Source organism: Peromyscus maniculatus, chromosome 9 (genome assembly GCF_049852395.1).
Source record: "Peromyscus maniculatus bairdii isolate BWxNUB_F1_BW_parent chromosome 9, HU_Pman_BW_mat_3.1, whole genome shotgun sequence".
Classification (NCBI taxonomy): Eukaryota; Metazoa; Chordata; class Mammalia; order Rodentia; family Cricetidae; genus Peromyscus; species Peromyscus maniculatus.
Genome location: NC_134860.1, coordinates 80,990,138 through 81,278,495, shown reverse-complemented (window position 1 = coordinate 81,278,495; position 288,358 = coordinate 80,990,138).

The window sequence follows — 288,358 nt, the reverse complement described above, 5'->3', positions numbered from 1 at the left end:
GGCTAGCCAGACTAGCCAAACATTGAGATCCATGGTCACAGAGGCACTGTCTCAAAATACAAGTTAGAGAGGAATTTAGGCAGACACATATATAGACATATGGTCTTCACATGCCTGGCTACACATCCCCAACACATAAACAAGCATAAGAACTACACAAGTGTGCATGTGCACACATACTTTACATAGCAAAAAATGTATATTTGTGTAAGTTGGTTTGGTAGTATATGCCAACAAGATATCACCTTAGGAAGCAGAAACAATAGAATCTTATTAGCATCTTAAACAATAGAATCTAGGGGACAACCTATGTTATACATAAGAAGTTCCAGGTTAGCTTGTGCTATATTGTGAGATCTGGTCTCAAAAGAGTAAGAAAAGAGGTGATTTTACACCTATGACACAGAATAACATGCAGAGAAATATGTAAGTCAAAATATTTTATAATTTTATTATTCAGTATTTATTTTTTATGTGCACATACATGTGTGTTTGGCACATGTGTGTGTTCAAGTTGAGTACCTGGCACACAGGAAGAAACTAAAAGGTAACAGTGAGCGTCCTGTTTATCACTTCTTGGCTTATTCCCTAGAGACAGTGTCTCTCAGTGGATTTGGAGCTCTGCAGACAGTCAGCAAGTGCCAGCAGTCCTCCTGAGCCTCCTCTCATCTATCAGCAGTGCAGGGGTTCCGGATCCTGTGGCCACGCCCAGCTTTCTAGTTTTGCTTAGGATCTTAAGCCACGGGGGCAGCAAACATCATTTACCAATGAGTGATCTCCTACCACTTTAATGTCAGTTTCAATCCCCCAGTTCACTCATATACATCAATATTAACATACAAAGTTCTTTAAAAAGTGATACAAGTAATAATAACAAACCATTGCAATTGATTGAAGAAGGAAGAGTATAAATCTGTAATAAGACTGCCTTTTAAGTGAGCAATCATATTTGTACAAAAACTGAAATATAATTGGAATTGCTAAGTATATCTCTTATTTATTTAAGTTTGTTATTTCCCAAGTACATTTTTCCTATGAATATGACTTATTGATGAATGCCATATTTTTGTGTATATTGTATATACAAATAAAGATAGAATTCTGCCTATACTACTAATTTTGTTTTATTCTTTTTTTATTTTATTTTATTTATTTTTTTATTTTTTTATCCTGTTTATTTTTTTTTCTTTTATTTTACAATACTATTCAGTTCTGCATAACAGCCACAGATTCCCTTGTTCTCCCACTTCCTGCCCCCCTCCCCTTTCCCCCAGCCCACCCCCCATTCCCATCACCTCCAGATCAAGGCCACCCCCGAGGACTGAGATCGACCTGATAGACTCATAACTCAGCCGTTAAAGGCTAGGCTCACAACCAATTTTGTTTTATTCTAAAGCACTCAGTTTTTAAGAACTATAAACTTTTAAGCAAGCATAATCTCTTTGTTATCTCTTAACTAATAAACTATACTCTTAACACCCTTAGTTTTCTGATTTTTGAATATAGGATAAAACATTATAATTCTATTAAAGTATGACACTTACTGGGTATGAGGAATTAGCTCTGATTAAAGTGCCCGAAAGCATGAGAACCTGAGTTTAATCATTGGTAATCTTGCTTATATTGGAGTTTATCATTTGAGCCCTGATGATTCAGAAAAAGAGAGATACATTGGTCTCAGGGAGCAGTTTCTCTGCAGAGTTCTGAATAAAATGAGAGATACTGCCTCCAAAGAATTAAAAATGAAAGAAAATGGAGAGAAGGAGAGGAAAGGCAGAGGGAAGAAGAGGACACAATGAAAGTGGAGCGGGGGAGAAAAGAAGAAGAGAGGAGGGGAAGAAAGGAGATAAGAAAAGAGGAGAGAGCAGGGGGAGGGAATAGAAAGGAGACATAAGCAAGAAGAAAGTTCCTCATGAACAATTTCCAAGTTGTCCCTTGCCCTCCAAATGATTGTATCTACACACACACAATTATGCTCAAACATACACACTCTTATAAGAGAACATCAGAGTTTCTTACTCAGAAATAAATTCATATTGGTAGTTTGTTACAAATTTTTCTGTTTCATTTATAGATCTATTAACTTATTCAAATCATTTGACTAAAAACAAAAATACTATTTATAAAATTTTTGAGAGTGTAAATTGCATTCAAAACAAGTATAGATGTAAAAGAAAAATAAAACATTTTATATTGATACTAAAGAGTCAGTTAAAATGTTTACATAAGTACATATAAATTTATTTATTTTTTATTTTATTTATTTATTTTTATTTATTTATTTATTTATTTATTTATTATTTTATGGTGGGTTTTTTTTTTTTTTTTTGAGACACAGGGTTTCTCTGTGTAGGTTTGGTGCCTGTCCTGGATCTTGCTTTGTAGACCAGGCTGGGCTCGAACTTTCAGAGATTCACCTGGTTCTGCCTTCTGAGTGCTGGGATTAAAGGCATGCACCACCACCACCCAGCATTAGTAGATATAAATTTATAATCACAAATATTTGATGGAAATATGAGAGGGACTTTGGCCTGGTTCTTTTAATCCCTAATAATATAATAATTCCAATAAAGTATTAAGAGTTATTTTCACTGAGAAACAAATGTAATCTATTTAGATTAAAATATCCCCATCTTAGTTTGTTGTATAGATATTCCATGCTACTACTAATCATAAACCTAACAGGCAGTATTTACTACTCACAAATATTTTAAAAACTGATTTAACCATAGTAATAATATAAAATAAAATCATGGCTTAAAATTCTTACATGTTTGATAAAACTGTAGATTTGTAATAAGCCAATTTCTTCTGTTGTTGATATATTAATTTTTGATTGGTCATTACAAACGTTATTTGAGTTCTTCCTTCTATGGTAATGTAGAGATATAACTAAAAATAATCTAATAATAATAACATGATGCAAAATAAAGAATTGTCAATTTATGCTGTGTTTCTAGAATGCAATGCTTTTAATGCCAATTATATTGCTCTATATTTCAAGTCACATTACTTAATTTTATTAGGAACATGCATATACTATTGGAAAAAACAATATGGTTTTCACACACTACTGTGATGAATATATGAAAGGGTTACTATTTATGCACCTTCACCATCAACAGAGTCACTGTATTCTCAAACATTTGTTTTCACAAGTGATTTATTGAAAGAACAAATAAAATACAAAATAAAAGACAAGATGATGTATTAGAAAAGATAAGGTAAAATATTTTGTAATTAAATTTTTTACTATTGTATTCTATTTCAAACTTTACAAGTTAGAATTTGAATTCTTAAAATCACTGAACAAAGACAAAACTTTATTTCTTCAGAGATAAAAGAATTTGGAAAAAATTAAAGATCTGTTGCTTGTAGTATAAAGTCAATCAAAATAAGTCTGATAAAGCCGAAAGAGAGAATCTCAAAATACAAAATTGAATGTGCTGAGATTCCCAAGTGAGGCATTGGAGGACAAGCATAAGCTTTCCTCATACAATATCCCACTGCACAAACCCACCCTGTGATTCAAGGCTGAACATGATGCTAATGAGAGATGATTTGAATAGCTTGGCACACTGGTAATTACATGCTCTACCTTATTCAAACACATATGTGAGGAGCTTTTCTACATCCTCTGTTGTTTTCACAGAGTTATTGTAAAGGGATTATTTTCCTGTGCATTGAGGAATTCTAAAGTGATTTCCACGTGAGCAAAGAAGCATTATCTCTGAACACTGAAGAGTGACAGGAGATTCAATAGTTTTACGGGACACCTTTAAGAATTTCTTTCACCATTTCAATAAATGTCATGTATAGATGATTTTAGCTTTTCCCATCAGGTAAGAACTCAACACATTGTCATTACAAATGGTGATACTGTGAATACCTGACGAACAAAGCTGAATACAAATAATGTCTAATGATTCACATTTATTAAAATGACTTTATCAGCCTTTTCCTTTTCTTTTCGTTCTTATTTTTAGTAGAATGTGCTGTTGCTCTCTCTCTCTCTCTCTCTCTCTCTCTCTCTCTCTCTCTCTCTCTCTCTCTCTTTCTCTCTCTCTGTGTAATGTAGAATATTGCCTACACTATTGTATATATATAAATATAAATATATATATACATATATACATACAGTGTCAACAATTGTGTGGTGTGTGTGTGTGTGTGTGTGTGTGTGTGTGTGTGTGTGTGTGTGTACAGTGTAGAAAATAGTCTTCCTATGGCAGTATGGAGAAATCTGCTGCTTTTTGATATTTAGGATAAAAACAATTGCTTCTCAGAAACCAGCCAACTCTGGTGTGTTCCATTGTCTTACCTTGGAAAATAAGTGTGCTTCTTGATTTAAACTTCAGAAGCAGCTCACAGTTCATCTATAGACAAAATTCATGAGATCCTTTGACAACCATGTTGTCAGTTCATCAAGCCTCTGCACTGTGCTCATCTCAGTGATGTTCACAACTAAAATGAGAATTACCTGGACTTAAAAAAAATAAAATCTTAACTCAAAAGTGCCTCTTAAAATAACAATGACTTTGTTTTACTTTTTTTAAGGCTATACTATTCCAAACCACCATTCATTACAGATTAATGAACAATAATTAATTATTAATTACCGGGAGGGAAGATTACATGCATTTGCCTTAGGCTTGACAAGCTGTCAAGGGTTCATGCCAGGATTGCCAAGCTCAGCAAGTTTCAGAGGTGTGACACTGAACACTCAAAGTTAAATGATATTTTCAAGAGTGCAGAGGAAGAGTGTGAACAGCAGAAACATTTCCCTTGAATTGGACTGTGTCTTGCATGTGAAATAAAAGAATGAGATCAGACATTTCTCTTGTGTAGTAATGTTGTTGCTGTTTGTTATAAAAATTCCTCCCTCTTTTGCCTTCCCCCAAAAACATGGATTTAGAAAACAATAGAAAATTGTTAAGTCTCATTTTGAAGTATATTTTAATAAATTGAAACTAATGATTTCTGAAGAAAAATAAAATTCGGTGGCTTCAAAACTATATTAAATATGAGAACTATGAAGTACACCGATGTTAAGTGTGTCTGAGACACAGGCAGAATTATGACTCTGGTACATTAGTCACACTTTAAAATTTAATTTCAGTATCCAAGACTTGCTAAACAGAATAGTAAATGAGATATTGTGCTATTCTGAGAAAGAGTATCCCATCTTAACTGAAAGACTCTTGATTGTGTCAAGAACTTGCAGCTTTGATCATGTAAAATACATGCTTTAAATTACAGTTTTATCAATATGTAAAGAATGTAGACCACAAAAAAATGCTAATCAGAAATCATGTCAACATGTAGCATACGTTACTGTGAGTTACAAAGTGTAAGCACAAGATATTTCACAAATCACTATTTCTGTAGTAGATGTGTTTAATCCTGAATTCACTAAATTCTTACATGTTATTGTGCTGTCTGATCTCTTATTCTTTTATTTTTCTTTTTATTGAAAATAGATTTCTTTCTCACATAGTGAATCCTTATTACGGTTAATCTTCTCTCTACTTCTCCAGTTCCTCTGTACCTCCCCTCCAATCCAGATCCACTTCCTTTCCGTCTTTCACTAGAAAATAAACAAGCTTCTGTAAAATATAAGATTAGAGGAGATGAGGTAAAACAAAGACTAACAAATAAGGGTTGGACAAAAGAAACAAAGAGAAGGAAAAAAGCCCCAAAGAAGGCACAAGGACTAGAAACCTGCTTGTTTGTTCATGGATGGAAACCATAAAAATCCTAAATTGTAAGCTATAATGCACACGTAAAGAACATTAAAAAGAAAGCAAAGGGTAAGTTCCTGACACATCATTATGAAACAATGAACTTCTAAAGAAGCTGCTGAGTTTGTTTTCTATCAGTCATCTTCTGATGGGCATGCAGCCTACTTCTCAGAGTAGTTTGCTTTCCCAATGTTACTCTCTTAAAGATGAACAAACTTTCTTTTGTGGTTATCAACTACAGACAGCTTCTTGGTTAGGAAAGGGCTCATGTAGCTGAAGATTTTTTGTGTCCCAGCCTGCCGGTGGTCAGGACAAATCTCTCTCACCCTCCAGTCCTGCAGCAGCGTAGACCCAAGTAAACACACAGAGGCTTATGTTATTTACGAACTGTATGGCCATTATCTCAAGCTTATTACTGACTAGCTCTTACACTTAAATTAACCCATAATTCTTATTTATGTTTAGCCACATGGTTCGGTACCTTTTCCCAGTTCTGCCTCTACATCTTGTTTCTCCTGGCAGGGCTGGCAGCATCTCCTGACTCAGCCTTCCTATTCCCAGAATCTCCTCTATGCTTGCCCCGCCTACCCTATACTTCCTGCCTGGCTACTGGCCAATCATCATTTAATTTATCAATCAATCAGAGCAACACATTCACAACATCCCCAACAGGCTCATGTTCCCACTTCTCTTTTTTTTTTTTTTTATTCAAGATCCCAATTTATGCCAACCTCTGTAGGCCTTATGTGTGCTGTCTCATTCTCTGTGAGTTCATCACTTAGTTGATTATGTTGATTTAGAAGGCTTTGTTTACTTTATCTCCTCCAGCACATATACTCAGCTTACCTTTTTTTCCACGGGGCTCCCTAAAACCTGAGGGGAGGAATGTGGTGGAGACATCCCCTTTGGGCTGAGTGTTCTAGTGCCTTTTCCTCTCTGCATAACGTCTGACTGTGAGATTTATATTTTCCCTCATTTGCTGCTGGAAGAAGCTTCTCTGATGATGGCTTTGTTCTCCTAATTTTTTTTTACAACATGCTTAGAATTTTAATTGTTCACCATATCTATAGAAATAATTGCTAATGACAGGAAGGTCAGCCTCCTTGAAGCTGATCATTCTCTGATATAATGCTTTTTTTGATTTTTATTTTTATTTTTTTTCCTTTTATTTTATTTTACAATACCATTCAGTTCTACATATCAGCCATGGATTCCCTTGTTCTCCCCCCTCCTGTCCCCCTCCCCTTCCCTCCAGCCCACCCCCCATTCCCACCTCCTCCAGGGCAAAGCCTCCCCCGAGGACTGAGATCAACCTGGTAAACTCAGTCCAGGCAGGTCCAGTCCCCTCCTCCCAGACTGAGCCAAGCGTCCCTGCATAAGCCCCAGGTTTCAAACAGCCAACTCATGCAATGAGCACAGGACCCGGTACCACTGCCTAGATGCCTCCCAAACAGATCAAGCCAATCAACTGTCTTACCTATTCAGAGGGCCTGATCCAGTTGGGGGCCCCTCAGCCTTTGGAGTTTGTTCTTTTATTCTTAAAGAGAGTGATGAGTTTATCTTTATGTTTTCTTCCTTTTTAATTTTTTAATTCATTTTACATATTAACCACTGATGCCCCTCTCACCCCCTTACCACTCCTTCCCCCTTACCTCTCATCCCCTTCTCCAGTAGGGTAAGTTTTCCCATGGGAGGATAGCTAAGACTGGTACATTCAGTTGAGGCAGGATCAAGACCTTCTCTGCTTTATCAGGGGTGAGCAAGATGTCTTTCTTTATGTTTTCTACACAGAAACTTTATAAAATCTCCAAGAAAAATATGAATATTGTTTAACATTATTTGTTATTAAATGGCTTTTCTAAGGCATAATATTTTGGAATATAGTGCTGATGATCCAGCGGAAGGATTTATGTATGCTAGGCAAGTGTTCTACCACTAAGCTAGATCTCAAACCTAACATACATTTTTGTAGACATTAAAAAGTAAATTTCAATGCCATATTTAAAGAAAAACACATGAAGTGTATTATGAACTAAGCTTACCTATTACAATCAACTATGAATTTCCAGGAAAAAAATTACTAAAATTTTTACTATTCCCCATTTTCCAGAGGCTTATGTTATTTACAATGTGTATGGCCATTAGCTCAAGCTTATTACTTATTATGGGCCTGATGGGTTTTTACCATACTATGAGTAATGCTTTGTGTAGAGACATTTTTGGTTTCTGGGTTTGTGTTTGTTTATTCTTTGTACTTCAGTATTTTTGACTATTGTCTTTGTATTCTTTGTATCAGTTCAGTCCCACCCCCTTATGTTACATTATAAGTGCTTATAGTAATAAGCAAAGTGAAACATGACAGTGAGGTAGGCCATCTTTGTATTCCAGAACTGCTATAGATGAATAATGACTATTTATCGAAAGGAGAAATATGTGAAATCATATTCAGAATCTGATATCAGAATATAATGGTCATTAATCCATCTGTATGATATAACAGCTGGTTTATCTATTAAAAAATCAGAAATTGAGAGATGTATTTCTCACATGCACTGTAATTGGGATTTGGAAAGATCTGAGTATGGTCTTTAAAAAGGGAGAATCTGAGGTATTGCATTCAAGATTCTGTAAGGTGCAAAGTATCTGGATTGATATTCCTGTATGTAGAGAAAAAATGGAAATGAATGTATTGACAAAGTAAAGTTAGATTGATGAGCAAAGTATTATCTATTTACTTGAAAAATTTTAGGATCTTGGTATAACAAAGCCCAATATTTATGATATATGAAGAATACAGTAAAAAAATCTCTCCACAAACTGCATCTTGTCAGGTTTTAGATATCAAATATATCCCTCGAAGGTCTCATGTGTTAAAGAATTGGCTGCCAGCTGACAGGTTTTCAGAAAGTGATTGGAGCCCAGTGGACTAGGATCTAATCAGAAAGACTATTCTTTCAGGAATTCAATATAATTTCATTATTGGTTGGTTGAGAAAAAACTAGAAGTTAGGCTCTTGTTTGAAGAATTACATCACTGGTGTTTTGGAGGGATATATCTGGAAGTCTGCCCTCTCTTTGTCTCTGCTCCCAGCTACAGAGAGATGAACAGATCTGTTTGGCCATATCATCCCAGGCATAAGGTTCAACCCTGCATCAAATACACATCAAAGGAGCCATCTAATAATGGACTGAAACATCTAAAACACAACCCAAAATAAATCTCCACTAGTTTCTTATCTCACTGCTGTTATCCTATAACTTCTAAAAGAAAGGAGAGGTATGTTTTAGTCCATGATTCAGACACCAGAATCCATCGTAGTAGAAATATTTGCTTGCTAGGTGGTGGCAGGTTATGGTAAGACTTCTTAGTACCTTAGTGAATAACATGCAGATAGAGAAGCACCAAGACATAGGTATCTTTAGCTCTGGACTCTGGACTGACTCACCACTAGTGGCCTATGACTGCCAGCTTTGTCCCATGTCCAAAAGGTTCTATAACCTCACACATTCTAGCTAGGAATCTACTTCACAAGGCTATGATCCAATGGCAGACATTTCAGATTGAAACAATAGCCGCTGGCTCTGATAAGCTCTTGGACATCATATTATCCAAAAATGAATTTGGTTTAACATTTTGAAAACCCTAACATTTCAATACTGTTCAAAAATCAAAAGTCCAGAGGTCTTCTGTTGCTCCAGCCAGACTCCAATCAGATGGTTGTAGGAAAATGAAATTTCATGGTGTACACTTCAAATACACAATGACCCAGAGTCAGCACACTAATTCCAAAACAGAGGAGTAAGAAAATAGCAAGAAAACACAGAACCAAAGAAGAATTGGGACTAAGCAAAAAAGAAAAAGAAAAACCCACAAGCACTGTAATTACATGCACTGCTTCTTGATAATTTGGACACATCATGTGAGTTCCACTGTACTTAGCCAGCATGTTTCAATAGCATTCCTATCTGGAAAAAGAATAATAAATCTCCATTGGAACAGTTTAACCTAGAGATTCTCTGGGTGTAATCCAGTGTTTTTGGAATGTCCATCACCCCTGGTTTTCCACAAAACTTAGACTTCACTTTCAATGCTTTAAGTGTTTCCTGTGGACCTTCTTTGCTACATACTGCTTGGTTTCACAGTTGTTATGTTGTTGTTCGTTCTCTGGGAGCCTAATAGAAGCCTCATTCACCTCATTACTCCTGCCTTCTACATGTTTGAGAAATTGAACTACATGGATAATGGAAGCCCTTATGAATAGGGATATAATTATCAAACATACCTGTATTTGTAAAGCCCAGAGTTTTTGTTGGATTGGACATCCCTCCCCCAAGATGGTTTTCATGTTTCTAGAACAGAATGGAAGGTTTCCATACAATGATAGTAATCTCCTAGAACAAGTAGTGACTTTATACAACCTGCCTTGTATGCAACTTTACATATACTGATAATTTTGTCCTTGTTGGATTGCATATTTACTACATCTTTCTCATCTATTTTTGATCAGTATTTTCACTGCAAAACTTGGTATAGACAATGAGCAGTCATCATGGCATAACCTGAATGCAATGTCACTAGAAATATTCTCTGTCAAAAAAATTAGTTCCTTACTTGATTTTTTTCTTATTAAAATTTCCAAGACATGTTGAGAAGCTAGCTAGCCAGGCTTTGTTAGAATGTAACATGAATGGCTACTATTCTAATTCCTTATGAAGTCATTGTTCCCTTTTAAAGATTTAAGAAAACACTCACTTTTATAATTTTTTAATAAGATATTTTTTCCTTTTACATACCAACCCCTGTTGTTCCCCCTACCTACTCTTCTGTCACTCCCCAACACCTACCATCATCTCATTCACATCTGATCCTCATAGAGGGTAAGGCCTCCCTTGGGTAGTCAACACAGGCTGGCATACCAAGTTGGGGATGGACCTAGCCCCTCCCCCATGCATTAAGGCTGAGTAAGGCATTGCACCATAGGGAATGGACTCTAAAAAAACAGTTCATGTACAAGGGACAAATCCTAGTACCATTGCCAAGGGACTCACAAACACATCAAGCCAAGCAACTTTCACTCACATTCAAAGGGCCTAGTATAGTCCCATGCAGGCTTCCCAGCTGTCAGTTCAGAGTCCATGATCTCCCACAACCTAAGGTCAGCTATCTCTTTGGTTTTTCTCATCATGATCCTGACACACACACAAACCCTTTTGCTCTTATAATCCTTCCTCCATCTCTTCAACTGAACTCCAGGATCTTGGTCAACTACTTGGCTGTGGGTCTCTGCATCTGCTTCCATCAGTCACTGGACGTAGGTTCTATGATGACAATTCAGATAGACACCAATCTTAGTGCAGGGGAAGACTAGTTCAAGCACCCTCTCCACCATTGCTATGAGTCTTAGCTTGGGACAACTTGTGAGTTCATGGTGAGTTCCTGGATTTTTCCCTAGCTAGAAATGTCTTCCCATCCCCTTAATGGTACACTCTGTCAAGATATCTCTTTCATTTCTCTCCCTCACCATCTCTCCCACATGTTCCCACCTCTCATGTCCTCCCCTCTATTCCCCACTTCCAGTTTACAAAGGAGATCTTTCTTAACCCTTTCCCCTTACTGGGGCAATCCATATGTGTCCTTCTTAGTATCCTGCTCTTTACCTAGCTTCTCTGGGGTTGTTGACGTTAGCCTGATGATCCTTTCTGTCTATTATTCAGTTATGAATGAGTACATGCTGTGTTTGTCTTTCTGGGTCTGGGTTACCTCACGCAGAATGATTTTTTTTCTAGTTCCTGTACACTACCACCAGCACTCTAATATACCAAACTCCTGTAAAAATCACACATTGATTTATTGTTACTGCCCTCTCATGATATTCTAGTCAATGATATAAAACTCTTCCATATTCTTTATCCTAAAGACATGCAATGGACCATAAAAAAATAGGATTGTCTTTATATATCAATGTTCCACTTCTTGGTACAAATTTTATACATTTAATATTTTCTTGCTTTTATGGCCAGATATCTAGGATAAGAAAACACAGTAAACAGGGGCTGGAGAGATGGCTCAGAGGTTAAGAGCACTGGCTACTCTTCCAGGGGTCCTGAGTTCAAGTCCCAGCAATCACATGGTGGCTCACAACCATCTATACTGAGATCTGGTCCCCTCTTCTGGCCCTCAGGGATACAAGCAGGCAGAATGCATATATTTATTATATATATACTATATATATTTATTTTATATATAATACTATATATAGTATTATATATATATATATATATATATATATATATATATATATATATATATTGTAAAAAATGTGAACACAGGCTTATTTTGAATCACAGATGAGTTGAGACAGTCCGCCATGATGGAGAAGGAATGGTGGTTTAGGGAGGGAGAGATTGTAGCACAGATATTTTCTTTTCTCATTTTGACAGACAGTTTGTGTAGAGTCAGGATAGAAATGGAGGTGGGTATAACTTCGCAGACCTACCAAAGTAGGTTACCTATTTGAGTTGGGCATCATATAGAAAAAGTCCCTGATCTTCCATTCAAACCACCAGAGTGGGATTTGTTAGTTATTTTGATATAGCAATGAGAAATGAAACTAATACAGAAAACTGGTACCAAGTGTGGGCTCATTGCATTGATAAACCTGATCATGAGGTTCTAGCCCTTTGTAATTGGTTAATGGAAGGTACATGGAAAAGTCTGGATATAAAGCTAGAAAGGTACTATAATGCTATAAGTAGAAAAAAATAGTCAATTCTGGTAAGAGTTTGAAGGACTAAATAATGAAAGAAATTTAGACAGAGGTATTCAAGCATATAGTATTGCAGAAAGAAGCATTGATAAAAAGGACAGTTATATTTTCAGCTAAAAATCTGGCTTCATTCTGCCCATGTTAAAAATTCAATTAAACCAATGAGATTAAGCAATATGTGATAGGACTGCTTTCCTTCCAAGGAGGCCTTAGAGACCATTACATGAAGTTATGAAAGGAAACAGTAAGTAAACATATAAACCAAAAAGTACTACATATGCCAGCAACAGGGTATATTTGCTAAGTTAATCTGCAGACACAGAATCTAATCTATTGTAATAGGGAGGTCTTGTGTACTTGGAGGCAAAAGTCTAGAAGAGTGATATTATCTAGGCTATGAAAGTCTAGATGTTTTCATCATAAGACCAAGGTGCTAGATTTAGAACTACAGGATCTAGTGTTTGCCTTGAATAATTTCAGTGTTTCTGTAACCGAAGTTTTCCTTGCTGTTCCCTTATTCCCGGCCTTCTTGAACTTGGATATTTGCTCAGAACCATTTAATATGGGAAATACTATATTGATTTTTCAGAGGCCGGAGTTAACAGATAATTTGGTTTTTGAACCACAATGCAAACATTAAAGAAAATATATGCCTTTCCAATTGAATTGAATGGATTTTGCTGAAGTAGCTATCCATCACTCTTTGTAGTTGTTGGTAGAATAGTATTACTTAAAAGATTTGTGTTTAGCTAGGCAGCGGTGGCACATGCCTTTAATCCCAGCACTTGGGAGCCAGAGCCAGGTAGATCTCTATGAGTTCGAGGCCAGCCTGGTTTACAGAGCAAGATCCAGGACAGGGAACAAAACTACACAGAGAAACCCTGTCTTGAAAAAAAAAAAAAGGTTTGTGTTTGAGTGTCAAGTTGACAAAGGATGGACTCACTATGTTTAATTACAATAATCAATTTGATGAGATTTATAATTGGCTAAGAAAAACACCTCTGGATGTAATCATGAGAATTTCTAAAGAGCAGAGAAGATTGCTTCTGAATGTGAGCAGCACTATTTCATGGTCTGTGGGACTGGAATGAATAAAAGGCAAAAAGTAAGAACTGACCATAAACATTTATTTCCCCTAGCTTCCCGACTGAAGATGTAGTATAACCAGTTACCTAACACTTCTGGCACCTGACAACTTGCCTTCAGTATTAGGGTGAGTCCTACACTCAAACTAATGTGACAACATGGATAAATTTTGGAAACATATGCAGAAAGGAATAGGATAATTGCAAAAAAGAAACATATATGTTGCCTCCAATTACTTTAAAAGAGTTACAAAATGAATAAAGAAGAGAAAATAGCAGCTGCAGCTTTAGGTTTACTGAACTAACATGTGAATTTCTTAGCATGATTATATGATATATTGAAATAATAAAGTTATTGTACAATACTAATTTTCCACAATTTAAAGTAAGTTAGGCTGTATATCATTTGCCAAGACACTAAAGATTACTTATTGAAGTGTTTTATTTCAAGGAAGTATTAAAACCTTGTGGTTTCATCAGACTTTAAGTTAGTTTTCTCTAGCAGTCTGTGCAGAAATTGCTCTCTTCTGCATGTACCTAATGAGGCTACAAGCCTCATAACTCGGTTATATCACACCAAACAGTGACATGTGCTCCACCTTAACCCTGTAGAAAATCTTTTTATGTCTTCCATTACCTTAACTTACATTCTGAAAATTTCAGCTTTCAAAGAATTCTGAGCATGAAAGAAATCTTTGTTCTTCCTAGATGTCCTAAGCAATATAAAGTTCATTCCTTCAACTTAAAACCATGGCCTGGAATTTAAAAACCATAGCATATCTACACTGATTGATTAACTACTCTGTACCCAAATTACACTAGAACACAACAATCAATCAAATGATAATCTCATCCTTCAGGAAGTCTTTTGCATACAATTTAAAATGACAGCAAATTATATTTTGGGTGTTAGAAGAATGAAATAAAGTGGGTCATAAATTTGAAAGAGAGGGGATTATGGGTGGGTTTGGAGGGAGTAGAGAAGAAATAGGAGGAGAAATGATGTCATTATATTATACTCAGGAATAGTAAAAGAAATAATATAAAATTTGATTATTACTATAATTCTACAATACCTGCATGGTCCATCACACCATTCACTGTGCCTGAAGATTTGTCACTCTCAAGCTCAAGATATAATGGAAGGAAGTGCATGGTAAGATCAAGAAGAAATGACTTAACAAAATCATTTAAACAGGCTGAATGATTCTGGTTAGTATGATTAGGTTTTTCTCAATTTATACTAAAATAATAGAAGTAGAATTGTGTGTGTGTGTGTGTGTGTGTGTGTGTGTGTGTGTGTGTGTGTGTGAAGAGAGAGGTCACATGAGGGAGAGAGAGAGATGGGAGAGGGAGGGAGGGAGGGAGAAAGAGAGAGAGAGAGAGAGAGAGAGAGAGAGAGAGAGAGAGAGAGAGAGAGAGAGAGAGAGAGAGAGAGAGACGGAGTTTTCAATAATGACTAGTTATCTATTTTGATCCTGAGATCCCTAGGACCTGTCTGGTAGAACTGACAAAACCAGTTCCCGCAAATTGTCCTCTGACATTCACATATACCTATTGCAGGTGAATACCCATATACATGTTTATGCAAGATAAATAACTGTAATTTGATTTCTAGTAAATAAAGTAAAATATGAAGCCTGGTGGTGGTGGTGCACGCCCTTAATCCCAGCACTCAGGAGGCAGAGCCAGGCAGATCTCTGTGAGTTTGAGGCCAGCCTGGGCTACCAAGTGAGTTCCAGGAAAGGCACAAAGCTACGCAGAGAAACCCTGTGTCGAAAAACCAAATAAATAAATAGATAAATAAAATATGAAAGACAATACCAGGATAAAATTATTTAAGCAAGTGTCCCCGAATATTATTTTCTCATGAAGTGTAGACACTTGGTATAACACTTGTAAACATTAGCAGGAACACTATTCTAAAGAATTGAGCAAGAACTCAGACTGTATTCCAAAGGCACTTGACTTTGTGACAGCAAATGCACAGCACCATATCCAGTGGTATGTGATAAATAACACAGCATGAAACTGAGTATTATTTACTATAATTTGGTTAGAATTTATTTTATCCTTTAAGTTTATTATAATATGTATGAGTACTCTGCCTGCATGTATGTAAATGTACTATGTCCAGGTCTGGTGCCTGCAGAAGTCAAAAGCAGTATTTGACTCCCCTGAAACTGGAGATGTGGATGAATCGGTGCCACTATGTGAGGGTTGGCAACCGAACCCAAGTACTCTGTAGGAGCAAGAAGTACTATGAACTGCTGAGTTATCACTACAGCCTCTGAGAATTTTTATTGAAAGGGAAGATGATTTTCGAAATTGTGCAAGTATGAGGACCAGATTTTGGGTTTCCAGAAATCATGTGAAATAAGTCAGACACAGAATTGCATGTCTGTAATCACATCATTTTTGGAGCACAGACAAGCAGATGAGTGTAGCCTCTGGGCTAACCACATTAGCCAAGTATGATAACTCTGGTTTTATTTAAAAAATCATTTCATAAATAAGATGTAGAAGAGTAGAGTATGTGTATGCATATGCACATGTTCATTTATGTGTATGTGTGTGCATGTATATGTGTATATATATGTTCTGTTTTTTCCAGAGCATAGATTTTCTCAGTTCATGATGAAATCATTTACTACTTTTAAAATTTTGTTTTTCATACACTATATTCTGATCATATTCATCAACTCAGTGAAAACTGTCACTATTTTATATGGGTTAATGAATAATAGACAACCATGGAAAAATATGACTTTAGCAGAGTGTGTAGTGTGATGACATTGACATTAGTCTCTCTGTGGGATATTCATAATTCTATGAAAAAGGGTTGATCCCTTAGGAATGGGATCTTGTGACATGCTATCAGGAGATGAAAGGCAAAGAACAGTTCTAAACAAAAAAGATTCATGAATGCATGGGCAATATTACTTTTACATTTTTTCTAAATAATATTGGTTGACTCTTTAGTAGAGACTATAATTTCTATAATATGGCTCAGGGAAAATAAGTTCTACTATTCATGGCCTGACTGGGGAGATGAAAAGCACAGCAGAAAGAGACACCAAAAGATGACCAGATAGATAAGACTTCCAGGGTCCATTTCAATACCACAGCGTGCAAAAGCAGTATTTTTGTGGTGTGAGCACCGTATACATATATCTTCTTCTCACCATTATTTTAATGATAATATAATTATTAATATATTTTTAAACATGTATCCTCCTTGAAACTGTCACCCTCCTGATAAATCTAAATCACAGAAATAAAAACTTAAATTCTCAGCTTTACTTGGTATGCTGCACTGTTATGGTTTAATAAATTACACTATGTTTTTGAAAGAGTTATTGGTGAAGTGTTTTGACATAACAGAAACCAGGCCTGCTGTTGGCTGTTGGATCTGAGCATTGTAGCTGCTTAAACAAACAAGTGACAAAATAAACTAATCCACTTATTTGTAATATTTCAAGATGGAAGGTAATTCTGCAATCTTATTGCCATAAGGTTGTTGACACTATATACTTGTGGACACTACAACTGTATAAATTAAAACTTATTATAGTTATGCAAGTGAACCAACCAAGAAGACCAAAATATGTAAAATAAATTGTCATTAATTCACAGACTGTCTTGAGTACATTTGCTTTTGGTAATTTCAGTGTTAAGTGTAGACTTTAAGTAGAATTCATTTTTAATTTCAGTTATCTCAAACACTATGGACAAAAGCAAAGCCCAAAACTCTTCTCTTCAAGCTGGTGGTGTTATTTTAAACATACTTAATTTTCTATATATTTTCTTGCTGTTATTTGATCTCTTGGAAAGGAAAGAAAGGCAAAGCTATTCTCTGATTATTGCACCTGCTGTAAGCAATTTACTGTTTTCTAAAGTTTCACCCAGGAGTCTTATGTGTTCTACACACATTCATATAACTGTCAAATAAGTTTTAGCCTAGGAGTATTCGAAAATTCTCTGAAACTTTATAGTTGCAAAAAACTGGCCATCTTATTTCAGCATTTATTTCTATATTGTACAAGCACCAGTTCCTCTAAGTTTTAACAAGCTCTTGCACTCTTCTGGTGGTCTCATTAATGTGTTAAATGTGACATTGACACATTCTCATTATCTGTATGACAGAGAGGATTTTAACAATTGAAAACTATGGTCTTCTTGTACAGTTAATACACTCGAGTCCACCTATCACTTTTCAATGACCCCATTCACATTGTGAAATTATTTTTTTGAAAAAAAGCATAAGGTGATCTGTATGGAATAGATGTGGTAAAAAAAAAAGCACCACAATTATTTTTCAATCATTTATTTTAGGAAGCTGATCACTGAATTCACTAGATATTAGCTTTCTATAGTTAATGATTTCCTAGTAATTTCTGAGAGCAGTAAAACTACAAAATTATTGTTCTCTACATTAAGTGATCATTTTGATTTTTCAGTTTTTGAAGTATAAGTGTGAAATTCCTCTGGGAATTTTCAGGTCATGTTTATTCAAAAATTCCTTCATAGGTTTTTGTTCAGTGACACTACTCCTGAGAGGTGTGAATAAATTCTTATATATCTTAGGTAGGGAACCAATGAGAAACCAAAGTAATGTCATGAATGTCTGAGTTGGCAAGCAATGTTTTATTTGGATCTCTTGTAGTACTGTGGGTGAGAGTACACTTAAACATTCAATGACATCTGCACTTTTAAAGTTTCACCCCACATTTGGTGAGGGGGCTGACAAAGCTGGAAACCTGGAGCTCCACACACAACTTCCAATTCAGCATAAGGGGATGATTTGGCCATGGTTGGGGTTACCAGGTATTTGGAAGGGTCTGCATTTGGTTGGTGGTGTGCTTTGATCTAGCAAGGGGGAGGTCTTTTGCTTCTCCCCTTGGCATTGTTATAAAAAGCCCTTTTGAAGAGACAGAAGCGGCTGTTGGATTTTGATCCAGGTCCTCCCGAAGCTATCTTGTGTTTCTGTCTGCCCCCTCTCCTTTCTTTCTATCTAAAAGTTTCTTATCCCTTTCTCCTCCTCATAGGAACCCTTTAAAAGGTTGGAGCTGGCCTCCCACAGCTAGGGAGTGAAGGGAATCTGGAGTGTCGCTTTCCCAGGAGCTGGAAGCCTCAGATAAAAGTACCAGTGATATGGGCTTGTCTGAGATTGGATTCCTGGAAGGTTTTTGGGTGTCTCAAATCCTGGGGCAGATGTGGCAGACACAGATGCATTAACAGGTGAGTGCACTTTTTTTTTTTTTTAACTGCATGCCTGCTTTCTTTTCAACTCTTGCTTCACTTAGGAATCAGTTTGTTTTGGGCTGTCATGCTTCCTTTGTTCATCCACACACTTGCCAAAAACCTCAAGAAAGTGCTTCATTGACCCATCTAAAGTATGCTCTATTAATTTTCATGGACATCTGTCAAGACAGTTACACTGATAACCAAAGTTTATCATTGCATTATAAAAATATGAACACAGTGTAGGCTATTAATTATTCATAACATGAAAATATTTATTCTTAGTTTATAAGAATATAGTGTATTAATTTGCTAATAATTATGGAAATTTGGTAAAATATCTATGTAACTTTTCTAAAGTGTTCTTGCATAAAAACTATTAATTTGGAGAAAATGGCAGAAGGAAGCACAGACAAAAATTCATAATAAATTTTGATGAAATATTAATAATGAATGTTTTACTTTGTATTAGTTACCTAGAAAGAATACAAAGGGGAATATGTATATGTGTGTGTGTGTGTGTTTGTCTTTGCATGTATATGTGTATGTTTGTGTATGTGTGAAAGAGAGAATGAGAAAGAAATGATTTGTCTAAAAATTCATATATATGGTACAATAGTGTTAATTTTGGAATCTAAATACTTTTAAAAATAGCATAGAAAAATGCCATTCAGATAAAAAAAACTACCTAAAATTATACACCAAATTGTAACCAATTGTGGTACGCACACATGAATTGAAATTCAAATAAAATTGAAAGATTAAAAACACTAAAGGAAACATGATTGTGCATCCACCAGAACAGTCAAATGAGGCTCAAGGAAATGTAAATTGTTATAAGTTGGAAAATATTTTTTGCTTTGCCTACTTAAGTACAATACTGTCATATACTATTTCTAAGCTGTGAAGAGTTATAGTTACATCTTTGACAAAAATACAAATATTAGAATGAGTGGATTAAACATCCTAATAGAAAAAATTCAAAATTCCTTTAGGCTAATAATAACAGGATAATTACTGACAAATCCATGGAAAGTTATAGTAATACAGCAATGGAGAGAAGAGATTTAGCAAAAGGATGGATAGATGTTTCAGAGTTAATGGAGGAAAACAAGACCTGAAGACAATGTACCATCTGATTCTACTTATATAAAGCACAAAAATGTAAGGAACTTGCCTACACTACTTACTCTTTGGTGAGAGGTTTCTGATGAAAAACTTCTGTAAGGGTGTTATGATATATCCACCAAAGAAGATCACTTGGGCATGGGTTTAAGCCAACAGAAAATCTTTATTAGCCAGCCCTGACAATACTGGGTATTCAGGACCCAAGTGCAGTCCTAATGCTTTCTCAGGGTAAGTTTTAGGCATACAAATCACATCCTGGGTTAATATACTTCATTTAACAAGAACAAGCAGAACTAAAAAGGACCCTAAGGGTATTAAATAAATTATATAGTAGTTTATAAAATAATAATTATTAAATATTCTAAATATAGGGAGGACATAGATATTATCTTGAGTAATAGAATGCTGTTTTATATAGATGATGAAGCTGAGTGTGAAAAGTCATGTGAAGAGCAAGCTCTTTGAAATTATATGAACATATGGAAAAATTGGTATAAATTTATAAATCTTAATGAATCTAAATTAATAATATGTGGTTTATTCTACATTATGTTTTTAGTATACTTGATGGGAGAGATAAAATCGGTTTTCTCCAATGGAGTAACACTGGTTGTATGAACCACTATAAGGTAGGCCTCAATTTCAGGAGCAGTTGAGTACTTGGAAGTTTCTCTGGTCCAATCCGGCCCCACAGTCCTACAGCCACTTATAAATAATCACTCAGAGGTTTAATATTAATTAGAAACTATATGGCTTATGGCTCAGGCACATTATTAGCTAGCTCTTATAACTTAATTCAATCAAGTCCTATTATTCTATGTCTTGCAATGTGGCTTCATGGTTTACCAGTATTTTCATATCTTACTTCTTCTGGCAGCAGCTCACAGTGTCTGCTCTAACTCCACCTTTCTTCCTCTGTCTCTTCAGTTTGAATGTGCCCCTTACCTTATTCTGCCTCACCGTTGGCCAAACAGTTTTATTTGTCAACCAATCAGAGCAGCACACATTCACGGCATACAGGAAGACATCCCACAGCATAGTTGACCAATATGTAATAGACTCCACAACTTGTGTGTGTGTGTGTGTGTGTGTGTGTGTGTGTGTGTGTGTGTGTGCACTTATATTTTATAACAATTTTGTGGGATTTTTAAATTTTATTTTGGAGTATTGGCTTATTTAACTTTGTTGGTTTTGGATGACTTTGTTGTATTGGGCTTTTGTTTAATTGTTTTGTGAAAGAAATTAAAATTGGGATTGGAAACAGGTAAGGCCCAGATCTCCAGACTGGTCAGCCCAGTTCTCTAGCCTCTAGACCCTGGGGGCATATTCCATGCCCCTCCCCCCGAACCATTGCAGCCAAAGAGACCCAGCAAGAGTCTCCTCGCAACCCCTCAACAAGCCTACCACCCCCTACATTACCAGTGACTACCAGAGCCATAAGACTTCCCTGCACCAACTGGGTATAGGTAAGGCTCTGATTTCTAAACAGGTCAGCCCAGTTCTCTAGGCCCTAGGCCCCAGGGGCACATTCTGTCTCCCTTCCTCCAGCCAGTACAGGCCCTGAGACAGAGCAGCAACCTCTTCCTATCCCCAATCACACCCCCTTTCCAACCATCCCCTGGGGCACAATGACCACCAGAACCGCACTCCCCCTCATGGACCAACTGGGAAGAAGAGCAACCACAGAAACCAGAGGCCCTACCTGCACCAATTGGAAGAAGAGTGACCTGGAGCTCCACCTGCTCTGATTAAAGGAGAAAATGAGTAGACAGCAGTGTAAGAACACATTTGTGGTGATATTTTATTTGTGATTTAATAAAGCTTGCCTGGAGATCAGGGGGGAAAGCCAGTCATTTTAAGTAAACAAGGAGTGAGATGGCATATGCCCTTAATCAGATCACTTATCAGGCAGGGTCTCTGTGTTTTCAAGGCCATCCTAGGGAACAGAGCCAAGCATGGTGACATACCCCTTTAATCCCAGTACCAACCATAGAGACCTGGAGGTCTGTACAGATAGACAGTGACAAGCAAGTGAGGTAGCTGGGCTAAGATAGCCAATGAGAGGGCAGAACAGCAAGGCAATAATGGGGTGGGTAAGACAGGAAGCAGATCACATTTGGAAGCTACAGAGTTGGTGAGATAAGGTTGAATTGTGGCCTTCCCTATTTCCCTGATCTCTCTAAGGCTTTCACCCCTATATTTGGCTCTGTGTTTTTATTTAATAAGACCCTTTAGAAATTGGTCTACACACATTAAACAACATAAAGAGCAAGAGAGTACCATCAGAACCTAGTGATCCTACAACAGCAAGAGGTGAACATCCAAAAGCAGATGAATGAGAAAAAAATAAAAAGGCCTTAAAAACAATTTTATGAAGATGATAGAGGCTGTAAAAAAGGAAATGAAAAATTATCTTAAAGAAATGGAGGAAAAGACAAACAAAAATTTGGAGGAAATCAAAAAATCTCTCAAATAAAACCAAGAAACCCAAGGGGCAGGGGGCAATCAAACAGGTGAAGGGAACAGTTCAAGACTTGAAAATTGAAATAGAGGCAATAAAGAAAACACAAACTGAGGGAATTCAGGAAATCTGAGTAAACAAACAGAAACTACAGAGGCAAAAGCATAACCAATAGAATACAAGAAATGGAAAAGAGAATCTCAGACTTTGAGGATAAAATAGAGGAAATCGATTTATTGGTCAAAGAAAATGTTAAATCCAGTAAAATTTTAACACAAAATAGTCAGGTAATATGGGACACCATGAAAAGACTAAACCTAAGAATAATAGAGATAGAAGGAGAAGAATTCCAGCTCAAAGGCACAGAAAATATATTCAACAAAATTATAGAAGAAAACTTTCCTAACCTAAAGAAAGACATGCCTATGAAGATACAAGAAGCATACAGAACACCAAACTGACTAGACCAAAAAAAATAAAAATAAAATAGTCCCCTCACAACATAGAAGAGTCAAAACACTAAACATACAGAATAAAGAAAGAATATTAAGAGCAGCAAAGGAAAAAGTTCAAATAACGTATAAAGGCAGACCTATCAGAATTACACCTGAATTCTCAATAGAACCTCTGAAAGTCAAAAGGTCCTGGATAGACATTCTGCAGATACTAAGAGACCACAGATGCCAGCCCAGATGGAGAAAACAAGATATTCAATGACAAAGCCAGACTTAAACATTACATATCCATAAATCTAGGCCTACAAAAAGTACTACAAAGAAAACTCCAACACAAGGAAATTAGCTGTAACCACCAAAACACAGACAACAGATAACTCACATCAACAAATTCCAAAGAAGAAACACACACACACTCTACCACCAAAATTTAACAGGAATTAACAGTCACTGGTCATTAATATCCCTTAATATCACTGGACTCAAATCATCTAAAAAAAGACACAGGCTAACACAATGGATATGAAAACAGGATCAATCCTTCTGCTGCATACAAGAAACCTACCTCAACCTCAAAGACAGACACTGCATCAGAGTAAAGGGTTGGGGAAAACTTTCCTGCTGTGGATATCATTCTGTATAAATAAAACACTGATTGGCCAGGCAAAAAGTATAGGTGGACAAGGAGAGAGGAGAATTCTGTTAAGTGGAAGGCTGAGTCAGGCAGACACTGCCAGCCTCTGCCATGACAAGCAGCATGTGAAGATGCTGGTTAAGCCATGAACCATGTGGCAAGGTATAGATTTATAGAAATGGGTTAATTTAAGATATAAGAACAGTTAGCAAGAAACCTGCCATGGCCATACAGTTTGTAAATAATATAAGCGTCTGTATGTTTATTTTATAAGTGGGCTGTTGGACTGTGGGGGTTTGGCGGGACCCGGAGAGAAAATTCCAGCTACAAATGGTGCTGGCTCGAGTTTCCATCTTAAACCTGAGAATATTAATAAGCAATTCTAAACAGAGCCAAAAACAGGTTCCTGCTTTATGTCTCATACAGGCAGCTAGACACTGCAAACACTGCAAAACACGGGTTTGAGCTACTGGCGGGTTCTACGCTGCTGCTGTGTGATAGATTTAGCCTTTGCTAGTATATATATATATATATATATATATATATATATATATATATATATATATATATACTTAACTAGCAAACCATATATATATATATATATATATATATATATATATATATATATATATATAATTTTCTGGGCTACATGCTGCTTGGATAAAAGCATAGACCCAGGATGGCTCCCAGAGCTGGTGGTAAACTTACCACAGCCATGTTGAGAAGCTGAGGTGGGCAGAGCCAGCAGCCACAGCAGCCTTTTCAGACTTATGCTGCAGTTTAAAGCAATCGATTCACAATAACACAGATTCAGATGAAATAGATTACAATGTGTGTAAAATATACATAGGCTTGAAAGGCACAAAAATGTGATATATACAGTTATATAAACAAGTATATATTTTTAAAAAATAAAGTCTTTAAAGAGATAGTAAAACTAATATAAAAAATAAGCCATGTAAAAAATTGATATCACACAGAGAATCTGGATTATGTTCTCTTTGATATTTTTAACTACAGAAAAATATTTGATGGTAAAAGCTGTTGAGTTAAACACAAATGTATATTTTACAGGTACCTTGACTTCAAAATTTGGATGTAAGGATATGTTGCTTTGGAAAGGAGGCTCTGCTTTCGTTTCCACAGAAAACCAGAGGCTATGGATTTGTTCCAGATTAAGATACATCAGGTTTGACCAGCCAAGACCCTGGTCTCCAATGACACGATGACACCAAGGCCCAGATGATCCAACATCCAGAACAGTTTCAAGGCAACTGGCTCAGACGATACACCCTCACAGACTACTCCATAATCCTAAAATTTTCTTTGTGTCCCCATAAGATACAGCACCCCCTTCCAAAGGAAGTAGTAAGAAAAGCTACACCCAAATTCTCAAATTCCAAGCTGGCTTTGGAGATAGAATTGGCTCATTCCCTCTGTAAACCCAGGCATATTGCTAAAAAAAAAGTTAAGGTAATCTTATGTCCCAAATCAGAAGAGCCCTCTTGTGTGGGACAGAGAAAAACCAATATTTTATTTAAATCAGGTTGATTATAATTGTGATCTCTTTCTAAACAAAAGTAAAGGGGATATTATATAGATACAATAGGATGAAAGGGTAGATTAATGAACCTACTTTTAAAGAGCAACTTGTTTAAAATGTTTTACATTGGTATAGATTTTAGTTTATTGATACAAACTTAAAGTTAATTTTGTTATACTGTGTGTATATTTCTACTCTTGTTTAAGGTGATATGTTTGTACAGCTCATTTAAAATTGTAATAGATAACTAAAAATAGATCAATAATTTGTCATCTATGATAATCATACTTGTAGCCATGTTAGTTAAGTCTTCTAGGTATACATAGATATATTTCAGATAGATAGGTAATCTTCAAATACTTCAAAGACCTACAGAATATGGCATTTAAAATATTTTAAAAATTTAGACTTTCTGGACAGTGAGACATGTCTTCCAACTAAAAAAAAGACAAGGACCAGATAGTTTCAGCACAGAATTCTACCCGAATTTCAAAGAAGAGCTAATATCAATACTCCTTAAATTATTCCACACAATAGAAACAGAAGTAACTTTTGCCAAAATCCTTATATGAGGCTACAATTACCCAGAAACCCAAAACATATAAAGATGCAACTAGGAAAGAGAATTACAACCAATCTCCTTTGTGGTGGTACTATGTTCCCCAAAATATTGTGTACCTTAATAAACTTATCTGGGGTCAGAGAACAGAAAAGCCACTAGATAGTTAAGACAGGCAGTGGTACCACACACCATTAACCCTAGCATTCCAGAGGCAGAAATCCATGTGTTCAAGGATACAGCCGAGCATGGTGACTCATGCCTTTAATCTCAGAAAGTGAGCCTTTAATGCCAGGGAGTGGTGGTAGAAAGCAGAAAGGTTATAAGGCATGAGGACCAGAAACTAGAAGCATTTGGCTGGTTAAGCTTTCAGGCTTATAGCAGCACAGTTCAGCTGAGACCCATTCGGATATGAGGACACAGAAGCATCCAGTCTGAGGAAACAAGACCAGCTGAGAAGTTGGCCAGGTGAGGTTAGCTGTGGCTTGTTCTGTCTCTCTGACCATCCAGCATTTCACCCCAATAACTGGCCTCAGGTTTTTGATTTTATTAATAAGACCTTCTAAGATTCCTGCTAGACTCCTTCATGAACAATGATGCAAAAATTCTCGATAAAATACTTGCAAAGTGAGTCCACGAACATATAAAAAACAATCAGCCACCATGATCAAGTAGGATTCATCCCAGAGATGCAAGGATGGTTCCACACATGAAAATCTGTCAGTATAATCCATCATATAACCAAACTGAAAGAACAAAACCTTATGGTCATCTCATTAGATGCTGAAAAAGTCATTGACAAAATCAAAGATCCCTTCATGATAAATGTTTTGAAGAGATCAGGGATACAAGGAGCATACCTAAACACCATAAAGGGAATATACAGCAAGCCAAAAGTCAACATAAAACTAAATGGGGAGAAACTCAGAGATTCCACTAAAATCAGGAACAAGACAAGGATGTCCACACTCTCCATACCTGTTCAATATAGTACTTGAAGTTCTAGCTAGAGCAATAAGACAGCAAAAGGGGATCAAGGGGATTAAAATTGGAAAGGAAGGGCCAGGCAGTGGTGGCACACGCCTTTAATCCCAGCACTCGGGAGTCAGAGCCAGGCAGATCTCTGTGAGTTCGAGGGCAGCCTGGGCTACCAAGTGAGCTCCAGGAAAGGCGCAAAACTACACAGAGAAACCCTGTCTTGAAAAACAAAACAAAAACAAACAAACAAAAAATTGGAAAGGAAGAAGTCAAACATTCACTATTTGCAGATGATATGATAGTATGCAAAAGTGACCCCAAAAATTCTACCAAGGAACCCCTACAGCTGATAAACATCTTCAGTAATATGACAGGATATAAGATTAACTCAAAAAAATCAGTAGCCCGTAGCCCTCCTATATACATGTGATAAACAGTCTGAGAAAGAAATCAGAGAAACATCACCCTTTACAATAACCACAAATAACAAAATATCTTGGGATAACGCTAACCAAACAAGTGAAACATCTCTATGACAAGAACTTTAAACCTTTGAAGAAAAAAATTGAATAAGATATTAGGAAATGGAAAGATCTCCCATGTTCTTGGATAAGTAGGATCAACATAGTAAAAATGTCAATCTTACCAAAAGAAATCTATAGATTCAGTTCAGTCCCCATGGAAATCCCAATGCAATTCTTCACAGACCATGAAAGAACAATACTCAACCTCATATATATAAAAAAAAAAAACCCAGGATAGCCAAAACAATGTTATACAATAAAGTAACTCCCAGAAGCATCACCATCCTTGACTTCAAGCTCTACTATAGAGCTATAATAATAGAAACAATTTGGTATTGGCATAAAAACAGACATTTTGATCAATGGAATCAAATCAAAGACCCTGATATTAACCCACACACCTATGAACACCTGCTTTTTGACAAAGAAGTCAAAATTATACAATGGGAAAAAGAAAGCCTCTTCAACAAATGGAGTTGGCATAACTGTATTACTACATGTAGAAGAAGGCAAATAGATCTATATCTATTGCCATGCACAAAACTCAAGTCCAAGTGGATCAAAGACCTCAACATAAATCCAGTTACACTGAACCTGATAGAAGAGAAAGTAGGAAGTAACCTTGAATGCATTGGCATAAGAGACCACTTCCTAAATATGACACTAGTAGCACAGACACTGAGAGCAACAATTAATAAAGGAGACCTCCTGAAACTGGGAAGCTTCGGAAGGTGAATAAGACAACACAACAGCTTATAGAATGGGAAATATCTTTACCAACCCCATATCTGACACAGGGCTGATCTCTATATAAAGAACTCAAGAAACTAGACATCAAAATATCAAATAATCCAATGAGAGAGAGAAGAGGGATTCTATGAGCAAGGGACATCAAGATCATAATGGGAAAACTTATAGAGACAACTAAACCTAACTAGGGGGAACTCATGAACTGTGGACAAATAGCTATGGAGCCCCCATGGGACTGGACTAGTCCCTCTGCATAAGTGAGACAGTTCTTTAACTTGAACTGTTTAAGGGACCCCCTGGCAGTGGGATTAGGATCTGTCCCTGGTGCATGAGAGGGCTTTTTGTAGCTCAGTGCCTATGGTGGGACATCTGACCCAGCCTTGATACAGGGTAAGGGGCTTGATCCTGCCTCAACAGAATGTACCAGGCTCTCTGACTCCCCATGGGAGGCCATTCCTTGGAGAAGGTGGGTTGTGGGGGAAGTCTAGGAGGTGGAAGGAGGGAGGAGAGGGTAATCTGTGGTTGGTATGTAAAATGAAGAGAAAATTTCCTAATAATACAAAAAAATCTTACTCCAAAATGAAAATAAATAAATAAATAAATAAAAAATTAAATAAATAAATAGGCTACAGAGCTAAACAGAGAATTCTTAACAGAAGAATCTCAAATGACCAACAGACATTTAAGGAAATGTTCAACATTGTTAGCCATTAGGGAAATGCAAATCAAAATGATTCTGAGATACCATCTTACACCTGTCAGAATGCCTACGATCAAAAACACTGTTGTCAGCTTATGTTGGAAAGGATGTAGAGAAAAGAGAACACCTCTCCACTGCTGCTGTGGAATAATGCTTTTATACATTGGTTTAATAGAACACTGATTGGCCAGAAGCCAGGCAGAAAGTATAGGCAGGATAAGCCGACAGAGGAATTCTGGGAAGAGGAAGGCTGAGGCAGGAGGAGACTTCATTCCAGAGAGCAGCATGTAACAACTCACAGGTAAAGCCACAGAACACTTGGCAACATATAGATTAACAGAAATGGCCTGAGTTTAAATGTAAGAGGTAGTCAGTGGTAGGCCTGAGCTAATGGCCAATCAGTTTTAATTAATAAGTCTCTGTGTGTTTACTTTAGTCTGAGTGTTTGCAGACTAGGTGGGACACAGGAAAACATTTAGTTACACACTGCTGGTAGGAATGCAATCTTGTACAGCAATTCTGGAAACCAGTATGGTAGTACCTCAGAAAACTGCGAATTCATCTACCTCAAGACCCACCAATCCCACTGTTGGGCATGTATCAAAAAGATGCTAAACCACACTACAATGGCATTTGCTCAACTATGTTCGTAGCAGCATTATTTGTAATAGACAGAACATGGAAACAACCTAGATGTTCTTCAGCTGAGGAGTAGATAAAGAAAATGTGATACATTTACACAATGGAATATTAAGTAGTGGTAAAAAACAATGTCATCATGAAATTTGTAGGCAAATGAATGGAACTAAAAAAAAAAATCATCCTGAATGAGGTAACCCAGACCCAGAAAGACAAACACAGCATGTACTCACTCATAAGTGAATATTAGACACAAAGCAAAGGATAACCAGGATACAATCCACAAACCCAGAGAAGCTAGGTGAAGAGGAGGTCACTAAGAGGGACACACACGGATCTCCCAGGAAAGGGAAAGGGTTAAGATCTCCTGAGTAAACTAGGAGTGGGGAATAGAAGAGATGGAATGGGAGGTGGGGACATGAAGGCTAGAGATGGCTGAGTTGTGAGAGAGGCAGGGAGGGAGAGCAATGAAAGAGATATCTTGACAGAGTGTACCAGTAAGGGGATGGGGAGAATCTGTAGCTAGGGAAAACCCCAGCAACTCACAAGATTATCCCAAGCTAAGACTCATAGCGATAGTGGAGAGGGTGCTTGAACTAGCCTTCCCCTACACTCAGATTGCTGTCTACCCTAATTGTCATAGAACCTACATCCAGATGCAGAGACCCACAGTCAAGCACTTGGCCAAGATCTTGGAGTTCATTTGAAGAGATGGAGGAAGGATTATAAGAGCAAGGGTGATCAGAATAATGATGGTAAAAAACACAGGGAGAGCTGACCCATGACCCAAAGTAGTGGGAGCTCATGGACTCTGAACTAACAGCTGGTCACGGGACCACACCAGGCCCCCTTAATGTGGGTGAAAGTTGCATGGCTTGATGTGCTTGTGTGTGCCCTGGCAATGGTACCAGGACTTATCCCCAGTACATGCACTGGCCTTTTAGAGCCCATTCCCTAGGGCACAAAGCCTTACTCAGCCCTGATGCAGAGGAGAGTGGCTAGTTCAAGCCCCAATGTGGTGTGCCAGCTTATGTTGACTACCCAAGGGATGCCTTACCCTTTATGAGGAGGGTATGGGGATGGGATGGGGAGAGGTGGATGGAGCAGGATAAGGGGAGGAAGGAGAAACAGGTTGGTATGTAAAAGGAAAGGAAAATTTGTTTGTGTAAAAAAGAAAGAAATTTAGGTGAGTAGGGAGAGGGAGATGACATGAAAGAACTTGGAGGAGTGAAAGAACATGATCAAAACATATTTTAATTTAAAAATTATTTAATATAATAAAATACAATAAAAACAAAAAAAAATATTAAAAATAAAATTTGGAGCTAACAATAATCAATACTTTTAGGAGATCAGAATACTGGAGTTACTTTATGTGGCAGTTTGAATGTAATTGGCCCCCATAAACTCAGAGAGAATGGCACTATTAGGAGGGGTAGCCTTGTTGAAGTAGGCATAGACTTGTTGAAGGAAGTATGTCACTGTGGGAGTAGAACTTGAGATCTCTTTTTTTTTCACACTTCTTTTAATGTGACTTTCAGACCATTTCATTTTGCCTGCAAAATGTAAGACTCTCAGCACCATGTCTCCCTGCTTGTACCATGCTCCCCATCATGATGATAATGGACTAAACCTCTGAGTTATAAGTGAGCCACCTGTGCTAGAATTTAGCTGCCATAGTCTCATATGAAGTGGTATGATGAGAAGGCATGGCTTTGTTGGAATGGGTATGGCGTTATTTGAGGAAGTGTGTCACTGTGGGGGCAGGCTTTGAGGTTTCCTATGTTCGGGACATTGCCCAAAGTCTCAGTTGTCTTCCTGTCATTTCTAAGATATAGGACTCTCAGCTATTACTCCAGCACAATAACTGACTGCATGCTGCCATGCTCCCTGCCATGATCATAACAGATTGAACCTCTGAAACTGTAAGTGAGCCTCCCCAATTAAATGTTTTCCTTTATAAGAGTTGCCATGGCCATGATGTCACCTCACAGCAATAGAAACCTTAACTAAGACAGAAGTTGGTAGGAGGAGTGGATTACTGCTGGGAAGGGCCTGACCATGTTTTTGTTTGAAGGACTATGGACCTTGGGACTGTGGGTTAGAAAAGCAGTTGAATGCTTTAAGTACTGCTTAATAGGGGATACTAGTAGGAGCATGGAAGACAGTGGTGTTGAATGTGACTTGATAAACTGTAGGCAACATGCTCAAGAGGTTACAGAGGAGAATTTTAGTATGTTGCCTAGAGATCATTTTTACAATATTTTGATGAAGAATGTGGCTGCTTTTTGAGGTTGTCTGAAGAGTCCGCCCGAGGCTAAAATGAAGAATTTTGGATTAATTCCCTTGGCAGAGGAAATCTCAAAACAGCCTAGTATAGACTCTGTTGTGTGGTTATTAGTGGTAATTCAAATGAGTATTTAAAATAAAAATGAACAAGTTGAACAGGGTAAATTACAAAAGTTAAAATTTAAGGAGAAAAGGAATACCAACAATTGGAATAGAGCCAGTGTTCAAGGTGATAAACAGATCAAGAAATTGAATAAAAAAAAGTGGCAACCTCAGTGTTGAAGATCAGACCCCACTAAGTTTCCATTTTTGAAAAGGAATTAAAGAAAAGCTCAGAATGGGGTGTAATAACACACAACTTTAATCCCAGCACTGGGAAGGCAAAAGCTGGTGGGTCTCTTGAGTTTAAGGGCAGCATGGTCTACAGAAAATGTCCAAAATAACCAAACTTGGCAAGTGAAGGTAACAATCGATAACAGAGAGCTGATGAAGGCTTAAGTGAACTAGGTGGCCATGTTTCAGCCCTAACAAGCAGCAGAACTTGATAGCTTCAGTCACATGGTTCTGGCTTAAGAACTAAAGATAGAAGAAACAGGTTTTGGAATTTGCCACCATGTCTAGAGAAAGAAACTGAGGCTAGGTATGTCTTAGGGGTGTTGCTGACTGGAGGCCTAGAGAGGCCATTGAATGAGGCTGTGAATTTGAAGCCGAGGTTACCTTGGAGACCACAAGATGTTGGAAATGCCAGAGTTGTAGGATATCGACCCAGGAGTGATGCCAACAGGGAGATCACCAGATCAAGAGAAAGAAGTGCTTTGAAATCAACAAAGCTTAAAGAGTTGAAGATCTGAGAAGCGTTTGACATAATACATGGAAGTGAAGAGTTTGAAATATGCCCAGCTGGTTTTTTTTTTTTTTGTTTGGCCTTGCTTTGGTCCACTTACTTCCTTACTATGCACCCTTCCCTACATTTGGGATGGGTAATGTATATCCTGTGTCATGTTGGAAGTATGTGATATGGTTTTTGATTTGTATTTTATGGGCGATTACAGTTTAGAGATTGAATTAATCTCAAAAGGAACTTTGAAATTTGGAATTTTAAACATTGTTGAGACTGTGATAGACTACGGGGATTTTTGAAGTTGGACTAAAAGCCTTTTGCATTATGATATTGTCAAATGCCTATTGGGGCTGGAGAGTGGAATGCAGTAGTTTGAATGTAATTGCCTCTCATAAGCTTATACAGAATGGCACTATTAGGAGAAGTGGCCTTATTAAAGTAGATGGAGCCTTCTTGGAGGAAGTGTGTCACTTTCAGGGTGGGATTTGAGGTTTCTTTTGATCAAGCTTCCACCAATGTGACTTTTACTTCCTATTGCCTGGAAGATGTAGGACTCTCAGTTACTTCATCAGCACCATGCCTGCCTACACTTTGCCACGCTCCCACCCATGATGATAATAGACTGAATCTCTGAAATTGTAGTTGAGACACTCTAATTAAATTTTTTCCTTATAAGTGTATTCATTATGTCTCTTCACAATGGATGAAACCCTAACTAAGGCACTCCAGAACTTAGCTTTTCTCATTATAGTTTTAGATAAAGAAAGCTGTATTTCCTCAGGTGATAAAACTTCTATATCAAATTTAAATCATATTTCTGGTTGTCTCCAATAACATGATATAATTTGGCTAAGTAAGTTGATAATAGATGCACATGTGCATGGAAAAGTTTCCTGACATCATCATTCTGGTTATTTTGGAACAGGGTTGGTAACAGTGAGGAAATCCTTTAAGATACTTGAGCATGCTAAATACACATGAAAAGAGCTATGCCATTTGATTTTAAATATTTTATAAATAAAAAGTGATAATGTAATTACATAAATATTATTTTAATTTGATGCAGAAAATTTAGCTATTATGAAAAATGGTTACTAACAGTAGAAACATAAAAATAAGCCATCCCTAAAGAATTGGTATAACTAAAAAACCAGTTCAAATGTTCAATGTTCAAATAACTTTTCTGTAGAAAATTAGAGTGATTTCTTATAAAACTTTCATAAGGATATAGAGCATACAAAAGTTTCCCATTTTAACTGTGAACAAGTATAATTTTAAAAGTAAAATAATCCATTTAATATGGTAAAATTAGTGTAGCACAGGATGATACACAAGTCTTTGAAAGACTGTCATATTTGCCTGAGAACACGATTGTCCTCCCAGGTATCACAGATTCTTGTGTGCTGGTCATCATTCTCTGGTTAACAAGTAGGTCTGCTATGGAATATTCTATGAACTTTGTAAGCCAAAGCACCATTGTCTTTTGTTATGGATTTTTTTTCAGATTCCATGTAGCAAATAGCCCTTAAAGATGAAGTGAATTTCTTCATCAGGAGCAGAGGGTCCTCTCTACAATATAATAAATGAAATGTTTTGCTTTCATGGAAAGGTTGAGAATACTTACTTAAAACCCCTTGTAAGTGACTCTGGACCCACAGCTGAGGATCCTGCATGGTACTGATCTAGGCCCTCTACATGTGTGACAGTTGTGTAGCTTGATCTACTTGTGGAACTCCTAGTCATTGAAGCAAGGCCTGTCTCTTAACACTTTGGCTGGCTTCCAGGAATCTATTCCTGGTTACTGGGTTGCCTTTCCCTGCCTTAAAAAGGGGGAAGAGCTTGGTCCTATGTCACCTTGATATGGCATGTTTTATTGATGTCCATGGGAGGTCTGCCACTTTCTGAAAAAAGGAGGAGGAGGAGTGGGATGTGGGGGAAGTTGGGAGAGGTCAGGGATGCTGGGGGAAGGGAATGGGAGGACAGGAGGGAGGGAGAATTGCAGTAGGGATGTAAAAAAAATAATTAATAAGAAAAAATTTCTTTGTAAGTAATTGTGATTTATGCAAGTTAAGATTTGTAAATTATAAAACAAATGTGCTACATGCATAGTATCAGCCTGTATGTATAAGCACATCATCCCCATAGGACTGTAAGACTCAAGGAACTGATCAGTGAGAGGATGAGGCTGCCATCTCTGCTGTGAAGAACAAATTCTTGTTCAGCGCTTCCTGGCAGCATCCTTGAAAACATGAAAAACTAATTTCTTAGTAGGTAATCAAGGTAAATTTTCAGATTATTTTATGCTCTTGAAAAAAAAAACTATTCTCCAGTATGAGTCATGACATTTTGTTTATTCTCTGTTTTGCTAACGCACTGCTGTGATGAGTAGAGTGTCCACTACAACCAGAGCCTGAGAATGATGCACGAAGATGGCAAATTCCAGCTGAGGACGCAAGGACTCAAAACAGAAAGTTGGCTTCAAAGAAGTAGGAAGAGTTTCTAGTTTAATTGATTTTTGCTTGGTTTTTCCTCCATTCTTTTATTTTTTTCCCCCATTGAATGAATCCAAGTGTGGTCAATTGAAGCCTTAAATCTCACATTCACCTTAACCAAATGCCAACAGTATCATAAAATATTGCAGTTCTGTAAGGTGTACATGAGGAATCAAACAAATATGTCCATACTATGTCATTGTACCGTGTGTGTGTGTGTGTGTGTGTGTGTGTGTGTGTGTGTGTGTGCGCGCGCGCATCTGTTATATTCAAACATCTTTTCTCAATGTGGAATTTTCTAAATGCAGTTGCTTATGAAATACATCTGGTATGCTTTTCAAATATTTGAAGAAAATGCTGTTTGTAATTTTATGATGATAAAATAATAAAGGCATAGAAATCTGTCAATCATGCCATGTATGGAAATATTTGATGGCTGTTAAAATAATACCATGTCTCAGGACAATGTGGTTCCTCTTTGGATTCCTGAGCACTGAATGCACCCTGTGGCTGCTGCTGAAGCCCAACATGACTAGAGACCTAATGTGTCTTCATGAAAAAATCTACCCTTCTGATGCCAATGGAGATTGAGAGCCCAATTCACCTTATTAATGGAATAATGTTTCTAATGAACTAGTTTCTAACCAGTAAAATTATTTCATGTATATTGTACTAAACATTTAGCTGGACCTTATCTTTACTTTATATATATCAATTAAGTCAGAACATGTGAAATACAAGCTTTCTTCAACAGTCCATAATAAAAAGCTTTGATTTGTTAACTTTTGTTTCATTAAATTTTAAGAATACTAAAAATGACAGTTGTAGCAAAACTCTCTAAAGAATCTTATTAATAAAATCCAATAAAATCAGGTATTGGGGTGAATGCTGGAAGATAAGAGAAGCAGAACAAGCCACAGCCACCTCACCTTGCCAATTCCTCAGCTGATCCTGTTTCCTCAGACTGAAAGCCTCTCAGTCCTCATCCAGAATGAATCTCAACTGAACTTTTGCTCAAAAGCCTAAAAGCTTAACTAGCTCTAGTTCCTAAGGACTAGAACTGATGCTCAAAAGCCTAAAAGCTTAACTAGCTCTAGTTCCTGATCTTCATGCCTTATATACCTTCCTGCTTTCTGGGATTAAAGGCTCACTTCCTGGGATTAAAGGTGTGAGTCACCATGCCTGGCTGTTTCCAGTGTGACCTTGAACTCACAGAGATCCAGATGGCTCTCTGCCTTTGGAATGCTAGGATTAAAGGAGTGTGCCACCATTTTCTGGCCTCTATATCTAGTAGGTGTTCTGTTCTCTGACCCCAGATAAGTTTTTTAGGGTGCACAAAATTTGGGGGAACATAATATCACCACAGACAGTAATTAATCTTTTCTCTGAAAGTTAAGAATATATTGATGAATATTTCTTCTGTATAGAATTCATCAAATAAACACATTTTAGATGATATTTGGGAACCATTTTTTGTTTTTGTTTTTTTTGAGACAGGGTTTCTCTGTATTGTTTTGGTACCTGTCCTGGATGTCACTCTGTAGACCAGGCTGGCCTTGAACTCACAGAGATCTGCCTGGCTCTGCCTCCTGAGTGCTAGGATTAAAGGCATGTGCCACCACTGCCTGGCTTGGGAAGCAATTTTATGATGATAAAATAATAAAGGCATAGAAATCTGTCAATCATGCCATGTATGGAAATATTTGATGGCTGTTAAAATAATATCATGTCTCAGGACAATGTGGTTCCTCTTTGGATTCCTGAGCACTGAATGTGCCCTGTGGCTGCTGCTGAAGCCCAACATGACTAGAGAACTAATGTGTCTCCATGAAAAAATCTACCCTTCTGATGCCAATGGAGATTGAGAGCCCAATATGGGCAGCTTTGGCAAGCATTAATGTAAGCCTAGGAACTGTAGCCAGGAGATTGGATTCTCCAGAAGAGCTGCCAGCTAAAGTCATGCTGGGATCAAGAAAAACGGGCCTTGGTGGTTCGTGTTTCTGGAGTTGTATCCATGCATCTAATGCATCAATAAACACAAATGTTCTTGCTCTTGTGTCTCTGCACTGAGTTTCATTCTCTTGCTTATATAGTAAGGTATATTATATCTAGACCTATAGCAGTTCTGTTTTTATTTTCTTGAATGACTTGCACATAGATTTCAAAAGGGGTTTGAATAGCTTACATACCTGCCACAATGTATTTTTCCTCCTCAGATCCCAACTAACATTTATTTATTATTAATTTTTCTAATATTAATGGGCATGTCAACAGGGATAAGATAGAATCACAATGCAGTTTTATGTCTCTTCCTGATATCTTAAGATGTTAAACATTTTTGACATGTGTATTTCTTTTCACAAACATATGTTCAGTTTGTTTGATCATGTAGTGATTGGATTATTCATTCTTCATATGCTAAACTTGTCTCTTTATATATTCTTAGTTAGATTGTCTCAGCTTTAGGCTGTCTTCACTGTATTTCCTTTACTGTGTAAAAGCCATTTAATTAGGTTTAATTAGATGCAAGTCCATATTTTGCTGCTCTTGCTTCTTGAGCTATTGATAATCAACACCTATTCTATTTTTCTTAAAGTGTTTTGCCTACATTTTTCTCTTGTATTTTATAAGTTCCAGGTTTTCCTTTGAGGTCTTTGAGCATTTTGAACTGGCTGTTGTTCAGGTAAGATGTGAGATTTAGTTTCAACCTTCAGTATGTTTATAGTCTACTTTTAACAACATTGCTAAGGAAGATATTCTTTTCTCAAATGCATGTCCTTGTTCCTTATAACCATATCCAAGTTTCTTCCACTTGTTTTCTATCTAAATTTCTCAATTTTCTCAATATAATATGTCACTTATACATATATGATTATATCAATGTATTGAAAAAATATATACAATGAAAATAATTAAGGAGATTAGAAATGAATATCATAAATGTCATATGTATAATTTCATAGATCTGGAATGGGTGCAAATTTTGCCTTATTTGTTTTAATGGCATTTCTTTTTAAATAATTTGTGATGTAATAAAAGGACAAAACATATGTACCATTGTATTTTTGTATTATATGGTGGAAATATTAAAACCTACAATGCATGTGTTTGTATGTTATATTGTTGTGGCTTGTACTTCACAGTTCTGCTTCCCTTCTTCTATTGGCCCTGAGACCTTGTTATTACCAAAGATTACTTCCATAACCTCAATTCAAATGACTTCATTTCTCAAGTCTTAGCTAGCCTTGTTCATGCTTTCTAATACAATGAATAATTAGGTTTACAGGGGCATACTACAAAAGCCTCTGTGACATAAGCAGTAATTAGGTTCATATATTTCCTAAGGATATCCGATATCGAAAAATCAAGAACCATCAAAATTACATTTAGAGGTTTCAACTAAATATCCATTTTTTTCCATTCTGTGTTTCTAGTGAAAATGTGTATTCATTTGCTAAGTCTCCTACTTTGTAGCTCTGCTACCTCTTTCTAACTTCATCACACAAATGTGACTGCTCTCATCTGTCTGCTTATAAAGACATCTGCGATTCTATTACACCCATCTGGAAAGTCTCCACCCCACAAACCTTTAATTAATTTCATCTGCAAAGTCACTTCTGCCTGATAAAGAAATATTAACACGTTACCGCAATTAGGATTTGCTAATATTTTGTGGCTCATTATTCAACCTAACACAATTTGCAAGTATTTTAATATTCTCAAATTATTTCACATGACTTAAAAGAGCTTAGCTATACTTTTGGATCTACAATGACTTTATTTTTTTCATAATTATGTTTCCTATATTTTCATATTTGTTTCCTCAGTAATATGATCATTAGCTTTTTTTAGGTCAAGTTCCAAAATTGATTATGCAGGATATATTTAAGAGTGTAGGTATCTTACATGCTAACTTGATCTATCTTAAATACAACATATCCATTGACTTTGTTAAGCATATCAAGATGTGGTATTGATCAAGATGTATTAACTTTTTGTTAAAAATGCCATTTCTAACCATTTTGGCATTTCTAACCATTTTCACCACCCTAAATTATGCTTTCCTTTTTTTTTAATCTCTCCAATTACCATATTGCTTTTGCTGCTTTGTACTTAGAATAATAATTGATTTTCCTCTAATGCTCTTAAAGCTCTTGGGTTAGCTAAACTTAGAATAATTTTAGTGTGCTTCTGGGTTCCAATGGTAAATATATTTACATATCTAGAATACATTGCAAAATCAGCTCAAATTCTTTCTCTGTCAGCTTAATACTATTCAATTCTTTTAAAATTCATTCATTGGGTCAGACCTCCAACAGCGAAGGAATGGCAAGATACAATGGCCTTATTTCCTTATTTCATGGAGTAGTCACCACTGCTAAGTCTAAGGTTAACCTTTGAATTTTCAAATCAGTCTTTACATTCTACTCAAAGCTGGAAAGACTCTAAGGGATGTGTAATTAAATGGCAGGTGTATATTCTTTCACCAGTAGGATAACAAATGACTTATAATATTAAGCATTCTATTTACTATGAATCAATGAACTGTCTTCCATTTATAAACAACTTAATTCTTAGATTACAATAACTCTCTATAGTAAATGTCACATGTTATAATTTCATAGATCTGGAAAGGATACAAATTTTTCCATAATTGTTTTAATGACATTCCTTTTTAAATATTTTGTGTCCTAATAAAAACACAAAACATATGTACCATTGTATTTTTTGTATTATATGGTGGTAATATTAAAACCTACAATGCATGTGTTTGTATGTCCTATTGTTGTGGCTTGTACTTCACAATTCATCACTTAATTATGATCTTTCATTATCACTTTTTCATCTGGTTTATATTTTACTTTTAATGATTCTTTCATCTCATCTTACCTAACCTCTGCTTCCCTTCTCCCATTGGCCCTGAGATCTTGTTATTACAAAAGATTACTTCCATAACCTCAATTTAAATGACTTCATCTCTCAAGTCCTAGCTAGCCTTGTTCATGCCTTCTAGTACTATGAATAATTAGGTTTACAGGGGCATACACTTCATTAATACTACCATCTACCACCTTATCACTTATATATTCTTCTTTAACACTTTAGTAAGATTTAATTCATGATAAAGTTATCTCTTAAATAATGAAGTATCTTAGCCATTCTGGCAGGTGCAAGATGGTATCTCAGAGTTGTTTTGATTTGCATCTCCCTGATAATTAAGGATGATAAGCAATTCTTTAAATGTCTTTCAGCCATTTAAAGTTCTTCCTTTGAAAATTCTCTGTTTAGCTCTATAGTACATTTTTTAATTGGATTATTTGTTATTTTGATGTCTAGTTTCTTGAGTTCTTTACATATTTTGGACATCAGCCCTCAGTCAGATGTGCGGCTGGTGAAAATATTGTCCTATTCTGTAGACTGTCATTTTGTCTTATTTACTGTGTCCTTTGCCTTACAGAAGTTTCTCAGTTTCAGAAAAGCACTGCAGACAGCTTATGTTGGAGAGGATGTGGAGAAAGGGGAACACTCCTCCACTGTTGGTGGGAATGCAAACTGTTATGGCCATTTTGGAAATCAGTATGGCAGTTTCTCAGAAAATTGGGAATCAATCTACCTCATGACCCAGCTATACAACCCTTGAGCATATACCGAAGGAATGCTTAATTATACCACAAGGACACATGCTCAACTATGTTCATAGCAGCATTATTCATAATAACCAGAACCTGGAAACAACCTAGATGTGCCTCAACTGAAGAATGGATTAAGAAAATGTGGTACATATACACAATGGTGTACTACTCAGCAGAGAAATAAATGACATCATGAAATTTGCAGGCAAATGGATGAAACTAGAAAATATCATGCTGAATGAGGTAACCTAGACTCAAAAGGACAAACATGGTATGTACCCACTCATAAGTGGATACTAGATATAAAGCAAAGGATAATCAGGCAACAACCCACAACTCTAACAGGGAAGACCCAAAGAGGGATGCATGGACCACCCTGGGAAGGGGAAATAGATGAGACCTCCATGAGTAAACTGAGGATGAGGGGAGGACAATTGGGGATAGAGGATGAGAACATAAGGGAATGTGATGGTTGAGCTGGAACAGGGAAGAAGGGGGAAAGCGATGAAAGAGATACCATGATAGAGAGAGATATCATGGGGATAGAGAGAAACCCAGCGCTAGGAAAGTTGCCAGGAATCCCCAAGAATGACCCCAGCCTGGACTACTAGGGATGATGGAGAGGGTGCCTGAATTGAACTGACTTGCCCCAGAGATCAGATTGGTGAATACCCTGTCATCACATAGTTTTTCTCCAGTGACTGATGGAAGAAGATACAGAGATCCACAGCCAATCACCAGACAGAGCTCCAGAAGTGCAGTCAAAGAGAGAGAAGATGGATTCTATGAGCAAGTGCATCAGGATCATGAAGGGGAAACATGCAGGGATGACCACACAAAAACTATAGGGAACTCATGAAAGTTGGATCAATGGCTGTGGAGCCTACACGGGTCTGGACTAGGCCCTTTGCATGGTGAGACAATTGTATAGCTTGATCTGCTTGGGGGACCCCTGGCGATAGGATCAGAAGCCATCTCTGCTTCATGAGCGGGCTTTTTGGAGCCCATTAACTATGATGGGACACCTAGTGCAGCCTTGAGGCAGGAGGAAGGGCTTGGACTTGCCTCTACTGGATGCATATCCTCATGGGAGGTCTTCCCTTCTTGTGGGTGGGAATGGGGTATAGTTTAGGAGGGGGATGCTGCGGGGTAGGAGGAGGGAAGAGGGGATCTTTGGTGTGTAAAATGAATGAAAACATTTTTCTTAATAAAAAAGGGAAAAATAATGAAGTATAAGGTAAGAAAAAAGATGGAAAACTTTATATGCTGATCATATCTTGGTTGTTGTGATAGCGCCGGCACCACCTATTCATCATGTCCGAGAGAGGGGCTATGGATTAAAAAATAGAGACAAGAAACAGCTAGACATTCACCACCACAGAATGCTGAATGCTGTTTATTGAAGAGGGGAGGAAACCTTAAATACAGGCTTACAGCACAATGGAGGAACCCCGGAGGGCAGAAGTTCTCTACCCAATGTTCTACATTCTTGCATCTAAGCTGTTTACATCAAATGCAGGATACACAAACAAAGAACCTCCAGTGAGTTGAGTGGTGAGCATTCAGGAAGAAGGAAAGCAGCAGGGAATCAGCATAGGGAGGTCATCTGGTCAAGGTTGGCAAGCAGGCAACAGTTTACTCAAAATGGGAGGGCCAGGGCCATACAGTTGGGATGTTCATGATTTACTTCATCTAAGATGCATGAAATTTTTGCATTAAAATTTGTTCTTTTCTCCCTTTGTGCTGTTCTTTCCATTCATCTCTCTAAAGACACTCCAAATAATCTGTATATTTACATGGCTCTGACCTCTACTATGCTGTATTCATTAATTTATGTGTGTCTGTATTTGTGTGTGCATGTATGTTTGACGTGCTTGTGTGGACACATATGTATATGTAGATGTCAGAAGACAATTTGTTGGGCAGTGATTCTTTCCTTCTTGCCTCGAGTTCCAGGTTTAAACAGAGGTTGTCAGGCATGGGAGATGAATGATTTTTACCAGCTGAGTCATCCATAGTCTATGCAAGTGCCTCTTGCTTTCATCCTTTTCCCTCACTTATGGTTTCCAGGCAAGGGTGTTCAATTAAGGAAAGATAAATAACAAGATAGCTCTCCATTTTGTTATTTCTGACATCCAGAAGATAGGACAAAGGACTTTTCCAGAGTCTAGCCAAAAGCAAGCATCAAAACTGCTTACATTCAGGGTTCCCACTTATCTTAGTTAAGGGCATTCATTACTGTGATAAAACTCCACGATCAAAGCAGCTTAGAAAGAAAAGGTTTATTTTACTGTGTAACTTGTAATTCTATCACCTAGAGAGACCAGAGCAGGAACTCAATGCAGAAGCCTGGAGGCAGGAACTGGAGCAGAAGCCAGTGTGAAATTCTGCTTACTAACTTGCTCGCCATGGTTTACTCAGTCTGCTTTCTTATAGCATAGAGAACCACTGACCCATGGTTGGTACCACCCACCATGAACTGGGACTTCCTTCATCAAACAACAGTAGAGAAAACATACCACAAGCTTGCCCCACAGGCCAGTCTAGTGAGGACATTTTCTTAATTAGAGCTCTCTTCCAAAATGATTCTACCTGGTGTAGAGACAGTATAAAACGATCCAGCATGCCACTCGAAAACTTCCCAGGGAGTCTCTCTTCTCCTGCTATGCTATGATCCCAGGTGCTGGACTATGCCACCAAACCTTGCAACTTTTGTTTTCTGAAGCTTCTCTTGTGCTCTCTTCAGGGAATCAACCCTGACACACAGTAACAAGCCTCAGTGCTCTCCATTACTCCTTCATTACTTCAATACCAGTAGCATCTTGGTGACTTACACATAAAAAGTTTGGGTGCCAGGGTGAGGAAAACTGGGCACCCTCCAGAACACAGCTTCTGTGTGATGAATCTGAGGAAACATGAAAATCCCAGATTTTAACCCCACTGATACTAGTCTCTTATTAATCAACACTTATATTTTAGCTCCTGCTGACCAGCATCAACTACACCAACAAAGCAAAGGTATCATGTCAGTATTTTCAGTCTCTTTTTAATCAGAGTTGATTCTTCAACTATACCTAACCAGAAACACAGATTCTCAACGTAAAATAGCAAACACCACTAATATTCTTTAAGTGACTCCCAATCTACTTTCTGGAATTTCACAAGTCACAACTCTCTCTTTTACATGGCTTTCATCGTTGATTTCTTCCACTCTCCTGCAGTAAAGCTCACCATGCTTTGAATATTCAATGGCTGTTCTGGCTCCAAATCCCGAAGTCCCTCTACAGTCCTCCCACTGGCAGCCTTGTCAGGCCCATCACAAGACCCCACTCCCTGTACCAACTTCTTTCTTAGTCACTGTTCTGTTGCTGTGAAGGTGATGAGATACCATGACTCAACATAACTTGGGGAGGAAATGGAAACTTCAACTTTGGGCAATATTTGTATATGGAAGAATCATGTAGAGGTTCTATCCCACACATATAGTGATGAAACTCATGTACTAAGTATAACTTTTCCTGGAAGGACAATTTATTTGCAGAAAGTTGATAGGTGATTTTATGGTGTGATTGAAAAATGTGTATCAAATGACTTGCTATTCAATATTCTTTGGAATGTTAGCTAATGGGGGGTAGAAATATCTTGAGATATTTCCAACTAATTCCATTTCTATTCATGGTTTATGTTATATTGATGACTTGTTCACAATATAATGCATGACTGAGTAGCAGTAATAAGGCATAACCATAAAATATAACTTTATCATATATCTCAATTAGCTCCTTTTTAGCATAATAGGCTTTTCTACTAATATCCAATTTTAGCTTCAGTAAGAGATTCAACAATTTAACATAATTGAACACCAGTAGACTTCACTGTTGTCGATCTTAGTGCTTACTTCCCACTAATATCCTCGGAGTTTTTTAAAGTTCTTAAAGTTTGATATTCAGACTAATCCTGGGATGTGAATGGTGAAATTCTAAAACTTGTGTGGAGTATTCACATTGAGAGGTAGTTAAGAGGATTGCGGTAGTGGTGGATTTGAACACTAATGATCTTGAAACAAGGGGTTCACAGCTGATACAACAGTGAGTTTAGTGGTGATATTGGCTGCTCATAATTTTCATATGTCATACATGGATAATGGCCCTCAACATACTGAGGCAACTACTTCTTATGTACTTTTGGTAAGTTGGCTTTCTTCCTTTGTCAACAGCTCTGGATAAGTATTCATCTATGAATCACCACAAACCATACCCTAGAGGAAAAACTCTCCTATATTTGGAGGACTTGAAACAATATTTATTGACCTCTATTATAATCATTTTAAATTTGACCTCTGAAGAACTGCTGAAATTAATAGAAACGAATCTCATAAATATCCACTGGAGAGTACGGAATTTGAAGAACATTTAATCCAATTGCCCACACTTCAGGAGTAATCTCATTTTCCCCTGAAATTATGCATTATTCATATCGATGTTCAGATTTCTTTGGATATCACATTTCTGAAAAATCATACAGGTAAAGCTTTAGGGGGTTTTTATAGTAAAAATGCAAGTGTTACAGACCAAAGTGAAGCATTATAAATAGGAATATATGGCAGCTGCCTTATCAGTGGGAACCTGATAGAGTATTAGCTGAAATAAAACATAAGACTGAGATACTTTCTGCATTAAAATTAATCTGAATGAAGAATAGAACTAATATGGAAGGACCAATATTTTATAACATCTGGTCAACATACCAAATATAGCAGTTATTTGTTTATTAAAATCTTGCTATTATTTACTGGAAAAAAGATACAATCATTGAGGTAATTAGACTATAAAATAAATATCAAACAGCATAACTTCTCTGATACTCCTACCTTTTGTAGTATCTTTTCACTTAGAAAATATGAACCCCCGGGAAAATAAAGATGGGTAAGTATCATCTATTACTAAGTGGTAAAAGCTATCAAGTGCCAAATCATTTGCTCTGGAAGAAGCTAGCTGACATGCTATGGAGATGCTCATTGGGAAGAGAACTTCATATGGTATGGAGAGATTTCAGGCTGTAAAATGTGAGTATATCTCAGTCATATCTCCAGATGACATCAGCAAGTCTAACTTCAAACACTGAACAGCAATTGTCTCATATGATTGATTCTCATTATTTGGAGTTTTATGTTTTGAAGTAGTTAGTTATATAGCTAATGCAACCAATATGTCAGTAATATCATGTCTACCTATCTAAGTATGCCAATGCTTGTTACATGTTCAAAGATGGAACTTAGCACACACCAAGTACAAACTTAACTCTCTTAGAATTTTGGGGGACACTGATATTCATACGCTAACCTGTTTTTCACTTATCTATAGTTTTATTCTGAGTTAAGATAGAACTCAAAACCTCTCCTATTTTGACTTTTCTGAGAAATTTAGTGTATAATGGAAATTTAAAAAAAAATAAATTTAAAGGAATATCATTTAATACCAGTAGTTTTATTTTAACCCATGTGGGACTTTTAAGAAGGAAATATGGTGCTTTCCTTTTGATACTGCTGAAAGAAAAATCAACCCTAATCTTCATTATCAGAGTTATAGAAGGTAGAAGTATAGTAATTATTAGAATATTTAACTATGTATTTTATTATTGTTCTGACTAAATCTGTTGTGAACATGCAAAATGTTGTTTAAGTAATTTACAATAGAGAAAGAGAAGTATATCAGAAGGCTTAGAGGAAGGAAAAGAAGGGAGAATGATATAATTATAATCTCAAATATAAAAGAAAATATTTGAAATCTTATAAAGAACTTCTATTCTACAAGGAACTGACCACTAGTATCAGCATTTGGAAGCTTTGGGCAGTCTCCATTGCTTTAAGAATTGTTCAACAATGACAAGTCATGTTACTGTCATAATCTGAGAAACTCAGGATATGCAAAGTCAATGGAAGAGTATAGCGTCTGGGAGGAAGAATAAAAACTATGAACTATGTGATCAAATGAAAATGTTCCCAACAAAACTGAATGGATGATGATCTGTTTCATTTACAAACTCTCCCATAAGCCTAGAAAGTGGCACCAGACAAACAGTGATCAGCTAGTATTTATTGTAAAAAATAGAAAATGGAATGAGTAAAGAAATTAATGAATTTTTCTTGTTTCATCTCCAGCATCTACCATACAGGACATCTTTAGTAGGGTCTTTAGAAATGTTAAAAGAATCTGAAAAAATTCGTTTTGAGCCAACTATGGAAGAGGAAAAATAATCTCAGAGGATAGTATATGTCAAACACCAGATAGTAAGACTACTCCTGATAACATTTATCTGAGATATAATGAACATGGATGCAAGTCTCAAAAAGTAAGTATTTTAAACAGGACAGTATTAATTGATCTGGCTACATATTAGTAGATCATGTTTTTTTCTAGTCATACAAAACAAGTGAACTCAGGACATTTTAAATTATATGTAATAATTCATATTCATATAATATTTAAAGTTTTTTAGGAAGAAATTTTATGTTGTAAGAAAAAGATTACATTGCCCATGGCTATTTAAAAGTTATCATGGATATATGCTGGGTTTAAATATTTATCATGGAGATATTTTAACATATGGTTCCTTCTCTTTCTTTTCTTATCCAATACTAAACTGCATTCCCAACCTGAATTATTAGTTTTTTAATCCACTTTCTTGTTAAAAGGATTACTAGAGAGAATTAAATAGAAGTGCCAGAGTTAATAGTATCCATAGACACTGTAGTATTATGATGTCCATACCACTTTATTCCTTAGAAATCCACATATTCATATCTATAAATAATAAATAATAACCAAAATGATGCAGGCAAGTCAACACTGGAGATGAAAGGGGTTGTAGTTGGTGAAGTAATAGCACAAATAAATTCACATTGTGTGAGTCACCAACCACTATCTGATTGGATTTTAAGTTTGACTCCTTGAAATGGAACCCATGCCCAACACTGATCAGATGGCTAAGAGTCTGAGACTACATAATAGTCCATAGACCTAAGCAAACAACCAAATACTATTGCTCTACTAAAGGGACACAGCAAGGAAATGGCTCTCGATGGCTTTCTGCTACATCCATACATCAGTGCCTCACTCAGCCACCCACAGAACAGCTTCTTCCTGCAGAAGATGGGAACTAATACAGAAACCTACAACTTAATAAAATGCAGAGGGTGAGAGACCTTGAAACACTGAGTCCTGAATGAGATTTATTCATCAAATTCCTTCCTTCAAGGCTCAGGGAACCTTGTAGAAGAAGAAGAAAGACTCTAAAAAGCAGAGGGATGAAGGATTACAAGGAAAAAGAAATTTCCAGATGCGACAGGACTGGCAATGTATGAACTCACAGAGACCATGACAGTACATATAGGACCTCCTCAAGTCCAAACCAAATGGGTCACAGATCTTCAAACCCATGAAGTAGGCATGAGCTCCCATCCACAATGAAGAAACTACCTCAATTATTAACTGTTCACATAGGAAAAAGTTTTTCCAACAGATCTTACTGGGTGTACAAACCACATGTAGGGACATCCCATGCCGAGCAGTAGATAGATCCTTAAAAAATAAAACTAAGGTATTTTGGAGGCTTGCTCTCTCATAACACTTTGTTTTTGTTTTTTTACCTTAAAAGTCATTTGCTTCTATATTATTATTTCCACTTTTGAGTTTTTATGGTGTGTGTGTGTGTGTGTGTGTGTGTGTGTGTGTGTGTGTGTGAGTGTTTCTGCTTTTGCAAATCTTTTAATTTTTCAAGTGGTTACTGCAATGACTAACAGTACCCACACTCTCTTCTAGTACTCATCCTTTGTTTCTGTGTACCAATGGCTAGTCTGTAACTCACTACTTAGACCAGGTTGGCCCTGAACTCATAGGATATACCTGCATATGCCACCTGAATGCTGTGTGGCTGAAGACATGTGCCACCCTGTCTCTCAGGCTAACCTAATCTATTAACAAAGCTTTTGCAATTTATTTATTTATTTATTGTCATTGTGTTTGTATGTATGTGGTATGTGTGACTACAGCTGTGCACTTTGATGTGAGAAATAAATTTCTGGAAGATAGCTTTTTCTTTCCACTGTGGATTCTGAGGGTGGAGCTCAGGTCTTCAGAACTTCATGGAAAATATTTTTATACACTGTGCCATATAGCACGTGCAGAAAAGTTTATTGATGAAAGGCTATATATATATATATATATATATATATATATATACATAACAATCAATGAAAAAAGAGGTCATAAATTTTAAAAAGAACAAAAATGCTATCAGAGTTTGGAGTGAATAAAGGGAATGAAAAATTGTGTAATTAAGTAAAAATACATAAATATTTTTAAATTAGGAAGCAATTAAGATTAATTGGAGTGATAACTTGTGCTGAGACAAATGGAAATGGAAGGAGACATTATCTGTGAGAACCCACAATGGGGTGGAAACTGGAAGAATGAAAATGAAAAAGAACGTGATAGAGAGGCTTTGTATCTGTAACATGGTCGTGAATGTCACTCTGTAGGGGAAAAAGTGATTTATATCAGAATTCTTCCAAAGCAATGTCGAACCCTCTAGATAAGACCTTTGTGGTGAAGAATGTCTGAGCTAACTAAAGTACATTAATTTAATATGTGAAGAAGCAGTGTGTAGGGAAAAACAAACAAACAAATACAAATCATATTGCTTTAAAGGACAGATATGGAATAGAAAATTTCATACTCTCCAAATATTTGGGCTTACAATATGGTTATTCCTTATTTGAGTACTAGCAGTAAATTTTCATGGGTCAGCACAGCTGTGATATGCAAGATTTGGTATGCAGAGTTGCTATATAAAAACATGAAATTTGAGAATTTGTCACTCTTTTTCACTCTATTTCACATCACAAACAGCTCAACACATAATTGTATCTCAGTAAAACAGTGACTGGTAAGGAATAAAGGAGTATAACCAGATTAATTCCACTTAATGAACAATCACTAAAATTTGATTGATTTGATTACAGGCATTTGGTAACAAAAACCATGAGAATTTGTCTTATGCCACTTAGCTCATACAAGTGACATTGCTAAATCTGGCTTCTTAAGCATCGCAGTTTCTCCCACACATGTAGGAGGTTAGTATTTCACAAATTGCATTTAGAAAATACCTCATACATTCTTAAGTATTGGTAGTATATATACTTCTAAATAATAGAGAAAAATGGTGTCATATTTCTTTCTGTTCTTTTTGTTCAGCCTGGGTAAAAGTAAAATCAGAATGGTGACATTCATGAATAAGATCTGCAGGTATTGTGAGAAAATGCTACACTATTTCTGAAAGAAAATCCAGAGATTCACATTGAGAGTAGGTAGACTTTTATCAGTTACAATAGGGCAGAATATCCCAAGTAAGACATGCAGAAGTTCAAAAGCTTAGCCACACAGCAAAACAACAATAGTGTTTATTTTTCAGAACTGGAAATCTGTTGTGCACTTGGAACACATCCAGGGCAACAGCTTTCTCAGCAGAGAGTCAGCGATCCCGGACGATAGAGGCTGCACCACACTCCTGCTAAATCAGCTGTAATACATGACTTCCTCAACTGAAGTAGCAGAGAAAAGAAAGGGAAAATTAGCACTAATAACGAAACTTTTCTCTAAGATAAGACACACTGTTCATTGTTCAAAGCCAGTGTATAATTATGCACAATTTTTAAATAGCCAGGGAAATGGAAAAAGAGGATGATGATGTTGGGGTGTATTTATGCCTAGTTTTCATGTTCTCAGTGGGAAGATAACTAGACTGATATAGGATATTTACCTGAATCTTTACCAATTGCAGGTAAGGTTTTCCTTTACTTAATCACGAATACTAAGAGTTTTACAATGTATTCAAGAAATACAGTCTTTCTGGTAATTACAGTCAATATTCCTTCTTTTTGACGAATTAAGAGAAAGATTACTTAGATAATTACTTACCATCAAACTTTGTTTCCAATGAGCAGCCTTTCTTTGACAAAATGTAGATGAAAGTCAGTTTATTTATCAGAAGCCAAAATTTTATGTCCAGGGTTTTAGATTTCTACCAAGATTTCATTTATGCTAATTCTAAAATAATTACCTTAACTATGATATATATTTAGATAAAATAGGTAAAATGTTTCGAGAAAAAAAATCCTAGGAAATGTGGGCTGCTCATGGGTAAACTTCTTGCCCCTGGTGGTTGTTCACGGGGACCTGCTAGGTCTGAGATACCAGGGGCCTTCCCAGCACCGTGACAGATGCAGCAAAGCCAAACACACAAGCAGGCCTGGTTTGTAACACCGGGGGCTCCAAGGAAGAAGCATATTCCTGCCCAGCACTGTGACAGGCTGAGTAGGGCAGAGACCCATACGCAGGCCCTGGGCTTTGAGGAGAAAACATGGGCCCACCCAGTGCCATAGCGCTGGGTACATGGGCACTGTTATGGTGAACAAATGTACAATGGATCATGGGAGAAACAGAATGGGTCATTTCCTGTGAACAAAGGCATATCTGAAGAAGTCAAAGAGGTGAGGATTGGACTGAAGTGAGTTATCTTGATTTCCAAACAGCAACATGGCCATATCTGGACCTGGGCTGCTGAGGCAGCCCCATGCTTAGGTTCATGGCCCTAATGCAGCCACAGTGTTGATATCCCAGGTCCTTAATAGCAGCGAAGGCAAAGAGGACAGGGGTGTACAGGGGTGGCCCTACCCCTCACTGACTACAACACTAGGGAGAACTGGTCCTGCCCCTCACCTGATGAAACACTCAGGAGAGGGGTTCCCTAGACCTCATCTGGTCAGCACAGTAGATCTGACTCTGTTTGCATGGGCGTGGGCGAGCTGGTCCAGGCAGTATGAAAATGGGAGAGCAGGTCATGCCCCTCTAGTCTTCCATGTGGAAGCATTGGTGAGGGAAAGACGCCCTCCTCCCCTCATCTCTCAACACCTACAGACAGATGGGGTGCCTGATACAACTCCTCACTAGCTGTAGCACTCAGGAGAATGGGCCCTTTACCTAACATGGGTATCAATGTAGAGCTGAGCCTCCACATAGAGCACAGATGAGCCAACTTTGAGGGCACGAGAGTGGCACAGCCAGTACTGACTACCTTGTCTGCAGTGTGGTGGTGGGGAGGAGGAAAAGATGCCTTCCCTGCTTCCCCCTACTGCCTCCAGCTGGTGAAGGAGCTGACCCCTTTATCAGAGGCCACAGTTGGGAAAGGGGCCCTGTACCTAGTCTGGGCAGCATAGGGCTGCTGACCCTGTTGAGGAGGGCACAGATGAGCTAACCGCGAAAACATGAGCCTGGGAAACCTAAAGCCACCCCTCATCTGCTATACAGTGGCACGGGCAGAGGAAAGATGCCCCGTTCCCACGGCCCATCAAGTCCTAAGGCAGACGGAAGAGCTGGCCCTGAGGTTATAAGCGCCAGAGAACTGCCCCTGCCCCCTACCAGCTGCATCATTTGAGAGAGCAGGCCATTCCCTTTGCCCGAGCAGCACAATAGAGCCAACCCTGTTGGCAGAGATATAGATAAGCCAACAACATCGAAGTTGTGATCATGGGAGAACTGTCCTCACTACTGTCTGTCATGTTGTGGAGTAGGCAGGGAAGAAATGCCCCCCCCCAACTTACCCCTTGATGCTCACCACCTATGACAGACTAGGGAGCTGATCCTACCCTTTACCAGCTGTGGCACCTGAGAAAATGGATCCTGCATCTCACCTGGGCAGCACAGTAGAGCCAACCCTGTTGGTGCAGATATGAGTGATCCAGCCCTGGCAATGTGAGCATGGGAGAGCTGTGCCCATTATTCACTTGTCATGTGACAGCATGGGCGGAGGAGAGACCCTCTCAACACTGCCCATCAATGCCTGAGGCAGGGGAAAAGCTGGCCCTGAGGTCATAAGAGCAGGAGAGCTAGCTGTTCCTGCCCCTCATCAGCTGCAGCACTCAGGAGAACAACCCTCACCTCCCCTGGGCAATTCAGTGGAGCTAGGCCCGAGGACAGAGGTGTGGGAGAACCGACACAGAGGACATGAAAGTGTGAAAAATGGCACCTCTGCTTGCTCATCACTGCAAGGAGTGAACTGGCCAGGACAATTCTGGAGAGCTCACCCTGGTGGTGAGGACAGAAGGGAGCAGGCAGGCTGAGCAACCCTGCAACTACTCAAGCCCAGAACCAAAGTTATGTGTTGACTCACCCCAATGTCCACCCCATCTGTCATCTCCTGGGACACAAGGGGTGTGGTGATGTAGTGTTGGTCATGCAAGTCACCCAGGGCAGCAACCGGATCCACAGAAAGAGTCCCAGGGAGGGCCCAGCAATGATGGTGTAGCAGAGACCAGGGGTCTCAAACCAGACCAATGATTCTTTGGGATGAACGCCTGTATGAAAACAAAAACAAAAACAAAACTATGGATAAAGGGATTTACTGTAACTCACTGTATAACACTACAGCTTCCATGATGAGACCCCCCCTTTTACCCTTTCCCCCCCTATATTCTCTTAAATTTTATTTTGTTTATTTGGGGGGCAAGGGAGATGGGAAAGATCAGGAGACATGATGTGAAAGACAGGAAGAATAAGTAAAAAGAGAGTTAAGTTAAAAATGGTTCATTTAATTAAAAATAAATGAGTCTTTGAGCATTAACAACAGTGTTTTGTTCTGGGATAACTATATCTGAAAAGAATTCTGGACAGCTTTAATGTGAGCTATTTATCAATGACTGACTTATATAACCATAAACCTAATTGTTGAATTATCTAGAGAATGTAAATAATTTTACTTTTAGTCCAAGATTGGCTTAAGTAAGGGGTAAAAACCTGTTTTGAAAATCAACTAGTTTTTTCAGTGTTTAAAATAAAACTCACTATTTATTATTCTATATTTGTATTTGGGGACAAATATGAATTAAATACCTACAATGATTTCGTGTGTAACTTTCTTCCAGAATTAAATAATCATTTTGTTATTTTCTTGTAGAGACATTAAGGAGATAAAATGAATACAGTACAGATAGAAATCAAACAGAAAAAAAATGGACAAAACAATACAAGCAAACCCCACAACAATAGCATATATTCTGCTAAGGAAGTGTAACAAAATAAATCCCCAAGGCTAATATGATCTGAGTATTAAAGGAGACATTTAAGCAGCCAAGAAATTCAATGGCTGAATGCTTCATTGGCTGCACCACTCAGTGGGCCGAGCAGAGCACATGAGTCAAACTATCACCTGCTGGCTGCATGCTATACCTGTACGTGAGCCTTCCACTTTCCTACTGATAAGTGATTAACCCCGTGTACTAGGCTCATTCAGCAGGACTCAAGTGGTTAAGCTAATTAAATCGGAGGTGCCCTACATTATTTGCAACATGAATTCCACCTGAACCTTTCCCTAAGAGAGGTGAGCATTCCTTCTTGACTTCTGGGCCAAGAGGATGCCTTTTGTATCCCCTAAGGAGAATGAGACTGTTGTCTGCAACTCAAAGATTTCTTAAAAGCTATTCATACTAACAGCTGTAGAATGTTGCCATTTGAAATGGTGGCAAAACTATAAAGTGAAATCAGCTATTGGCTCAGGCCTTTGTATCACAGTCTATATTCCACAGAGCATGTCTTCTCTAGGTGGTATTTTCAGCATTAGCTATTTTATTGCAAAGATCCTGGATATAGGATGTTATTGATTCAATAATTCATCTAATTATATCTTTATTCACTCACTCTCTTGTCCTTTTAACTCATTATACTATCTGTAAATGTCATATACTTTTGGATAATTGGTGCTTAGAATTCAAATAATTGAGACAAATTGAAAAAAAATAAAACCGATGTTGTGCTAAGGTCAATATATTTAATTGCATTTTAGTATTTAGTGTTTGTTTGCATGTGTGTATATGATGTCCCAGGACATATTTTTGGGGATAAGATGAAAACTTGCTGGATTCAGTTCTCTCCATCTGCCATGTGAGTTTCAGGAGTCAAATTCAGGTCACTGAGCTTGGCAACAAGCACCTAATTGTTCCAATAGCCAAATATTAAGGAAGAAAGAGATTGGAATAGTTATTATAAATAAGGATAATGAAGTCAAAAACAGTAGAGAATTATTAAGTTAACAAAATTTTAAAAAGGTCTTGTGATTTTCTTAACCACATATTTGAGATAGTGAAATATTTTAAAAATATTTTATAAGTAGATGAATTTACTTGCTTCCCCTACATTTCTTCTGGAATTCACACCAAACAATTATGTTCGGATCAGTAATAACATCTAGATAAATAAATACTCAACATGAATTTGTCATCTGTTGCTGTGTATTTATTGCCACAGGTCAAGATAAAATGTGTTCTCTCTGTTTCTATAGATCAGAAATGTAGGCCCTATATGTCTATATTCTAAAGACAGGGTCTCAACAGGCTGAAATGAAGGACTTTCCTAATTACCCTCACATATGGGGCTCAGGGTTCCTTCAAGCTCCTCTGGGTTACTTCCAGAACTTGACCCCAGTGGTAATAAAAATTGGGTTCCCAATGTATTACTGGTTTTTTACGTGTCCCTCTTTGGGACTAGAAGTCACCTTCATGTCTTCTTCCATTAAAGCTCCATAGTCTTGGAGAAGAGGAGGAACCTTCTCCTTCCATCCCTACATAGGCTCATATAAGAAAGTAAACAGGCAAATGGCTTTCTCATCACTTCCTGCCTATGCTGAGTGAATGTGTTTATATAAGGCCTGTCTACCAGAAGGTGTGAATCTTGAGAACTGCATACCCAGCTTGCTCTTGGAATGAACAGTACTCATATTACCAAACTTGGGCAGTCTCAGACCTCACCAATTTAGTATACAGTGTCTTGCCAATGAGGCCCAGGGATTCTCCTGTGCCTGTTTCCCAGCACTAGGATTGCAGGTACACAACACAGCATCTGACTTTTACAGAAGTTCTGGGGATCAGGTTGGAATCAGGTTGGAAGGTGAGTGCCTTAATAACTGACCAATCTTCACATCCTAAAATTCCTCTTTCTTATTTTTTTAATATAGTCCATTGTCTGTCATACTTCTCCAGTTACTAATTTAAGTTCAAACGAAGAAAAGTGAATCTGCTGTGGATATAGGTCATACATTTTAGGGATGATTGTATAAATGAATGTTAAGGCCTTTCTGAAGTGTGGCATAAGCCAGTTTGGCAGATATGTCCTTTCTATATACAAATTACTATTTTCCCCTCTATTTTTCTTTTACTGAAAATAGCACCATGCACAAGACCTGCACAGATCTGTCCCAGCTCCCCTGTGTATATAAAATGGCTGCAGTTTACTGTTTTTTAATGGGATTCTCAAGTGAGTGAAGGACTAGGTCTCTAATTCTTGCACCTGCTCTTGGCCTCTTTTTATTCCAGTTGTTTGTCTTGTCCAACTCTGACATATTAGTTTTTCTTAATATATTATTATATTTTATTTTTTATTCATACTCAGAAGCCAGTTTGTTTTTTAATGAGAGACACTTGGGAGTGGTTCCAGTGGAGAGGGGAGGGGAGAGCCACTGAGAGGAGACAAGAGAGGGAAAACCCTATTCAGGATATATTCTGTGAGGGAAAAAAATCTATTTTCAATAAAAGGGAAGAGGAAAATATAGATTTTATTCATACTATGTATTCTGGTGATAGCTTGCCCCTATCTCCTCTGAGAACCTCCCCACATCCAGGCTCATCAGAATCCAAACCCTTTCTGTGTGTTATCAGAAAACAAATAGAAATCAAAAGAATAATAATAAAATAAAACAAGAAAAAATAAACAACCAACCAAGAAAAAAGCCAAAGGAGAAGCACAAAAACCACATATAGGCATAGAGATAGACATGTTCACATATACAGGAATCCCATAATTATACAAAAACAGAAGACATATTATAAGATGAATTGCTAAATGATCTTAAAAATGAAATAATCAGAGCCAGGTACTGGGTGAACGCTGAAAGATCAGAGAAACAGAACAAGCCACATCCAACCTCACCTCACCAATTCCTCAGCTGATCTTGTTTCCTCAGACTGAAAGCCTCTGAGTCCTTATTTGAATGGATCTCAGCTGAACTGCTGCTAAAAGCCTAAAAGTTTAACAAGACCTCTAGTTCCTGGTCCTCACACCTTATATACCTTTCTGCTTCCTGCCATCACTTCCTGGGATGAAAGGCATGTGTCATGATGCCTGGTTGTTTCTAGTGTGGCTTTGAACTCACAGAGATCTGGATGGATCTCTGCCTCCCAAGTGATAGAATTAAAGGTATGTGTGCCACCATTTTCTGGCCTCAATGTCTATCTAGTGGCTGTTCTGTTCTCTGACCCCAGATAAGTTTATTAGGGTGCACAATATATTGGGGGACACAATATCACCACAGGCATAGCATGTACACAAAGACTATCTAAGGTTAAGAAATGCCCTGACAACATTATTCGCCAGAGGACCTCCAAAGATGCCACTGAATTAGTTCTGTGTTTGCCATGTAATGCTAGACATGGGGTCTGCCCTTAGGAATAGTCTATATTCCTGTGGAACTCCTTTGAAAAGAGCTCATTTCTATTTGCAAGTGTTACCAATTGGAGGTAGCTTCTGAGTTAGAAATGGGGGCTAGCGCCAATTTCTCCTCTCAGTGCTTGGAACCCATCTGGTTCATATTCATGCAGGCCCTGTGCATTGCTGTTACATTCTCTGTAAATTCATATGTATTCTGGTTCTTCTTTGTTTAGAAGTCCTTGTTTCCTTAGCATTTGTTATGGATCTGGGGTCATTCAGTGATTCACCACAATTATGAATGCATTTTAATAAGAAGAGTCATTTTATTTGGATACTGACATCAGTACAGATTTGTGTCTGACATCAGGACTGCATCTCTAAGCTCTCCCAAGATCACCAAGCCATATCATCCCAAGCCTGATAAAGGCAAAAGCCACAAGATTACATGTATTTTGCCTATGTGTAGGCAGAGGCTTACTTTAACATATATGTCATAATTTTTCTAGTTATCATTTTGAGGAAAATAAACAAGTTTAACTATAAAATCAGAAATATCAGTTAGACTTATGACCTATTATCTTGCAAGAACATAAACTTTTACAAGATCAGCCAATTTATGGTACAGCCTGTACAAGTAATGGACTTATATCTTAGAGACATTATTTTGCTTTTTGATTTCTCAAGCATAGTATATCTAAACTTTAAATGTAATGTTAACTATCACAGTGTCCTGTATTCTATCTGGTGTAGACAAATTTCTAAACAGTCTTATTAAATAAAAAACACAGAGTCAGAAATCGGGGTAAAGTCTGAGAGAGATCAGAGGAATAGAAACAGCCACAGAACCTCACCTCACCAACTCCACAGCTTCCAAAGAAGAGTTATATCCTGTCTACCCATGCCTATATCCTTGCTATTCTGCATCTAATTTACTCTCTCTGTCCAGGTACATTACTTCTTCTTTCTGTCCAGCTCTGTCACTTCCTGCCTGTTTGTACAGACCTACAGACCTCCATGGAATTTAAGGTGTGTGCCACCTCACCTGGTTCTGTTTTCAATGTGGCCTTGAACTCACAGAGATCCAGACAGATCCCTGCCTCCCAAGTGATAGGATTAAAGGCATGTGCTACCATTGCCTGACTTCTATGTTAACTTATAATGGCTGGCTTTTTCCTCTGATCTCCAGGCAAGTTTTATTTGTTAAAGCTCAAATAAAAAAAATTATCACCACATTTCAGCACAAATATCATCACAATCTGGCTCTTAAAATCTTTGGGAAGATCATCATTTTAGATGAAACAAATTGTGTCTAGGTTTGTGTTCACCTTTTTTCCTTTGGTAGTGTACAGAGTACCTGCCAGCACCGGGAAAACTAGTCACAGGGATACAGGCTCTACACAGTCACCAAACTACTTCTCTGTGTTCAGTGAGTTCTGTAAGAGTTGTCTTCAGCAATAGGGCCTTTCCATCTGTTTGTGGAGAGTAATCAATAGCCTTGGAAATATCTTAGTTTTTTTGGGAGTTCCCACACCAACCCCTTGGGCAAACAAATACATTAGTTGTTATCCATTCCTGCTTTAGAAGTTTCATTTGGTGATGAGAGATGCGTGCTCAGTGTCTCCCATTATTTGGAAGTTTTATTTAGGTTTGCTACATACATGTTTATATTTTAGGAAACTTCTACTGTCTAAGGTTACCATACAACTCCTCATATGGCCCATAGTTTCATCACTCCCATGTCATTTCCCCCATTGCCCCTCTTCTCCCTTCCTTCCCATTGATCCTCCAATTTCTGTTCCCCATTTAGTCCATCCACAACTAGCTATTCTATTTCCCCTTACTAGGAAGATCCTACTATTCTCTTACTTTATAACTGACATTTGTGTTTATGTAGTTTGTAGCTTGCTTATCAAAGACTTATCAGCAAATATTCACATATAAATGAGTACCTGCTGGGCCGGGTGGTGATGGCTCATGCTTTTAATCCCAGCACTTGGAAGGCAGAGCCAGGTGGATTGCTGTGAGTTTGAGGCCAGCCTGGTCTACAGAGCTAGTTCCAGGAAAGGCACAAAGCTACACAGAGAAACCCTGTCTTGAAAAACAAAACAAAACAAAACAAACAAAAAACAAAAACAAAACAAAACAACAACAAAAGAGTACCTGCTGTATTCGCCTTTCTGGTCTGAGTCATCTCACACAGGACGATGTTTTTTCTGCCTCCATCATTTACATTTGAATTTCTTTATTTCATTTTTAACAGCTGAGTAGTGTTCCATCATGTAAATGTGCCACATTTTCTTTATCTATTCTTCTATTGACAGGCACCTAGGTTGTTTACTATTTCTAGCTATTATAAACAGAGCAGCAATGAACATGGTTAAGCAAGTCTCTGTGGGAGGATGTATCATTCTTTGGATATGTTACCAAGAGTTATGTAGCTGGATCTTGAGGTAGATCAAGTCCCATCTCCCTGAGGAACCACAACACTGATTTTTGTAGTTGCTGTACAAGTTTGCCCTCTCACCAGCAATAAATGAGTATTCTTCTTAATCCATGTCCTCGACAGCATGAGCTGTCATTTGTTTCATTGATATTGGCCATTCTGACTAGTAAGATTAAATGGCAAAGATTTACATAAAAGGGTATTGACATTGTGCCCCAGATAAATTAACATAACCTCACCAATATGCACACTCATTTATTCTATTGTAGATGAATCATTTGATCAATTTGTTTAAGTGGTTATTTCTTCTTGCAATTTTTCAAGGTGAACAGGTTTATTTACATAATAACAGATAAAATTACTTGTTAAAACACAAGTTATGTAAAGTAATAACACAATGGCAATCTTAAGAAACAGACAACACATTTACTGAATAAATGACTTTTAAAGTAAAAGAAAAAAACTACCCAGCTACAAAGGTCACATTATGTTTGCCCAAGCTAGTTAAATTACATAAATGTCACCAGCCACAAAATTTTCCAGAGATGGTGCCTTTGGCTTTTCTCCTTGAGCTGTTTTGTGAAGTTGTGCAAAGTCGAGAATCATTCAATGGTACAGAATGTTTTATATCCTCATCAAAAAAGACAAATCACATTCTGGTTAAGAGTCTTGGCTCTGCGTATTGTACTTGTGAGTATTATATTAACCTGAGTTTATTCATCATATAATACGTTAGAACATGAACAATTGTTGTTTTAAAAAACAATGTGAGGCAACATCTGCAGTAAATTAAACATTTCTGGGCACTATCACGGTCACCTGAAGAAAGGTCATTGCTTCCAGTTGTAAGAACTTATACATTGTCAAAACTATTTTCCCAGAATAATTTCACATATGTTATATGTGTTACTCTAAATAACTCTCTGAACATTATCTTGGAAATTCAATTCTGTGACTTTATACACTTTACCAATGAAAATCCTCAGACCCATGTAAGTAATTTAATCAATAATATGTTTTTTCTCAATAGTAAGGTATGAAATGAGGATTTAAAATAAGTTAATCCAAATCTAGTATGTGAAATATTAATGATACCAACAGAACATGTTTCAGAAGTGTTTTCTATTATTTCTATGTGAAACATCTCAAAACAAATTCATGTCCTATATCCTTTAATGGCATTATCTAGGAGATACAGAGTTTCTGTAGTATAAAAGTCTTTGTGCCTCTCTGGAACAGTAACACAGACATATGTTAGCTAAATCCTCTATAATTAATAGAGAGAGCGTGAATCTTTATTTACTGGCTATGATTTGAATATTTAGATAGTTTTCCATGAATCTTACAGATTCAGAGGATCATTGAATATTGTTCAATTGAGATATGAGGGTTTTCTTTAGTGACATGACTATTCAGGTAGTTTTGTGTTTTGTTTTGTTTTGTTTTATTATGGATTGTTTGCTTGCTTGATGTTGAGTTTGAAGTGTTAGTATATATGCAACACACATCTTATTATCAAATGTATCTTCCAATATTATTTTATCCTTATCTGTGATTTGTACTTAAGTTCTTAACAATTATTTTATAAAAGTTGGAAGTTTCGCAACTTAAGCTCAACATATTTTTTCTCACAGTGTTTTGTATTATTAAAAACACAGTAAATCAAGTTTTCTGCCTGTATATTCTTCTGACATTTATAGTTTAAACTGATTCTGAGCCTATGACACATTCTGAATAGATTATTATGAAACATTTTAGATGCATATCTAGACTTTATTTCTTGTATGTGATCATCAAATTTGCACAATAGCAGGCATATCACTATCCACTATTGAAACATTCTTGTCCTTTTGTTACAAACCAGTTGATTATCCTTTTGAATATCTATTTTTATGTCTATGTCTAGATGATCTATATAGTGATTTATTTTGTATTCCATCCATTAATTCCTCTTGAGTGCAAGTAGCTATATAGAGGGATTTTAATTTGTAAACAATCAGAAGTATTTTTTGTTATCATTTGGCTATTGCTGTTTTTATGTTGGCTATCATAGTCTTTTAGTTTTCCACACAAATTTTAAAAAGAGTTGGTTAATATTAAAATATAACTTCCTTTAATTTTTTTCTTAGTAAATTTTTAGTTTTAATTAAAATAAAATCACATCATTGGCCCCGTCTCATTTTTTCCTCCAACACTTCCTGTGTTCTCTCTTTCCCATATCCTCCACCCCATGCTCCTTCTCAAATTTATGGCATTGTTTGACTATTATGTGTACATGTGAGTATAAACCCATAGATACATAAATGCAAACAGCATGGTCCAATTAGTGGTGCTTTTATTTACAGGGCCTTAGGGCTGACTGTTTTAGTATTGTATACTCAATTATGGGATTCATCTCTGGGAAAAACTATTTCTCTTTCTCAGACTTGTCATCATTTACCTGTAGTTATTTGTTTAGGGGTGGAGCTCCTAAAATTTGCCATTTCCATATCAATTTATCTATTAGTATTGTCAATATTTTCCCCAATATCCATAGACTACCTGACAAAAACCCCAATATCAGACACTAGAGAACTCCTTTGGAGGTGTTAGAGGAGTCTAGGAGACTACCAATATAACCTAGGCTACTTGTATTTCCTTTAGCTGCCTCTCAGAGGGTGAAGAGAAACATCTATTTCTGAAGATATCATGTACATGGACACAAAATACAGACTGTCATGCTGGATATTATCAGAAAGCCTACTTCCTAGACACAACTGTCATTTTGCCAGAAGATACTATGCAAGCTGATAAAGAATGGAAAGAAGAGATCAATAATCCTACCTATCTCTGACACCTGGCAATCACATTGACCAACATGGCAAGATAATCCTAAACGTACAAAAGTGGAACTCATATCTTGGAAATAGCGAACAGCTCTCTAATTGAACTTTTTTTTTTTTTTTTTTTTTTTTGGTTTTTCGAGACAGGGTTTCTCTGTGTAGCTTTGCGCCTTTCCTGGGACTCACTTGGTAGCCCAGGCTGGCCTCGAACTCACAGAGATCCGCCTGGCTCTGCCTCCCGAGTGCTGGGATTAAAGGCGTGCGCCACCACCGCCCGGCTCTAATTGAACTTAAGACCAGTTCATCAGGAGACAATTATGCCCCAGGAAACATGGCTAACTACCTGGGACTAGTCAGCCTATGAATCGTTGAGGAGAACCTACTACTGCTACTTTATCAGAGCAGAATAGTTTCTAAATGCTTTCTTTCTTCTCCTTCTTTCTTTTTAATCAATGTTCCTGTTTATTATTACCATGCTCTATCATCTATAAGCAAGACTAAGGGTGAAAACATCTTCATATCTTCACAAGGCAGATTGATCCTAATGTTTTCACTTCTTTATTTTTTAAGTGTATTTTGTTTGTTTGCTTTAGAATCTGTAATTTAAGGCTATCTCTCCCTTCCCTTTCCTCCTGTCAAACCATCCCATATTTCCCTCCCCACTACCTTTCAAATCTGTGACCTCCTTTTTCATTAAATGTTAATAAATGAACATATGCATTTATATACACAAATATATTCGTGTTCCCATATATTGCCTGTTGAGTCCATTTAATGTTACTTGTGTGAATGTTTTCAGGGCTGATCATTTGGCATCGGAAAACCAATTGGTGTGCTCTTACCTGGGGATGCCCACATCTCCTGTGCTCAGATTTACTCATTTGCCTTTAGTTCTTAACACTTTATGCTGGTCTCCATGTGATGCAAAGAAATTTCTTGAGGACAGGGAAAAACTCATGAGGCCCAATTCCACACACACAAAAAAATGTCATCCTAATTGCATCAGTTGTTCAAGTAAGAGTCATAATGTATCTTTTTCCCTTATGAAAATCTTCACTGTTTTTTCACAAGAATTTAGTAGCTTTCTACATAAGTATATACATTTACTCTTCTATTTAGGTAGTTCTTTTAATGCTCTATAATTAGTACTTGTAAAAATTTCAAATTCCAGTTGTTTATTACTGTTATGCAAATATTAGTGGCATATTGCATACTAACCTCATGCCAAATTCTTGCCGTAATTGGTTATTCATTGCAGAAGTTGTTCATTTCTTCATTTGTTTTATTTTTAGTGTGGTGTATTGTTTATTTATTTGGCATTTGTGAAGAATATATTTAGAGAGAGAGAATGAGATCATCTATGAGTCAACAGTTCTATTTCTTCATAAAATTTAATTTATATCTTTTTTATTGTACATCCTAGGACTCTAATTGCAATGTTAATTAAGAATTAGTGATGAGCCCATCCTTGTTTTGTCTTGACCTGTGACACTCCAGTTTCAAAGTTAAAAATGTTGCTGGCCATAAATTTGGTTTAATTTGTTTCTTTCTTTCTTACTTTCTTTTCTATTTTCAAAAGAAATTTGAAGGTGTCCATTGTTACTGGATTGCTTGGATATGTTTCTGCCTCACTGAATGAAGCCATGTTGCATTTGCAGTTTTTATTCTTTGAATAGATGGGTCATGTTAACAGATTCCAAATGTGAATTAGTCTTTTATATCTAAAGAAGTATGATTTGTCATGATGAGTATTCTTTTAAATTACTTTGGTTTAGATCTCGTCCATTTCTCCGTGTCTTTTTTTGGGTCCCATTTTCCAGGTAGCCTCACTGGTGATGTGAGTAGCAGTCTAGTCATCCTTGTTCCACATCTAGCATCTTCCTATGAGTGAGTACATACCATATTTGTCTTTCTGAGTCTGGGTTACCTCACTCAGGATGATTTTTGAGTGGGAACAATGAAGGGCGACAGTCGAGGGAAAGAGTGGGAGATCCTAGCTGGATCAAGAAAAGAGAGGGAGAACAAGGAATAGGAGACCATGGTAAATGAAGACCACATGAGAAGGTGAGAAGGGGAGGAAGCAGAGAGCTAGGGAGGCCCACGGAGATCCACAAAGATACCCCCTCAAAAGACTGCTGGCAATGGTCGCGAGACGGCAGGAACTGACCTACTCTGGTGATGGGATGGCCAGACACCCGGATAGTGGTGCCATAAACCCCATCCAAGGACTGAGGAATCTGAATGCAGACATCCACGGCTGGGCCCCTGGTGGAGCACTGGGAGTCTAATTAGTGAGTAAGAAGAGGGTTTATATGAGCGAGAATTGTTGAAGCCAAGGTTGGATAAAGCACCGGGACAAATAACCAAATGAATGGAAGCACAGGATCTATGAACCAAAGGCTGAGGGGCCCCCAACTGGATCAGGCCACCTGAACGGGTGAGACAGTCATTTGGCTTGATCTGTTTGGGAGGCAGCTGTGCATTTGTGCCAGGTCCTGGGCTCGTTGCATGAGTTGGCTGTTCGAATCCTGGGACTTATGCAGGGACACTTGGCTCGGTCTGGGAGGGGGGAATGGACCTGCCTGGACTGAGTCTCCCAGGTCAACCCCGGTCCTCGGGGGAGACCTTGATCTGGAGGAGGTGGGAATGGGGGGTGGGCTGGGGGGAGGGGTGGGCGAGAGGGGGAGAACAGGGGATTCTGTGGCTATTATGTTGAACTGAATGGTGTTGTAAAATAATAATAATAATAATAATAATAATAATAATAATAATAATAATAAAACCAAAAAAAAATTACTTTGGTTTAAATGTTGTATTATTTCTTGAAGGATTTTAAGGTAAGTTCTCAAGAACTGCATGTTAATAGTCTATGACATATTTTTCTGTGTTTCCTGTTAGAACACTGCTGACCTGTCTGCCTTTCTCTCCAGAATTGCAGATTATACTTTGTCTATAAACTCAGCTCTTGACTAGATAAAGAAAAATGTTCTCTGCTTTTCTTCCATTTTCTGTAGTAAACATGCCTGTGAAAATATTTATAACTTTTACATGTTAGATTAAAATCAGAGTGTCCAATGATATTTAAAGTAAACATCATGGGACAAGCATAATATATTTCCCATTTTTTATCAAATAAGTTGATATTTATCTTATCAAATTTATCTTATATTTTTGTCTTAAGTTGGCTACCCTAGTTGAATGCAATTATTAATTTTTTGAAAATATCTAAGGAAATGTTTCCTTAAATATATTTATTGTCACCCCCTGCAATTTCCAAATCTGAAAAAGAAAATTGACCTGTAAATATGTTATACAATATTGACCAAATCCTGTGTACTTCTATTCGAATTTTCTAAAATAAACAGAGACAGACCCAAAATGTGTATTAAAATAAATAAGATCTTATGCTAGTCTGTTAAATCTCATTCATTTTATTGAATCCGTGAAGAAACAGAAATTAATTGATTTTATTTCCTTGCATCCACATTAGGTCCTACAGAGAGATAGATCAGTAGAATTTACAGATCTTACTTGCTTTTCACGTGCTGTGATAAGACATCATGACCAACCAACTTGTTTTCAGAGGTTTAGAGTACACCGTCATCATGCAGGGAGCATGACAGCAGACAGGCAGGCATGGTACTGGAGTGGTAATTGACAGCTTACATTGTGATCCATATGTTGGAGGCAGAGAACAACACTGGGAATGGAACAAACATTTTTTAATTCTTTTATTTTTTTATGTTATTATTTCTATAATTGTTTGAAACTATAATGTGATTATATCATTCACCCTTCTTGCTCTCTCTAAGCCCTCCAGTTAAGCTCCCCCTACTCACTTTTCTAATCCATAGTCTCTATTTCATTAACTGCAACCATATCCATTTCCTTAGAATGTCAGAAGCTACATCCATAAAATATCACCAACATGATTGCTTGAACATGAACTGAACAAACACAGTAACAACTGACCTGAATATCAAAAAACAAACAAACAAACAAACAAAAAACTGATGAGACCTTTACTATACACAAAAGATTACAGCAAACTCAGGAATGCTGAAAACGGGAGAAATTGTCTTTCCCCAAGAAAGAAAGTGTCAATAATCCAATATCAAATTTTCATTCTTGAAAACATATAGCAAAACAATATTATGAAGGCTGAGAAGATGGTATTTATGTATTTATAAATGATACAAGTCTGTTGAAACCTGAAAGCCCAGCCCCAGGTACATACTTACTCCAAGACCAAATCTCCTCCTCATCTTTTACAAATATTCCACCAACTGTGGCCAGAGTATTCAACCATGGGAGCTTACAGTATCATTCAAACAACTACAGTACAGATAGTACTAGCAATCACTTCTTTAGGAAAAACTCTTTTGTAATGTTCTTGTACTTTATTGTTAAACAAGGCAGCACTAGCCACTTTGGAAGCTAATACTTAAATCATACATTGTTGAGTACATCCATGTGTACTAATACTTAGCGTTCAGTCAAATAAACAACCTATATTTGTTGTATTTAATTTTTTAAATTATTTTAATGTGTTCGAGTGTTTTGGCTGCCTGGATATTTGTACACCATATGTGTAACTGATGCCTGCAGAGGTCAGTTTAGGGAGTTGGATCCAATAGAACCCAGTTACAGAAGGTTGTGAGCCTTCATGTAGGTACTGGGAATCAAACATGGGATTCCCGGGTAAAACAATCAGTGCTTTAAATTATTGAACTGTCATTCTAGACCACAGCTTTGATATTTTAAAGGGTATTACACCTTACTTTGAGTGAGAATAGGTATTGTGCCCAGGAAACTAAAATAAGAACAAGGACTTACATAAACACAGTAGAAATCGACAATTAAAAAGTAGAGCATTAATGATAACTAGCTAGGAACCACAGAATGTCCACCTGATGCTTCATGATTTATGTGACCTGACAACACTAGCATATTCTGTTTGTTTATAAAATAGATTTCATTCTTGTTTGACCTGATTATGAAAACAAAATTGGCATTTTAAAATTCCCTTCAAATCTAAAATGGAGACAGTTGTAAACTGATGGCCTTAGAAAAATCCCTAAGCATTATTTAAACATATTTCCAGCCAAACACATATTTCACACAACTAAACCAAAATGCTAAACTCATTAAATATTTAAAAATTAAGAACATGTTTAGTTTAACACATTGAAAATATTTTATGAGCAATTCCTTTTTTAGTATCAATCAGATTTAAGCAGCATTTTAAACTATAAATGTTTAAAAGTAGACATACAGTTTAAGAATCTCATGTATTGATGCTTCATATGATGTAATTCCTCTTCAGAATGTGTGTCCCTAGCTTAACCAGTTGCCACTGGGGAGGATTGATCTTCATTTATATTTTAAGAACTGACCATCCAAATTCATAAATCCAAACAGAACAGACTATGTGTCTATAACAAGAACAAACGATACACCAACAATGCAAGGCTATATGATACATGACATGAGACAAAGACTCATGTTGTTCCTGAACAACAGGCTCTAAAGACAAACCAGAGTGCTGTGCATATCAACTGGCTTGTAAGGTCAACATGAAGAAAATATGACAATACAAGTTAATACTTAGGAATGACACCCCGATGACACCTTTAGAAAGTAGCTCTGACAACAAGAGCATCTCCAGACATTACCTCTACCCAGACATCACTTGGAGCCACAGAAGGACACTATTCTAAGGAACACATTTGACAGGTATGCAAAGGAAATGTAAGCAATAAGAAGAAGAAAAGCAGCAGTGTTTGTTTATTTTGATGTGTGTCTAGCTTCCTAGATTAGATGCATCTAAAAACATTAAACATTTAATTTGATGGTTATAGAACAATGCTTTTTTGAAGTCTAATTTTTTATTCATTTTTTAATTTTTTTTGAAAATTTTAAAGTTATGAAAAAATTATATTCCTTAATTGATGTAGACTTTAGTAATTCTGTTCGTGTAAAGTATTATACCTTTACTGTGTTACTAGAATTTCTTCTTTGAGGCATTATCCAGCAATATACTTTGTTCTCATATTTCTCATTATTGCATTAGATGTCCATTTCAGCATCTTAAATCTACATATGCCCTGCTATTTTCCATAAGATGTAGTTGGGATCACTCAGCTATTGCCATATAAAATGGTAAAATTTAAGTACTTTAAGCATATATTTTAAAAGAATAAAGATACATTTATTTGTACATATATTACTGATATATATGATATATGCAGCATATATCACATTTTATCATAAAAACTACACCTTATGATTTCCAATTCCTTTTAAATATGAGTGAACTTGAAATCAGGAAGAAATTCAAAGTTTTGTTATCAGCAGAAACAAAATTTGATGTTCAATTCATAGAAGCTAGACTTTGTACTTATCCTATGAGACATGTGCTGCAGGTGTATTTTCTCAGAGATCTGTTCTTGAACTATTTACAGAACTAGTTACTCTTTTCTAAACTTTGAACCCATCACAGAAAAATTGCTACATAGAAATATCTTCTCGAACTCAAGAAGATATTTGGAAGCCTTGATATTGATTCTCCAAAATAATTCCTAATTGTAAGAATCATACCACACTCCCCCATTCTCCCCCCCAAAAAAGGAACAGGAAATATTATACCCAAACACTTTCTTGATATTGCTTTCATTAATTATAGGTAACATAAAAAGCATCATTTATAAATATAGGAAGGTAAGAAAAACACATTCAAAATTGCAAATAGAGAAAAAGAAGCTTTCCAATTAGAAATTCATGGTTCAGACCATGGACCTATGGACTAAAACCAAATGAAGAAGAATTTTTCATCATCTAGTTTACTCTTAAGACTGTTAGCCACTAAGTTTCCGTAGACTCCCAAGTATTACAGGTTATTTCCATTACTCTAATTTACCCTCCAGAACTTGATGGTAAGACCTGAAAGCTGAAAACACTATGTTCTTAACTAATAGAACATGAAGAAATCAAGCTTACACTGACCTGGAAGATTAATCCCTCCTGGTTATATTTCTAAGTGTTGCTGACAGGTACTATGGATGCTACTAGAGAAGAAATATTACCTCAGATATGCACAACTCTGTATTTTGTGAGCTTCAACAAGGATTGTCCTGGCAAGACAGGCCAGTTGTTGCAATAGTGTTAAAAATATCATGGGCAGTAATCAGCCACTTTCTGATCAAATTTCAGCTCCATTTCAAAATAGGCAACCATACCTGTCACCGTAATTGTGCTAAGAACCTATACTTAGAAAGGTCATAGGCCCTAGGGGCAAACTTACTATTACTACACTGGTGAATATACGTAGTATGAAACAAAGTCTTAATGATGTATTGCTGTGGGATGGTCTGTAAGTCAAATTGCTCTGATTGGTCAATAAATAAAATACTGATTGGCCAGTGGCCAGGCAGGAAGTAGGTGGGACAAGGAGAGAGGAGAATTCTGAGAAGCAGAAGGCTGAGGCAGAGAGACACTGCCAGCTGCCGCCTGACCAGCAGCATGTGAAGACACTGGTAAGCCACCATCCATGTGGCAAGGTATAGATTTATGGAAATGGATTAATTTAAGATATAAGAACAGTTAGCAAGAAGCCTGCCATGGCCATACAGTTTGTAAGCAATGTAAGTCTCTGTGTTTACTTGGTTGGGTCTGAGCGGCTGTGGGACTGGCGGGTGACAAAGATTTGTCCTGGCTGTGGGCAAGGCAGGAAAACTCTAGCTACAATGTATCATTAAGCCCATATATTAGTGCTTCTCTAAACTTGCATTTAAGAAGCTTCTGTTTATAGTAGACAGTGATTAACACAGAGATTTATAACTAAGGTACAAAGAATGAAAGACTAAAGAATGTCCATCCCTAAATGTTCATACAATACACCCCATCATTCCAAACCTCAAGGAACATTATGGAAGAAGAGACAGAAATTTTATCAGAACCAGAATTTGTGTGTTACGACAAGGAAAAAAATGTCCTTTGATCACAGTAAGACAGTTGAATATATGCACACAAATCTTATGTGATAGCATGAACAAAATGGAATCAAGCCCAAATCAGACCAAGTCCCAGCATGGAAGCATGACTTGAACACAAAATTCCATGTCATGCTGTGGAGCAATTGGCAGTTATTTGCTGCTGAGAAAGGGAGAGACTTTTTTGACAAGATAGCCCTTGGTAAGTCACCCATCCTCCAGTAGAAGACCATATATTCAAAACTCCTCTGAAAACAAAAACTGGTCTTGAAGTGTTTTGGAAACAAAAACAAAAACAAAACCAGAAGCATGGATGTGTAGGGAAAGGAGGAGTAGTTTTAGAAAGAATTGGGGGAAGGAAAATAAATATGATCAAAGTGTGTTATTTGAAAAATCTCAAAGAACTGATAAAAAAAATGTCATCACTTAAATTCAAGGGAATCATTCTTTCTCTATAGACTCTCATCTCTGTCAAAAATTTCACCAGAAGCTCTTACACCAAAATGAGAAATAGTCCATGGTAACATTCCTGGTCCTCCCCACCACTGCTTTCAGTTTGGACCATTAGTGTTTCCATTTGTGTGTTTAATGTTGGGCTCACCTCTCCACCTCACCTTTTGTCACTGTTTTCCTGTTTCTCTGGTAGTTTAGGAGGATTTCCAAGAATAGTCACCTGATTTGTCTTCACAGATTTTCATTGCAATTCCTCAACTTCTGAATATATCCAAACTGGTCTTACATTAACATTCATGGAGCCTTTTTAACACACTCATTCTGCTTGAATTAACTAAAACATTTCAGACACAATACTTCCTAGAGACTTTGGTATTTGTGTGTATATAACATTTGCTTTAATGATAGATGCTATGGATCTAAGCACCTAAAAAATATCTCAATTCCAGAAAGAGGAAAGCATTTGCATTATCTTTGTACATTATATAATTCCTCCAATATACTATTGACACTATATAACACTAACATTACAACTCTCTCAATCTTTCTGAGTTCAGTCCAAGTTAGTAGACGACGCTCTATTGAAGAGGTGGGGGAAAACTCTACAGTTAAATTTAAGCATGACTGAAACCAAAAGGAGTGGAAGCTAATCTTTAAAATATGAATTAATTTAATTCTAGTGTGTCATTATACATGTGTATTTGAGCACAAGTGCATATATGGAGTCCAGAATGTCCTTCACTGGCACTCTTCACATCTTTCTTTGAGACATGGACTCTCAGTGAATCTCTAGTGGCTGGCAAATCAGCTTCATGGGGATTCTTTTATCTACGTTGCTTCCTAAGTGTCAGGGTTACATATCAATATCCTGAACCCTGACTTCTACATGGGTGCTCCCATGGATCTGAAAGAGTCCTCATGCTTACAAAGTTCTTCACAGTCTACTATGACCATTCATTCACTATCATTTCCTGCTGCCAGCTTACCAAGGGCTGAAAATCTTTGTATTTGTATTCTGTACTTCACAGCTTAGTTTCTGAACAATAGACAGGGCTGGAGTATTTTGAATAACAGACAGCCCACCATTGTTTCCCACTATGTGCTAAGTAAATTGTTTATGTAGTAGCTCTCTAGAACAACAACAACAAAAATACAAAATACAAAATAAGTCTTCAAAGATGAGCATTTTTATATTAGAAATCATACTGTTGGGTAGAATATAAAATAAACGAACGTATATTGTGAGAAAGGAAAATTCAACAATAGTATGGACATAGTTTTCTTTTATAGAAGATACATCTATATTAATTTTATACTTCAACATTTTAAGTAATTATATGTAGTGTAGATTCATAATAATTCTCATGAGTAAAAACTTAGAGAAAAGATTTTGTGAGATTTGCATTCTGTCAGGGTCCCTCTGAGGTCTTCCTCACATTTCCCATCCATAATTACAGCACATAACTTAGAGAAAAGGTATTTGTGAGTGCCAAGTATTTTTTTTTCTTTTAACTAAAAAGACAATAATAAGTATACATATATACATATATTGATTTCATATATATATATATGCCTTTCAGGGAATTTATTGTTTTGAGCTAGGATCTCACTTAATTTTTATATTATTATCTTTTACTTTTGAAGATTCTGATATAATTACATAATTTTCCCTTCCCTTTTCTTCCCAGAACCCTTACTATTGGCCTTCTTGCTCTTTTTCAAATTCATGACTTTTCCCCCTTAATTGTTATATGTACATGTATCTGAATATGCATGATTTTATTTTATTTTATTTATTTATTTATTTTTTTTTTGGTTTTTCGAGACAGGGTTTCTCTGTGTAGCTTTGCGCCTTTCCTGGGACTCACTTGGTAGTCCAGGCTGGCCTTGAACTCACAGAGATCCACCTGGCTCTGCCTCCCGAGTGCTGGGATTAAAGGCGTGCGCCACCACCGCCCGGCAATGATTTTATACATGTATATATGTGTATATAATGTACATATTCTTTCATATATACATACACTGAGCTCAGTTTGTTTAATGTTAATTTTATATATGTTTCCAGGGATGAGTATTTGGTACTGGATAAGCAATTGGTGTGCTCTTCCCTGGGGAAGACTATTACTACCTGTCTGTGAATTCCTTAGTTAATTATCGCACTTTGTTTATGGTTGAGGCCTTGTGGGCCATGATAACTAGTGTCTTTTTGTAGTTCCTGATCAGCTTACATTTTAGAAGTCATATTGAGGACATTTGTGGGTGTCTCCTTTCACACTCCTAGGAAAGACAATCCAACAGGGTACTCTATGGTACACCAGCTCTTACGATCTTTCTACCCCCACTTCAGCAACAATCTCTTAAGTGATAGGGTTATAGTGTTGATTGAGCCATTGAAATAGCAACACACACACACACACGCACACGCGCACGCACACGCACATGCACATGGACACAGGAACACATACATAAGAATATACACATGCATTTTGTCACAAACACCCACACACACACAGACACATGAACACAGACTCAAATAAATGAGAAAACATTCGTAATTTCATCACCAGATGTGTTCTATAAGTTATATTTGATATATATCTTTCCTCAAGTTTTTTTATTTTTTATTACATGAAGTTATAGGTTTTTTTAAGAAATAAAAAATGCTTCATTTTTAAAATTAATTTTAAATATTCACACATTAAAATATCTAAATGTAAATAAAATACCTGTGACTGTTTTTTCATGCCAATTGAATTTATTCTAGGATTTGATCATTAAAAATATTGTTCTCAAAAATAATAATAAAATACAACCCATGAATAACTTTCATGATGAAAAGGTTGCATGTGTATCCCACATGCTATATTTGTATATTCTGAGGCCATATTTCTGTTCAATTACCCTTCAAATCATTTGTGCATTATGTGGGTAATAATTAGATCTCTCCTTAACTCTCCTTATTTGCTAAAGCACAGGCTTGTAGTGGCGACACAGAAAAAGTAATGTTTGCCCCCATGATCATATCAGTACAGCAAATGACTTCCCATAAAGGAACTGTGTTAGTCGTTTTTAAAATTGTTTTATGCTCATGATTATTAAATACATAAAAGGAAAATGGAGAACGGAAGTGTGATCGAAATGCTTCATTTATCTATAGGACATTTTCCCTAAATCCAATCATATTTTCAAAAAGAGGAATTTAAATAGTTTTATTAAGACAAATGGTATATGATGGGCTATATTTTCTACAGAATGGGCCTAGAGTGATACTGATTATTAATGTTTAGTCAAATGCCTTTTTGGCTCTAAAGCATATTTTGCTAACTTCTACTCCTTAATTTACATTTTCTCTTCCCCTATGATCTTTAAGCACTTTGAAAATAAGGGTAATTTATTATATAAGTGTAAAATGCTCAGCGTTCAAATATTATGCACTACTAAGTACATAGATAAAATATGAATAGCCCCTGACTAAAAGGACAATGAAACTGTGGCACAGAGGAAGGAAAATTCTTTGAGATAAAGCAAAAGAAGGCAAAGCCTTGATGTTCATACTGATCCAAAGGCTTTGAGACAAGCAGGAAGAGAAAATCTGCCCTTAGTACAAGAATTAAGTGCAGAAGGGAGCATGGACACTGAGCCCAGGAAAGAAGGAGACTGGAACTAGGCCATAAGATCCTTCATTTATGAATTCACAATCTCAAATTTAGGCAGGGATAAAACTCTTATGCATGATGAGCCAACTTGGACAGATGTTCCGAAGACACCACTGATTAAAGGGTACTTGTTTAGCTGAAAAGTTAATTCTCTTGGATAGATGAGTACTTCACTGCAAATGAAAATTTCAGTTCGCATTACATTCACAAGTTTCCTCCCCAAGGTTAACACCTTCCATAGATAATTGAAACTAATGAAATTTGATGTGTTCTTTTTCTGAAATAGTTTCAATAATTCATAAATCATTTTAAATTTAAATGCTATTTTCCTTGCAAACAGGACAGACAATTAATAAATATGTTCATTGTAATCTTAGGAAAATTAATTCTGTTTATCTCTTTAAATAATATAATTTTATTTCTTCAGAAAATACACACTCAAATATAGACTAATATATGCCCATTTAAAGTCTGTTATACTCCTCAAAATGATTGTATACTCAAGATATGCATCATTCCTTTGATATTTAATTGGTTATTTCTGATAAACACAACGTATACTTTGTGCCAAAATTAGAACCTCAAAATATTAATGTAATTATTATCTTTAAAGGGAAAATTTTAACTGTATTAATTAGTGAAAATAATAACTAATGACAGCTAATAGAGACTTAAATGTGTGCATCAGAAAAAGTTTAAATCAAAATGAAAAAAAAATATATATGTAAGCATGCAAATCTGTAGTTAGGGTAATCAAATTATATTGAAATTAGACTCAACATTAATACTAAGATATCATACAATTTTTGGTAATGATGAAAGTAATATATTATGCTAATAATATATTTAGTATTTTCTCCAATAAATTGATAATATGATGCTTAACAGATTTTTAAGTGAAAATATATTATTACACTCTCATAGAATAGAATCTACAAGAATCCAGAAAGCAGCTTGCAGATATGTTACAACACAGATACACACACATATGCTGTAATAACACATATATATGTTACAACATATATATGTTACAGCATGTGTGTGTGTGTTGTAACGTATCTGAAGCTTCCTTCTTCTGTTTTTTTTTTTTTTTACTTTTAAAAAACCATACACAGAAGTTTAGAGCAGAACCCACTGAAATTCAGCATACCAGATGCTCTGCTCCACCACTCAGAATCCCTTCTAGCCCAAGGATTATCCTCCCAGCTGTTCAGAAGTTCTACAAGCAGATGGTCCTTATCAATAATCCTCTTCATTTGTTCAGGTTGTGGAGGACTGCTGTGTTGCCTAGTTCACATTCCTTTCAAATGGTAACCAGACATTAAGTGACTGGTGATGGCTGGTATGGAGAAGCATGGTCCACACTCTGACTCTAGAAAGCATAGTGAGATGTGAGGTTCGACTCTTTATGGCAGAATCAGCTAAGGAGACTTTTGCCAGAATAATACTGGAGCTAAACTCTCTTCCCAACTCTTCCCCCATCTGTTTGAACTCATAGTACTTCAGGACTCGATCAATAGAAAACACAGTAGGAAATATTTTGTGCTCTGACCTAATTTACACAATTGGCTTTGTAGATATCTTGTATAGTCAGAAAATTATGTTATTTTCTCATCTAATTTAACACGTTACTTATTTTGTCCGAATAGTTCCATCCTGTTAAGAGCAAGGAGACTTATAAGACTGAGGAAGATCCATTTGCCTGCAAACCTCATGATGTCATTGTTTTTCTCTTCTGAGTAGTATTCCATTGTGTATATGTGCCACAATTTATTTATCCATTCTTCAGTTGAAGGGCATCTAGGTTGTTTCCAGGTTTTGGCTATTACAAACAATGCTGATATAAACATAGCTGAGCAAGTGCTCTTGTGGTATGATTGAGCATTTCTTGGGTATATGCCCAAGAGTGGTATAGCTGGATCTTGGGGGAGATTGATTCCCAATTTTCTAAGAAAGTGCCATATTGATTTCTGAAGTGGTTGTACAAGCTTGCATTCCCACCAGCAGTGAAGGAGAGTTCCCTGAGTTCCACATCCTCTCCAGCATAAAGTGTCCTCAGTGTTTTTGATCTTAGCCATTCTGACAGGCATAAGGTGGTATCTCAGAGTTGTTTTGATTTGCATTTCCCTGATGATTAGGGATGTTGAGCAAATCCTTAAATGTCTTTCAGCCATTTGAGTTTCCTCTGTTGACAATTCTCTGTTTAGTTCTATAGCTCATTTCTTAATTGGACGGTTGGTCTTTTTGATGTCTAATTTCTTGAGTTCCTTATATATTCTGGATATCAGTCCTTTGTCAGATGTGGGGTTGGTGAAGATCTTTTCCTATTCTGTAGGCTGTCTCTTTGCCTTGTTGACTGTATCCTTTGCTCTACAAAAGCTTCTCAGTTTCAAGAGGTCCCATTGATTGATTGTTTCTCTCAGAGCCTGTGCTTATATTAGGTGTTATATTTAGGAAGTGATCTCCTATGCCAATGCATTCAAGATTCCATCCTACTTTCTCTTCTAGCAGGTTCAGAGTAGCTGGATTTATGTTGAGGTCTTTGATCCACTTGGACTTAAGTTTTGTGCACAGTGACATATATGGATCTATTTGCAGCCTTCTACATGTTGATATCCAGTTATGCCAGCACCATTTGTTGAAGATGCTTTCTTTTTTCCATTGTACACTTTTGGCTTCTTTGTCAAAAATTATATGTTCATAGGTGTGTGGGTTAATTTCAGGGTCTTCAATTCGATTCCATCTAGAAAAATTCATCCTGAGTGAGGTAACCCAGACTCAGAAAGACAAATATGGTATGTACTCACTCATAGGATACTAGATGTGGAACAAGGATGACTGGACTGCTACTCACATCACCAGTGAGGTTACCTGTAAAACAGGACCCCAAGAAAGACACGGGGATCACCCAATGACGGAGAAATGGATGAGATCTACATGAACAACCTGGACATGAGTGGGAGCAAAGAACGGCGAGGGTCGAGGGAAAGAGAGCTGGAGATCCCAGCTGGATCAAGAACAGAGAGGGAGAACAAGGAATAGGAGACCATGATAAATGAAGACCACATGAGAAAAGGAAGAAACAAAGTGCTAAAGAGGCCCACAGAAATCCACAATGATACCCCCACAAAAGAGTGCTGGCAATGGCAGAGAGACAGCCCAAACTGACCTACTCTGGTGATGGGATGGCCAAACACCCTAATAGTTTGGCCAGAAACCCCATCCAAGGACTGAGGAATCTGGATGCAGACATCCACAGCTAGGCCCCCAGGGTGGTGCGCTGGGAGTCTAATCAGCGAGAAAGAGGAGGGTTTATATGAGCGAGAATTGTTGAAACCAAGGTTGGATAAAGCACAGGGACAAATAGCCAAATGAATGGAAACACATGAACTATGAACCAAAGGCTGAGGGGCCCCCAACTGGATCAGGCCCTCTGAATAGGTGAGACAGTTGATTGGCTTGATCTGTTTGGGAGGCATCTAGGCAGTGTGGTACCAGGTCCTGGTCTTGTTGCATGAGATAGCTGTTTGAAACCTGGGACGTATGCAGGGACGCTTGGCTCAGTCTGGGAGGAGGGGACTGGACCTGCCTGGACTGAGTCTATCAGGTCAATCTCAGTCCTGGGGGGGGGGGCTTGATCTGGAGGTGGTGGGAATGGAGGGTGGGCTGGGGGGAAGGGGAGATAGCCAGGAGGGAGGAGAACAAGGGAATCTGTGGTTGTTATGTGGAACTGAATAGTATTGTAAAATAAAATTTAAAAAAAAAAGACTGAGGAAGATAATGAAACAGAAGGCTCAGGAAACTCATGAAAGCTGCAAAATTTGACATGACCTTACCAAATTTTACAGAAGTATTAAACAGTTGATAAGGAGAGAAGTCTGTCTCCAGTGGAGTTGCATACAATTTGTGCTAAGACTACCAGGGATAAAGTGTTGTGAGTAATCAATAATGATGGGATTGATTTTCAGTGATCCATCCAAATCTGAGTTATCCATCTCCAGTAAGTCCCCATCCACATTCCTATAAATCACCCAAATAAATTCAATGGTCAACAAATTAACTTGAATAGATATAAATTTTTTTATTGTTTTGTTGTTGGTATTTTATTTTGTTTTGCCCTTTTCATTGGCCTGTCCTCAGTAACCTACTTCACATGAATAAATGTGTTCACATTTCTTCAGGAAAAGGTACAAAAGGTAAATTAGGTCAGAGCACAAAATATTTACTAGCAGCCAAATGGGACTGACAAAATCCACACTGACAATCACGTGTCCCCAAAAACTGAGGTTGATTTGTTTGATGGTGGAATATCAAGAGAGGTAACTCCGATATGGCTGGCTTTCCCAAAGTGATATAAAATCCTGTATCTCTTTCTTGTAGTGGTGTGTGTGTGTGTGTGTGTGTGTGTGTGTGTGTGTGTGTGTGTGTTGCAATGGATGATAAGACACCCAATCAAGTCCAAGCCATCTCTGGCTGCAGTTTTGTTATAAAGTAAAGCCAGCGTGGCCATATTCCTTCACAGGCAGGAGGTGGCATGCTTCAAAGTGTGTCAGCAGCTTCGTGTGTGCAAGTATTTCAATTAACTGGCTAGTGGACTATAGACGCTAGTACAATTCCTGAAAGTAACTTGTATGCGATGAAATTAAAAACAGAGTTTGGTAGCTGTTGTAGGGCATTTTCTGTAGGCAAAAAGATATTTGACTGAGAATCAGCCATTTGACCCTAAAACAAACAAACAAAAAAACCTCACCTGCATAATGGAGAAATGCAAGGTAAATATAAACGTGGATGCTGTCCTCCACATTAGGCTTTAATTTGTCAGAAAAAAAAAAAAACAAAATGAGGAAAGAGATTATGACATTTGAGGTGTTGGCTTTCCATTTTTTTACTACAGCATTTCATACGAGTATTTCCTGGGATCATGGACATCATAGGAAGGATCAAACATTGATAAAGAAGAGAGTAAGGTAGAAGTTATAGATACTTCTTAGGTATGACCTGATGTAGCATGAATCTTAGAAGGTCTTATTAATAAAAACAAACCTGGAGCCAGGTATTGGGGTAAATGCTGGCAGATCAGAGAAGCAGAACGAGCCACAGCTACCTCACCTTGCCAGTTCCTCATCTGATTCTGTTTCCTCAGACTGGATGCCTCTCAGCTGAACTGTTTCTGAAAGCCTAAAAGGTTAACCAGCTTAGTTACTGGTTTTCACGCCTTATATACTTTTCTGCTTTCTGTCATTACTTCCTGGGATTAAAGGCTCTCATTACCATGTGTGGCTGTTTCCAGTGTGGCTTTAAACTCACAGAGATCCAGATGGGATCTCTGACTCTGGAATGCTAGGATTAAAGGCATGTGTGCCACCATTTTCTGGCCTCTATATCTAGTGGCTGTTCTGTTTTCTGACCCAGATAAGTTTATTAGGGTGCACAATATTTTGGGAGACACAATATATCACCACAACCTGACATCTAGAGAAGGGGAAAATGCTTCATAAAGCATGGAGCTGAAAACCCAAAAATGGGTCAGAAGGGTAGTGTTGTAGTGTTGTAATTAGAGGATACTCGGCAGATGATGTGTTTCAGTTTAGAAGACTTTCAACCAAGGAATGTCAGATTATCCCACAGATTAAAAGGATGAGCTGAATTTGTCTGAGTATTGTGAAAGCATAAATGACTCTCATGTAACTACCTACTTCTCCTTGAGAGCTTGGCTACATAAATAGAAATAATATATTGAACATCATTCCCTGATAAACTGGCTCCTATGTGCTTTAGGGACACTTGGTTATGCTTGGTCAGGTTCCCATAAATACTGAGAGCTTGACAGCTATTACAAAGGAAATGGGACTTAAGAAAGACAATTTTTGAACCTTTGCGTGGAATCATGTAGGACTGTGTTCAAAGGGGAGTTAAGAAACAGATTAGTCATCAGGGAACTCAGGACATACATGGGTATTTAGTTAGTTTTGTGATTTAAATCACTGTGTACATTTAGAATGTAAATTGCTAAATGAATCAAAGTGGAATCAAAGAACTGAAAATCATACAAATTCATTTTCCCAGGTTACTCAAAGAAAAGATGACAGCTTTTGGATCAAACTTGTTTCATCGGGAAAATTATGAGCAGAAACACCAAACTTATGCAAATTAATTTCTAAACATGTTTAAGGACTAAGCAACAATTCACACAAGACGTGAATGATAAAATAGAGCAGGTGAAAAACATTATACAAATCCTAAAAGTGAGCAGTTATATCTTCAGAATAAACCGTACATATCTCTCCAGTAAATGAAAGCAGACAGATCATAGAGATAGGCTTTCCAAACTGGATTTGTTTCAGTAGCCACTTGTCACAGGTGAAAGGAAAATGTCTCCATGTTGGCCTCAATCTTGTCAGAAATAGGAATCTGTCTTGAGCAACATGTACTGCAGGATAGAATCGAGTCCTGCCCTCCTTGACCCTGTAGTTGACTATACAGCTTAAGCCTATCCCATTAAAATGAACAGTAATTGGGAAACATTCAGAAGTCCACTGAAGTATCAGCAGCCTAGGATTACAAGGCCAAATGCTTCATGAGAACTGACTGGATTATAGTGTACAGGATGGCGTAGAGTTCCCAATTCATGCTGCCACAGTCCACACTGGTCTACTAAAAAATACATTTATAGAATAGGATGCTGAGTTCTTTGGCCAATTGCCTAAACATGCAATTTAGACATTGTAAAATCCCACACCATCATTTTCAATCTCTCCCCAAGATGCTTATGTAAATCAAGACATTCAACTTCATTGAAATTTGTATTTTTCAATTGTTTCTACATCATTCTATTTGAACACTCTGTAAAGTTTTTCTAAATTCATGAACATCCAAGAGACCATTGCCTGGATTTTTTTCAATGATTTCTTAGCCTTGTGGGAGGAGTTGGCTCAACTTTTTTCTCTTAGAACCATCATGCTTCAGCAGAGCAGTGGTGGTGCATGCCATTAACTCCAGCTCTTGGGAGGCAGAGACAGGTGGATCTCTGTAAATTCCAGGCCAGTTTAGTCAACAGAGTTAGTTCCAGGACAGCCAAGACTACACAAAGAAACCCTTTCTGGAAAAAAAAAACAAACAAAGCAAACAAAAATGCATTGTGCTTCTTTTGTGTGTATACTCTTCGAGAGTTCCCTCTAGTCATCAATGTTCTGTATAGCATGGCTTCTTAGGTAACCACACTGCTGCTCTTCATTGTTTCAAATGGCTTTGACATATCTCTAGCATTACATATGGAGCAGAATTCTATGTGCCTAGATCTGACCACTTCTCATCTCTTTTTGTTTACCAAGAAAAAGAAGTTCCAAACTATTCCCTGTGATTATTTTTAAAATGAACACTTACTTCATTATTATTTTTCTCTATTAAAACTAACATTTTTGATGTCAATACTATTGTAATTGATTCTTCCAATAACATAATTAAATAATCTAACTTCTTATTTCTTAGACATTTCATATGCAAATGTTTTGTATAAAATATTTTGTCTCCTTTCTTGTCTCATTGGTAGGCTGTGGATACATTCATTGCCAATGATTATGTGTCTTCAGTTCCTAGCATTATTTGCGTGCCTTCTTCCAAATGCTCAGTTTTCTAAAACTTTCCTCTAAAAGTTCAGTTGTAACAAAATTGTATAATACAAGAGTCTCCTATGTTTAGAACTAGACATATCTTCAATTGTTTTTCCTGTCCCTCAAACATAACTCAAAATAAGTGTATGTAAAGAAATTTATTACAAGTAATGCAATATTGAGACGTAGGGTTGTAAAGATGCTGGCTTTTATACTTTTGTGCATTAGAGCTCTCCTTGTTTATCCAGGAATAAATTAACATTGAATTATCAGGAGGAAGGGACCAGTGGGTTAGAAGTTTGGTTAGTATTCTACACATTGTATAGCATGAGAAACCACTTGATAACACTACCACAGATGTGGGCAGAAATCTACTCATTTTTGCAGATAGGATTTAACTGAATGAAATATTCTAATTGTTGTATTAGAATTGCTAGGCAATTTTCTTTTCTGTTTTAATATCATCATAATGATACAAATCTCTGTAAGCATTATCATTATGTCTACTATCAAATCCAAGTTTTGATTTGTTTTGTTGTTTGTATTTTTTGTTTGTTTGATTATTTTATTATTTTGTTTGTTTGGGTTTTTTTTCCTTTTGGTTGTTCCAGACAAGATTTCAATATGTAACTTTGGTTTTTCTGGAGTAACTCTGGTGTAGACCAGGCTGGTCTAGACCTCACAGAGATCAGAGTGCTGGTATTAAAGGTGTATAGCACCCCACCTTACCAAATTCAAGTTTTTATAAAATTTTTTTTTAAATTTTATTTTAAAAATTTTGCAAGTTTGTACTCCCACCAACAGTGGAGGAGTGTTCACCTTTCTCCAGATCTTTCCCAACATAAGCACTTATCAGTGTTTTTGATCTTACCCATTCTGAGAGGTGTGAGATAGTATCTCAGAATCATTTGGATTTGCATTTCCTTGCTGACTAAAGATGTTGAGCAACTCCTTAAGTGTCTTTCAGCCATTTGGGATTATTCTGTTGAGAATTCTCTGTTTAGCACTGTAGCCCATTTTTTAAATTGGATTGTTTGGTATTTTGATATCTAGTTTCTTGAGTTCTTTGTATATTTTGGAGATCAGCTCTCTGTCAGATGTGGGGTTGTTGAAGATCTTTTCTTCAACATTCTATAGGCTGCCATTTTGTCTATTTACCATGTCCTTTGCCTTATAGAAGCTTCTCAGTTTGAGGGGCCCCCATTTATAAATTGTTGCTCTCAGTGGCTATGTTACTGGTGTTATATTTAGGAAGTGGTCTCCTGTGCCAATGCATTCAAAGCTACTTCCTACTTTCTTTTCTATCAGGTTCAGTGTAACTGGATTTATGTTGAGGTCTTTGATGCACTTGGACTTGAGTTTTGTACATGGTGATAGATATGGACCTATTTGCAATCTTCTGTATGTTGACATCCAGTTATGCCAGAACCATTTGTTGAAGATGCTTTCTTTTTTCCATTGTACACTTTTGGCTTCTTTGTAAAAAAACAGGTGTTCGTATGTGTGTGGGTTAATGTCAGGTTCTTCAATTCGATTCCAATGGCCCACATGTCAGTTTATGCCAAAACCAAGCTGTTTTTATTACTATAGCTCTACAGTAGAGCTTAAAGTCAGTGATACCACTCGGGCATATACTCAATGGATAATCAATCATACCACAAGGACATTTGCTCAACTATGTTCATAGCAGCATTATTCATAATATCCAGAATCTGGAAACAACCTAGATGTCCCTCAACCAAAGAATGGTTAAAGAAAATGTGGTACATATACACAATGGAGTATTACTCAGCTGTAAGAAATAATGACATCATGAAATTTGCAGGCAAATGGATGGAAATAGAAAATATCATCCTGTTGCTGGAGGGCTTCTCTCCAGGTTCCCCAAGCCCCGCAGTCCCACAATCCACTTATAAAATAATCACTCAGACGCTTATATCACTTATAAACTGTATGGCCGTGGCAGGCTTCTTGCTAACTGTTCTTTTATCTTAAGTTAACCCATTTTTATAAATCTATACCTTGCCACGTGGCTGGTGGCTTTCCAGCGTCTTCACATGCTGTTTGTCCTGGCGGTGGTTGCAGTGTCTCTCCGCCTCAGCCTTCCGCTTCCCAGAATTCTCCTCTCTCCTTGTCCCACCTACTTCCTGCCTGGCCACTGGCCAATCAGTGTTTTATTTATTGACCAATCAGAGCAATTTGACATACAGACCATCCCACAGCATCATCCTGAGTGAGGTAACCCAGACTCAGAAAGAGAAACATAGTATGCACTCACTCATAAGTCGATACTAGATGTAAAGCACAGAATTACCAGACTACAACCTACAGCTCCAGAGAAGCTAGCTAACAAGAAAGACCCTAAGAGGAACGCATGGATTGCCCTGGGCAGAGGAAATAGATAAGATCTGAGTAAACTGGGGGAAGGGAATGCAATAGAGGGTAGGAGATAGGGGATAAGAACACAAGGAAACAGGATGGTAGAGCCAGGAGAGGGACTGAGTGGGAGAGCAATGAAATAGATATCTTGATAGAGGGAGACATCATGGGGTTAAGGAGAAACCTGGTGCTTGGGGAGTTCCTAGGAATCCACTGTTGCTTAGACTACTAGCAACAGTGGAGAGGGTGCCTGAGTTATCTACCCTGGTAATCAGATTGGTGAATACCCTGTTATCACAGAACCTTCATCCAGTAACTGATGGAAACAGATACAGAGAAGCACAGCCAAGCACCAGGCAGAGCTTGAGGAGTTCAGTTGAAGACAGGCAAGAGGGATTCTATGAACAAGGGCGATCAAGATCATGATGGGGAAACCTGCAGAGACAACTGGACCAAGCTACTGGGAATTCAGGAACTTTAGCCCAACAGCTGTGGTGCCTGCCTGGGACTGGACTAGGCCCTCTGCCTAAGTGAGACAGTTGTGTAGCTTGGTCTGTTTAAGGACCCCTTAGCAGTGGGATCAGGATCCATTGCTGGTGCATTAGCTGTCTTTTTGGAGCCTATTACCTATAGTGGAATACCATTACCTATAGGGGGATACCTTGCACAGCCTTGATGCAGGGGGCAGGGGCTGGGACCTGCCTCAACTGAATGTACTAGGCTTTGCTGACTTGTGGGGGGAAGGTTGGGGAGGAATGGGAGGAGGGATGAGAGGGGGAATCTGTGGTTGATACATAAAATGAATAAAAACATCTTAATAGAAAAAAATTAATATAGGGATATACATAGGAACCAAACGGTTGAAAAAATTACAATGCCTTTTGTTTGTTATTGACACATTATGTTACTATAGTCCAGGCTGTTCTATAATCCACTCTGTAACACATGCTTGTCTCTTTAACCAGTCACCCACCCTCAGTTATCCGAGTGCTAATACTACAGGTTCAAACCACCAAGCCTATCTCATGTTCATATATTGTTAAAGTATTATCCTCAAGAAATGTTCCAGTTCTACTTAATAGTTTGTGGTGATTTGTTTAAAAATATCTTCTTGTTATTCTGCTCCCAACATTTTCCATGAAAGCATCATTCCTTTATTTTCAGTTTATTGGTTTTCTAGTTCTAACAGATCAAAGCTATGATTTACTTTTTCTTCATCATAATTGGGACCTCTCCAAATTTTAAAATAATTTTTGCTATCTTGATTGGTGTTGGCAAACTTCCAGTTTGATACCAGATATAAGTTTCATTAACATACTGTTTTCTCCATCTTCCAGATCGTTAATTAAGTTGTTAAATATGATCAGCACTTACACTGATCCCTGAGGCACTCTATTAAATACATTGACATTTTGTTTGTTATACTCCAGTCGGTTTTATATCCACAAGGCTCTTCTTTTATCCAAGCCAATCTGAAAATTTTATCACTCTTTCACGACACTGGAATATATTATTTCCAATTTTTAAGCAGATATAATCCACATCCTTGACTTTATGGGCTTTTCTGCAATGCAGAAGCAGCATTCTGGAGTTATTTTCTTATTTTGGCTTTTAAAACTGGGATTGTTTCAAGAATAAAGTTTTAAACATTATTTGTTATGACTTACATAAATAATATAATCAAATTTATCTTCCATCAACCCTTTATTTCTTTTTAAAATTTGAGTGTTTCTTTAATTCTAGATAATTTATCATTACCTAATTGCTTTAATCTTTTCATTGACCCAATTGTTTATATTGAATATTTATTATCCGTGATATATTGGGGTTAAATTTTTCCCCCTACTTTTGGGTTGAATTAAACATTCCTTTCCTTTCTTTATTCTTTATTTTTCAAATCAAATATTTACCAATTTTCAAGTGCACACATTTTTCATTACGGGATTGCCTAATTTATTTAAGGGCACGTAGACAGTAATTTCATACTTATTTACTAAATTAACTTAGTTGAACTTGGGTCATAAGTTCCTGTATTAAAAAATAAGCCAATCTGATAGGAAACTCTCAAACACTCAGAACACTGAAAAAGGAAACATCGTGTAAGGAGGAAAAATTGGAAGCTCAATACTGATAGGAATGAAGCTCAGGTCTCTTCTGCTTCACATTATTTCTTTTTTATTTCTTTTTTGATATCATAATGAAATAATGTTTTTCCCTTTCCTTTCCTCAATCTAAACTCTCCAATATAACCTTCTTGTTATCATTTTAAATTCAAGGACTTTTCCCCATTATTATTACATGCATATATGCATATGATGTGCACACACACACATATCCATAAATATAAACTGATCGGTCTATATAGTGTTACGTGCATGTTTTCAATGTTAGCCTGACCATGTGTCACTGGAAACAAGGCTTTTAAACATCCTTTAAATTATGAATATTTTTCCTAGTAATATTTATGACTGAATAACTTGAGGCAAAAAAAAAGTGAAAGAAAATAAAATTAATAAAACTAGAAATTTACTTGGCAAATAAGACTACCTTGGTCAAAATGCAGTCAAAGTTTGTCTCTCCCCTTTGGTTTCCAGAAAGAACATACTGATAGCTTCCACTCTATGATTTGGGATGATTGTTTACTGGAACAAACAAATGATCTTTGAAAAAGACTTCAAGAACCTAATATATTAGACTGTAATTCCAATACAAACCATTAGGTAATCATCATTTTTATGTTATAAAGCCCCAAGTGTTAACAAATCTAAACATTAAATTTCTAAATACATATCTTTGAGAAGCTAATAATTAAGTACATATGAAAGAATTTCCACATTAGCAGGAAATGAAAATAAAGACCAGAAGGCACATTGCTTGTGAAATGGAAGTAGAAATAAGAAAGGATTATTAAATCTGTGTTTTATATTTTAGAAAGGTTCTTTTAGATCAAAAATTGAATTTTTTTTGTCCAGGGCACTATTAAATGGATGATAATAATTTAACTACAAATCAGGTGCATATATGAAATAAGAGATTTTTATACAAGTACATAATTCACATGTATTATTTTGAAATTTTAATCTGTTCATGCATCCCCAGCCAAATAATTATCTAAGAACTAAAGCCAAAAATCCAAATATTGGTCACGGAATAAGGAGTTCCAGTACAACTTATGTATAGTAAATTTTAAAACTAAAGAAGATTCTTGTGGCATTACCAGGGCTGGAGAGATCAGAAACTAACTGATTCCAATAAGTAAAACGTTATTAAAAGGAAACTCAGATTTACCAAGACTAAGCTTAATGAAATCTTTATTGGTGCTTAGCAATCCTGATAAATCAACTGCAAAGATTATATAAGTTTTCTTAATAATTCTAATTCAAAGACAAAATAGATAAAAGCAAATAAGTAAAAAATGAATCTTTTTGGCTATAAATGAAATTTAATTGTTATTTATAATAACTACAAAATAATTACTGGTTATTGATTTAATTACTATTTTGATTTAATTAAACTACATTGTAAGCATGGATACAGGATAAGTGGTTTCAGAGGAGTTTGACAAGAAAATTTGAAATCTTCCTTCTAAGTGCCTTGTGTTAATAGATGTTAGAATTTCTAAAGGGCAAAAGTGCTTCCTATACTACTCAGAAACATGGAAATTAGAACTGATGGGCAGGAAAGGAACAGGCTGTGGTTCTTCCCTTTTAATCAACAACAATTTTATATGGTAAGCTTTCAAATTATATGTATACATAACTTTAAGTTAAACCAAAATTTAATGCCTTAGATTTAATGAGTTTATCTGGCATCTTTCTAATACAGTTTTGGATCTCAAGTGTTTACATTTTATGAATTTCATAGCTGTGCATGTTTAACCTTTTTAAAGTTTTATTTTCTAAGCTGAGCATGGTGGTGTACACCTTTAATCCCAACACTTGGGAGGCAGAGGCAGACAGAACTCTATTACTTTAAGTCCAGCCTGGTCTACAAATAAAGTTCCAGGACAGCCAGGGCTGTTACACAGAGAAACCCTGTCTCAAAAAACCAAATTAAAAAAAAAGAAAGAAAGAAAGAAAAAGGTTGATTGTTTGTGTATGCTTGTTTACCTGGTGCTCTTGTAAATAAAAACTGGTCACAGGAACTCCTGAAACTAGAGTTACAGATGGTTGTGAGATGTCATATATGTGCTGGAAACTGTTACTGGGCCCACTTGCATGAATATCCCATGGTCTCAGTCACAGAGAACTCCCTCCCATCTCCGAATTAAATAACTAAATCCAACAAACAGAAATATGTCACTGACTTTATTTTAATCATAAAGATACAAAGAAACAATACTAGACATTTGTCTTGCAACTAGTTCTTTGCTACTAAAACCACTTCTGTGATAAAAACACCCTTTATTTGCATTTCATTGTTTAGAATAAAAAAGGACGTGAGTCAAGTATATCAGTTTTCAACTCAGCCTCAACTCACAGCTGTAATGCAAGTAATCTTCTTCTAAGATACTTTTTTGTAAAAATAGAAAAAAAAAACATTGTTTTGCTTTTGTTTGGCCTAGCAATATGAATGATCCCATATATTTCTGATATAATTTGAAATATTTGTATATTTAACTCAACATTCATATTTTTAAATTAATGAAATATGTCCAGTAGTTGAGTTCCATAGTGTATTACAATAGTGATTGCAAAACTGAAATTAATGGTTTGTGATAATAAATAATTTTATAATTTCTCTCCACTAACTATTATCAAATACCCATAGATTTTGATTTGACAAAATAAAGTGCTTCAAGAGAGTTACAAAGAATGACATATACCTAATGACATTGTGGAATCTCAGGCTAATATTTCACCTAAGTTGACTCCTTTTCCCATATTCATCTTGGGTCAACTTTCGTTTCTCATTTTAACATTCTTTTATTAAACCAGACCACATTGTTGCACTGATGTGTGTGTGTGTGTGTGAGTGTATGGGGTGGGCAGAGTATGTGCAAATATTTGGAATATCTTTTGGAATTGTTTTATCCAGTATTCTTATTAACATTAGTATAGCATAGCTGTTTATTCTTGAAATGTGTTCATAATTGCAGGACTGCCATGTGTAACTGTACAACCTGACGCAAATTACACCCATAAAAATAGAGATTAAGTTTCAGATTCTAAATTTATCATCTGAAAATGATTGCCTGAAGATGCCTTTACAGAGAAATGTCTCAGAAGCACTGAGAAAGTGTAAAGGAGAAAACACGCTGAAGACAAATAAAAGCAGGTGAGAAAATGATCCGTGAGGAAAAGAAACTTTATACACACAGAAACAGGTGAGAAAGTCAATCCATGGAAGGAAAAGGCTGTAGACAAACATCACCAAATGGAAAAATCATCCCTGTATGTAAAAGCAATACTCACACTATTTCAAGGGTCCAGGCTGTAAAATTTTGCTCCTTTCAAATAAACTTCTACTTCCAAATCCAGCTGGAGACAAGCAGGTTTGTACACCTGCCGTGTCTGATTTACATAGACATTTTTAACACATAGTTTTTAGAAGGTAGGTTCTTGTGCTGTACTTCCCTTGCTTTCTCTTAGGTTCCCTTCAGTTGGCCCACTCTGAAGCACAATTATGGAGCATATTTGTTTATTCTCTTGGAAAATACCTATGTAGTATTGATTAAATTACAGTAGTTAACTGTAACTCCTGAATCATGTTTTATTATCTCTTTCAATCTTTCTCATTATATGAACAAATCTAGCACTTTTATAAAAACAGATTGAATCTATGACTAATTTCAATTCAGTAGTGTGTCTTATATCTGAATTCACAAAAATAAAGTAGGAAACAGAGAAGAAATAATTATTAAGTTTCATAAAACTCTTCAAAGATAACACGAACACAGGAAATTGGATATGGGAATATGATTATAAAATTTATAGGACATTATGTTTCTTTTAGAATAAAATTTTTATTGCCTGTGTTGGTCTTAAGACCAAAGAAAATATAAGTGAACTCATTGAATTTGTTATTAATAAACTATAAAGTATATTCAGAATATATAATGTATGCATATGTACAAACATACATATTCTATATGTTGTCCAAATATACTGTGCTTTGTATATAAATATTAAATTTGGTGAAGTGCTAATATTTCATTTATTAGAAGATTAATAAGCAACATTTTCTTGTTATAGAGATCATTAATAGTCTAGCTTAAGGAAACTTTAAGATGCATCCAGCACATCTTATTTAAACCATAAACTTTAAATTGGGAAATAATACTTTGTAACAGAGATCCATATTTCATTTAGCTCAAATATTTTAAAGTATTTATCAGTTATATGTTTCTGTACAACAAGTCACTTTAATGCAAAATAATGAACATTATTTCTGTTTCTGTCGATGTGAAATGCTGGATTTAGTTAGAACATTTGATAAGTAGTCCCCATAAGCTGCTAGGGAATGGCACTATTGGAAGGTCTGGCTTTGTTGGAGTAGGTGTGTCCTTATAGGAGGAACTGTGTCACTGTGGAGGGAGGCTTGGAGGTCTCAAATATGCCCAGTAACTCAGACCACTTCATGTTGCCTCTGGAATCAAAATGTTGCTCCTTCTCCACTCTCAGCCTCTTCTCCAGCACCATATCTGCCTGCATGCTACCATGTCACACCACGAGGATAATGGAATCAACCTCTGAAAATGTAAGCCACCCCCATTAAATGTTTTTCCTTTATAAGAGTTACCGTGGTCATGGTGTCTCTTCAAAGCAATAGAAACCCTAAGACAGAAGTTGGTGCCAGGTACTGGGTTACTGCTGTCACAGGGATGACCATGCTTTTGTTTGAAGGAATATGGACCTTGGAACTGTGGATTAGAAAAACAGTTGAATGCTTTAAGCACCACTTAAAATGCCATAATAGTAAGAGCATGGAAAACAGTGGTGCCGAGAATGATTTGAACTATGGGTGGCTGGCTAAGGAGGTTTCAGAGGAGATGAATTTTAGTACATTGCCCAGACATCTTTATTGTGATTATTTTGGTGAAGAAAATGATGCTCTTGGGCTTTGTCAAAAGTCTCTGCATGAGGCTAAAGTGAAGAGACTAACTCTATTGGCAGTGGAAATCTTCAAAGAGTCTAGTATAGATTTTGTTGTGTGGATACTAGTGTTCATGCTTATAAAGATTTATAATGAAAAGGAGTAAGCTGAGCAAGGAAAAATACAAAATGTAAGACTTGAGCAGAAATGGAAGTGTAATGGAACTAAATTCTGTGTTCAAGGAGATTAAGAAACAGAATAAAGGGAATGGTGATCTCAAGGCAAGATCCAACTGGGCTAAGTTTCCAAAGGAATTAAAGAAAAGTTTAGAGCCTGGTGTGGTGGTGCACACCTTTAATCCCGGCACTGGGAAAGCAGAGGCTGGTGGATCTCTGCGTTTGAGGCCAGACTGGTATACAGAGCAAGTTCAAGGACATCCAAGCTCAGGCAGTGAAGGATAACACTGAAAACAGAAAGTTGGTGAAAATGTAATTGGAACAGGGTCCCATGTTTGTGCCCCAGCAAGCAGCAGAACTTGGCAACTTTAGCCAAATGGTCTGGCTTTAGAGTTAAGGATAGCAGAAAAGGGCTATGGAATTTTCCTCTGCAACTAAGGAAAGCTACTGAGACCAGGTATGTGTCTGGGGTATCCCTGAATAGAGGCCTAGAGAGACCATTGAATGAAGCTGTGAAGGTGAAGCCTGGATTGCCTTGGAGACTCTAATATTTTGGCGATGCCAGAGCCATGGGATACCTGTCCGTGAAGAGCTGCTAACAGAAAATGGAAACAGCCCAAGGGAAAGAGGTGTGTTGCTATCCCCAAAGATGAAATAGTTGGAGCTCTGAAGAACATTTTGACATCAGACTTGAAGACTTTGCCCAGCTGGCTATTGATCTTTCTTTGGTCCAGGATTTTCTCACTGTATTCCCTTTCCTTATGTTTTCAAATTATAAAATATATCCTGTGCCATTATATATAGGAAGTATGTGATAAGTTTTTTTTTTATTTGATTTTATAGGGATTTCAGTTAAGAGATGGCATGAATCTCAGAAGAGACTTTGAAGTTTGGACTTTAAAACATTGTTGAAACTGTGATAAACAATGGGGAATTTTGAAGGTAGACAAAATGCATTTTCACATTGTGATATTGTGACAAGTTTAGGTAGGTGAAGGAGAGGAATGTGGTAATTTTAATGTAATTGTCCCCCATAAGCTCATAAAGATGACCCTATAGGGATGTGTGGCTTTGTTAGATCAGGTATGTCCTTGGTGGAGGAAGTGTGTCACTATGGAGGCATGCTTGGAGGACTCATATATGTTCAAGCCACCCCTAGTGTCTCAGACCACTTCATGTTGCCTGAAGGATCAAGATGTAGCTTCTTCTCAACTCTCAGCTCCTTCCACATCACTATATTTACTGAATGCTGCCATGTCCCACCATGATAATAATGGACTAAACCTTTGAAAATGAATGCCACCCCAATTAAATGTTTTTCCTTTATAAGACTTTTTTTTTTTTGGTTCTTTCGAGACAGGGTTTCTCTGTGTAGCTTTGCACCTTTTCCTGGAGCTCACTTGGTAGCCCAGGCTGGCCTCGAACTCACAGAGATCCGCCTGCCTCTGCCTCCCGAGTGCTGGGATTAAAGGCGTGCGCCACCAACGCCCAGCAAGACTTTTTATAATTATGGTGTCTCTTCACAGTAATAGAAACCCCAACTAGGACAGAGCACATGCTAAACTAATAGTCAAATTTTCTACCAATGATCACAAATGTTATATGAGGGAGAGTTCTTTCAACAGCCCCCAGTGGTTGTTGGAAGCCTTAAGGGAACTGCATGTAACTCACCTGTTTGCAAACTATTGATTACAGCATTTGTTGTTATTGTTGTTGTTGTAGTATTCTAGTATCTGAGATATGGGGAGAAGCTAGTAGACTTCCTTAGACTTAGAAGAGTATAGTTATGAGCAAGAAGGAGCGTGAGCTCATTAGGGAATGGGTATCTTTGATGACATAATTTAGTGTTGACATCCTTCACTTGTACTCTATACCTTTGCTAAAAACAAATAACAAACTCTTTACTATACTTACTGAAAGAGAAGGGAGTAAAGTCTCACATTGTGAAAGCCTAGGTATTCAGGAAGGTATAGACCTATCCTTTAAACAAAGCAGTTCACTAGATCAGTAATGCATTTATTAAAAAAAATTTAAGCACTCATGAGAGAATTTGAGCTTCTGCTTTTATCTCAATCAATTGTACCTCCCCCAATCCCTACAGTTCTTGCATTCTTTTAGACATAATGATTTTGTATCACTTCTCAAATTCAAGGCATGTACCATCACCTACCTGATGCTCACTTACTATGTTTAAATGAGTTGAACTCATAATTTTGACTATTATAATATCCATGCTTAGGATGAGTCAAAAGATTTCTCAAATGAAATCTCCTTGGCTTCATGGGGAAACCTTTCTCAGACACCTTAACTTCTCTCCTGCTGATATACAAATATTATATTGGCAGAACTCTAGATACTGATACTGACCACCTGACTTCCTCAATTTTCATATGGAATAAACTCCACTAAGAGTAAGCAACAGCATTATGCTAATATGTGCCATAGTAGAGTACAACTAACTTGTAATAAGAATTGAGATTCCATTATTTTTTCCCTTGAATCACTAAATTCACTGACATATTATTGTTACTTTTCTCATTCTCTCCTATTGATAAGTTATTGCAAGCAACAGGAGCCTTGGAGTAAATGAGATATTGACTGAACAGTGCAGAAATTAGAAAACTCTATAAGCTAAGCAGAAGATAAAACACAGTCAAATTATTTTCCTGTTTGCTTATATGAGTCTCTCATTATTTTCCTAATTATTCCATCACTTCATGATACCTACACCTAACATATATATTGGAAGGATTAAAAGGAAGTAAAATGAGAAAAAAATGTTAGTAATCTTCTCCAATGAAAATAAGTAAGAAGAAAGTTTGTTTTTAATTACAAAAAAAGTCAGGGAAAAAAAAGGCACACACTGGTTCATTGGTAGAATGAGATAGCAGGATTACTTCACTCTCCATAACAAGATAATTAATAATTTTTGCATGATGAATTATTTACTTTTAAAAATATTCATTTGTTTTTATTTTATGTGTATGAGTTTTGTTTTTTGTTTGTTTGTTTGTTTGTTTTTTGCCTGAACACATGTATAAAAACCAGAAGATAGCACTGGATCCCCTAGAACTAGACTTTGAGAAGATTGCAGGAGCCATGTTAGTGCTGAGAATCAAACTCTGTTTCTCTGCAAGAACAGCATATCCCTTTACCTGCTGAGCCGTCTCACCGGCCCTACAGTAAATTTTTAGTGTTCAGTTAAAGTAGACTTTCTGGAAGGTAAGCCATGTCTCCTCACTTTTCAAATATCGAAACATACAAAGTGTAAAACTACAAAGAAAAATCAGCTACCTTTATTAATATTTACTTTTAATTATTATTTAACTGAATGTGTTAAACCTAGGAACAGCCACCATTCCCCAAAGGCTTATCTCAATATGTTCTGCTTCCGTACAAACTCACATGAGACTAAATGCTTTGTTTCTATATTTATGTAGTTTTATTGTCTCTCTTGGTATTAATCTCTTAGAAACCGTTCTGTGAAATTCATAGCTTTGTTCAAACTTACTTGCTACTTACTTTTAATTTACACAACCTTCCTCTTCATGTCTCCTAAGATCTACATATAAAACTATATCTATGAACATGATGTAATTATATTATGGGTATTTTAAATGGTTCTAGTGTTCAAAATAAATCATTATGCATATAATTTATATTGCTCATTAGTACATTTTAATTAATAAATTAATTATTAAATTAATAAAATAATTTTCTTTAAATAATTCAAGTAGGGAGTTTTAAATAGTACACTCCATTAAGTGATAAATGTTCATCAGTTGTATGTATGGTCATGTTTTCCCACGTTTTCATTAACTGACATGCTACCCTCTAAATGTTGTATTAATTGCAATCATGAAGTGGCCCATGACATAAAGTGTCCTCTAAAGTACCTGAAATAGATATATAAATCAACAAAGTTTAGATTTGTGTTTGGATACATGGGAATATTACTTCATCTTTATGTTTAATGAAGACAAAGCTTTTATCATCCAGAGTATGACAGTCAGCGTTTTTTTCACATGTGAACACTATAAAACTCCTTTACTAGTTTACAGTAAATTATTAGTAACATTAAACTCTCTCAGGTTACTAGTAATTCTCTTTTTTCCCATTGAATCCCAACATTTCCCTCCCAGTGTTAAATGCTAAATTTTGCATGCTCAATTTTCCATTGTGATTGTCTTACCTTTTCTTTCCAGTTTATTGTTTAATGTTAATTTTTATCTCATAATTGCTCCTTTCTGAAGGGAAATGGAGGAAGAAAGGATCTGGGGAAGAAGTGGGGGGGGGCGCTACTGGGAGGAGAAACTGCAGTTGTGATGCCCTTTGTGAGAGAACAATAAAAAATAACAATAGGTGTTTTGTTTGTTTGCTTTTTTTTCTCCATTTTTTGGTACTGATATGATTTTGAACCTAGACATAAAGAGTCTCTTCAAAGCCACAGTACAAACACAATCAACATAGATTCAATATTTTAATGGTGCTAGTTGATTCTTAACTTGGTTGTAGAGTGGTTTTAGGATAAAAGTTCTGCTTTAAGAAATGTGTTCATTCTTAGCCACTCCCAACTGGAACTGATAGTAGCCTATAATTATAGAAGATTCTTATCTAATATTTTGTTTCCTTGATATGAATATATATTAAATTTACAAATATATATATATATTCCATATACAAGTACACTAGTAATATCTTTCCCACCACTTCCTCTGTCCAGCTCTTTCTATTCTGCCTCAATCCTAGTTCCTATCTGACATCCCAGGTTCATATCTTCTCTTGTAATCTCACACAGATACACACACACACAAATGCCTACTGAGATCTTTGAATGCTGTTCTAAGGCACGTGTTTAGGGCTGAGCACTTGACCACTTGGTTTTGGGTAAATTATCAGGGGTTTTGCCTGTGGGTAAATAAATAAATAAATAAATAATTTTAAAAAACAGGTTCTTGAGCCGGGCGGTGGTGGCGCACGCCTTTAATCCCAGCACTCGGGAGGCAGAGCCAGGCGGATCTCTGTGAGTTCGAGGCCAGCCTGGGCTACCAAGTGAGTTCCAGGAAAGGCGCAAAGCTACACAGAGAAACCCTGTCTCGAAAAACCAAAAAAAAAAAAAAAAAAAAAAAAAAACAGGTTCTTCTCTTAGCAGGGAATGTAATGACTTCATATAAATTTTCATCTAGAGGTAGAAGTAGCATTGTCATTATGGAAGTTTGTTCATGCAGCCACATTGTTGATATTCCACAATTGCACAGCTGTCATGTCTATATTATAGCAGGAACCCTTGTCCTCTGTCTTTTACAATCTTTTTACATCCTCTTCTAAGCTGTTGCCTGAAACTTAACGTGTAGAGATTGTGTTGTAGAAGACTAATTGGGTCTGAGCTTCTCACACTCATCTATTTTCTTCATATTGACCAGTTGTGGAAATTTGCAGTGAAGTGCCTGCTGCAAAAAGAATCTTCTCTAATTTTGATCTACACTTACCTGTGGGCATAATGATAAATGTACAGAGCAGAGAAGCTAGAGTGGCTTAGGGTCTGTGGCCTCTCAAGCTATGGGTAGTGAGCTAGATTACTGTATCTAAGGTTGAGAAGGTCTTAAGTCAAATTGAATAGCTGTAGTGTTTTTCCAAGCTGTAAGTGTGACTATTGTGCAATTAGGAATATTTTGCCAAGCTTGTCATTGTTACAGTTCATAGGACATTCACAATAGCTAAGAAATGGAAGTGGTTTAGAAGTTGATCAGTTCATGAAAACAGTAAAAATATTGTACATACATAGAATGGAATTCACTCCAGACCTAAATAAAAGTGAAAGTATTAGGTTAAATTTTCAAATCAATTAATGAAAGTGAATACGTTATACTGCATGAAACAACCTAGACTTAGGAAAACAAGCAAAACATGTTCTCTTTCTTTTGGGATCCTGCTAGGTATCTTTGAATCTGAGTGTATAACTTGTGGATATTCCCTGAAAAAGTTCAATTTAATTTTCTGGAAGAAATAAACCTATGGTTTCAACAGCTTCCTTTTTTCTTTCTTTTTTTAAAAAGTTTATTTTACAATACAATTCAGTTCTACATATCAGCCACGGATTCCCTTGTTCTCCCCACTCCCGCCCCCTCCCCTTCTCCCCAGCCAACCCCCCATTCCCACCTCCTCCAGGGCAAAGCATCCCCCGATGACTGAGATCAACCTGGTAGACTCAGTCCAGGCAGGTCCAGTCTCCTCCTCCCAGGCTGAGCCAAGGGACCCTGCATAAACCCCAAGTTTGAAACAGCCAACTCATGCAATGAGCACAGGACCCGGTCCCACTGCCTGGATGCCTCCCAAACAGATCAAGCCTTCTTTTCTTCATTGTTAACATTTTTATTGTTTGAGATTTTTATGCATGCATGTAATATGTTGTGGTCAAATCTAGCATCACTCTTTCCTCTTCATCCCCTTAGCATCCCTGCTTTTCATTCCATTTTCATCTGTCACATCTCTCTCTTCATTTTTAATAGCTTTTGTCAGTTCCCAGAGTCACTAACATTAAATATTGTGATTTTTTTTTGGGGGGGGGTTTCGAGACAGGGTTTCTCTGCGTAGCTTTGCGCCTTTCCTGGAGCTCACTTGGTAGCCCAGGCTGGCCTCGAACTCACAGAGATCCGACTGGCTCTGCCTCCCGAGTGCTGGGATTAAAGGCATGCGCCACCACCGCCCGGCTTAAATATTGTGATTTTTGAAAGCACATTTGAGTGGAAACTATGAAATATCAGTGTTTAGGCTTTTTCTGTTATGGGTTAAATAGATGATATTTGCAGATTAATCATTTTACCTCTGTTTTTGTCTTTCCAATGAATATTAAATAATTAAGAAAATCTCTCTTTTAACTCCAAAGTATCTAAATGTACTAAACAGAGATGACATATTAGTTGAAGCTTTGATGTGATGCCATGGACCTTACTGTGATGACAGAGGGGGTACGGCTTGTAAGGTATAATCACATGGTTGAGAAGGAATAATCCTTTTCTCCTCTGGGTAGTAAGTGAGCTCCCACTTTAAGTACATATTTAATTAGTATGGAAATGGTTCTTAAAGTGATTTTCTTCAATATCTTGGTATAACCCCTTGTTTCATGTCTCGCTATATAACTTGTCTCCTATCAGCTCTGGTTGCATGATACTATTAAGCACAGGGCCCTCTCCAGATACTAAAGCTAGCACCATGCTATCTGTTCTCCAGAATTATGACCTGAATCAACCTATTTTCTCTAAAAAGTACTTAACTGTCATTATTTTGTTATGGAAACAAAAAATAGACTAATGCAAAAATACATAAAATGCAATGAAACAGAAATGAAGCTTTACTTTAAATTTTAAAGTGTAGAAGCAAATTTATGAATTGAAAACAATGAATCATAGAGGAGATATTTTCTTTATTTCATCTTTGCTTTCCTTTTATTCCATGACTTGCTGACAACTTTGAATCATCCTTACCTTACTGCTGAAGAGAAGCCTGACATTAGACCACTGAACATGAACTGAAATTGAGCCATGTTACCGACTTCTTTAATATTCCATTCTAATTCAAGAAAACTATTATATTGACTAGCCACTCTAAGTGTAGCATCAAGGTATTCATTTTAGGTGGGATAGTAAATGCCACACTATCTGTAGTATAATATAGCTGGAGTCTGTTAGCAAGAATTAGAAATATCACATTACCATGACAACAGGTCATGCATGACTGCTCAGCTGTGACTTTTCAGGTTCCCACGTAATTTCTCAGAATTTTCTGTTAGTATTTCTTAAATCTGTATCTCTGAGATACTGCTTCTATGAGAAAATGGATAGTCTACTTTAAGCTCGATTGCAGTCTATTGTGTAAACAGAGCTGTGTTTCTAAATCACTGCTATCTTGATTCTGCTTATATCTATAAAGAAAATACAAATTTGAGAATACATATTTAAATAGTTTCATTTAAAAGAGCATATATATATATATATATACATGCGTATATATGTGCATATGAAGTATGTGAGTGGATGAGTGTGCATTCATGAGTGTGCATTGAATGGCTCAGTAGCAATACAATAGACATTTATATGTGATTAATTAATATAATTTTATAAAGTAAACAAGATATCATCAAGACAAATTTAATGAAATTAATTGAAGACTCATGACATTTCTGCAGTTGCTAAATCTAGGTTTGGGGAAATATTATTCTTGCATGCTTTAAAATTTAGGAAATCAAACACATTCTAAGATATAACAGAGTACAAGTGCCACATTGTCACAATCCTATAGGCTGAGTTTCTGATTCAAAATTAAAGTTTATTTTAGTAGCCAGAACCAAGCTGGTAGTGGGCTCCAGGTCTGCCTGGGCTGCATAGAATGACATCTTCTGAAGAAACCAGGAATTCCCCTCACTCCACATCCTAGACAGAGTGAGCTGTCACTTGTTTTACTGATCTTAGCTATTCTGTTGGGTGTAATATGAAATCTTAAAGATATTTTAATTTGCATCTCCCTGATGACTAAGAATGTTGAACATTTGAGTTTCCTGTCTGCATTGCAAAGGGTGATGGAGCTGAGTAGAGAAGTGGACACATGTCCCTATTAATAGCCCAGAAGCTCTCAGGCATGGTTGCACATACCTTTAAGGAGAACCAAGGCTACACAGCAAAACCCTGTCACTAAAAACAACACACACATGCATACAAACACACACACACCACACACACACACACACACACACACACACACACACACACACACACAAGCAACAACAACAACAGCAGCAAAACAGAAGCTATCTCTAATCAATGGCCACTTGCAAATGAAAATTTAGTATTTTGCATGGAAATCTCACTGATCTAACAAACTACTCTTAAAGATCTCATAATGTCATGTTCTATTTTTTATTATTTTTCTTATGGTTTTTACTTATTTTTAATTTTAATTTGTTTTATGTACATATATTATTTTCCTCTCCTTTAACCTACAGGTCATTTGAACATATATTATGGCTTCCAGTTTGGTGGCTTTATGGGATTCTTGAGTGTGTAAATGAGTGGGTATTTGTGTCTATACCTGTTTCTTGTGCATATTTTCTTGGGCTATTTTCCTTCTGTTTGTTTATTTTGTACTATTATGATGTGTTAGTTTTTGTTTTATCTAGGCTATTTTATTGTATTATTAGCTCTTAGAAGCCTATTTGTTTTCTAATGAGATGCAGAAAGCAGGTAAATTTGGACATGTGGAAAGTGGGGAGAAATGAGGAGGAGTAGAGGAAGGGGAAACCATAAATCTATTATGAGAAAAAAAAGATTTTAAATAAATGACAAAAGTATCATAAGGTTTTCAAAAGGAAAGAAAAAAAAAAAGAAGATACAAAATTAGGATTTTTCCACAGTGGACAGCGTTTGCCTAGTGTGCGCTTTGTTCTGTGTTTGTTCTCCAAACACACACACACACACACACACACACACACACACACACACACACACACACACACATAATACACATACACACACATACACATACACACATGGGGGGGTAGAAAATTATATAAGTGAAATTCCATTTTCAGATAGATGAGAAGGTTTTAGATGTTGAAATATTTGTTTTTCATAACAAATAATGGCAACAGAAGTCCCAGATTCTTGAGATTATGTATCTGAGATTCCTGATACGGAGCAACTATGACAAGTTTAATAGAAAACCTTGATTTCAGTATTCACATTAAATAATAAGTGACTAAATGGAATATAATACATTCACAATTATATTTTTATTCAATGAACATATGTAAAGTGTTTAATTTTATCCTGTGTATGTTTGTGGCTGGGTCTGTGTTACATGTGTGGAGGTACCTTTGGAGGCTAATAGCAGGTAGTGGTCTTCTGGAACTGGGGTTACAGTACGTTGTGTCCCATACAACTTGGTCTCTGGGAATTCAATTCAGGATTTCTTGAGGAGCAGTAAGTACCTTGAAGTACTGAGCCATCTCTCAGCCTAATTCAATGAACAGTTGTTCATCACTCATCACTCTCTGTACTAAAAATTGTAATTCTAACTAGTAACAATATAATTAAGTATTAATTGTTTTTATAGTGAAATGGAAGTGTACTTATCTACATGACCCTGAGGGTAGTTCCAGAAAAGATTAACTACATGGGAGAAGCATGGTGGCTGATTGTCACAAATAATGTCCAATGGTCTGGAGACCTGAGTAGCAATGTGGAAAAGCCAATAGACACAGAAATTAAACTTGTCTTTGCAAAACTTGGTGAATCAATGAATTTACTGAGTATACTTAGAGGAGTACATTGAAAAGTTTCATATTAGACTGTTGGTAAAGCGAAGGCACTTTGACTCACTACAAAGCTTTGTACAAGTGTTGAACATCACTGCTACAAAGCAATTAACATTGGTTATGGGTTCCAGTAGTCAGTCAACCTTCCCCTTCCTTTATATTTAGCCACACCAAAGACCATACATTAGTCACTTTCCTATTGCTGTGATAAAATGCAATGACCAAGGCAACTTTCTGAAGAAATAATTTGTTTGGGTTACAGTGACTGAGGGTTAATAGTGTGTCACTGCAGGCATGATAATAGCAGCAGCAGCAGAACCACAGAGAAATCCCAGAGAAAGTAAACAAGAAGTGGCAGAACCATTTAATCTCCCAAAGGCCACTTCCAGTAACATATACCTTCCAACAAGTTTCTGTTTCCTAAAATTCTCCAGACAGCACCACTCACTGGGGACCATAGCTTAAAAATAAGAGCCAATGCAGGGCATTTTATGCAAAAAACCACAACCATATTTACCTTGTGACAGAGTTATGACCGAAATGCCAGGTGAGGCCCTGTCCACTCTTTTCCTACAAAGCAATATTTATAGCCTCCATCCTGGTGGACTGTATTGTTCTGTTTATTTAAGTGACATATCTGAAAGCTAAGGTGTTCCACAGGCCACAACTGCAATTGTACTTTACAGTGGTGGGTGCCGTGTCTTGTTGGAAGGCAATAGCTCCTGAAAAGGAGACAGACTATAAGTAACATGAAAAAATATATTGGAAGATGGAAAACAATTGTCTTTCCATTTTTTTAAGAGACTTGTAAATGTCAGAAGTTCAGTTGAGTACATAAAACTACAGCACAACAGGTTACAATATGGCTACCTTTACCTCTTAAGTAAACAACTTGATCCCATTGCAACAAGATATGTTGCTTGTAGCAGCCAAAGAAAACCTCAACCTTGTTTAGCAAAACAAAGCATCTGCAATAGATGCATTCTACAGGGAATGTGAAAGGGAGGAGAGGGTAATATAGTGTGTATGCTCTTTGGAAATGCGGAGTGAACTTTCTAAGAATGAGCTTCTAGCTATCTTCCCATCATCTCCCTGGCTTCCCTGCTTCATTCTCAGGTATTCTCTCTAATAGTGAACAAATGCCTGCATAATTTCCCACTATACATCGGATCAGCACATCAGAGTACACAGTCAGCAGAGGACAGGGTGATTGTTTAATCCTAGAGTTCCCCAGCATTTCCCTATTACAGTTTTCTCAGATTTAGATCACACGCTCCTCCTAGATCTAACAAGCATAAGAGATGGAATTTTTGCTGAATATCACAGACATAGAGCAAAGGAAAAAGTCTATCCTTATAAACCCACATAGTTTAATGCCTTAAAGGTGAATCATCCCTTATGAATATTTAAATAACCAGCAAGAGAAGGACACTAATTACTAAGACTAATAATATGCTGCTACAATTTTTCTATTTTTTATCACTCGGTATTCTTAATGGTTTCTAAATGCATTCTAAGACATATATTTGACTCGAATCCAAAAGTTACATCCAAAAAGGCTTTCATTTCAATAGAAAACCTTATTACATATTTTATACTTTCAAATAATTACTGGGTTTGCTTTGAAAAATGAATTATATTCTCCTAAAGTACATATAAATCATACCTATAAGCATATATCTTTCAGTTCCAACAGAGAAAAAGGATTATGTACTCTGTAGTGGGAATTTAAAAGTGAAATATGAATAATTTTACTTCCAGTATGCCCAAGTAATCTTTAGCAGATTGATCTTCCCATTGATGACAAAGATAAATTTCATGGGGATGACTTTACTTAAAGGAGATGGGTGGTGTGAGAGTAGAGATCTATACCGGTAAAACGTGATGTTCACTTTGTTTATGGTTTGGTAGTGACTGTACATCTCATAGAAAACTGCCATATTTGAAGACTGAAGAACCAGAAGACAGATCTCAGGAAGGTATAACACTGGAAGTTATTAGAAAGATGCTAGTAATGCAAGAATTCTGCCGCTTGATCACCTCCTAAGAACCTCCTGACTAATATGCTTGAGAGGATATGACTCAAACAACTCATAGTTTAAAAAAATCAGCCTAAGTGGAGTTAGTATGCAGTATCTGTCAACTACCATGGGGAAATGGAATATACAATTTTCTTTTTTCTTTAAGGAAAAACAAATAAATTTTGTTTTAAATTTGCATAACATCCAATGTAAAATATTACACATGATCAAAGAAATGGCAAAGGCCATTCTCAATATAAAAAGAGACTTAAATTCTTATAAAGGAACACAAAATAATAATATCCATATGTCCAGGATGAGACATTGAATAAGAAAACATAGAACCCAAAAGACAAAACCATTCTATATAATGGAGCAAATGGGAAAATTTAAAGACAGCCATACCAGCTAAAAGCTTTAGTCCACAGTTCCATATTTATCACCAAAAGAATAGCTATAACAGATCTTTAAGTTCATTCCCTTATGATAGATATTTTATATATGTTTAGCAGTTGTCAAGGTCTCTGTAAGCAAGTACAAACATTGTGTGAGAACATTAATTGAGACCTGGGCATTTATTCATTTTTTTAACTCATTTCATTCAATGGTATGTTAGATTGTGGATTATTTTGTATTTACATCTGTTAACCTCTTCAGTAATCAGTTACCTCTTTAATATTTTCCTATCATTTCTAATTTATTATGTGTGTATATGTTAAATAGAGAAGTTTCCAATACTGTAGACAAATACTGGAATCTAAATCTTCATGTTACCCCTGTAAGAAAGTTGTAGACAACTTTTTTTACACTTATGATTTGATTTCTTTTTCTTAAAAATGTGAACAATATTATCATTTCTAATTCTATTGCCTTTTAAAATTTATTATGAGTAAGAAATAAAATAATTCCCTGGAAAACTTATACACTGAAACGACTATTTAAATAATAATCCTTGAGTAGCCCTTGACTTCTTTCTATGTGTTATTGATCTCATAACCACCTCCTGACATATGTGCCTGGGAGGATACAGCTCAAACAACTTGTGGGTAAGAAACCAAATTAGATGAAGTTATTCCATAGTATTTGCCAACTACACATGGGGAAACAGAATGTACAACATTGTTTGTCCTTTGGGGAAAGAAAAAATTTAAACAAAACAAAAATAAATTCAGGGAACAATAGTGGAATCCAAAATCGTAAATGTAAGGTTGAACAGTACAGCTCTGAAATAAGAGGATTTTACAACTCCTTCACTAGCAATGTCATTGTGAATGTTGCTCAGATGTAGCATGTTGTTTAGTGAGCAGAAGCCAGGGAAGTCTCCCCAGGAAATTCTTTACCTTAGACCACAGCAAAGACAGAATTGGTGATCGTTATTGAGCAGTAAAGTCAGAAGTAAATGTGAAAGAGCTGTGCTAGTGCCAGATATTCAAAAGAAAAAGGAGTTTTGAAATAAGTCAGCTGAAATAAGCTGTACAAGTAATAATGAAGAACTACAGAAAATGCTCTCCTCGGATCTCCAGTTCGCAGGAAACAGTCCAGAGTTTCCATTTTTAATATTCGCATTATGAGTTACATTTTTTCTTCTTTGAATGACTTGAAATTTTACATACTCAAAGTATTACAGAAAGCATTTATTTAAGAAGATCTTAATAGTGACTCATAAAAAAAATATTTTTTCAGGTAGGTCATTTACTAATTATGATAGCTGTTTGATTGTCAACCAGATTAGTTATAGACTCCCCATGAAAACAAACTTCTGAATATGTCTGTGAGTAAAATTCCCTTTTAAATTAAATGCTGTGGGTTTTATATGCATATAGAATGAGTTTGGGTCAAATCTACCCCTTAAATTATTGCCCTATCCAACTCCTCTGATACACCCTCCAGCCACATCCCATTACCATTACAGCATTTTTAACCCAGCCAGTCCACTAAGTGTTGCCAATGTATGCATGCATGTAGTTGCTTGTAAGAAAATACAAAGTAGCCCAAATGGCTGATCAGGCGGTGTTTCCCTGAAGAAAACAGTTAACTCATGCTCTCAGCAGCTAACAACTTCTAAAAGCTTCAGTCAGAGTGTAACTTTGTGACTCCCTCCCCCACCCAAGAATTTTAGTTGGCTTGATAGTTAGTGTTCAGGCCTTGAGCACTGAGCCATACCCTCTTTGATTTCTGAAATGCAAAGGTCCTCATCCACAACAGCGCTTCTCTGCAGTTTCTGACTTTTTCCACTATTTCTTCCTCACCTTCCAAGAAGATCCTTGAGCCTTGAGGGGAAGAGGTGTGACATAGATTGCCAGTTAGGGCTCATTTGCTTTTAAATGTCTTGGTGGGTTTATTTGAAGTGGGGTCCCTCCCACACACAGGTGTGTTGTACTATATTCCATGGATTGTGTACTGAGAAAGGACTCTGAGAGGCAGCACTTATCTCCCTCTGCTTCCTGGCTGCAGATGTGAGCAGCTGCTTAAGGTATTCTCTGCTTTGATCTCCTTGCCATGATGGACTGACTACCCTGGAACCTGAGCCAAAAGAAAGCCTTCCTTCACTAAGTGGCTTTTTTTCAGATATATTGACATGGAAACAAGAAAGAAGCTAATACACTAACAGTGAAGAATATCTGGTCTGACACTGTCAAGAAACAAAATGATGAGAAATTAATACGAGTTGGAAGCCATAAATATTGTTTTATGAGTGTACATTAACATTCTGTAGAAAGTTGGGAATTAAGCAAAAAGCTTATATAACTAAGATAATTCTTATATTTTACTCATTTCTAAAAATACACGAGTACAAGCTAAATTTTATTAATTAAATTTTAACAACATACTTACAGATTTCTTATTGAAACTTTTTCTTGTCTTATTAAATTAAAATATTTCAATTTATTAAAAAAATCACAGACATGCATCAAATATTTAATATTCTTTTATAATTCAGAGAGAAATGAGTTTTGTTCAAAAGATGAGTATTCTTATGAAAATCATTGCTCAATTGATTTTTATTCATTTAAAGGTGTCTATAAAGTATATGTTAAATAATGAATATGCATTCATGTCTGAGATTTTTATGTAGGAGAAACTAATTGTATCTCTATTTGAGCAATTTTGTGAGCTGCATGATTAGATATTAGTTATGTTTATAACTTCCCATGTTTTTCATTGACCACATTTTATTATAATAAATCTGAATTAGTATATTACTTACTGCTCTTTTCAAAGAATTGTTACTTTGGAAAATAAAATTCTCAAATTGTGTGATCTTTCTAACTAAAAGTAAAATTTGCACCAGGCATCATGGCACACGTCATTAATCCCAGCACTTAAGAGGCAGAGGCAGATCTCTGTATTCCAGGCCAGCCTGGTCTACAGAGTGAGTGGTAGGGCAGTCAGCGCTACACAGAGAAACTCTATCTTGAAAAAGCAAAACAAAGGGAAAGGAAAATTTTCAATTGAACAGAATCAGATGACCAAATAGCATATCACTCAAATGATTATGATTCAGAAGATAGTATATTAAAAATTAATGAGTAAGTGGGTATAATCATGAAACAGATAAGTATAGAAATGTCTAGGAGAAATGTTTTATCACTGACACAATTTAGATGAGACTAAATGGTGATGAAATTCACACATCACAAAGCTTTCAAGATTTTATAAAATGAAGAATTTCTTTCTTTCTTTTTCTTCCTTCCTTTCTCTCTTTCTCTCTCTATTTCAATCTTTCTCTTTCTGTCTTTCTCTTTCGTTCTCTCTTTCTTCCTAGACTTCCTTTAATGTTACTAATTTTGCTGTCCTAAACACTCTTTTCTTGATTTCAGAATTCTCAACTATTAAATTTAAAATTAATTTACTTTCTCATATCTTCATATCTTTGTTTATAACCTTTCTCTAAAACTAAAATATTTTGATAATGATATATTTTCACATTCTTATCAGATCATGCTAATAAAAATATACATAATTGTTAATAAAATATTTGCTACTGAGAGATCTTTTAAATATTTTTACATTCATTTTGAGAATTATATACTTTACAAAAACTTTCATGATACATATAGTATTACAGATCTTTCAAGGAAATCATGTTAAATTCTAGCAAATTACGATTTGACATTTTCATTATGAAATTTCTCTAAGTACTAACATTATTATGAAACTCATACACATATGCCACAGGTGTATCTTCCAGGACAGGGGCTAAAGGCCAGAGTATGAACACCCAAAAAAACAAAATGATATGTGTACAGCATATATGTGTAATGACCTGGAATACTACTCTTTATTTAAATTTTAATGCAACTTTATTAAAATGTACAGGTATATGTATTCTTTATGCAACTGGAAAAATCACATAATTATAAAATAAATATATTATTTATATATTTTTAAGACTTGGAAGGTGAAACACCCTTTACACTATGGTGTAGAACAAAATGATAGATACTGTACAAGAGATGAATTCTTGGGAATATATTTCTGTCAACACCCCCCATCAACTTGACCTAATAGGACTACTTTTCATAAGAGGAAGCAGCCATGCTATTCACTGTAGCAACACAAGATGCATGTTTCTGTCGACCAAAAGGGTTATGAGCTGGACTTTTCAGTTGCTTTCAGGAACACATCTTGATGCAGCATTTTATCAGTGCACTGATGACTGAATAAAATAACAGAGACTAAGGTAATTTCTGTTAAGCATCCAAGATTAAGCTGGATTTTCCTAAACAAAAATAAAGAAAATCATACTTTAAAACTTCAATTACAGGAGTATTAAAAGAGGCTGAGGTGGATTATAAAGAAGGAACCATGGAATTTAATACTGAGATTGAGTATACCTGAAGTTTAAAAAGTTTAAAATACTTTTAATAAAAGACATTGTATTAACCAACCTTCATTTAGACAGAACGTAACTATTGTTACATTCTGTAACACTAGACAGTAATCACTGTCCTCTTAGAAATCCTTATTTCACAATCTTTGGCTGTGTTTACAAAATGCTACTTTGTAAAAAAATTTTAGACCTAAAGTAAATGCCCAATGTATTTCTACTTTCCATAACTCACCACATACTTTTTTTGAAGTTATGGATCTTTCAGAAGAATAAAAGTAAAAATTACAATTGCCTGTCACTTTTATAAGTCAAATTCATTTCATTTAATAAAACAACTATGAAGGTATTATAATTAAAGTTCAATAAATTAGTTGTGTAGGTAGGTAGGTGTTTTAGTGTGTCAAGTAACCATCTTCCAGGTTACAGGTAAAAGTAGAATTATCTAAAATGACACATACAGAAACCAGTATTAGGCAGGTTTATAGTCCCTAATCTTTCTAACTCAGATTTTTCTCACATAAAATTCAATGCTTCCACTCATGTTGATAGTTATCAGAAGTCTGAGTACATGACCTCCTGGCTTGAATATGAATGACACTAACTTATTTTAACATATATAAGCAAATACTTACATTTTTACTTATTTTAACATATATAAGCAAATACATACAATATTGAGTATTATTTCATCTATATAACAATTTGTTTTACCTTTCGAGGGTGAAACAACATAGTAATAGAATTTAGAACACATTAGAAAGAAAATATGTGACATTGCTGATGTAAGTAGTAGCACTGAGTCCTCATTGTAGGTAGCTAAGTATAGTACTTCTAGCTGTTCATGATTTCCTTGAAAATAACTGTCTCAAATATTCATGCAAGGCTTTCAAGTCTCAAGAATAACTATAATCATTGCATGAACCATACCTAACTAAATGAGGAAAATAGTCTAATAAGTAAGACACTGTATCTTCTTTTTATGGACTCTAACAATATAGAGTAATAATTAAAGAGAAGAAGCAAAATTAATTAAAGTGAAAATACTTTAAAATTAAGTACTATCGCATGGTAGTAATTGTTTCAAGAAAATAAATTGTAAGTAATATTTTTAACTAGTGGCAGAAATAGATGTAGATTTACTTTGCAAACACAATTGTCTGCATCCAACATCTTTCTGTGATTTTTTTACTATAATTCATTTATGCTGGTCACATTTTGCTTAAACTGTTTTTCCAATATTTTAACCACATATTATGTGTAACCATAAAATAAATATTTTTATATTTTTCATACTGAAATATTTGTTGCTGTCCTATTGACTATAATCGACCAGATAACATTAATCATAATACTTCTATGGTTTACATTAAAATGATAAAGTAGTCCATTGAAATTTACTTGATTTACCAAAATAAAAATTTCAATTTTAGTGTAATGACTATATTCACATAAAAGCATATAAGATGTGAAAACTGACATGAAGATGAATATCTGAAATATAATAACTATAAACTTAAAATTATTTTAAATTATTCTTGTGAATTATAGGAGAAAGGATTTTCCTTCTAATTTCTTTTGGTGGATACAGAAATCACTTCAGGCATACATACCTTGAATAAAAATTTAGTTATGTATAAGGTGTTTTATAGATACACAATATACACAATACTCACATTTTTCCAAAGATGTTACATTATTATGGAAGGTAAACAAATACATGTTGCTGGAGGGTGCGCCTCCCCTCACCCCGCCTCGTAGGCGTGACAGTTGCCAGAGTCTCAATGGGGGTTGGAACTTCCAGAACCAGGCTGGAATGGCTACCCATTACAAATACATATATATTATAAATCAACAGGTTATGATCATGATAAAAATACAGAAGCTAACATTATTTCAAATGTAAAGAAATACTTGTAAGTAAAAGGTTTTCAAGATTTAAATAAAATGTAAAATTAATACTCAAAAGCAATGACAGCTTTTACCAACAAAATTTTTTTGCTCAGTTGCTTCCATGCTGATTGATAATTTAATCTACCATGTCATTGAAGCTGATTCCTCCAGTCATAGTAGAACTAGCTGCTTCCAGCTTTCAGCCTGAGAACTGAAGGACCCTAAAAATGAGGTTTGCATTGTTAAGACATCCAGGCTGAGGGACCAAACAGCTGCTGAATTCTCAGCCTCTCTATTGTGAACTAATTGTGAACTACTTGGACCATATCCTGTTAACCAATTTGATATGTATTCATTTAATATGTAGTCATTCTATTGTATCTATTCCTCCAAAAATGCTTACAGAACAGTTGGGTAGACATAAAGGTTTTATGAGTAGAAAATTTTCTAAGAGGTCCATTATTTCAATAATAAATTAATAATAACATAGGTTTTAACTCTATAAACCAAGAATGAAATCACTAAAGAGTTCCAATGTTCAGGTTTTAGAAGTCTTTTTGAGTATATTCACCACATTTGAAGATGGTCCCCATATTCATCAATAGATGGACAACACAAAATGAACTAAATGGTATTTTTTGAGACTTTTTTTTTCTCATAATTCTTTGCTTGGGCATCTTTTGTCTTACTGGTCTTTTGCTTGAATATTATGTTTTCTAGGTTTGTAATTGTATGGGTTTTTGTTTTATGATGTATATGTGTCTCTCTATTGTATTTTTTGTTTTTCTTCTTTAGTTAGCTTGCTTTCCTATTTGATTATATTCAAAAGAGGAAGAGAAAGCAAAAAAAAAGGTGTGTAGAGTTGGATAGGTGAGGAGGTCTGAAGGATCTGAAAAAAGTTAGGAGAGGGAAAACCATGATCAAAATACATTGTGTGAAACCATGATCAAAATACATTTTATGATAAATATTATCCAACAAAAAAATGTAAGTCCAGATTTTCTTAGTTTTGATTTAAGGGATCCATAGTAGGATATTACTTTACTGTTTTCTTCTTTTAAAAACTTTGTAAGTGATTGTCCATCCTATACATCCATTTTACAAAATTATATATGCCATTAATGAATATACCGGAGTTACATAAAATTAGAAATGTAGTAATAGACAGATTGCTTAGTTTATATTGTTGTAGAGATGGAATCTTGAGGACTTGAATTTAGATCCTGAGAACACAGTCAAAAACCAGCCAAATTAGTTCATGGTTTTAACCTCTGTGCACCTATGACAAGATGGGAAGAAATCCCATCCATGGAACCTCACGGGCCAGCTAGCGTGTTGTATACAACAAAAAAGTCTGTGTTGAATACAGTGGAGAGTAAGAATAGACTTCCGGGTTTTCTATTTGTTTACTAAATGTGGGAGAAATAATAGAAAAGCCCCTTGTCCTGCCAATAAGTAACTGAGGAAATATTTCTATGTGAAACCAGCCTCCACTGATGGATTTAATGCTCATTGGAGCCTGGAAAGCCATTATTCAAATACTGTTTTTATCAGTTAAATGTAGAACTGAATTGAGTAACTGTTTTACTCATGGTCTTTCCTCTTTGTATGAGTTGAAATAAGTAAGGTTTCTCATGGTTTCCATATACTAATATGATCTTCAAAATCTACTGATATTCAGCCGGGCGATGGTGGCACACGCCTTTAATTCCAGCACTCGGGAGGCAGAGGCAGCCGGATCTCTGTGAGTTTGAGGCCAGCCTGGGCTACCAAGTGAGTTCCAGGAAAAGGCGCAAAGCTACACAGAGAAACCCTGTCTCGGAAAAAAAAAAATTCTACTGATATTCAAAGGCAAAACTTATTGACCCCCCAAAATAAAGACATACATTGTTTTGACAAAGGTGGACAAATATTTGATTTGTATTCATGTCCAGTAACTCACAAATTAGAAGACTTTTACAGACATTTCATGCAGAAATTTAGTATGATTTTTAAATTTTCATTTTTTTTTGTTTTGGTTGGCTTGTTTTTATTTTTTTGCAGACAAGGTTTCTTAAATTTACTTTTTAATCATTTATTCTTATTTTATGTGGGGCATCTATAAGGGCAGCAAGTACTCCTAACTGATCTCAGAAGCCCCATTTAATTAATTTTTAACTGAAAATTGTATATAATTATTTGGGTATAATATATAAATAGAATACAACAATATGCTATTTTGAAGTAAGAACTATGTTCACATTGGTTAATGACTAAATTGAGCTAACTAGTATATGCATTAGCTGATATCATTCTCACATTTTAAAAATTGTTACTCAAATTTTAAGGAAATGATTCCAGGAAAAGCAAACCATATTTGTTACCCAATATCAAGTGATCATCCCTGCAAGCACATATACAAGTAACTATGTAAGCAACAGTATACAGACTAAGCTGGTTGTACTAAAGCATTTAGAAACATTTTACATGTATGTATGCATATTATATGCATATATTATATGAATTTTATTATATGCATATATACATATATGTGTATGTGTGTGTGAGACAAAAATTAATAAAACAGGGGCCTATGAATTTGAAAAAGAGCAAGAAACCAGCAGATTAAAGTTAATTAATTGTTGACAATTAGTACTGCAGTTATTCCCATTGTAGATATGCAGTCAAGGTCATTCTTTTCCAAATGAGCACAGGTAATTAGTTTTATTTATATTATTTATAGTGAATAAATCTAAATAAACTTTCTGTATATGTAGAATTGTGCTCTCTGATGAAGGTAAAATTTATATAGCCACAACACATCAATTAGTTAAATATTCAAGTTACTTTAATGAATATGGTAATGTATGTAAAATTATATCAATGTGGTGCTAATGAGAGTAATATTGCTATTATTAATTGCATATGTAATGCAAAAAGAATTAACTATTATGACATTATTTTAAAGTTACATCTGAGCATAATATTTGGGTGAAAATTAATAGAAATCTTGCTACATTTTTATGTCCAAATGTTATAGTTAGTAAAAATTAGTATTCTTTCCCTTAAGTTATCCTCAGTATTATTAATTATTTAAATCATTTTTTATTTATGTGAATAAAAATGGAATGTCTAATTTGTTAATATTCATTGGTAATGTAGGTATAAATTACAAAGCATTGTCTATTTTTCTTCTAGCTCATTTGTGAGCAGTTAATCAGAATTTAAACTTTTGGATTCTTGTCTAATCAAATGTTAAAAGAAGACCTTGAAAGGATAAGTCTCTAAAAATTGAAACAATGTACATAGCATTCATAATAGCCCACCTGTGAAGTTCCAGCACTCTACATTGATGCAGATTCTCTCTTGTCTTCCTTTTAAATACAGTAAGAGTATGCCTCTTAGAATGCTTTATTTCTATTTCCAGATGAATTAACTCAGAAATATGCATGAGCAAATGATATGAACTGTTACCCTGATTAGTTTTGTGTTTGTTTGTTTTTGTCAGCTTGACACAAACTAGGGTCATCTGGGAAGAAAGAATATCAGTTGAGAAAAATGCCTGCATATTGTCCTGTGGGCCACATTTTTTGGCCTTTTCTTGATCAGTAATAGATGGGGAAGTGCTTAGCTCACAATGGACAGAGCCATTCATGGGCAGGTGATCTTGGAATGCATAAAAAGGAAACAGAGTAAGCCATGGGCAACAGCAGTAAGCAGTGGCCCTCCATCCCGCTGTGGCTTCTTCTTTACTTCCTATCTCCAGATTCCTGTTTGAGTTCCTGTCTTGGTTACCCTTGATGATGGACACAAGTCTGTAAGATGTGAAAAGTTTTTCCTTCCCAGATTGTTTCTGGTCACTGTGCTTATCAGAGCAGTAAGAAAACTAAGACTCCAGCTTTCATAAGTAAACTTTCCAGTGAATTTCTGGAGTGCTACAATGCTCTTTCAAAAACCGTGGTTTGCTCTTCATGTCTAATATCCAGATTTCATTCCTTTGTCTGCTTGCTTTAGATATAGTTGTTCTAAGCCTAGGAATTTCCCTATAGGACTACAATACTAAACATATATTTGACATGAAGAATCCTCTCTTTCTCCCCCCTGAGAAGCAATAATGTTACACAGAAAGATAGAAATGTTAATCCATTCATTGGGTAGAAAAGCTATGATATGATATAGAGAGCTTAAGGGAAATTTAACTTCTTAGGAAGCAACGTATGAGTAAAACGAATAAAATTTTGTGTTGGGTTACTAATTTCATAAGAAAAAAGTAGTCATTTATATGTTTATTCCTAGAATTTCAATTCAATATTTATTGTCAATGCTATTTTAATGTCTAGGTATGAACTTAAAAGTTTGTATTGATTAGGGAAACTTTTTGTATGAAAAGTTGATGTATATGAAGGTATATTACATGTATATGAATCTTTTGCTTATAGATCTATAAATTAAATAGTACACTATTTTATAAATTAAAATAAGTAAAGTGGTTAAAGTACCTCTCATTAATCCTAATTATAGTTCCGTTTTTGTTATATATTAGCTGTGAGACAAAGGATGAAGCTTTAAAATGTGAAGTGATATAAATTTATAAAAAATATTCTTAAAATAATTTTTCTCATATTCCTGAAAAATTAGTGTTTTTCTTAGGTTAAAAGAGAGAAAAAAGCTGAAAGAAAGAAGCATATTGATATGTTAATAATCAAAATATATCATCAACAATAGAAACAAATGAGAAAACATTAAAAGTACCTGAATGGTTTGGCCAAGGGCAGGTTCAAGAAAGTTACCTCTATGACTAGGAATTACTTTGTACACAAACAACAGTAAGAGATGCTATGGTCATCAGGCCATCTTTGGGTCTAGGATGTGCCTTTACATATAACTCAGTGTTAGGAATTTCCACAAAGGGGAATCACACACAATACAAAACAGGATTAATAAATGACCGATGTAAAAAAAAAAAAAAAAAAAAAAAAAAGCTCTAAAAAAAAAAGGGAAAAATGCAGAGAGAAAAGCACATGAAAGACATCCCCCAAATAGGGAGTTGGAGGGGTAGGCAACTCCTTTGTCTAACCTTTCCTGCCCTGGACAGGCAGAAATTTCATAGGCAGTGTGCCTTTGACTTATCTACCCCTAGAGGGGAAACTGGTAAAAGAGGGACTGGAGGATCCACAGGTTCCTCTCAAGCCCAGTTGACCACTGAATACCAGATCCTCAACTGTTCTTGACAGTAAAAAGCAATATTAATCTGGTCCACCAGCTGGCCTTTAGCAATTAGTAAGAAAGTAAAACTAAACTAGAGACTTCACCCTCTAGACCAAGAGGAATGCTGTGTCCAGACACTTCATTTAGAATGTTGATCTTGTTCTTTATGACCCCAAAATATAGCTAACATGTGGAAGTCTAGGAAAGGAAATTGCAGTTTAAGACCTATGTAGGCTTCTGAGTAAGTTAAAGCCAGCCTGAGTTGCTGTGAGATGGTCTGTATGTCAAATTGCTCTGATTGGTCAATAAATAAAACACTGATTGGCCTGTGGCTAGGCGGGAAATATAGGCGGTACTAACAGAGAGGAGAAAAGAAAGAACAGGAAGGAGGAAGGAGTCGCTGCCAGCTGCCACCACGACAAGCAGCATGTAAAGATGCCGGTAAGCCACGAGCCACATGGCAAAGTATAGATTTATGGAAATGGATTAATTTAAGCTATAAGAACAGTTAGCAAGAAGTCTGCCACGGCCATACAGTTTGTAAGCAACATAAGTCTCTGTGTTTACTTGGTTGGGTCTGAGTGGCTGTGGAACTGGCGGGTGACAGAGATTTGTCCTGATTGTGGATAAGGCAGGAAAACTCTAGCTACACTGAGTAAATAAGTGATATGGCCTTGGAACCTAAAGTAACAGAGTGGTAAAGTTATGGCTCAATGATAAAATGATTGCCTAGCATATATGATGGCCTAAATCCCATCCTCAGTATTGAAAGGGGAAAAGGTATAAAATAAAAAGAAAAGAGAACTGGATCCTGAGAACTGTTTTGTAGGTTCAATTGTTAACTTATCCAAACATTGACTTTTTCAACATTTTATGTAGAGAGACAACCTTTTGTAAAATCAGGTATCATGTGATGGGTTATATAAATCATATCAGAATCCTCACTGATATCACTTAGGCCTAATAAATCTCTAGATTAAATAAAATTTTAAAAAAATGTTCTCTATTATAAGTTTTTAGACAACAGCAAATGAAAACCAGAAAATATTTTTTTCTTTTTTTATTATTAAGAAATTTTCTATTCATTTTATACACTAACCACAGATCTTCCCTTTCCTCCCTCCTCTCACACCCCAGCTTTTCACCTAATCCTCTGAGGCAAGGTCTCCCATGGGGAGTCAGCAGAGCCTGGTACATTCAGCTGAAGCAGGTTCAAGCCCCTACCCCTGAACCAAGGCTATGTAAAGTATTCCACCATAGGCACTGGGCTCCAAAAAGGCTGTTAATGCACCAGGGACAGATCCTGATCCCATTGCCAGGAGGTTTCTTAAACAGTTCAAGCTAGAACATTTGAGGGAGAAAACAACAGGAGAAAAATAGAACATATGACTCAGTGAACTTCAGTAAGAAATGTAAAACCATAAAATAATCCTGTGTAAGACAACGTGTTCTGGGAACTGAAGCTTAGTACCCCATATTGAGTCTTTTTTTTTTTTACTACAACATTTCATCTTTTACATAGACTAAAGAGTTTGTGTCTTATACAGTATACAAGATACAAAGAACAGAAGCACATGAAGTTGTTAGAGGATAATCCAAAACTTACAAGAAAATTACTAGTCTGAGTATGGTCAATGGGTAAGTCAGTACATGATATTTTTTCAAAGAAGAACTTTTTCTGAAGGTGAGCTACACACTCTGTGGTAGCTACTGAAACTTGTTTAGTAAAATTGCAAAAAGTATATATAAAAATCTGTTACTTGTATGTCTAGTCACATATCATTTCATGGGCAGTTTCATCTCTAAGCTCAAACTAGAAATACAAGTATTTCAGCTGAATTTTATTTATATTTTTTTGCAATGTAATTCTGCTCCTCAGAGAGACTGGATAGCGAGTCACTCACTTCCTCTCCTTGCTAGCATCTCCCTGGAAAAAGCCCTCATGCTTCTCCTTGCTCAGGCTTAAAAACCTTTCTCGACCTGGCTCCTCCCTACCAATTCCTGTCAACTGGTTGCTAACTCAGCCTCCAGACTGCAGGTGAATTTTCTTTAATCAAACAAAGATAAAACATCTTTGCATCATTAAAGAAATGTTCCAGAGCATAAACAAAAGTAACACACCTTAAAATAATATTCTACAACATTTTCCCCTTCTTGTCTAAACAAAAATGAAAGATTTTAACTTTAACACAGTAAGACTGTATACATAAACAACAGTTATCAAGTAAAGGCTAAATTCACAATGTAATGAACTTCAGTTCATTTCTGTCAGGTAAATTTAAAGAAAACCCTCCATTATATATTCTATCTTAGTGAATCTAAAGTTTTACACCTAATTTACTCTCTATCATAACAAAGGAAAACTGCAACTATAACTATTTAGTCTTCAACTCCATCAAAGACCTCAGCAGGATAATATTATTTGAGTAAACAAAAGCGCATTGCAAACAACTTCCAAAATTCTATCAATGACAGAGATATCTGACTACATGGCCAGTCACCCAAAGTTCCTTCTGCAACAACGGGACATCCATCTTTAGCCTATAGACCTAGAATATCCGGAAGACTTCTCAGCGAAGCAGGAAATTTGAAAGAATGTCCTACCTTGTATTGGAAAAATTCATCAGTCACTTTTCTCTGTGTCCTGCAGAATATCTGACAGACTCCTCTGTGAGGAGGGAATTTTGAAAGACTGTTCTGTCTTGTTTTATCAAAGTTCCAGGTTTCTTTTCCTGTATGTCCTGAATGTCCAGTCTGCACAGCATATTGTCAGCAGTCAAAGGAAAAAGTTTCTTTGTCCACTGGCTGAACTTGCCTCAATGAAATCAAAACCAAAAAAAAAAAAAAAAAAAAAAAAAATCAAACTCCATAAGGAGTTTCTTCAATGCCATTTGTTTTCTCTGAAGTAAATTGGTGCTGCCAGGGGCAGATGTGTTTCATTGTCATGAAAAACTCTAAATTAACAAAACAATTAAAAACCATATTTTATACATCTTTGAAGTATTTGAAGACCATCTATCTAAAATATCTCTATTTAACCTATAAAACATACCTAACGAATCTACAAATTTGATTGTGGTAAATAACTAACTACTGATCCATGTTTCTTGATAATCCTATATAGTTTATAATAATATCTTTCAAAAAGTAGAACTTTGCCTTACATTTTTAAATGAACTGCAAAGATATAATACCATAAACAAAAGTAGAAACATATATACAATATGGAGCAACAAAAACCACTTTAAATTTGCATCAATATATAAAAACCCTTTAGTCAAGAGTAGAAACACATATACATTGTAACAAAAACAACTTAAAATTTATATCAATACACACAAATCCTTTAAATCAAAATATAAATACATGTACACAGTGTGTTATAACAAAGATTACCTTAAATTTATATCAATATACAAAAGTCCTTACAAATACAAAATATTTGAGATCAATAGCTGTCTCTTAGTTTATAGTAGATTAAATGATCTACCCTATTATTTAAAGTAGATCCAACAATCTACCCTTTCATCCTATCATTCCAATATCCCTTATTTCTTTTTTCTTTTTTATTATTAAGAAGTTTTTTTATTCATTTTACATACCAAAAACAGATCCACCTCTCTTCCCTTCTCCTGCCTCCCCCAGCCTCCCCCGACAATCCACCCACCATTCCCTTCCCTGAAGAGTTAAGTCCTCTAATGGGGAGTCAGCAGAGCCTGGTATATTCAATTGAGGCAGGTTCAAGCACTTCCCCTACATCAAGGCAATGCAATGTGTCTCACATAGGTAATAGGCTCCAAAAAGCCAGTTCATGCACTAGGAATGGATCCTGATTCTACTTCCAGGGACCCCTTAAGCAAATTAAACTATACACCTGTCTCGATTATGCAGAGAGCCTAGTCCAGTCCCATGGCGGCTCCATAGCTGTTGGTCTAAAGTTCATCAATTCACATTAGTTTGGTTGTCTCTGTAAGTTTCCCCATCATAATCTTGATGCTCCTTGTTCATAGAATCTCTCTTCTTTCTCTTTGACTGAACTCCTGGAGCTGGGCTTGGTACTTGGCTATAAATCTCTCCATCTGCTTCCATAAGTTGCTAGATGAAGCATCTATAATGACTGTTAATATTCACCGATCTAATTACCAGGATAAACCAGCTCAGGCACCCTCTCCACTACTGCTAGTAGTCTAAGCTAGGGTCATTCTTGTAGATTCCTGGAAACTTCCCTAGCACCAAGTTTCTCCCTATCCCCAGAATGTCTCCCTCTATTAATGTATCTCTTTCATTGCTCTTTCCACTGTCCCCGTTCCAGTTCCACCATTGCATTCCCTTATGTTCTCATCCCCCATCCCATACCCTCTATTGTCCCCCCTTATCCTCCAGTTTACTCATGGAGATCTCATCTATTTCCCCTTTGCAGAGTGATCCATGTGTCCCTCTTAGAGTCCTCTCTGTTATCTAGTCTCTCTGGAGCTGTGGGTTGTAGTCTGACTGCCTTTGCTTTACATCTAGTATTCATTTATTAGTGGGTACATTCCATGTTTGTCTTTCTGAGTCTGGGTGACCTCATTCAGGATGATATTTTCTAATGCAAACTTGTACAGTCACTCTGGAAGTCAGTATGGTGACTTCTCAGAAAATTGAGATTCAGTCTACCTCAAGACCCAATGATACCACTTCTGGGCATATAACCAAGGAATGTTCAATCATATCACAAGGAAACTTGTTCAACTATGTTTATAGCAGCATTATTTGTAATATCTAGAACATGGAAACAGCCTAGATGCCCCTCAATTGAAGAATGGATAAAGAAAATGTAGTACATATATAAAATGGAGTATTACTCAGCAGGTAAAAACAGTGATATCATGAAATTTACAGGCACACATTTATTCTTAATCAGCCAGAAAACTTTCACAATATTTAATTCAGTTCCCCAAATACATTGGAAAAATAAGCTAAACATAAATGTGTCACTGTGACCATCAATAGGCCACATATTCACCCAAAATTGTATTTGTCACCTTGCATTTAGGATATTTTTCTCTGATGTATTTTAGTTATGTACATATTTCATATATTCATTCATCCTTCTAAATTCCCACTGAAATACTCATTCTTAAATTCTTAACAAAAAAAAAAGAATGAGAGGAAAGAAAATCCATTTTATAAAGATGTCCTGGGGAGGAGAGTTAGTATGGGATGTAGGACAACATAAGAAAAAGTATTCATACTCACAGACTGGGACCATCATTACTGATCATCTACAGAACAAGAATGCTAAGAAGAAAAATCAAAGTACCCTAAATATACATTAATTTAAAGATGTAATTTATACACCATTTTGTCAAGTATCTACCCTTGGAATTGAAAAAAAATCATATTCAAGTTTTGAAGAAATTTTAGCAGATCAATAGAACACAGTAAAATTAATACATGAATTAAATAAATAAATAAAATTAATAAATAATAAATAAAATGTTGATATCATTTTTGTAAATCAAAATATATTCTTCCTTTACTAAGATTCATGTTCTACATAAAAAGTCTTATCTTCAAACCTTAGATAGACTCAAATACTAAGTAGACTCTTTCAATATTGAGCAATTCAGTTATTGCTGTATTATAGGTAATCAACACCATAAAATCATTTCAGTGGGGTTGTCAGGGCTCCCTTAATCTTAAGATATTTTTCTTGATAGCTTCACACACGCACACACACACACACACACACACACACACACACACACACGAACACACACACTTCATCCCTGTTGAGCTCTCTAGTTGAGTGTGACTCACTAAATGTAATTAAGGTTTGCTTGCAGGAGCCTGGGTGCAGGATTATTTATCTGATCATAGACAAATTACCAATGGCTATGTCATAGAATAAAATGTCTTATCCTCTCCAAATTACCATTAAGTGTTAATACCTCCTCAGAAAGAAGCTTCCTGAGCTCCATTTCCACAAAATGTAGATGAGCCTGATAGAGCATAATATCATGCCAATACTGAAACTATTGTGAAGTTAGTGAGTGAGTGCAATGACACACCATACCTAGAAAACAGAACATTCTAGAGCAACCCTCTCTACCCTCCAGCTCTCATTCTTTCTTCTCCTTCTTCACTATGTTCCATGAATCATGGAGGGAGAAATATAAATGTTCTCTTGAGTGCTGATTTATTCTCAACACATTGGCCAGTCATGAGTCTCTGAAGTAACTACCATCCACTGTCAAAGAAAAAAAGAAAACAAACAAATTTAAAAAATAGACAGCTCTGTGTCCAAGACTGAGAACAGCATAAATAATTTCCCTCAACTACAAACTGAAAAATTTAGAAGTCAATTTGACCAGTTGAGGGATATAAAGTCATTTAGCTAAACAACAGATGGAGCTACCCCCATATGACCTGTGACCCCTCAAGCCTGGGAGCTTTTGAGTAGATTTATAGTACTCAGTATGAATTTCCTCTTATGGCGTGGGCCCCAAATCCAATCAAAACACCATATTGTATCATGTCAATACTGTACCATTCCTTATATCTTGCCTGGCAGCTGGGGTGTATGGCACACAGTGTCCAGAACTGAGAAGACTGTTGATGGTTGTCCCCTCAGGAACTTAGGAGCATTTTTTGGCTTCAAGATAGCCATCCTTGCTCTAGTTTATTTTATTTATCATGATAGTACCTTTTTAGGATATGAAAAACCCTTGGCACACATGTATGCATGCAGCAAACACTTGTCCATATAAAGTAAAGAAAAAGAATAAATCATTCAGTTTTCAAAATGTCTCCTGTTAGTACTTTCTGTAGGAAGCACTATTTTCCAAACAGATAGTATCACCACATTACAGCTGATCACATTAGTTTCAGATATATCTAAAATTTTCCTTTTGTGTCTGGTATTTAAAAAAAATCGGATAGCTTAAGACATAGGTTAAGCAAAAGCGTTAAAATAAACCTCAATACTTAATCATAAGATGTGTAGAATTCCATGTAAGATGGGGAAAATGACAGAAAATGTTATGAGCTAAGGTGAACTGATTAAAATGGATACACTCTCCTAGTATCAGAATTCAAAATCAGATATCTGGGCATGAATTACACACCCTCTTGTAAACCTGAAATTGCAGAGGTAATGTTCTGGGCCTATTTATCTGAACCAAAATCACAATCCTAAAATGGAATCTTCATGCACATGGCAGTATCTCAAGCAGTATTAGAAGTAGCTGGGTCTTTTTACAGAAAGCTCACGGTTATCATGATTCTGTGGCCATAGGCTAGAAAAGTGTGTGTTAAAAAAAATAGAAAAACAAAACACAATCAATTGAGAAATGATTTTTCTAGAAAATATGAGATTAGTGTATTTTCCAAACTCTTTCATTAAAATAAATGTAAATGATTCCTTTTAAACATAATCTTTTACCCTGACCCCTCCAAAAACCTGAACTTATTCACTTTTAGTCTTGTTGATATTTCTCAAAATTTCATCAGAAATTATCTAAATTATCTTGTTCACAAAGAGAAAAAAAAGAGTCAATGTGCTTAATACTGCTGTTGAGAAAATTTCACTTCTGCCTACAGTTTTGCCATTAGTGTTTAGTATCTGATTATTCCTGGGGACATTGGAACTGTTAGCAATGATTTTCCAAATGTATAGGTTTGAAATTAAGTAAACTTAATAGAAAAAAGTATTCATAAGCTATTAGCCCAGAAAGACCACTCTCTGTCCTATACCCTTAGACCCCTCCTTTTTCTTAAAGTCACAGCAAAGTAATAATCGGTTAGGCACATCTGTCAGAGCTGCCAGGAAACTAGAATGGGTCTTCCCATGCAAAAATTTGATGTCACTTCATGAGGATTGAGTCCATTTTCACTCACAAACTTTCAACACTAAGATCATATTTGCCCTGTTGGTACTTGAAGGATCTAAGTTCTAAACACTTAGAGCTCATTCAAAACTCACACATTGGAAGGAGAGCTTTGGTCTTGTCTATGGAGATTATGTATTTAGAGAATCTCAGATTTCTCCCACAGAAATATTTTCTCAGTTGTATTTCGGTATGTCAGCCATTTTCATTATTATTCCACTCCTTATATTATGATGTCTCACTGTAAATTTGCATGCAATGTCAGTCCCCGTTTGCTAAATTCTGGTTAATTTTTTGTTGTACATATTTTTGTCTCTTCTTTATATCTTATTAAGAATTATTTTACAGGGATGATAAAAGATGCAACACTTTGCCTGAATTACTCAGTCAAGTAATGAAATACTAAAGTGTGAAAGAGAACATAGAATCCCTCAGGAGAATTGATAAACATTATTATTATATTTGCATATTATATTTGCATTATCAAACTTTGGTTAAATGCTTCAGATACTCAGAACCTTAGAACACAATAGACCCCACAGATAAAGTAGTTTAGAAAATTTACATATTCTTTTCCATGGTTATTTAAATAGAAAATCTAGCAGTTGAGTAATATTGTAGAAATTCAAATGGAAAGAATAGATGAAACCGAAAACTTTCTGTTGTGGTATAACACATTTAATCAGTCAGCCAAGTCCATAAAACTGATACAGCAAATTAGTTCCAACTGGCATCTCCAGACTGCATCAAGAGGCATCCAATATTCGATAATGGCATTTAAAATACACACACACACACACACACACACACACACACACACACACACACTGCCTAAAACAAAGCTCTATTAAGGCAGCAGGCAGTTCAGCAGCTTCCCAGTTATGGCCTGTTAATGAACACACACTTTTTTGTTCAGTCAGGCTCAGCTCATTTAACTCAGATAAAAGAACTGTGATAACAATCTAATGTCATTACTTCCCATGAATGGATTGGAGCCAAGCTCACTAGTTTGATTCTTTTCCTCCCTTCTTTATCCCTTCCTTTTTTGTAAAGGACAGACATCTTAAATTGTGTGTAAAAGACTAATGCTTTTCTACCTATAATTTTTCAGTGGTGTAATTCTATAAAAATTCTCATTGAGATAAATTCTCAAAACAGGAAAGTAATATTTTGATAAATTACTGTTATCAGTTTTTGTGCTTTTTAAATGGATATTAACAGAAACTAATAAAAACAACAGAAAGAATATTGCAAAAAACCCACAATCCAAATTTCTAACAAGAGTTGAATGTTGCTGTGCTTTGTGATAATCGTCAGCTACTGTAAACTGGTGATTTAATTTCCATAACTCATGACATTCCTGCCACTTCCTACATATATTGTTCTCCATAATATTTTTATTTTATTTTTTTCATACAATATATTTTGGTGATGTTCCTTTCTCCAAACTCCTTACAGATCCTCCTTTCAAACCAACATATGTCATGTTCTTTCTCTTAAAAAAAAATCAAAACTGAAAACCAAAACACATAAACCAAAAAAAAAATACTCTAACAACAACAACAAAAAAAAAAAAAAAAACACAAATGCCAAAAAACAAAAAAACAAACCCAAAACCCAACACATGGAGTCCATATCATTTGGGGCATATACTCCTGGTCATAAGTCCTAACCTAAGGGATGGCTGCCATACTTTGACACTCTATTGAAAACAAACTTATTTCCTAAGAGGTATAATTTCTAAATAGCTTTTTGGTTAGGAGTGGGACTCTTTCCATTTTTTTCCTTCTCAAGGTTGAGAATTTTTCTGATTTAAACATATGTGGGTCTTGTATAAGCCATTATAATCTCTGAGTTCATATATATAGTAGTCCTGTGTCTGAAAGACATTATTTCTTTGGTTTCATTCACCACCACTGTCCCTTACAATCTTTCTGCCTCTGTATGCAAAAATCTCTGAACCTTGAGAGGAGTACTTTGACCAAGACATCCCATTTGGGACTGAGTGCTCCCAAGTCTTTCATTCTCTGCATATCATCCAATTGTTGGTCCCTTTGGTAAATATCAACTACTACAAGAAGAAGCTTCTTGATGTACATTGAGCAAGACATTGATCTACTACAGTTAAAGAAATATGTCGTTAGGAGTCATTTTATTGCTATGTTTCTTTAGCATAAAAATGGTAGCAGATTTTACCATATACACATGGCCTAACTTATCTCAGGTTCCTATAGACTTTAGCAGTATCAGGTATGGGTTCCAGCTTATGTATGGAGTGTATATTAAATCTAATCAAAATGTGATTGTTTATTCCTCAAACATTTGTTTCATCAATATACCAGTGTTTCTTGCTAATATGCCTGTGTTATAAGTCAGAGTTTATAGCTTAGTGATATTGTTTTCTTTCTCTTCTGGAAGTGTACAGAGTACTACCCAGTATGATGAACACTTGTCAGCAGGGGTGAAACTTTTAGGTGAGTTTCAGCTTGACTTCTCCATGTGTAATTGTGATCAGGGTGTAGATAGTCTTGGAAATAGTCTGTTATGTTTGGGGGATCCTTGGGAACCCTTTGGACAGTGACTCAACACAATTTAACCCATTTCTGTCACTGGGAATTTACTTGGTTTTTGTAAGATTCAGACATTATTTCCTTCATTAACTGGTATCTTTATTTGAATTTCTTTTATATGTATAGATTTTGGGAAGCTTCTACAGTATTAGGTCACCAAACAACCTTTTAAAAGGCTTTAAGTATTTTTTTGTCTTTCCTACAGTTCTCTTTACTCTGCACTACCCTATCCCTCTGCATTCAATCATCCTATTCTAGTTTCCTCTTTTTCTATTCAAAACACTATATTTAGTTTCCCATTCTCTAGATGATTTCCCCCTCCCCAGTGGTCCCATCCTTGGTGACTAACCTTTGTGGTTATTTTAATTAAAACACACATATCTAGAGCTTAAAAGCTAATAACTATATATAATGGAAAACATGAAATATTTGTACTTTTCAGTGTGTTTGTTACCTCACGCAGGATGAATGTCTCTAGTACCATTTACTTGAAATTTCACAATTCATTTCCTTCATATCTGGGTGATATTTCATTGTGTAAACTAACCATATTTTCCATTTCTATAATATTACGAACTTCTTTTCAATCTGTCCCCATGTATATTTTAAACCTTACTCTTTTTCTTTCATTTTCCTACCTGCTAAATTTCATATATTTAGAAATGGGAGATGTCTCAGTGCTTAAAGCACTTGTAGCAGAGGTTACAATCATGAAGACCAGAGTTGAGATTCTCAGAACTGAATTTAAATGAAAGGTGCATATGGAACGTGTCTGTAATTCCAGCACTCTGTAGGCATTGACAGGACACTTGGAGGAAGTTACCTAGCAGACTAGTTATATCTGTGATCTCACTGTTCACCTGAGAGACCCTGTCTCAGTGAGTAAGGTGGAGAGTAATGGAGGGAGAATCCTGAAATTGGCTTTGGTCCTTTACATACACATGATCACATATGTATGCATACCTTCTCATACATGCATGTCATATATATACATAAGACAAAAACATATGTTTAATGAGTACAAGTCATCTTAATTATTTTTGAGGTAGAATATTAACATCCTTGAAATGTACTTACATGTGCTTTTAGGACAATGACTGTGCTTTTAATATAGCACTGTATGTTGAATAATAAGTGTAAGAACAACAATAAAATTAGGAAATGTCTGTACCAGGAGAATGGAGGTTCATGCATGTACTTAGAACATAATTAGTTTGACTGTATTTCAAATAAACAAACAACAAAAATAAGAAAATTAGGGACTGGAGAGATGACTCCCATCTTAAGGGCATTGGCTGCCCTTTCACAGAACTTGATCTCAGTTCATAGCACCCACATTGAGGATAACAACTAATTTTGACTCCAGTTCTAGGCAATCTGAAAGTTTCTGGTCATGGCAGTACATGAACAATGTATACATACATACAGATAAGGCAAATACTCATATACTTAAAATAAAAATATAAAATACAAAGGAGCAAATGGCATAGAAGAAATTAATTTAACACATATTTTAATCAAAATTTAAGTCAGAACACATTATATAATCCAGTAACCAAATGTTTGCTTAGATAAGTTTATTATGAGATTATTTATTATTTCACAACTCCATAATAATGAGGTGTTATGTGGAATCTGTGGAATTTATAATGTTGCTTACGGAATGTCTTCATTGTATCTGTTCTTGCACTTAAAATTTAATTATATATAAAAGTATGCAGATGTATCATATTGGTAGAGTACTTGCCTAACATTTAAAAAGTCTTGGGTTTGATTTCAATATCAACCATGCATAACATCCATCATGATATCTATGGTCAGGCATAGTTGTTCATGTCTGCCTTCACAGCAACTGGTTCCTAATACAGGATGATTGCTATGACTTTGAGGCTTTCTGGGGATATATAATGAACTGCAGGCCATCTGGACTATCAAGGAAAAGTTAGTAACAACAACAAAAAGCTGAGAATATGAAGATTGCAGGTAAGGGGGCAAGGTGTGCCTCTAAGACTAGGATTAGAGAAGAAAGCAGTTTCATGAGCAGCAACATATTTGTTAGAGAAAGATGATCAGTGTATATCTAATACTTTTGATAAAATTAGAAAAACATCAAAGCAGTTATTTTAATCAATTTCCTAGTCTCAATTTTCAATACGATTATAAACTTCTAGGTTTTCAATTAAAAACACTACCTGTATGTGTGTACTTTGTATAAAATCAGAAAAATGCAGTGTTTACCTTGTAGTAAATACCTCATTGAAAGGAGTGAACCCTGATAGCAACCTGTCAACAAAGCATCACAATTGACCCTGAGAAGTCCTCTCCCATAGGACCCATGTTTGGTCAAGGCCTTCTGCCATGTTTGTGGCACACAAAATGGAAGGATGAGCTATTTCTCATTAAACCTCAGAAGGGAGGAAGATTTGTAAATATTCTATCTAGAGTTGTAGAGATTGAATAAAATATTAAAATAAATTATTTAAAATACAGAAATATAGGGAAAGGATTACTGTGTATCATTTGAAGTCATTTTCGGCTATTAACATTTAAATTATAAATGCTTTTGAGAAATTTAAGAGTACAACACATGCTATCACATAGAAGATTGAATAGTTTGTTATCTATCGTAACTGTTTGTTTCTGTGGTTTTCCTTTTGCTGGCTATGTAAGTCAGTCTTGCTGTTCGACTTTGATTTTCTTTTATTGTCTTATCAGTGTTATCATTAAGTAATAAACCCCTGACCTGTAACATTTGTGTGTCATGTTCTTAACTACATACAAGTACTTCAAAAACACATATGATAATTCTATCATATATACTATAAAAATATTTTAATGCTTTGGCAGTCACAGATAAGCATTCAAGAACATTTTAAGAAATCTCTGAGATGTTGTTCTGGGTAGGAAGCTCATTGGTAGATTCTTAGTTCTCATTCCAAATACAATCCAGACTTTTTTTTTTTTTTTTGGTTTTTTCGAGACAGGGTTTCTCTGTGTAGCTTTGCGCCTTTCCTGGAACTCACTTTGGAAACCAAGCTGGCCTCGAACTCACAGAGATCCGCCTGCCTCTGTCTCCCAAGTGCTGGGATTAAAGGCGTGCGCCACCACCGCCCGGCCAATCCAGACATTTTTAAAGAGGAAATTTTATAGATGTCAGAAATGAAATCAAAATTTACATCTTGTTAAACAATGAAAATTTTAATCAAGAAGAAATACAGAATACTTGAGTTATTTTATTTGGAGTTTTGAGACAGGGTTTCTCCGTGTTGTTTTGGTGCTTGTTCTGGATCTCACTCTGTAGACAGGCTGGCCTTGAACTCACAGAGATTTGCCTGGCTCTGCCTCCTGAGTGCTGGGATTAAAAGCATGCATGATCACATCCCAGCATAGTTCTTTTATTTTCGTGTGTGTGTGTGTGTGTGTGTGTGTGTGTGTGTGTGTGTGTGTGTGTGTGTGTGTTTAATATAAAATAGTCAGTATATGGGAATGCCTTAATTCAGTTCATGCCTTTGCCTCAAATCACTTATCTGCTACTTTCCTTTTTTGTGTGTGCTTTCACTGTCCACATCTATCACTATTACTACAGCTGAGTATTTATAATTTACATGTATTAATGATAAAAGAAACAAACCAGCCTTTCTGGGATTTCTCATTCCCATAAGTTGGTTGAATCATCCTAAATGTGAGGCAAACTTGCAAAAAGTCTTGTTGGTGAGAATCAATGCACATTTTTGCTTTGTTCATAGTATTGGTTGATTATTTGAACTTGAGTATTGCTTTAACCTGTCCCAATGTCATCAGGAAATGTATTAAACACACACGTCTTTAAATATTTACTTTTGTGTGTTACCTGTAAGATGTGCAGTCTCTGAGAGAATGTGCCTTAAAAATGAATTCTGTCTTCAATCAAGGGTTTGTTTATAAGACATAATCTCTATTTACCTGTGTTGTAAGTAGACATAAGGATATAAACATGTCTACTTTTCTCGGGGAGACAATTTAGAGGTCATAAAATTACTCATAGAACCTCTAAGCATCCTTACCTGCTCCTGGTGAGTTCTTAACTTAAGGAATGTTTTAACCTAAAAATTGTTGATGGTCAATATCTCAAAAAAAATCACACATCAAAATGATCAAGAATTTTGAACATAGGAAAAGAAGCATCAAATTCCATGTACAGGCTGAGATATTTTCCATTCATCAGTGGACCCAAATGTGTTCAGACTTAAAAATAGTTGTTAGAAAAATATCCTTTAGAAATCCTGCATGTGTTGCTCCTAGTTTCATATATCAGTCTTATTTCATACTACACTGCAACTTAAAGTATAATTATAAAGAAAATAATATTAGCATGAGTTTTTTTTTAATCTTTCTTATAACTTCAGTTATTCTATGCCTAAACCTTAGAGAAGTTAGTCAAGGTATATGAATTAGTAACTTACTTTTGCAGGATATTTAACCACGCTGTGTCAAGGTGTGTCTGTCCTTCCTTACCTGCCTAATGTACCTTCTGATTGCTTTAATAAAGATCTAGATGACCAATAGCTAGGCAGATCATGAAAGGTGGGACTTCTGGGTAGAGATAAGAACTCGGGAGAGAATTTGAGAGGCAAAGAATTCACCAGTAAAGCACAGAGGGAGTTGAATGTACAGTATGGAGCAGAGACATCAAGCCATGAAGCAGAATGTAAATTAATGTAAGCTGATTAAGTTCTAAGTGCTAGCTGTGAAAAAAAAAATTAAGCTAATGCCAAGCTTTTGTAATTAGTAATAAGTCTCTGTGTTATTATTTGGGAGTTGGTTGACCAAAGAAATACTAACTACATTTGGTGTTCAATATGGAGGCACAAATATCCAAGCATAGGGCATTTGAGCAGATAATGCACTGCTCAGCAGGAGACTAGGTAAGAATGTGGGTTCAGCAACTTCCCAAGGCTAGGGTGGGTAGGCATGGCTGGTGTAAGGCTCTTATGAGGCTCTATTCTCAAGGACCTTGGTGGGGCAGAGCCAGTGCCAGCATCATGTGGTAAGCAGAGCCTCAAATGCACAGAAAGGCTTTGCAACATTTTCCTGGAGCCACAGAGCACAGGGAGCCATCTCCAGATGGAGAAAACCTCTTAAGAAGTCCAGTATGCTTGAATATGTGCTTAGGTGCTGAAGAAAGAAAATAAAATGGGTAAAGACAGTCAAGAAAAAATAATTATTTAAAAATAATGAAGCGATGTTCTTAAAAAGAAAGTAAAGTAATATAAGAAGAAGCCATGTAAGGATGGGAAATACCATACCACATAGCATCTGCATCCTATGTAGTAATTTATTCACTTTGCTAACCTTGTCATATGTCTGGACATAGCTGGAAGTGCTACTGGGGGTTCATTGCAGAGGTACGGAAATGAAATATATCAGATGCTGTAGATATGAAGGGCAGGAATGCATCCAGGGATTTAACAGGTAGATGAATAGACTGTCAGAGAACAGTTTGTGTACTCACTGGTAATAGCAGACGCTAGCATGAACTATCATCGGGAAGTTGTATGCCTATAGGTCTGGTGCCTCTTTTTATTAGATCTTGAGCTGTATTTTATCACTAAAGCTACAACAAAAGAGATAAAAACACCACGGACAGTCCTACACTCCCAGTTTTCACTGATGAGTGTGTGAGATGTCCCCCTTTGTACTTTCAAAAAGTTATTTTACTCTCTGTGCTATGTGCAGTGGTACTGGGCAACTGGTTTTGTGAATGTATCCACTAAAACCAAAGCCATCTTCCATCCTTGAAGTGGAACCCAAAGCTGCTTGCAACATGGTGTCTTTAGAACCAAGCAGTTTGAAAAAGTACTGTTTTACATGACATGGAATAATTTAGGGCAGAGTAGAGCAAGAATTCAACAAAAGTTAAAACCTAACAATTTGTGCAGCTAAGTGAACCATAATTTGGCAAAAAGCTGGGAGGCAAAGATTGAATTAACCACCAAAGCGAGCTTTTATCTGAATATGTCATGTCACACTATCCAAATGGCTGTAAAAACAAACACCAACCTCACATAAATGAAAACAATTTCAGCATCTATAATTATCACATTAGAGATATCTAAACAGAAGTGGTAAAAACACATATTTTCTTAAAAAGCAGTTAAACAGATAATTAAAAAGAAAAAAAAACACTTTATGAGCACCATTGTACTAAGTGCACATAGTTTCACCTACTGGGGAAGTTGAGGTGGGAGAATTCTTGAGAATATTTGACTTTAGATCAGCCTGAGAAAAATACCAAGTCCTCATCTCAAACTCTTAAGTGACAGTCATGAAAATGATATACAATTATATAAAAGAATGTGATGTTTTTTCAAAGTCAGATGTAAACAAATTAATAGAAGTTAGAATTGTATATAGCATTATATAAATTTATTATCATATTAATAATTATATAATTATATATATTTTAAAACAGTAACATTTGGGATGACTTTTCTTCTCTAGAAGTTATTCTTCCAAGGTTTTAAAATGGGCAAAGGTTATACAATCAATGTTAACCTAGATAACTGTAAAGAATTCATTCCATGTCATAACTGATATAAAAATTTAAACAGAGACAAGAAAAAAATTAGCTGAAACATCAGTTAATTTCATAAGCTTCAACACAAAACATTAATATACACTAGGTACAGAAGCTCTGGTTTCTGAGCAAATATAACTTATGAAATCTTATAGTCCTTCTTGACATATAGAACTAGTAACCTGGATTTTTAGAGCTGAAAATGTATCACCAATTAAAGAACACTAGAAAACAATTTTTATCTGTCTCAACTATAGTAAAATCTTGTGTTATGGTTTGGTTTTATGTGATAACTAAAAATAAAAGTGAAGTATTGGCTATAAATTACATGCTAGTACATCCTGAATAACTCAAATGAAAAATAATGTTGAAATGGTTCCAGATCAGAGATATCCCAATTATGAAATTATTACACTATTCACATGACAACTAGCATTTTAACCACGCAGACCCCAATGAGTTAAGCTACAGTTATGCTCATTTATACAAAGAAAATAGAATTTTACTTCTTGAAAATTTCAAATTCTTTTTTTTATATTTATTTTATTTTACAATACTATTCAGCTCTACATAACAGCCACAGATTCCCTTGTTCACCCCTTCCTGCCCCCTCCCCTTCCCCCCAGCCCCCCCCAAAAGAACAGAGTTCTCTTAAAAGCTCCATCCTTTACTGAACAGCTTCACAATTATCAACATCTTTCATCCAAATCTGCATCTCCTGTGGTAGAAGTACACAGTTTTACACCCCATTATCTATCACCCAGAGTTCATAGTTTAAGTTCATACCTTTGAGTGCATGCCCTATGCTTTTGAGAAATAAAAAAAATAACATGTGTCTCTGTTTTTCTATACAGATTATCTTTATTCTCCAGACTCCCAGACTCCACTGTTCTTTGCCCTTTTTCATAGTTTTTTTTTTTTATTTCCAGAATGTAGCTGGATTATGTTGTACGTATTCTTTGCAGATTGCTTTCTGCCGCACATATTTCTTTTACAATTGGTTTCTTTTTAAATGATTGCACATCTTTTGATGTCATAGTAGTGCATTTTGTTGAGGTTCAGATTAATCTTCTATCAACTAGCACTACAGTATACTCCTTCCCTCACCCCTTAATAGATAAGTTGGTTGTATCCAGGTGTTGGTAATTGTGAATGTAGCAGTTGCAAACATCCATGTGGAGTTTGTTTTGTAGCCATATTTTTTTTTTACTTCTTTATATAAAACAGTACTCTTATATGTTAAGATAACAGATAATTTTGCACAAAAAATCTCTATATTTTATTCTCAAGTGCCAGTGCTCTTGTCCCGGCTCATGAGAAATGAATTATAGATGCTATTATTCTAACTACCCAACTATATTTAATATCCTGTGTACTGGAGTTTTTAGCTTTTCTAACATATGCTTTCTGGTGCTCACTGCCTTCATTTAGAATGCCCCACTGATATAAAATCTTAAACAATTTTTATGATTTATGTGAGGTCTTTATAACTTCTCTGTGAAGTTCTCTTTAGATCTTCTGTTTATTGTTTCCTCTTTTCCGTGCTATGATTCATGAGTTAAACCCAGGCATTGTTCATGAGTGGCAAATCTTTGCAACTGACCTACATGTGAAGTCCAATTACTCATTGTCAATTGATTTTATTTTCCTATTTTAGGTCCTATTTATTTCCAATAAATATTTTGAGTAGTAGTCTGTCACATCATATCTTCTGGGAAAACCTTCTCCCAGTTTATAGCTAGTCTTCTCAAGCTCTTGTCAGTGCCTTTTACTGCACAAAGCTTTTCGCCTTTTTTCTTTATTAAGAAAATTATTTTTATTCATTTTACATAACAAAGATCCCCCTCTTCCCTCCTCCAGCCTCCCCCTGCCACCCCTGTCCCCCATTCCCTCCTACAAGAAGGTAAAGCCCCATGGAGAGGTATATTTAGTAGAGGCAGGTCCAAGCCTGTCCCCTTGCCTCAAGGCTTTGCAAGGTGTCCCATCATAGAAGCAGACTCCAAAAGTCCTGCAAAGATAACCAAACCAAACTATTGGGAACTTATGAAATTTAGATCTATGGTGGTATTTTATTTGTACTGAAATGTGATTTTAATTGTATGTTAATAAATAAAGTTGCCCGGGGGTCAGAGCAATTAGCCATAGCAAGAGCATGGTGGTGGCGGTGCACACTTTTAATCCCAGCACTTGGTAGAAGAGCTAGGTAGATCTCTGTGTGGTCAAGGATACAGCCAGCATTGGAGACACACATCTTCAATCTCAATACCATAGAAGACCTGGAGGACCGTACATACAGGCAGTGATGAGTCAGTCACGTGTTTGGGTTTATAACCACTGAGAAGGCAGAATAGAAAAACTTTATATAGACAAACACACAGGAAGTAGGTCTCTTTTGGAGAGGTAGGACCACCACAGGAGGAAGGGTAAGGTTTTAGCTCTGAGCTCTGACCTCTTGGCTTTCTTCTTTACATTGATTCTGTGTTTCTTATTTAATAAGACGGTTGGTTACATCTACATTTGGCACCCAACTGACAAGAATCCATTAAAAGCGGCTTGGCTTGGCAGCAGGTTCAGTTTCCCCCAAGGGCAGCCAGCTCCCTAGCCTGGTCGGTTGGCTCCTTAGCCAGGGCCCAGGTCAGCTTGGCCTTAGACCGGACTAACCATGAGCTAGTTGCTTAAAGCCGGTGCTACAAACAAATCAGGCATGCCCTGCTGAACATGGTCCCTGCCGGTAAAGCCAACACATGTGGTCAGAGCTTAAGGAAGCCAGAGGCAAGCCTTGACTTGGCTCAAGAGGGAACACGTGGCTGGATTTAAGCTTTAGCAGGCTACACTTTCTTGCATTCTCTCTGTCTCTGTCTCTGTCTTTGTCTCTCTCTTTCTGCATTCACACCTCAGAAACTAGGTGGCTGTTTTGAAATTCCCTCGGATTTCTACTGTTCTACACAGAATTGGTAAGTCACTTAACATATCAGATATTTTAAAGGAAACTATTTAAAAGAGAATTTTTTTTCCACATTAAAAAATGGGTTTTATGTGTACATTGGAAGAAAATTGAGCTTTGTTTGGAATTTTAGTCAGTCTGACAATAGAACAACTATATGAGAAGATTAATGTTGATCAAATTATGCAGTTTATCACTATGCTTATCCTCATTTTACTATTTAAAAAGATAGTCAATTTAAGTGCCAGGATGACAGCTTTAGATAAATTTGTTAAACCTGTAAAAACTCAGACAGAAGAAATTAACAGTGAAGTTGTTTCAAGTTTGGATCATAAGGTTATAGAAAGAAAGCCTGTTTTCACACAGTCACCCTTAATTTATCCTGTAACCGTACAGCAGTTGTGTAATCAAATGACTACACAAAATATTTGGGCTCCAATTGAAATGTTGGATTTACGAAGGTTTAAGGAGGCAATAGTATCTTATGGCATGCATTCCCCATATGTAAGGCAAATGTTAAACTCTTGGTCAACATATAATAGGATTGTACCACAGGACTGGCGGGAGCTGGCACAAGCTGTTCTTGAACCCAGTCAAAGGCTTCAGTGGTTAACTTGGTTCAAGGATGAGGCTAAAATCATAGAAGAAACAATGGAGGGATAAAGGAATACAAGTATGCCAGGATCAGATTACTGGAGTAGGCCAATATGCTTCAGTACAAACACAATGTTTATATGATGTCCAAACCCTAATTTTATGTTGAACGGCAACCTTGAATGCATGGGACAGAGATGAAGAATCAGGAAAAAAAAAAAACTGGCTCATTTACAAAGGTTATACAAGGTCTAAAAAATCATTCACAGATTTTTTACAAAGACTGGCTTCAGCAGTAAAGAAAATGATCCCAGATTCAGAAGCTAGTAAGATAATAATTGAATCTTTGGCCTTTGAGAATGCAAATGCAGTATGCAAAAGAATAATCAGGCCGTTAAAGGCAAGATCTGCACCTTTGGAAGATTGGATTAGAGACATAGTTAATGTTGAGGCTCATGAGCATGATGATATGTGGGTAGGAGAAGCAATTTCAAAAGGTTTGAGGAATGTTAGATGTTTTGGATGTGGAAAGCAAGGGCATTTGAAAAGGGAATGTAATCAGGTCATTCCTAGAAACAATGTTTCTTCAAGGAACAATGGCAACAGAATGCCCCTTCCTTCTGGAGTATGCAGAAGGTGTGGTAAGGTAAAACACTAGACCAACAAATGTAGATCAACAAGGGATAGACAGGGTAATCCTTTGCCTCAGTCTTCCAGAAACTCCCAGAGGGCCCTCGTGCAGGCCCCCATAGCAAATCCAGTTCAAACCTTTCCTGTAGCCATAGAGAAAACCCCTGCTCAGAGCGATTAAATAACCAAATGCCTATTGGAATTAATCATTCTGGTCAGGATGATGAAACAGAGAAAAAAGAAAATTCAGGAGAAAACATAAAAAAAATTGGCAAACTTCTATTAATGAACAAAGACCAAAATTAATGATAAAAATAAATGGTGTTTTGTTGTCTGGTCTGGTAGACACAGGTTTGGAAGTTAACATAATTGGACCAGAATTTTGGCATCCAACTTGGCCTCCTCAGGAGGTAAACGTTCAACTGTAAGGAATTGGGACGTTATCTCAGGCGAAGCAGAGTGCAAGATGGCTCGAATATGTAGGTCCAGAAGGACAGAGAGGAAAATTAAAACCATATGTGGCTAACATAGCTATGAACCTGTGGATTCGAGACTTGTTGCAACAATGGAATACTCAGATTAACATCCCTCCAATCTCAGAAACAAATCATAAACTAGCACATGTTTCTGAGAGAAATATTAGAAGGCATTATTCTAATGAGTGGTCACCAGCCATTCATATTATACAAGAACAGGGCACAACAACTGATGATCTCCCAAAGACACCAACAGCTCTACCTTTAAAATGGTTAACAGACAAGCCTGTATGGGTTCAGCAATGGCCCTTAACAACAGAGAAACTCCAGGCTTTAGAAGAGCTGGTAGAAGAACAGTTAAATGCTCAGCATATTGAAGAATCAACCAGCCCTTGGAATTCTCCTGTATTTGTTATTAAAAAGAAATCTGGCCGGGCAGTGGTGGCGCACACCTTTAATCCCAGCACTCGGGAGGCAGAGGCAGGTGGATCTCTGTGAGTTCGAGGCCAGCCTGGGCTACCAAGTGAGTTCCAGGAAAGGCGCAAAGCTACACAGAGAAACCCTGTCTCGAAAAACAAAAACAAACAAACAAAAACAAACAAACAAAAAAAGAAATCTGGTAAATGAAAAATGGTAACAGACCTTAGAGCAATTAACAAAGTAATTCAGCCAATGGGCTCTCTACAATCTGGAATTCCTTTGCCTACTCTGTTACCAAAAGGATGGCCTCTCATAGTTATTTTTTTAAAAGACTGTTTCTTTTCTATACCCGTACAAGAAAAAGACAGAGAAAGATTTGCTTTCACAGTGCCTACTTATAATAATTCTCAACCGGTTAAAAGATTTCAATGGAGGGTCCTCCCACAGGGAATGTTAAATAGCCCAACTCTGTGCCAAAGTTTTGTACAACAGCCATTGGAAGTGATACTTAAAAAATTTCCTAAATCTATAATTTATCATTATATGGATGATATTTTACTAGCTGACTCAAATGTAGATACTTTTGAAAGAATGTTTGAAGAAGTAAAGACAATTTTGCCTTCCTGGGGATTACAAATTGCTCCTGAAAAGATACAAAGAGGAGATTCTATTAATTATTTAGGATATAAAATAGAGCTACAAAAAATTAGACCCCAAAAGGTGCAAATAAGGAGAGATAGACTACAGACTCTTAATGACTTTCAAAGATTATTTGGAGATATTTCTCATCTACAAACTATTGTTGGGGTAAAAAATGATGAATTGAATAATTTCTTCAAAAACTTAGAAGGTGACAAGAATTTAAATAATCCAAGAGAATTATCACCTGAAGCTGAGGAAGAATTGGCCTTGATAGAAAAGAAAGTACATGAAGGGCACGTGGATCGTATTGATTCAAAGCTGGATTGCATTTTGGTTATTTTACCTTCTAGGCATTCTCCTACTGGAATACTAATGCAGAGGGAAGATATTATATTGGAATGGATATTTTTACCAAATAAACCAAATAAAAATTAAAAACTTATGTGGAAAAAATCTCTGATTTGGAAGGAAATTGATTTGGAAAGGAAAACTGAGACTTCGTCAATTAGCAGGAATTGTTGTACCTTTAACAAAGGAGGACATTGAAAAATGATGGACAGAAAGTGAATCTTGGCAAAGAGCTTGCAGTAATTTTTTGGGGAGAAATTAACAGCAAACATCCCAAAAGTGAAAGAATTGATCTTATAAATAGAGCTGATTAGATCTTGCCTCAAATTGTATGGCAAAAACCCATATCTGGAATTTGTACATTTTATACAGATGCCAACAAACAAGGAAATGCAGGTTACAAATCAGAAAATTTAAGTAAAGTGGTTCAAAGTCCTTATAATTCAGTTCAAAAATCAGAATTGTATGCTATTCTGTTGGTATTAATGGATTTTTCAGAACCTCTCAATATAGTAACTGACTCTCAGTATGCTGAAAGAGTGGTATTACATATTGAGACTGCAGAATTTATCCCTGATGCTTCAGAATTAACTTCACTATTTATTCAATTACAAGATAGAATAAGGAAAATAAGTCATCCTTTATATATAACTCACATCCAATCCCATACTGGTCTGCCAGGCTCTCTAGCACAAGGCAATGATGAGAATGATAAATTATTGATAGAAAATGTGCTGGAGGCCTCAGAATTTCATAAAAAACATCATGTAAAGGTTTAAAAAAGGATTTTTCCATAACCTGACAACAAGCCAAAGAAATAGTAAAGAAATGTCCTACTTGTTCCTTCTACAATCAAACGCCATTACCAGCAGGATATAACCCAAAGGGTACCCAGAGGAATGAAATCTGGCAGATGGACGTGTTTCACTTTGCAGAATTTGGAAAATTGAAATATGTACACCACACCATCGATACTTATTCAGGATTTCAATGGGCAACTGCTTTGAGTTCTGAAAAAGCTGATTCTGTAATCACTCATTTGCTAGAAGTTATAGCCATCATGGTTATACCTGCACAAATCAAAACTGACAATGATCCCTCATATGTCTCTGTTAAAATGAAACAGTTTTTTGATTATTACAAAATAAAGCATATTACAGGCATACCACATAATCATACAGATCAAGCAGTTAAAGAAAGATCAATCAGACCTCTAAAGGATATGCTAAATAAACAGAAAGGGGTAACAAAACCCCCATAAATACACTGCATAATGGTCTATTAACTTTGAATTTTCTCAATGCCATTGAGAAAGGAACAACAGCTGCAGAGAGACATTGGATAATAGAAAAAACTACAGAATCAAATCAGCCTATATACTTTAAGGATATGCTGATCTCAGAATGGAAACCAGGATATATATTACGTTGGGGACGAGGTTTTGCTTTTGTTTCTACAGGAGAAGATAAGCTGTGGGTACCATCAAAATTGATAAAGGTTCAATTTGAACAAGAGAAACATTTTAATTAGAGGAGGTGATAGTTCATCAACCAGCATGAACATCCAATTTAAACTAACTTATACCAGTAACACATGCCTTTCCATTTAATCAGATAATAACTTACCAAAAAGGAACATCCCCAAAATTAGTCTTGGGGAAAAGTTTTTGTTTTTGTCTTTTAGGAGAATGAAGGTTAAGGAATCTAAAGAACACTGGACAAATGAGACATCTGAAGAAAAGGCACAAATCGTCTATCCCAGGAAACAGAGTATATGGGAGTATATGGCATATGGGTATATATTATCTAAAAATTTTATGTCTTCCTAAATGTTTGTTTTTGCTTTTCTCTAAAGATTTAACACTATTGGTCTTCTTATAGTCCCAGTTCAATTAAAATTTAAAGCTGACTTTGGAGTTGGAGAATGGCTCTCTCCTTCTTTAAACTCAAGCATGTTATTAAAAGGAAAATTCAAACTCCCTGTATCATGCCAGAATAAGAGCCATCTTCTACTATGGGACAGGAGAAAAGCCAAATTAATTAAGGGACTATTCTATTACTAATCTCAACTCTTTGATTCTATTCTGATTCTTTAAACTTTTCTTAAAGTATAAATTTTATATCAAAATTTACAAGATTAATATATATATATATATATATACATTTTAAACTTTGTTAAGATATGAATGGTCATATAGAGTACTAACTAATTCTAGAAAAAAAGGTTTCAATTAGCTGCATATATATGTCTTTGTGTTCGAGTCTTTTATCAGTTTTCTGCAGGAAATAACAGCCAGGCCTAACATCAACTGAAGTCTCCAGGAAGAAGATGTGGCCCCACAACAACAATTCCACGTGGACAATAATAAGATCACTAATCTGACAAACATCATCTACAGATTAGCTTTGAACTACAAAGTGCTCAGAGCAATTTTGAGATGACTAGCTGAGATGATCCAGTCTCAAAGACTACTTGAATAAGAACTTGAGATAAACCCTGAACTTTGCCATTATACACAGACGGGTTAATAATGAAGGATATAGTTACCTTTCCTAGAATTTGACAATTAACCTAAAATTTTTCTTTCAGGATAATGATGACTTCACCCATACACAGCAGGAAGCAATTTTAAGAATATGACACCCACATTCCCAATGAGGTGGTGTGTTGCAGTTGGTTTTTTGGTCTTTTTAATGGGTTTTGGGTCTAGGATAATTTTTGTTGTTTAGGGGGGTTGGTTACAAGTTGTTGTCAAGGGTTAGGAAAAAGGCTAAGCAAAGGAGATTAGATTTAAGGTTCTTGTTTAGAAAAAAGAAAGAGAAAAAAAAGAAGAAAAAGAGAATTACTAGTTTTAAATACTTTACATTGGATTGGATTGTTTTATATTGTATACAAATTTGAAATTTATATTGTTAGAAAATGTTATATGTATATTTCTAATTGTATTTATACCATTCATTTAACAATATAATGCAATTTTCTGATCCTTGAATGTTATTATTACCAACTATTAGGATATAAAGAAATGAAAGTTAGTAGTTAGACATTACAATAGAACTTGTAGTCATATTAGATGTGTTTTAAAAAATGAGCAGATATATTTTAGATAGACAGGTCATCTTCAAACCCTTCAGAGATCTACAGAATATGGTATTTAAAATGTTTTAATGACTTAGAAATTTTTCTTGTTTGAGACATGTCAGCTCCTGGCAGTACCAATCTACTTCAGAGATAATATGGGCATTGAAGAAACTGCATATGGAGTTAACTTTCATTGTGGCAAAAGTTAGCCACTGGACAACAAAGTATCCTCGAATCAACAGAACAAAATGGACAGACAGAACACGAAACAAAGGACTACTGCTTCTTGCCAAAACAAGTGTGGTTATGGCTTTATAAAAAGGCATCTTCTGAGGCCAGGACAATATGGCACCATCACTGAAGTGGCCTTCGCAATCTGGAAAAGGTACAGTGCCCTTTTCTTCGAAGGCAGCTTAACAGGCAGAGGGCCGATGGCTTCTGATGTGCAATGGAACAGCAGAGGAAACAGTTATTCTTGAAAATTAACTACGGTCACGCCTCTCAATAGTAGACTGGCAATTAATAGAGGGATGTGGAGAAGAAGGGGATGCTGAGATGAAGCCATATATACACAGCCAAGAAGAATGGACAGCTGAATTAAAAAAACCATCAACAATTTCCAGAATTTAAAATCCTGAATCATGACATGACACTAGTGGAATTCAGGTGTTTCTGGTACATGGACTGCTCTCACCCAATGTGAGGTTGAACTGTTGACCTTGTGTACATCCTACTTCACAAATAAGTCTGCCAGACACGCTACGCCTATAGGCTAAAGATGATGCCCCAACACTGCGGAGAAATCTCAGGTGACTGTCCAGGCAGCTGGCTGTTTCTGTCAACTCACACATTTTTTGGAAGTTGCTTGCGTGCACTTCCTGTTTTTATTTTTGTTAGCTAATATTATTTCCTTCTTGGGTCTCTGAGGGAGTTGAAGATTAGCTAGTTATAGTTGAAGATTAGTTAGTTATAGTTGAAGATTAGTTAGTTGTAGTTGAAGATTAATTAGGATAGAAAGTGAATTAGATACATTTTGGACTCACCAAAATAGTATAGATCATGAAATTATTTTCTCTGAATTTGTTAAATACAAATGGACTAAACATTGTTTAGGTACTTACTACTTGTATATATTGTATATAGTTATTATACTTTTGTATATAGTTTTTCTTTTGTTATTTATAACCTTTTTCTTTTTTTCTTTTTATTAAAATAGAAAAGGGGAAATATGATGGTATTTTATTTATAATGAAATGTGATTTTAATTGTATGTTAATAAATAAAGTTGCCGGGGGTCAGAACTATTAGAGTCATAGCAAGAGCGTGGTGGTGGCAGCGGAGGCGGCAGCAGCGGCGGCAGCGGAGGAGGCAGGAGTGGAGGAGGTGGCAGCGGCGGAGGCGGCGGCACCACCAGCCGCACCAGCCACAGCAGCAGCAGCAGCAGCAACAGTGGCACACACCTTTAATCCCAGCACTTGGTAGAAGAGCTAGGTAGATCTCTGTGTGGTCAAGGATACAGCCAGCATTGGAGACACACGCCTTTAATCTCAATACCATAGAAGACCTGGAGGGCTGTACATACAGGCAGTGACAATGTAGTCATGTGTTTGGGTTTACAACCAATGAGAAGGCAGAATAGAAAGGCTATATAAAGACGAACACACAGGAAGTAGGTCTCTTTTTGGTGAGGTGAAACCACCACAGGAGGAAGGGTAAGGTTTTAGCTTTAAGCTCTGACCTCTTAGCTTTCTTCTTTACATTGGTTCTGTGTTTCTTATTTAAAGGACAGTTGGTTGCATCTACATAGATCATCAGTTGTGGAGCCTGAATGGGACTGGACTAGGCCCTTTGCATAGCAAGACAGCTGTGTAGCTAGATCTGCTTAAAAGGCTTCCTAGCAGTAGGATCAGAATACATCCCTGGTACATGAGAAGGTTTTTAGCCTTTTTTAAAATTTTATAATTTAATTTAATTTTACATATCAGCCACGGATTCTCCTGTCTTCCCTCCTTCTGCCCCCCACCTTCCCCCAACCAACTCCCCATTCCCATCTCCGTCAGGGCAAGGGCTCCCCTGGGGATTCAGCTCAGCCTGGTAGATTCAATGAATGCAGGTCCAGTCCTCTCTCTTCACCCAGGCTGAGCAAAGTGTCCCTGCATCGGCCCCAGATTCCAAACAGCCAGCTCGTGCACTAGGAACAGGTCCCAGTCCCACTGCCTAGGGGCCTCCAAAACATACACGTTAATTAACTGTCTTACTTATCCTTAGGGCTTGATCCAGTTGGGGGCTCCTCAGCTATTGGTTCATAGTTCATGTGTTTCCACTAGTTTGGCTATTTGTCCCTGTGCTTTTTCCAATCATGGCCTCAACAATTCTCGCTCATACATTCCCTCCTCTTTCTCACTGATTGGACTTCCGGAGCTCCCCCTGGGGCCTGGCTGTGGATTTCTGCATCTGCTTCCATCAGTCATTGCATGAGAGTTCCACCATGACAGTTAGGGTGTTTGGCCATCCAAACCAGAGTAGGTCAGTTTGGCTTTCTCTTGACCATTGTCAGTAGTCTATTATGGAAGTATCTTTGTGGATTTCTCGGGACCTCTCTAGTACTTTGCTTCTTCCTATTCCCATGGGATCTTCATTTATTATGGTCCCTTTTTCCTTGTTCTCCCTCTCTGTTCTTGATCCAACTGGGATCTCCCACTTCCCTAAGGTCTCTTTCCCTTGACTCTTGCCCTTCATAACCCATCCCCCCCCCCATGTCCAGTTTGCTCATGTAGATCTCATCCATTTCTTGGTTGTTGAGCAATCCCTATGTCTTTCTTAGGGTCCCTTAGAAAAGAGGACCCTAAGGGTTTTTAGTCTTAATTGAGCACACTATTTAATTAGTTTATTTTTCCTGCCTCATGCTTTTTGTTATAAGTGAAAAGTCATTGTTCAGGTGGCATGATCTATATTCTCTTTCATCTCCTAATGTTGTAGAAGATTATTTTGCACTTTATATTTCTGAATATAATGTGTATAAAAGGGTAGGGGGCAGGTGAATGTGTGTAAAGTGAGTATAGTCCATATCTAGATTTTGCTTTCACCTTATTTTCTGTTCTTTAGATAGGTGAGTGCTGAGATCAATCCCAGTGTTCAAACAGACTAAGCAAGTTTTTCAAGTTCATTCTTTTTGCAGAAAGATGCACAGTATTTCCCTTCCAGTGACATATTTTTAAAATAGATAATCCTTTATCCCATTGTGTTGCCCACTCTCCCATCTCATATCTAGATGTTCTGTTCTCCTGATAAACTTTTCTAACCTGATAAACTTTTAGCCTATATAGGACTATGTCACATAATATAGTTTTATTGACATTTTGGTGTCAGGTAGATGGAGTTTTTAAATATTAGTTAGGGCTCTCTAGAGTAACATAACTTGTAAAATGAATCCTCTCACTGTCTCTCCTAATATATCTTATATTTATATGCTGTGTTAGAAGTGATCCAGTTAATCCGAATATGGCTACCTATGTATGGTCAAAATATCTTGTAGTTATTCAGTCTGAGAAGCTGAATGTCTAAACATGTCTTTAGTATGTCCCAGAATTTCAAAGAAGCAGGCTCTAATGCCAGTGAAGGAGGGGATGTTAGCAAGGTGAGAGGTAACAAGCAAAGCGGGAAAAACCTTCTTTCTTCAATGTCCTTATATAGGTTTCCAGAAGAAGATGTGGCCCCAAATCAGAGGCAGTTCTGTCTACCTCAAAGACCCAGATAAGAATGAGATTTTCCTAATTCAAATTAAGCAAAAATCCCTCACAAGTGTGCCCCTCTATTTTTGGATTTTAATTAATTTCAGATGTAATCAAGTTGACAACCAAGAATAGCCACCACAGTAATTAATATACAATTAAATAATTTATTTTCATAGCAAATTGTATTTCTTCAAGAGAAATTTTAAAGAATTTCCCAGGTTAGGAAACTTATTCAAAATGGAGTTTAATTTTTTTCTACACCAGTTATTTTATAGCATTCTGCAAGGAGATTGGAAAAATATAGAAGACCAAATCTAAATGTCAAGTTCATTTTTTTGTTTGTCTGTTGTTTTTAGAGACATGGTTTCTCTGTGTAGTTTTGGTGCCTGTCCTGAATCTTGCTCTGTAGACCAGGCTGGCCTAAAACTAGCAGAGCTCCACCTGGCTCTGCCTCCTTAGTGCTGCGATTAAAGGCCTGTGCCACCACTGCCTGGCTAAAAAGTCAAGTACTATTCCTGTCTTAGCTGGGAACACTTTTGCATTGGTTTGGGTGTAATTTACCATTACAGAGATGAGATAATATTGTTTCTGTTCTAATGGTTAGAGAAAACTATTTGCATACTTTCTAGTACATATAATACACATAGGGAACAAGTAAATTAAACATTTCCTGTGTTAAATACAACAAGGACTTTTATATTAAAAATGTAGAAATTTATGCTTTTGAGTTCTGTATGTTAGAAAACAAAACAATTTCCAAGATTGCAGAGCAAGTGTTTTTTGTTTGTTTGTTTGATTGTATGTTTCATGAAATTGATCCTCATTTAAAAGAGTTGTCTTAAATTCAGTAAGCAAAATGCATTAAGATGTTCTAAGACTCTCCTAGAAAGAGGGTTACAATTACATTCGGGACTTATGTAATTTCAGAGTAGATTCTAGCTTCACTGAAGCCTTTTTTTTCCTCTTAGGGTTAGGAATAGAGAATTAGATTACCATTTTGCTTTTCCTCATAGTTTTGTTATCTGTTTTCAGGGCTCTTTTCTCTGGTACAGCAATTCCAGTTGCATTCTTATAATATTTAATTTATCAAAATTTGAGAAGGCTAATGTATTCTTAGTCTGTTTGCCATTCATTTTTTCTTCATTGGCTCATTTGATTTTATTGTTTTTCTCAATTGAAACTTGTTTTTTTTTCTATCCCACATTAATTCTTGCTCTCAAACAGAGCAGTATTGACTCATCTTTTTAACCCTAGGAAGTCTATTTTATTGTGAAAATTCTCATATACTAATTAACAACAAAAATGCTCTCAACATCTTTCATTTATATATTTGTACATACATGAATATGCATGTAAAAATAATAAAATAATCAAAACAAGAGGCTATCAATTTGTAGTTAGAGGCATGGGGGGGCTAAATGGAGAAAATTGAAATGAGAAAGTGATATAATTCTATTTTAATTTAAAATTATTTAAAGCTCTCAAAATATTTCTGGTGATATAATTTCTTCAAATTTATTCCTAGTTTTTAAGCTAAACAGTGATAGCATGAGTTTTAGAAAAATATTTTTAACCTATATTTAATTGATCTTCAATTCCATGTTTCTCTAAAAATTTGTTTTTTATTTGAAAGGAGTAAAATTATAATATCCAGATACTTAATGATTTCACATATTCATGTCACTTAATATCAAGAAAATATCCTTAAACAGTAATGATACTTCTTTAAGATATTCTAATTTTAAATTTCAAACATACCTAGAAAGTTTTGTAAGCCGGATTGCTCCAAACTCATCTGCATTCTTCCCAAATGCCAGTTCCAAAATTTGAGCTATCACGTGGTCACATCATTGTTGTCCCCTGAAAACTCCCCACTTCTCAAGACCATTTTTTTGTGTCAGTTGATTTTCTTCTTGCTGTGACTGCATATTTGACAAGAACACAGGAAGAAGAATTTACTTTGGGTCCCAGTAACAAAGGGCAGTCAAGTAAAGCAGGGAAGTCATAGCTGCAGGAGCAATTTCAAGCTTGAACAGAAAGACTTTGAGACTCCTGGTTACTGGACATTGGCAATGAAAAACACCATAGACACGAGGTTCTTGTTTGTTTTGGTTGAGAAATGTTTCTGGTATATAAATAATACAAACAAGGCTGAACTGACATTTGATCAAAAACATACAGAAAAAAAGTTGCATGTATATTTCAGGAAATAACTAGAATGCAGACATAAATCAGTAAATAATTGGATTTGTACTGGAGCAGGTAGGGTGCATACTTATATAATTATTGCTTTATGGTCTGTATCTAATAGAAAGACTTCTTGCCCTACCATCTAATTAAAATGGTGCTTTACTGTCCAATATTGGACATGAGGCAAAAACTTATTTATTTGTTTATTTATTTATCTATTTATATTTTGAGACACAATTCTCTGTTTAGCCCTTGGTATTATGGTATTAGCACTGTATGCCAGGCTGCCTTTGAATTCAGAGTTCCACCTGCCTTTGTCTCCAGAATGTTGGTATAAAAAGTGTGCAGGCCTAGGTTCTGCACATATTAGAGTTCAATATTTGATTCTCCTAACCATTTAGAAATGTAATATAAAATGCATGTGGCAAGGTGTGTTAAAAAGTATTTCAGTAACACAATAATAATTGTATTGACATTAAAATTATGTAGAAAATTAGCAGTCAGTTAAAATTTGATGATATATACACACACGCTATATATATGGTGATTTGAGTGAAAATGGCCCCCTTTGGCTCATGGGTATTGACATTATTAGGAGGTGTCGTCTTGTTGGAGTAGGTGTGTCCTTTTAGGGGGAAGTGTGTCATTGGGAATGGGTTTTGAGGTTTCAAATGCTTGAGCCAGGCCCAGTGTTATTCTGTTCCTGCTACCTACAAATCCGGATGTAGAACTCTTAGCTCCTTCCATAGCAACATATCTGCCTATGTGCTACCATGCTTCTTACCATTATAATAATGGACTAGATATCTGAATCTTTAAGCTAGCCCTAATTAATTGTTTTCCTTTCTAAGTGTTCTCATGATCATGGTGTCTCTTAACAGTATCACAGCTATAGAAATATAATCAAATACAGGTCCTACAAACACCAAACACAAATTGGTTAAGGAAAACTCCTAAAAAAACACCTAGAGTGTACCACTGAGAATAATTGGCACAGCAAAATGCCCAGATTAGGTAAGGTTTCCAAGTAAAGGAACATGGACACAAGGTACAGGCAGCATAGTCAAAATAGCTGCTACTGACGGCTAGCAGAAACAGATCAGGGAAGGAAAGCCAGAAAGATGAACTTCCCATGTGAGTACTCCCTATGGCTGAGCTTTCCATGGCTAAACATTAGCCTGTCTTTCCTATTATAGACAATAATAACATGGCATATGTGATAGTAACATATGTGGGAAATAATTAACTCTGGATACTCTCCAGGCACATTGCATTTAATCTTGGGCAACTTTGCTTTTCTCCTTTTCTATCACAAAATCAGAGATAATAGATCCTCTATAAACCCTGATAGACACTATGGGACCATATGCTTAGATCTGAAATGGTAATCCAAATCTACACTTCCATAGCTGTCCTTTCAGTAACATTGAGAAACACATGACAGTTTAATAATATGTCATGCATTATAGCTGGTCTACCCATACAGGTGACCTCTAGGCTTACTGAGAGACCTTGACACAAGAATCAATGTATACAGCAATGAGGAATCCACATGACGTTGATGCTGGGCTCCACACATGTATGAATACATGTCAGCACTCCCACAACTACAAACACCCACACATACACAGACAGACTCAGACACCAGAACACAGACAGACACAATGACATTTACTGTGAGTGGTTAGTGGTAGTCCCAGCCTACAGTTCCAATTAGGCAGGGGATTATTTCAGGAGGATTGATGGCCAAGGCATTCCTGGACGACGGAATGTGTCTAAGGACAGCCTGGGCAACATTGTGTTTTTTACAGAATAAAAAAAAAATGTAGGCTGTTTATTTCATGCTTGCATAGCAAGAATAAGGCCTTGGTTTAAACCTTAGTAAGAAAAAAATAGATGATAGGAATATATTTTGATATATATCAAAATATATCTAAATTTTATTTTGTGTACATAATATACTCATATTTCTGTATTTGTTGTGTTAACTTGAATTTGGAATCTTCCCATTTCTTTATCAAAATAAATACAGCATATAATATTCAATACTGAATACCAGCATGTAGTTGTTATGTAAGCATTGGGAGTTTAAAGAAAACCTGAGTGATAGAAAAATTAGTGATCATAAAAATGAATAGATATACCTTTCCTTGTTTATTGTCTTTCCAGTAAACTAATCTGTTCCACAAAAGCCAAGGTGCTCTTATGTCTAATTAGAATTCTATCTTTCATTCATTCTATTAGCTTCTCATAATGACATATATTTTAAAAGTATTATAAATTAGATGCATAGAGATAAGTTACTTACATAGAGATAAGTGTATCAACTAGATTCCAGGGAATTTCCTTTGTACCAGGTTTCTACCTGACTCTTAGATGCCCCCCACTTTCAGCCATCTATTTCAGTACTTACCTGCTCATTTTCCTTTCCCATCCCACCCCAAGCCCAAACATGAAATATCTTTAATTCAATTTCTCCTCCCAGGGAGATCCTAGCATCTGCACCTTGATTGTGGCTTTCTTATTATCTATCTACCCTCTCTGGGTCTGTGGACTGAAGCATGGTTATCTTTAATTTTACAACTAATATCCACTTCTAAGTCAATACATACTGTGTTTGTCTTTCTGGGTTTGGGTTACCTCATTCAGGTTGATTTTTTTTTTCTATGTCAATCTACTTGCCCTCAAATTTCATGATGTCACTGTTTTTAACAGCTGAGTACTACTCCATTTTGTAAATATGCCACATACTTTGGTTAAGGGACATCTAGGTTTACAGGTTCTGGCTATTAGAAATTAATCTGCTATGAACATAGCTGAACAAGTGTCTTTGCGGTATGATTGAACATTCTTTGGGTATATGCTCAAAACTGGGAGAGCTGGGTCTTGAGGTGTATTGATTCCCAATTATCTGAGAAACCATCATATTGATTTCCAAAGTGGTTGTACAAGTATGCACTCCCATGATCAATAGTGTAGTACTCCCTTTGTTCCACATCCTCTCCAGTATGAGCTGTCATTTGTGATTTTGGTATTAGCCATTATGACAGATGTAAGGTGGAATCTTTTGAACATTTAAGTTTTTCTTGTCCATTTGAGATTCTTCTGTTAAGAATACACTGTTTAAGCTGGGCGGTGGTGGCGCACGCCTTTAATCCCAGCACTCGGGAGGCAGAGGCAGGCGGATCTCTGTGAGTTCGAGGCCAGCCTGGGCTATCAAGTGAGTTCCAGGAAAAGGCACAAAGCTACACAGAGAAACCCTGTCTCAAAAAACCAAAACCAAAAAAAAAAAAAAAAAAAAAAAAAGAATACACTGTTTAGAGCTGCACCCATTTTTTAACTTGATTATTTGGGATTTTGATGTCTTTTTTGAGTTCTTTATGTATTTTGAAAATCAACCCTCTATTAGATGTGGGGTTGGTGAATAACTTTTCCCATTCTGTAGGCTGTTTTTTTTTTTTGGCATATTGACTGTCTTTAATGTTGAGGTGTGTTTCTTGAATACAGCAGAAGGATGAATCCTTTTTTCTCCAGTCTGTTAGTCTGTGTCTTTTTTATTGGGGAATTGTGTCCACTAAATATATAGAGAGGTCAACCACCAATGACTGCTAATTCCTTTTATTTTTTTTTCATGTTGGTTGTGGTTATAAAATGTGCCTTTGTGTCTTTCATTTAGCCTAACATAGGTGTTTTGAAATAAATTAGAGATGTATTTTCAAGAAACCTTTTCAAATACTTATGTATGAATAGTTTGGCAAAGACAAAATTACTTTAAGATTCTGACTGAAAAATACCAGTTTTTCTCAACAGCAGCAGGAACAGATGCACAACTCCATGCTGTAACTACCAGGAACCTGAAAAGCTGCATAACCTTACAGTTACCTAGACTCACTTATAAACAAAACTTGATTTCAATACAGAAAATAATTTCATGGTGAACCAGAATGAAGCAAATTTCAAGTTCATTACAATTTAAACTTACTTAGAAACATAATTATGAGATAGACTCTTGAAAGGAAAGTAGAACACTTGAAGAACATGGGTGAACTCCTTATGTCAGCATTCATTGTCTTTCTCAGACTTACATACGATTGTGCTGATTTCTGAAGTTACTATCTGAAGAGTTGCAAAGGAATTTCAAAAACATCAGAGAGTTTTTCCTGATGTGTACCTTGCAAGATTACAATTGTTGAGGTAAAACCTAGATTATAGGAAGTTAGCACTTTTTTGTTGTAAGCAAAGTTAATTTTCTTATACCTGAGATTCCTAGAAATTATCCGGGAGAATACTGAGGCCATGTACAAGGTGAATTATACTCAGGACTTAAGTCTGTTTGTTTGTTTGTTTTTTCTATTTTATTAGAAATTTTTATATATAAAATAATACATTATGTTGGAAAACTTCACAGCAAATATCATTAATTTTTCTGTCATTTTTAATTCTCAACCTGTAAGAGCTTTCAGCTATAATACTCCGGGGAAAGAGCCTCTCTTGTTGCACATGCCACTGTAATGTTTCGTGTCTATCTTCCCCAAGATGTCAACAGTTTTTAATTGTCTTGTTACTTACAATTTTTTTAAGTTAAGCTCAGCTGTTTAAGTAAAGTCTGTAGAGTGTTCTATTTTCTGATTGTTGTACATGAAGGCTTGTTCATTCACTTCTTGTTTTTGCATGAAATACACCAAGAAAAGCAACCAGAGATTAGACTACCTATTCCAGATGCAATATCTATGATTTGCACATCCATATAATTATTATTCATTTGTCATACTTTACCAAAGACATAAACAATTTGACCAATAACTTTTTAAAATTAAAAGAAATTCAACTTTAATTAGTTTCTTTTATTATATAGTTAGGATATATGCATATGTAACATATACCTATACTATATATATATATCATATACACCATATAGCCATATAATATATTTATTTATTGCATGTATATGTATATAGTGTATAAAATATATATACTAATGTATGCTGCTCTTTAGCTAAAATTTTCATTAAATGTCATTTTATATTATGAATAAAGAGTTCTCCAGTGTCTCAGGGACCTATACTCAGCAAAAATCAAATACTTGTCTTGACTATAGAAAAGAATTTCAGGGCATGAATGTTTCACATCCAGTAGAATTCAAAATTATAAGACTACCCATATAAGTGTAACACTTATCAAATTCAGAATTGCTTTTAACCAATATTTCCCTCATGTTTTTTTTTTTTTTGTATTGTTCTAAAATGAAAAGCAGAAGTGTTAAGTATTTGGGAACTAACAAACTCTAGTTTTGAAAGACAATCATTTTAAAAGTGTTTTGTTGGTTTCTAGTATAGAGCCACCTCAAAAGAACTGTCTTTTGCAATCACTGGCACTTTGAATCAAGAAAATGAATATGTGTATTACAGAAGCATGATTTGTGTCTTAGATAAATGTAACTGCTAAAAACTTAGAGAGATGATTATGTAGACGAATGTTTTCTAAAACATTACATTTTTATAGAAAAATAATGTCTTTCTTTCAAAGTACTAAAGAGATAGCTTGGTATTTTGAGTGATTAAAAAAAAAACTTTAAAAGTTCATCTCGTCAGACTGTTACTATTGTCTGACTTTGGCTTGTGCTTGAGAAGACACAAAGTTCAGAGTCTATTTTTCCAGTGATTTACTAGTTCTCTCTTACTGCTCTTTTACAACTCCTCAATTTTAGAAATAGATAACTGAACATAAGGAATGATAGTCTGATACTGGATAAATAATATTCTGGGTGGTTAATCAAGAAGACATGCATTTTTTTTAAAATATCCAAATGGAAAATGGCAAGTTTCATTTGGTATCATTGTTTTGTCTTAATATGAGTCATATGGAGGAAATGACAATATTTTCATAATGATTGTCTGCCATCAATTTTGTCTTATATATAAAGAAAATTAAGAACCTGCAGAAACTAAACATTATAGTTTATTTTCATTGCCAATTGAAGAAGGATAAAAGATAGAAGAAAAAACAGAAGACGAGAAGGGAAAAGAACTCCTCAGCCTCAAAGCCGTTAAACCCTTTTGCTAGGTAAGGTCTCAGAATTGCAGCACAATTAAGAATTGTTGTAATTTGTGCCTGTGGAGACTATATTTCTTTGTAGTGATATTTCAAAAAAGAATGTTAAAATATTAACAAATCATAGTCAGCATCTATCCCCTCTCTCTTTTCTGTAAGATCACTGTCCTTCTAGTTGTCTCCTCTTCAAGAATCAATGCAGGGCCCTTTGTGACAGTTTCTCCCTGGGACAGAAAGTTAAGGAGTCCTGCCCTCCTCTTATCTTACAGCCCCTTTACATCTTACCAGCTACAAGAAAAATGTATGGTCTCACTTAGTACTCAGCTCCATTCATGGAATCATATATACTAGGTATTGTATATATAATTTCAGGCCCACAAATCTTATGAAAGTAAGTTGTCTTTTCTTTTGCGGTATTTTTCTGAAGTCTCTTTTGTTTCTTCTTGAGGTACTTTGTCACATTTGCCAATGACAGACCTCACTCTCATTCTTTCTTTATACTATGTGTGTTTGTGAGTCTCTGGTCTTGGTTTCAAAAACAAGAGTTTCTTCTTTCAAAGCCTTGGTATGCTGCTCCTTGTATAAAATATCGGCCATCCTAATGCTCAATACCTCAAGACAAACTCTGTTCTACCCACAAAGCTCATGAGGATCTCCCTATAAAGCTCCTGCCTAAGGGTAACTGATCTCTTCATTCTCGCCATTGACTCTGTCTCTTCCATCATTTGGTACAATATAAGGCTGATGTTTTCTAGGAAACTCATAGGAACACTATTCATAATGAAAAGTATATCTTAATCATTTTATCTACATCCTGAGGCCCATGGTTTTATTTTATATGATAACAGTCCTATAATGTCACTTATTTTAAAAGAGGAGGAAAAGAAACAAAGTAAGTCTTTCAACAGCTCTATGAGATATAATTTGATATTCATAAAAATAAACTATATAAATACTCTTAAAACACTGTCAAATCTGTCCTTTGAAAAGTCAACAATGGAGATGCCTTATTATGTTAACAGACAAACTCTCTGCTTCATGCTAGCTCTTTGTGAAATCCTGTGCTGCAGCTCACTCAAGGATCTAGCTTTACCTGGATGGATGCTCTAAAAATGCAGGGTCCCTCTTCAGCATGTGGACAGCAGCAGTGGCCTGAGACTTCTGCTGTACTGTCACTGACACTACTATGCATTGTTATTTAAAAATAAAGAATTGCTAAACTAAATGTGTATTATCAAATCATGGTACCTCCAGTTATCAGTTTCAACCCATAATCTCAGTATACTGTCTATAAACATTCTAAGTATATATGGAATATTTATGTCCATATGCTTGCTTTGAGTATTTTTTTTTTATCACAGGTTAGTCTTGAAATAAGCAGGGTTCAAATGTTATAAATAGATAAAATATTAACTTATAATAAGAAGCAAGGAAATATATTTTGGGTTTTTTGGAAAAAAAGTCAAGAATTTATATAATGAACCTATATGTGTTAAGAGGGAAAAATAAGAGAAGGGATTACTTTTAGCTTATAATTCCATGTTGCAGTCCATTCATGGAAGCCAAGGTCAGGAGATGAGAACAATGGATGGTGACATGCTTGCTAGTTGTTCTCTTCATGTAACTTTTTTCTCTCATCTATTGCTCTGGACCAACACTGCACAGAAATGGTGGCTCTGATAATAAGCTGGGTTCTTTTACATCAATTAACATTCAGGATAACTTCCTAGAGACATAGCCACAAAGTTGGTAAGGAGAATTACTCAGTTGATATTCTCTTACTATGTGATTCTAATTCATGGCAAGTTAACATTTGAAATTAAGAAGTGGTTCTCCCCATGAAAAAGCACACCAATTGCCTGTCCATTGGTAAAGAGTCATCCTTCCTGGTAGTTTGAATAACCATGACCCTCAAAGGCTTGAATTCCTATTCATCAAGGAGTGGCCTTATTTAAAAAGATTAAAAGGATTAGAAGGTGTAGCCTAATTGGATGATGTGTGTTATTGTGGATAGTTACTGTGGATAGTCTTGGAGAGTTCAAAAGCCCATGCCAAACCCGGAGTCTCCTTCTCTCCTGATCAGCATGTAGTTCTCAGCTACAATACAGTGTCTGCTCCATGCTGCCATGCTTCCTGCCATGATGATAACAGACTAAACCTCTGAAACTGTAAGCAAGACCCCAGTTAAATGATTTCTCTTAGAAGAGTTGCTGTGGTCATATTGTCTCTTCACACTAATAGAACAATGACTAAGACAGCCCTCAAAACATATAAACAAGTAATGTTATATAGACTCAACAGGAATATTATGTATATACACATACATATGTACATTCAGTTGCAATTAGTGGAAAAAGAGGCCCTGGATTTGAATAGATTGGGGAAGGATAAATAGGAGGATTTGGGTGGAGGAAAAGGAAGAAATAAAAGCAACTAAATTAAAGTCACAAAAATAAAAACAACCACTATACCATCACTTAGCAACCACGTAGTGCCACGTAGGAAGGGATGTGCATTCTGTCCTACAGTGAAAGCCCAAAATCCAAAAAATCCAACTAGTATATGGTGGTTACCATTATAAAACTCTGCTACTATTGCTATAGTTGAAACAAATTTCCTAGCAGGTTAGTAGTAGAGCAAACAATGTACACAGCCCAGTAAGACTATTGATAAAAATTCCAAAGCAGCCAGCAGAAAACTTTCTGGGACTATGAAACCTACTCACCAGGAAGAATGTGTCAAGCCCCAAGAAAATTGCTTTATGATTGACTTGCCATGCATAAATTGACTTTAGTGTTAGAGTCTGATTGACTTATCCTGAGCAACTAATATTGCTTCCAATGGTTTATATTGTTAGGGTGTCCTAAGTACATCCCTTACCAGAATTAGCAAGGAGGAATCTGATGCTGGCATTAAAATTTTTATTTAATAAACTTACAACTTTTAGGAGTAGCTTTAGGTAACTATGAAAGTTGTAGATTAATGTTATGATGTTAAATTTTTTCTTGTTTTTAATATTAGGTTTAAAACCAACCCTTTAACCATCATTATATGAAGAAATTGTACCCTGTAAAATAGCATTAAAATTTTAAATATAATTTTCATCTATTTTTCAATATTTATTTAATAATAAACAATGAAAATATTTACTTAAAATTTATAATGATTATTGATATACTATCAACAAAACATACCAATGAACTTAATATTTGTTTAATGTATAATAGATTTGTTCTACTATTCTTCATCCTGTATAATCATATTTATGTTTTAACTCATATGTTGAGTGAAATTTCCATAAAAATTCTTCTCCTTAAAGCTTAATATAAATTAACACATTAACTATTATATGAATGATTTATCACATAAACTCATATCCAGAGATTTATATCTACATTTAGATAATTACAATGTAAAATATGATATGCAAATTTAGAGAATTATGTAAAATATTAAACATCACATATTGACCCCAAAAAATTTAGCAGAAAATTAAATGAATTTGTTAGCAAATATTTCTAGTATCTAGTCATTTTAAAGCAAGTAGAAAATGAGTATCATATTGTTCTAGATTTTTAGCATAATGTAAAATCTAAGTTAAATGAACTTGTTATGAAGTATTCCTATTAACTAGGCATTTTAAAGCAAATAGCAAATAAGTATCATATTGCTCTAGACTTTTAGCATAATTTCTAAATCTAAGTAAATATGTTTAATTTCTTTAAAACTGCGGCTTTGGAAATCTAGAGAGGTTCAATCTGTTGCAGTTAAGAATACGATACAGTTCCATGTTCTTTTTTTTATTTCCAAATTCCTATTGACATTAAATTATTCTTGTGATTCTCACAAAGTGGATTACATGCTTTGCTGAGCTGGTACTATCTATATTCTGAAAAAAAAATTAATTCAAGGGGTACATGGGAGTTTGGATGGAGGAATAAAAAGAGGGAAGAAAAATAATTACATTCTAATATAAAAAATAAAGAAGCAATAGAAAAGAATTAATGAAGGAAGTAGGTCTGTTACTGTACCCCTGAAATCCCAGCATTTGGGAAGTACAGGCAGAAAAATATGCAGGGTTGAGTTCAAGAGTCAGAGATGTAGACTTTATAGTGACACACTTCCTCAAAAAATGCAAAATGAAAGAGTTGATATGCTGACCCATTCACTCAGAAACAATTACTAGGCTAGGTGTGTGTCAGAATTGAAACAGGGCTGAAACTTGTATTACTAAATTTGATTGAAATTTATCTTTGATAGATCAAATGTATTTTTTCTTGACAATTCTTAGAAAGTAGTTATCTTCTAGAAAAAATTGATTCAATATGATAAATTATTTGCATGATAACCTTAAAAGAACATTAAATGGAAACATGTTTTATTCTTCAGTAAATACTCAGGCAAAATGCCTACTCATGGTACTAGACAATTAAACGTATGACAGATAGGCATTTGGAGGAGAATTTGTGAAATATTGGCTTAAAACTTTCTCTGAGCAAATGATTTTATTTAAGGAATAAAATATTTGACATTCAAAATCAGAAATCATATTCCCTAAATTTGTTCTGGATCTCATCAATGTCTGATGCTATTCTTTGTTACAATATTTAAGTATTCAAGATTTATCTGCCATCTTTCCTGTAGATTTTCCTATGGCTTTAAAACAAGATACTAATGTGCTAGTCAATCTTACAGAGAATTATAAAATAAACAATTAATTATCAAACCATACTCATCATTTTCTACCATCCTACATCTGCATCTTTTCTCTACTAGTTGAGAGATGTTAATGGCAAGACATTTTTGATTTTCCTAAAACTACCGTTAATAAGATACACCTCTTGTCCTGATATGATAAAATACTAATTCAGAAAGCTGAGCTGTGATAATCATTCTAACCTATTTGTGCTATACCAGACTCTCAAATCATTAAGACACTGCTCAAAAATAATAATAAATAAATAAATAAATAAATAAATAAATAAAAGCAAAAGAAAAATAACTGCTAATTAACTGTTTTAGCTTCTTGATAGCAACTATTTAAAGTAAAAACAGAATTTAATTTAGATATTTTAAGTGATCATGTTTATTTAACTAAAAGAAGTTAAACTGGCTATTTTATGTGTTTTTCCCATTTAAATAAATAAATATATTTTATCATGAATGTTAATAATTTTTTACTTTTATAATAGTATCATGTAATAATACAGTGCAGGTTTAAAAGAATCTCTATATCTGAATTGATACATAGTATGGCAGATATACAGTCAGTGATATATTGACTAGTTTTCAAAAGAGAAACATGTTAAAAATGTGAATTACACACACACACACACACACACACACACAAACACACTCACATATTTGGAACTAAGGAGAAATTTCCAACCTTTTCTTATAGATACAATCATATTCTATTTAAATATATTGTACTAAGTCAAGGATATTCACCTGTCTGTTGGTGGTAATGAGGTACAAGTGCTACCATTTCATAGATTGCAGAGGAGGCTTTAGTGTCTGAGTATTCTGATACCAAATTACAAGTTGCTTTTATAATGAAAGTATATTTTTTGGTTTGAGAATAGAATATTCTATAAAGAGAATGGTGTATGAAATCTATGATGTGTCCCAAATGTGAAATATAAAAATGTCTTCATTTCCATTGCAGAAACAGAAAAAAAAAACAGTGGTGCATTTGAAGGGGAGAAGTGCTCTATTCTTGGCTGATTAAAGGAAGAATAAATAACATCATATGAAGGTTTTGAACTAGCAAGATTGTACTCTGTGTTTTTTTTTATGATGTAATTGAATATAGTAAAAGAGAATTATGATGAATACTCTCCTCCTAGCAGTAAGCAATTAATCTATTTTATTTTCTAAATGTCTCTTCAGAGAACCATTGAAGAAAATTTATATCTGAAATTATTATTAGGCATTCTATCTACATCTTGCATTATAGATCATAATTATTTTATGAAATAAAGAAAGAATTTTATAAACCCTTTGTCATAGTTGTGATCCCCTTGAGTTTCATTTGATTTAATAAGAAAGACTCTTCTCATCATCATGAAATTATTGTTTATTTCCTAATTATTCTTTAAACATTTGCAAATGTTTCTTTGAAAATCTAGATGGCATCAGTAAACAAAGTAGACAAAAAGTTTTGTAAACATAAATATTACATTCCATTTGTGTGAACATTGAGTATAATCTAACGTTATATACAGTATGTCAGAAATACATATACACTGGTATCCTCCAAGTTAAGTGTATTGTTCTTAAATATGGTGAGAAGAGGCTGTGGCTAAGAAATGTGTGTTGACATAGGCAATGATAAGTGGTACAAGCATAAAGACCTCATTTTCATCATTCCTTCTCTTCTCACATTGACAATCACATGTAATCCTTCCATTTCTAAGCTTCAATTTCCTATTTTCTCCTCTCCATTGAATGAAGCATTTATATTTATTTATTTCCTTATTCAAAGGGATATGTTACCCACATCATATAGAGAGACCATTCTTTCTATATTGTGAAGAATGCTGTTATCTGAAATCAATACAACCAAATATATGAAGAAAAGAATCCATTTATATTCTTTTTACAATTAAATCACTTTCAGTTAATTTAAAATTACTTTTTAGTTTCTTAGAATAACCTTTCCCGGGGAGGGTTAAACAAATTCCTACTTACCTACATATGGAACCATGACAGAGCATATATAAAAGTCCTACCCATGGTTAGCTTAGAGAAGGAGTGAGTTTATTAAGGCTACTTACTTACAAGAGCATTATTGACTCACCGCCAGTTTCATTATCTAAAAGCCCACTATAACAAGGGTGAGAAGTTACTTGATAAGCATGCTCCTGGAGCCTGCTGTATGACTTGGTTATTGAGTAGAGCTTTGATTTCCCTCCTGTCTTTTCTTACTGCAGTTATTGCCATTGAGAGGGCCCATGGGAGTCTCTGACCCTTGTAAATTGTTTGCTTCCTGAGCCTTGTTTTGTTTACTCCTTGAGTGACAATGAGCCCCCCCTAAGAGAGACGGTATCTGCTGGGAGGAAATTCCTGCATGACTTCTGTTTGCTTGTTTTTCATGATATGTTAAGTAACATACTACAGTGGATATCACATAATCTTTTCCTACAAAAGTAACAGCCCTGCTTCCTTAATAGAAATCTTAATGATTCCTGACATGGATCACTTCAGAAGCACTGCTGGTTTATATTCATTAATAATTATGGATGTATACTTGAAAGTATATAAAAGGATTTTATTGCAGAAATGTTTTAGTTTCAGGTGTCTTCAAGCTCTTGTTTTCATATCTAAATATTATTGTAATCTTTGACCTGCCTATATATAATTGGCTATAGAATGTGTTGGTGAAATAACTTTATGATATTAGGTAATGACCTTATTATTTCTAACAACCAAAAAATCAAATTTCCTATATCTTCTATTGTCAATTTTTTTTTTTTTTTGGTTTTTCGAGACAGGGTTTCTCTGTGTAGCTTTGCGCCTTTCCTGGAGCTCACTTGGTAGCCCAGGCTGGCCTCGAACTCACAGAGATCCGCCTGGCTCTGCCTCCCGAGTGCTGGGATTAAAGGCGTGCGCCACCAACGCCCGGCTCTATTGTCAATTTTAATAATATTATTTTTTGAAAAAGTATTACATTTGACAGGCCTTTTAGAATAGACTTGATCAATATTTATGTAAATTTTATTACTTAGATATCAAGTACTCTAATCCCAAAGCAAAATTCTCAAGGAGAAAACAATTGAGGAAGACCAAACTTTCAGATCCATCATTCATTGTAACATATCTGACAGAATTCAAGAACAGCTACCTTTCAGATTCCAGTGAAGGAAACCGGACTGGTGGCAGTGAAGTCTGTTTTGAGTTTGCATTACAAGTAGGAATGGAATTTAGCACTCAAGACCACTAGCTTAGTAGATAAGCAATCCAATAGAGATTTCTATTTTTTTCAGTCACTGTAATGTTATTTGTATGTAGATGATTTCAAGGCAGTGAGGGTATAATATATTGGAGAATAAATAGATAGATTTAAAAAAATCAAGGCTGAACATTTGTTACTAGGTTTCTATCATTGTGCTCTTCTCTGGGGATGTATATTTACCCTGTATTCCTAAGTTGCCTGTCCTTCATTGTCTAGGGCAGAAGCCCTCCAATTCTTCCCCCTTCCACATTAATAGGTGTATAGATACCATAATTTTTCAGTCATTGTTTAGGCATTAAGAGACTGAATACCTGTTTATGAGCTGAATAAATACAACACCAATAGTGGTGCTGGAGTGGAAAGAAGAAAGCTCATAAAGCTCCGATCTAGTAATATTTTTTGGTGTGTGTGTGTGTGCATGTGCGTGTTTGGTGTGTGTGTGTGTGTTTAGTTATATTTGTGTGTGTGTTTTATATAAGGCACATATATAAAACTTATGCATATATGTGCATTCAATGGCAATTCAATAAGAATAACAATAAAAAAAGAGGACATAAATTGAAAGGATAGTTGAAAGAGGTATGGTGGGAATTTGGAGAAAAACAAGGGAAGAGAGAAATATTGTAATTATAGTCTCAAAAATAAAAATAAAACAAATATCCATATATTTTAGACAGAAAAATTATGCTGAAACTGTCACTACAATCTTAGAAGAAAGGGCAAATTCAAACATCATTGTCCAGTTCCCCAATTTAGCAAACAAATATATGCTTATGTATTATCAAGAAGCATGTTATATTTTAACTAATATCTTTAGCTGTTTGAAGAGGTGGACACTTTTTTATAGATTGTTGACATTTTCCTATGCTAGCTTGATGTCTTGTTTCTTCAATTATATTTGGTAGAGTTTTCAAGGTCTAGAGAACATCTGTTTTCAAGTTGCAAAAAATTCAGTGTTAAATTTTCTTGTGGTTTTTTTTTTTTTTTAGTTTTTACTAATATATGGGAGAAGAAGGAATTGTGCCCCCATGCCCTAATCTCAGAATGACAGTCTCTTTCTTTCATTTTTTATTATATTAATTAACTTTTTACAGAAGACTACAGTTTCCCTCTCCCTCTTCTTCTTCAAGTCCCTCCTTCTCCCCAGCCTCCACTATCCCCCACCCATTCAATCCTCCTTTCTCTTCAAAAAAATGGTAGGCCTCCCTTGTATAATAGCCAGCCATGGCATATCAAGTTACAAGAAGACTAGGAACGTCATTTACTAACAAAGCAGTACAAGGTACCCAGCAGGAGGGAAGGGTTCCAAAAGCAGATAACAGAATCAGAGTCTCCCCTACTTCCACTGTTAGGAGTCCCACAAGAAGACCATGCCATACAACTGTAACCTCTGTGCAGAGAGCCCATATCAGTCCAATGCAAGTTCTCTGGCGGTTCAGTCTGAGCTCCTAGGAGCCCAGGCTAGTTGATTCTGTGGGTTTTCTTGTGAGCCAGAGATCTAGTATAGAACCAAACACGACTAGCAATAGAAATTAAAAAAAAAATCAATGAAATGATTCCTAATGATATTCTGCTGTACTTATAGTTTGTTGCCCAGCCTAATTGTCATCAGAGAGCATTCACCCAACATCTGATGGAAATAGATACAGAGACCCACAACCAAATAGTCGGTGGAGCTCAGCGAATTCTGTGGAAGAGTGGGAGGAAGGATTGTAGGAGCCAGTGGGGTCAAGGACACCACAAGAAAATCCTCCTTCCATTTTAAGTACTCAAATTTTTCTCCGGACTTTCATCCAGCTTCTAAACTGAGGTTGTTAACTTTGTGAGTTCCTTCATGGCACTTATTTTACTTCCATTTTCTTCATAATTTACATATTTAAATAAGTAGGTAAATATAAAACTGTAAGTTCATTCCCTATTACTTTAGTAGAATATCTGGCACTGAATAAGGTAGCAGGGAAAAGGCTGTTTATGTTCAGGATTTGGGTTTGTGGAAAGTGAAATCCAGCTGGATATGCACATGATGTTTCCTATAATCTTATAAACTTTGGATTGGCCTCAAAAGGTGACTCATCGCCAATCTTAAATACTGGAAACATGACAATATTTTTAGATTGAAATATGTTCCCAAGACAAAATCTTTCATTTTGACCTCTGTTTTTCAATCTGCATTGTTTCTGCATACCTTGAAAAGTTTGCTATGAATATCCTTTGTCACACTAAATTATTTTAGAAATTAGAATTTAGAAATCTCACTGTATTTCAATGTGTTTCCAATAAATAACTTGGTCCAGTAGTTCAGATAGTATTATTCCTGTAACAGATATGAGTCTATTTACTTTTTCAATACCAGTCACTGAATTATTTATTATAAATTCTTACTACATTAAGTCCTTGGAAATTAAGTAAAAAACAACTGTCCTTTTATTTTATCTATTCTATTGTGTTTTTTATTCTATATTGTTGGACACATGTTTACAAAATAAATTCATATAAAACCATAGCTGTGGGTTGGTTCCTGGTACAAGTGACACTGTACTACCTTTGAGAAAGTATTTAGCTCATTCCTGTAGGAAAATGTTAACAATTCAAGCCACTGGGCTTAATTTAAACTCACCAGCATGATGTGAACTGGAATGAGAAAGGGTATATTTTCTAGACAGCTTCTCATTTTCCATACATAAAAATTATAAATTTCTGTGTAAGAGGTGCTTTGTTAAATGGGGAGAAGGGAAAATAATTTCAGATACAGTTAAGTATTTAAGAGCAAGCACTTTTGTCTATATTGAAGACTAATAGGAAAATGTAAGGAGCACAATTTAAAAATCTATATATTACCTATATGTTACAAGAAATAATTTACTAAAATAATCTGTAATTGTGTGAAATTACTTTTTAAAGTCTTACTGTGTTTACAGCTCAGAGAGATGAAGAAAATAAAATTGTTTTTATAAAACCCACAGGTATGCTATTTTCAACAATAACCTGACATTTTGATTTGAATAATAATTTCATCTTTGCAACCACTAAATATCTATTTTAAACAGCAGAATTCTATTTGCAGAAGAGAAATAATATAAATGTACAGATAAAATATACTATAGACAATTTGAAGTTCAACTTTAATTAAATGCAAATACTGTCATATAACTCTAACAAATAAGAACATTGTACATAATTTAATAATTAATAAACAAAATGCAAAGGTTTGAAATATGCTAATATATCCATAGTTTAGATATAAAACTAAAATATATTTTTATTTATAGTAGTGAAAAACAAATAATTTGTTTTTAGTTTTTTAAGAATTTTTCAAGAATTTAATGTAATTACATATTATGGAAATATAGATACCAAATAATTACTTATAAAGAAGAGTGTATATTTTCAGCTGTGTAATTACTAAATTATTTATTTGTTGATAAATTAAGTTGTCCGTTCTTTTTAGTTAAATAAAATAAATGCTTTGTATTTGACCAAACTTCTCTGGATAAACACTTAAGCTTATTTTTTGTAGGTTTACTGATATATCTTATTGAATAATAGCCTGGAATACAATAAGAAACAGTCTGAAAATATTTATATAGGAAGATACAATTAAAATATAAGGATAATCCACATTTCTTGCTACTAATTTTTTTTTTTTCGAGACAGGGTTTCTTTGCGTAGCTTTGCGCCTTTCCTGGAGCTCACTTGGTAGCCCAGGCTGGCCTCGAACTCACAGAGATCCGCCTGGCTCTGCCTCCCGAGTGCTGGGATTAAAGGCGTGCGCCAACACTGCCCGGCCCTAAATTTTTAAATGAGATAGTTCAAGTTGATATTATAATATTTATTTGTTTTCAGAAAAAGTGCTTATAATAATAGTTAGTCATGGAAAGCTTTCAAATTGCCTTTACACTAAAATAAAAAGAGGAAACCAGAGGAACTACATGACAAATACATTCCTATTATGGGAATCTTTGACACATTTGATATTGACCTATTTACAGCACTTATATAAATGTTCTCTTGGCATTCTGAAAAGACAGAAATGTTTCACCTTCATTATTGCAAGCATGTTCTCTTTCAATTTATTATTGCTCCCTAGAAATACTAGACTGTATGCCCTTTTACACGAGACAGAGATGAGTCATCTCTCACCGACAGGAAGATCTTATTGAAGCATGTCAAATCCTAAATTGTCAAATTACCATGAAATGCATGTTGTTTATTCAATATCCATGCAGTTTCCTATCTCAGACATGTCAATTTTAAAATTTGTGATTCCCATATGAAAGTTAATTGTACTAAAAATTCCAAGGAGGTATCATCCACCATTAAAACATTCTGGTTTGGAAGTAGTGACTGTTAGGATTATATTAATCCCATTTTAAATGTGATCATTTATTCCTGTGTATTTTCTATTTTAATTTTAAAACTCTGCTCTCTATGCTATCCTCTAGTTGAGGAGCTAGAAACAGTAAAGGGCTGCTGAGGGAGGGAAGAAGAGTCAGTTTTCTCTGTCTCAAGGGGGTCTCTATTCCAGTGGAGAATAACAGATGAATGTGCACATGGGCAACACTAGTTGATTATGGTGGCTTATGAAAATCCAAATTCATGAACTTTAGATAGAATGGGAAATATTTTGGAGAGGGCTGGGGGCACTCTGTCAGGGACAGTGAAGGATGAATATCACTAAAATGCATTATATACATATATGAAAATTTAAGAAAATGGATTGAAAATGAAAATACTTTATATAGAGAATTTTGAATTAGATTATTTGCCTTAAATATTCATGTATGAATTTCAAATATTTTTATGAAATTTATTTATTTTATAATTCATATTTCTTACATTTTAAAGGAATAAATATATCAAATTTCTTTATTTTCTTCGATAATATCCATCCCACATTGTTCTTTCTTGTGTTTTCCCATTTCTTTTCTCTTCATTTTTATGGATTTGATTTTTATGTTGTTTTCTTCATTGTTTTATTTGGTGCGAAACAATTTCAATGATTTCTATTCTCTGTGCTTTCCAATACAATCTTCATTTCTTCCTATTTCTCTTATACTTTCCAGGGTTTTTTAAACAATTCTTTAGTTTCTTACTTTTTCAATTTCCTTCCTAATGAATATATCATATTTATCCAGCATTAGCTTGGATCCACTTTTTCCATACTATGCAAGCTCAGATGCTTAAGTAGTATCAAGTTTAGTTTATTTTTTTCTGAATGTTGATATGAGTTTCCATACATAATTATGCATATCGTTGTATTAAACTGTACCTCAGGCTCCCCTTGACTTAATCTCACATGAATCTTGACACATACCACAGCGAAAATAATAACAAATTTTAATTTCTAAAATCTACTTTACTCTAGTTCTGAAACCTCAATGTGAGAATAAGAAATAGGAAAAAAAAAATGAAACATGGCTCAGCTGGTATAGAGCTTCCCTTGCATGGATGAGATCTTATGTTCACTTTATAACACTAGAGAAAAGTAAAAATATGAAGTGCTGATTTAAAACCTGAAACATTGTTGTATGCAGAATTGGATAGCATTGATCAACACTTACTTGGTTTTCTTCCTTTTTTCTCCCTGGATAAAATCATAATTTGTATTCTAACTCTAACAATGCAAGTTTTGAATGTGTATTCTTTCTCTTTGGCTCAATATTATAGAATGACTCACAAGCCTTCTATTGCCCCTTATTTCTATAGTGAGACAAAATAGAACCAAAATTATATATATATGGGGGAGTCAAGAATAGGGCCTATGAGGCCTGTTGTCATGGAGAGTATTATGGTACAAATTCCAGGTGTTTAGGGAAGTATTGAATACATCAGAAAACAAGCATTAAATTAAGATCAATGCATGAAATGTATTTCTATTAACCACTCCTCAATCACTCCATTGGTAAGTCAGACATGCAGATAATAACAACCGTAATTTCCATCATTGTATCTTAGCAACACTTATCCTTCAGTGCAGATGTTGCTCCCCACTGTTTATCCAAATTGTACTGAAACACAGCCATTCAGCATACATACATAACTTTGAGTAAACTCAAGGCTCTTGGTTTATGCTGAAGCACACACACACACACACACACACACACACACACACACACACACAGTCTACCACACAGCACACATCATTCAGAACTCATAAGCTTAAGAGTTACATATGAATAATACCATAGAATCCTAAAGTTTGTTATTACTTTTCAGTTTTTCACCCTATCAGAATTATTCCATGTGTGTGTGGGAGGTGTGTGTGCATTTGCTAACATATATGCAGGTACCCTCAGAAGTCAGAGTTGGGACTGAATCTGCTGGAGCTGGAGTTATAGATGTTTATGAGCTGTCTCATGTCAGTGCTGAGAACTGAACTTTAGTCCTTTGCAAGTGAAACAAGCACTCAACTGCTGAGCCACTAACTACTCCAGTACATAACTCCAGTCCTTGAAATCAATTAATAGACATTAAACCAGAATCATACAATAGGAGCATCTCATTCTCTAGTGATCTCTTTTTGAAGTCATCATAGAGCTCAGCCCTCAATAATATTTTGAGATCTTTAGTGTCTGCTTCAAAACTATTATTTGCTCAGACATACAAAGTATAGACTTTTATCTAAGATCATAAGGTGATATAAAATTTATACCTTAATTATTATAGGCCAAGCACTGTAGGAAAATTATTAGGAAAAACTGTTTAGATTAAAACAAAATATTTAGCAGCCAGTGTTATTCAGTGGTAAAACAGGATTTGCATTATGACCTATGGTCACCTGTAATGAACTATGTACTGATGAGTACATAGTTCATTACAGTACGTATGAGAGGTGTTCTTTTAGAGAAAACAGAATGAAATGCATATAGAAGTAAAGACAGTGTATAGAGTGGACTAGTTGACTTTAACTGTTTTGGACCACTTAAAGCATATGAAGGTTGAGAGGAAATCTTTAAATATTCAGATCAAAGTTCAGAAAAACAAGGAAAGATTTGCTAGAATCTCTCATTAATTTTACCTTTTTCTTCAGATAGAGAAAATGAAGCTAAGTTCCTTCCTGAAGGTTCCCATTTATGTAGGTCAAATAACAGTCCGACAATATATCAAATACCTCAGCGCTTTGATATGAAAAGGTGGGAACACTGATAGAAGGGCATGTAGAGGAATTTGGATAATTAAATTAGATCAAATATTCAGGCTCCAAATCAATCTCTATTTGGAGTTGAGATATATCATAAGTAACCACTGCTGCCCTACCAAACAGTAACACAGAAAACACTTAAAAATATTTGAGCAGTGTCTTGAAACAATTTTAATCACACTTAGTATTCAGGAACACATTTGCTGCCTTCAGATGATTACAAAAATCAAGTACATGAAAATGTAAATCATTATATATTTAAACATAAAATGAAAATTTAAAACATTCATCAAAAAGAACACATGATTTAATTTCATTAATATATACTTTAAAACTAGAACATTTATGACAACATATATTTGAGTCTGAAGGAATAGAAAAACTATTGTATCATAATGTTGAATTCATATATATAGTTGCCTTCACTAAATATTTGTAGGGTTTTGTGTGCTACCCTGCATATACTCAATAATTTTCTTAATTACTGTGGAAGTATTGATTCACAGATCACTCAAGCTAAGGAGAGATTCTAGAAATTATTTGGATCATTTAGAGGAAGAAACTGAAGTATTCAAGTATGTATTTGATATATAAAATACCTTAAGTTAGTTCCTAAATTTAAAAAGTCAGAAAAAAAATATTAATTTTACCCAAATACTGAGGAAACCTCAAATAAGAAGGGAACATGCATTGGAAGACACAGACATTGGGAATTCTGTGCATCTGTTTGTGGATGTAGATAATTCAGCATTTGCAGTTATTCTCAGATACAAAATAGCCATTAGCCATGGCAACTGGATATCCAGACAGAAACTGGAATAATTTGATCCAGAGTACCTCTGGAACTGTACTGGATGAATCATTACGTGATCTGTAGGCCTCGTATTAATACTTTTTTCCACACAGATTCTTCCTTATTGCCAAAAATCATTTATAAAACATCAATACAGTGTTTAGGCAACAAAGTTCCACTCATTATGGAATTCTGAGGTCAACATTTAAAATTGATTAAGGTATCAGTGACATCAGTGAAGGAAAGGAATAATCAACCATCACTCATAATTAGTGTGATTCTTAAACTATTATCTCCCATACTTTTTACAGCTAAACAGCAAACTGTGGTTTCTTTTGGTTGTAAGAGTTATTTTTTAAGTAAATCTAAAGTAGAGGCCCCTAATTAATGAACCAATTTATGCCCATTTATTAAGGAAAAATAGTGGGACTTGGTGTAAACTTGTTCTTAGCTTTCTTGATAGTAGTGGGAGTATGAGTACTTTGTACCAGTAGTACAGTTGTTCACGTGTCTTGAGTATAATTCAAGACTTGGTGCTACTATGTCGTCTGAACTTTAATGAAAAGAGCACCCTCTGACATGCAGAACTGAATTGTGAACAGGCTCAAAGAGATATTTTTCAAAATCTTGTTTGTGCGTTGTGTATGAGGTATGTGTGTGTATCTGTCCCTGTGTGTGTATCTGAGAGAGAGAGAGAGAGAGAGAGAGAGAGAGAGAGAGAGAGACAGAGAGAGAGACAGAGAGAGAGAGAGAGAGACAGAGTGACAGAGAGACAGAGAGACAGAGACAGAGAGAGAGATGTGATGGACATTTATATTTATGAGTGTGAGTACAGGGACAAACGTTACAACATGCATGTGGAAGCAAAAGAACATTCTCAGTTTCACCATCTACTTTAATTGACACAGGTCTTTTTGATGTTCCCCAATGAATGTGTAAAGCCAGCTTTTATGTGTACTTCTGTAGTCTCCCTGTCTATATGTCCCATTTCACAGTGGCAGAACAGGATTTATGGACGAGTGCCACTACATTAGGTTTTATATGGGTTCTGGTATTTCAAACTAGAACATCATATGTAGTCATCTTCCCAGTGCCTCAGAGAGCTCTTATTGGCATAAGTGTTTGTATGAATTAAACATGCCTGTCTTACCACTTTCTTAGCCCTATATTGATGCACTTATGAGCATTGCATATATACAGTTGGCTTAGTATGAGTATATTGAATACATTTTAAAAGTATAACATATAGCTAAGGAACTTTCTAATACAGTAAACTGGTAATCTTGATACAAAGACTTTAATGAGAACTTAATGAAGATCTAAAATCCTCAAGTTAAAGCATGTAGTAACAGCATATTTCACCACTGTCATTATCAAAAAGAGGATTAAGTTAAAGATTTCCACTGACTGGGGAAAGTAGTCTAACTGTATTTTGAGTGAGATGGTGTCAGTAACATAAGAGTTGTAATAATCATTGTGGATGAGCTAAGCAAATCCTCCCTTTAATGTTCCATGAAGGCAATACCTCTCTGGTGTGAACACTCAAGGAAAGTATAGCGGTGGTGAAGTTAATGAATATCAAGTAATCTTTTATATTGTCCCACACAATTCTTTTGATTTAATTTTTAAATTTTATGATATCCAGTATAATATAAATGCAAACAGAATCTAAAAACTGTATTGAAATAGTTGAAGAATATACATTTGTTTCTGGGTCAATTCCACTTCCCAGTTCCATGCAGGCTCCCTGAAACCTTTCTCCTCTGAATCCTATCGCTTGCAGTAAATTTCCCATCTTTTGTATCTCACGTTTTTTATTAATTTCACTACTTCCTTGAGGCCTTTTCCCCTATCTTGTGGACATTTCTCCAGTTTCCTGTCTAATCTGCATATTTATTCCTGAACAAATATAAAACATTTAACCTTGAAGATATGCAGTGTTTGCCTTTTTGAGTTGAGTTTAGCATAATATTTTCCTGTTTCTCCTCTCTCTGTAAATTTTACTTTCTGTATGGAGCAATTGAATTCACCTGTGTATATATATATACCACATTCTCATATCTTCTCATCAGTTAGTAGACATCTAGGGTTGCTGGAAGCCATCCCCAGTGGTGGATGGGTCCTGCAGAGGTTGTAAGGCGTCGGCAAGAGAAGGAAATGAGCCAGGCCATGGTGGTCCAGAGAATCTTGCAGCCTGACTGACTAGCAGCCAGAGTGTTTCTTTATTTATACGGAATTTAGTTAGCAGGGATACATTCATGATATTCCAAAACATAGACCACATCATTTTTGTTTTTGGACATGTGTTTTACTTCCTTTTGCTCATCTTTTAGTCATCATTAATAAACTATGACAGAACAGAGTTATCATTTCCAATAATTTCCCCCAAGTTTTGACATCATTAATAAAAAGAGTTATCATTCTTACTCATTAACCCCATAACCCAATTTTTGAGAATCTAGAGGCATATGACAGCCTGTTCTCAGGCTGGTTGGTTTGGTTGCTTCAAGGACACTAGACTAAAATAAAATCTTCACACTTTACTTATCAATATATCTCTATGTAGTGCAGCATTGTATGCCACATAATTATCTGAGTGTATAGTGGGAAGAGGCTTATAATCTGAACTGTGGACAATTCCTCTAGCCTGCCGAATCTTGTTGACCTTTTAAATTTACTTTGTTTTGAATATCTTGTTCCAGTATAAGTAGAGTGACAGATGTTTCAAGAATGTCTCATAGCCTCATAAAGAGACCTCTGGCTTCTTCTTTATGTGTCACAACCTCCAAGGCATAAGGAAGACCTTCAAGTAGACAAGGATATCTCCCTCAAATTGGGGGTGGGGATAGTATGTTCAGGACTTTACTGGGTAAGCTTAGAAACAGCATTCCTGGGAGAAGGCATAAATGATTCATAAGGAATTTTCCATCATTCCAACATCCTCAAGTTATACAAATATTAAAAGTACCCAAAGTATGTAACAGGTGGAGATGAAAATCAAAGGTGGCATGGCAGCCATCATGTGGCTCAGCTTTGCTGGATCTTTGTCAAGCAGCTGTGCTGGCTTTATGACTTCTGCCATTCCACTCAGATATGGCTGTGCCATAGGTTAATTCTAATTTCTTGCCTTTTTGAAAATAATTCAACAAACATGGTTTTGTATTAGGAAATTCATGAAGTATAAATCCTACATTAGGATAAATGATTTATACTTCTTTTAGTATATATACCCAAGGATGCTACTAGGAAGTCTTTGTGAAGCTCCTCACAACCTTAACCCAGGAGCTATCTCCAACAGATAATGATTCACAAACAAAAAATTATCTTCTACAACAGAGTCTCATTGGGGATACAAATTACTCTTGAGGCCAGGTCTCATGTCCACCAATAGTTGGCCACCACAAAATGGACTCAATAGCATGTTTCAAAGTTCTTTACCTCATCATGCTTTTTCAAGACTCTTGTTTTCCCCTTACAGGTATTTTGTGTATGAAATATGGTGTCTATTTGTATTATCTTGTGATTTCTAATGTTGTGAATGTATGTAACTCTGTTTCTACATGTATTTCTTGAGATATTTTATTTAACTTTTATTCTTCTTTTTGTTTGTTTTGTTCTATTCTAGTTTGAAATTATAATAATAGATTACTATTATAATTATCATTATCGTTATTATTATTAGTATTAGTATAGATGTAAATTTGTGTCCTAAAGATAAATTTTAAAAAAAGTTGTAGATTTTGGTTTTTGAGGAAGTGAGGAGGTCTGGGTGCAGTTGAAGGAGATTAATCATAATCAGAATATACTGTAGTTAATAAAAGTATTTTGCAAAAATAAAATAAAAATACAAAACAAATATCAGAAAAAAGATCAAGAATAGGATACATTCAGTTCCAGTATGGAGATTCAACTAACTAGAGAGACAGAGGAAAGAGTTATACATTGTCTTACAAACATTGACTTCTCTTACCAATCCAGGACTGATTCCAATTACTAGAAAATTCAGAGTGCCATGATATTAACCAATATCTGTGGCACAAAGTCCTCAGGGACTCATTGCAAGGAGGAATTTATTAAATGCAATATCTTTAATTATCAGAGAGAATCACTATCAGTTTATCATTAATAGTTTATACAGCACATTTTAACTTAGGGAAACTTACTGGAACTGTTATTTAATACTTAATCTTGCATATAAATATTGTTTATGAGCAAAATTAATATTAAAGATTTATTACATTACACCGCTTCACACATATTTTATAATTCAAGAGGATCTCTCCTTTCTAGTATAAGCAACTTTTAGTTATTGGGAGACAATAATGTCATCTATAAAACTCATGCTTGAAAATCACACAAATCAAGTGGCAAAAAAAATCTCACAAAATAGAATCATGTAGCTGAAGTTTTCATTGGTCTTGCCCAGACCCCACAGACGCTTATAAAATAATCACTCACAAACTTATATTAAATAAAACTGCTCGGCCATTAGCTCAGGCCTACCACTGTCCAGCTCTTACATTTAAACTCAGCTCATTTTTGTTAATCTATATGTTGCCACCTGTTCCATGGCTTTACCTGTGTGCCATTACATGTTGCTCCCTTGATAGCGGTCTGGTATCTCCTGGCTCTGCTCTTCCTCTTCCCATCATTCCTTTAGTCTGCTCACTCCACCTATACTTCCTGCCTAGCTACTGGCCAATTAGTGTTTTATTAAACCATTGTACAAAAGCATTATCCCACAGCTGAATCATATGATGTTTTCAGCAAGTTTATAATTCTGTGCTGTGCAGCATTCATACATATCCTAGTAGGAATGCAACCAAGACCTGCTGTGGGACATGTCTCTAAAATATACTGGAAATAATGTAAATACTCAGTGCATCAAACAGATGGATGCAGCCTGCAATCCTTATTCCCATGTAGAGTAGCAACTGAAATACAGACGTTATTTTTCTTTCCCACCAGGAATACTTGGGTTTGCCCACCCCGCAAAAAGAGGAATCTCACAGTCACATACACATCCTACCTAAAAGCAACTGGTTTGTCCATTCCTTGAGATGGGAAACTCTGCTCATTCATGGATAGTATACTAAAAGGAATGGTATATGGAAAGTAATACAAAATGGTGATATTTTGCCCTGGTAAGCTCTTTGAAATAGCACGTGCCTCTTGATGAAATTGTATGACATAGGTTACTCTGTCATCAGTAATCTTTAAAGTGTAAACTATAGCCCTTGCTAAACATTGATAAATGAAAGGACTACACATAAAAGTATTAGATTTCTGAGGAAGTAGAGTTGAAGATAAGAAGAAACTAATAGACAATCATTCTGTGATGATGAGAGACAAGGCCACCAGGGACAAATGAAGAAAAAGCAAAGTTGAAATCACATCTATATTGTTATGGTTGTCTGTAGGAATGAAAATATAGCCTGTCTTTCAATACTGAAAATGTATTATTTGGTAAATTTCAATACTAGTAACATATTTTAATTTGTTCCAAATGTATTTGATATCCCAGAATAACATGATATAAAGATATAATAATAAAAATTTTAGCTTTATACACCCAATTCTACAGTAAGTTCTTACTTAAAATCTTGAGAATGAGATTTATTTCTTATTCTCTTTAAATAATTTTTAAAATTTCTGTGGAATTCTTCTTTAAAAACATGCAAGTTTTATTTCTTAAAACTTTTCCTAAACATCCCAAGTCCATTCTAAAATAAAAAAGTTGATAAAATAATCATCACACTCAGACTTATTTCCTATACTCTATATTTTGCATAACATATTGATAAAATATAATGTGCCCTATAAAATTGATAAAATCCATATAATTTAGAAATCTACCTATTTTAGTTTTGGATGACTAAGACTACTACCATAATATTTTCAAAGCCATTTGCTACAGAGTAAGTTAAAAGCATAAAAATTTTATTATTTAAGTTCTTCTGGTGAGTAAAAATATTTTCCTTAATAATTTTTATAACTTGATAGTTTGTTCTGATTATCTTAAAGTCTTATTAACTTTCAGAATCAAGATCCATTGATGAGTAAACAAAAAGATGTTGAATTACATGCTCTGTCTTATTTGTTACCATATTTTCAGAACTTGAGAAGTAGGGAATAGTAATTTATTATAATTGCTATTGGAATTCAGAAGCAAATATAAATTATGCATCTGTAGTGCCAACAGAGAAGCTAGATGAACAAGTATTTACATCTAAATATCTTTATTCATTTGATGCAATTATGACTTGATTCAAGTATTATTTGCATCTTTGTTTACCTTAATATATTCATACTCCCGAAACTGTTATTTGGTGAGACATACTCTAGTGATTTTCGATGCATAATATTACTTCAAGACATAAATATGAAGAATAGAAAAAATGATTTTAATTCACCATATTTCAACTGACAGACTTAAACATATAAAGAAGGATTAATGGAAAATCAATCAAACCGTGTATATGTTTATATAGAGGTTTAAATTTTAAAAAAAATCAGATTTCATGTTTGAACATAAGACTGGAAATCTTAGAAGTTCCACAATTAAACATGATTTTGAGAAGTTAAATATTTTATCATTTGTCAGTCTATAAAAACATTGGGATAATTTATGGAAATTTCTTTAGATCTTATCACTAGGCAAAGAACATTACAACTCACTGAAACATGTAGACTCATTTTTCTTAAGTATGTTGTATTTACATACAAATTGTTATGTGTGTTTGTATACACACATAGTAGATGATTATTAGATTGATAGATTCATAGATAGATAGATAGATAGATAGATAGATAGATAGATAGATAGATAGATAGATACGTTGGCCCAATGTCTCACTATGCATCACAGGATGATTTTGTACTCATGATTCTTCTGCATCAGTTCCCTCATGGTCAGACTGTACACATATATCATTATACACATCTAAAAATTGATGTAATAATGAAATGCTCCTGTTTCCTTTGTCATATTTGGATTTATATGGTGATAAGTTTGAGACATTTCTTAAACTTCATATTGGATATAATTTACCCCTCATGTTACATGTAAATGAAGATTTAGTGATATGTTGTAATAAAATCACCCTGGTATATCAGCAGTAATTTTTGTTTAGAAACAATGTCAAATATAGATAGATAGATAGATAGATAGATAGATAGATAGATAGATAGATAGATAGATAGATAGATGATAAATATTCAAGAAAAAGAATCTATCACCTTGAGAGTGTTAAGCATGGGGAAGGTTTAAGTGAGTGTAGCTGAGATGGGCTGGGGCAGGAAAAAGAAGGGTGAAGTTGATGCAATTGTATTCAAATTTAAAAACAAAATCTAGTAAACAAGGTTATATCTTGTTTATATCAAACTAAAAACAAAAATGAAAACTAAGAGAAAAGAACATAAGAATCATATTACAAGTGTGACTGTCTGTATTTATATGACACTTTGCAAATTACTGGAAATATGTATATGAAGTATTCTTACATTCAAATATGTTGAAATAATTAGACATCACAATTAGCCACAAAATGAGACATTTCAAGTATTTCAATAAATGAGAATGGAAATTCTGTTGCTTATTTTTCATCTGCCTTTGCACCTACCGAGAATGCACTTGTCTTTTCTTCCTTTGGATGCGTTGACTATCCCTATTTATGAAACACTCATATTCTAGTGTTTAAACTTTTTCTCTTATTTGAATACTTAATATTTTTAAAGATTAAGGTATGTTTGACTTTATACCAGCCATAAACACAGACATATGATGGTTTAAATTAATTAAAATAATTTTTATTTTCTTTGGATGGGTTCTGAGGACAGAAAATGGCAGGAAACAGGTGTTAAAAAGTGTGAAATGGAAGAATGGGGAAGGTGCTCCAACTGCAGAGGATACAGACAAGTCAGAACAGGAGAAGGAACAAAAGATAAAAATTACCAAGATTTCATCATGCATACTCAAGGAATCATAGTATTTTGCATTTAACTAAAATCACATACAACATGTACTAGTATATACATATTGTATACATATTAGTACAATAACACACACACACACACACACACACACACATACACACACACACACACACACACACACATTTTCCTACAGAGGTTAAGTCACTCAAGATGACAACAATCCATATAAGAACCAAAGACTATAAAAATGCCAAATATCACACATGAAAAAACTCTTCTTTTTAAATCATTGTTTAGGGTAGTTCAGTGACTTCCCAAATAATTTATAGCTGTACCTCCTAGTTTTATCTCAGGGTTTGAAGACACAATACATTTAGGAAACAGAACTCAGGTTACTTACTGTGGAGTTAACCTGAAAGCTGCTTGCCTTAAACCTCACTTCCATGGTTACAGAAAGTAATAAGCAAGCTTCCAGAAAGGGAAGCAATTAAATAACCCTTCCCAGTTGCAACACCTATGAGCCATGACAATTATCAGCATAACAAGATATTAATAAAGATGCAATAAGTGATACTCACATTCCATTGGTAGCCAACAACTGACAAATTGAACTTATTGCCAACTCAAAGGGAAATAAATCATTCTTGGTACTGCAAAACTAGTCAGGTAACCCAGGTCCAGTGAGTGCAAGTACATCAGAAAAGAATCTAAAACCATCACTTTGCCAGACTAGGATAATGTCTTATACATTACATAACTCACAAGGAGGTGTACTTATCATCTTTTATCAAAGAAGGTGATGATCTCACAAAAAACCACTGGAAAGAAACACGTCAGAGATCTACAGATTGTTTGAAGCCCAGCCCCAATGGCTACATCTTTATCATAGTTCCTGCCTCAGTGGCTCAGGAAATATTGTTGACGAAAGGATAGAAATATTGTAAGAGGTACAATACCAGGAAGTCTTCTGGAATAGTTACTCCTAGAAATGGCTACATAAACAAGACCAGAACAGTGCCAATAAAAATGGGTAGATTAATTTGGAAGGAGAAAAATGTCACAATTCCCCTTCCTAGATAAAGAACTTAAAAAAAAAATTAGTGGCTGCTTCGAGAAAAAAAAAAATTAGCTTCTCCTAGGTCTGAGACCCCTTATTTGTTGTCCATTACAGGATCATCCCTGAAACCATATACACACAACATAAACAGACTCAGCATATTGTATTTATATATTTTGTGGATACACATACCTGTGAGTGTGTGAGTAAGAATTGAAGAAAAAGGATTTATTAACTTGTGGATGGGGGCATGGAGAGGAATGAGGGGTGATAATTGGTAGGGGCAAGAGAGAGAAAAGGTGAGGGCAAAGAGGATGTAATTCTATTTCAACTAAAAATACTCTAAAATGTTATTCTTTTCACAAAATAATTCTAAATTTTAATCATTTTAGTTAAAACATAATTGACGGCATTTCCTGCTTCCTTTTTCTTCTTCCAACTGTACGTGGGACCTCCCTCCTACAGTGTTGGTGCCTGTAGGCATTTGTGCATGAACCATGTGCATGCTTGGTGCCTCCAGAGAGCAAAGGGTGTTAAAGCCCTGAAACTGAGGTTACAAGCAGTTATGATCCACCTTGTGGGTGCTGCGCTGAAGCCAGGCCCTCTGTAACTTTACTGTCTCAAGAGAGAATCACTCTTCTCATATTTACTTCACCATCTGACAAAAGCCTTTAGGTGTCCTGCCCTAGAAGCTTTCTCTCAGAGACGGAGAAAGGCTCGGCAAACCAGTGAAGAAATCTATCTATCTGGCAGTATCAGAATTAATCTGCTCACACAAAGATTCCTCTGCCCATGTCTCTTTATTCTTTCTCTTTTTCTTTCTCTCCTCATTCTACCCCGAGTCTTCAAATTTTACACACACACACACACACACACACACACACACACACACACACACACACACACACAACAAAAACAAACAAACAAACAAAAAACAAACAAACAAAAAAAACAAAGGCAAGTCTGAAAATCACTTTCTTACAGAGCTTGGACTTTTCCTTTTCTCTGAAGGTCCCAAATGCGATCGATTTGAAAGACTCCTTTCCTGACTGTGTCCTACCAAAATGGGAGATAATCACGGGGAGCTAGGTTTTAACGTTTGTCTCAGAGTACAGAGAGATTAGGCTGTGGGAAACAAGGTTATTGACTGCATGACTGTCCCACGGAGTGAGGGGACAGGGGAATTAATTACCCAGCACATGGGAGAAGTTACACCCAGTAAATAACCAAAGAACTGCTATGCCATGGGAATAGACACCAAAATTGTAATCTATGGGAGAAAGCTTATGGCTTCACACAGAGATCTACAGTAGGAAACAGCCAAATCATTCAAGAGTCAAAAACAAGATGTCTTACATTCCTTGGTTTAGAAGTCCATCAGAGCCCTTGGCTCTGGTGGGTTGGCCCTTTTGTGAAGGCTGAATTTCTCACTGCATAATCCTGTAGTCTGCAGCAACTATCTGAAATCTGTCTGAACTCTTCTGATAAGAGACTTTCCTGACACGTTTTCTTCTAATTCATTATTTACTGTTTATTTTGTTTATTTATTCTTTCAAGAGATTCATAATATATTTTATTAATTGCTGTGTAAGTATAAATGTTTTCATTTTCTATGGATTACTTAGAAATTAAACTTGATACTTGAGCTTTATTAATATTTATCTCAGTACTGAGAAGTAAAACATGTCTAAAAGTTCCCCTAAAGTGCACATTTTAAGTACCACAAAAACATAAAACCAAACACTGATTTTTATAAAGACAAATAAATCTGCATTCATTAATTTTGAGAAAATTATGAGAATTTTGAGGTATGCTTTACTGTCTCCAAATTTTTAAGTCTTTTGCTCAAAATTATTAAAGTCATCCTTCAATTTGAATTATTTTTCTCTTAAATTCTTAACTAATTAATTAATGTGAAAAGGCAGACCTTTTAGAATTACAGGCAACTTCTCAATTGAGACTTCAAAAGCCAAATGAGCATGGGCAGATATCCTACAGATTCCAAGAGACCATAGATACCAGACCAGACTACTATACCCAGCAAAACTTTCAACCCCCAAAGATGGAATAAAAAGATATCCCATAATAAAATCAAATTTAGACAATCTTTTAAAAAATCAAACCCTACAGAAGATCCTAGAAAGAAAACTCCAACTCAAAAAGGTTAACTATACCAACAAAAACATAGGCAATATATAATCACACACCAGCAAAGCACAAAGGAAAAATACACACATGCACATACACAAAAGAAAAGAAAAGAAAAGAAAAACACTAATGACAATTACAACAAAATAACAAGAATTAGTAACTATTGATCACTGATATCTCTCAATGGACTCAATTTCCCAATAAAAAGACACAGGCCAACAAAATGCATGCTAAACTAAAGACTATCCTGCTGCATAAAGGAAACATACCTCAACATTAAAGATAGACATGACCTCAAATTAAAGAGTGGATAAAGATTTGATTTTTTTTTATATAAATGATCCTAAGAAATAAGGTGATTTAGCCATCCTAAGATCTAATAAAATAGACTTCAAACCAAAATTAATCAAAAGAGACAGGGAAGGAAATTTCATAATAACCAAAGGAAACCCACCAAGATCTTCTTGCAATTCTTGACATTTGTAGCACAAAGTTCAAGGTCATAGATATTTGTAAACATTGTTAAGCTTAAATTACACATCAGTCTTTACACATTGATAGTGGGAGACTTCAATATCCCATACTCATCAATGGACAAATCATACAGACAAAACCTAAACAGAAAAATACTGGAGCTAACCAAAATTATGAACCAAATGATCCTAATAGATATCTACAAAACATTTCACCCAAACCCAAAAGATTGCACCTTCTCAGCACTTCATGGAACATTCTCCAAAACTGAACATATACTTGATTTAAAAAAAAAAAAAGAAAGAAAACAAGTCTCAACAGATACAATAAAATCAAAACAACCCCCTGAATCCTATCAGACCACCAAGGATCAAAGCTAGATTTTAACAACAGTAGAAACAACAAAAATCTTATAAACTCATTGAAACTGAACAGCTCTCTACTGAATGACTGCTGTGTCAAAGCAGAAACAAAGAAAGAAATTAAAGACTTTCTAGAAATCAATGAAAATGAATGGACAACATACTCAAATTTGTGGGACATGCTGAAAGCTGTTCTAAGAGGAAAATTCAAAGCACTAAGTAACTACATAAAGAAATGAGAGATTTCAAATTAGTAACTTAACAGCACCCCTGAAAGGTCTAGAACAAAAAGAAACAAGCTCATGAATAAACTAGACAACAAGAAATAATCAAACTGAGGGAGGACTGAAATCAATAAAATAGAAACAAATAGAAAAATACAAAGAATCAATGAAACAAAGAAATGGTTCTTTGAAAAAATAAAAAAATATAGACAAATCCTTATCCAAACTAATTAAACGCACAGGGAGAATATCTAAATTAACAAAATCAGAAAGGATAAAGGGGTATAAGAACAAAAACCAAGGAAACTCAAAGAATCATTAGGTCATACTTTAACAACCTATACTCCACAAAATTGTAAAAGCTAAAAGAAATGGATAATTTTTCTGTAGATATCACTTACCAAAATCAAGTAAAGATCAGATAAACAATTTAAATAGACCCATACCCCTAAGAAAATAGAAGCAATTATTAAAATCCTCCAACCAAAAGAAGCCTAGGACCAAACAGTTATAGCACATAATTCTATCAGACTTTCAAATAAGAGCTAATGTCAATTCTCCTCATTTTATTCAACAAAATAGAAAAAAACAGAAAGAACATTACCAAGTTCATTTTATGAAGGCACAGTCACTCCAATACCCAAACCACACAAAGATTCAACAAAGAAAGATATTTACAAATCAATTTCCGGGGGCTGGAGAGATGGCTGAGCAGTTAAGAGCAATGACTGCTCTTCTAGAGGTCCTGAGTTCAATTCTCAGCAACCCCGTGGTGGCTCACAACAATCTGTAATGAGATCTGGCGTCCTCTTCTGGCCTGCAGGCAAACATGCTGTATACATAATAAATAAATAAATCTTTAAAAAAAAAAACAAAAAACAGGACTCTTAAAAAATTATTTAAAAAAAAAACAAATCAATTTCTGTCGTGAACATAGATGAAAAATACTCAATAATATGCTCTCTAAAAGAATCTAAGAACATATGAAGATCATCTGCCATGACCAAATAATTTTCATCACACAGATAGGGAGATATGTCAGTATATGGAAATCAGTCAATATAAACTACCATACAAATAATCTGAAAGAAAATAAATGCTTTGACAAAATTCAAGCCCCCTTCATGATCGAAGTGTTGGAGAGATTAAGGACATAAGGGACATACCTAAACATAATAAAGGCAATTTATAGTAAGCAGACAGCCAGCATCAAATTAAATGGAGAGAAAATCAAAGCAGTTCCACTAAAATAAGGAACAGGACAAGGGTGTCTACTCTCTACATATCTATTCAATATAGAAATTGAAGTTTAGCTGAGCAATAAGACAACTGAAGGAAGTGGAACAGATGCGAATTGGAAAGAATGAGCCAAAGGATCATTATTTGCAGATGACATGATAGTATGCATAAGGCCCCCCCCCCAAAAAAAAAAATCAATCATGGAAGCCCTACAACTGACAAACACCTTTTTTGAAGTGGCAGGAAACAAGATTAAGTTAAAAAAAATCAGTAACCCCCCCTTTGAACAAATGACAAATGGATGGAGAAAGGAATTAGCAAAGCAACAACCTTCACAATAGCCTTAAATAATATAAAATATCTTAGAGTAACTCTAACCAAGCAAATAAAAGACCTGTATGATAAAAATTTAAAGTCTTTGAAGAAAGAAATTCAAGAAGATATCAGAAAATGCAAAGATATTTCATGTTGAAGCATTAGTAGGATTAACATAATAAAAATGGCCATCCTACCAAAAGCCATCTACAGATTCAATGCAATCTTCATGACAATCCCAAGACAATTATTTACATAATTTGAAAGTGCAATACTCAATGAAAAACAAAAACCCCATGATAGCTAAAACAGTACTGTACAATGAAAGTCCATCCAGAGGTATCACCATCCCTGATTTTAAGCTGATCTACTGAGCTATACTAATAAAAAAACTGCACAGTATTGTTGTAAAAACAGACAGGGTGATCAATGGAATCGAATCAAAGAGTCTGATATAAATCCAAACACGCACATATACCTAAGAAGAAAGAAACACACGATTGAAAAACAGAGTATCATCAACAAATGGTGCTAGTCTAACTGGATGTCAGCATGTAAAAGAATACAAATTGATTCATACTTATAACCTTTCAGAAAACTCAAGTCTGAGTGCGTCAAATACCTCAACATGAAACCAGACACAATGATCCTAATAGGAGATAAAGTTGGAAATAGCCTTGAACTCATAGGCACAGCAGACAATTCCATGAACAGAACACCAATAGCACAGGCACTAAGGAGAGTCAATAAATTGGACCTTATGCAACCGAAAAGCTTCTGTAAGGTTAAGGATAAGACCAATAGGACTAAATGGCAGCCTACAGAATGGGATAAGGTTTTCACCAACCCTAAGAGAAGGCTAATACCCAAAATACAAAAAGAACTCAAAAAATTAGGCATCAACAAACCAAATAATCTAATTAAAAAAACTCAATAGAGATCTAAATAGATAATTCTCAACAGAGGAATCTCAAATGGCTGCAAAACACTTAAAAATGTTCAACATCCTTAACCATCAGAGAAATGCAAATCAAAACTACCTTGAGATTCCATCTCACACCTTTCAGAATGGCTAAGATCAAATGTACAAGTGATAGCTCATGCTGGCGAGGATGTGGAGTAAGGGAAACACTCCTGCATTGCTAGTGACAGTGGAAACTAGTACAGCCACTATGGGAATAAATGTGCCAGTTTCTGAGAAAATTGTGAATTGCTCTACCTAAAGCCCCAGCTACAACACTCTTGTGCATATAACCAAAGGACACTCCATTCTACCATAAGGACACTTGCTCCACCATGTTCTTTGTGCACATATTTACAAGAGCCAGGGATGGGAAACAACCTAGATGTCCCGCAGCCAAGGAAATGAATAAAGTAAATGTGGTACATTTACACAATAGATATTACTCAGCTGTTAAAACAAATGCAATCATGAAATTTGCAGGCAGATGGAAGGAACTAGCAAAGATCGTCCTGAATGAGGTTACCCAGATCCAGAAAGAGAAATGTATTATGTAGCCACATAAATGAACACTAACTGTTAAGTAATGGATAATCATGCTACAATCCACATACACAAAGAGGCTAATTAAGAAGAAGATTTCAAGGGGGGGGAATGCATGAATACACCTGGGAAAGGGAAATAGAATAGATTTTTGGACTACTCTATAGGTGACTGGGGTTGCCAACAGAAGGATCAGGTCAGATGGGGGGATGGGATGGACAGAAGGAGAGAATATTGGGAGAGACAACTGGAATTGGGAGCAATTGTGGGATTTTAGTTTGAAACCTAGTACAGCAGAAATTCCATGGCATCTAGGAGTGTGACTCTACCAAATTCTCCTAGTAATGGGGTATATAGAGCCCAAGTTGGCCATCTTCTACAACAAGGCAATGTTCCTAACAGTGGGACTGGGACATAAACCCAACCACAAAGCCTTCAACCTACAATATGTCCAGCATGAAAAACATACTGTGGCAATGATGGAACAGAGATTCTGGAAATGGCCAACACGTAACTGACCCAAGTTGTATACCCATGCTTGACACTACTTGGATGGCCAGGAACTAGAGTCATGGCAGTCTAGATACCCAGGATAGAACCAAACATGACTGGCAAAAAAAGACAATGAAGTTATTCCTAATTATAGTCTGCTTTATTCACAGATTCACTGATACCTAGCCAAATTGTAGTCAGAGGGGTGTCATCCAGAAACCAATGGGAGCAGATGCAGAGACACATAGGCAAACACAAAGCAGAGCCAGGGTAGCCCCTCAGATCAGAGGGGGGAAGGATTGTAGGAGCCAGAAGGGTCAAGGAGAACATGGGCCAAAAATCAACTAAGCAGGGCTTGTAGAGGCTCACATCAACTGAAGCAAAATACATGGACTTCTTATGGGTATGAGCTAAATCCTCTGCATATACCAATTGTGTAGCTTAGTGTTCTTGTGGTACTCCCAACTATGGAAGCTGAGATTGTCTTTGACTCTTTTGCCTTTGCTTGGGACCCTTTTTCTCTTACTGTGATGTCACTTCCAGTTGTGGTATGAAGGCTCATTCCCCATCTTATTGCATATTGTTAGGAAAATTTTGGTGGATATTCCTGAGAAGCCTGCTCTTTTGTTTTTGTTTTTGTTTGATGTTTATTTGTATTTTAAGGGAAACAAAGGAGGAGTTTATTGGGGGAGAGGGGAGGTAGAGGGAGGGACTGGGAGGAAGAACAACATATGAGAGAAGAATGAAAGTTAAAAAAAAAGAATTAAATGTCTGAAATTCATGACACTTAGAAGATACTTATGAGTCTACAAGTGAGACTTCAAATGTGCTCAAGTTTCTTTTCTCTTATTCATATATTTGATTTATATGTCCATAATTAGCTTTCTAAGTTTTTGCTTGCATATTTTTCTATAAATAATGGAAATGGGGGGAATTGAATTATACATTTCCATATTTCTAATTGATATTCTACAATCCCCAGTGCCATGTCACAGCTCTGTTCAAATGATACGTATATAACTACACGCCTTGCTGTTTTAGCAAGAAGTTAGCACACAGAAAGGAATATTTGGCACTATTACAAATGCCCAACTGGACAATTCCAGGTAAACAAAATAGGCTCAGATCCAAAGCTTTTGTTCCAGAGACCAGCCTTATGGACAACATATGGCCATAAAGATATTAACTTTAGTGCCTGACAGTCTCTATCACTGCATTGCAACATTCCCCTGATGGTGGAGGCTACATCTTATTTCCATGTCTACAGCCACTGAATGAGTGAGCATTCAGTAAGATGTAATGATATTTAAATTGTCTGTGTTGACAAAACCCAGGCCATCATCTGAGCTGTGGTGGCAAGCTTTGGTCATGAAAAAGGAAAATCATGGTTACAGCAGATATTTATCTTCCGTTGCTTTGAGATTCTGATTAAATCTCTAAATTGGATGGACTGATAAATGTCCTGGGCCAGGAATAGGGACAAATTAGAAGCTGTATTCTAGAAAGATTGGTAAAGACTATGTAGATTTATAACAATATTTAACGTAAATCCCCGGGTAATTTGTCTTACTGAATCTCATTGAAGAACAGGGGCAGAATTTTCAATGTATGGATAGGCCACTATACAGAAAATAATGTGCATTTAGGTATCTGAATTTTTTAGAAATATTTTTTTCTCTCTTTGTGGCAATGTTAAAAAAAACAGAGTGAGAAAAATTTTAATGATGCAAGCCTAACTTGCATGACATGAAAATTAACTTAATTCCTCCAAAGTAATGGAGCATATGACCTTTTGTATTATGGACTGTGTCACTTTTTTGTTTTGAATAATTTTCTTTGAATAATTTATAGTGGGTTTACTGATACTGTGTTCTATTTATATTTACTTAAAAGATTTTATGTATGCTTTTTCTTTTTTAAGTATCCAAATTTCCTGATTTAATCAATGTGTGAATGCCCATAATCACAGAATTTTGAACGTTGAGACAGAACTGACAGTTTGAGATCTTTCTTCATTACCCAATGAGGTAAAACCAAACTGACATACATGAGACTCTCTCTTAAAAACCATAGTATTTATGTTTTTCAGAGATGAGCTTTTATCATCTAATGGAGCTTATTTGGTTGTTGAAGGTAGATCTGCTTTTTGACTCACTATAGAGGTAATTTATTGACTTGCTCTCATCATGGACAATTTATTCTATTGAGATTAATGAAGACAATGAACATTGTCTTTTATTATTGTAATCATTTGCCATTCTTAAGGCTTATAACATTACATGTTCATCCTATATAACTTCCACTAGGAATTACTTAATATTGATTCTATTAACAATACAGATAAATATAAGATTGTAGAGTAAAAATTTAAAAAAAATGGAAAATTGGTAGTGTTGAATAAAATGAAAATTACAGAAAGAAGATTCACTACCTACAACTAATCACAGGAGGCATATTGATACATACACGGATATTTTTACATATACTACTAACTGCTTGTTTTTGCCTTTGTCTAATATACAGACCTTTGCTTTTTCTTTATGCTTTCTCCACTGAGGTGAATTTAAGAGTGCAGTACAAAGTGGACTCGATGGAAAAAATAAAGAAAGGACACAAAGTTTAGTTGGTAGGAAAAGGGGTTGGATCTGTGAAGATGTGGAGGAGGGAATAAATATGAATAAAACAAATTCATATGAAATAATCAAAGAACTAGCAAAAAATAAAATACAGTTAATTTTCAGCATTCAACATAGTTTTTCCTATCAAATTAATGGGAACATGAAAATACTGAATGCTCAAATTCATCACTGATCTGAAAGTCTTGGCTGCATTTCATATGAGCCTTGAGTAAAATTTGAAATAACACTGTTTCATTCATTATTCTGATTAAATAGAAATTATTAATTCATTGATTTTGACAATATAGGTAGTGCTCCTTACCCCTTCTCTAATGAGACTTATTTAAACTATAGATTATATTCTATAAGTATATGTCATTCTTCCTGAACTAAGGAAAAGGAGTGTTACTACAACATCATGATTCTAGTCAAATTTAGCCAGAGAAAACACTACCAACAACAATTATTCAACAGAAATATGAGAACCAAGATACTAAGTGGGGTACAAATACTGTGCATAGTTTAGAGTAGATGAGATGACAAAGGAAGGTAGGATAGTTATTACTCTGTTTCAGGTGAAATGAAGTGGCCTGAGAAACAGGGACAATTTGTCATCTTAAACATGCCAGCAAACATTGACAAACAGCAGAGGCTGAATTTTGGTAGCTATTTATATATCTATGAATTCACATCTATAGAACCTGTGAGTAAGGAAGAAAACTCTATTGAGATTCGCTAAAATAGTTGTTGGGCAATAACAGATTCAATTCTGGAATGAACTATTTGGAACTGATTTAAATAAAATTATGTGAGTTCCCAAATTAGCCATATGGGAATATGGACTTATTTGTGTTCTTTTTTGAAATATGTACTTTTGTATGAGAAGGGAAGAAGAGAGAATGTGTGTAATAGTTTTTACTAAAATGTTAATATTTAATTATCTTATTATGAAGGCCAAATTTATAAACATATGCAAGCTATAATAATACTCTAGCCAACCTGGTAACAAAACCTCTTTTTACGATTTCATAAAATACCATCAAATAGTAGGGTACATAAGATCATTAAAATTAATATTTTTATAACACTTATTGCCATTTTATATCTACTTACAAATACATATTATTTAGTTCTTCATTAGACAATGAGTTTCAAATTTGAAAAAACAATATCTAATAATGATAACTATTTAATTTTAGTATTGTCAAATTTGTCTGAAAATAAATATAATTAAATAAGTATATTTTAATTATCAAATGATATTCAATGTATTATGTTAATGCCCTTAAGACACTAGGATAGCATTTTATAATATGTAATTGAAAGTCAAAAATATAGAGAGAGATTGTAACAGGAACATATTAGAATGATACAGCATGGATAATAGAAGAAAGAAAATATATATGAGGAAAAAACATTGCCCCGAGAAGTGCAGCTGACCCATGTTGTGATAAAACAAAATAAGAATCAAGTCTAAATTAGTTGTTTCCAAATAGCAGCAATTTATTTGTTATTGATCAGTTATTTGTTGTCAGAGTAAAATAACATTTATTACTTCTGCCTTAAAAATTGACAGTATATAAATTAACAACAATTTAAAATGAGGTATTTAAAACCATCCCTGACATATAATCAATGTTTCATGAATGTTAGCAGTTGACTTTGCCTTTGTCATTTTTTAAATTAATCTTGATGGAATACTGTACTATGATAAAACCAAAGGAGATAAATGGGATCTTGGGATAGGAAAATAAAGAATATAATGTAAATAAATTGTAGGGGAAAAAGTGGGTTACATGAATATTAGAATGGCTCTGAAATATTTTGTAACTAAGGACGACCTAGAATTTCTGTATTTTTGCCTCTGTCTCCTGAATTCTGGAATCACAGGCATGCACCATCACTCACCATCCCAAGTGTTTTATGCTGGACTCTGTTTCTGATGCAGCTACTCTATTGACACACACACACACACACACACACACACACACACACACACACATATATATATATATATATATATATATATATTAATTCAAAGTAAATAAGTTTATACAGTAATTTATTATCTTTTTTTAAAATTATGAATGCCTGGCCTTAGCTTGGCTTGATGATATTGATTTTCTTTTTAATTTTTTTCTTAGATTTTTTTTAAATTAAGAAAATGTTTTCATTCATTTTATACACCAACGATCCCTCTCTTCCCTCCTCCTGCCCCACTAGCCTCCCCCTCCCAACCTACCCTCTACTCCCCCCACAAGTGGGAGGCATATCCAGTAGAGGCAAGTCCAAGCCCTTCCCTCTGCCTCAAGGCTGCACAAGGTGTCCCTTCGTAGGTGGGTGGGGGGAGGGCTTTCCAAAAAGCCCACTCTTGCACCAGAGATGGATTCTGATACTACCTCCAGAGGGCCCCCCAAGCAGATCAAACTACATAATTGTCTCACCATGCAGAGGGCCTAGTCCAGCCCCATGCAGGCACCATAGCCATTGATCCAACTTTCATGAGTTCCCACTAGTTTGGTTTAGTCATCTCTGCAGGTTTCCCCATCATGATCCTGATACATTTGCTCGTAGAATCCCTCTTCTCTCTCTTTGACTGGATTCATTGAGCTCTGCCTGGTGTTTGGCTGTGGATCTCTGCATCTGCCTCCATCAGTCATTGGAGAAAAGCTCTGTGATGATAGTTACAGTATTCACCAATCTGATCACTGGGGTAAGCCAGTTCAGTTCAGGTATACTCTCCACTATTTCTAGTAGTTCAAACTGGGGTCATCCTTGGGGATTCCTGGCAACTTTCCTAGCACTGGGATTCTCTCTATCCCCATGATATCTCCATCTATGACAGAATCTCTTTCATTGCTTTCCCACTCCATCCCTATTCCAGCTCAACCATCCCATTTCCTGTGTTCTCATCCCCTGCCCCCTACTTTCCATGGCCCACTCCTCATTCCCATTTTACTCATGGAGATCTCATCTATTTCCCCTTCCCAGGATGATACATGCATCCGTCTTTGGGTCTTCATTGTTAACTAGCGTCTCTGAAGTTGTGAGTTGTTGTCTGGTTAACCTTTGCTTTGTATCTAGTATCCACTTATGAGTGGGTACATACCATATTTGTCCTTCTGAGTCTGGGTTACCTCTCTTAGGATGATATTTTCTAGTTTCATCCATTTGTTTGAAAATTTCACAATGGCTTTTTTTTTTACCACTGCATAATATTCCATTGTGTAAATGTACCACATTTTCTTTATCCACTCTTCAGTTGAAGGGCATCTAGGTTGTTTCCAGGTTACTATTATGTTCCAGCCAGAACTATAATGAATAACACATTGACACAAGAGACCACTTCCTACATATAACACCAGTAGCACAGACACTTAGAGCAACAATTAATAAATGGGATCTCCTGAAACTATAAATCTTCTGTAAGGCAAAGGACACAGTAAATAAGACAAAACAACAGCCTACAAAATGGGAAAAGGTTTTCACCTACCCCACATCTGACAGTGGGCTGACCTCCAAAAAAATATATAAAGAACTCAAGAAACTAGACATCAAAATAACAAACAATCCAATTAAAAATGGATTATAGAGCTAAACAGAGAATTATCAAAGGAAGAATTTCAAATGGCCAAAAGACATTTTAGGAATTGCTCAACATCCTTAGTCATTAGGGAGACTCAAAATGACTCTGAGATACCATCTTACACGAGTCAGAATGGCTAAAATTGAAAGCACTGCGGACAGCTTATGTTGGAGAGGATGTGAAGCAAGAGGAATACTCCTCCACTGTTGGTGGGAGTGCAAACTTGTACAGCTACTTTCGAATCAGTGTGGCAGTTTCCTAGAAAATTGGGAATCAATCTTACTCAAGACCCAGCTATACCACTCTTGGGCATATACCCAAGGAATGCTCAATCATACCACAGGGATACACAGTCAAATATGTTCATGGCAACATTATTCGTAATAGCCAGAACCTGAATATTAATTTTCTTATGTACATTGTAAGGATAATTATTATTTGATAATCATTATAAACAATGCTTTGTAGATGAAATAGTCTTACTGAAAATGAAGTGTTTCACATTATATTGCTTTATAAAATATTGTAATTCTGCAGCAAAAATTATCTGAAATAGAATTATTAGGAGTTTGATTATATAGAAACATTTTTTAAAATTTGCAATAAATTTTTATGTCTTTAGATAGTTTGTGAAGACACATTGACCATGATCTATGGATCTGAACTGATTCTTAATAACTCTTTAGGCATGAAACAGACATGCTATTCCTGTTTGGCATAAAGTGTATATAAAATACATAGTTGTATTTACTGAATTTACTGTTCCAGTAAATAAATACTATTTTGTTAAATTCAATTAGATTGTGTCTCCTATGCAGTATATAATTATTATTTCAACTTAATGGTAAAAATTTAAGTAGAATAATTTTAAGAATTTGTTTTATTTTAATTAGTCATTACTCAATTTCATTAGCTATACCTATATTTTAGTACTAAGAATAAAATTAAAGTATGCTTTCAAATTTTGATAGTCTGTCAGATTCTTTTGGGAAATAAAATTCTGCATGTTGAGGTCTATGAAGAATAACCTCATAAACAATATTAAGAAATGAATAAATTGATAGTATGATCAAAATGGAAGGCAACTTTAATTAAATATATCACTTGAGCCTCTTTTAAGCTATAATGTTATTGATTTGAACATCACTTTAAGAAATAGTGTTCCACAGGGAAGAGCACACCAGTTGCTTATCTAGTATGAAATGGTCATCCCTGAAAACATACATATAAATAACTATATACAGATGAAAGAAAAAATCCAATTAATTCAATAACACTTTGATGATAGTTTGCTAAATAACCTTTAAATGAAAAAAAAAATTTGTTATTAAAATCTATGTTCCTGTATTTGAAAGAACTCTGTGAATGTTGAAGTATAATTCTCTTCATATTTTAGCCTTATAATGTTTAAACTTATATATCTTTGTAGAATAGAAGAGATTATATGTTTCTATTTTATTTTAAGATCTTTAATCTTGAAAGTACACTTTTATTTACTAGTAAAATCAGAAGGCAAAATAAATAGTTTATTACTAATAGACACTGGGTATTACACAGCAAAACTGGAGCCATATAAATAAAGTTCATAGAAGCTGAGGATGGGAACTATGAGCCACTGTCTTTGGCGGTGTCCTGAGTGATACTGTCATTTCCAAGGTATGATTTTAACTGGAAATTTAAAGCAAGAAGCTTCCAAGATAATATACCATCACCGCACGTGGCATAATTGATCAGCCAGTACTCTGGAGCTGGGCAGACCTAGTGAACAGTCTGTTCCTAGCTATCCTGTGAGAAATGACCACCAGCAGACCATTGTCAAGGCAGCTTTCAGTATTAACAACATTGAAAAACTGTGAGAACAAATTAGAAGTGAAAAACACACTAAGCATACTATGACAAATTTCTAGAATGAATGTCCAAATCATACTCAAAATGAATACCCAAGAAGAGGTCAAATTCACCTTAGTTCTCCACTCTATGATGGTAGATTAGTAAACTCGAATTTAGAAAACTATTTCAATGGTCAAATTAAGAAAATTCAGAGTTATACATTCATGTGCATGTGCACTCACTGTTAAATTATATATTTTAACAGGGTACAAACTGAAGTGATAGGTATACATAGCAGTTTTCTCTAGACAATTATACTGGGAAGAGAACAAAGCCCTTATTTTCCACTTGTTTTCAAAGGAGAGAAATGTGTATCTTGTGAAATAAATTATCTATTCAAAACGAGAGCCCTTTATAACTACTTCAAAATATGTGCTTTTCTTGGGACAAGCCTGAAGCACACACTGGGGACACCGATGCAATTTGAAACATTTCATTTCTACATTACTGATATAGTCTCTGTTATTAAATCTTCTCTCGCAGTCAAAGGAAAAAAATAGAGTACTGAACTGTGTGTCAAGCAAAGGGAATAGAAAAACAACCAACAGACTCAATACTGCTTAGTCCAATTTAAGACGTTATTTGAGGCAGGTAATTCAGATTCTGAGAGAAAAAAAACAACTGTCTTTCACTTAAATACCAAAAGATCTGATTTAATGCAGTTGATATCTCCATCTCAGGCAGGAAAGCTGTTTCATCTTCATTTTAGCCTAGATTGCTAGAATATGGAGTGACAGTGGGTTTACATGCTTTGCTTGTATATTTATTTTCTAAAGAGTGCTGGGATGTCTTCATATTTTCTGTGTTTTTTTGCCATCCACTTTCTTATTTAAGAAACCTTCCAAATGTGAAATGAACACAGTTGCAATGACATTATTTCAAATTATCTCAACTTCTCAATTAGGAAGTAGTCATTAGTGAAATACTTAGCAACTTCCTACAATTGTGGATGTTATCATGTCCTCTGCTATGATACTTTTAAAAGGAATAAGCAATCTGTTAGAATCCATTCTGTCAATGATTTTTAATAACTGCTATCAATCATTGAATGACACAGTTCTTTATGATATGTGATTCTTCTCTTGCCCTGTAACCACTGATTTTTGTTTCTAAAGTTTATTTCTCAATTGTTACCATCTGAAACTCTCAATCACTTAATAATTTATTATTCAGATGCTGAAGCAAGTGAACAGAGAAACAATAAAAAACAATTTTAATGTGGAATAAGGATGGATAACCAAGTTCTATTTACATAAATAAGGGTCTGAAATGAGACTTCATTTAGGCATATAATTCAATTTATTAAGATCAAAGGGTAGTTAGAATTAGCAAAATGGATTTTAACAATAGAGTGAATATTTGTTAATAAGGATACAACTATAGTGTGGCCTGGTTTCTGTGCATGTTAATTCATGCAGCTTGTTTGTATTATCTAAAATCACTCATGGCGTGTACAAATTTCTTTGCAACATATATTTACAGATTTTTTCTTTCCTTCAAATATATATATATATATATATATATATATATATATATATATATATATCTGTGTGTGTATTCTCAAAACCTCATTTTTATATTAATTCACCTTATAATTTTTATATGATTCTTTATCTTCCTAGAGTTCACAGACAAACATTTCTTCAGATAATTAAATTAGTCCCTGGAAGTCAACCTCGTCAGTCTCATACCAAGTGAGAGTTTCCAGATAAAACAACAATATGCCTATCATTCTAATAACCCTCACATTTAACCAGTTTAGTATCACTTCAAATTCACCTTTATTCTCAGAGGTTAGTTTTAGGAGACCCATTGTTAATAATGGGAAGTTTAGGTGTCAAATATCTTCAAGTCAGATTCCTGCATCTTGACAAGAGAATTGTGAGAAATTTAAAAGTAAATTTCTATGTGAAACTGAAAAAGACAAAATATAAGTCAGAATATCATATATTTTTAAATAAAATTCTTAACTTTTCCTATCATAACATGTTATTTTTTTCACATTTATTACTAAGTTTTCTGCATCTTGTGTAGTAAAATGCTTCATTATTTCCTCTGTCTTTTTGGTTAGTGGTCCTGAGCATTTGATCAAATTAAATTTTGTAACCTTCTTTATCTGTTACCTCTAAAATCAAATTGCGAACAAAATTTCTCCTATACCATTTCATTCCTGTTTTAATGATGTCTACATCTCCGAACAAAAGGACATTGATTACTTTCTGTCATTTAAATGAATTAGTTATGCATGTTTCTTAAATCTGATTTAAAAATTAGGTGCTTTAGTTTTAGGTGCAGTAAGTATTAAGGATCAGGAGAATGAAAATATGACTTTGAGATGATGTTTTTCAGCCTCAGAGATTATTATCTGCCCAATATCAATCTATTAACACACACAGTACAGCATACCGTGAGTAAGACATGACCAGGCAAGTCTTGCCTTCAGAAAGAAGTTGCTACCAAAATAGTTCCTATGATAGGAAATGTATATGGGAAGGTTCTGAAAACTGTAGTATAGTGAATGGAATTTCAAGTGTAAATATAAGTAAAGATAAAAAGGCAAGTACTATTTGTTGCCAAAATTTGAATATTGAGCTACACCCCATTAAACCTATCTGTTCTATTTTTGGAATTGTTCTTGACTCAACATATGCATCAACATATAATGATTTCTTTGAAAATATATATGGATATATATTCAGTGAAACATGAGTCAGGAGGCTTGAGAGGTTCTCCAGTAGTCAAGGATTCATACTGTTTTTGTTTTTGTTTTTTGTTGTTGTTTTTTCTTTTTCTCAGCAAAACTGAATTTGGTTCCCGATACCCATTATAAACTGGAGGCACCTGATAATGCAAGCGTCCTCAATCATTTGCTCTTAAGTGCACATGGCTCAACACAGACATGCACGTACATGATTTAAAATGACAAATATAAATATTTTAAATGAAATATATCTAAAGTAGAGCAGTTTCAGGATTAATAGTTTTTCAGTTTTCTATGCAAGGTCAAGTAAACCCCACGCAGATGAGAATACATATGAGAATTCACTCCAAATTTATTATAATCAAAAGCAGACGTTTGAGGGTTCTTCTTAAAGTATATGACAAAGAAAACAACACACTTGAAATTAGAAGCTACTGAGAAGCTAGATGGGGATCTGCAAGCCAGGTATTCTAGATTCAACCAATTTACCCTTCAATCCCTATTCTTTTATTCTAGACATCTGACCTTGTAAAACAATCTCTTGTATCAGATTTTACTGTTTCCATATAAAGAATACAAACATTTGTTTTTATCCAATATATTTGCAGTAAGAAAGAAAGTAAATTGCAACAGATTAATTGTTCATGCTATAGGTGTAATTTTATGTTTGGTTTCACCATTCTCAACATTTTGTAATGTAACTTTTGTAATGAAAAAATCAATAATAGCTACATTTCTAATTAAATTCTAACTACTATAATGAGATTCTTAAACATTCAACTTTAATAGAAATTTCTTCATTTTGTTTTTCAAAAAATATTAAGAATATATAAAGATGATTATACTAATGTTCCATTTCAGTTCCAACCTAGTTTTGCAGTGTTTTGGTGTGAAAATCCAGAAAAAACAATCTTGGTAACTACTATGAGGTAGATATGAGGAGCAACTGTTTTAAAATATGACTAGTAGCATTCAACATCAAATGTCTGTAGTGGAACTCAGAAGAGATAATGTTTTTAAACTACTTGGAAGCCAAGTTTGATGCTTTGCAACTCTAATCACAAAGGTCAGGCACTGGAGGCAGGTTGATTGTCATGAGTTTAAAAGACAACTTTGGATACATAGTTCCAGTCCAGCCTGAGGGACAGAGTGATATCCTCTAACGAAGAAACAAATTAAATATAAAACACTTAGAATTTTGACTCATATATTTGGAAATTATTAAATGTTATGTTATATAATTATATGAATAAATTACAAAATATATTTTATAAATGAATTATAAAACATTATATAAAGATATAGCAATATACAGCTTATGTATATATAATTTAAATAAATGACTTCTACTTGATTATTCCAGACACCTAGTATTCTGATTTCTAATGTTTTATTTTTTTTCCTTCTCCTAGTCTGAATTGTAGGGTCAGTGATTAATCAGATGATCAGATGATTATTATCAAGGCTGTAGGGCAGTGTGATACTCTGCATAGCATTTAACATTAGTTACATATGAATTTCATTCTCAATCCTATTTTGAACATTATGTCTTAGAATGCATTTTTATATCTCTAAATTTGCTTCATTCACAAAAAGAGAGTTAGAGAAGATCACCAACTTCAGCACTGTTAATAAAACTGAATTGTGTGTATATAATTAAGTATAGAACTGAAATTGTTACTACAATCATGTGTAATGTTGGCATTTTAAAAATCTAAACATATATATGCATATATATGTTTAGATATATATGTGGAAAGGATTGAAAACTTATCAAAAGGCTATTTCTAATAAGTATTCAGCATAGGTTATTCTTATTCTACTGAAATAGATATTCACCAAATATCATAAAAATATGAATTTGCAGTTAGTTGCATTCATGCATAATAAAGATAAGGTAGTGAGTGGTTTTTATTAAATCAATTGCTAGATAAAAGACTTTTTATCATTAATTTAAAATTAGTGCATTAAGATACACTGGCATTGATCTTCTAAAATCTGACAATATGTTCATGTGTAAAGGAAAAAAACTGATCACCTTTCTATTCTTTTATTTTCTGTTACAAAAAAAAGACCCCCAGGAATATTTAAGACCTTTTAAGAGAAAATTGAGCAAGAAAGCTTTAAACTTCAAGTTTTTCCTTGGTGTCATCCATCACCTCAGGACTTATTATTTTATCTCACGAGGTTAGAATGATGCATTTATGAATATGGTGTTGGAATTATTTTATTAGGAATATAATAACAGTATGTTTTCCTGTATGTCATGATCAATATTGTCTTAGGTTCTTGACCATTTTATAAATACTAGGTTGAGTTCCACCATATGACATGGTCCTTAATTTCAACAAAAAAGTAAATGGTTACTCCCATAATATTTCTACCACTATTGTACTGATATATCTTGTAATCAGGTCTCTGTTGTAGGTTTCAGGGTCTGTAGCTAGGTGATATTATTGATTATCTTTTTCTTCCATTAGTGTGTGTAGTACCTTCCAGCACCATGACACTAATCAGTAGATGTGAAGCTTCTACTTGAGCACTACCTCATTTTCTCCATAAGTCAGTGTTACAATCAGGTTTTAGAGAGCAACAAGCAACCCTGCCAATAGCCTGTGATGTTTGCAAGCATCTGTAGAATCCCTTTTGACAACAACTCAACAACATGTAACTCATTCCTGTCACTAGTGTTTTGCTTGATGGTATGTCTAATTGTGCCATTGTCATCCAGCATCATCCAGACACAGCAAGGATGATGCACATATTAGCTGAAAGAGACAACAAAAGTGTGAACAAGACATGCACAAGTTCAAGCAGACAAAATCATAGATAGCACTGAAAAGAGAAGAAAAGTTTCACCTTAAACAGAGACGATATGTGCAACTGATACATGCTGGAAAAGTGAACATCAGTTTTCTCCAATAGAATGCCTCTGGATGACACAGGCCAGTGCATAACCCAAATCCAAGCGTAGTAGTTGGCCAAAACAAATTGAATTCAGTGCTTTTTTTTTTTTTTAGTTTTATATGTGTATGGGGGGTTGTCTAATGTTGGCTTTTTTGCCTTACAAATTTTTTATTTTATTCTCTGTATATTTTGTTTTTGTCTATAGATTTTGTTCCTCTTTTTTTGAGATGGGGTGAGAAAAAGACAGAGACAGACACAGTGACAGAGAGAGATAAAAGGAAAGTTGGATGGGAAGGAAGATGGGGAGTATCTGGGAGAAGTTGGACGAGGGGACAAACATGATCAAAATATATTGCATGAAAAAATCTTTAAAGGAAAAATTCTAAACAAAGAAAGAAACATGAAAGATTATACTTAAGTGACTTTTTTTCCAAAAAAATCCACAATTGTTGCGACAAAAATATATGTGTTGTAGAGTGAGGGAATGGCTCAGATGGTAAAGTCCATGCTGATAAGCATGAGAACCCAACTTCAGACAACCAGTACTATGTAAAATCTGGGCAGTGGCATCACACATCCTTCGACACAGCTATGTGAGACACAGAAGTGAATCCTGTGGATTCCCTGGTTAAACACTTTAGCTCAAATAGTGATTTTCACACGCAGGAAACTACCAATACCAGAAATTTAGATGCAATTGAAAAAATATTCAGTATTGACCTCTGTTTCACACATATGCAAGCTCACCCAGTCACACACTCACACAATCATATACATATCCATACACTAAATACACATAATAGTATTTTTTAAATGTGAGGACCTGAGGAAGTATATCTGACTTTTACCTGATATCAAGTCCCCTATCATTAGTCAGATTTAGTTTAATTAATTTAAATAAGTTAATATTAAATAATTCAATAAGTTTTGCTATTTTTAAGTTTTTCATTAATTTCTTTTTTCAGATGAAATTCGGCAGAAGAACTTAATCCCATTTACATAATATCACAACATACAAATATCTGCTTCTATCCTTCTATTAATCTTTCTTCTATTTCATAACAGTCCCAATTTTAACTTTGATTGCTAAACCTGATGGTCTCCAATTGTCTTAGTTAAAGTTATTATAGTGTGATAAAACTCCATGACCAAAAGCCACTTGTGGAGGGAAAGGGTTATTTCACTTAAACTACCATATCACAGTTCATCATCCTCACAGTTTAAACAGGTAAGAAAGGAACGCTGACTGGGCAGGAACACAGATCTAAAGCTGATGCAAAGGTCATGACAGAGTACTGTTGATTGGCTTGCTCCCCATTGTGCTAATATACGGTGTTTTGTTAGAGCAAAGTAATACAATAGTCATTATTTTACATCATGTGGAGAATACATGTTTTAACAGATATATTCAAAGTTTAATTTGTGAAATAACAATTGTAGAGAATTCTTACTAAATACTATATGGGAATCTTTTACCTACTGGCTCACTAAGTACTTCAAGCAATTAATTTGCCCAGGTTTACTTCTGTAATGAGTAAATACATTTTTAATGTAAGGATGAGGAGAGTTTATGAGGAGTTCTCTCTCAATGTGTATGTGTATGTGTGTGTGTGTGTGTGTGTGTGTGTGTGTGTGTGTGTGCAGACACATGCATGTATAAGATAGAGGTTGATGTAACACATATTACTAAATGGCCTTATTAATTAAAAACCCAGAGCCAGATATTGGGGTGAAAGCTGAGAGATCAGAGGAACAGAACAAGCCAGAGCCACAAGTTCTTACCCTAGGAAATCCTCAGCCCAAGAGAGACCTACTTCCTGTATACCCACACCTAGATGCCTTTCTGTCCCTGCCCTCTTACTTCCTCTCTCTGCCCAGCTCTATCACTTCCTTTTTCTGACCAGCTCTGTCACTCCCTGTCTGTCTGTACAGACCTCCAGACTTTTATGATTAACTAGTGTTGGAATTTAAAGGGGTGGGACACCATGCCTGGCTCTTTTCCCAGTGTGGCCTTTAACTCAGAGATCCTGATGAATCGCTGGCTTCCAAATGCTAGGATTAAAGACATGTGCTACCATTGCCTGACTTGTATGTTTACTATAGTGGCTGGCTTTGTCCTCTGATCCTCAGATAAGCTTTATTGGAGTGCACAAAGTATATCACCACATGCTGATATCAGTTAAGTTTTCCTATGGCTTTCCTCCTTAATTTTTTGAGACAAAATCTCTCACTGAGCCAAGTTCTCTCCCTTTATTCTAGAATTACCAGCCACCAGGTCTTGGATGTCCACCTCTCTCTCCTCCCAGTCACGATGTTGCAGGTGTGTCCTTCCAAAGTCCAGCTTTTATGAGAGTGCTGTGTAGACAGATGAATCTCTCCTGCCCAGTCAGATGCTTACTATTAATTACAAACTCTTTGATCTATGGCTCAGGCTTATTGCTAGCTGGCTATTACATCATAAATTAACCCATTTCTAATAATGTAAGTATTGCCATGTAGCCATGGCATATCCAGTCGGCTGGAATGTTGCTCCTTGGGCTGCCAGATGGCATCTCTCAGAAACATCCTTCTGTATCTCTGCTTGGATTTCCCGCCTGGCTCTGTCCGGCCTTGCATTAGTAAAAGCAGCTTCATGTATCAACCAATGAGAAAAATACATATTCACAGCATGCACAATCCCACAGCTGGGGATCTAAACTTGGGTTCCGGTGTCTGCACAACAGATACTCTACACACTGAACCAGCTCCATTAAACCTACTAAACACAGTTGTATATCACAAATTGAGATCCTATTTCTTTTCTATATCTTCAGCATTTATCAGTGTTGATCACTGTTTTGGCATACATATTTCTATTTTTTTTAAATAAAAGCTTTGACAAGGGAAATGAACAGTAAAATTATACTCACAAAATTTTCATCTTGACTTATAATTTTGCTCATAAATTTGAATTCGTCAGTAGGAAGATTACTGACAAAACAAGTTTGCTATCTACTTTAATATCAAACATTAAGTACAAGAATAATTCCCCATGGTTTTATTTCCAAGGAGAAGATTTCTAGTTTTATCAATATGTGTGAAAAGTATTCTAAATTTTTATGTAAAGAGCAATATCAAAACAATCATAAATCATTGTCTCTGTGTTGTTAGAGATTATATTATTCTTAAAAGTTTGACTTTTTCTGTCTTTTTTCTCTTTCCACCCATTCTTTCATCTCTTTTCCCCTCAGAAAGCCACAATACAGATATTTATATGATATCTAAAAAATTATATTATTAGTAAACTTAATTATAATTATATAAAGTTAATAGCTCTACTTTTTCCTTTGAATAATCAGTTTCAATGAGTATTTATGCAGGTTACTTTGAATGATAATTGCAAAAGTAGTTTGTCATCAGGGTTTCAAATTTTCTGACATGTTGTGTATATTCTTTGAATGATAATGCATTAAACACTGACACTATGTTGGATTGTAGTTATATACTGATTATGTCTTTTTTACACCAGATTATAGCACAAGCATTTACATGAAGCAAGTATAATTTAACTTCTGTGTATCAGAAATTTGCTTCTCAATTTTTCCCTCTACTTCTGCTGTTATAACCTAAGAAACCCAGAGCTGAATGAATGTATAAGCCACCCTGTTATCTGGTGCTGTTATCTATTAAGCCAGTGTTTTACTCAATCTAAAACTCACAGTGAATCCAACAGTGTCACTAACACTCAATTGATAAAACAGGCATATAAACAAATAACTCTCACAGAGCACAGTAAGGAGGAATATATGAATTGTTTTAGGGTTAACATGTATCTGTCCAAATATAATGTTTAGGGAAGTGACCATTGAGATATTTTCAGAGTAATCTTCAAAATAGACATTTTATTTGCATCTAGAACACTCCATATACAGAATTGCTATGGCATTATTTTGAGCTGTGATACCTGAGAAGAAATGACTTGTGGTATTGTATTCCCCCAAATATTGTGCATGCTAATAAACTTATCTGGGGTCAGAGACAGAGCAGCCACAATATTAAACATAAAGGATAGGCAGTGGTAGCACACGCTTTTAATCCTAGCATTCCAGAGGCAGAAATCCATGTGTTCAAGAATACAGACACAGACATGGTGAATCATCACGGCTTTAATCCCAGAAAGCAAGCCTTTAATCCCAGGGAGTGGTGGTAGAAAGCAGAAAGGTATATAAGGCGTGAGGACCAGAAACTAGAATCAATTGTCTGGTTAAGCATTTGGCTGGTTAAGCATTTGGCTGGTTAGCATTTAGGCTTTTGAGCAGCAATTCAGTTGAGACCCATTCTGGATGAGGACTCAGAGGCCTCCAATCTGAGAAAAATAGGACCAGCTGAGAAGTTGGCCAGGTGAGGTTAGCTGTGGCTTGTTCTGTCTCTCTGATCTTCCAGTATTCACCCCAATAACTGGCCCCAGGTTTGATCTTATTAATAAGAACTGTTAAGGTTCATGCTACAATGACTGTTCTGTTTCTTAGTTGAAATTAATTCCTAGAAAAGTCCTTTAAAAATACAGTATGGGGGCATGTAAGATGGCTCAGAGGTTTAGAGCAACTGCTACTTTTGCAGAGGACACAGGTTCCATTCCCATCACCCATATGACCCCTCAAAATGGTCTGCAACTTATCTGGGCTCATCAGACTTCAGGCATGCACATGGTGCACATGTACAAATTCAGGAAAGACAGATGCTTAAAATAAAATAAATCTAAAAACTCCAATTTACTATATTAGTCATCTTTATTCAAGTGAAGAAAATGTCTCATAAGTGGCTGCTCAGGGCAGACTCTCTGGAGACGTACATTGATTTGTGTATGAACTTCCATTTTGCACCTGGAGGGAAGTACTGACTGCCTTTAGTGCATTCTAGTAAGGGTAGATATCAATCTTTCCTAATGAAATCATAGTTCATACCACTGAATAAGTATAAAGATAGCAATCCTCATATGAAAATATAAGCAACTTTAAGTCCAAAAGGTCAGAATACCGTATCCTGAACATGTTTTTGTAGTTCAGAGTATGAACTTATTGAGACAAATCTTCCTTTCCAAAATAAAGAGACAAAACAAATGAGCAATAAAATCCATTTTAGTATATTCCTTTTGATTCAAGCATTTTATAATGAATAATATTATTCATAGTATAATCTAAACAAAGATTTTGGACAGATAATCATGTAACATGCTAGAGTTAAGCAACATAAAATTCTTCACAAAAGGAAGAAAAGGAGCTTTATTCTTTTTGAGTATATGTCATAATATAACAATTCTTGAAATGTGCTACATTCAAAATCAAATGTTGTAAGGCTCAAATCAGTTCAGATCAGATGAGAAAAGAAGCATAAATCTTGAACAAGGTACTCAGAAATGTATTAAATCCCTCACACCCCTGGGACACTTCATAATGAAAGACATGATGCTGAACATCTTGGAGCTGTATTTAGAGTCTCGGTGAGAACGTACGTGCAAGAAATATTGCACTAACTCATCAAATACCTAAAAGCCCGTTCTCCAGTCCTTGTATTTGCTAAACAATAAAATCCACAGGATCTAGAAAAAATAAAAATAACGTATTGCCAATATTCTCCTGGACTCTGAGGCAGGCTTCAGGTATTTTGTGTTTTTTGATTTTTTTTTTTTTGCATTTTGCAAGTTGGTGAGAAGATACTTGTTCTTAACAATTTCCCTTGCAGCCTCACTCTCAGAAGTATGATGATCTCATTCTGTGAATTCATCATGCTGTGTAAGTGTCACATGTATGAAACAGTTATTTATGACATTCCTATAATTAGAAAATATATATTCTTCAGGAAGCTATCTCAGAATTCCTTGTTGGTTGTGTCCATAGCAAAAGCAAATGTATTAAACTCTGACAGAACATTTTTTCACACATTAATACATTATCTGAGTCATTATGGTAATATCTGTGTTGATACCAAATTTTGAATTTTTCATTAATTCCTTTCTATATTTTCTTTAATTTTGGGACTATTTTTGTTTCCTTCCTCTTTACTTAAACTAGATTCTTTTCTCACACAATATATACTGGTTAGAGCTTCCTCTCCCTCTACTCCTAAGAGTTCCCATAATAACAGGATTCTAAAAGATAACAAAACATAACAAAATAAAATACAATAAGATAAAACAAAAATCATGACATCAAATTTAGACAAGGCAAACCAACAGAAGGAAAAGACCACCACGAGAAGGAATAAGAATAAAAAACCTGGCTGGGTGGTGGTGGTGCACGCCTTTAATCCCAGCACTCAGGAGGCAGAACCAGGCGGATCTCTGTGAGTTCGAGGCCAGCCTGGGCTACCAAGTGAGTCCCAGGAAAGGCGCAAAGCTACACAGAGAAACTCTGTCTCAAAAAACAAAAAAACAAAAAACAAAAAACAAACAAACAAAAAAAAACACTCATTCACACATTCACGAGTCCCATAAAAATTTTAATCTGAAAGCTATAATACGTTTGTAGAGGACATGGTTCAGACCCAAGTAGTACCTGAGTTACTGTTTCAGTCTCAATGAGTTCATATGAATTTTGGTTTGTTTATGCTGAGGGCCATTTTTGTGGCATCCTTCATCCTCTCTGGATCTCACAATTGTTACTCCTCCTCTTCTGTGTGTTCACTAAACTCTGAAATGAGGGATTTGATGGAGACATCCCAGTTAGAGCTGTGTGTTCTAAGGTCTATTTCTGCATAATGTCTTGCTGTGAGTCTCTATATCTGTTCCCATCTGCTACAGGAGGAAGCTTCTCTAGTGATATCAGCATAAGACAAAGTTGTCTGTTCTCTTTTTCAGTTTTTGAAAATTTCATACATGTATATGATGTGTTTTGATCAAATCAATTCATCTTTTTTGCCTTTTCATTTTTACCCTGTCCCACCCCCTTGTAATATTTATGTTGAGAAAACAATTGAGAAAATAAAGTAGCAATATGAAAGGACAGAAAACAAAGGAACTTTGACCAGAACTTCAACATATATTCACATACATTAAGATAAAGAATCAAGAACTATAAATGTCAAAGATAGACTATAAAACAGGGGAAAATGAATCACAGAACACATAAAGTTAAAAATAAATTAATAAGCATAATTAATGACAAAATCCCATATTAATTTCAGTAAGTGTAAAACAACTATTTTGCATAATTCTACAACCATAATAAAATGTCCTTAAAGTAATAAAGAGTATCTGTGATAGATCTATAGCCAATGATATACTAACTAAGGATAAATGAAGGAATCCTTTACAATCATAAATTAGGTAATGCTGTCCTCTAATTACTACTTTATTTCACTATAATGACTGAAATTTTAGAAGACAGTACAAGAATTGAAAGTTCAAATTACATTGAGATTCCATCTCACCCCAGTCAGAATGGAGGTTATTTAGAAACCAAATTAACAAAAATTAATAATGGGGAGGTATACTAACAGTGTACAAATGTTCCCTGAACATATTTATTAACTTTTTGAGAATTTTGTATGTATTATTTTAATAATATTTTTTTTTCCTGCCGGGAGCCATCCCCGGTGGTGAATGGGTCCTGCAGAAGGTTTAAGGAGTCGGCGGGAGAAGGAAGTGAGCCAGGCCATGGTGGTCAGGAGAATCTTGCAGCCTTACTGACTAGCAGCCAGAGTGTTTCTATATTTATAAAGAATTTAGCAAGCAGGGATACATCCATAATGTTCCAAAACATAGATCATATCATATTTGGTTTTGGACATGTGTTTCACTTCCTTTTGCTCATCTTTTAGTCATCATTAATAAACTATGACAGAACAGAGTTATCATTTCCAATCATTTTCCCTGAAGTTTTGACATCTTAATAAACAGAGTTATCATTCTTACTCATTAACCTCATAACCCAATTTTTGAGAATCTAGAGGCATATGACAGCTTGTGCTCAGGCTGGTTGCTTTGGTTGCTTCAAGGACACTAGACCAAAAGAAAATCTTCAACCACCCTGGGCATTTTGCCATGTCTCAATTAGTGTAATATTAACTCTTAGTGGTCAGAGTGCCCAGGAAAAATCCTCAGGCTAAAGCTGCTGCAGTTATTATTCAAATTCTGGCATAATACAATCATTGTTCACATTCATATCTTTACAGAAATTGTCTATATATCTAATTCTGACATTCTGTTGTTCCTTGGTCATATGACATTATAGTGGCTCCACATGAGCTAACTTCTGAGAGGGAGGTCTTAACACTTCATACTTTTATCATCTGTTCACTCCATACTTTGCTCAACAATATGTCTCTGGGTAGGGCAGAGTTGTATACCACATAATTATCTGAGTGTACAGTGGGAAGAGCCTTGTAATCTGAACTATGGCCAACTCCTCTAGCCAATTAGATTTTGTTGGTCTTTTTAAACTTACTTAGTTTTGAATATCTTGTTCCTGTGAAAGTACAAGAACAGATGTTTCAAGAATGTCTAATAGCCTCATGAAGAGACCTCTGGCTTCTTTATGTGTCACAACCTCCAAGGCATAAAGAAGGCCTTCAAGTAAATAAGGATATTTCCCTAAAAGCAGGGAGGAATAGTGTAGCTGGAGAGCTTCTCTCGAGGTCCCACCAAGCCCCTGCAGTCCCATAACACACATATAAAATAATTACTCAGACGCTTATATTACTTATAAACTGTATGGCCATGGCAGGCTTCTTGTTATCTACTTCTTCTATCTTAAATTAACCCATTTCTATTAATCTATAAATTGCCATGTGGCTCATGACTTACCAGTACCTTACATCTTGTTTGTCATTGCGGTGGCTGGCAGGTCTCTCCCTTTGCCTTCCTGTTCCCTCAATTCTCCTCTCTGTTAGTCCTGCCTATACATCCTGTCTAGCTACTGGCCAATCAGTGTTTTATTTATACAGAGCGAGATCCACAACAGAATAGTATGTTCAGGACTTTCCTGGGTAAGCTTAAAAGCAGCACTCTTGGGAGATGGCATAAATGATTCATAAGGAATTTTCCATCATTCCAACATCCCCAAATTGTACAAATATTAAAAGTGCCCCAAATATGTAACAGGTGGAGATGAAAACCAAAGGTGACATGGCAGCCATCATGTGGCTCAGCTTTGCTGGATCTTTGTCAAGCAGCTGTGCTGGCTTTATAACTTCTGCCATTTCATTCAGATATGGCTGTGCCAATTTTAATCATATTTTTTCTTCCCACAGGTCCTCCCAGATCTACCACTTTATTCCTTACCCACAAAACCTTATGTCATCATTTTTAGTTTTTAAAAACTTCAAAACCAATTTGTGTTGCGCATGTAGTCTTGAAATTATGAATTTGTATTGTAGTACGGTTGACTTACTAAGGGAAAAACTCTTAAAGAAAACTATCTTCCCCCACCCCCAGCCCTATCAATTTCTAATATCTGTAGAGCTAATGGTGGTTATGTCTTACTAGATCAACTCTCAGAGTTCACAGCTGAATGATATTAATATTATTTTTCCTCTGACAGCATGCAAAGCACTTTCCAGGTCTATGAAATCCAGCCAGTAGACATTAAGTTTACAGATGAGTATTACTTTGATTTGTTCATATTATATTACTCCAGTGTGATAGCATCTTAAGGAATAGGACCTTATCATCAAATTCTGGAGGGTTACCAAAAACATTGACAATAGCTTGTAATGTTTACGAGTCTGGGGTGCATTGCTGGCTGAGTCAAAAAGAGATAATTCTTAATCCAAGAGCAGGTGTTTCCTTTTCCTCCATCTCTTTTATGCATAATAACTTAAAGAGTAAGCATGTTTTTCCTAATACTGAAACTCTTCCCCCAATTCTCTACCATATAGCTCCTCACCAACTTCCCCTAATGAAAATGTTGCTTCTTGGCTGATATATCGATGCTACTTCCTGGATCTATGATCTACTTCTTATAGAAGTTCTGCTTTCTTTATTTCTCTTCAACCACAACTTACAATTCTATGATAACACTCATTAATAAACCAACTCTCTAGTTATTTGTGAACTTCATTCTTTAAGTTTATAAGACAAAATGCTGGAAGCCATTGATTTAAGGCTGCTTTTAAGGCCATTGATTTGTTCCTTATCCCAGAAGCTCAAGTTATTCTTTTCTGAGGCAAGAAAGCCTCCCTCATTCTTAAGTCACTGTTTTTCTTATTTGGCCAGGATATAGAATTATCTAGAGACAGGCCTCAGGCATGTCATTTTTAATAAAATGATTAAAGTGGATAAAGATAAAATTAATTAAAGTGGAATGACTCATAATAAATGTGGGTGGTATCATTCCATGGGTTTGGGAACTGATCTGCATCAGCAGGTCATGAGATCCTGGGTGGATGATCAGGTCAAGACACTTGATGTCAAGCCTGAGGCCCTGAGTTCAGTTTCCAGATCCAGCATGGTAGGAGAGAACAGGCTCTTCTCTGATCTTTACACATGCTCCTCTTTATGCCTAAACATATAATGACAAATATCTTCAGCCAGTTACAAAATCAATTTATAAAATATCATAGCTTTTCTGTATATCAAAAACAGATTTAATATGAAAGAAATCTTGAAAACAGTCATAAGCATAGCAGCCCCCCACCCCTAACACAACCAAAAAATATATATAAACAAAGGTACAAAAGGCCTCAATAAAAATCATAAAACACCAAAGAAATCAAAGAAGATATTAAGTGATGGAAATCTGCCCTATGTTGATGGCAGAATTAACAGTGTGAAAAATACCCATTATAGGAGGCAATGTACTCAGTGTAATAGTCCTGAAACTTCATTGACATTCTTCATAGAAATATACATTAAAACACATACATACATCAGAGCACTTCTATGCTAAATATTTTGTGAAATATTTCCTTTTGTTTTGAACTAAATTGAAGTTTATTACAAAGAACTTCAATCACAATTATGAGATCAAGAGAAGTTCTCAGGAGTAAGGCACATGACAACATTTGATGTGGGCATCTCAAGGCACAACCAAAGGAACACATGCAGCAAGAACTGCAAGCTATAAACATCACAATATAAGGCTTTAAATTACTGAAGAATCACACTAACCACAGCAGTGTAGTAATAGGACAAAAACTGAAAGACAGTATAGTAAAAGGGCAAAAACAATCCAATGAAATATAAAAAAAAAAAGACTCAGAAATAAACCCACAAAGCTAAAGCCTAAAAAAAAAAAAAGATATGTGTCAAAAACACACATTGGAGAAAAGGCAATCTCTTTAACAAGTGGCAGGGGAAAAGTGGTTCACATGTAAAAGAATAAAATTAGGTTTCATCTCTCATGCTGTACAAAAAAATCAATTCAGTGTGGTTCACAGACCTTAATATAATAGCTGGGTATCTTTAGCTAATGGAAGAAAACAGAGGAACGGCTTCAAAATGCACAGACAGGTAGTGATTCTCTGTGTAAAAATCCAATCGCTTCAGAATTAATAATACAGATTGACAGATGGAACTTCATAGAGCTGAAAATCTTCTGCATTGCAAAGGAAATAAGATAGTTAAAGAGACAGTCTATAGACAGGAGCAGGTTTTTGTTAAACAAAATTTTATAGGGTATTAATTTACAATATGTACAAATAAGAAAAACAGAGGGCAAAATAAAATATCACAATCAATATATGGGTAAACAAATTGAGCAGATATATTGTTTGAAAAATAGACAAACAAGATATATTTACTAACTACAATATTTACTAACAAGCAAGTATAATATTTACTAACATTGTCTATTTTGTATCCAAAAATCCCAAGAAAAATGTTCAATAACTTTGGAATTTGGAAATATGTTAAATAACATATTTTAAAAAGAAAGAAGATAACATTATAGTGTACTTCTTTTTCACCACAGTCAGAATGACTATCAGCAAGAATAACAAGTGCTAATGAGATGTACAAAACTGTCACTCTTATATACTATTGGTGGACAATATAATAAACACAGCTACTATGAAAACTAGCACAGAACTTCATTTAAATTTAAGCATGCAAGTACTGTATTATCCAGGAATAATACAACCAAAAAAAAAAATTAAAAGTCAGCATTCAGAAATATACCCAATGTCTATGTTTACTAGGGCAGTGCTAGCACTGATCATGCTATGAAATGCACCTTGGTGCCCTCTAACAGTTAAACCAACAGTTAACTAACAGTTAACCATCTTAAGAAAAAGATGGGCTGCATATATAAAGGGATGTTGTTAGGCACTCAACAAAACCATTTGCATCAATTTTCAGGACAAAAAATGAAACAGTATAGCAGCCAGTTTAGGGGGAAATAAAACAGATTCACAAAGATAATGATCTTTCGCTTTATCTTACATGTGGGATTAGAGATAAACCAAAAGATTAGAAATTCATTGGACAGCTATTGAAGTTAAGCAGGAAATCAGTGAAAGGAGCAAGAGAGGTCAAAAGCAAACAGGAAAAAAAAACCTGTTAAATAGTATCACAATAACTCATCCACTTGCATAAAGTGGTTTTGTACAACACACTATTCTTTATGATTAAATTGCTACTGTAGAACACATTAAAAGAGAAAAGTGAGATTAAGGATACCAGTGGCATGTCTGGGGATGGTGTTGATGAAAGCTGTTTCTTGTGCGTTGATACAAGGAAGGTGTGGTGATGCAGAGTTTCTTTGGAAAACACTGAAACAAGGCAGAAATTATATTTACTAACATTTTCTATTTATAGACAAAAAAAAAAAAACAGGTACAAAGTATAAAAGATCCTCCCTGTGGCCAGCCTTCACCTGCAACAGACTACAGGGGTACTACCAGGTACTACAGTGGTAGTACTACCAACAGACTACACAGGTACAGGCATAGACACAACCCACATCAGTAGAAGAACAAGTGAGTGGCTGGCCTTCCAGCTGAACTGTCCCAACCAGCAGATGCTAAACGCCACGGCATATCCCATGGCCCTTCCCCTTTCATCTCAGCCCCATCAAGAGAGCTGGGCCCTGACTGCAACTGTTGTGGTGTCCAGAGTGGTTCTCCAACTGGCGAGAGACTTGACTGCAGGGTGCACTACCATTGTTTCACCCCAGGATTCAGTTCCCCAAAAAATACACTCTGCCACCCGACCTCACTCATGTGATCATCCTTTTTGTGGCCAGGCCTCCAGCTGCAACTCCAGCAAACTACATAGGTACAGGAACAATGCACATCAACTGGAAGAGCAGACTCCATAGCCACAGGTACAGCCCACACTAGTCAGAACAGAAGGATTTCCAGGGTCTAGGCACACATATATCCCATGATGATAGAGTCCCTTAAAAAGGAAATGAACCATCCCCTTAAAGAAATTGAAGGAAATATTTAAAAAAAAAATGGAAGAAATCAATAAATCCCTTAAAGAATCTGAATAAGGCCAAGAAAAAAAAACTCAACAGGTGAAGGAAATGGTTTAATACCTGAAAATGGAAATAGAAGCAATAAAGAAAGTGCAAGCTGAGGGAAATCCAGAAATGAAAAACCTTGGTAAGGAAAGAGAAAGGACAGATGCAAGCATCACCAACATAATACAAGATATGGAAGAGATCATCTCAGGTATTGAAGATATGAAAGATGAAATAGACATATTACTCAAACAAAGTGTTAAGTCTAAAATATTCCTAATACAAATCTTCTAGGAAATCTGTAACACCATGAAAAGACCAAACCTAAGAATAGCAGGAATAGAAAAAAGGAAGAATCACAGCTTAAGGACACAGGAAATATATGCAACAAAAGCATAGAAGAAAAATTATCCAACCTAAAGAAGGACATGTCTATTAAGATAGAAGAAGCTTACAGAACATCAAATAGACTAAACCAATGAGCAAGTCTTCTCAACACATAATAATCAAAACACTAATTATACAGAATAAAGAAAGAAATTAAAATCTACAAAGGAAAAAGACCAAGTAACATATAAAGGCAGACCTAGTAGAATTAAACTTGAATTCTCAATGGAAACTGTAAGCCAGAAGTGCCTGGACAGATGCCTTGAGATACTAAGAGACCATGGATGCAAAAAAAAAAAAAAAAGTCAAATATCGTACACTGATAAAATTAGATATCTTAAGACAAAACAAAATATAAATAATACCTATCCACAAAAGCAGCCCTACAAAATATACTAGAAGGAAATTCCAATCCAAGCAAGTTAGCTGGACCCAAGAAAACTCTGGTAATAGACAATCTCAAAACAGAAAAACCCAAAGAAAGGACACAGACACAGACACAGACACACACACACACACAGACACACACACACACACACACACACACACACACACACACACACACACACTACCACCACCAGTAAAGCAACAAAAAATAACAAGAATTAACAATCACCAGTCATTAATATCTCTTCATATCAATGGACTCAATGTACCAGTAAAAAGGCACAGGTAACAGAATGGATATGAAAACAGAATCTATCCTTCTACTGCATAAAAGAAACAGACCTCAACTTCAAAGATAGATATTACCTCAGAGTAAATGGTTGGAAATAGATTTTCCAGCCAAATGGATCTAAGAATCATGCTGGTATAGCTATACCAATATCTTCCAAAATAGTGTTTAAATTAAAATTAATAAAAGAAACATGGAGAAGGACATTCCACATTCATCAAATGAAAAATCCACCAAGATTAAGTCTGTTCTCAACATCTATGCCCAAAATGCAAGGGCACCCACACTTTAAAAAGAAATATTACCAAAACTCAAGTCACACATCAAACCCCACACATTATTAATGGGAGAATTCCAAACTCCACTCTCATCAATAGACAGGTCTTTTAGACAAAAACAAACAGAGAAATTAGGAAATAACAGATGTTTTACTCAAATGGATTTAATAGACATCTACAGAACATTTCACCCAAAGACAAATTAAGATACCTCCTTCTGAGCACCTCATGGAACCTTCTCTATAATTGACCACATACTCAATCACAAAGCACATCTCAACAGATGCAAGAAGTTGGGATAATCCCCTGTACCTTATTGGATCACTGTGGGTTTAACTTGGAGTTCAACAACAAAACAAATTACAAAAGGCCTACAAACTCATGAAATCAGAACAAATCTGAACTGAATTAACAATAGGTCAAGTTATAAAGAAAGAAACTAAAGACTTCTAGAATTAAATGAAAATGAGTGCACAACATACCCAAACTTATGGAACACTATGAAAGCAGTGTTAAGAAGAAAGCTCATAGCACTAAGTGACTCCTTCAAGAATTTGGAGAAGTCTTACAGTAGGTACTTAGTAACACACCTAAAAGCTCTAGAATAAAAAGAAGCAAACACACCACATAGGAGTAGACTGCAGGAAATAATCAAATTGAAGGTTAAAATATTTAAAATAGAAACAAAAAGAACAACAGAGAGACTCAATGAAGTAAAGAGTTGGTTCATTAAGAAAATCAACAAGAAAATGTGGTACATACACACAATGGAGTACTACTCAGCAGAGAAAACCAATGACATCATGAAATTTGCAGGCAAATGGATGGAACTAGAAAAAATTAGCCTGAGTGAGGTAACTCAGATACAGAAAGACAAACATGATATGTATTCTCTCATAAGTGGATCTTAGCTGAAAAGTAAAGATAACCACGCTAGAATCCACAGACCCAGAGAGACTAGATAAGAAGGAGTACCAAAAGGGTGATACATGGATTTCCCTGGGAAGGGGGAATAGGAGAGATCTAATGGGTAGACTGGTGGCAGGTGGGGATGGAAACATGAGGGATCTGGTTGAGGGGTGGCTGGAGGAAGATAGTAATGAAAGAGTTCTCGTGATAGGGGTCTTTTCAGGTCAGGCAGAAACCTGATGCAAGGGAAATCTCATGAAGTTACAAGGATGAACCCAGTTGAGACTCCTAACAATAGCAAATAGGTAGCCTGAATTGGCCATCTCCTATAATCAGACTAGCAACTACCACAATCGTCATCACTGAGACTTCATCCAGTAATTGATGAAAACAGATGCAGATATCCACAGCCAACCACTGGGCCAAGTTCAATGAATCCTATTGATAAGATATAGGAAGGATTTAATGAGCCATGTGGGTCAGGGTCATTACAAGAAATCCCACAGAAGCAATTGGCCTGCTCATGGGACCTCACAGACTATGAATGAATGGCTAGGGATCCTGCAGGGACCAGCCTTAGCCCTCTACGCATATGTGATGATTTTATGACTAGATCTACTTCTGGGTCTCCTGGCAGTGGGAAGTGGGCCTCTTCCTAATGCTTTGGCTTGATTTTTGGAACTTGTTCCTAATGCTGGGTTGCCTTCTCCTGTAGTGATATATTGTGTCCTCTGAAATATTGTGTACCTTGATACAGTTTATCTGAGGATCAGAGGAAAAAAACAGGCACTATATTAAACATAGAAGTCAGGCAATGGTAGCACATGCCTTTAATCCTATCACTTGGAAGGCAGGGATCTATCTAGATCTCTGTGAGTTCAAGACCATACTAGGAACAGAGCCAGGTAAGGTGGCACACACCTTGAATTCCAACACCAGTTAACCATAAAGTTCTGGAGGTCTGTACAGACAGACAAACCGTGTCAGAGAAGGGCAAAAAGAAGAAATGATTTAGCTGGCTAAAAAAGGAAGTGAAATGCAGAACAGAAAATCATATACAGGAAGGAACTCTCTTTGGCGGAGGATCTCCAAATGTGGCTGGCTTCTTTCTGCTTTTCTGATCTCTCATCTATTTACCCCAATATTTGGCTCTGGGTTTTTATTAATAAGACGGTTTAACACTTTGCCCTGCATTGTCCAGTACAAGAAGAGGAGCTTAGTCCTATCTTGGCTTGATAGGCCATGCTTTGTTGGCCCCTATAGAAGCCTATCCCTTTCTGAACCTAGGTGGAGGAAAGATGTATTGAGGAGCAGAGCATGAGGGAGATAGGGCAGGGAATGGGATGTGGGGGGAGTGAAAGCTGTGGTTGAGATGTAAAATAAATAAAAAACTTAACAAAAAATAGAAATATGCAAGAATAGTGAAATATACCATTTTAATAGCTCCACCATGGAATCCAACACGACCTAATTTTCTAACAGAAGCATTGTGAACAGCTGTATTGTTTATATGAATCAGCGGAGGGTACAAAGCAAATATTCACCCCGAAGTAAAGTGAAGAAATTTGTTTCTGAGTTCAGTAAATTGAATACAAAAGGTAATCACTGTGTATGTGATTGTATATGTATATTGCATGTACACACTATACACATTGTATGTTTGTATATAGTTTACACAGATTTACACATATATGTTGGCAAATATTTAATAAATGGATATAAAACAAGAAGAATATGAAGGGAAGAAAGGAAATAAATGTGAGACACAGAGAGAAAGAGATTAACAACAATGTAAGTCAGTGGTGTCCTTTGGTGACTAACCAAATAAAAATTTCCTCATGGACTTTTTAAAAGTATATATAGGGGGCTGGAGAGATGGCTCAGAGGTTAAGAGCACCGACTGCTCTTCCAGAGGTCCTGAGTTCAATTCCCAGCACCCACATGATGACTCACACCCATCTGTAATGAGATCTGGCATCCTCTCCTGTATACATAATAAATAAATAAATCTTTAAAAAAAAGTATATATAGTTGTTTATCTCAATATGGAGAGTCATTCTGTATGTCTCTTTTATAGGGTAATTCATTAAAAATTCTTATAATTGGCACATTTTTTAAAAATACATGTTATACATTTATATAGTATGTTAGGATTGCCTTAAGAAAGCACCTCAGACTAGGTGGCTTAAACAACAACTTTAAATGTTTTATCACATTACTAAATACCAAAAATCCTAGCTCAAGACACCTGAAAACAGATTATTCCCAAGATCTCCTCGCTGGACTTTCACTTTGTGACTGTTTCTCGGTTGTCAAATGTCCTTTTGATCTGTTAGTACACTTGTTGGGTGTTTATTCCTCTCCCAATGACACCCGTCGTAGTGGATCATATAATCATCACTAGAATCCTCTGAATAAAATAATTTTATTTTCTTTAAAGGTTAAATTAGGGTAGGAAGATCACTCATGAGATTAGAGCCTAGACTGCTTCTGTAGAAGACTTGAGTTTATTTCTCAGCATGCACTTCAGGTTGCTCACATCTGCCTGTAAGTCCAGCTGCAGAGAATTTGGAACCCTGTTCTGCTTTCCTCAAAGTCTTGCGCAAAATTGACATAGATTCACACAGACACATGCATATACACCATAATAATAATAATAATAATTTTAAAGGTAAAATTATACAAAAAATTAAGTGTTAAAAATGCAAATTTATTTAACAATATGATAGCAGTTAATGAATATATCTTATGTATTCATGTACAAGTATTAAGAAATTTTTTCATTATCAAATAAAGACTATACATTTTTCAGACAAATTAAAAATAAGTCTTGTCTTGTTAAAACTGTAGAATTCTTTTATATTGGTAGAGTTGTATGTTCATATTATACCTAAAAAGGATGGCTTTAAAATGTAATTAATGTAACCAAAAGACTTAGTCTGAGTAGAAAGATAACAGACTCCACAGCCAAAGCAATGCTCCTAATAATCTTGTCTGGAAAGGAATGATTCCAGAGCACAGATGGGCTTCTCAGGGCCTAAAAACTGAACATTGTTATAAATGGATCATGGTTACTCATGACATTGTGACTGCCTCATAGCAGGCCTCATCTGTTGCCCAAACCATGCAATCACAATATAGTCTTCTAATTCAAAATATTTTAAGTGTGCAGAGATGGGACATTGGAAAGGAGAATGCCCAAAATCAATCTAACTGCTTCTAACTCCCAAAAACTGTTTGCCCTCATTATAGAAAATGCTTTCATTGGAAGAGGGACTGCAAATCTGAAATGAATAAAGACGGCAATTCCCTATCACCTATAAACTCCTTACTGGGCAGCCCTTAGCCCTGCTACTATGAGGGAAAAGCCCACAGTTCCACTGGGAAACTAACATACTTGAAAATTCTCACCTCAAACTTCCAATTAAAATCAACAATAAAATTTTAAAATGTTTGATAGACATAGGCAAGGACAAAACTATCCTAAGACAAGCCAAGGTTTTCTCACCTTTGACCCTCCTTCCTAGACCCCAACTAATGGGGGTAGATGATCTCGAGATCCTGAGTATTTATTACCCAAGACTTTTACAGGTGGAAGGTCAGAGATGGAATGCATGGGACCCTTAGATCCCTAGTGGCCAACATGGCCACTAACTTACTAGGAGGATATGTCTTAGAAGACTTAAATGTGATCCTTGCTAATGGGAAGAAGAATGTCCCCAAATAGAAGATTACCAAAAATATTAAGATCAAAAGTACCTCCAGTCCTAAGGGCTGATGCTCTTCAATACCTCATGCCCTACCTAGAATAGATCACAGAAGATCCTATCTGGGTGGAACAGTGGCCTTTAAATAGGAAGAAATTAACTATTTTACAACAACTGGTTAAACATCAATTAGACATGGGATACATTCATTCCTCTAGAAGCCCCTGGAACAACCCAGTTTTGTAATTAAAAAGAAGACTGGGACCTGGAGGCTCCTCCAGGATCTGAGAGCAATTAAAAAGAACCATGACAATTTGGGGGCTTGCCTCAGCTCAGTCTCCCATTTGCCTCAACAATACCAATAATTACCACAATATTAGTTTTAGACATTAACAATTACTTTTTTTTAATACCACTCCACAAACAAGACTGCAAATGTTTTGCCTTCTCAGTACCAAAAATCATCTACTCAGGCCCAGCTGATAGATGAGTGGAGAGTATTCTGCCAGAACATGTCTAACAGCCTCACCATTTGTCAGGAAGTTGTAGCCCATACATTAAAACCCCTTATTAAATCAGGACTCCACATCTACCATTACATGGATGACCCATTAATGTAGCAAGACAAAAGAAAATACCTAACTTTGACCTTAGAGGCTCTTAAACAACAAGCCATAAAGATGCTAGAAGAAAGAGATTTTGCCATAGCAGAAGGATATGTCCAGCTTGTACCACGCATCACAACATTCCCGGGGGAACTGATAGTTCTCTAGCCTCAGTTTGACCAGCAAAAGCTACTATTGATTTCCCCAATCCATTAGCTCGAAACACCCTTCAATGCTTTTTAGGAAATATTAAGTGGCTGAGACCTTTGCTCTCCATACTGTTTAGCCAATTACAGTCTCTATTCAGTTTACTTAAAGGTGACAACAACCCCAATTCTGCTCCTTCTGCAAATCCTACCAGCACTCATCACTGTAATTATATTGCCCTTACCCCTCCTAGACATCTAGTGACTTCTAATAAACCACAACTCTTTTGCTAACAGCAGGGTGGTCTTCCCAGGGCAAATAGATAATCGCTACCCAAAGGATAAATTTCCAACAGCCATACCGCTTTTTAGATGGCTCCCCTTTCACTTGTTCTCATGATTTCCTATCCAGTGGGTTCCTGTGGCCTTCACAGATGGAGGTAGTGGTGACAGGAGGTTTCTTACGCAATTTATCATGGAGACAACAGCCCCAAATTCCGTCTTTTTTTCCTTCAAGGTAAATCCCCCTAATTCAAGGAACTGTATGTCATATTCCTGGTTCTGCTATATCTAAAAGAACCTTTCAGTTTCTATTCAGACAGTATTGACACAGTCAATCTGCTCACCTCGCTAGCTCCCTCTTATGCCAAGCTTGATGGAAAAGTCCTCTCCCCACTACCGATAAAAATTTCCAATGTACTCCGAAGAAGAGCATCTCCCAATTGTATCAGTCATATATGTGTACATACATACCTCCCTGGGTCCTTTTCTACAGGCAATGCTTTATTTGATAATATTGCTACAACTGGAGCCTTTACTGTGTCATCCCTCACTACTAAAGAATTCCATCAGCTGGCCCATATCACTTTAAAAGGACTACAACTTAAATTCCCTGACCCACCCCCCAATGAAACACCTTAAATGCACCCTCAAAACTTGTTTCCTTGTGCCTCCCTAATTCACACTCCTGCTATACAACAATTGGGCACTAATCATAGAGGCCTTAAGGCCAATGCCTATGGCAGATTGATGTCACCCATATTCAGTCATTTGGTAAATGAAACTTTCTATTTGTCATTATTGATACCTATTCTCATTTCATTTGGGCTACAGCACAAACTGATGAGAATCCTAAAAAACTAATTAATCACAGGATCTCCACTTTCACTATCTCGGGACTGCTCTCCAGATTAAAATTCATAATGATTTTACAAATCACCAATTTTAAAAACTGCAAGACTTGGAAGATAGGCCATCGTACTGGCATCCCCCCACAATCCTCAGGGTAAAGCCATCATTGAAAGAACAGACCAAACATTCAAAAAACAATTAATCATACACAAGGCTCCCTACCACCAAACACTCAGTTAAATCTGCCACTATTTATACTCAGTGTGTTAAATGTCTACCTTACCCATGGCCAATCCCCCATCGTCCATCACTGGGGCAACCCATCACATACACCTCCCATCCTGGTCTGGTGGAATGATCCACTTGACAGGTGTTGGAAGGGGCCCTACCACTTACTACCATTAGGAGGGGTATTCACTTGTGACATTCCCACATTCCTTGCCCTGTCTGGGTACCAGCCCACAGTATCTGACAGGACACCCCCAGTCATAAAGATGGCATGTCTATTGATCACAGAGAAAAAGAGAAAACTGTGCAGACACCTAAGGGTATGTGACCAGATCACCTGGAATGACATCAATGCACTCATGGATACGCTCCACAAAGCTGTGCCCCCCACCATCTTCTTTTTATGTCATTCTCATAGCTGTCTTCAGCCTGCTAAATACCAATGTTTCACTTAGCCCTACCCTCCCTAATACTATGATCTGGTGCTTTTATGTCAGGGAACCATACCAGGGGAGGAATCAAATAAGCAAGATAGGAGATTGCCCACTAGCGAGATGCCAAAATCCCATATGATTTCCTGTATACCCAAATGCCAGCACCCATCACCCAGATGATTTTGCCTGTTTCCCTTTTCAACAGACAAATCCATCGAGTCTCAAAAATGTAGATTCTCATGGGGTATGCTGCTACTACACTTGTCAACCAAAGTGGGGGTATGCTCAAGGTCATTTTGATCACAGAAAGGAAAGATCCATTTTTCTAATAGATAATGATGATTTAAAAACCTTCTTCACCAACCATATACTATGCAATGTGAAACCTTGGCACAACCACTGGCACACAGGAGAGATGGGCAAATAATACACTAAAGGTGGCTTCCCCTTCACTAGATGTCCCTATGCTGGCATTCACATCTACCAACAGCTTTTACCTGCAGCTAAGCCTGTCTTAAGTCATCATAACCTTGTTCTACAGATAAACAAACAGAGGAACAAATAGGATCCACAGTGTCCTGGGGTCTATACATTCAGTATGTTGCTGATTTCCTTCCATTCAGTGAACATCCAAATGCCTCTTGTTGCTTCTTTTACACTTCCAGTACCCACCCCCTACTTTCAGCAGTCCCCAAAAATACTTTAGTAACAGTGTTGTCCAAGAGAGATGACATCTACATGGACTTTCATGATATTCCCCTCTTTGAATAAATACTTACTTTACCCTTTTGTCTTTCTCACCAGCTTATACCTACAGAGCACCAATATGCTGTCAATCAAACTGCTACCAGCTTAACCTGCACACCATCTCCTTTTTTTCCCCTTTGGTGTAAGGGAAAGATAATCCCCTGCCTAAACACACACCTACCTACCTATATTTTGCTCCCCTGTTGAGATTATTCCTCAGGTTTATCAATATGAGGAGGAAAAGGCAGGACTATTGCTACAAGCCAGAGTAAGAAAAGAGATATTCCTTTCTTTACTGGTTAGAATAGGATTGCCATCTCCCTTGGCTCTTCAGGGGCTGCAACAACTGCCATCTTTCAGACACATCATCTGGCTGGAGACTTCAGACACCAGCTTGACCAGGCAATGACATCTGAGACTGAGATCCTTGAATCCCTCCAACAAAGTTGAACTTTCCTGCTGGAGCTGTGCTCCAAAACAAAAGAGCCCTGGATCCAATAGCTACTGAATATGGGGGGTGTTGCTTAGTAGTGGGGGAAGAATATTGTTTCCATGTAAATGAGTCAACTATGTTTGAGAATAATACCCTCAAAAAACTCAGCAAAGAGCTGCTCTCAAAATTTCAGCCTCTAGAGCATCTTAGGCTGGTTTAATAATTCGTTGTTTTCTTGGTTTCTACCCATTATCAGTCCTCTAACTATGCTTTGTTTTATTTTGATGCTTGCCCATCATCTTATTTGGTTCCTCTGGTGGCAGATCACCTCCACTGCTAAAATAGCCATCGATTAGGCTCTAGTTCTCTGCCAAGTACTGAAGGCTACTGACACAGATGACAGGTTCCTCAAGGCTTATGATGGCACCTCTCCAACATGAAAAATACAGGGAGAGATGTTGGGAGGCTGCTGGTCAGAGGTCTCAGTGTCCCATGGCTTAGCAGCTCAACCCAGGCTCAGCACAATATGGAGGATTCCCCACCATAGCTCTCTACCTAGCCTTAGCTGGAGGACATCTCTAGGCCTGGGTACCTGACTTATCTCAAGGATGACCCTTGACATAGTTCCCTGCAAACACTCTTCCCCTGCTGCCCACATGATAAGTAACATGTTCTAGCTATTTTCATAGGGCCATGCTGCCACTAGTCCAACTATCTGCTAGGAGTGTTCAACCTAATAGCAATTATGGTTTGACCCAGCTACCACCCCAGTCCTGTGTATCCGCTATACTCTGGAATGAGGCTGAGCTGTCTCATTGAAGTCATTTCCAGAAAGCTAATTCTGCCATGTGCACAGAACAACCAAGCCTCTCTGTTGTCTCTTCCTCCCCTTTGTTCTCATGGACTGATGTCCAAGGGACCAGGAGGAAAAAGGAGATCCCACAGGACACCATATCAAAACTGGGTTTATACATATTGTTCTTAGAACTTGACAATTTGAGAAATTTTAGACACTCAAGTTAATATCTTTGAACTTAGAAGAGCTGTAATTCTTGAATTTAGTTGTAGCACCCAAGATTTTCTTTATCAATCATTCATGATACATTTCAAATGTGTACGAGGTATAAAGTACTGGAGCATTCAGTAACTAATCCATAGCTCCAGGGTTATATGAACAGCTTGCTTGCTTTCCACTGCTAGTAAGCATTTGAATTTAGCTGTACTATTTCCTGCATCTAAACATGCGGCTTCATATTGCATTTAATAATCCAAACTAGATAGCTGTTATAACAATGTACTCCTATTATCATTATATTAAACATATAATAATCAAGCAATACGCAGTCTGCCCTTTAGATTACTGGTCATTTGTAAATAATGCTGTTTATAGGATTATAATATCTCTGTCAAGGTTTGTGTATAATCAAAATTTATATTTATTTTTTAACTTGATATTTAAAATTGGGTGTAAGATACAATTTGGATGCTGCATATTTTTTTAACATTTACTGTAAATCAGACATGTATTAGCTTGTTTACTGAGTAATAGCAAATAAAATCTTATATACTTTCAAATTCTACTACACATACTTGATCTAGTATTAAATTTAAATTTGATAATGAAAGATTTTTAGTAAGTCATTATATTAATATATATGCACATATAAATGTTTTTTCATAATTGCCTTTCCAAATGCTGAAAGTAATTTTTATTAAAATCCCTGAAATTTTGGCTAGAATGTGACTAGAGATTAGTCAAAAAATGGATGGGAAAAGCTACTATGGAAAACATATTTGATTATTCCAAATGAGATACATATGAGCTCCTGATGTTACTCAGGAGAATGTGTCCAAAAGAATTAAAAACAGACATTTCCACAAATATTAGTGCTGGTATGTTCACAGAAGGATATTTACCAATCCAATGCCTTACCAACTAAGAAATAGAAAAAAAATATGGTAGATTGATATAAAGGGATATTATTTAACACACACAAATGAACTTTGCTTTTAAGGAAGAAAAACATATAATATTAAACTATGCTGTTATTTGCATAATCTTTGAATGAGATAAACTAACTCAGTATTGAATAGTTCTTTATATAAATAATTTGGATTGTGTGATATATATATTAAAAATAAATGCAAATTTTGATTATACACAAACCTTAACAGAGACATTACAATCCTTTACTACATAAATTTAGTAAACTAATATAGTATTAGTTTAATAAGTATTCCTGGGAACATTCTGCATAATTTGACATATCATAGTTATTATAATATAGCACAGTCATGTAACTACAAGTCATAGTGAAATTTGACTCCCACTTTTTAATTTATTTTCATAAATATTAATTAGCATACAGCTGCATTAATTCATTCATCATGAAGGGTTCTGAAGTCACAACAAAGACTGTGCAATATTATAAGCAGATTTACCACTTAGTTGTTTAGAAAAATATACAAAATTTCATATATAAATTGGTATACATCATGGAGTATTAGAATGGCATCCACTTCTTTTAAGATATCCAAGTCAATATTCAGCAATACCAAAATTGCAAGTCCTTGGTACCTCACTCAACCTTCATCAGAGAAGCTTCTTCTTGCAATAGATGGGAACAAATACAGAAATCCACAACTGGACAGCATGCAAGATTTAGAGAATCTGGGAAACTCAGTCCTACATGAGATGCCTTCATCCAACCCCTCCCAAAGGATCTATGTTGAAGAGGAAGCAGAAAATTTTAATTCACCAGATGAGATGGAGGACACCAAGGAAAAACTGTCTTTCAGACAAGAAAGAACTGATACACATGTGGTAGCTGCTAGTCATGACTCCCGGCCCACAAATGATGACATGGGGACTTATTATTAAATATGAAAGCTTGTCCTTAGCTTAGACTTGTCCCACTAACTCTTATAACTTAAATTAACCAATTTATATCAATCTATGTTCTTTTGCATGGCTCATTACCTCATCTCTCTGTAATGCCCATTCTGCTTTCTCCTAATCTGCTGGCAAACCACCTTCTTTCCAGCATTCTCATTCTGCCTGGATGTCTCACCTATCTCTCCTGCCTAGCTATTAGTCATTCAGGTTTTTATTACACCTTTCATAGCAATACATCATCACACAGTGTACAAACATCCCACAATATTTCTCTGTCCGAATAAAAAGGAAAGATTATAACTCTAACATAGTAAAACTATATACAATGAGAACAATTACCAGGTACTGCCTAAATAAAAAGCAAGTGTTTCCCTTCTGTATAATAAAACCATATGCATTAAAAACAATTATCAGGTAAGAATCACACATTAACAATATCCAGTCCAAATGTATTTAGCAAATTGGGAGAAATCATTCCATTACATATTCTATCTTGGTAATCTAAACTTGGTAAGTCCAAAGTTTATACCTAAACCCCTTTCTATCATAACTTGTATTACCAATCTAGAAATATCTTTTTAGGCTGAAAACATTTTCTTACATAAACAACTTAAGCTTTTATGTCTTCAACCTTATGAACTTTATATATCTTTTGTGAGTTACTTTTCTGAATTTGGTAACAAGGAAAGCTGTAACATTAACTATCTAGTTATTGAACCCATAAAAGACAAGAGAATGATATAATATTACTTGAGTAAACAGGAAGCACAGAGCAAACAATTTCCAAAACTATAGAAATTACAATGACATCTGGCTGCGTGAAGAGTCACTCAGGGTTCCTCTGCCATGTTGAGATATTCATCTTCGACCCATGAAGGAGGAATTTTTTAAGGACTGTCCTACCTTATCTTGACAAAGTTCATCAGTCAACTTCTTTTGTGTCCTGCTTGTCCAACTTGGAAAGCATACTGTCAGCAGTTAAGACAAGGGCAGTTTGTTACCCAGTGGCTAACTTTGCCACAATAAAAGCAAACTCTATATGGAGGTTCTTCAATACCCAACATCTTTTTTGGAAGTAATTTGGGGCTGCCAGGAGCAGATGTGTCTCACTGTCATGAAACGCTTTAGTTTTTTTTGTTGTTGTTGTTGTTGTTTTTTAAAAAAAAACAACAACATCTTAAGTGTCATATTCTGTAGTTCTCTGAAGGATATAAACTCATAGAGATTGTATCAATATTCATAGGGATTACACTGGTTCAAGCCACACTGGGCCCAGTGCTGAGAGGTGAAAGTGAACGTGAGCCCTCATCCCTGAACAAGACGCTATCTCCAACTGATATCTTCTTTTAAAGGAAAATTAATTCTATCAGCTTGAGTCTCACTGGGTGTACTAACCATACCTAATAGGAGTCTTTCCAGCTGAAGGTGTGAAGACAAAAATGAGAGTAAAGTTATCTTTATAGGATTTTGTCTCAGATTGTTTTGTTGTTGTTGTTGTTGTTGTTGTTTTGTAAAGATTTTTAGCCTACTAGTTCTTGCTTCTACAGTTAGGTTCCAACTTTGTGTCTTTATAGTTTTTGGAGGTTGTTGTTGTTTTTCTTTGATTTTGTTTTAATATCTATTCTTATTCTGGTGTATTTGTTTGTTTTGATTGCCTATTTGTTTTCCCAAAAGAGAGAGAAAAAGAATTGTAGAGTTGACTGAATAGGAATGGGGCGAGGACCTAAGAGATGTTTGGGGAGGTTAAGCCATAATCAGAACATATTTTATGGAAAAAATTGATGGCATTCTGCTATTTCCCCTATGAGATGATAATGGACTCAATCTCTGAAGCTGCTAGCCATCTTGACTGAATGTTTTCCTTTATATGAGTTGCATGTCATGATGTCTCTTTACAGCAATAGAAATCAAACTAAGACAACTATATGTATATATTCATGTTTAATATCTACATCATATATTCTTATACACATATGAAAGAAGAAATTATACTGGGTACTTGCAGGTTTGGGGCTTTTTTTAAGAGCTAGAAGAATTATACCTAAGTATTTTGGTACCAATATTACTGCATATTTAAATATTCTGTAAACAGTTTTCTAGTAATAGAACAAAAACTAACAATATAGAAAGAGCACATAACAAATGCAATTCAATCAGGTGTTTACTGCTTACATAATTGTGACAAAATAATTTTATGTATTTCAGCTATAATTTTACTCAGGGTATAAAGTAAAATACATAATTTTTGGACTGAGTCAGTTCTCTAGTTTCTACATAGTCCTAGAAATTAGACTTTTGTTTTCCTGGCCTGCTCTACTCTGAAGGCTTCTCCTGACTCCAGATTCCTTACTTCCCGACTTCAACATTCGCTCATCTCAGTTTTCCATAGTTTATGTATGGAGTTGTAGACACTAGTGTTATTAAGTCACTAGCCCATGAGAAATGGTCAAGTTCTTGGTATATATTAAATGTAAGATCAACATGACTTACTTTTCTTATATTGGCTGTGAGAGGGACAGTGAAATCGGCGTGATTTCTATGTTGTTTTTCTGCAAAACTGGAAAGATTGATCTGTTGTTTATTGACATGGAAAAGCCGGAATGGACTTGATTTACATCCATTTGCAGCATATATACTTCAACAGTGTAAACTATGTCTTATACGCTTAAAAGCACAAATGCAAATTATACCCAAACTTATGAAAAAATGGATTTCAACAGGACAGGATAAGATTTCAAAAAGTATTCATTTTCTTATGCAGAAAAAAAACCTAACTGAGTAAATGTCACAAGCAAAACTGGGCTTATGCCTTGATTTCCTGATGCCTCGGTTTCCCGTAATAAAAAATAAAGAAATTCTGAGCATCTCCAGAGAATTTCAGAATGACAGAAAAATGATTTATATTGGAATAAATTGCTTTTATTATATATGTAGAGATGAGATGAATATTTCTAGAAATGCATACATAAATTTAAATATATTTTCAAAACACCAAGTATCTAGCATTTCCCACTATATTACTGTGGTATTATGAAGTCAATTTGATTTCCCAAATGAATGAACAGGCTCACACCATTTTACTTATTCAATGGAGAAGTGAATGGATGATAATTTATAGTTACATTTTGTAGTTGTCATTGGGAAAAGGAATGTAGCTAGGTATGAAAGTATAGATATTTTACTTCTTAAAATTCCATCCTAGTCACTTTCCATAAATATCAAGATTCATTCCATGTTTTTATTCCCTAATAAATTAAGAAATTGTATTTTTTTCTTTTAGGTTCCCCCCATAAATGGCAAAACAAAATTGTTTTATTCATCAATTAAATCAACAAACACAAGTTTAGAAAATAGTTGTACAAAACAAACAACATTAGTTTACCATTGTAGGTTGAATACTGAAGTAAGACTGTGTTGTCCAATAAATAAACTCAAAATATGTCAGGGCAAGCTATTAAAATAAAGATTTTCAAGCCATTAAGTTGTCTGTACTTTGAATTTAATTTGGAGCAGTGATGTTATTAATTAAAAGAATTATGTATCTAGACTCACAGTGCCAGATATGGGAAAGGAAAATATATATCCTGTTTCTCAGAAGAGCTTTGTGATCATCACTTACCCTTTAGTGTTTCACTACTTCAGCTATGTGAAGTTTAGGTTTTTATCTCCATAGAGTTAAACTTATATCCTAACCAAGAAAAATAAGCAGTTATCAAGAACACTATAAGTGGCATTGGTGTATTGGGGCATAAATAGTGTCTGAATTTATAAATATTCCATTTCACTGGTGAATAAAATTACTAATAGATATCACACATTTTGAATCACTCTAGATTTAAAAGATTTGTTTATATACAGAAGAGAAACAAGTTAGAAAGATTAAGTAATAAATAGAACATGTGACTTCTCTCTGCTGTGACTATTACCTCACTCAGCTCTTAAATATATAGGACCACTGATATCAAGTTCAATTCATCTTAATAATAGGCAAAACAATTCCAAGATTACCAAAATGAACTTCAATGTAAAAATCCTTGAGATTATAATACAAGCATTTCATTAATGAGTAAAAAATTAAACATGCTTATATTGCAGATACCTTAATATTGTTGTGTAAAGAATTTATATTTGTCTTAGTGACAGTAGCCCAATAATTAGTCATTTGCCTTAATTTATGTAAGTTCAATCAATCGTTTAATACTGATTTGAGAGGTATGCAAGACTTGATAATTTACTTTTAAGAATTATTTACAAATATAATTCAAACAACAAATTATAACTTTGTAAGGTTGTAATTCATATGCTAAATGAGAAGATAATTTAAAGATGAGTTATAGGAAAACTGGGTTTAAGGATTTTCTTTTCCTTCTTTTTTTTTCACTTGATAAGGAAAATTTTTTATTACTTTTTTATTGAAAATTGATTCTTCTTTCATACAATATATCCCAACCACAATTTCCCATTGCTCTACTCCTCCAAGCTCTCTGTTTCCCTTCAGAAAAGAGCAGGCCTCCAAGAGCAACAACCTGATAGGATAAAACAAAAAACAACAAAATAAGTCAAAAGCCCTCATAGAGAGACTGGATGAGATAACCCAGTTGGAGAAAAAGTCTCAAGAGCAAACAGAAGTGTCAGAGAAACACCTGTGCCTGTTGTTAGGGGTCCCACTAAAACACCAAGCTAATCGCTATAACACATTTCCAGAGGTTCTGGTGCAGCCCCATGCAGCCACCCCACCCCCCAACCCCCTTGCTTGCTGCTTTAGTCTACTCTATCACCTCCGGCTCCGAAAATCTCTCTGCACCTTCATGGCTTTTCCTCAGCTCTGAGAGGAAATCTAATAGTTGTCTTTCCCCTAATGTTTGGCTCTGAGTTTCTGTACCATCTCCCATCTGCTGTCAGAGGAATCTTCTCTGATGGTGACCAGACAAGGTACCAATATATGAGTATAGCAGAGTATCATTAGGGATATATTTCACTGTATTTTATTTTGTTACATTTGTTTCGTTGCCAGTTGTATTTGGTTTTACCCTAGGTCTCTGGGCTATCCAGTCTATGGCTCTTGGATGTGGTGGATTGAAAGAAAAGGGAGTGGCACTATTAGTAAGTATGGCCTTTTTGAGTAGATGTGGTCTTGTTGGAAGAAGTGTGTCACTGTGGAGGCAGGCTTTGAGATCTTTTATATTCTCAAGCCATGCCCAGTGAGATGGACCACATCCTGTTGCCTGTGAGTAGAGATGTGAGAAGTCTCAGCTACCTCTTTTGTACCATGTCTGCCTGCATGCATCTTTGTTTCCGACCATGCTAATAATGGACTAAATCTGTGAACTATAAGTGAGCCACCACAATGAAAAGTTTTCCTTTGTAAGAGTTGCCATGGTGGTGTCTTTACAGCAAGAGAATCCCTACTAAGGCACTAGATACCCAGGCATTGTCAGGCATGGGCTCCCTTTAGTTGTTTGGGTCTCAAGTTACACCAGACATTGGTTGGCCATTCCCACAAATTCGGTGATACCATTGCCCCAGCACATCTTGCAGGTAAGACAGATTGTCAGTGGAGGGTTTGTGGTTGGGGTTGGGTTGTATTTGTTCTCCTGAGCAATACAGAATAAATAATCCCTTTTTTTCTTAAATGGTCCCTCATATCTACAATAAAAACCTTCCCCTTAACCATACCATAGAGCAGGCACATCATCAGTTTATACGGGACCTTTTCTTTGTCTGGATAACACCGGCTGCAGTGAGGTACTCAATGAGGTAGACTGGGCTTGGTGGTGAACATCTTGCAATCCTCGAGTTTGGGAGATGGAGGTAGGAGGGTAAGATGCCCAGGGCTATCCTTAGCTTCACAGGAAGTTTAAGGGCCAACCTGGGTGATCTCAAAATAGATAAAAACTGAGAACGAGATGGTTCAGTGGTTAAGAGCATTGGTGGCTTTTCCAGAGGACCTGGAGTTCAGTTCCCAGCACCCACATGATGGTTCACAACTGTCTGTGACTCTGGTTCCAAGAGTTATGGTGCCTTTTTCTGGCTTCTGTTCTGGTGCTCAGGCAAAACACCTATACTCATAAAATAAAATAAGATTCAGACTTGGGAGAAAGTTACTTTTTTTTTTTTTTTTTTTTTTTTTTGGTTTTTCAAGACAGAGTTTCTCTGTGTAGCTTTACACCTTTCCAGGAACTCACTCTGTAGACCAGGCTGGCTCGAACTCACAGAGATCCACCTAGCTTTGCCTCCGAGTGCTGGGATCAAAGGCGTGCGCCACCACCGCCCGCCTAAGAAAGTTAATTTCAAGATTATAGGTTATGGGTGATTCATGTCACATCCTTTTTTTTTCTATTCAACCTAAATGGATGCTATAAAAATTGTTGTTTTGCAATCAATGTACTTTAGTACTTTAACTGAATATACTCCGAACTTTATGTAAAGCAAGAATAAAAGTGAAATATAATAGCATTTGTTATAATAAAATTTATTCCCTGCCTCATAATTTTAATAATCCTAATAATTGCTTTAAAAGTTATCTTAAATAAAAAGGGGAGTTTTGTTGCGCTTTTTTGTTTGTTTGTTTGTTTGTTTGTTTTGAGGGTTTTTTTTTGCATTTAGTTTTCTACCTTTCTCTTTTGTATTTTTGTCTTTTGTTTTGCATTATATGGTAGTTTGAAAGTTTGAATGTAATTGGCCCCAATAAGCTCATAGGAAATGGCATTATTAGGAGTTTTGCCTTGTTGGAAGATGTGTAGTATTGTTGAAGGAGGTTGGATGACACATTCCTTTAATCTCCAGACCTTCAGGCTGGAGGGCACACCTGTAATCTGGGCCACACTTTCTGTTGGAAGTATTCACTGTAGAGGTGGAGTCTGAGGTCTTTTTTTCAAGCTTCCCTCAGTGTGTCAGTCAGTCAACTTCCTGTTGACTGAAAGATGTAGGACACATGGCTATTTCTCCAAAACCATGCCTACCTGCATGCCGCCATACTCCTTCCATGGTGGACTTAACCTCTGAACTGTAAACAGGCTGCCACAATTAAATGTTTCCTTTATAAGAGTTGCCATGTCATGATGTCTCTTCCAAGTAATAGTAAACCCTATCTAAGACAGGAAAGTGTTTCTGGGAATTATTGTATTTTATATATGTCCACTAGCATCAAAATAATCTATTACTTTAATCTATAACTTAATGGTTAAACTAAGCCATTTACTAAACTAAAATATGTAAATAATTCTAAAAACTTGTTAAAAACTAAAAGTTAATTATAAATTACATTTACTTTTGAAAAAAGGTTTAATTTTGATTTATATACTTGCACAAGAAAACAAATACTTCCCAGTGCTAGCTGAATCCAGGTAATTTTGTTGAGCTCAGTGAGTCACAGGAATGCTTCCAATGGCAACCATATTGTAAAACTGTATTTTAAAACATTTAAAATTTTAGTTTTATAAAAAAAATTATTTTTATTTTTCAATAGTGTGATTACTATGAAAATAAGACTTACCATGTCACGGCTGTCAATTGTAGAGGTCCACTGCTCTGAACATTCCACTGCTTTCATCAGCTCTCATGTGCCACTGGGTCTCAATATGTCCTACATATCAAATAAGAGATCATGACTATTCTTCCTCGTTATTTCAATAGGAACTTAAAGTATCACAATTCATATAATTTTTTTGTATTTACATATCAGTTTAACCATAGTGAGGTTTCAAAATGCTTATTTCTATTGACAAATATAAAATTATGCATATACAAATTAAGCTAATTAGTGTGATATTCATTTTAATGCAGAAAAAAAGTAATAATCATAATGACATTTCTTTCTATTAGATTCTGAATGTGTAGTCAGTCATTTATTTCATACATATGGAGCAAAAATATTTCCTTTTTGTGGGGAGGAGAGGTTTTGTGCTCCATTTTATGTGTCAGCTTGCCCAGGCAATTCTATGTAGTAATTAATTAAGCACTACTACATATGTGGCTGAGGAAACATATTGTCAGCATTGTATTGTGAGGCTGTCATTGGCATTACCTGATGTTAAGTAAAGGATCATTTTTAATAGCTTGGGCAAGACTTCATCAAAGCAATTGAAACACCTTAGGAGCAGAAGTTGAGGTTTCCCTGTATGAATCTCACCTGCGAACTATCTCTGACTGCTGCCCCAGGGTTCCCACACAGGTTCTGGTCAGACTTTAGATTTCTCTGAACAGATTTGGCAGTACCTAGGCCAATTCCATACAGTGAAAAGATGTCTATATGCATATCATTTATTCAGTACCATTTAGACTAAATGGATATATTATGAATTTGTACCCATCATTTAAAATAAAAATGCTCTGTCAGTTATCATTTGTTTATGGTCTGGATGGTTAAGATAAAAATTTCAATGATACATGGAAAGAAACAAAACTGCTAAAAACTATACAAACACTCTTATGAATGTTTGAGTGCACTGGGAACTAGTGAGGTGTAGCTTGAATAACCAAATAATAACCGAAGCCAAGAAGTCAATTATACATATGAACAATTTCTCTATAATTTCATTATCAAAGATAATTTATAAGTTCCCGGTGATTTGAGAGTATTATAATTAAAATGTTTAGCAAAGGATGGGGGTATTAAATTGTAAATGAAGTTTTTCTTTGTCCTGCCCTGACCACAGCCAGTCAGATTAAAGTAAACACACAGAGGCTTATATTAATTAAAACTGCTCAGCCATTAGCTCAGGCCTACCACTGACTAGCTCTTACACTTATACGCAGCCCATTTCTGTTAATCTGTATGTTGCCATGTGTTCCATGGATTTACCTATGTGCCATTACATGCTGTTCCCTGGACTGCAGGCTGGCATCTCGTGACTCAGGCTTCTTCTTCCCACAATCTCCTTGTCTGCTTTTCCCACCTATGCTTCCTACCTAGCCCCTGGCCAATCAGCATTTCATTTATCAACCAATCAGAGCAACACATTCACAGCATACAGAGTTATATCCACAGCATTAAATAGTGATATCTATATTCTGAAAATAGTTCCTTACCTAATTTTAACACAGTAACATCATATACTACAGTAAAATGATCAAATTGAAAACCAATATTAAAATGAATTTTCCTCTAATAATTTTAATGCTGATACTTAGTGACATCAATAACTAGCATGTTGATAACGTATATAATTCAGAATACAAAAATGAGGTCTACTTGATGTTTAGACTATAAGAGAATGATTCTCTGATAATAAATTTTGCTGCTTTCATACAGCTCAATATTATTAAAATTGTAAACTTATTTCCTTGATTATGCAGACATTGTCTCATATGCAAATCTTTAAAAACACTAGATATATAATTGGAAGCTGATAAGGAAAAAGGGAAAATTATATCATTTGATAAGGTTACTTGACAGTTCAGAAAAAAATACAAGTATAAAAAAGTATTTATTTTTGGATATTTTATACTTAGGGTGATGATGCTGTTTGATGTATACATGTCCTATAAGTTCAATGATAATTATCTTTTATTGTCTAATAGTAGTAGTAGTAGTAGTAGTAGTAGTAGTAGCAGTAGTAGTAGTAAAATTATTGAACAATAGAGTCATGTGGGAATTAGAATTAAGTTTTTGCATTGGCTTAGAAAATACAAAAATACAAAAACATCAAATACAAAAAAAAAATCCCAGAAGATGTAACAAGGAAACATGCATGTGTGTATTCTATTCTCTATAGATTTATTCGCATTAAATGAATTTGAAGAGTGTGTTTCCTGCTATTTTGGAATGGAATTCTTCAGAGTAGGGATACCAACAAATATAAATATAATCCTGAAATCTACTTTGCTCATTCATAATGAACATTCTCATCTGCATCTTGGTGTTCCAGCCTGTCATATTTTCTATCTGTCTCTACTTATACACATGTTCCACCTTCAAAAGCACCAACATTTGTTCATTAGGGAACCAGAAATCTTGTGTCTTGGTTATTTACAAGCATTCACTTCATTCTATCCCAACTCTCCAGTTAAGAACCCAAGAAAACTTTGATGAGGACTTTGTTTCTAAGCAATCACACAGAGTGTCTGGTGGAGCCTGAGCCCAGCTCTAGTAGAGCAGAGCAGGCATGGCCATGTCATAATTGTTCAGTTTCCTTTGTTCTGTAGATACATACCTAGTGCAGGTGTGTTTTACATGATTTGATGAAATCCCATCAATGCTTTAACGGCTATCTTCTTTATTATTAGAATTCAGTTTCAATAATAAAAATGGAAATGTTTATGTCATTTGTTAGCGGTACTTTGAATATACAGAAAAGGCAATATATGTAGACAAATTTTAAATGTCTAATTTATAATGCAATATTTATCCACATTAATTCCCTCCATTAAGTGCTATGTACAGTAATCCCTGAACTCATATCATTCTATATCCTACCACTGACTCTTTAACACCTGCATTTCCTAAAATTGTCAGCTACCCCAGGATAGGTGAGTTCCTCTTACCAAATCACTAAAGCATATAGTTCTAGATGTTTATTTTTCATGGAATTGTTCTAAATGTTCATAGACTAAATATACTCATTATGTATTGTGTAATTATGATAGGAACAGTAGATGTGTATAAGAAATCACTTCCAATACTCTCATAAAAGTTAACTGTCAGATTGTTATACATAATACTCATTTATCAAGATGTAATAGTACAAATGTATTTTTTAAAGGATTATTTGTGGTCTAATATTGTTTAGATGAAACATTTTAAAATGTGTTGAGGTTTACTTCTCTGAGAGATTTTTACTATCTAACGTGTCATTCACAATGCAGAATATCTAGGGCAGATAATTGGAAAACGATAAAATTTCCAGAATGGAAGAAACTTCCTAATAGAGTTGTACTTCTAACTTTTGTTGCATTATTTAATTAGAGTGTAATTATCAACTAAGGTATTTTAGTTTCTGTATGAACAAACATTAACACAAATAATTGTTTTTATAATTTACCTTTTATTGTTTCCAATAGTAATTTACTTTATCACAATTTAAATTTATGTGGCTTATTTGTGATTCATTTTCACAAAGAAAATTATGAATTGTACTAAATTCATGTCCAATCTTTAGAAGACTGTGTCCATGACAGAACCAGCTGATTAGACAGTGTTTTCTGTTTGTTTCTAAATCATCTTTTCACAATTTTAAACACATACATACTAAACTGTGATTCATAATGTTTCCTATTAACCACTCATCCCCCTTCCTGTCCCTTTTAACAATTTTTTTTCTATCAACAAATCCCTCACTACCTTTACTCTTTGTTGGTGAACCAGTATTTTTAATCAGGAATGCTTGCATGAACATGAGTAGAAGTTTTTTTGTTTTTTGTTTTTTTGTTTGTTTGTTTGTTTGTTTTTACATGTACAAGATTATCTTCCCAGTGACCACAACGCTGAGCAATATGACTCACCATTTATTTCCAGGAACCATTAACTGACCACTGACTATAGATCTTCAGGAAGGTGTGAGCCAGTTTAACAACTTCTTGCATGATGGAATTTTGATAGTGCCAGTCATGACCACATCTTTTTCACATAACCACTGCTGATGTGTGTTTGTCTCTACATCAGCCATTAAATCTCCAGAATACAATGTTTTATAGAGCCTCTGTACACTCCACTTCTTACATTCTTTCTGCACCTTTGATCAAAATGTTCCCTGACCCCTGCATGATTGATATAAATGCCCTATTTAGGGCTACCCATTCAATAGTCACATATTCTGATGACTTTGTTCCATTATGGATTTCTTCCTTCACCAAAATCCACTGCAAAAAGATACTTTTCTTAACAAGGCTGGAACAACACTGATGTATAGATGCAAACATAAATATTTAAAGGCTAGTTTGCCAACATGCCCACTGAAAATGTATATCAGTAGTGACACACAAAAGTATATCTCAAAGGACATAACAGTTTCAGCAATGAGCTTTTGACTAAATTGCCAATACCAGAAATAATTTTTCTTGATTGGAATGGGCCTGAAATCCAATCAAAAGTTATTGGTTAACTCCCAAGCAAAGATATTACAATATTTTCTTATTTTTGGTTATTTTAATGTGATACAATATACCAAACCAAAATACATATATACATCACCCACACATAAAATATATAATTGCTTAAAGTCTAACTGTAATGGGAAGATATTGACATATCATATTAATTATTTTAGTCTCAAGTAAACTCAATGCTTATATAAAGGATGAAAATGCACGTACAAAAATAGGAATCCATATATTCTAGTATATTTACTAAGTTGAGTTATTATAAATATAAGTTGTTAAATCAAGACAATTTACTGGAGATGCATCAAAGACTTGAAAGTATGATAACATAGGGGCTATGTCCAGAAACATGATGAACATGGTAGCCATCCTGGTGTTATTTTATTTTCTTGAGTTTCTTATATTATATCAATCTATCAAATTAATTATTCAATTATTTAATAAACATCATTTTGTATTCCATGGAATGAACAAAGAAATAGCATGTCAATATGCTTGGCCTCATTGTTTTATGTGATATAGAAAATAAATATGTAAATAAAGTCAATTTAAACTTTTATAACCTTTATGAAAATATATAATAGAAAGAGAAAATGTGAAAAGTAAAAAGAAATAATTATTTGGCAATTTAAAAATATCTAAAGTCTTGGTGATCACATTACTACCCTAGCAAAATTGAAAGATGGGAAGAAATTAACAATGTCTGTCTGAAAGAGCCAATACTCAGAGCAATTGTTTAAGCCATGGAGAGTACTGGAGAGCTAGAAAATGAGTAAGGCCTATACAAAAAACAACGAATATTCAAAGGAGAGCAGAGTGAAAACAAATGTAACAGATACAAGAGAGCCTTACGCACACAGAGGGGCTATTTTCCTACAGCATAAACTTTCATTTTATTATAGGAATACTGGGATTATGAAGTGGTGGCAGGAATGAATAACCTTTTTTAGATGGAAACACTCCCAATTGTACTGATAATTGACTATGTGATCAAATTGTTCAAATAAGAAAGAGAAAGAGGGGCCCCGAGCTCTCATCCTGCCCCTGACTTCCCTTCTGGACCAGAGGTGAGTATCCGGGCCCAGCCTGGACCCCATCCCTAGGCAGCAGCCACTCTGCGGAAGACCTGCCCAATTAGGCCCCAGGTTCTGGCCACCGGGCAGGTTCCTTCTAGCCCCACCAGGAAGGATCCCCTTCTCCAAGCCCCCTGGCTGCCCCTGGATCTCCACGCCCTGTCCCCACACCCATTTGCCAGAGACCCCAGCCACTTCCTGAGACTTAGAGACCGGCCCCCAGCTCCCATCCTGCCACCGACTTCCCTTCTGGACCAGAGGTGAGTATCCATGCCCAGCTCGGACCCCATCCCTGGGCACCAGCCACTCTGGGGAAGACCTGCGCAACTTGGCCCCGGGTTCTGGCCACCGGGCAGGTCCCCTTCTAGCCCCACAGAGAAGGATCCCCTTCTCTAAGACCCCTGGCAGCCCCTGCAATCTCCACACCCTGCCCGCACGCCCATCTGCCAGAGACCCCAGCTACTTCCTGGGACTTAGAGACCGGACCCCAGCTCCCATCCTGCCCTGGACTTCCCTTCTGAACCAGAGAGGGCTCCCATCCTGCCCTGGACTTCTCTTCTGGACAAGAGCTCCCATTCTGCCCTGGACTTCCCTTCTGGACAAGAGCGCCCAACCTGGCCTGGACTTCCTGTCTGGACAAAAGCTCCCATCCTGCCCTGGACTTTCCTTCTAGATAAGAGCTTCCATCCTGCCCCGGAGTTCCAATTTGGACAAGAGAGGTCCCATCTGGACAAGAGAGAGAGTCTTCCTGAACCTGTCAGCTCTGTCTGAACCAAGTGTGCTCATAAGACCAAGAATGAACCACAAGGAGATGGGCAGACTTCAAGGCAGAAGTACATACAACAATTAAGAGCAATACAGCATCACCAGAACCTAGCCCGCCTCCAACATCTAGACCTGAACATCAAAAATTGGAAGAAGCAGAAGAAAACAGCCTTATGAATAACATCATGAAGAAGGTAGAGGCTTGTGTAGAGGAAAAGACAAAAAAATGGGAAGAACTCTATAAACAACTAGAGGAAAGGGCAAACAAATTAGAAGAAAACAATAAAGTCCTGCAAGAAAACAATAAAGTCCTGGAAGAAAACAATAAAGCCCTGGAAGAAAAAAATAAAGTACTGAAAAAAATCATGAAAAGGCAATGAAACAAATAAAGGAAACTGTCCAAGACCTGAAAAGGGAAATAGAAAAAATGAAGAAGACACAAACAGAGGGAATGCTGGAAATAGAAAATCTGAGTAAAAGATCAGGAACTTCACATGCAAGTATAATCAACAGAATGCAAGAGATGGAAGAGAGGATCTCTGGCATTGAAGATACAGTATAAGAAAGATTCATCAGTCAAAGAAAACACTAAAGCCAACAAAGTCATGAACCAAAATGTCCAAGAAATTTGGGACACCATGAAAAGACCAAACCTACAAATTATAGGGATAGAAGAAGGTGAAGAATACCAACTCAAAGGCACAGAAAATATATTCAACAAAATCATTAGAAGAAAACTTTCCCAACTTAAAGAAGGAAATGCCTATGAAGATACAAAAAGCCTATAGAACACCAAACAGACTAGACCCCCCAAAAAAAAGTCCCCTCACCACATAATAATTAAACAACTAAACATACAGAATAAAGAAAGAATATTAAGTGCAGCAAAGGAAAAAGGCAAGTGACCTATAAAGGCAAACCCATCAGAATATCACCCGATTTCTCAATGGAGACTTTGAAAGCCAGAAGGACCTGGACAGATGTAATGCAGACACTAAGAGACCATGGATGTCAGCCCAGACTAATATACCCAACAAAACTTTCAATCATCATAGACAGAATGAACAAGATAATCCAAGACAAAGCCCGATTTAAACAATACTTATCCACAAATCCTGCCCTACAGAAAGCACTAGAAGGAAAATTCCAACAGAAGGAAGTAAGATACACCCTCGAAAACACAGGCAATAGATAAAGCCACAGCAGTAAACCCTAAAGAAGAGAAGTACACACACACTACCACCAAAAATAACAGGGATGAACAATCACTGGTAGTTAATATCCCTTAATATCAACAGACTTAATTCACCTATAAAAAGACATAGGCTTACAGAATGGATACGAAAGCAGGACCCATCTTTCTGCTGCATACAAGAAACACATCTCAAATTCAAAGACAGACACTACCTAAGAATAAAAGGCTGGGAAAAGACTTCCCAATCAAATGGTCTTAAGAAACAAGCAGGGGTAGCCATCCTGATATCCAACAAAATAGACTTCAAACTAAAATCAATCAAAAGAGATCAAGAAGGGCATTACATACTCATCACAGGAAAGATCCACCAAGATGAAGTTTCAATTCTGAACATTTATGCCCCAAACACAAGGGCACCCACATATGTAAAAGAAATATTACTAAAGCTTAAAACACATATAAAACCCCACTCATTAATAGTGGGAGATCTCAACACCCCACTTTCACCATTGGACAGATCTCCCAAATCGAAACTTAACAGAGAAATAAAGGACTTAACTGATGTCATGACACAATTGGACCTAAGAGATAACTACAGAACATTCCATCCTAACAAAAAAGAATATACCTTCTTTTTAGCACCCCATGGAACTTTCTCTAAAATCGACCACATACTTGGCCACAAAGCAAATCTCAACAGATACAAAACAATTGGAATAACCTCCTGTTTTCTATCACCATGGTTTAAAGTTAGATTTCAACAACAACAAAAACTGCAGAAAACCTACAATCTCATGGAAACTGAATAATGCTCAACTGAATCACCAATGGGTTAAAGAAGAAATAAAGAAAGAAATTAAAGACTTCCTAGAGATCAATGAAAATGAAGACACCACATACCCAAACTTATGGGACACTATGAAAACAGTGCTAAAAGGGAAATTCATAGCACTAAATGCCCACATAAAGAAGTTGGAGAAATCTCACACTAGTGACTTAACAGCACACCTGAAAGCTCTAGAACAAGAAGAAGCAAAGTCTCCCAGGAAGAATAGACACCAGGAAATTATCAAAGTGAGAGGTGAAATTAATAAAATAGAAACTAAGAGAACAAATACAAAAAAATTTATGAAACAAAGAGTTGGTTCTTTGAGAAAATCAACAAAATAGACAAGGCTTATCCAAACTAACCAAAAGCCAGAGAGAGAGAATCCAAATCAACAAAATCAGAAATGAAAAGGGAGACATAACAACAGACATTGAGGAAATCCAGAGAATTATCAGGTCATATTTCAAAAACCTCTACTCCACAAACCTGGAAAACTTAAAAGAAATGGAAAATTTTCTGGATATGTACCACATACCTAAGTTAAATCAAGACCAGATAAACTATTTAAACAGTCCAATAACCCCTGAGGAAATAGAAACAGTCATTAAAAGTCTCCCAACCAAAAAAAAAAGCTCAGGACCAGACAATTTCATCACAGATATTCTACCAGATCTTCAAAGAAGAGTTAATACCAATACTCTCTAAATTTTTCCACATAATAGAAACAGAAGGAACATTAACAAACTCCTTCTATGAGGCTGCAATTACCCTGATTCCTAAACCAAACAAGGATACAACAAAGAAAGAGAACTGCAGACCGATCTTCCTCATGAACATTGATGCAAAAATACTCAATAAACTACTGGCAAACAGACTCCAAGAACACATCAAAACAATTATCCACCATGATCAGGTAGGCTTCATCCCAGGGATGCAAGGGTGGTTCAACATACGAAAGTCCATCAATGTTATACACCATATAAACAAACTCAAAGAAAAAAACCACATGATCATCTCACTAGATGCAGAATAGGCATTTGACAAAATCCAATACCCCTTCATGATAAAAGTCTTGGAGCAATCAAGAATACAGGGAACATACCTAAACATAATAAAGGCAATTTATAGCAAGCCAACAGCCAACATCAAATTAACTGGAGAGAAACTCAAAACAATTCCACTAAAATCAAGAACGAGGCAAGGCTGTCCACTCTCCCCATACTTATTCAATATAGTAATTGAAGTTCTAGCTAGAGCAATAAGACAACATAAGGAGATTAAGGGGATACAAATTGGAAAGGAAGAAGTCAAGCTTTCCCTATTTGCAGATGACATGATAGTATACTTGAGTGACCCCAAAGATTCCACCCAGGAATTGATAAAGCTTATAAACACCTTCAGCAACATAGCAGGATACAAGATCAACTCAAAAAACTCAGTAGCCCTCTTATATACAATGGACAAAGAAGCTGAGAAGGAAATCAGAGATACATCACCCTTTACAATAGCCACAAATGACAGAAAATATCTTGGGGTAACACTAACCAAGCAACTGAAGGACATATATTATAAAAACTTTAAGTCCCTGAAAAAAAAATTAAACAAGATGTCAGAAAATGGAAAGATCTCCCATGCTCATGTATAGGCAGGACCAACATAGTAAAAATGGCAATTTTACCAAAAGCAATCTACAGATTCAATGCAATCCCCATCAAAATACCAACACAATTCTTCACAGACCTAGAAAGAATAATACTCAACTTCATATGGAAAAACAAAAAACCCAGGATAGCCAAAAGAATCCTGTACAATAAAACAATCTCTGGAGGCATCACAATCCCTGACTTCAAGCTCTACTATAGAGCTACAGTAATAAAAACAGCTTGGTATTGGCATAAAAACTGACATGTGGACCAATGGAATCGAATTGAAGACCCTGACATTAACCCACACACCTCTGAACATATAATTTTTGACAAAGAAGTCAAAAGTGTACAATGGAAAAAAGAAAGCATCTTCAACAAATGGTGCTGGCATAACTGGATATCAACGTGTAGAAGACTACAAATAGATCCATATCTGTCACCATTCACAAAACTTAAGTCCAAGTGGATCAAGGACCTCAACATAAATCCAGCTACTCTGAACCTGCTAGAAGAGAAAGTAGGAAGTAGTCTTGAACTCATTGGCATAGGAGATCACTTCCTAAATATAACACCAGTAGCACAGACACTGAGAGAACAATCAATCAATGAGACCTCTTGAAACTGAGAAGCTTTTGTAGAGCAAAGGATAAGGTCAACAAGGCCATCGACAGCGTACAGAAATGGAAAAGATCTTCACCAACCCCACATCTGACAGAGGACTGATATCCAGAATATATAAGGAACTCAAGAAATTAGACATCAAAATGACCAACAGTCCAATTAAGATATGGGCTATAGAACTAAACAGAGAATTCTCAAGAGAGGAAACTCAAAGGGCTGAAAGACACTTAAGGAATTGCTCAGCATCTCTAATCATCAGGGAAATGTAAATCAAAACAACTCTGAGATACCACCTTATGCCTGTCAGAATGACTAAGATCAAAAACACTGAAGACACTTTATGCTGGAGAGGATGTGGAATTAGGGGAACTCTCCTCCACTGGTGGTGGGAATGCAAGCTTGTACAACCACTTTGGAAATCAATATGGCGCTTTCTTAGAAAATTGGGAATCAATCTCCCCCAAGATCCAGCTATACCACTCTTGGGCATATACCCAAGAAATGCTCAATCATACCACCAGAGCACTTGCTCAGCTATGTTCATATCAGCATTGTTTGTAATAACCAAAATTCCCTTCAACTGAAGAATGGATAAATAAATTGTGGCACATATACACAATGGAATACTACTCAGCAGAGAAAAACAATGACATCATGAGGTTTGCAGGCAAATGGATGGATCTAGAAAAAATCATCCTGAGTGAGGTAACACAGACTTAGAAAGACAAATATGGTATGTACTCACTCATAGGAGGACACTAGATGCGGAACAAGGATGACTGGACTGTTACTCACATCACCAGGGAGGCTACCTGGAAAACAGAACCCCAAAAAGACACGGGGATCGCCCAATGATGGAGAAATGGCTGGGATCTACATGAACAGCCTGGACAAGAGTGGGAGTAATGAAGGGCAAGGGTCAAGGGAAAGAGAGCAGGAGATCCCACCTGGATCAAGAACAGAGAGGGAGAACAAGGAATAGGAGACCATGGTAAATGAAGACCACATGAGAAAAGGAAGAAACAAAGTGCTAGAGAGGCCCACAGAAATCAACAAAGATACCCCCACAAAAGACTGCTGGCAATGGTCGAGAGACAGCCTGAACTGACCTACTCTGGTGATAGGATGGCCAAACACTCTTATAGTTTTACCAGAAACCCCATCCAAGGACTGAGAAATCTGGATGCAGAGATCCACGGCTAGGCCCCTGGTGGAGCACCGGGAGTCTAATTAGCGAGAAAGAGGAGAGTTTATATGAGCGAGAATTGTTGAAACCAAGGTTGGATAAAGCACAGGGACAAATAGCCAAATGAATGGAAACACATGAACTATGAACCAAAGGCTGAGGGACCCCAAACTGGATTAGGCCCTGTGAATGGGTGAGACAGTTGATTGGCTTGATCTGTTTGGGAGGCATCTTGGCAGTGGTACCAGGTCCTGGGCTCAGTGCATGAGTTAGCTGTTTGAAACCTGGGACTTATGCAGGGACGCTTGGCTCAATCTGGGAGGAGGGGACTGGACCTGCCTGGTCTGAGTCTACCAGGTTGATCTCAGTCCTCAGGGGAGGCTTTGCCCTGGAGGAGGTGGGAATGAGGGTGGTCTGGGGGAAGGCGAGGGGGGCAGGAAGGGGGAGAACAAGGGAATCTGTGGCTGTTATGTAGAACTGAATGGTATTGTAAAATAAAATAAAAGGAAAAAAGAAAGAAAGAGAAAGAGACATAATAAAGGCCATAATATTGGGAACAATAATGACCACTGGTATAGAAGTGAATGACAACTTTGACATAAGCAGTGATCATCAGCATAGATGGACATGAATTATTGTTATTGTTATTTCTGTGTTGTTGTAGATCATCAGGGTAGAGAATTTAGGAAGACATCAATTTATTAGGTTTGGAAAATGACACATACTCCTTCCTAATTCTGTACATTTAATAAAAAGATAAAAGTGCAGATATTCAAAGGTTTAATACAAGAAGCATAGATGATAATTAAACATATTAAGAGTTATTTTTGTGATATTTCAAATTGTGCAGGGAAATAGCCAATAAAAATGTCTTCTGAACTTTAACAACTTGCATATTAAAATATCTGTTTCTGCCTTTAGAATTTAAGCTATCTTTTATAACACCCCATCCTCAGCCAATAATGCATGTGATCAATTCTGTCTGCTTCTCTGCCTGCTTTTTCCTCAAAAGATATTCTTCCTTTAGGTTAAAAAGCACATAGAGTTTGCTGTGCCCATCCTCTTCATACTGGGAAAGGTACATATGAAGACTCTATTTCATCAGCAAAAGAAGTAGTATTTATTTTTATTTTAAGTATGTATATAAAAGCTCACTAAACAACAAAATTGACTTTTTGATGTGGCTTATTCTCTTCTCTTGAATTTTCTCTTTATTTGCAAATTTTGCATCATGTGCACCCACAAAAGGCTGGAAACAATACAAATACAGAAAAGCAGAGCATAACCATTTAAGAGACAAGTAGCTAGAATGAAAAGGAAAAGCTATGCTACAATTGTATTTAAAAGCTAAAACAATAATGACTGATACAATTTCAGTTAACACAGGAGAGTTTCCACAATGCAAAATTCATAGTCATCAAATACTAGGAGGACATACATTTATATCACACATTTTAGCTAGTAAGATTAGAAAATGCAGTGAGGTCAATACTTAAAGTGACTAGTAAGGGAAGATACAATAGAAAAAAGCACTAAGGAATAAACAGAGTTTAATTAGGAAAGTCAAAGAAATAGCTTTGTAGTAAACTCCACAACAGAGTAGTTATCTATTTTATTCAGTGTGTATTTCTAGCACCAAACACACAAATAAAGTAGAAACACATTAAGTATTTTCTAATTAAATAAGGCAGGCCAAGAAGTCTTTCTCAGCTGTTCTTTCATATTAATTTTCATTTTTATTTAATAACACAAGAAATTGTGGTATTCTTAATCACCTAGCTTCTTCAAGAAATTAATAAATCTTCCTTTCAACCAGTCACTGACTGTGTGTTTGATATCTCAAATTTCATTTGATGTTTTATATCACAACTGTGTCTTTGATGATACAGCTGTTAAAACAAAGTGATATATCAGATTATACAAAAAGATAAACATAATTTACAGAAATATATGTACACAATATTTTAATACTATGAGTGTAATTTTACTCAAAGTAATTTCCCTTTAATTTTATTGATTCCTAAGTCTTAGTTTAGCCTTTAGACTAATATTTTCCACTCATTTTGAAACTATGCTCAATATATATGTAATATTAACATAATAATTTAGATAATTAATTTTGGTAAGCTATTTATCAAAACACCCAGTTATTAATATATGTTTTCTTTGTTGTTAATTAAACCCCTGTTAAGCCCTAATTGTAATTACTCTAGAGACTCATCAACTTATTTATATTAATGTTCCAAAGGGATTGATGAATACAAGTGGGAAAATGTATTATGTGAAACAAAATATGTTTGCCCAAATTCCTGAAAACTGTAATGAGTTTCATTGTCTTCTGAAAAGTAAAGATGGCCTTTGAACTTTGTAGATATTAAAGAAAACCAACATAACCAATTGAAATGAAGTGAACATATGTTTATTTGTCAAACCTTCCTGTTTTACATGGATCAAGTTAAATTCAATCTGACGACTACTCTCATGTAATTATGTGCACATGGGCATGTTGGTATGAGTGTATGCATGAGAGGGTACGTACCCCTGTGCTGTGACACTTTGTGTGGATTCAGGATAACTCTTGCGAGTGAATTCTTTCCTTGGTTCTTATGGATTCTGGGGACTGAACTTAGGTCATAGGGCTGGCACAGAAAGAGCCTTTTCTGGCTTAAAACTAGTACACTTTAAATTTAGTTTTGGTAGTAACAGGGACTATGGGAGATTCTGTCCCATGATAGTTCTCTCCCAGGGTCCAGGAAGAATCTACTGAAAGGGAAAAATCAGTAGCCATCTCGAGAGATGCTCCCTGCCCCTCCTCTAAAGGTATTTGCTAACCAGCAGTTTTAGAACTGACCAGAAGTTGAATTCATAGGAAGATACGGCTGAAACAATAAATGTATATAGCCTGGATTTGGTAAAACAAGATATGGGGAGTAATGGACTCAGCTGACCAGAAATTGAACTTATGGGAGAATAGGACTGTAATAATAAATCTGAATGTATCTATCCTGGGTTCAGCAAAGCAGGACATAGGGAGTGAAAAAACTATGTCTCTGTAGTTACCCTGAATCCTGGTAGCCATCAGTAACCTCATCCTTATAGTTCAGTCAGTAACTTCAAAGAACTACCCTAGGCCCTTGTCCAATCCCAAGCTACAGGTAAACCTTTCCTATATAAATGCCTTCCAGTGAGTGCTCAGCCCGTCCTCCTCCACCCACTGTGTCAGATGTTGGATGCTGACCAAGCCCAAGCTTACTTGTTATAAATAAACCCCTTTGTGTTTTGCATTGGCTATTGGCTCGGTGGTGGTCTTGCTTGGGGGTCTTACAACTTGGGCACAACACTACAACCAGATGATAATTTAATTTTTGGCGGTATTAAATGAATCTATGTACATGAAACTCTTTAGTCCATACACTTCATTCTATTGAGTCAATTCTCTCTCTACACAGCTTCTATTCTACTCTCATGCCTAGCTCCTTTCGTGCCTGATTTCTCTCTACATTTATCTGCTGTCCTCTCTGAGTTCTATTTTAATTCTCTCATCTTAGTTTTGCCCCATCTAGGTTCACATTCATCTAGTTCTTTCCCATCTTAGCTCCTCTCCCATCCCCTTTCTCATCTTGTTCTTCCCCATCAAGTTCTTCCTCATCTTCCATCTCATTCCTCCAGTACTCTCTTCTATCCCATCTCATTTCAAAATTCCTCTCCAGTTCTTACCCATCTAGTTCTTCCATTCTCTTTTATCTTCTCCATCATTCTCCCAACTCTCTAGGTTTACAGTTAAATACCTATGTAATAACAAGCCTCTGATTAAAGCAAAGTCACTAGGCTTGAATTCCCTCAGGGTCAAAAGGAGGGGCAATAAGATCTACACAACAGAACAGTAATTGTCAGCCATCATGAGCAACCCAGAGGGAAGTGACTAATGGGGAATAGAATCAACTGAGGGCTAAATATGGTTAATCTCTGAGCAAAAGAGATTTTATGTGCTCAACTATATCCTTAGAAGTGGTTAGTTAAAGTCTTAGAAGTCTATCAATGACAAGTGAAAATAAAACTGCCTTATTTTCCTTTGGCCCCTTATCTGTCCAAGCTATCTTCACTACTGTTTTTCTGGCAGGGTTGGGAAGTGTACTCTGTGGCTGGGCAGCCTGAGTCAGTTTGATGTACCTGTAAGTAGAAACCCTTTTGTTCTGAGTTAATAGTTAAAGGTAGTTAATAGTCTAAAGCTAGAAATATGACTTTGGAAAGGGAGAAAGTTAAGCTTAACTAGCATATCCACCAGGCCTTCTCAAACAAATGAATGCTTAAGTCTGTTCTTAGAGAGTACAGAAATATCTCTGATAAGATACTTCTATCAACCCAGGGATGGTCCTGTCCAGGGATGGTTCTGTCCAGGAATGGTCCTGGCTGGATGCTGCTAATGATGATAATAACAGAAAGGCCTGAAATTAGGGATCCTGGCTTCATTACCGCACAGAAGATTATCTAATTATTCCTTTAATAGAGGGGAAATGGTGCCAAATATATGATGGAAAAGCTAAATAGCACAGGAGAAATTCATAGAGGGGAACAGCTAATAATCAAAAGCCAAATATCACCAAGACTCCTTAACCCTCAGTTTGACCTCTGGAAGGCCCTTGGCTTCTTCCAGGTATTAGCTTTGTCATAATCAGCTGGAATCCCACTTCATATTATTGCGGCTTGCAGCATGGTAGCAATGAGTAGCCAAAGTTTGTACATATTTCTGAAACCACAGTGATTTGTAGCTGACTATGAAAATCAAACCCTCTTGATTTGAAATACACATGTGTATTTTCGTATTAGAAGAGAATATTTTAAGATGGTAGCATGAAAATTTATGTTCTCAGACAAAATATGATGTAGACAGAAAGAAAATTATCTGTAGGTAAGATTTCCTAAAAAAAAAAAGAAAACAGAAAATCTGGCCACTTGCTAATCCTCCAGAACAGCCGTTCATACCATATACCTGAAACTACACTGACTTATTTGAATCATTACTAGAGACGTATTCAAATTAAAATATGTATATTTTAAATGTGCCCATCATCTTTTGGTTCAAATAAGTTCATTGAATCAGATAATAATGATAATATTTTAGATTTATTTATTGAATATTTAATCATGCTTATCGTTCATAACATGCATATTTTCTCTTAGCATTTTTTATTATAATAAATAAATTGAGCCAAACTGACACACATACCATATTCCCACAACAGTATAGGCAATGCTAGTTTAAGAGTATTCATATGGAAAGATTTGGACTCCTCATCCATATTAAAATAAAAGAAAAATTACTCCCAAACCCATAACTTAAAGGATTATACCAACTAATGTTATATTGAAGAACTGTCACATTTAAGAATATTGATTTTAAATCAGGTAGACATTCTTCAGCTTAAGGGATGAGTTGTATTTCAAAATGGCACTGTATTAGTTTAAGATCAGTCATCTACAAATGCAGTTTTGCAATGTTAGTTCATTGCTTGAGATCAAACTGTCTTAAGAATAAGTTTCCAATTATTTGGACACAATATATTCTAACCTTTAGTCCAAGGAACAGGGCACATCACAACCTGCTATCTTCATGACTGCAGAATACTTTATTACCTGGACTAAAAGTTCACCTGGGGTTATTGAAAACTCAAAGTAATTCATACAGAGATTACACAAATTATTACTCTAATTATTTTAAATATAAGATTATATATATATATATTCATATAATTAGTTCCTATTTGGTGTAAAAAGATATAATAATGCTAGACCTATTCCAATGAAAACTTAAACCCTTGACAAGTTGATTAGTTTTCTTATTGCTTATTTGCCTAAGAAAGGTTATCTATTTCCTCCAGAGTGAACACACTTTTATCCAATCCACACTATACTACTAAAAAGATGAAATATAGAAAATGACATTGCTGGGATTTTTGAAAGCAAAGCATTTATAGTGTTCACATTTATCCTCTAAGTGACCGAAAATGTTGGCAACTTTGAGTAGTTTTTAAAGCAAGACAGGGTTTTCTAGCTGTTTGGGGCTGCAGAGTAAGCAGCATTACCACTCGGAATTTATAGTTCAGATTATCAAAATGTCTGTGATGAATGGGGCTGTTGGAGGGACATTCTATATATCCTTGCTCACAGAAGTGCAAAGGAATTTACTGTGTCTTCGAACCAAGATATTTAGAAAATAATTTATCCTCTAGAAAATCAGGTTTTGTGTCTGGTGTGGTATTGCTACTCCAAAACCTAGCTCTTATGAGTTTGATAAAGGAAGATCACAAGCCCAAGGCTGTTCTGTGCCATATCCTAAGACCCTGTGCTTAAAAAACAAAAAACGAAACCATACATAAAAATTGAACAGTCTCTGTGACTAACTATTGAGCATTACTAGCTCAGATGTATGACCTGTGAATAGTACATGATGTATCTCCTACACTTTAAATGATCTAGCTTTCATTTGGACATATAATTGATGTTTATGTCACAGGAGCCATATCCTTACTCTTCTGGTTGTAATTTCAAAACCTATTTCCTAATATTATTCAAAATTTTGGATTAGAGTCCAATTGATAGATTGATCTTTATGATACATTAAAGACTAACCAAGAGAAAATATTATGTTCAATGTGATTCAATGATAAAAATGCTATAGATTTGAATTCAGTATTTTATTGTTATTTTTTCCTGAAGGAGACATATGGTAAGTATATGATAAATCGATGGCAACTGATAGTATCAAAGGAAGAGCAATATGGAATAACTAAGATTGGAGGGCCATTACAAAGCATGCTGGTGTTTGTTTAAAGGAGAAGATAATGAACAGGGAGGGGGTGTAAGGGTCGGGGCTGTTACACAAAGGAGGTTTGATATGTAAGAATATTTTATCCTAGGTGAATGTTCTCTATTGAAAGCTGGACTAAGGAAACAGGTCAATCATGATGTCAATCACCCTCAAGTCCCACAGTGTTTGACAGGCTTGTGAACAAAGTTTAGAAAGAAGCTAATCAAGGAAAGAGTACAGAAAGCCAGATGTCTGAATTCACTATATTGGAGGGAGTAGAGTTATCAGATGCCTCCATGTTCAATGTTCCAGTGGGAGGAAATGACCTGCATATCTGATAAGCCAGAGCTGATGCACAAACCATTTGGTAGAAAGTGGTTTATACTGAGCCATTTTTGTTTTTCATGAAATGGCCAATAGATTGTTATTAAGAGATGATATACACAAGATTTAGATTGGATTCTTTAAAAATGTTTGTTTTATTTTTAGCTGTGTGTACATGTGTATATCACTGGGTGGGGATGTACCCTTGAGTGCAATTGTCCACAGAGGCCATAGGCATTGGATTCCCCTAGAGCATTATGTGTAGTGACCATCCTAACTTGGGTGTCTGGGAACAAAGTTGGGTCCTCTGTAAGAGCATTAAGTGCTCATAAAAGGTGAGTCATTTTTCTAGGCCCTCAGTTAGATTGTTCTAATCTGCTATTTGTCTAATTATGAAATACTTTAACAAATCTGTATGCCCAAAATAGAGCAGCTACTTTCTGTTGCAATGCCTACTCGGGTAGATTTGACCTGATTGTCCCATTGCATGTCTCCTGATCTCCCCACCTCATTCTCACATCATCCCTCTAGCCTGTCTCTATCCTACCTCTAGCTGACTCCTCTTCCTCCCTTTCCCTACTCCCTCCCACCGTGGTCTCCTTTTCCTGGTGACCATAAGATGAACATTTTAATTACCTCTTCTTATTATGTCTATGATACTGTGTTCCAAAACATGTTTAATAAGGGAAAGCAAATAATTTTAATTTTATTTTAGAAATAGTTTATTTCCTGGAAAAGAAATTAGCAAAAATATTCCACTGATAATATCTTCTCTCAAAATGAAGTATTCAAGAGTAATCTTACCAAAGTGAAAGATTTCTCCAATAAATATTTCATCATATTGACAAAGGAAATCACAGAACACACTATATGGGAAAATATCTGTATTCCATGATAGACAAAATTAATATTTGTACTAATGTATATACTACCAAACTTTATATGTAGTAACAATGCAATATTTGTCAAAATCCTCATGCCATATATCACTATTTTGGAAAAAAATATGAATTTATATAGAAAACTAATGACCAAACATAGCCAAAGGAGAAAGAACAACGTGGGAAGTATTACAATGTACAACCTCAAAATATACCATAAGGTTTCTTTGATGAAGACAGTCTATCATTAGTGAAGGAGACACCCCACACAGCAGAGGCTCTTTCCTGGACCCCAGGGTCGGTACAAACCACACCCAAACACCTGTTTTAACAGAGAGATACTTTAAGGTGACTCAGGCAGAAAAACAGCAGTAAAAGACCTGGCAAGTGTAATTTTTAAGAAAAGAAAAGGGGAGGTCTGTCTTAGAATGGGCTAGGATACGGTAGAAAAGGAGACAGAGAACAAGGGGAAGGGAAGGAGGCAAGGGTATTTGTCCCAGAGCAAAAAAAGACTGCCTCTGGATGGAGTCGGGGAGGCAGATGTGGCACCAGGGCAAATAGTGGTTTATAAAAGTAAAGGGGAGCCGGGCGGTGGTGGCGCAGGCCTTTAATCCCAGCACTCGGGAGGCAGAGGCAGGCAGATCTCTGTGAGTTCGAGGCCAGCCTGGACTACCAAGTGAGTCCCAGGAAAGGCACAAAGCTACACAGAGAAACCCTGTCTCGAAAAACCAAAAAAAAAAAAAAAAAAAAGTAAAGGGGAAAACCTCGTGTTAGGATGGGGTGTTTGATTTTATACGGGCATGTTAATTAGGTGAAGGAAAGGGGGCTTTTGGTTGCTGGACTTTGGTAGACAGCCTCAGGAGGAGGAAGTGAACAGTGATCCAATGGTTTTTAGCAGGGCAGGGGGAAAGGGAAAGAATGGCAAGGCCTGCCAGAGCCATGCTTGCAATGCTCAAGCTGACCAGAGCCCTTTCAACTAGAACAAATGTGGGCAGGAAGATCAATGGAATAGAAAAGAGGATGCACAAACAAAACAGCAAAGCTCTGCCCACTTGATTTTTGACCAAGAAGGCAAAATTATATTTGGGGGAAAAAAGAAAAGGATAGCCTAAATACAATCTGGTTCTGGTAAACTATATTTCTACCTACAGAAGAATGTAATTAGTTTTGTCTCTCACTTTGTACAGTTCAATTCAAAATGGGCCAAATGTCTTAATTCAAATGCAAAAGAACTTAAACTTTTAGAAGAAAACACAGGGAAGATCATGCAAATATTGAGGTAAGCAAGATTAGACCACCAACAGCACAGGAAGTATCCACAAATAAAAACAGACCCAACTGCATGACAATAAAAGGTTTTCTATGGCAAAGCAAACAGTTAACAGATTTTGCAGTCATCCTAAAGAATAGGAGAAAATCTCTACCAGCTACACTTCAGACAAGGGTTTAAAAGCCAGAATTTACAAAGAATTGAAGAAATTAAATATCAGGGAAGTAAGACTGCCAATCAACAAATGGACCAATTAATTGAATAGACAATATTAAAAATGCATATGGCTATTAGCTATTCTTAAAAATGTTAAATATCCCTGGTAATCAGGGAAATGAAAAATAAAACTACTTTGGGACACAACTCTTTACCCAAGCCAGAATGGCTGCTATCCACATATCTGACAAGAAATGCAAAGAAAGATGTGAGGGAAAAGGAGCCATATTCACTTATGGTCTGAATACAAATTAGTACTGCTACTAATTGTAGAAATCACTTTGCAGGTTTCTCAGCAAATAAAAATAGAAGTATCATATGACTCAGCTAGTTCACTCTTTGACATATACCCCCCAAGAACACCAAACCCAAAGATATATCTGCATCTGCAGGTGTATAGCTTCATTATTTCTTATAGAACCTGAGTTGCATTTCAACAGATTAAAAAATAATGAAAATTTGTTTTTTTGGTAGATAGCGAGATAAATAATCCATATGTAATGGAATACTACTCAATTCTGAAAAAAATTAAAAATGTGAAGGTAAGCCGGGCGTTGGTGGCGCACGCCTTTAATCCCAGCACTCGGGAGGCAGAGCCAGGCGGATCTCTGTGAGTTCGAGGCCAGCCTGGGCTACCAAGTGAGCTCCAGGAAAGGCTAAATGGATAAACTTAAATTGTATAATATTAAGTGATGTCTCAGCTACAGAAAGAAAAAAAATCACTTTTTCTCTCATATATGGATTCTAGCCATATATGTATATATATATCGTGTGTGTGTGTGTGTGTGTGTGTGTGTGTGTGTATAAACAAATGTAGATGTGGTTAAAGAAAAGCGAAAACAGGAAAGACTATCAGGATGAGGAAGGACTGATTCAGGTAATGGGCACGAGTAATGGAATAGAATATAAAGCTAACTATTTTTCTAGTACCGTTTTTGTCATGGAACATTTGTTTTGAGTGGTTGATAAGTGGTTAAAATATATTTGATACTGAAAGAATAAAATTTAATGTGAAAGCCCACAGCTTCTCTCTGGAATACCTGTTAGGATTGTATAGAAGTTACTTCATTGAACTGCATAAATTTGGGGTCTGGTTATTTTTGGTGTGTAATTTCTTTTATAATTAAATTTGCATTTAAAAAAAACAAAGTTTTAACTTTATGAAAAGAAATGTACTCTATTGTTTTAATTTTAATCGTGAACAAACTATCTACCCAACAAGTGAGGGAGATATTCGATTTGACCTAGAGTAGATAACAAGGATCAGATAGGTGGAAAGAGTTCTGTTCTATACCATGACCTGAACTGCAACAGAATTTGCTGCCTGAGGCTGTGATTTCAGCAAGGAAAAAAAATGAAACTTTAAAAAGTTCTGGTGTATCCAGGGATCCCAAACAAAGTTTTATACTTGCCCAAGAAAACTCCAAGACAGGGCAGGGTAGAACTCTCTAATTTATGCCTAATTTCAAAACTTTTCTCTTTTTGAATATAGAGATGTCCAGCTGCAGTTTGCTCAGTGGATGTTGTGGCTGTTAAATCCCATGACTTGCAGACTTTTACTTCATTTTTCTTCATGTTAAAATGTCTTGTAATTTCCTTTGTGACTTCTTCATTGAAGTACTGGTTATTTAACAAAATATTTTTAATATCTGCATAGTCATGAATTATACTAATTTACTTCTGTTTTGTTTTATTTAATTTCATGTGGTTATAAAATGTAATATATATTACTTTAATAACCTTCAATTTATTGACATCCAAAGATTTTTAACATTGAAATTAATGAACAATTTAAAGAAGAATTTGAAGTAAATTATTTTTCTCTTAAAGTGAAATCAGAGTAAGAGAAGGAGATATTAATATTTAAAAGAATGCTGGAAATCTCACTCCTATAACAATTTAAAGCAAATACACATAATAAAAAAGTGAAATTCTTTTTGTAGTGCAAGTTACAGTTAGTATTCAGATATCAAAAATTGACTATATTAATAGACAAAGAAAAGTGTTACAAAATCCAAAGAACATTAATAATATAAAAGACATATTGATGAACCTGTGAACTGATAGGAACAGACTCAGCTTTATAAACAGCATGTGTATGTAATCCACAATTGGCATCATACTTAATATTGAAAGATTAAATGGACACCAAACATGGATATATAGTATCATGGGAATTTTTAGTAGAATATTAATTCAAGAACAAGAGTAAGATCTATAAGTAATGAAAAGGAGGAAACAAACTCTGTTTCTATATACTGTGACGTAATTTATTGACAATCATAAGGAATATGTCAAAATATTAAAATCAATTAAAACTTCAGCAGTATAACATGATAGAAGGCAATGCACAACATTCATTACATTTATTCACTACCAATGAAATTTCAAAATGAATTTAGTGTTAATTTTTGTTCTCCATCAATCACAAGACACTAAAAATCCATTCATATAAAGTTACATAGAACTTTTTCTCTGAAAATCACAAAATAATAATGAAAATAACTGAAATTTATCTGAGGAAATGAAATGAGTTCTATATATATTGATTTAGATGAATTAATGTTTTTATAATCACAAATTTTACCTAGATAGATTTGCTCATTCAACATTTATTCTATTCATCTGTTTATTTCTTACAGAAATGAATGTGTTAAACTTAAAGTTTCTATAAAAATGTATGCGATACAGAAGAGTAAAACACACAAAAATACAAATATAAAAATTGGAGGACTGATATCTCAGTTTCAAAATATACTGTAAAATTTCTGTCATTAAGTCAGCAATTTTCTACATGAGCAAAGACATAAAGCTTTGTCAACTAGAACAGTGGTCAATTACAACTAGACACATGGGGTGTTCCATTTTAACAAGCATGACAAGTCAATTCAAGGAGCAAAACATCATTTAAAATGTTTCACTGGATCAAACTGTATAGCAATCTAGAGCATAAATAATAAATAATTATATTATAACCCAAAACTTTTTAACATAACCCCAAATTACATCACAATTGATAATTAATGTAAATGTAAGAAAGAAAGAAATTTTTATGACTGGTTTAGGCCTTAGCCTCCTGATATACAATACTAAAATATATCAGCCAAAGAAGTAACATGATTTTATTTTTCTGGACTCATTTTTTTAACCAATTAATCTATTAATTAATTTTTCCCAGCCCAATCACAACCCCCCCTTCTCCTCCCAATCCCTCCCCACAGCCTCCACCCTATCCACTCACTTTCCCTTCCCTTCAAAAAAGTACATGCCTTTCATTCATTTCAACCAGCTATGATCTATCAAGTTGCACCACAACTAGGCTCCTATAAAGCCTGGACAAAGCAACCCAGCAGGAGGAAAGGGTTCCAAGAACAGGCAACAGAGTCAGAGACAGTGCCCCTCTACTTCTCCACTGCTCCCCTTGTCAGGAGTCCCACAAGAAGACCATGCCACACAACTACTAAACATGCAGAAGGCCAAGGTCAGTGTCATGCAAGTTTTCTGGTTGGTGACTCTTTGTGTACCCTTTTTTGATCCTGACAGGAATCTGAGTAGGCTTTTTAGTTGTTTTCAAAACTTCTCTCTCTACTGTGTGGCTGTGCTCCTTGCTGACTTCTTTCAAAGAGCATGGATTCTTTTTTTTTTCTTTGTATCTCCATTCTTCTCCTTTTGAACCTTCTGAGAAGACAACTTTATTAGCCTTGGATTTTGATTTTAAATTATAATAAAATTGTCCTCTTTGAGTAAACTTTGGGTTTTAATCATTTTAAAAAACATTACTTGGGATTGGAAAGACTGTCAGTTAAAAAAAAAAAGTTGTCTTTCTGAGGACCAGGGTGCAATTTACAACAACCACAACATATCTCAAAACCATCTATAACTCCATGTCCAGGATATCCAATGCACTCTTCTGGTATAGCACACATGTGCTAGATGAATAGATCTGCAAGCAAAACACACATAAGCACATGCCTGGACAGAGAAACACACACACACACACACACACACACACACACACACACACACACACACAAAACAACAACAACAACAACAACAAACTATTTCTGTGCTTTAAAAGGCAACATCAACAAAATGAACTGAACTAATGTTTCTCTGGTTCTTCCCTGTCAATCTTTCAGCCATTCTCTCTAGCCCATTTCTGTTCCTCTGTGATGTGATTCCCCACAGACTCAAACAATCACTCTTTACCAGGAATTCACAATAGGTACACTTGGCTTGAACTGGAACTACTCTCTACCAGAGACCACAATGATACCATAGTTGACTCACACACTGTTCAGAGACCACAGAACACCAAATTGAGAGGACCAGAAGAGAAACACTCCGTGATACATTATAATTAAAACCTTAAATGTATAGAAAAAGAAAGGATACTAAATGCTGCAAGGGAAAAAGAACAAGGCACATATATAAGCAAGCCCATATTATTAACACCTTACTCTTCAATGGAGACGCTGATAACCAGAAGGGCATGAATGGGTGTTCTCTTGAATGAAAACACATTTCAACTCAGACTACTATACCCAACAAAATTATCAATAACAGTCAGTGGAGAAAGAAAAACATTCCACAATAAAAACAGCTTTGAGCAATTCCTGTCCACCAATCTAGGACTGGGGAAATGGTGGAAGGAAAATTACAAATGGAAAAAAAAATAAATAAAAACAAAATTCATTGACTTAACTCAAGAAGGCACAAGGAATAAATACTTCCAGAGATTTAATAAAAGTAGGGTGGAACAATACCACATCAAAATAACAAAAATAAACATTGATTAAAAAATAATGCTCACAATTACACAGTAAAAAGACATAGACTAACAGATTAGAAAATAGTCTATCCCATCTGCATGTGGGTGACAGTTGTATAGCTTGGTCTGTTTGTGGGGCCCCTAGCAATGAAACCAGGACCTGTCCCTGGTGCATGAGCTCACATTTTAGAACCTATTCCCTGTGGTGAGATGCCTCACTCAGCCTTGATACAGGATGGGGGAGCTTGGTCATACCTCAACTTGATAAGCCAGTCTTTGTTGACTCCTATGGGAAGCCTCTGCCTTTCTGAATGGAGATGAAAGAGGAGTAGAAGGGGGGAACAAAGGGAGGTGCAGGGAGGGAAAGGGAGGAGAGAATGGAAGATAAACAGTGGTTGGTATGTAAAACAAATTTTAAAAATTAATTAAAAAAAGAAAACAATCTATCTTTTGGCTACATCTAAGAAACACACCTCATCATCAAAGACAGATGTTAACTTTAAGTTCAAAGGATAGAAAAGGTATCCCAAGCCAACAGAGGCAAGTAGAAAGCAGGTAGAGGCATTTTATTACCTGAGAAAATAGAATTCAAGCAAAAATAAAACAGATAGGAAAGGATATTTCAAACTCATTAAAGAAAGCATTCATTAAGAGGATTTAATTATAAAATTTGTAAACCAAATATAGACAATAAGACCAATAATTCACAAGATGAACCTCATGAAGCTAAGAAACTTCTGCACAACAAAGTACTTCGTTCAGCAAAGACACAATTAAAAAATTAGGAAAAATATCTACACTATTTATACATCTGGTATAAGGTTAGTATCAAAAAAATAGAGAAATAACAAGAAAGCAAAGCAAAAAATGAACAACTGACAATCAAGAAAACAAGTAATCCATTTAAAAAATGAGGACGAGGTATGTATGAACTAAACAAAAAATTCTTACAAGATGAAACACAGATATGTGAGAAACATTTAAAAGTTTTACTTATCCAGAGGGCCTGATCCAGTTGGGGGCTCCTCAGCTATTGGTTCATAGTTCATGTGTTTCCGTTCATTTGGCTATTTGTCCCTGTGCTTTTTCCAATCATTGTCTCAACAATTCTCACTCATATAAACCCTCCTCTTTCTCGCCAACTGGACTCCTGGAGCTCCACCTGGCCTTGGATCTCTGCATCTGCTTCTGTCAGTCATTGGATAAGTGAGACAGTTGATTAGCTTGAAGTGTTTGGGAGGCATCCAGGCAGTGGGACCAGGACCTGTCCTTAGTGCATGAGCTGCATGTTTGGAACCTGGGACTTATGCAGGGACACTTTGCTCAGCCTGCGAGGGGACTGGACCTGTCTGGACTGATCTACCAGGTTGAACTCAATCCCCATGGGAGTCTTTGGCCTGGAAGAGATGGGAATAGGGGGTAGGCTGGGGGAAGGTTGGGGGAAGGACAAGGGAATCCGTGGCTTATATGTAAAATTAAATTAAATTATAAAATAAAAAAATAAAGTTTTATAGTTACTTATTTCATATAATTTGAAAAGTACTTAGAGTATACAGTCACTGACTTTTCATTTGTCCACAGGGACTGTCTAGTATTGAAGGATAGTATAACATAGTATAAGAATAAAAGTTCTGTATCTGAAAAATTATACATAATAAATTAAATATTCCAATCTATCATCTTTCTGTGATACACCATGAACCACAGTAATTATTCTAGTTTACACAGATTTGTGTGTTATGGAAAATTTATATGTAAAGTCATACAAACTGCAGTATCTGGGACTTTCTTGGGCTTGACATTTTCTTTATAAAGTTTATTGTTGTATTATATATCCTACATTCTAAAAATAAATCCATTAACCAGGTTGTGTTCGGTGTTTCAGTTTTTTCTAATTTGAGATGATTATAGGTAATACTAGTTCTGTGTTTGTTTGTTTTTTTTCAACATATTTGATAGATAAATCAATATGCAAGTATCATTATTTCTCTTAAAAAGATAGATTACCTTTTCTTGCATTTGAATTTTTAAATTTACTACACCCATATTGTCTCACCATCATGACTGCCTACGTATCAAATAAACAAGGATTACAGATATAAACATGCCAAAGTGGACAGAGGAATTATCAGGAGCCCTAAATGCTACACACACATTCACACACACACACACACACACACAAAAAAAAAAAAAAAAAAAAAAAAAAAAAAAAAAAAAAAAAAAAAACAGTAATCATCTAAAGAAAACTGAGAGTTGGAGAAATAGTCATCATAACCAGGAAGAGCACACCAATAGATTATCCAATACAAAATGATCCTAGGAAAACATTCTTACAAGTAAAATTATAAAAACTGATTAGGCTATACATACATGAATTAACAATTAATAAAAGAAAAGGATCCATAAAATCTGAAAGAGACAATGAGGGGTATATGGGAATGTTGATAGAGAGTAAAGGGAGAGTACATAATTATATCATAATTTCAAAAATAAAATAATTTCAAAAATACTCTCTTTAATGTTTTGTTACTAACAGAAACAATATAAGCTAGGTCTTGATACGCTCTAATGACCAACCTCCATCTTTCTACAATAATAAAATAAAAGAGTGACAAAATTTTAAAGTTTAAGGGAATTTTTAAGTAAATATATATTTTTAAAACTATTTTATTGCCTGAAATTACCTTTGAAATAATGACAAGAGTAACTCCTCTGGTTCTAGGGTTTTTTCCATAATCTGAAAATAACTTATTGCAAGATCTAAGCTAAATGTAGAAGGAACTCAAGTGCTTGGTATGGTAGTGCACTTTTTTTTGCAGGCTACTTGATCACACTAGAAGAAGAGGAACCTTCTTCTAGCTGTGGTGTGGCTCAGATGTAGCACACACCTATAATCCAAGAGTTTCCTGCTTGAATATTCTAAATAGGATAAAATGAAATACACCATAGGTCAAAAGGCAGAGCAAACAACCAGTTGACAGAAAAAGGCATAGAAAGTGGGTGGAAGTCAGAAGGACTGAGAAAGAAATGCATAGGAAATAGAAGGGGAAGACATCCAGTGGGATGAGTTTATTGAGTGAGATAATACAGGAAAAAGCTGTCATTCTGAAATGACACCAGAGGAAGAAGCAGCTAGGTGCTTTCTCTGCCTCTCTGAAAATCATTGAGTTTATAATTAATCTCCCCTGATTTGTGCATTTTGTTGTTTAAGGGCTAGATCATCACTAATAGATGAAGAGATTAAAAATACAACTGATATTGGATCTCACACTTATGATGCTACTTTGATAGGAAAAGTAATTTCTAAAAATTTTAAGAAAGATCAAAGTGTCAGATGTTTTAATTTTGGTAAACAAGGTCATTTGAAAAGAGATTGTAGGCAAGGCATTCCTAGAAACAATGTTTTGTCTAACAATAATACAAACAGAAAACCCCAGCCTTCTGGATTATGCAGAAGGTGTGACAAAAGCCTGCATCTGGCTAATAAATTCAGATCAATAAAAGACAGGTAATGTAATCCTTTGCCATCAGGAATCAACTTAGGGGCCTCCTAAAGACCCCAAAATTAGATTAGGTTCAATTGTTCCCTGTCAGCATTGAAGAATCTCATCCACACAGCAAATAAAATAATTAATGCCTATTGTTAAAAACAGCACTTCTCTGGATGTGATCAAGGATAGATCAGCTTTAGTAGATAAAACAAAAAGTTCAAGAGAGATCAGAAAATTAGTACTTTAGCAAACTGCTATAAATGATAAGAACCCAAAGCTAAAAATTGAAATAAATGGCACTAAAATTGAGGGTTTGGTAGATACAGTTACAGATGTACCAAAATTTCACCAGAATCTTGGTATCCATATTAACTTCATTAGGTGCTAAACATTCAGCTTCTGTTGATTGGATCTATATCTCAGGTAAAACAAAGTGCAATATGGGCGTAGTGTATAAAGCCAGAAGGTCAGATACGGAAATTAAAGCCATATGTGGCTAATATAACCACAAATTTATGGGGACATGATTTGTTGCAGCAATGGAAAACATAGATTAACATTCCTCTAATCTCAGAAACAAACCATAAAAAAAGAATACTTCTGAGAAAAATATTGGATAGTATTGTCAAGAACTGTTACAGACCATTCAGGTAATATATAGGCATGGGACAACACCTGTTAGTCTTTCAAACTAACAGCAGCCATACCTGTAAAATGGTTAGCTGACAAAACTATGTGGGTGGAACAATGACCTTTGACTTAGTAAAAATTATAGGCACTTGAAAAGTTAGTATGGGAGAAGCTAAGTGCTCACTTCATTGAAAAATTGACTAGTCCTCGAAATCCTATATTTCTCTTTAAAAATAAATCCAGAAAATGAAGAATGGTAACATATCTCAGAGTTCCAAATAAGGTGATTCAGCCAATGAACTCTCTATAGCCTGGAATTCCCTCACTTTATTTATTATATAAGGAGGTCTACTATAGAGATTTTTTTAAAAGACTGCTTTTTTACCATACCTTTACAAGAACAGGAAAGAAAAAAATTTGCCTTCACAGTACCTACCTATAATAATGCTCAATGTGTTAGAATGTACCATTGGAAGGTCTTGTCACAAAAAATGTTAAACAACCAAAGCTTGTGTCAATATTTTGTACTACAGCCATCAGAATTAATTCAAAAACAGTTTCCTCAATCCGTATTTAATCATTATAAGGATGATATCTTACTGGCTGATTCAGATGCAGATATCTTAGGAAAAAAAGTGTTTTATGAAGTAAAGAGAATTTTGCCTTGTTGCGGATTATAAATTGTTCCTGAAAACAAAATGAGGAGATTGTATTAATTTCCTAGGATATAAGATGGGTTTGCAGAAAATTCAACCACAAAATGTACAAATCAGGGGAGATCAATTACAAACTCAAAGATTTTCAAAAATTACTGAGAGATATTAACTGACTATGGCCCACAATGGGATTAATGACTCAAGAGCTCAGCAATTTATTTCAAACCTTACAAGGTAATAAGGATTTAAATAGTCCAAAAAATATGTATCAGCTGATGCTGTGGGAGATGCGGCTCCATTAGAAAAGAAATTAGAGCCTGCACATATGAATTGCTTTGATCCAGACTGTGACTCTATCCTAGTCATTCTACCTTTTGCTCAGTCTCCTCTGCAAATTAGTATGCAGAGTAGATAATATATTACAATGGATATTTTACCACATAAACAGGGTGAAAAATTACGGACCTATATAGAAAATGATTCTGAAAGGAAAATTGAGACTTCACCAATTCATAGAAAGAGAATGAGCAGAAATTGTGGTACCTTTTTACTAATGTTGAAATGGCCTCATTTTGGGCAGAAATGAATATTGGTAAAGAACTTGTAGAATTTTTTTTTTTTTGGAGAGATTAGCAACAAATACCCCAAAAGCAAGAGACTTCAGTTTATAAAAAAAAAAAAAAAAAAAAAAAGTAATTGAGTTTTCTCTCATATAGTAAAAGGGGCATTAATTTCTGGAGCTCTTATATAATACTTTGGAAATAAATCAGGAAAGGCAGGATATAAGCAGAGAGAGAAAAAAAGGAAAGTGATTCTCATCTCTCAAATAAAAAACCATTAACATTTTTTATTAATTTGAAGACAATTACTTCTGATATCTTTAGGTGTTATTCAGTAAGAAATTCCAGAAGCACTGGATTTTGTAAGTTAATGTCTCTTTATTAAGACACTTGAAGCTGTGTGGTGATCATGAACACCTTTAATCCCAGCACTCAGGAGGCAGAGGCAGGTGGTCTCTGTGAGTTCAAGGACAGCCTGGTCTAAAGAGTGACTTACAGGACAGGCTCCAAAAGCTATACATAGAAACCCCTTGTCTCAAAAAACCAAAATACCAACAAAGAAACAAACAATAACAACAGAAAACATTTGAACAAATAAAATCCACATAACACATAGAGAGCACCAAACTTATACAACATAAGCAATTAATTAATTTAATTTCAATTCCTATGTTCTTCACTTTATAAGTAATCTATTTTTCTTATGTGTTAAAGGATTGGCTTTACTTCTATTGACTATTAAAAATAACCTTCAGAAGCCGGGCGGTGGTGGCACACGCCTTTAATCCCAGCACTCGGGAGGCAGAGCCAGGCAGATCTCTGTGAGTTCGAGGCCAGCCTGATCTCCAAAGTGAGTTCCAGGAAAGGCGCAAAGCTACACAGAGAAACCCTGTCTCGAAAAACCAAAAAAATAAAAATAAAAATAAAAAAATAACCTTCAGTACTTATCATTTCTTCCTTGGCTTGTTTGTTCACATAGTCAAGTCTACTATTTATGATTTAACTAACACATACAAGAGTTGATCATTACACTTGTATATATTGATAACCACAGCAAATTTGGCATGAAACTGGACTATGTATGACTATATAGATGGTGAAACAACAGGTCAGTCATCCGACTTAAAATTACTTCATACATTGAAAAATAGATTATTTTCTCCAATAAAGTATGACTTAAAGACCTATGTAGGAACCATCTTTTGGAACTGAACTTTAGAAGAAATAGAACTTGGAAAAGAAAATGAGAACAGATGGTGTCTATCTGGATCCTGTCTCATTTCAAAGATCTTATAAGTAAGACTCAACTTCACTTTTATTTGCCATGTGCTTAATGATCTCACTAGTGTACATTTATTTGCCTGGGATTATCTGAGGAAGTAAAACTACTATGGCATCACTATACTAGCTCAAAATCACAAACCAGGTATTGTGGCAAATTACAGATCATTATCTATTCTTAAATATCTAGCTTTTAATCTGTAGCACAAAAGCAAATTATCTATTCCCCATGAACTGGAAAAAAATTGCTTGATTGATTTCTTCCACTAATATTATCCATGATATAACACATGTCTGCTGTTTGTAAACCTGTTAAAAAATGTTCAATAATTTATAGCAACAAACTTTTTTTTTCTAGAAAGGAACAAAAATGGATGTTGATTTTAAAACCAGTATTGTTATTATTCAGGGGCAATTTGTAATTAATTTCATAAAGAAACTGATTTGGTAGCTGGGCAGTGGTGGCACACGCCTTTAATCTCAGCACTCAGGAGGCAGAGCCAGGCAGATCTCTATGAGTTCAAGGCCAGCCTGGTCTATAAAGCCAGATTCAGGAAAGACACCAAAACTTCATGGAGAAACGCTGTCTTGAAAAACCAAAAGGAAAAAAAAAATTATTTTGTAACGTTGCACATTCTACTCAAGGCTTCCCATGTGAGGCAAACCCTCCACCACTGAGCTACTTTACCAGCTCTAGATTGTTGATTTTCTAATGAAGCTTTTCGTCTAGGCTTTAAAAGAGGCTTATAAGAGAAGGAAGCAACATATTGTGCTATGGTCTAGAAAATAACAATATTACCAAGACAACAGCATCTTTCATTTATATTACTCATGAAGTAGAAATGCAATTATTTATGGGAAAGCTGCTTTTTGGTATTAGGTGGAAAAAATTTGTACACATAGCCCTTCAACATTCAGTGAGAGTCTCGCGACTGCAAAAGAGCTGAGAAAAGTGAAATTAGATAAATTGAATGGTTGGTAAAAGTTCCATTTTTAGGTTATAGAGAAAACTTTACTCTTGGTTTAGTTTGGGTACTCTTGATATGTACAAAACAATGGCAAATGATCTATTTCCCAGTTTCTTTCTATATTGAACTTTTTGAGTATGGTTTTCAGAATCATCACTTTTGTCTACTAGTGGTTGTTCCATCTAAATCTGCAAAGGGTATACAGTTAAGCATATAAATGTGTGCATGTGTGTGTGTGTGATGTGTTGTGTGTTACCCTGTATGCTTCACATGGCCTACATCATAAAAATTGAGAACAAGAACATTTTTCATATCTAGTGGCTCAAACAATCCTAGCAAAGACTTGAAGTGCAGTGTGACACCTCCAGTGATTATGACATTACCCAGGCTCCTATTTATTAACCATGTATTAATTGGATCAGACTTCAGACAAAAGATAGTAATATCCAAGTCCACTTTAAACCAAAGGCCTCAATGTATGCATTAACTTGACATTGCTTTGACACTGTCTCTAGGAATATTATTTTCTTATGACAGGGAATTATTATTTCTCCCAGTGGGGGAAAAAGGTTGAAAAAATATTTTTCCTGCTTATTTCAGATAATCTGCCTTTCTCCTTTCAAATTCACATCAAACTGTTCAGCTCTTAAAAAAAATAATATAGAACAAATGTCTCTTTCCAGGATTATCTAAATCCACCAAATTTTATTCTTGTGCTACCATTTAAAATATAAATCCTGATATGCTAATCTTTATGATTGTTCATCTTGATTATCAGCTTGATTGAATGAGGATTCAAATATAAGAGATTTAAATCCTGGGCAGGTCTGCTAGGTTATTTCTTGGAGGGCATGACTGAGAGGAGCAGAGCATCCCCATACACAAAGGAGAACGGCACTTTCAGACTTTGCTCACAGAATAAAGAGTTACAAGGGACAAGCTGTTTCTTTCATGCTTACCTGGTTCCTCTCACTGATAAGTACATCTACTCCTCTGCTGACACTTCTGTTGTCCTTTGTCACTCTTCACTGCAAGTGTGGACACCACAGGTCATCAGAAATCTTTTCTTTCCTCATTTCCAGATTGGGGGAGTTTAGGTATCAAGACATGTACATTGAGCAGCATCTAGGTCCTCAGCATCTACAGTGTGAAAATGGCCACTGTTAGACTCCCTAGACCATATATTGTATAAACCAGTCCAATAAACCCTCTTTTTAATATATATCAATTAAATCAGTCCTATTACATTACAGAACCCTGATTAATACAGTCTTCATACATTAAAAGACATAAGTTTAAAGACTTTAAATTAGCATAGGTTCTAATTTCACAAATACTCCATGTTTACTATCTTTTTTTAAGACACTGTTAAGAATTTTACATAGTCAGGGAGTATGCAATTCCTATATATAAAACAAGAATGTAAGTATATAATAAAGATATTGAGTCAATGAGAATGAATTCATTGTTCTTTCTATAATGTGGTATTTTGGTTGTTTATCACAGTATTGACTTTCAGTTTCACTGTGATAGCCCACAAAAAAAAGTGAGCATATTCCTAAATCCTGCTAATATATTTTTATTCTATTTTAAACAGGGTAAGACCAATTGTATTATATAAAACGTGATAGAAAATAATGTAAGATTAATATCTTGTGTGTTTATCATTCTATCATGTGAACCATTTGGGACATGCTGTATTGTAGCTCACAATCATTTTTGTATTTATTTCTTCACTCATTCTAAAGATAAAGAAACTGAAAGTAGAAACAGAATAGTTTAAGAATAATAAGAGGGAGCCGGGCGGTGGTGGCTCACACCTTTAATCCCAGCACTCGGGAGGCAGAGCCAGGCGGATCTCTGTGAGTTCAAGGCCAGCCTGGGCTACCAAGTGAGCTCCAGGAAAGGCGCAAAGCTACTCAGAGAAACCCTGTCTCAATAAACAAACAAACAAACAAAAAAAAAAAATAATAAGAAGATATGTTTAAATGTTGGAATTTAAAACTTTTTACCTCCTTTCCATTTATACATCTTTTAAGTGTATTAAATGCAGAAAAAGCTGTAATTTCCATTTAATGGTTTAATTATTAAAATGGAGGGGGAAAAGTTCTTATAATTTACACTTTTTGAAGTGAGACTCTGCAAAAAGGATAATCCTTAATCACATGATAAATGTCAGAAGTCATCCTTAAAATTGTATTCTTTAAGTAAAGTTCATCAGAAAATATGTCACAGACAAATGTTAAATAAACAGTATTCCATTTTTTCCAAGTGTACTGCTTTAAGTATTTAAAAATAATAAATAAATGATAGACTGCTATGAGATATCTTTCTGTATGCTGTGAATATATGTTGCTCCTATTCGTTAAAAAATAAAGCTGCAATGAATGGCCTATGGCAGAGCAGGATTTGGCCAGGCAGGAAATCCAAAAGAGACAGAGAGAGAAGAAAGGCAGAATCAAAGCAGACACTGGGAACCACCACCAGAAGAAGCAAGATGTGAAAAAACAGGCAATGCCATGAAGCCACATGGCAAAACGTAGATAGATAGGAAAGAGTTGAGTTAAACTGTAAGATCTAGCTAGCAAGAAGCCTGAGCCACAAATCAAACGGTTTGTAATTAATATAGGCCTCTGAATGATTATTGTATAAGTGGCTGCAAGGGCTTTGGTGGGAGAGATTCATCTCTACTGGAGAGCAGGGCTAAGTGGGACAGAGAAACGTCCACCTACATTGGATGCCTATACATGGTGGCAGGAGTTTCCATCTAAAACCTGAGAGAACTTAGGAACAGATTCTAGAAGGGAGCCAGAGCAGCTTCCTAGTTCATGTCTCTCATGACTGGCTGGGATTCAGAGATATGTCCCCTGGTCACTGAGGGCTTCAGCAGCAACATGGTGGGTTCCTGCGGTCTCTCATGGGCTGCAATACAAAGAGACTTCGCCCAGTCGTTGTCTGTGGGCTTGGGAGCACAGCTTTGGGCTTAAAAACACAGGAATACTATTTAACACTGCTTCTCAGAAGTGAGGAAGTAAGTGTGACACATTGGCACCCGTGCCATGTGGAAAAGCAGGGTGAAGCTAGCAGCCAGAGATGCTGCCACTTTCGTTCCAGCCACGCAGCTTAACAGACTAAAATCTCTCCTGGTCAGAACAAGATTACAGATACATTGTAAAAACAGATTCAGATGGGAAAAAAAACAAACAAACAAACAAACAAAAAAACTCTAAATGGGTTTGGGATAATGCTTTTGTACACTGGTTTCATAAAACGCTGATTGACCACTAGCCAGACGGGAAGTATAGGCAGGGCAAGCAAACTAAAGAATTGCTAGGAAGAGGAAGGGCAGATTCAGGTGTAGTAAAAGTTTTCCTGTGTCCTGGCCAGCCAGGGGTTGGGACATAACTCTCCTACTCATGTCCCCCACGTAAATACACAGAGGCTTATATTAATTATAACTACTTGGCCATTAGCTCAGGCTTATTACTGACTAGCTCTTACATTTAAATTAACCCATAATTCTTATCTATGTTTACCCATGTGGCTTGTTACCTTTTCTCTTTTCTGCCTTGTCATCTTGCCTTCTCTATGTCTGGCTGGTGACTCCCGACTCTGCTCTTCCTCTTCCTAGCATTCCTTTAGTCTGCTCACCCCACTTATACTTCCTGCCTGTCTACTGGCCAATTAGCATTTTATTTATCAACCAATCACAGCAATACATATTCACAGCATACAGAATGATATTCCACAGCAGTCAAGAGTCATCAGCCAGACACAGAAGAAGCAAGATGTGAAGGTAGAACTGAGAAAAGGTACTAAGCCACGTGGCTAAACATAAATAAGAATTATGGGTTACAGTGGCTGTTAATGTATTATTGTAGTTTGTCAACTGTATTTCTTTCCAACTTCTTGATGGAAACATGTAATTATTAAAACTATCAAATTAAAAGCATTTGAGTTAAAGCAAAAAAGAGTAAAAAAAAAAAAAAGAAGTTAATTTAAGTGTAAAAGCTAGTCAGTAGTAAGCCTGAGCTAATGGCCATACAGTTAATAAGCAATATAAGCCTCTGTGTGTTTGCTTGGGTCTGAGTGGCTGCAGGACTGGGCGGGACACAGAAAAACTTCTGGCTACAAGTATGTCTTAAGGAAGAAAAGTAGAAGGGTAGAAATAGTCTTTAAAAAATAGAATAATAAAAACTATAATAAGCCATGTAAAGATGGAAATTACAGAGTCTGGATACTGCATATTAATTGTTGTCTTTGGGATTTTTAACTACAGAGAGACATTTGATTGTATGGGCCACTAAGTTAAAACAATATGTATGTTTTAAAGGTATCTTGACTTTAAAATTTGTATCTCACTTGCAGTGGTGGCACATGCCTTTAATCCCAGCATTTAGGAAGCAGAGGCAGGTGGATCTCTGTGAGTTTGAGGACAGCCTGGTCTACAGAGCAAGTTCTAGGATAGGCTCCAAAAGCTACACAGAGAAACCCTGTCTTGAAAAACCTAAATAAATAAATAAATAAATAAATAAATAAATAAATAATTTGTGTTTAAGGATATGTTGCTTTAGAAAGAGGTTCTCATTTTGTTTCTACAAAGATGAAAATTTGTGGATTGTTCTAGGTTGATATGGTTTCATCAAACAAGAACCCTGAAAAATCTCTAATGGGAACAGATGGTCCAGATGATCCAACCTTTCAGAGCTCCTCTGTTGCAGTTTCCTCTGAGTTCTGCATCCATAATGGCCTCAAGGCTGCTGGATGAGATGATCTAGCATCACAGACTACTCCAGTCAGGACCTGACTATAATCCTAAATTTTCTTTCAGTCCCTATGAGATTACCAGTACACACAACCGGTAGGAAGTAGCCTAGAATACTACACCCACATTCCCAAAAAATGAATTACAGATGTTTGTCTTTATTTAGGGAGTTTGGTTACAAATTGTCATTGGTCACAGTTAATCTCTTTCTAAAAGAGAAAGGGAGACATGGCATAGAAATGATGGAAAAAATGGTAGATTGTTAAATCTACTTTAATCCAAAAAACAACTGTTAATCTTACATGTTTTACATCATTATGGATTTTAGTTTACTGATACAAATTTAAAGTTAATTTTGTTATATTGCATGCATATTTCTACTCTTGTTTATGGTATTATGTTTATTTAGCTCATTTAATAATGTAATTTAAATATAGAAATTAATAGTCATCTATAATAGTCAAACTTACAGTCATGTTAATTAGGTTTTCTAGATATGCAGAGATATATGTCAAATGGATAGGTAATCTTCAAACAGTTCAAAGACGTACAGAATATGGCATTTAAAATGTTTTAAGAATATATACTTTTCTCAACAATGAGACTGGTTTGCTTCTGGCAGCACCAATTTACTTCAAAGAGAAAGATGAGCATTGAAGACACTACATATGGAGTTTTTCTTCTTCTTGGAAAACTGGCTATTTTGCTAAGAAACTGCTCATGACTGGATTGCTTGACAGTATGTTGTATAAACTGGGAATGCAGGACCCATGGAAAAGTGACCTGAACTTTGCCAAAATAAGGGTAGATTGTCCTTTGGGTTCCTGTGTCACAGAAGATACTACCAGATATTCTGCAGGACACAGAGGAAAGTGACTGATGACCTTTGCCAATAGATGAGACAATCCTTCAAATTTCCTGCTTCACTAAAAAGTCTGCCAGTGTCCCTAGGCCTATAGACTGAAGATGGATGCACTGACATTACAGAGGAATTTTAGGTGACTGTCCAGGCATCTAGATATCTCTCTCATTTCTAGAATTTTACAAGTTGTTTACAATGCACTTTCTGTTTACTCAGGTAATTTTATATCCTCCTGGGGTCTTTGATGGAGTCGATGACTACATAATTATAGTTTTCCTTAATCATAAGGTAAGGCAAATTAGATATGAAACTTTAGACTCACAAAATATAATATATGATAGAGTATTTTCTTTAATTTTGCCAAATACAAATAGACTAAATACTGGAACTGTAATTCTTGTTTGATAAATGTCTTGTTATATGTAATTTTACTGTGTTAAAGTTAGAACTTTCCGTTTTGATTTGACAGAAAAGTGGAAGTGCTGTGAGATGTCTTTCTGTATGCTATGAATATTTATTGCTCTCATTGGTTAATAAATAAAGCTGCATTGGCCTATGGCAAAACAGGATAGAGCTAGGCAGAAAATCCCAGAGAGATAAGAGAGAGAAAGGCGGTGTCAGAGCAGATGCTGTGTGCTGCTGCCAGAAGAAGTAAGATGTGATAGAACATGTAATGCCATGAAGCCATATGGCAAAATATAGATTAATAGGACTGGGTTGAGTTAAGCGTAAGAGCTAGATAGCAAGAAGCCTGAGCCATAGACCAAACAGTTTGTAATTAATATAAGCCTCTGAATGTTGGGTGGGAAAGATTCGTCTGGACCAGACCAAGGGGCTAGGTGGGACAGAGAAACTTCCCCTACAATAGATAGGGACATTGATAATCAGAAAGATGCTTATTGACTTAGAATGGAATTTCCTATGTGTACTGTGTACATTATCCCAGGAGTAGATCAACTAGAGGTTTTAAACTATATTTATGAAAACTGTGTTAAATTTGTTCACATTTAAAGTTCTTGAAAAAAGTTGAGTGGAAAGCAACTGCGTGTATAAATATATACAAATTTAACCTTTAAAGAAATAACTTCAAAGAAATAGGTTCAGGATGTAGATTATTATGCTAATACATCATAGGGTAATAGAACCTCTATTAATATACTTACTTTCATCAAGTGCAATAGTGAATAAATTACTTAAAAATATAATATTGTTATTTTTAAGCTTGAGGGGAAAAATAACCATAGACTATGGAGTAAGTGTCAAAAATGCAGAAATTGATTACCTAAATTAACTTTGCTGTTAATGGATTTCCCATATAATTAAGTATGTAAGTCATGAGCCTAGAAAGTGATAAATTGCTAGAGGAGAACATAGTCACATATGAAATGACTAAATGTAGAAATAGCATTATCCATTATATATAAAGTATAAATATTAAGAACACTCTAAAATTAAAATCAGCATTAACAAGCTTCCTTGCAGAAGATAAACCTTGTATATACTACCATATACATATAACTGAGAGGACAGAGTCAATCTAGGCACTCAGCAGAAATAATAATTATGTAACTATCCCAGAATCCCAAGATATATTGTAATGAGATTAAGGGGGAAAATCAGTCACAAATTCAATATTTTTTCACAGAATTCTGAAATCAGCCTAATCTTATCTCTCCTCCCTCATTTGAACCTCTTTCTAGCCATGTAGATACCAAAATCATACACAGTAAAATTCCTGGCTAATCAGGTGCCCCAAAGGTGGATACAGCTTGCAAAGAAGAATAGACTGCCACCAGGAGGACAGTCATAGTGCAATATCACCCTGATGTTAGTTCCCATATGTGTATTATAAAATGTTGTTCTATAAATCATCATTCACTGGAGCACATGGGTCTCTGTTTTCTGTGACCTTCCTTCAAGCTTACCATTGCAAAGATATACATAAAAAATGAATTTTAAAACTTCAAGACTGAAAAAAAGTGGCATTCACATGCTAAAATATATGGCAAGAATCAAGCAAACAGATGGAATAAACAGTAGGAGGATGAAGATTGAAAAATCTTATTTGATTAGCCCAAGAAACACCATATGACATCGTTCTGAAATGGCAATGCGTGTATATTCTCAAACTCTCCAGATGAACTTATTAGTGCAGTAAGCCAATAGAATTTTAACAACTATGTTTCTTTGTTTCTGATTTTATCAATGCTATAGCGTTTACATTATTACTTACTTTTTCTCTTTAAAATGTTAGCTGTGAATCTAAAGAAACTGCTTTAGATGGCCACTCTAGACTAAAAATATATTTGGGAAAATAATGCTAATGTGTTGACGTGAATCAACTGTACAGAATGTAAAATCTGAAGCTCCCATATGGTAAACAGACAATGGCAAAAACACATCATTTTAAGCATTTTGCAATGGTTCCAAACTGACTTGGACCATTTATAGCTTGTCAATATAATCTTTGCAGTTTCAATTGAATACCAAAGCAAGAATATGAAAAGTGTATGTATTTTCAATGTAATGTTGATTGTTCTACTTATACTTAAAATTAGAAGCTGAATAGATGACACATTTTATCTTATGAATAATTTTAATTATGTGGTTTCTATGGCATACTGAAATGATATATTGAATTTAGAATTTCTCTTTTTTTTTCACAATATGCCTTTAATTTAAATAGAATTACATTACTTCCCACCTTAGGATTTCTTAATGCTGGGCTCTAGAAAATAATAATGCCATACTTCATTAAAATATATGTCTATTATAACTCATTTGAATCCCTACTTCCAATTTTGTAAAACTGAGACTTTAGTCTGACATTCAGTGCTGATTAAGATGTTATTATAATTTTATGCTCCAAACACATTCCATCTTCCATCATTTTTGTTTTATTGAAAAAAAAATCAGTGAAAGACTTAAGGGTAATCCTGGGCTGGCAAGTAACATATTTCAATATTTCATGCTTAGGATAATCATGCCATGATGATTGCAGTTGTGGTTTGAAGTTTTCCTTGCTAGGTAGGGAGATGATTGCTTTCCTCTTTTGGTAGTTTGCATGGAGACTTCTAGTACAATAAAAGTTAGTCTTTGAGGAAAAAAATTTTCAGGTCAGATCAGTCTCAGGTTATCTTGGTCCTGGGTCTGAAGTCATTGGTGTCTTTAGCAAGAGTGACTTACCTAATAACTCTGGGAAGCTGCCAATGGCAATACCTATAGTTCATGTTTGGGGAGTCTCTTGGACAGCTCTGACTGATGACACCAAAGGAGGCATCTCATGATGAAGTTTTTGTTAGACACTCTATGGCATTGGGGGAACATTTTCAACCCAGAATGATAAATTTCATTTAAACTCTTTATATATGTACACAAAACTTATTTGTATTATATGTAATTTTAGGTGGAAAAATATGATTCCTCAGGATGTTTTCAGACATCCTTGCAGTTATTGGACATCCCTGCTTCCTTCTTCTGTAATTATCTTCCCCACCCTAGACTTCCTAACTAAAGGCTCCCATTATTCTGATTTTCCTTTTCAAATGACTTCTGCAGTGTAATTTTTGTCGCTGTTGCTGTTCCTTTGCATGATCTTCTTTGACATTCTTGGTTTCCACAATTACTCAAAGTTATATATTTAAATCTGAAAGTCTTTTACTAGGAAGTACAGATGACAATTTGTGACAAATTTATGTTTGGGTCTGGATTACTTCACACAATATGACCATTTCTAGTCCTATCCATTTACCTCAAAATTTTATGAGTTTGGTTTTATTTTAAGCCAAGTAGTATTCCATAGTGTATATGTACTTCATTTTCATTATCCACACATCATCTGAATGATACTTAGGCTGTTTCTATTTTCTAGCTATTGTGAACAGTATAGCAGTGAACATGGCTGAGCCAGTGTTTATAGAATAGGATGTTGAGTTCTTTGAACATGGGATGAGGAATGATATAATTCTATCATAGGGTAGATTTATATCTCCTATTTTTAGTATTCTCCAAACTGATTTCCAGAATGGCTGGACCAGTTTGTGTGTGGAGTCCCTGAAAGTATTGGAGCTGATAAGGAAGTGACCTTCAAGAGGTAAGAAGGAAACTTGATTCAGCACAACTTACTTAGCCATTGCTGGTTCAAACTTATCTTTATTTTTAATGTATTTAAGTACATTACAATTTTGAAAAAAGAAAACATGCCTGGCAACAATTATCCAAATCCTATGCACACAGTAAAGCTTAAGGCATCACTATATCAAACTCCTTTGCAAAGAGTGTGTGATATCTCTCCTAAAGATGTGTTCTATTGACTGATAAACAACAATAAAGATAAAGGTCGGCCGGGCGTTGGTGGCGCACGCCTTTAATCCCAGCACCTGGGAGGCAGAGGCAGGTGGATCTCACAAGTGAGCTCCAGGAAAGGTGCAAAGCTACACAGAGAAACCCTGTCTCGAAAAAAAAAAAAAAAAGATAAAGATCTATGGTTTATCCAGTGTGGATCTGTTCGCATGTGTGCCCTCTACAAGTCTGTAATCCCACTAACAGTGAGCTAACATTCCCTTTCCACCATATCCTCTCCTTTATCGGCAACCTGTGGTTGTTTATTTGATCTTTGCTACTCTGAGTGGAGTAAGATGAAATCTCAAAGGTATTTTGCTGTATATATTTCCCTAATTACTAAGGACAATGAACATTTTAAGAGGTATTTCTTAGAATTTTCATTTTTCTTTAAGAACTCTGTTCAGATCTCTAGCCCACCAACTTTTCTTTGAATGGGCCATTTGATTTTGATTTTTTTTTTTGCTTTTTTTGAGTTAATTCTATATTTTTATAATAATCATCTGTCAAATATATACTTGAAAATATTTTCTCCCATCCTTTGGGCTTCCATTTAACTCAATTGGTTATATCTTACTTATGAAGAAAGGTTTTAGTTTTATGAGGTCCCACTTATAAATGGAACTCAATTGGTTATAGCCTTACCTGTGAAGAAGGATTTTAGTTTTATGAGGTCCCACTTGTAAATGGTTGGCCTCTATGTCAGGACAAATGTGGTCCTATTCATAAAATTCTTCCCAACACCAAAAGCATGCAAAGTACTGAACTTGTTTGCTTCTAGTAGTTTCAGTGTTTCATGTTTAGATTTTTTTAATCCATTTTCAGTTAGGTATTATGCAAGGTGGTAGATAGGAGTCTAATTTTATTCTTTGACATGTAGACATCCATTTTTTTCCAGCATTATTTGTTTAGGATACTGTCTTTTTGTCAATGTGTGTCATTGCCAACTTTTCAAAATATTAGATAGCTATAGTTTCATGGACTTACGTTTGGGTCTTCAGTTATGTTCTATTGCTCTACATGCCCTTTTTTATCAGTACCATATTGTCTTTATCACTGTGGATCTGTAATTTATTTTTAGGTCAACAATGGTGATCCCTCCAGCATTGTTACCACAGGCATTTTCTGGTTCCATAGGTTTTTTTCTATTTCTGTGAAGAATGATACAAGGATTTTAACACAATTTCACTGAAACTGTAAATGGATTTTGATAGCCTGGTTAACCAATCTATGAACATGGAATGACTTTTAATTTTCTGTTGTCTTTATCTCCTTTTCTAGAGATTTAATGTTTTCATTTTAAGGTCTTTTACCTCCCTTTTTACCTCCCTTATTCCTGATTAATTTGTTTCCTTTAAGGCAATTGTTAGTAGGAGTGTGTTCACTATCTCTTTCTCTGTATATTTTTTGGTGTTACATAGAAAAGGTATTGATTTTTCCACATTAAATCTATTAACAACAGCACTCTAATTGGACTTAAGGCTGGCTCAACAAAGGGAGATCATACATTTTGGAAGGCATGGGAGTCCTTGTATTCACAGATAAGCAGTAGGGGAACCAGGAATGTTAAACATATGAGCTTGTCCCTTCAAAGAGAGGGATGTAGAACCTTTTTCTCTGCTCATAAGCCTGGAAGCACTCATGGTTTATAGCCTGGTGACATTTGCTAGCCACAAATACTTGGCAAGGTTTCCATTACTAGGCATTACAGATTTCTCTGAGACTATCAGGTAGCAGAGATTACACTACATCCTCCTCCAGACAATTCCTAGGAGCTTGAAAATATATTAAAAATATCTTTATGATAGATGTCATGTGTAGGAAATCTATAGATCCATCCCATCTTTATGAAAAAAAATGTCATATGAACTTCACAAAGAGTTTTCATGTAGTCATGTCTTGAGCTTTATTGGACACATGGGATTGAGTTGTTTTTCACCAGAGCTTTTTCCCTCAAAACTATGCTATGTTTAAATATGCCTGAAATACACCAATCAGCGTCAGACTCTAAGTGTTGAACCAACACTGGTTACTAAGTCAGGCTGAATCAAACTATCTTTTTTACTTTATTATCATTTTTCTTCTGCTTGTTGTGGTTGCAGAAAACATTATAATAACTGGTAATGGAAACATGTAACATGAATCTTAAAAGGTCTTATTAATAAAAAGCAAGCCTCAAGCCACGTATTAGGGTGAGCGCTGAAAGATCAGAGAAATAGAACCAGCCACAGCTAACCTCACCTTGCCAATTCCTCAGCTGATCCCCTTACCTCAGATTGGAAGCCTCTTGTGTCCTCATCCGAATGGATCTCAGCTGAACTGCTGCTCAAAAGCCTAAAAGCTTAACAAGACCTAGTTCCTGGTCCTCATGCCTTATATTCCTTTCTGTTCCCTGTCATTACTTCCTGGGATTAAATGCGAGAGTCACCATGCCTGGCTGTTTCCAGTGTGGCTTTGAACTCATAGAGATCCGGATGAATCTCTGCCTCCAAAATGCTAGGATTAAAGGTGTGTGTGCCACCACTTTCTGGCCTCTATGTCTATCTAGCTGCTGTTCTGTTCTCTGACCCCAGATAAGTTTATTAAGGTGCACAATATATCACCACAGAAACCCAAATATTTGTTGCTAGTAAAGAATTAGATCTTAGGGGAGAAAGTTTAACTGCCACTTTACTAAACCATCATTCTTTCTGACTCTATATACATCTGCAGAATAAGTATCCTTTCTCCTCATCATTAACAAAACAAGCAAAAAAATCTCTTCTTATTGCAAGAGAAAGAGACTATTATAGAAAGACACATTTTTGTTGTTGTTGTTGTTGTTGTCAAGCATAGAAAACAGATATAATGTGGTATCCACTTGCAACTGATACATACAGAGCCTGCATCTAGGCTTCAGGAAGAGGAGGCAAAACCCTGCAAAAGCCAAAAGAACATGAAGTTGGCTTTGTGTTTTTCTCTCTCCTAGATATATCACAAGGGCTATACCCATGAAGATTCAGCATCATGTTTGCCTAAGCAAAAGTGAATGATAATAATTTCAGTGGGCATGGTAACATGGAAAGGGGAAAGCTCTTGCAGACCTCAACTCTAGACAAATTACTACATTCAACTGGAGAATGTTGAGAGTGGGATATAGTCCTCTCCCAAGGAAGAGTCCCAGTAGCAACTTGTCCAATAGCAACTTCTCAGACATGAGATCAAATATCTGCATGCAGATAACATTGTACTGTGTATGACTGAGCAGGTTGTATTTATATATTTAGAAATACACATATCCGTACACATGCACACATGTGAGAGCAAATGGGCTTGAATGAGAAGTGTTGGAAGGAGAAAAAGGATACGGGTATGATGGAATTTTATTATAATTTCAAAAAGTAAAAATTATAGAAAAAAAAACACTGAGTTAGGGACTAGGCTCAGTGAATATAGTTCTTATTAGATAAGAAAAATGATCTTTGGATTTCTGTCAACCACTTTAAGAGAAGGAGAAGGAGAAGATGCTAATCCTAACACTGGGACACAGAGATAGTGGGTCCCAAGATATCACTAGACAGTTACTCTAGTATAAATGGAGAACTCCCAGTTCATTAAGAGTCACTGTCTCCAAAAACAAGGTAGAGAATAGTAAAGATATATATTATGTACCTCTACCTTCGACACATAGATAAATGGGTGACACAAACTTATATGCATGAACAAACACACACACACACACACACACACAAAAAAAAAAAAAACAACCACCACCACATATATACACAAGTATACTTATAAGGGGAAATTTAAAAAGGAGAACATCAGAATATCAAAATTCATAAACTTTTTATAATTTTTAACTGAGATATGATTAATGATTTTCCTATTTTTCTTTGTCAAAAATAGATTTTTTTCAAACAGTTTATTCTGATTACAATTTCCTCTCCCACACTCGTCTAAGATCCTCCCACATCCCCTCACATCCAAATCCATACTCTTTCTGTCTCTTCTTAGAAAACAAGCATGTATCCAAAGGATAATAATAAAATAATATAAAAGAAAAATGAATTAAACCAAAGAGGACAAAACTAAAAAAAAGGAAAAAAAGAGCCAATGAAAAAGCATGGAAACATATTTAGATGTTCAGACACACATATTCATGCATTGTAGATATAGCCTGTATGATTCTGGGTATCTAATGGTGAGCTTCATGTGAGACCCTACCATTCCCCATCAAAAAAAAAAAAGAAAAAGAAAATGTATCTGAGAAATTACTTCCAAAATGTATGCATTGTCCTCACCTTTTAACCTATCTCTATTCTTCAAATGTACAATCATCTTTATTTTCCCCTAACTCTTATTATTTACATTTCTTTCCTCCATATTCCATTAAACCTTTTTATTTCCATATGCCTTAACAACCTGTAGATTTCTAAAGACATATTTTTATACATAACAAATGATAAAGCCAGATATTGTGGATTTCCAATATGATTAATTCTCCTTTCCTATCTCTATAATCAAAATGATAAGAGTTTTTTAAAATCAGGGTGTTTTTTTATCATATATTTCCTATAATTTTTATCTTTATATAGCTCTGCACTTTTAGTAGTAAAAGACTTTGTCCTCAGGGACAAGTCTCTGAGGATGGGTTATTTTGCTTTTAGTCACTGTGACAAAAATAACTGAGAAGAGAAAATTTAAGGAAAGAAATGATCTGAGTTTATTCTATGACATAGACATAGACAACAGAGCTTGGCCTCTCAGCACTTCTGAAGGTCACTGAACTTTCCCTGTCACAGTTACACCTATAGTATATGTCTTGCCACAGACAATTTCAGGTATAACATAGAAGTTAAAAAAATTTCCCTACATAGAACAAGTAGTAACAATAGTACTATAAGCAGAATATTTGTCTCATTGAAATAAGACTAAACAACAACCACAATAGCAAAATCTAGACATGGTATATCACACCAACAAAACAAGAACTTACTGCAGACAGAAACAGGTTGATCAGGAATTCTAGACTATTTAGTGAATTTGAAGCCAACCAAGAATACACAAAATACTGTCTCAGAAACAGACAAATAGCAAAAAAAAAAAAAAAAAAAAAAAAAGATTTTAGAAAATAGGAAGAAGAGGAGGTCAGGGGAACCAGCAGAATTTAAGAAGAGAACATTCCAAAGACAATTTTATAAAACTGATAGATTATATGAATTAAATGAGACAAATATGTTGCTGGAAGGCTTCTCTCCAGATTCCACCAAACCCCACAGTCCCATAATCCAGATATAAAATAATCACTCAGATGCTTATAATACTTATAAACTGTATGGTCGTGGCAGGCTTCTTGCTAACTGTTCTTTTATCTTAAATTAACCCATTTTTATAAATCTATACCTTGCCACATGGCTGATGGCTTATCGGCGTCTTTACATGCTGCTTGTCTTGGCGGTGGCTGCAGTGTCTCTCTCCTCAGCCTTCCGCTTCCCAGAATTCTCCTCTCTCTTTGTCCCACCTACTTCCTGCCTGGCAACCTACTTCCTGCCTGGTCACTGGCCATCAGTGTTTTATTTATATAGAGCAATATCCACAGCACAAATATGTTTATAGAATACAGATATATCCTAGACAAAATGGAATATGCATATTGCTATATTAAAGGAAATAATTAAATGATTATAAAGGTTTCTATGAAGAAAATATTAGAGAAGAAAGCATGCTATAGTCAGTATAACAGATTATTACTAAATTAATTAATAACTAGGTTTATATTATCCTTATTAGCAACACAAAACACATCAGTTAAAAGTAACCAAATATAACCCATAATTCTAAAATTCATTTTTTAAATCATAAAGCTACAAATGCACTTTAACAAATATAAACATTACACTTAAGAAATCATCAGGGAAATGCAAATCAAAACAACTCTGAGATACCACCTTACGCCTGTCAGAATGGCTAAGATCAAAAACACTGAAGACACTTTATGCTGGAGAGGAGAGGATGTGGAATTAGGGGAACTCTCCTCCGCTACTGGTGTGAATGCAAGCTTGTACAACCACTTTGGAAATCAATATGGCGCTTTCTTAGAAAATTGGGAATCAATCTCTCCCAAGATCCAGCTATACCATTCCTGGGCATATACCCAAGGAATGCTCAATCATACCACAAGAGCACTTGCTCAGCTATGTTCATATCAGCATTGTTTGTAATAGCCAAAACCTGGAAACAATCTAGATGCCCTTCAAATGAAGAATGGATAAATAAAATGTGGTACATATTCACAATGGAGTACTACTCAGCAGAGAAAAACAATGACATCATGAGGTTTGCAGGCTAATGGATGGATCTAGAAAAAATCATCCTGAGTGAGGTAACCCAGACTCAGAAAGACAAACATGGTATGTACTCACTCACAGGAGGATACTAGATGTGGAACAAGGATAACTGGACTGCTACTCATATCACCAGGGAGGCTACCTGGAAAACAGGACCCCAAGAAAGACATGAGGATAGCCCAATGACAGAGAAATGGATGAGATCTACATGAACAGCCTGGACATGAGTTGAAACCAAGGTTGCATAAAGCATAGGGACAAATAGCCAAACGAATGGAACACATGAACTATGAACCAATGGCTGATGGGACCCCAACTGGATCAGGCCCTCTGAATGGGTGAGACAGTTGATTGGCTTGATCTGTTTGGGAGGCATCTAGGCAGTGGGACCAGGTCCTGTGCTCATTGCATGAGTTGGCTGTTTGAAACCTGGGGCTTATGCAGTGTTGCTAGGCTCAGCCTGGGAGGAGGGGACTAGACCTGCCTGGACTGAGTCTACCAGATTGATCTCAGTCCTCAGGGGAGGCTTTGCTCTGGAGTAGGTGGGAATGGGGGGTGGGCTGGGGGGAAGGGGAGGGGGCAGGAAGGGAGAGAACAAGGAAATCCCTGGCTGATATGTAGAACTGAATTGTATTGTAAAATAAAGTTAAAAAAAAAAAAAAAAAGAATTAATGACAAGATGAAATCCTTTAGTGACTCATTCATTGCCCAATATCAGTGGAAGTACATACTCTATAATCCATTGATTTCTCATTGACTTCACACTTTTACCTTTTTCCCATGTATCCAAACCCCTTTGTGAATAGAGTTTCAGTAAAGGTGAATATCTTTGGCAGGGGTTGCCTATTTTAACCCAAAATTGTAACCATCACCATAAAAATAAATAAATAAATAAAAATCTGAAAATCTTGCTTGGAAATGAGTGCAATATATTTCTTGAACAGGAATATAATCCGTGTGGTTATTTTTACATCTCAGACACAGACTTGTGTGTAATTAAATTATCTACTTTTTAATTTGCCTCTTTACAAACATATTTTTATAATATATACTATATGCAATATACTATCTTATATATATTATATGTAATAAAGTATATATAAACAAATATCACAAATTCAGTTTAAAAAACAATATTTTATCCAAAAAATTAATTCTTTTTCTTGTATTACATGACATTAAATGAAAAAGAAAAATCAACCAAGATTAAACACCCAAAATTGAGAGCCACCAGAAGGCTCAGCAAGTAAAAGGTGCCAGAAGACAAGCATGGGGAAATAAGTTTGATTGTGGAACCCCATGTGGTAGGAGCAGAAAACCAATCCCTTTGAGTGTTTGCTGCTCTTTCCTACAAATGCACCAAGGCACATGAACAAACAAGTGAATAAAAACGTGGAAAAAGCAGCAACATTGAGGTAGGCACTCTGTAGTGTATTTCCAGAGAGCTGAGGACTTTCACACTCTGTGGTGGGAAATGAGATACTGAAACTGCTTATTTTGGTTCCCATTGAAGAAAATGATGATGTGTGGATATGAAATAGCAGCAGGACTCTGTCCTGTTACTTATGTTATGTAAAGAACATTACAGGTGTCTTCTAAAGAAAGGGTTGTTTTAAGAATTTAGTAATCTTTTTATAACTGTCTATGTATTATTATTTATACGAAAATGTTCATTTAGGACTGCAGAGATTGTTCAGTGCTTAAGTGCCCTGGTTGCTCTTCTTGAGGAGCCCAGTTACATTCCCAGCCCCAACAGGGTTGCCTCCAATCCATTTGTTTGTATCTCTAACTCAAGAAGATCTGATGTCCACTTTGGAATTTAATAGATTTTTTCACACAGAGTCAAAAATGTTGATTCATAAAACATAAAAAGGACAATTAAATTATTGTGAGTTGTAGCTAGAGTTTTCCTGCCTGGCCCACAGTCAGGACAAATCTCTCTCAGTCTCCAGTCCCACAGCCACTCAGACCCAACCAAGTAAACACACAGAGACTTATATTGCTTACAAAATGTATGGTCATGGCAGGCTTCTTGCTAACTGTTCTTATATCTTAAATTAACCCATTTCTATTAATCAATAAGTTGCCATGTGGCTCGTGACTTACCAGTATCTTGCATGTTGTTACTCATGGTGGCGGCTGGCAACGTCTCCCTGCCTCAGCCTTCCACCTCCCAGAATTCTCTTTTCTCCTTGTCCGGCCTATATTTCCTGCCTGGCTACTGACCAATCAGTGTTTTACTTATTAACCAATCAGAGCAACACATTTAAAGTACAAAACATTCCACAACAGTGAGTGCATACATTCATGCCATGACACATGTGGAGCTCGGAGGGCATCTTGCAGAATCAGGTGGTTCTCTCTTAGCATGAGAGTTCTGGGAACCCAGCTCAAGTCCTTAGGCTTAGTGGCAAGTAACTTGGTCAGCTGAGTCATTTTGCTGGTCCCCAGGATTCTATTTTTTGTTGGGTTTTTAAAATTTATTTTAATTTTTATAATAATAAAATATCAATCTTATATGTAAACTGATATTTACTTCTTAATGAATGTATTTATGAGAACATACTGTCTTAGTTGGTCTTCTATTGCTGTAAAGAGGCACCACAACCAAGACAACCCTAATAAAAAGAGAATATTTAATTGGGGCTCGCTTACAATTTCAGCAGGTTAGTCCATTGTCATCACGGCAGGGAACATGGTGGCACACATCCTGACATGGTGCAAGAGATGTAGCTGAGAGTTCTGCATCAGGATCTGCCCCCATGGGGAAGGGAGAGACATGGGGCCCAGCTTGAGCATTGGAAATCTCAAAAATCACCCCCAGTGACACACTTCCTTTAACAAGGGCACACTTTCTAATCCCTCCCAAATAGAGCCACTACCCGATGACTAAGATTTCTCATATATGAGCTTTTGGGGGTCATTGTTATTTAAAAAGCTACACATCTAATATATTAAACCTTAGAAAAAACAAAATCTTATTTCTATATTATATGTTATTTTCTGTATGATTATCAAAATAATGAAACTTTTCTGGATTTCTGCTGTTTAATAACTTTTTATTGAATCTTTTTTCATACAATAAATTTCAATCATTGTTTACCCTCCCCCAATTTCTCCCAGACCCTTCCCATTACCCCACCCACCAAATTTCTTCCTTTCTCTTTTTCTTTAGAAAATAAACAAAAAGACACAATTCTTTAATTGATAAAACTGAAATACCTTGAGAGTAGAAATAGATCTTTCTTACATATTAATTTCAATTTATAAAATTAATGAACCCGAAACTCCCCCAAATCACAAATTTTATTACAGAAATTAGAAAAGGATTTGTCAGCTTAACTATTCCTCACCAGTTATCTAACCCATGAAACAAGGAGCATATGAGGATGGGGCAAAACAGATTGACCACACAACTGCCATGACAGGCTTAGAGGCCCAGAAAACAGCTTCTGTAACAGGCTTAATGGCAGGCAACACCTGGATGCAGGAGAAGCCATGAGCTGACCCTACCTGGGGAGAGCCTGCATCTAAGGGGAAATGCCTGACATTCCAAACATTCCCTATACCCCTAGACAAAAGTCAGTCAATCAGGGTCCTGAATCCTGGAAATCCCTTTATCGCAACCTCTGCTATGAAAAAATCCCACCCTGTCTGGGCTTAGGGTTCTCTGCTCTCACTGCTACATCAGACAGAGTCCAAGCTCCAAGCTTGAAATTAAGCCTCTTTGTTTTTACATATGAGATTTGATCTCCATGGTGGACTTTTGGGCATCTCTGAGATCTGGGCATAAAAAGGAATGCTTCACTCTCATGAAAACTATCTTAGCCCACATGTTAAAATTATATTTATATATTATTTATATATGTGTACTATATTTACATTAATCCACCTGCCCTTCTCCTCCTTTCAACCCCCTGGATTCTAAAATTCATCATCTCTTTTTTAAATTATTGTTTTAAACACACACACACACACACACACACACACACACACACACACACACACACACACACAGGTTTAGGAATGATCACTTAGAATTGAACAAATAAATAAGGGCCTTATCCCTGGGGAAGACTAATTATCTCTTAGCAAACTCTATATTACAGCAGTTCATCATTTAACCCTGATACCTTGTGAGATTTCTCTTGTCCATCTTTATCCTACCTTTTTGTTGTACTATGTAGCTGAAAGTTTCCCTGGTCCCACCCAGCTCTCAGTCAGGACAAATCTCTCTCACATGCCAGTCCTACAGCTGCTCAGACCCAAATAAACATACAAAGGCTAATATTAATTAAAACTGCTGGGTCATTAGCTCAGGCTTACTACTAACTAGCTCTTACACTTAAACTCAGCCCATTTCTGTTAATCTATCTGTTGCCACACTTTCTGTGGCTTTACCTGTGTGCCATTACATGCTGCTCCCTGGATGGTGGGATTGCATCTTTCCACCTCTCGTTTCTCTTCCTGTCTATCTGCTTGGATTTCCTGCCTGCCTTTATGCTCCCTTGCCATAGGCCAATGCAGTTTCATTTATCAACCAATCAGAGTAACGCACAGCTTTCAGCTTACAGAAAGATATCCCACAGCAGTACTATCAAATTATTTAGATCTAATTATTTAGGTTGTAAATATATTTAGATGTGAGCTTAAATAATGTATCGTTAAATGTGCTGATTATCTCAGAACTTAGGAGGAAGACACAGGAGGATCAGGGAGGGATTCATGTCTAGTCTTAATTATGGGCCAAATTCCAAGTCAGTTTGAGCCATGTGACCTTGTCACAAATATTAAAGAGAAAGAGAGAGGGATGGAGAAATAAGAGTAAATGTTGGAGGGAGAGGGAAGATAGAATAAGATGAGGGGAGAGAAAGAGTAAGAATATAAAAGGTCTGTCATTCTACAGTTTGATAGTAGAGATTATTTTTATATTAATTATTCAATGTGCTACAGAACTAGTAGCAGTGTATCTCACACAGTTCCTAGTATTTACCATATTTCAAAAATGTAAACAAAAAGATTTAGCTGCCAACTGTAAGGGATCATGGATTATGCATTATAGTAAGGCAACTTTCACACCAGCTCTTTTCAGAATTTTTTTAGGATCAAAAATCTGTATGACCTTTGCTTGTGGACAATTGCTAAATCCTCCCTTTTTCTCCCCCCTCTTTCTAGTTTACCTATTTAATCTTTGTCTCATATTGAAAATGCTTTGCCTTCTCTAAGAAAATTGACTTTTTTAATAGTTTGCAGTTTTTTGTTTTTTTGTTTTTTTAATGGACTCAGAAGATTTTTTTTTCTTTTTATCCATCGGCTTTGTAATTATTCTGCTTTTATTCTCAAGTGATGGTAAATTTATTTGAATATTAATTCTTTAGTTGAACGATTTTTACCCACAGAACTTTAGGAATGGACATTAAACATTATTTCCCAAATCATCATAACCTATTTCTTCCCCTCAACTATACCACTGTACAGCAAGAGAACTTCCTGTGAGTCCTGGTCCTGTGGTCCTTGTTCCTTTATTCCGTCCTCTCTGATGCTTTAGCACTTCTTAGCCTAATGTTTTACTTCTGTCTGCATACCTTCCTCCTTATCTGAGGCTTGGAAAGTTGCCAAAAGTAGAAAATAGTTCAAAC